The 288,358-nt window shown below is 40.8% G+C and overlaps 6 protein-coding genes across 11 annotated transcripts; 2 read left to right on the top strand and 4 right to left on the bottom strand.

Moving 5' to 3' along the window:
* Positions 1-107,091: 107,091 nt before the first annotated feature.
* On the top strand, positions 107,092-172,012 carry glra1 (glycine receptor, alpha 1; the record flags this gene model as incomplete). Its single annotated transcript, XM_026343172.1, has 12 exons — positions 107,092-107,122; positions 114,278-114,293; positions 114,736-114,860; positions 115,133-115,144; positions 122,737-122,775; positions 139,401-139,468; positions 148,342-148,565; positions 152,348-152,430; positions 152,747-152,884; positions 157,686-157,900; positions 160,815-160,961; positions 171,728-172,012. Coding segments are annotated over 12 exons (1,383 nt in total), but the record flags the coding sequence as incomplete, so codon positions are not given.
* Positions 172,013-182,413: 10,401 nt separating this feature from the next.
* On the bottom strand, positions 182,414-189,983 carry g3bp1 (GTPase activating protein (SH3 domain) binding protein 1). Its single transcript, XM_026344133.1, has 12 exons — positions 189,852-189,983; positions 187,497-187,613; positions 187,284-187,365; positions 186,757-186,930; positions 186,543-186,633; positions 185,889-185,982; positions 185,215-185,464; positions 185,003-185,107; positions 184,672-184,789; positions 184,074-184,199; positions 183,616-183,725; positions 182,414-183,448 (listed from the first exon to the last, which is right to left on the bottom strand). The coding sequence occupies exons 2-12, from the start codon at positions 187,589-187,591 to the stop codon at positions 183,200-183,202; spliced, it is 1,494 nt and encodes a 497-aa protein (XP_026199918.1). The 5' UTR covers positions 187,592-187,613; positions 189,852-189,983; the 3' UTR covers positions 182,414-183,199.
* A 3,138-nt stretch (positions 189,984-193,121) lies between these two features.
* Positions 193,122-208,895, bottom strand: sparc (secreted protein, acidic, cysteine-rich (osteonectin)). 2 transcript variants are annotated; one of them, XM_026344143.1, is made up of 10 exons: positions 208,751-208,895; positions 201,970-202,035; positions 201,663-201,716; positions 200,004-200,091; positions 198,607-198,728; positions 198,392-198,512; positions 197,060-197,193; positions 196,562-196,710; positions 196,306-196,454; positions 193,122-193,538 (listed from the first exon to the last, which is right to left on the bottom strand). In XM_026344143.1, the coding sequence occupies exons 2-10, from the start codon at positions 202,024-202,026 to the stop codon at positions 193,510-193,512; spliced, it is 903 nt and encodes a 300-aa protein (XP_026199928.1). In that variant the 5' UTR covers positions 202,027-202,035; positions 208,751-208,895; the 3' UTR covers positions 193,122-193,509. The 2 variants fall into 2 exon arrangements, with proteins under 2 accessions (XP_026199928.1, XP_026199927.1); XM_026344142.1 differs by having other exon boundaries at positions 201,648-201,716; positions 208,751-208,894.
* An 8,237-nt stretch (positions 208,896-217,132) lies between these two features.
* Positions 217,133-219,854, bottom strand: atox1 (antioxidant 1 copper chaperone). Of its 3 annotated transcripts, XM_026344150.1 has the most exons (5): positions 219,697-219,842; positions 219,478-219,534; positions 219,014-219,089; positions 218,250-218,408; positions 217,133-217,938 (listed from the first exon to the last, which is right to left on the bottom strand). In XM_026344150.1, exons 3-4 carry the CDS (start codon positions 219,066-219,068, stop codon positions 218,284-218,286), a joined length of 180 nt encoding a protein of 59 aa, XP_026199935.1. In that variant the 5' UTR covers positions 219,069-219,089; positions 219,478-219,534; positions 219,697-219,842; the 3' UTR covers positions 217,133-217,938; positions 218,250-218,283. The 3 variants fall into 3 exon arrangements, with proteins under 3 accessions (XP_026199935.1, XP_026199934.1, XP_026199933.1); XM_026344149.1 differs by lacking the exon at positions 219,478-219,534 and having other exon boundaries at positions 219,697-219,854; XM_026344148.1 differs by lacking the exons at positions 219,478-219,534; positions 219,697-219,842 and having other exon boundaries at positions 219,014-219,104.
* A 1,393-nt stretch (positions 219,855-221,247) lies between these two features.
* slc36a1 (solute carrier family 36 member 1) lies at positions 221,248-256,663 on the top strand. Of its 3 annotated transcripts, none has more exons than XM_026344135.1 (12): positions 221,248-221,409; positions 223,901-224,020; positions 225,758-225,872; positions 225,956-226,046; positions 226,843-226,931; positions 229,102-229,191; positions 229,865-229,949; positions 231,085-231,312; positions 233,049-233,147; positions 233,894-234,060; positions 236,046-236,215; positions 254,544-256,663. In XM_026344135.1, the coding sequence occupies exons 2-12, from the start codon at positions 223,990-223,992 to the stop codon at positions 254,816-254,818; spliced, it is 1,440 nt and encodes a 479-aa protein (XP_026199920.1). In that variant the 5' UTR covers positions 221,248-221,409; positions 223,901-223,989; the 3' UTR covers positions 254,819-256,663. The 3 variants fall into 3 exon arrangements, with proteins under 3 accessions (XP_026199920.1, XP_026199919.1, XP_026199921.1); XM_026344134.1 differs by having other exon boundaries at positions 221,249-221,409; positions 223,901-224,026; XM_026344136.1 differs by lacking the exons at positions 221,248-221,409; positions 223,901-224,020 and adding an exon at positions 224,317-224,397.
* A 12,154-nt stretch (positions 256,664-268,817) lies between these two features.
* On the bottom strand, positions 268,818-281,188 carry mtnr1al (melatonin receptor type 1A like). Its single transcript, XM_026344137.1, has 2 exons — positions 280,894-281,188; positions 268,818-269,587 (listed from the first exon to the last, which is right to left on the bottom strand). Exons 1-2 carry the CDS (start codon positions 281,186-281,188, stop codon positions 268,818-268,820), a joined length of 1,065 nt encoding a protein of 354 aa, XP_026199922.1.
* Positions 281,189-288,358: the final 7,170 nt, after the last annotated feature.

The following is a 288,358-nucleotide window of genomic DNA, read 5'->3' as shown; positions in this document are numbered from 1 at the left end:
TGAAACACGGACTTAATCTCCGTCCGTTTGGCAGGTTTCTCATCCTGTTTTGATCCTGAATCATGAAACATGATTAATGTCACTAACTATTTTCTGAAGAACGTTTGATTCTTAAAAAAAAAAAAAAGTTAAAGGTTAGAAATAAAACTGACGTCACGACGTCACGCAGGTGTCGTAAACGACAGGAAGTATACGATCATTTCCCAGCATGCCTCACTGCTGTGGAACCTTTAGAACCTAGGTGTTCTGGGTAGTTTTAAAGAACAACCAGTTCTAAAACATTTTTATAAGAACAAGGTAAAATGGAAAACATTTGATCTAAAACAATCACAAAACAGGCTTTGATACCATTATATACAAAGTCTGTTTTGTGTTGATCATCAAAACGTCCCTGTGAAGATTGGGTAGATCTATTAATTCCACTAAATGTTCATCTACAATACAAAAAGCACAGTTTTCTGCACAGTTACGCCGCCAGTCGTCCTCGAACAGCATGCAACCTGGGTCTAACAAATAAACATGAAACAACTCTTCCAGCCTGATGTTCTCCTCTCTGTCATTTTACGAGTCAGCTGTTGAAAAAATGTCCAGACTTTTATTCCAGGCCATGGTTGCCTCCAGATTTGACGTTTACTCGAAAGACATTACAGAGCTGCGCTCAGAGCTGTGCTTGCAGTTCAGCCTGAGCTCTGTCAGTGGCTAATGGAAGGAGGAAAAATGAAAAAGCAGTAAAAGTCAGTCGCCAATTACTAGATTCAGACTCAGAGCTGAGCCATTAATCAAAACTCTGAGCTCTGTCAAGGTTCTGCATCACAATCCTCTGCAACATGCTGCACCGTGGAAAGGCCGATTCTGTTTAGATGGATGGATAGATAGATATTTGTTGGACAGAGTAAGAAATCTGGACAAACTGGGAGTCATACAGCCGATGAGCGGCTGTGACAGACTCAGGGAAGCTGTCCTTTTCCTCCTAATTAATGTCAGATCTCCAGCTCAGCTTCACCTGTGGCTGCTGGCAGCTCAAGCATTTGCAAAAAACACTGTGAGCCACCAGCCAATGTAGGTCAAATTCTCCATTTGGCGCAGTTCCTTCCATTGACGTATTTTTAGCACCATCCCTGCAATTAGTCTCTTATTGCGTATGTTTGAAGCTTTGTACCACAGTTAACAGAGAAAAGAAAGGCCACCGTGAGTCCTGGTCAGCTGAATTGTTTCACTGACGAGGAGGCTGTGTTCTACTAGTTGCTGCTGGGCAGCCCAGTTGAAGGATCCACACCATCTGATAGTGACGCATGCACAAATGATGGGATTTCTCCTGATATACACAATCTACTCTGTTTAGTTTTGTTACATAAAATTGTTGATCACTTGCATTGACTCCTAAGTAAATGATAATCGTTGCCTTAGTTGATTGAACTGTTGTTCATGCACCGCAGGGTCAGGGGTTCAACTCCTGGTTCCACCTCATGGGGACAATGTCAAGTATGTCAAAACAATGTTATCACATTAATGCACTGGATCCTTCAGTAAACAATCATGGTTGAACTACTCAGTGAATGGACATGATTCTTCCCTTAGGAACAGCTTTGACACTTGGACTCGAAGACTGTGTGCTCACAGAAAAACTGAAAATTACTTCCTATCGCTTTACATTTCATGTTGCACCAACTTGAAAATATCTACAAAAATGTAATGTGACCTCATGTGAACCTAACTAACCTAACTAACCTAATTAACCTCCATTTTCCCTGAGAAACAGATACGACACAACAACACAGCCATCAAAACAGTGAGTCCTCCTGAAAGCTGGTAGCATTGTTGCAGTTCCTTTGCTCATTTACTAGATTTATCTATCAACTGTCCTTAGTACCCCCTCCCTGCTCTATAAATTACCCCTAATGCCAGATTACAGCCCTTCTTATTACCAGACAGGTAAAGGAGCTCCTGCAGCGACCTCTCCCAAAGTCAGAACCTGGACACAAAAGCCTGATCTATTAGGATTCTGCACCTGCTGCTGAAATATGTCAGAATGTTAATGTTATGAAGCAGTGAATAGTCAAGGGTAATTAAGCATGTTGTAAGGTGAGGCGTTCAGTCTAGTAAATTACGAGTAGGAGTTTAAGATACTGGACATCTTTAGGTGCTCTCTCTGATTCTTCTATCCTTATCTCATTTTCTGAAACAGTGGCTGCTTTTACATGCTCGGATAACTCTGTCCTGCTTACTATAGTAATTAAAGCCACCAAATCATACTTTCAGCTAATATTCTGATTATGAGAAACGCAGTTAAGATGCCCAGTGGCTTCTTCTATATTAAATTGGCTGCTGTGGTCTGGAAACATCTTTCTCAATTTAACAGAGACACTACAAGCACATTAAAGCCACACAGCATTCTGGGCTTTTGAGATTCTCTTGAAGAAGCACATTCTGTGAACGTTTTAATGCAAGCAAAGCAGCGCTGCTTAAAGTAGCAGAACTCTCCATCAAATCAATATTTAGATTCAATGGAATCCATTAACCCTCAGCACCAGAAACATGATTCTTACAAACTGCTAAATACTGTGAAACCATGAGCCATTTTATTCCTGTGTCTGCCTCATAATAGCTTCCATCACTATCACTGACACAACAACTAAAAATATTAACTTCACCAGAGAGGAGACCAATCAAGTCATGGTGTCTGTACAGGCAAAAGAAACAATACATAGAAAACATACTATTTTCAAATAGGAAATTGCAGTGTCCCAAACATGGTGCCCTGAATTGGGAGGTCTGTGTATATAAGAAAATCTAATTAAATAAGGCCTGTTTACTGTTTACAGTTGAACTTGTTCTATGCTAGACAGTTAGATGACAGGTGAGTAGCTGGATAGTGTAGTGGTAACATCACCGCCCTCCACGCGGGAGACCAGGCTTTGAATCCTGCCGTGGCCTTCTTCCAGTAGGTCCTTAGGCTCAACCTCTGTATGCCTACCCTTCCTTTCCCTTGTAATGTGCCCTGTACCTTGTAAGTGTCATTCCATAAAAGCGTCTGCCAAACGACTAAATGTAAATGTAAATGTAGAAGAGTTACCTGGGGATAAAACAGAGTCTGATCATTCAACATATTTCATTCTGCTCATATATACTGAATGGTCCAGGTTTCATCATACTAAATATCACAGACGCACAGATAAAACTGATGCTTTCTCTTTCACTGACTAACGCACTGTAAATCAGAACACAAATAAAAATAGCAATCAAAATGCAATAGCATAAATTTTACAGGCACAATTCAAACTTTCTAGTATTAAATAAGAACATGCTGAGTATCAACAGCAATCACAACAATTATCCATAACAGCCCCTAATTAACTGTATGTTATCTCTAATTTGAAGCAGAATAACAGTATAACAGTAATAACAATGCAGAAGCTATATTATGTTTGTAATATGTAAAAATGTAATGAAATAAATACTTACAGATAAATTCTGTCCAATGCAACAATATAATGAAGAAAATTAGCAGCAGATAATGTGTTCCCAAAACTCTATGCATAAAACCATTTAAAGGTCTCAAACAGAGGGAATAACAACCTGAGAGTGTGAAGTGCTCTGCATTGCTGAGACACGCCTGTGTTATTTAAGGTAAAGTTTTAAAATTAGGTGGACAAAACCATAGAAACATCTGTGATTAGAATCAACAGCTTTTTCAAAATGAGCTCATAGTAGTGTTACAAAGTGAATATTGTGACCTTGAGGAAGGCACAATGTATTGCAGGGCTGTTTGATTAGACTGACTGAGATTTAGCTTTAGTTGTATCTAATAAACTGCAAACTGGGTGAAGCTTCTATTATCAGGATTTACACTCTCTTCAGTGAAAATAAAAACGTTCTCCTGGGAAAACACACTCAGCCATGTTAGCCTCTGGTTTGTCATTCGTTTCCGAGTGCTTTTGACTTCAGAGGCTATTTTCTGAGTAGCAAATTTATGATTAGTGAATTTAGAAAGATACTGAATCATCTGGTGCTGGTCATCAACCCCGGGTTAAAAAACTGCAACAGCATCCTGATCGAGCTGCTCCTGTAGCACAAAGCACAGAAATGAACTCATAATGTGTAAAGACTTCTAAGCTGATCCATTCTTCTCTAATTAGTAAATGTGGAGCTCGTGAACATCTTATTTAACCATTTTATTGACAATCTGACAATGGTCCATCTCACTAATTACATCTAGGGAGGAAAACGTCTGGTCATAATTTGTATTTGGAGATTTTGAACAAATGCAAAAGACCTGAAGCACAAATAAATGCTTTATATGAACGAATACAAGTTTTGCATTGTTTTCCCTAGTTCTGAGAATTAAGGGTTAATGAACCTATGTAGCTGTGAAGCGGAGAGTCACGAACAGAACAGGGGAATCACAAACTCACATGTTTCTGTTTTCATCTCCTGAGTCTACCTTGAAGTCAGACAGTCAGTTTTGATTTTTATTCCAGACATCTGACCTGAGAAATCACTGTGCTGTGCTCTTGGTGGATTTTATTCCACAGCGTTCAGAACCTGCAGTGAAACCGGCCTCGTCCAGCTGCTGCTACGCCACCTGAAAGAAAAATTGAACCCCAGGATGATTTAAATGATTCAGTGACTTTCCAACTTGACAAGAATAGGATTATTTGATGGGAAATGCAAAGCAATGGAAATTAAATTTTTCAAGAATCCTTTCCCTGCTTTCAAATAATTTGAACTTTTCGTTTATACAGTATTTTAACAGTATCACAAACAAAGTTTAATCTCCATGATCGCTCTCTGGAGGGCATTCTGTGATTTCAGTGCTGTTCAGACCGACATCTGGTGTTGCACACAATTACTGAGTCATATAACCAACATCTGGATTGCAAAGGTCATATAATTGTGGCGGAGCAGAGATGCATCATTTGGATGAGACTTTATTGGTCCCTAAAGGCCGGGCAGGTGTTTACTACAGCAGAAATCACAAGACTTAGACTATGGGAAAAGATCAAACTACAGATAAATAGAGAAATAACCTGATTAAAATCTATTATTACAACAAGCCAACATCAAAGATGCACTAAACAGTTTTGTTGCAATAAAAGAAAGTTAGAGGTGGAAACTGCTGATGGAGGCGCTCAGAGTTTAGATTTTTTTGTCTGGTAGTCTTTTGGATTACCCAGAGTTCCCTTGAATATTATTTTTTTCCATCTGGATAACTGACTGAAATGGCCCAGTGTTTATGTGGAAAATCAAATTACTGACCTCCCCTGGCAGCACTAACACTGCTCAGAACGGCCTAAAGGCTGGTAATAAACCCGGGGCAACATAAATAGGAAATGTTTCTTGCAGCAGACAACAACCTGACCCACAATTCCCCCAAAACTGGATTAAAAACAGGAGGCTCCAGAAATCACATCTTTCAGTATACTATAAACACCGGTGCATGGGTAAAACCAACCATCCTTTCCTTTTAACACCCTGCCATCCAGACAGAGCTTTCCTCCACTTATATCTTCCCTCTGTGATGAGGCCGAGGAGAATGAAGTCCCACAAACAGGAGGGGGCCCAGGAAGATTAACTCCTTTAACATGCAAGTTGGAATAACAGGTTATACCAGCAGAACAAAGAACATGTGACCTGCAGGGAAACAGTGAACAACAGGGAGGCGACAAAATCTGCATTATCACGATGACTGATGGGGTTAATCAAAGCATCAGCAGCTTAGCCTGGGGGGTAATTCAAATTCATAAATAAATAGCTTCTCTGGCCCTAATGAGCCTGTTTGTTGCAGATTCATTTCTGCATTTTTTCTCAATATTACAAAGAAAAGTCTGGAACCATTCCGGCGGGAGAGGGACACCCACGTTTAATGTGTTGTTTGTGTCTCCAGCAGTCGGCTGCAGGGTATTTCTCATCTCCGTCTCCAGCACTTAAATGGATAAAATGGGTTGCTGCGAATGCTGCCCCTTCAGACGAGGAGAAGGAGTCGGCGCTAATCAAGCAGCTTTAATGCAGGTTTGCAGCAGGAGGACACCGGCAATCAGCTCCAAACAGACGGACGGTCCAGCCTGGAACAGAACATGATCAGGTTTGATGGGTCTGCGTTTCCTTTATTTCTGCACTTGTGAGGATCAAATGTCTGTAGAGTGGTTTAGATTTCTCCAGTTTTATTGCTGATTTCTGTAATGAGCTGTTCTGCAGAAATCAAGATGTAACACATAAGGATTAAGAGTCTAGACTGGTTTAAATGTCTCACTTCACACATCAATTTAAAGTCAGTTCAAACCAGTTTTTGTAGCCTGTGAAAACTCAACATGGACTGAGCTTCAACACATTTCTGCATTTGCTACATTGCGTATTTTTTTACAGTAATTCATTGCTTCCATACAAAAGTTCTTGGATACCTGTTCCACATTGGTTTACTCTGGTTTCTTTTGATGCTCTTTGTCTTGACTACAGCCCAATGACAACACCACCTTATGGCAAGAATTGCCGAGACACCGGCTTTTTCTTCTTTGCCACTTCTTCTTCTTGACTTCAGTCAGTCTTTATCTACTTTAAAGTTGAAGTTGTTTTTTTATTTTCTTCACTTTCTTTGGCCACTGGGCAACAGAAGCTGAAGCTTTACTTTAAAAGGAGGATACCTGCAGAGGAGAACAGAGAGGAGGAAACAACTAGAGGAGAGAGAAGACACAAGTTAATGATGTGCAGTGGTGGAATTTGAAGGATGGTTAATGTCCCAATTTTTTAAAATGTGCTGTAGCTCTTATATCTTCTTGTCCCAAACTGTTTCTATTCTACGGTCTGCAAAAGTGAAACTAAAGATCATCACTCTGAACTGACAGAGATCTTTATCAGGCACAGTTGTGATCTGCATCTACTCTCCAAATGGACCAATCGGGCACCTCTATCACCTGTGGTCCTTGCTCCTCCTGTTTATCCCTCACACAAAGACACTAAACCCCAGAGGATCCCACTGGACAATCTGAAAACAGTTATTCAAGACCTTCCTAATTTATTTTGCTTCTCTAGTTCCAGGAGTAGTTTGTCTTAAGTTGAGTTCAGTAGTTTCCGTATTTCTCGTTCAGAACGGTTCCGACTAAAATGAGAATGTGATTAATTTGTCAAAGGAAGACAAAACAAAATAAAGGTTATAGTGAGTGTCACAGCTGTCTGCAGGTTATGGGCTGAACGTGGGCTCACAGCAGGAAAGAGGACTTTCTTCAAAGTCCAGAATCAAAGCTTGACAACCATCAAAAAGAAGAATTTTAAATATCACATCAGCTCCACAGCATGTTGATAACCCGGTAATCTAATTCAATATAGTGATGGAATACTCCTGTAACCACACGTATGCACATACAATATATTTTATTTATGTTGGCCATTTTAATAATGTGACTGAATCTGTGCTCTGCAGTCGGTGCACTCCACAGCCTAAAGGGGACATGTCAACCATCACATGACACTCCAGTGAATGGCAGCGTGTGCATCATAAATAAAAATCACATATATCTATACAGTATATCTCCATACTGCACCGTTTCTCCCTCAGGGATCAATAATGTTCTCACACCAACTGCTCCTCACTCATCCCTGGTAATTGTGGGTAACAGGGAAATGTGTTATGTACAGTGTGGTGACTAGGTGCTGTGGGCTGACCTCTGCACTTTCAGTAAACCAGAAAAATACACGATAAATTCATAGATTAAGTCCAACTTTGCATGAATACAGTCCACCAGAGCTCACCCATCTAAAAATAATTCCCTATGGAGCCCAGTAAAAACCAATTTACCCCCTTGATGAATTCTCAGAGGTCTCTGCGGAGGGCTGGACAGACGGCATTTATCTGCCAGTGGGGACCACTATGAAAGCACGATAAATTACCTCTTTCTGCATGAATTAGTAAGCACTGTAATCTATACCGAGGACATTAGCATAGAGACCCCGGGTTCTTCTCCTCACGAGCTAAATCTCCAAGCAACATAAGTCAGCATCAATCGGTTCATTTATTCATGAAGGGGCCTGTGGTCTAATGTGAACGACTGGAGGAGGTTTACCAGCAGCAGTAAAACAGCCTCTGTCCCGTCATCTGTCAAGGGATCAGTGTGAGCAACACTAATGCTGGTGGGGATAACCAGCTTATCTGGACTTAAACAACAAGTACAAATTATTCTAATTTTCATGTTTTTACCAGCAAATACTTTCTAACTTTATTTAAATACCTTACACTTGACTTGAGAACAAAATAGTCAGGAAATCGCCAACATGATCTCATCCCACAGAGTGAATAAATGACGTGTTGTCAACTCTTTACCGTCTCACGCTGATGCTAAACTTACTCCTTGGTTTTGATAAACAACTAAATGTAAATGTAGAAGAGTTACCTGGGGATTAAACAAGTTTTCCACAGATCTGCAGAGTCTGATAATTCACGTTGCACATAAATACCGAAGGTTTCTTCATACTAAATATCACGGGCACATGGATGAAACTGATGCTTACTGACATTGGAAACACGAAGACTCATATACAAACATGAGAACCTGTGCATCATGACACCATCAGAACCTGTGCATCATGACACCATCAGAACCTGTGCATCTCATACCAACAAATAACTTGACAAAGCAACATTATCTGAGGACTTAGGAATGAAAACGAGCAACACACAAAAAGAAAGTTTTACCTCATCAGTATATCAGAACTTCATGGTTCCCCCTATGGGTAATATAGTAGAACAAATATTTAGGTGACAATTCGTGTGCATTCAACCAGCTGACTAATCTGATCTTAGACCAGATGTAAACCATGAGGAGCACACACTAGTTCTGCTGTACTTTGCATGTGAAAATGGAGGTACAATGTGTTTCAGCGAGGAAGCTGAAGTCATTCTCTATTTCAGGCCTGACACATAGAGACAAACATCTATGGAAACGTTTGTGTTCGACCACAGCTGACGCTCAACCCATCAGAGATTCCCAGTCCCACCAGTTTAGAAGCCAAGGCGTGAAGTGGGAGGAGGAGATATAAGGATGGGGGTGAAGTATTTCATGATGATGTGACGTTTATGTTTTTGATGGAAGATCAGGCCTGAATCGAGGCCAGGGAGGAAATGTGATGTCGGTGCCACAGGACAGAGTCTCAGGCTGAGTCTGACCGGAGCTTTCATACATATTCATACAGTCAGAACACATCCGCATGGAGATGAGCTGCGAGTCCTGTAATGACCACAGTCATTAACAGCACCATCAGTGTAACAGATTCTCCGTCAACATTAGCTCCTGTCCTCGGGCAGCGTCATCTTGTTCCCATCCAGATTTATTATGATTCTCGACACACTTCATGTTCTCGCAGCAAGGTACAGACGGCCACATTTGGCATTATGGACACGTAGCTGAAAAGGCAGCGCATAAACAGAAGCAGACGCATCGGCCACATATGATTGATGAGCAGCATCCAGCAGCTGTTGCTATGTCACCTTATGCAGCATCACACAAGTGGGAGTGGCCCGTTTACAAGGTGACCAATGAGATCCCTCGTCCCAATCTAAAGGGGAAAAAAACTGCAACACATATAAAACTGTGAAGGTACTCGTAAAAACAGTCCCAGGACATCACTTCTACAGAGGGCACGAGGACAATACCCTCATAAAAACAAAACAGTAAAAATATAAAAATGAAGTTCTGGAAGTGTAAAGCATGAGTGAGCAAAAGCAGCAGAAAGGAGAAGAGAGAAGGGAGAAGGGAGTGATGTGGAACTATTTACCCTTCACACAAATGAGACAGAGTCGGAGTGAATAACACCATTAGGGTGCTGGCAAAGACACAGGCTCATCAACTGTGCTGCTTTAAATATACAAACACCGACGTCCATTAGACCCAGGGATTCCCGGACAGGGTTTATAATCCAGTTCTGAAACTGGAGACAGGCTCTGTGGTTGTGAAACTAGAGGGGATCTAACTTCTCTGGGACACAGCAGGAAGACAGGAAGCTAATGTTTCCATTTCTACATTAATTACGTTGTTGATAACGTGAAAAAAAAAAAGGTGCGGTCTGTGGGATTAGTCTTTCAGAGTTATTTGTTTTTACCTGTCACTGCGTTTAAGCCTTTAAAAGGTCGTTTTAAAGCTGCAGTGTGGAAGACTTAGAGTAGTGGAATGTGTTTTTATGAATATGATGTCATTAGAGTGTAATCACCTGAAAATATCTAAATATTATTACAAATATTATTTTGACTAAATTTCTATCTCCTCAGGGAGCGTGTTGGGAGGGAGCCACAGTAGAGGAGAGGACACACTAAACATACAGTATCTACTGGACTGTAACCTCATTTAATGTCACTTCAGTCTAAGTTTATTTATATACTGTAGCACCAAGTCTCAGTCACAGAATTATATTTAAAACCCAACAAATGTCCTTAAGAAGCACTTTGTCTATGCAACTAAACAGCAAATGCATGTTTCATTAATCTAACTGTGATCAAATGATGTTTTCTATTAACACACTGAGGATAATTCAGTAGAGACTCTTCTATTACAGCGCTGTTAAACCTTTTTCATCTTTCACTCACAGCACTTGTTTAGTTACTGGCAGTCTTTTATTCTGTACCCTTTTCTTAATTACTAAAAATATTTGTTGAATAATCATTTACATTGAAGTAACCCACACTAAATGACCACCTCAGTACCTCTTCCTGCTTCTTGCTCGTCGCCTGCAGCCCGGTGCTCGTGTGTGGAAGAAGCAGATTGTCTACAAATATTTGCCTGAATGACTTTGTGCTCTGAGGGCGTTTTGAAAGTGCTCACATGTTTGGAAAGTAATGGCAGCAGAGCTAATGGGCGTATTGATTGCTCTTCAATTGAGGAGCCAGCAGCCTCACAAATTAGATGTTTTCAGCAGCTCTATTTATCATCTGAGAGGAATTCATTGTCAGGTTGGAGAAGTTTCAACCAGCTTGGTTCACTTTAATTCAGCTGCACATGCTGCGATGGGCTGACAGTAAACCGAAGAGAGATTTTAGACATTTGATCTGGAATTCTTTGGAATGAAATCATTCCTTTAAAGGTCGTGTTCACGTCTGCAGCTTCACATTTGGCTCAGATGTTGATAATCGTAGTTCTACTTCAGCTTTATGACGGAACATATACTGTGAAACGTGTTATAGAAGTTATATATATATAAAGTGTGGACAGCCTGCAGACAGAGTAATCACTTCATAGATGGAGCTGTGTCACCGAACGCCTCTCAAGATTAATGTCCTAATTATATACTGATTCATTTTTACATGGAATCTGGTAATTAGAGTGTGATGAATTTTGAATAAAGCACAAGAACCGACTCCCTCGATGTGCAGGTTTCTGATGATTAACCTGGAAGCAGCACTGTTTCACAGCCCTGTGCACTCGATCATTCTGCACATCAGGAATGAATAAAGATGTGTTTAGCCTCCATGTTTTGTCTTGAGACTTGATGTTTGAAAGCTGTACTAGGTCTCTGGAGTAGATTTTGGCTTTAAGGTGTTTGTGTTGGCCGCTCCATCTGAACAGGTGATAAACTGTGATCTCATTATCTGGCATCATTTCAGCCACAGAGTTTCTCACTTCAGGAGCCGCTTTATGTGGGCCAAGCTGTCTGACACCACAAACAGCACAAACTTCCTACTTCAAAGTTCCACATGTGCAGAACCTAAAAAGAACATCCTCCCAAACATGACAGCCGACCGAGATTCGTGTTGGAAGTCTGAGGAGTCTGGAGAAAAGAAAAGACTTTGTTGGTTGATTGGTGTGTCGTGAGAAACATTGGCATTTGATTTCTGAGCGCCGGGGAAGTACATGAAAGTGCGCTTTGGAGGATGAAGAGTGTCTGTTTTTGACAAGCCAGGAACTCCCTCGGGGAAACGCTGCCATCAGCTGCAGCGTCTCACTGTGAGTCAGACAGCGTGTGGACACAATACGACGCTTCTCCTCCCGGAAACACCAAATGCTGAAGAACCACCAAGAAAGGTGCAGACCACAACCTCTGCCATCTTTTCCCTTTTATTCTGGGGGCAGCAGAGTAGTTCAGTAGCTATCACCCAGGTCGGACTGTTCATACACATGTGCAGCACTCACACAGCTACAGGCTTCAGTTACTGGTTATATTACAGCTTCAGATTTGCTTTGTTACACACTCAACATCATCTATTTCTTATTTTGTTCCCCTTTGTCTTTTTTCTTTCGTTAGTGTTACCGATGTATTTTTTACTGCAAGTGCTACAAAATGAATAATTTAACCAGATTCTCACTGAGCAGTACTGACTCTGAGTTAACTGAGTTAACCCTGTGTTAAAGTGAGTGTCATTTCCAGGTTTTTAAGGAATTCCAGGAGTTTCCAGAAAAGATATCCAGCTAACATTCCTGTTAGAAAACTATGTCATGTTCCTCAACATCAAAACCATAGAATAAAGATGTTATATGACAGGATAGTTTATTGTTATTATCTCTATTTACTGTATATTCGAGCTTTGTGGTTGTTTTCTAGTCTCTTTAGAATTTTGAACAGTTTCTGAAGATCTTTGCTACCAAACCACCACTTCCAGAGAATAACAGACTCATATCAAGCCTTAAGTAAAGCTGCTCTCAGCTTCAGACAGAATCATTTAGGATTTCAGCACAGCAGCACTTCCAGCCTCAGCCAAGCTTTTCACGTGCATCTGTGCTGCTGCTGCAAGTACAGTGAAAGGTGAAGTATATTTTTAAGTAGCACGCAGGATATAGGTGTATAGGGGATGAAAGAAGTGATGAAGTCAAGCCGAACAGCTTTCAGTTTGGCACTTCAGGGGTCGCCACAGCAGAAACATGTGTTTTTACCCTTCCCGCCGCAAACCCCCCTTTTTTTCTCAGCATGGGACCAGCACCAGGGTCGCCCTTGGTGACTCAGTCGGACCGCACCCGGTGGGGTGGGATGCAAACCCCCTCTTCTGAAGTGATCATCCAGAATAAACTGTTCTCATGTGAGAGGAAATATGAACTATAGGCTGACTCAGCTGTTTATTGTAGATGGATGGTGAAGTGTTAAAAATGTGAGCAAATAGCAGCACTAGGAGGAACATGAGCTACCTCTACAATCACACGTGCACACTGTTTCTCATTCAGAAACACACCAAATTAATAAATTAACATTTGATTAGATGATTAAACATTTGTAAATGTACCACATTTAACTGGCATCCGAGTCCTAAATGCAGCATTCTGTCTTTTCCATGTGTTCATGCATGATGTACATTTACACAGTAAATCAAATCTCTTCTCTCTCAAAGTTCAGGCTCTTACTTTGAAAGTGTGAATTTCCTCATTTCCTCTGCAGCTGTCCAGGACAGCCCAGTGATGAAAGTGGACATGAGGCTGTGATTAATGGTGGGAGTAATGGTTTAGTCAGTGCAGCGTATGAGCCCAGCTAACAGCTTGGCTCTGGGCTGTGATTGAAGTCGACAGTAGAGTCACCTCCACAACCTCTGACACCGTGTTCCCACCTCTCTCTAGCTCACACACACACACACACACACACACACACACACACCTTTACAACAACAAGCGGCACACAGTTAACAGAGAAGACCAACTTGCAAATGCAGTTTAAAAATTATAATAAGAACTTGTAAGAACAAGCATCTGAACAAGTGGCTCTGGCAGATAGATGAGTAACAGCACGTCGGACCAAACAGCTTGACTGTGATACAACTGCACTCCAACAGCCAAAGCAAAGATTGAAAAGTGCTCAGAGAAATGTTCTGATGAGAAGGGGACTTGATATATTGTGAGTGTAAGGATCGAGTTGGTTCATGCTGTTCACGACACTTTGTCTCACTGAGAGTCAGTAAATGTACACGAGAAGAAAAAGAACCACTGTCTCTGACCAGGATGTTCTAAAACTGCCAGGAAGTACTGAGTTCGTGGGTCTGATCTGATCCTTATGAGGCTCTAACACACACACAAAGACAAGATACAAAGCCTTTAAGAAACCAGGAGCCTGTCTGGTCTCAGAGCTCAGGCTGTTAGTGGACTGCTTGGAAGCTCAGAGGATATGAAGTAGATTTGTCTGAACAACAGCAGATCCAAAGTGAAGAGAGCTGTTCTGTATAGTATATATGAGAAGACTAAACACCTATAAGAAGCCAAATAAAACAGACAGATACTCAAGAAGGGTTAAACACAGTATTTCTGTATAGAGTCAGGTTTGAAAAGTAAAACTAACTAAAACCTGTGGAATAAACACAGCAGATAGTTGATGATGCGTTCGAGGTCACACGGTATGATGGATAAGGAGCAGTGTCTTTTTGTTATTGTCATGGTGCTCCGTGGTTATTAGGGTTTCTGTATTTAGACAGCTGTTGCTGAGTGCTGTGTGGTTTCTGTCTCAGCTGCTCTGACAGAATGAGTCATGAAGTGAAACAGAGAAGGATGGTTTCTCCCTTCAGCTAGTTTTTTCCCCATGAATGATGAAATGCACTTTTCTTGTTGCAGTTGGTGGAGGAGTCAAGAAGACACCACCGACGTCTGCTGAAAAACTCTGAACTCATATTTGTAGAGTTTCTTTTTTTCCATTAAGCTGAAGGTTGAGGCTGTTTGTATGCTCTTGATGAAACTGCATGTCCTTAGGGCTTGAAGAAAAGACGTCCACACTTCTTACAGACTTTTAACATTTTTTAACAGTTTGACGTTTTGTGGGAAAGTTCAACTGTATTAAAAACACTATAAACATTCTCCACTCAAATGAGAATTTAACTTTACTAACAAAGCATGCTGTCCTAATACAATACTAATATCACCATATCATTTTTTTTAATATGACAATGTTAACCATGACATTTTCTACAGGTACAGTAATAAAGAAACGTTATCCTAACTGGAAACTGGTTGGATGGTTCAGTGGTAAGATCGTCCAGTAGGGTTCCTTAGGCAAGACCTCCTGATGCCTCAAAGTAAATGAAACTTAATGTATGCACCAAATATTATTCAGTCTATTCCACAATTGTGAAGGAAACAAACAAAAAACTAAAAAAACACTAATTTCAACCCAGTTCAACAGTTCCAATACTTCACCTTCATTGAATGACCAGGCAGTTGAATGACAGGTACGGCTTGGACGAGGGGCAAAGGCGACAGATTGGTAACAGAACACCAGTCAAAATGCAACGTCCAAAAACTTGCAGGGTGTCAAAACACCAGTGAGGTAAACAAGTGAATATGAAGATACAACTTATATATACTTATATTCTGTTAAACTGGGGAATGTGCATTGATGGGTTATTTAAGTTATCTGCTTACATCCACCTGACATGAACAATACAGCTTTTTAAGTGGGCCTTGTTTTCATGAGACAGTTCTCAGGTCTCAAGCTGCATGATGCTCAGGTTAAAGTCATGAAAAACAGCCACACAGTCAAAGCTTTCTGTACTAAACAAAAGAATAAAATCAGTTTGAGAGGTTAGATTAATAACATCCTTATTGGCTGTGGTCACAACCTTTATTTTCCTTGTTCATCTGTTTCAGGCAGTCAGAAGGTCTGATAGAAGAGGTGTGATGTCTACAGGGTGCCAGCTATGACTGACAGCTAAGTACAGTGAGTGGGCGGCCAGCAGGACACACTGGCAGTGAGGACTGGAGGTGGATGAATGTGCATGGATACTGGGTATAAACAAGTCTGTGCCTTTCTAAACTGTGTCCAATGAATTCAATGTTCAGTCACAGCAAAGGACGTGAAAACGTCAGAGATCTCATCTGTTGATTTTTCATTTTGTAAAATGTTTAAACAAAATGTTTTCACTTAATATCATGGTCAATTTAAAATAAATTATAAAGCAGTAATATGTGCAAAAAGTTAATAAACACTTCCTAAAGCAACTGTAGATGATAATAGATTGTAACAAAGCAGATTTGTAGTTTGTTAAAATTTATATTATGAAATCCATTTTTCTCAGGAAAGCAATGACAAGATGCACATGTGTTACTGCATACAGGAAGGTTTTATTACCTCAACACACACACACACACACACACACACACACACACACACACACACACACACACACACACACACACACACACACACTGTGAACTATGGCTGTTATTTAACAAGCTCGACAGGCAGTAAGTGTGAGAAACCTAGTTCAGGGAGGCTGGATGGCTTGTTTTGTACGCACTACTACCTCACTTAATGTCAAAGCTGCAGTTAGTGATTTGCATATCCAGATGTTTCATATTACAGTCTCCTCTCAGCCAGAATAAGATGCTCATGATGAACGATTATTCCCTCAAAGGAATAATTCATGTCACTGTGGTGCATCTTAGACAGCTGGGAAATTACAAACTTTAGAGTCTGAATAAAAAAGAACTTCATTAGACACAAAAAACAGCAAATTGTCAATGTCTGGATTCAAAAAAATAAAAACAAAAACATGTCAAGGCACAATAAAGAGATCACATCAAACACAAACATCATAACTCATGCTCTAGAAGACACTAAATAAAAATTAAATAAATATAATTTCCCAATTTCTGAAAAAATAACAAAAAAGAGCAAAGCAAAAAAACCTTAAGATACAGACAGAAGATATATTACAGTACAAATGTAAGAACTCGGGCTAAATAATAAAAAGGGAGATTCCTGCAGCAGCACAGCATTTATACGGTTTAGCAGTCGTTGGCTTCAAGAGAGAAAACAGAGAAAAGAGACAGCTGAAAAACTACCGCATTGGTCAAAATGATCTGCTGAGTCAAACAAGTTCAAGAACCTGCGTTGGAAAAAGTTTGGCAAGCCCATTAGAGCTATCTGCATGTCAGGTGAGTTGTCTTACAGCTGTCAACCTGCAACAAACAAAAACCTAGAGGCTGTCTTTACGAAGTAGTTACTGTAAACATCTTTGGTCCAGTGATTTCGTTTTGCTATATTTATTTTATTGATTGACCAGTAAAACACTGATATAATGCCTCAACTGGGTTTACAAAACAAGAAAGACAGAAATGTTTGGAGAATGAAGTGTGATAAAGAAAACTTGGTTCAACATTACGATACTGGCTAAATGTATGTGCTATAACTTAGCTAAATAAGCTAAACTGGGTTTATGGTACAGCACACCATCATCTACGTAACGCTGGCATAGAACATCAAAATCAGTTCCTAGTGTGTATTTAGTGTGGAACATTTAAAAGAAGAACATGAGGAGACCAAGAACTGAGCCCTGAGGACCACCATCAGAAATAGAAATAGAATAGATAGATAATCCCACAGAGACAAAAAAATCTGAAATCTGCTCCTCGTGACAACAGAACTGTGTCTGGGTCCAGTGATGGTCCAGCAAAGAGGAAAAAAGGAAAACCTTCTGTGCACTCATTTCATTTCATTGTTTTATGATTTGATGATTCTACGTGCATCAAATCCAAAGACATCCAAAGACAATCCATTTATACTTCTCCATCCTCTGGGCCACCACTGGCCAGAGTTGTCACAGCCTGCCTCATTTCAGTGTTAAACCAGCTCTATGTTTATGCAAGCTGTTAGGTTTGCTGGCTGTCTAAAAACTTGCCTGCATTTATTTCACATTCTGCATTCCATTAGGTGGCATAAATACTCATTAAATGCACCCAGCTGTAACCAGAGTCTCCTTGCTTTTTTTGATTAATTCTTTTTCCCTTCACTGCATGAGGATGTTTGCCCTTGACTCAGTCAGTTTGCACTGGCCATGAATGAGAATGGCCACCCATTGGTATGTATGTGAGCAAAAGGTGAGATACTGAGCCAGCAGCCAGTGACACAGGCCATTATATTCAAACACCAGAGGGCTGAACTGTCAAATGCTATTGTCATTCTGATACTCCGTCTCATACACTCACTCGCTCTTTGACTCAATCTCTAACATGCACACGCATGCACAATCCATTCACATCTGTTTATGTCTCTCTCAACCTGAGTGATTTCCTCAGCCAATTCCTATTTAAAATGCACAAACACAGTACGGGTGCACATGTGCACACACACAGTCACTCCACCATTATTATTTCAGTGAGGACAGACATATTATAAACACCTCTCAGTTTAACAAACGGGAGCTGGAAAGTTGCCACAACAATTTCACCAATACTAAACATTCCAGTTTTTAAAAAGGATTGATAGGATTAATAGAAGTATAGTAGATTTATCAAAACATCCCAATTCAAGTCTGACAATTAGACTTAATTAACATGTTTATGTTAACAAGTTACCTGTGAGTACCATGTTCCTGCTGCCAATGTCATTTTCAATAGTTGAAAGATTTAAAACATTATACATGTTCAAAAACGTAAAGCAGTGTCACTTTTTTTTTGCATGTCAAACCCATTTTGCTTTCCTATAGTTTGGCTAACTGGGTGGTTGGTGCCATCCCCAAATTCAATGCTGTCTGCAAAAGTCTGACTAAATTACCATTAGAATGATGCTTCTACTGTAACTCATTCATAAAATCAAGTGAGATCTTTGTCTGCATTAATTTATTTTATGATGAACTCACATATGCACGCAGACAAAGTGCTGACACACATGGACTCTTAAAAACACACGTAGAGTCATCATTACTGTCACTTTTTCATTAAACTGTATATAATGTAAATTCTTCTTGCACCTCTGGGTCCAGTGATGATTATAATGTGTCAGCATGTCCCAGCATTAAGAGGCTCTGAGGGTGCAGCCGGCTGATCACTGTATATATTTCACTTCTTATAAGCTGTACTGTCTGCACTGATAAAAGCCAGCGACACTCACAGGGCTTGTTCCATCAAGCTGATTGAGTTCTGGAAAAGCTTGAGGTTATGCCCAAGGCAACGTCGGCAGGAGATTCACATTTCTCATGACTTTGGGGTTATTTTGATTTGACATAGTAATGTATATACAGTACTATACCAGAGTGTGCTGAAGAGGGCTGTGGGGAAGTGGCAGCTATGTTGGAGGTGATAGGTGGACATGAAAACCATTTTCTGACATGAACTCTGGAGAATCTCTGGAGAATGTTGTCTGGACAGGAGACAGAAAATCTCAGTGTTTTGTGCTGAGATAAAACACGATCGACACCTTCTACCTCACTCACAATGACCAGCTCTGGTCACACAGCCTCAATCGGACACTATGCAGAGCTGGAAGGATGAAGCTGCTTAAAGTATTCTTTAAGTGTTCTCTGTATGAAGTATTCTTACATACAGCTCTTTTGGTAATGTTTACAGTTACAGGGTTAAAATGCATGTCTAAAAACAGCTAAACTCTAGTGTCATGGCTTTGGGCTTGCACGGCTGCTTCTGGAACAGGCTCACCTGTTTGTCTGCATGTAGTTAAAAGCACTTCAGACAAAAATGTTGTAAAGTATATTTTCCTCTATTAGACCAGATCACAGCCTTTGTCTCACACTTGAACTGTGAGATCTGATATTTTAGTACAAGAAAAGTTCTTGATATTTACAAAAATTGTCAATATGTTAATAAGAAACACAACACAAACGTCAATTTGAAATTACATTCCCTATAAAAATGTATTTGTATTACAGCCAGGGCTACTTTAGACCTAAGAGTCAACAAGACGGTGCCTCTGTGTGCTCCTGAATTTTAAAACACAATATAACCTGCAACCAAAATCATCCAATTTATTGAAACAAGACTGAAAGAATAGAAAGGGAGCATGTGTTGGCTTAAAGTACACACACACAGTGAGGGTGTTAACGAGGTTATGTTTTCATTTTGAGCCTGCTGGCACACACCAGCCCACACACACACACACACACACACACACACACACACACACACACACACACAGCAAATATGTTGTAGCCTGAAGTCACATATTTATTGGCAGACCAGACAAAATCCAAACATGAAGTCAAAATGAATGTGAAAAATATTAATACACGATATAATCACGATGTTCACAGATGGATGGATCAGTGGAAGCCGAGTGGCAGGCTGCCCCAGGAACACAGATGGTGGTGGAGGTCATCCCTCTGCACCGTCTGCTTTTCATGCTCAGGAACACAGGTAGCTGGGTCAGGATGTACACACACTTAGAGGGAAATGAACGCTGTACCACTGCTGTGTGCACAAATGTACATCATACAAATGCTTGAGTTTACGAAAACATGATGTATAAAAAGTGTCCAGTTATAATTTGTTTAATAAGGTTGTTAACATACTGAGCAAATGTATGAGCTGCAGCTTCAAATCAGCTAAACTGGGTTCATGGTACAGCTCATCATCATCTAGGGAGTTTTTAGTGTGGGAACATTGAGAGCATGTGCAGAAGAAACAAACACGACACGTTTTAGTCGGCTGTGATCATTTTAATGGTTATTACATCCACTGTTCACTGTGGTCATTACACATCATTCTCCTCCTTAAAAAACGCTGCTTCCTTAAATTCACATCACGTTGTCATGTGACTTGTTGAAAACATGGCTGAAGCTAAAAAAGATTGAACACGTTCCCTTTTAAGTGCTGAACATTTTCGCATTTCAAGCACAATTAAAGCTCCTCGCAGGCAGAATGACGGCTTCATGCCGTGTGAAGACCCTTTTTAAACTCAATGCTAGTGAATCAGCAGGTGTGTGTGTTGATCGTAACACTTCAGCAGCTGTGACAATAATTAAGCAATCACCTCAACGGACAAGAGGCTGTTTTCAGTCTCCAGGCGCCTGGACGTTAGAAACTGAAGTGATCCACTGAAGCTTGTGTGCCGGCTGAAGAGATGAACGAATAAGTGGATTTACAGAACAGAACAAATCACTTTGGGATAAACAGCTGATGAGAGACATTAATGCCTCATACCACCTTCTGAGCTCGGAGTTTATTTAGTTTATTCTCAGTGTCTGCTTCAGGTCTTTGTCCTCATTTTGGTGTATGTTATAAATTAAAACTGCAGTTAACTCAGTTTTAGTTTTTACCATATTCACAACATGATCATTTAAAACGTTGTCTTGGGAAATGAGCGGAGAAAACATGGTGAATAGTTTACAGTGATTCAATTTGAATTCAATTAAAAGAAGGTTCTTCCACATTAGTTTGCTGCCTGTATAAAAATACACTTGGGTACAAAGATGTAACACAGGGAGACACAATTTAAAAAGAAAAGTTTATATATTTCATAAACATCAAGTTCATTTGAGTTCAACTCTTTATCAAGTTGATAATATAATATATAAAGAACTGTGTGAACACATGGACTAAAAAGGTTTGTAGGTTTTTGTATAAATATATATATATATATATATATATATATATTTATATTTACCCCCAGTAGGGGTCCTTAGATAAGACCTCCTCACACTTTTCCTGCCTTTGTCTTGTACCTTGTACGTCGCTTTATGTGTTTGTCAGTTTATCCCCTTTATGTTTTACAGGTAAATGTTGGACTTTCTTTAACCCTCAGTGATTTTTCTTTGAGTCTGAGTGTAGTGACGGGTGGCTGATGGAGGGTCAGATGTTTGGATGAGAGGTAGACGGATGGACGTCTGTGTGGGGTTAAGGGTTGATAGATGAAAAACAGGATGAGGAGTTTCTTCCCCTCATGCTGACTGACTGGTGACCTGGGAAAAGCACACCTGAGCTGAGTGTGTGGAGACTGCATTTTCAAAATGGCACCTCAGCAATTTGTGTCGGGCTGGTGTTAGGTGTGTGTGTGTGTGTGTGTGTGTGTGTGTGTGTGTGTGTGTGTGTGTTATCCTTGTTTGACCTATTGGGTCAAAACTTCTCAAAGTCACAAATATCAACAATGAAAATATTTCTAAGTTGATAAGACACAAACAGTCCTGATCTTTCGTGGCTTTATTGGACACACCTATTAAACATACAGCTGATGGTGGAAAAAGTAAGTGAAACAGTGTTTTATAACTGGTTGGCATCAATAACACCAACAAGCTCTTCGTGTAGCTGTGGATTAGACTTGAACAACATCCAGGACGAACTTTGGATCGTTCTTCTTTGACCTGTTTCAGCTCAGACAGATTCTTCTGCTGTGAACTCTTCATATTATTCTACAGCATCTCTCTGTAGCTGAAGTCTGGACTATGTCACATCTAAAGCACTAGTGAGTCTTAACAAAGCTGTAATCAAGAGGATCTGATCCTAAAGTCGTTCTTGTTTACAACACGTAACTGAACTGAGAATTCATTTAATGAATAGAATTGAAACGTTTAGCTCGTGTGTGGCTCCACAGTTTCTATCTCTGGTTGTTTAACAGCAGATTTCACATTGTCAGTGTTGATATATACTGTGATAGGATAAAGATCATTTCCAAGGTGCTGGTGGATTCAGCAGCGTAGAGAACCGGACCGTGACGTGAACAACATACTGTAGAATATTCTCAGCTGTTTACCTGAACATTACTGTATAATTTCTAATGCTTATAATTGATTTCCAATACATCTCAGTGCACTTCAGTTAAAGAATTACCAGGACTTCTGCAGTGAGACTAATTAGTCTTCAAAGTGATTTTTCTCTGAATCGACTGGGTTGTTTATGGTCCTGGGCTGTTTTCTATCGAGCCAGAAATGATTTAGGTCTGTTTTAATTTATGTGATCTGTTTTTATGCTACTTGCTGTTTGTGAATGAGTCCCTGATTGTGTTGGCTGCTTTAGTCATTGCTGTTTGTTGTATTGATTGTTTCGCTGCAAACAGTATTGAAGACCAGAAATCCATGTGGTGCATTGTAGAACCATATGTTGTCCGCTGAGACGCTCGCGCTGGAAGTTCAGCACTGTAGCACAAACACTTCCTTATGTCGAAGCTTTGCCGATACAAACATGCACAAACACACGGACTTGAAACAAACACACTGTTTCACCAGAGACTTGTTTATAAAGGGAGAAAAATGAGGAGCAGTCGTATTTTATATAAGTCACAGATGCTGTTTAGGAGCTAAAGAACATGTGTAGTCACAAACCTGTCTGAATAAAACAGGTCATAAAACATCACGACGTTTACTCCTCCCAGTGTTTCTCTTACAAACACACGCCCTGCTGGATGTGGCTGTAAAGGTTGGAGGACTTGTTGACTGGTCAACAGTTTGGTCCAAAATCTTCCATTGGTGATCAGTTTGGTTTGTTAGTGGTAAGATCGCTGCCCTCCATGTGGGAGACTGGGGTTTGGATCCTAACTCCAGTAGGGGTCCTTAAACAAGACCTCCTAACGCTTGTATGATAAATGACTAATTGTAAATTGACTCGTTTGACATTTTCTCTGCAAAACAACTGGACTTGACAGGTGGACTTTTCCCTGAACTCAAAGTAAAACAGAGAACAAGCTCCTGCAGACTCGGTTTTACTTTCAATAGCATAAAAACACCGATTCTTCAGGACTTGATGATGTTCAGTTGAGTTATTTTTCTGGTCTCTTCATCATCTTTTATTTTGTTGTTTTTCCCAGGATGTATTTTTCTAAATCTACAGAGAAGGGCTAAGACCTGATGCTTGAATTGAGCTGTCCAGTTAACTTTAAGTCTGTCATATCATGAGACTTTCTGGAGTTGGGGAAAAATGTGATTTAATATTTAATGTTTCTTAAAAGTGAATCAGCTACGAGATAAAAACCAAAACCAGAAATAAACACAATCCATTCTAGGTATTAAATGTTTTAACCTTCCTCACTCTCTGCTTTAATATATGCAGCATTGATTAAAATCCCTATTAGTTAATCGACCTGCCAGCTGTAAAATACCATTTGGCATCATTTCGCATTTCTCACCTTCTGTTTATTCAGTGGAATTATGCAGTAGAAATAATGCTTATTATCACCTATTAGAGTAAAGAACAGTTTTGCCAAAGCATCAAGGCTAACCTATTTTTAAAATCACTTTCCTCCCTTGTAGCTTTGAATGTGTGTTTGTGTGTGAGGCTCGCTGCATGATGAGCTGCATGTGTGGAGGTTAATGGGGTTATTGAAGACACTGAATGAATAGGATGTTATGCCACCCAAACACTGCACACATTTGCACTTTGTGTGAGAAGCCACCCTGCTTTTACTGATCCTGATCTTCAAAACATTCTTAAATAAAAGAATCACTGATGAAAGAACGCAGTAGGTCGACAAGACACACAATTGGTCCTGCAGCGATCATCTATAATTAGTGAATCAGCTGCTTGAGGCAAATCATCATGAACTGCACAAATGTCAAATTTGCATGACTGCAAGGTGAAAAATGCGCTTCACCTTCTGCCTGACCGCACCTGTAGACACCTGTAGACACCTGTAGACACCAACACCTTTAGCGTCGTGATTGAGATGCCAAATGGGAGGAATCAAATTCTGATTTGGGATGAAAATGTGTTGGGAGGAAGCAGATATGTTGTTGAATAGTGACGGTAAATGGACAGCACTTAGCACTTCCAGTGCTTTTGTACTTTAATGCTCAAAGTCCATTACTGTCTCCAATTTCCAAGAAGACTTTTTTAAAAGCAGCCAACATTTTAGAGAAGTTTTCAAACATGTTCTAATTGGATCCAGAAACATTCTCTAGATTTTTCCTCCTATCTGAATCTGTCTTCTTTCTGAAGGTTCCCTATTGTTATTTAAATCTGAAACTCCCACTCACTGTAACACACGCATGGCCACTAGGACAAGCTCACCTTCATTTGTAATGCATGCAGTTTATTTTCTTTGAAGCCAGTTCCATCCAGACCTTTGTCCTTCTACCTCCGCTCTAACCTGCATCCCCTCCATCTTCTCCTCTACGCATTCAGGTGTATTTCATTTCAATTCAATTCTGAAACATATTTGGCAGATAAGTGAAGAAAGGGGTTGTGCTATCTCTTCTGTCTGGGCTGGAACAGAGGCAGACTGTTAACAAAACAAAGCAATTTCCCAGCACAAAGGCAGAGCGAGAGCAATCTATCATCAGCCCATGAGAGTCGGGCAGGCAGGCGGAGAGGCAGCAGCGCCCGGGCTTCAAAATGGGCAGAAAGCCCCTGTTTGTTGCTGAGGCTCCGTTGTCAATCTGCTGCAGCAGGAAGTGAAATAATGTGAGGGCAGATTTAAGCACTGCCAGCCTCTATGAAGACTTCTCGGCAGGCGGCGGCTTCCTGCTCGCCAACATCATGTGGTGACGTTAGAGAGATTAAGAACAAAGGAGGAAGTAACAAAGAACATGTCTCGTGTTAGTCTCTAGTTCATTCCTCCTGCTTGAAGATGCTGATCGGGATTATTCGAACACATCCCTAAATCAATATTTCAAGCACCTCTGAGAATATTTAAAGGGACGTTAGGTAATATTTTTCCTGCCCTGTTGCACAAAATGTCCTCAATATATTCTGGCTGCATGGGCTGATGGTGCTGTTGTTCGATATCAGTGACTCAGCAGTTATTTTCCAATCGCTGAGAGTTCAGCCTTTCAACATTTGTTCTATCTGTACTTTGAAGACCTGGAGGAGTCTTCAAAGACACAGTGATCTGTGTCACTACACATTCATTTACACCTTCGCAGATGTGATGAATAGTCAGTGTCCCTGTTCTTTAAAATCACGTTTTAAACTAAATGCAAGTGAGATCTTCACACACTGTAAAAGGTGCATCACAAAAATCAGCTGTCGTCTGTGACTGTGACTGTTTTAAAGAGATTCATCTTATTCCTACAAAGATCAAAAACACTCACACTAGCTGTTCTGACAAAGTGAGATTAATGTAGTGAGTTCAATGGAAGTGTTCAGATGGACACGTGGGATCGTTTTATATGACGTGAGGATGTATCTGACAGCTGTTAATATAAATTACTGTAAGATCATGATCATGAATTATTACCACATTAAGGTGGCAGTAATTACTAAGATACTAACTCAGTTACTACAGTACAATAGTTTGGCTTTTGAAATATAATATGTAGGATATCATGGACTAAATAAATACTACACAGTGGTGAACTAGACCAGTTGGTGTAGCAGCCGGATAAAGTTTTTATGGTGTGCAAGGATGTGACAGACAAACGTTCGGCAAAGGAGGTTTCATTAAAATTTTTTAACCCAACTATTGTATTTCATCTGATTTATCACATCTTGTACATGATACGTTCTTCCTGTTTCCTCTCATTTTGTTTCGGTCTTCATGATCCACAGAAGAACTGTAGTACTGTGTGTGTGAAGCTCTGTATGTTGTAAATGTGTTTCTACACCAGCAGTAAAGCAACATCTACACATTTATTTCCTTCACTTTTTTCCAGTTTAGTTTAGTTTTCCAATTACTTCACTTCCAGGACTGTTACAGGGAAACAATCGCTGAGTTGTACAAAATGCAAAACTGTCTTTTAAATTGAATGTGGAGAAACAGATTTCCATATTCAGTCTGCACCAAATTGGTACAGTTGCACACATGAAGTAAAAAATAATTGGAGATATGCATCAATATCTGTAGCTGTAAATCTAACCTACGTAAAACCTCTTTCTCTTGTTGACAGGAGCAGCCCCTGTCTGCACTCTGCACTTATCAGCAGAAGTCAGAAGCTCCAGGAAATACAGATAAAGTGAACCTTGTTGATCCCCGGGGGAGAATATGGATCATTATGGCAGTGGAGAAAAGCATATTATGACGGAGAGCAAAGAGTAAAGAAGATACTAAGTGATACAGGAAAATAAATTGAAGACGGCAAATCTGTGTGGAAGCGAAAACTGTTCTTCCACAATGGCTGAAATTGAATCTGCAGCGTGAGGCCGAGTCACCGCAGTTTACAGAGTGACAAATGTTGAGATTTCACTGGTGACTCAGTGACTTAGAAGTGCATTTAGAGGTCTGTTGTATTGAGGTGCAGTGTGTGAAGACTTTATTTCCTTCTTTACCTTCACAAGAAAACACAATGGATGTGGGTTGTTGAGTCAGTGCTGAGGGAAGCGACGGCTCATAGGAAAACTGGTTATACTCCGACGCAGGACCTAATTTCTCTCCATCTGTTATTCCCTCTCTCCTGCCATGCTTTCCTGTGTATTTATCTTCATTTTCCTCCATTTCACGCATCCTTTTCATCTCCTTCTCCCTCTCTTGTCATCTGTGCTGTGCTCACACACACACACACACACACTAAACATCTTTCCGTCTGCACCACACACACACAGAAACACTCCCCACTGACACATTCGTACAGGACGTGTGTTAGATATTGAGCCAGAGAAAACGAGAGAGGAGGGAGGGAAGAAATGAGGGAGGGAGTAGTGGAGCACAGGGATATCAGCCAAGTGTGACAGTGGAGTCGTATTTCTTTCCCCGGCCGTCCGCTGTGGACTCTGAGCAGAATACTGAGTGCGCCCACTGCAGAGCCCAAGGACAGACTCAACCTCCACACTAGGAAGAGCCACAGAAGCAGCCCGAGGACCTGATCAGCTGCAGAGCCGGCCTGAAGGCCAACATCACTCCTAGTTCAAGTCCAGATGCCGCCTGAAGGTCTGTTCAGATGAAATATTTATGAAGGGACCAGTTGAAACTGAAAAACACATTCACAGACCGAGCTGGTGTCCGTTTGTCCTCCTCCGTAGGAGTGTCCGCCTCTTATTCTCCTCAACTACAGCATTAGTCTTGGGCCACTTTGCTTCAGAAAGCTGCCTTTTAGCATCTACCTTCATCTACTACAGCATAAACCACTGCCTCCTAACTAGTGTCGGAGCTGCTCTGACGACACGTCACCAACAGTTTTAGCATTAACGTGTTTTGAGTCTGTTAAATATGTTCTGAGGGAGTTTGCTGATGTCTGACAAGCTGTGCAGTGTGAAAGTCTTTGTTTTGACTCTTGTTCAACATTGAACATTGCACAAACAAACAGGAACAGGGGACTTACATTGATTTATCCAATCATGAAATCACATCATGTGATTGCAGACGACCTAAATGATGGAATGTGTTCATTTGCTGTGACAGTTTCATATTTGTATTGACAGCCTCTCAGCCCTTCCAATCTGTCTAACGTTAACAAACTCCATTAAACAGCAGCATCGTTTCATCTTTATTAGTCCACAAAAAACATCTTAAGATGAACTATAATTAATCTTTATTAGGACACGAGTTGGATTTCACTGCAGTGGGAAAAGAGCTTTTGACCAAATGTGCAGATGCAGACGTATCCGTGATTCAGTGATGTGAACATTATTTCTTTCAGATTTAATGTCCCTTTACATCCTGGTGCACGCTGTGATTTATTTGGTTCATTGTAAAATTTAAAGGTTCATACTGTAAAATGAATAAATAACACGGTAACTGTTATTTGGTCAGAAAGGACTTTGGAAACAGGATTCCTCTTCTTCAGGCTGTTTTTCCCTCAACATGTACTACAGTTGGAAACAGCTGCCCACAAAACTGTGAGGCCCAAACTCACAGATGCTTCCTAATAAAACTGACAAAATCCTCCTACTGTACATCAGCTCTACAGCAAAGAACCCGGTCTAGAGAAAAGAAATAAAGAGTAAAGAGAGATTTCAGGAGTATGAACATTTGTGTTGATAAAGGGCTATAGACCATCCTTTCTGAGTATCCTTCGACACAAAGGTCAGTGCATAGAGTCATTTAAAGTAAATTTGACATTTTTTGCCAGCCCCTTGGTACTAATGTCAGTTCAGTCCAGACAGAAATATCTCACTAACTGTTGATCTCATGATTACATCATGATATTAGCTGAAGGCAAAATCAATGAAAACTGGAGCGAACACGTTCACGTCATCATAGTCACTATGATTTCTGTGGAAACCGGGTCCAAATGGCTCTTTGGGTGTTAAAGGTTGCTGACCCCTGTCATAGTGCTAATCTGGAAACAGGAATTAAAGGTAGAATATCGTTTGTCTTCGGTAACATTTAGCAAAGTGTTAGCACGCTAAACTCCTGATATCTGCTGAAAACCTGAATATCTCAGCTAATGATAACGTTTCCCTCAAAGTACCACGAGCTTCATACACTCATCACTAAATGACTGCATTTAAAGCAGCTTCAAATCCATCCAGGAGTCCAAACTGTCACAGCAGTAGAGCAATGACGGTGATTACCCGGATGTCCCTCATTAATGAAGCGCGTGCAGCACATTAGCACACTCAGCAGAAACGTCTCTTCCATTTGCTGAAGCGTTGACGGGGTAAACTCCATCAGCATCGCTAAAGTTCACTGGATTAGAGGTTTGTTCATTCACGAGCTCGCTGCTTCCAAACCTTATCGCTCGATCAAGACTCGCTGGCAGCATGATTGGAGAGGGGGGAGTGTTATCTGCGTAAAAACTATCTACCATGATTATAAACAAAGTTAATTAAAAACCATCCCCGACTTTGCTCAACCGTGGAACTCTTAATCTCTAAATATGAAAAAATAAATAAACGCTGCCAAATTTCTTTGCACAGAACAGCGGCTGAATCTGCACCATAAAGCCCCTCTGCCCTCCAATAATGATGTAGGATCCAATCTCTTCAGTCTCTAATTGCAGGGCTGGTGCCCCACCCACCCTTTGTGATGTGTAACAGTGTGCATAATTAACTGAAAGGCTTTAATAGTAATAGAATCGCCGGCGGGCTTCGACGGCAGCCCTCACACACACCATTAAAATGCAAATCAAGCTCAGTGATATAAAAAACAGAGATCTATGTCTGCATGGAGACTGAGAGATGAACACTGAATCACACCAAACTGGTTACCTACCCTGCAGCTCCAAGATCCCCCCCACCCTTCAGGATGTAGCTGCTGTCCTCTCTACTGTGATCACAGCAGAGCCATCTATCTCAGAGAGTTATATCAATGAAATCAGCAGAGGAGCAATAAGTCTCCGTGTTTCACCGCTGTCTGTTCAATAAGCTGAAGTTGCCATGCAACGAAGCCAATTCAGCCAATGAGGAGCGAGATACCCTGGAGGATGATGGGAAATGTTGCACCAGGGGCCAAAAGCAAGAGTTGCTGATGCAAAAAGCTAATTTGTTTGTATTATGTAGGTGTAGGTGTAGTATAGGGACTAGATCCCATTTAGTGTCTCACTAAATAATTTAACATCTTTAAAAAGAGCACAAGATGATTCTCTTCTGGCTCTGAGGTTCATGTGTTGGGTCCAAAAGTCTGAGATCTGAGCAGTTCTGAAATAGAATTAATACACCACTCAAAATATAAAATCCATCTTTAATGGAAGGAATCAAACTTAGAATCTGACCTCTTGTTAAACGCACCTTCAGAATGACACACAGAAAAACACCTCTGAACATTTACACCGTGTTTCTGTTCTTCTGACTTGAAGAACCTGGAGGTGAATCTGCACAGAATTGACGTTTGGCTTCTTCTTGCACAACAGAGTTTCAGGTTGCATTTCTTGTGCAGCATCAGGCTGTGCTAACAAATAACTCTCCAAATATTCATCATAGTAGCAGAGAATTTCACATGCATTCAACAGTGGTTCAGTTACAGGTTTAGATAGTAGACTGTACTACTATGTCTGTATATAGTTTATAATAGTTTACGATACTACGTACAATAGGTGGTAAAGTGCCTTTATTCTTTGCCGTCTTGCATTGACAAATATTCTTTTTGAAATGAATGAACCACAACACGTGTTAAAACATGTCTAACATGCAAAACATGCAATAGAATTCTTCATATAAACTATGTCAAAGTCGTTTTAATATATTAAATAACGAATAGTGAGTAATTTAAAAACAAGGACGTGAAGAAAAAAGAGAAAACTGAAAAGGAGACTTCAGGATACGTCAGATCACGAGTGAATCGGATTTGATCAAAGTCAGTGAGAAACAATAACGTCTAACTTTGTTTTATCTTGTTTGCTCCAGTACTGTGGAGCTGAATCATTACATTCTCCCCCTCTCCCTTTTCACTCACCTTCACTTATTCCAGGGGGTTCTTCAAGCTGTCTTTTAAGGAACACCTTGTTCTCCTCTGGAGTTACACACACTCACAGCTGGAAGCTGCCAAGTGAAACCAGACTCTCATCTACTCGCCACAGAAAAGCTAAACTGGAGCAGTTAGAGGTTAAGTGCCCCAGCGCTAATGAGGAGGAGCAGGCACTTCATTTGCACATCCCTCACCAAGATTCATCCTCTAGAGCCTCTGAGTTAAACCAGCACCACTGTGGTCCAACCTCTAACCTCTCAGGGAGGAAATAAGGATTTTAAATTCTGTTGCATTTTAATGTAGTTATTTCAATTTTCACAGTTCAAACCACCGTTCACTCCTACAAACCTACGACAACCATCACAAACCTGCATATTAATGAAGCCTTGTTGATGTTCAGTAGGAGAATCATGAAGTAGAATTTGTGGTATAACAAATAGTGAAGAGATGTACAAGTATGTACGGTGTAGTCATGTGGTTTGTTCAGAACCCGAATCCCTCACGTTGTCATGGTATTCATCACGTCTGAGTAATATATCTTCCCACATGTTTTTGTCGTCTCTATTTGTGCAGCTTTTGATCACTTAAATGATTCTTTTCAGCATGTATGAAAAAAAAGAGGTCTTCTCACCAGGCAGCACAAACACAAACACAAACACAAACACAACAAGCTTTCAGTACCGAGAAAAACGAAGCTCGTGCAGTCGTGACTGCAGATCCACAGAGATATTAGTGGGAAGGTTGTGCAGCACAGCAGGAGCTGATTCATCAGTCAGATTGTGTGTATGTCTTTAAAAAATAGTTTGCGGGGGAGTGCATTAGCCTGACTAAGAAAGAGAGTGCAGCGTGTCGCGTGTCATGAAGCTGTTTGTTGAGTCATGATGGATGAAAGTGGTGAAACAGCAAAACTAATGAAAGCAACTTTGATAAAGACGTTTTGGAGTCGGGGGAGACCCCTCCTTACCACATCAATGGGAGCTGTTCACAAACACCACAGAGCAGGAGAAGCAGAGGCAAATATGACACAGATTAATGACACGAGAATCAATTAACTGTACAACATCAACGTTTGTCCTGTTTATTTACTGGCGCTCAAATGATGAGAAGCAGGAGAAATGACTTTGAAATGCAAACAAGACATTAAAACAGCCTACAGAAACACTGAACGTGTGTCGAAGCACATTTCTGCCAGTCGCGTGAACCACGGCGTCATCTGCTGCTACACTCGGTGTAGCTACAGTTAGCTCGTTATTAATGGGCCTCGCTCCATGAGCGCGTAGGGAGCAGATGGCAAACTCTCAGCAGATCGGGAGCGTACATGCCGAGCATCTACGCCTGGTGTGCAACGAGAAGCAGGAGGACACGAAACAAAAGGGCCCCCTGGCTGCTTCGAGGGATTCCAAACGTGATGCCACTGCTAATCCCATCACAAAAACACAGCTAAATCTGCCAGGACCAGGCCACAGTCACGCAGATTGGCTGTGGCAGAAGCCGTTGATGGGATAGGCCTATAAATAGGACTGCAGAGCTGCAGCCTCTGGTGCTGTCAATGGGGACTGGGTGGCAGATGACTTTCCTCCAACGGGGGGTGGTCTCGAAGAGAGCGAGGAGAGGATTCCCCCTGTGACTCAATGCCAAAGAGCTCGTCCCCAGTGTCATGCGCTCGCTGTGACACGCAGAGGCAGAGCAGCCGCGAGGTGCAACAGCAGCAAACACACTCAAACACTGGTTGGCTGCGACTTTGCAGACTGCACGTCAGAAGATAAGATTATATTTGGTGCTTTACTTTGTATTTCACAGTTGTGGGGTTGCTAATGTTCAGTCAGTGTACCGGCTCACTGCAGGCTGTGGAGGTGAGAGCAGTCCGGGTTGATGTCAGCACAGCTAAAGTCACTGTAGAAAAGGTTCTCACCTTAGAGTGTGCAATTAGAAAAGAGCAGAGAAGTAAGAAAGAAAAAACATATATAGAGAGAAATGTGATCGTTTGCAGATAGAAAGTAAAGAGCAGCAAATACTATAACACAAATTATAAAAACATGTCATTCATAATTTGAACCAGCAAACAGACATGTTCCATACAATATGTAGTCGACACAAACACTGTTCTTTAATGGTAGAACTAGACAGTAACCTGCTAATTAGCACAGACATAAGTTTGTAATTACTGATAATAGAGACTATCACTGAAAAAACACAACAGCCGTTCAAACTATGAACGAGTCAACAAACTCAAGACTTCATCTCTACAAGTTAATGTCAGTGTTTCTTTCAATCAGCACCACGACTGTTCCATAACCACAGGTTTCACAGGTATTTGAAACATTCCTCCAAAAGAAATGTTCTTCTGTAAGTGATGGGGCCAAAAACAGTAAATCAACAGCTGTTCAGAATTTAAATTCTCTAAATATATTTATTTAAATTTCATAGTTTCAGTCATATTAGCAGTGTTTTTTTTTTTTTATTTATATTTTCATTGAGCTACAGCTCATTTACTTTGTCTGCCTGCAGTATGTGTCTATATTTTAGGCTATCGACACACTTTCTGATTATTTTACATAAATAAGTCAAACGAGGTCCATCCAGTTTAAAGACGTATAGATAAACAGCCGCTTGTGACTTGTAACTTGTTCTAGTTTCCATCTCTTCTTAAAGCTTCTTTCTTTTTTCAAGTGACAGTGACACAAAATTAAACAGTCGATTTAAAAGTCAGAACTCGGAGAGTAAAGCCTCGGCGGCAGTTGAGTGGCAGCGCTGGATCCTCGGTGTGTTTAAGAACTCGCATCAACTGGTGTGATCCAGCTGATGGATTATGCAGATCCAAAAACATGCATCACAAAGCTGAAAAATAATGTGTGTGTGTGTGTGTGTGTGTGCAGGCTTTAGCAGGACTCTCAGTCATGTTTTCTCATGTCTGCAGTCATACATGACTAAGTTACTGAATGGATTATGCACATGTGATTGAAGAAATGTACTCTCACTGAGGTGATCATGCCAGAAAGGGATTATGTTCTTTCAGGGAAATCTCCCCTGACGAAGTAGCGCACTGCTGTCAGACTCACAGAGTACAACAACTCTAAGGGCTGTCAAGACCCCTGATGCAGAAATGTATCAGTAACTCACGCTGCTATGATAGAAACCTCACGTCTTCATGCTCAATGGCTGCGGTTTTCGTCCTGCATCAAATGGAAACGGTTTTAAAAAAAAAAGGCAACTTCTGCTCTGGCAGCAGAGATCATGAAGCAGGGGAATTATAATAACCAGCTGCTGAAGCGTTTCGTATGTTGTTATAAATCCTTATTCAACATTAATAGAGAAAATGCAATGTTTGGAAACTAAATGTAAATGTATGACTAAGTTTAAACCAGCAGAGGTGGAAAATAGGAGCTCACATTAGGATCAAAATCACAGTTTTAATCCAATTTTATTTTATTTATATAGCATCAAATCACAACAGATTCATCTCAAAGCACTTTATAGTGTGAAAATAGGACTGTATACAGAATTATATAGAAAAAAGTGGAGCTGAAGTGTGGGCGGCCATCTGCCTCGACTGGTTCGGGTGAGTGGAAAGAGGAGAGAGAACAGAACAGCAGGCAACAAAAAACAAGAAGCAGCAGCCAAGTAACACGTGAGTGTAAATGATTCTGGCTGCAGTTATTTCAACGAGACCTCTTTGTTTACATCTCTTCACTTCAAGTCTGAACAAATTCATGAAATGAGGATAAACTAAACAAACTGAAGACACCAGGTTCAGATGAGGGAGCTGAGACTCCTACACAGCCACTGTTCACCTCCACGGGTGTTTTCATTTGCTTTCCTAATTAGACTATTTCTCAGCACACGTCTCTCCACCTACAACCTGAGCTGAGGTGTAAATATCCAAAACTGAAAACGTGTGGGTGTGAAGTCTCCTCACTGCCCATCAGCACATCTATTCCCTGCATCTATATCAGTATTAATTTATGTTCGAAGCAGAAACACCAACCTACTGTGAAGAAAACATCATCTTAGTCCCGTCCTACGTCGGTGGCACTGATTTCTTTCACTGAAAAGTTTGCAACACTTCAAGAACAAGTGGACTCATTTAAAACACGTTTGACTACTTGTTCATCCTTGTTATCAGAAATGGGAACACTACTTTAGTGATGATGGAGGTTTGGATTGTGTTTTCATCCTCTGTACGCCCATTAAAATGTTGTTATAATGTAAAAACACACACACAAGCTGAGTTCTTGTATCTCTGCCTACATTTGAAAGAAGTGATCTTGTTTCTGTCAAGGCTTCTGAAACATGTCCTTGTATCGGCACACACGATGCTGTTGCCTAAAATTTACAAAATAAACTGCAAACTAAAGCAAAAAGAATCATATTTCGATTCTGTTAGAATGCAACTAACTGTGTGAAGGAACGAAGGACATCATTAAAGGAAAGGGAGTTACCATGAGGTGTTTGAGGTGGATGGAGAGCAAATAGTGTAATGTGCGAGACTGATGAACCGCAGACCTGAGTTCAAGTCCAGAGTCCAGAGAACAGGAAAAGCATCACGGCTGACGATCAGATGTTATCCCCTTCCCCTTGATGACCTCGTCATGTCTGGAACAGCCTGAAGTTTCCCTCAGACTCTGGTGCAGAGTGAAGCTCTGTTTTCTCTTCTCATTATTCTGTGAGTTACATATTTGTTGCTTTCTTGGATTTTGCAGAACTGCTTAATGAGCTCTGGGCCGCTCACACAGTTTTCCTCCAGGACTTTGTAACTTTTAGAAAAACTAATAACAATTAAACGTTTACTCTCTAAATTCTACTTATGCTACTGTTCCTGCTGCTGTACTATAGTGCGTATTGTTGACTGTTTTATTACCTTCAGGATATTTTCAAAAACAGATTTTGTTTTGGTTCTAATCATAAATTTCCTGAAGGATTTCTTAATATTGTGACAAAGACATTTGAACCTTTTATCTACATATGAATTTTTTGCCCATTAGAATTTTTTTCATGTTAGCATCAAATCAACATCATTTGTATTTGAGACTTTGGTTCCCGACAAAATACTGTCACAAAGACACCTCCGTTATTTATTGGGGATGTATTTGTATTTTCTGTTTGGAGCCTCCAAGCATATTTTAGCATGCGATAAGCTAAACTAGTATGATGAACATGGTAAACATTATCAGCATGTTTACATTAACACTGAGCTTAAACAGCATCACCAAGTGGCTGTACAGTCCGCGTACAGTTTGAGGTAACACACACGCAGAGTCTATCTTAACTGTAGTTTTTCTCATCTTGTTGTGTTTTGGAGTAAGAAAACAATTCGTGACAAGGTGAATGTTAAGGCAGGTAAACACAGCATACACACATTTTGGTATCTTTTGGTTCTACATCGCACTGTGTGAATAGTTCGTTGTCATGGTATTGCAGCCTTGTGCTTTACAATTATTTTTATTATTGAAAATGAATGAGGTCAAACATTCAGCCATATATTTTTGTAAAATATCAATCCTTTCCTCTTTTTGTTCATGCAAGCAGATTATAAATTCAGACCTTTGTACGGTAAAGTTTCAGTTTTCTCCCGCTCTGTGAGACCTCTAACTGCTCCCACAGCTCTTTGCCAGAAAAACAGATGGCTCTCCTGCAGACCAGCATTCGTACAGTGTTTGCAGATGATCATAAAATGAGCCACAGTGGATACGACACAGTTTCATTAGGGCCAGAATATCTCGTCATGTGAAGAGAAACAGGAGCTGAATAACAATATGACACAATGTCAGGCAATGACAGATGCCTCTCCGGGGGCCGGTCGTATGGCCCAGGAGACAGAGAGAGAGAGAGAGAGAGTAGTGAAAACATGTGTATTTGAACTTAAGAGGAAACACTGTCAGAAGGAAAAGGACAGAAAAGAGAAATAAGAAAGAATTTCCTGTAAACATGTCGATCTGCTCTGTGCTCTGACAGCACTGTTCTGCATGTGAATGCAATGAAGCACAATTAATAAAATAAGTGGAAATAAAAGCTGTGTCCCAGCTGCACAGCACCTTCTGTCTCTAACCCGCTCTAGTTAATCAATAAAGAGTCCAGTTGTAAGCAGAATGCAGATGTTTGTTTTAATTTTTTAAAGGTATTTGCCATTGGTCTTGTCGATAAAATCAATGCTCCTGGGTAGGATGATATAAATTGCAGCCACTTCTGAGCTCTTCCCTGGGGAAATGTGGACGGCTTTAGCATTGGTAGTGATGGAGGAACGGGTGTGGGGGGGTGGGGGGGCTGCGTTCACTGCAGTGACAGCAGAATGTGGGGTGGTTTCATTCCCTTCAGCTAATGTGATCATTGGTTGACAGATGTGCCTGCAAACAAACACAATGAGTTCACTAGATGCACAGTTATTGGTACATAAATAATGGAATGACTGAATTTGTCCTCTTTAAACCATGAAACACTAAAGATGTGAGCAAAATTAAGACTTTCAGGTTTAATTCAAGGGGTCTGACAAAAGTGTGGCAGCAACAACCTCAACCAGGTTCTTCCTGTAGCTGTGGATCAGACCTGAACATCGTTCAGGAGGAACTTTAACTCATTCTTCCTTCAGAACTGCTTTAGCTCCGTCACATTCTTTGGACGTCTCATGTGTGACTCTGTCCAAGTTGTTCAATAGCATCTCTGATGGGTTGAGGTCTGGACTCTTCTGAGTCCTAATCCAAATCACATTGAACAGAGAAGGCATCATTCAAAACTGAGACAGCTGGAGCAGTTTCTCATAAGGAGTGAACCAAAATACCTGTGGACAGGTGCAGAGGTCTCATTGAGAGTTACAGAAACGTGATTTTACTTTAGTCAGTTTCACTTTATCTCAGTGACCTTTGTGGGTTTTTATCAGAAGGGTAGCTTCTGATCATTTTGACCACGTCTGTACATGTTTGGGCCACAATTCTGTGTGTTGACCCCTGTGGAACAAATAAAAATAATAAAGATTATGAATACAGTGTTTTCCTGAAGTCTGGAACCAAATAATAAATGGTTTGAGATCAGGTGACCGACTTTTTATCATTTCTTTACCTCTTGGATGTTAAGGGGGGGTCAGGATCATTTTTTCAGCAGCCAGGTGATCAGTAAAATGCTCATGTCACTGACATGTTTGACAGACGCTTTCATCCAAAGGTTACATTTCAAATAGAAAACAATACATCTTGATTTATATGCTTACTTGCTTTCTGTTGGACTATGGGAAGTGTGGGTTCCACAGTTTCATGGAGCTTGATCTATACTAAAGATTAACACAGTGATTTTCAGAGTTCTTTTCCAACAAGTCCCTCGTATTTAAGTACGTTGTTACAAAAAGAAAAGTTCGAAAACTGGGACTTTTTCTGTTTCTAAATTATCACCAAGCCTTAATGATAAAAGACTGAACTAACATTTTATTGAATAAACCAAGTTGACGGAACAGTTAAATTACAGCACAGAGCTTTTGTTCCCAACATCAATATGCAGTATGACAATATGATGTTAAACATTAGTGATGGCTTTCCTCTGTTCCTTTTTGGAGGATTTTAACTGTGCGCCTGAAGTCGGCAGAAGCCACACGGCACAGCATCTACCCATCAAACCGTGAGCTAACAGGCATTGACAAGAAATCAACAATCATATCTTACTGAACAAATATGGAGGATGACTCAGAGCGATTCTTTTCAGAGAAGACAAACGGAAGACAGAGTCGGCCTCGCAGAGGAGCCCTAATGCATTTGGAAAGCTGTGAGTAAGTTGATGAGATCGTTGCAAAGGCACAAAGCTGCTGGAAAGAAGCCCCTGAGCCAAACCACCGCCTCTGGCTCCCAAAGAATCAAAGCTGCAGTGCCGTGACAAACCCGGAGAAGGAGAAGTCACAATGAATTCCCCACACTGTGACTGACCCCCTCGCTTGCAAAACTTGTCAACTTGGCTACAACATGGATCAGACATGCCTGGGAAAAGACATCTAATCGCTCACCAAGAGAAGAAAGGAGGATGGAAAGATTGTTGCAGACAGAGCAAAGTTGGTTTGATTTATGATGTTTGATGGAGCTTATCAGAGGCGGGCAAACAGTGAGGAGACGTCGAGTTGACAAAGTAATATTCAAACTAGAAGTCATTCTAGGGCAGATTGACAGTTAATTCCCATGAGCCTTCTTGGAGTTCTGAAAGTTTGGGACTGTGCGTGGAATTTCAAAGTGAGCCTGAACATCACTTTTGCACGTTTGTTTTTCATTTTCTCGTTCGTTGCACTGTTGTAGTGACGAGTCCTGGAGACTGGATGATTGAAAGACGGAAAAGTCTATTACAGAGCGTAACGTTCCATATGAAGCTGTTTTACCTGTTTATCTTAAAGTATAATTAACAAGCTGCTCTTCTTTAGACTAAATACTAATGGAATGAAAATTGTCTAAACTGTATTAACTCTTTAATAGTAAGTAAAAAAGCAATTATCTCCAAAATACTTTTTAAGTGTGCTGTAAAGTACCTGGACTGTCAAACACTACATGACTTTCATATAGTCATATAGACTTTCTACAACATGTGTGCGATTAGTGATTAGTGTGGGACATGTGTGTTTATTTTATAATACTATTTATATTTTATATATTATACTGTTGTTTGTACCAAGAGCTCATCCAACCTGAACACAATACCTGATATTTTACCCTCCTTAAAACTCCACACACACTTTCTTAGTAGTGATGTGTCGAGTAATCTGGGAACATTTTTGTGAATCGCGTTTCGAGGCTTGTGTTGATGACACATTATTTGGTGACGGAAGTCTTGTGAGCCGGCTGGGCCATGTGGCTGATTCGTTAAATGGTTCATTGGTTCGGAACATAGAGGGCATATTGTGGACTTTTTTATTGCAAAATAAATAAAGCACTTTGGAAAAGTCATTTTTAAATAAACACTGTCACTTCACAACCACCTATTGTCCACTTGATGGAGCAGTAGAGCAAATGAAGCTTCTGCCCATGAGCGAACCGATTGGATGGAAAGCTTCAACGCTTCGTGAAGCTTCATCTCACCTTCTGACTTAAAGTCACTAAATTTAATTTACCTCTTCTTTTTTGTTCTCCGTGTGCTGGTAGCTCCTCATTCTGATAAAAACAGTGACCACATGTTGAGAAGACTTTTTATACTCAGCTAACAGGAAGTGGATTAAACCAAGTGTGTGTCTGGGAGGGGAGTGAGCCGGTTTTAATGGAACTTGATCTTTTTTTGAGGATTCATGTTTTCTTTAACAATAGGAGGCAGTGATACAACATGTAGTCTGTCATCCAGCTGCTGTAATATCTAAAGAAGAAGAAGAAGAAGAAGAAGAAGGTAGTGCTGTGAGGTCCGTTATATGTATTTCAGTGTTTTGTTTCTGTGACCTCAGCTTCTGTTACAACTGGTTTTTGGGTTTGGCTTTTTAGGTTTAAGTTAAATTATATTTCTACTGCTTCATCAATGTTAGCATTCTTCTGGAATCTACTACAATCTACTACAGGGCCCGTACTCACTTATTTTTAGCTCTGCTTTGTTCTCCACCAGAAAAAAATCTAGAGTTTTTGCTCTTAACTGTTCTACTTTCTTCCCAAGCTTGTATCTACTATGATATACTAAACTATACTAAGTATTGTTCCATGTATGTTAAATCTTTGGTTGTCTTTAGTTTTTCAATCCAGTTTTTAAAGTACATCCAGTACAGATAAGATAGTAACCTACAATACCAAATAAAGTTAATTAATTTTATTGAATTGATGCAGTGCGGATCAAAATCACAAGTACTGGACTACTTTAATTTAATTCCCCCCACTGGGAAATCAGAAATTTAACTTGCACAGATACAGTAGAAGTACCTGTACCAGATTTAATTAGAAATCACTTGAACGCACACTGTACATTCACTGTGATGCAAGTCTGAACAAGGTTGCACAGCATCCTCTGCACATCTCATTAGAAAATATTCACATATTTAAACTCGTTTAGTCATAACGTGTTGAAGTCCTTTTTGAAAAAACTCCTTGATTCCTTGAATTTGTGTTGGTGCGTCTTAGTAATTCTCCTTGGTTTTCTTTACATAACAGATCCATTAGTTCTACCAGTTCCATCTCTCTCCCCTCTGACCTTGTGTTCAGCACATGGATGACCATGCCCCCCCCCCCCCTCCCACAATTCTCCTGGGAGGCTCCTCACCTTCCCTCCTCCTGCTCCTGGTGTAATACAGTGGATTGATCTGTGCAGCTCCATACAATTAGCCAGGAATCAAAGCTTTTGACTTGGCGTCCTGCACATCCAGAACTGCTGACTCAGTGAACCGCCGCTGAGCACCGAGCCTCATCTCTGGTGCAGGTAACTGGCCTGTCAGTGTTTAACTGTTTTGTATTAAAGGATTTATTTAAAATGATATCTTGGAATTATTGTAAAGACGCTTGTGTGGTGTTTTTGGTTGGAGGCGGCAGCAGCAGCAGTGAAATCCAAGGTCTCACACACATGTAGAAGTGTCTTCCAGGACCCGAACACTGCACATTCACGTCCAGATTAGCAGGATTGAATTCTAACTTTGTCCTTTTTATTCATCTGAAATAATAACTGTGCTGTTTCATGGTGCTTTCAGTGGCTTGGATATAGATGAGGTTGTTCACTTACTTGAGGGAATGCTGTGGTACCTGCAGTGTGATGTGAAAAGAGGGATGGGATTGAAGCGTGACACTCTTTCAACAGAACAGCCAAAAGCTCAGCTGCATTTGACATAGTGTGAACAGTTCATGCCTTATGTTACACACAGTCATTTTTTATTTCAAATGCCTCCGTTGTTGTTGGTCACTGTGGGGCAGGAGTGTGGGAGGAACTAGTTCTTTGAGCACTATAGTTGTTAGAAGTAATCAATGAATCAGGACTTAATTTGGACTTTTTCAGATTTGGTTTGGTTGGGACAACGATAAAAAGAAAAACTACAATGAGAATGACAAGAGTACAGTATATAAAGACAAAAAATTACTTTTTCTTTTTTATTTGGACCACCATCAGCATTCCTCATTTTCTTTAAACGGTTTTCAGAGCTTTTAGTGTCCAACCGAGCTATTAAACTAGAAAATATCACTCACTTAAGCTGCATCTTGTGTTCAAGTTTGGGGTTAATATAGTGAGAGACTTGGACAAAAAGCACATTTGGCAGCACTGGAAAGACCTTTTAAATACATTAGTCTTTAAGTACGGATAATTTGTGCATCCCTTCATAATACAGAGAGTAAGAATTATAACAACAGCAAATAGTCTGAATTATAAATACTACATAAAACTGAATGGACACAGTGTGGTGGATAATGTATTACTGTAATATTCCTGACAGTCATTAATGTGGTCTGTGGAATGACCTGCCTGAGGAGTTTAAACTGTCGGTGAATCACTGTCATCTGTTAAATGACTTCTTTAACCTCACTTTAACAACTTACTTTCATATGAAGTCTCTTATCCCTCTGTGTTTCATCATTGGTTTAACTTGTGATTGTAACTGTTTTTTACTTTTCTTTAAAAGATGAAAATCTGTGTAATATATGAAATATAAAATGATTTTAAACCTTCTTGTAAAATAGTTTTTGTAATTGATTTTTTGATCTTTTAAGCTAATTTAGAATAAACGTTATTATACCTAATTTCTTTGAATGTAGTATTAAAAGTATTCTTTAAATTAATCCAGTTAATTGGTCAGTGGTGATGAATTTGGGGTGTTGTTTGCAGGGCTGTAACACCCCCACTGTGACTGTGAACACCCTGAACATGTCAGTTTCTGTCATTGTTCTACGTCACAGTACAAACCTGTGTATCCTGTTTAAAAGTTTATTCTCACCTCTACAGCTTTGGGGGGTCTTTCCTCTAATAGAAACGTGGGAGTTTGGGGGTTTAAGGAGCATCTTAGCTCTTCATGCTCTGTTCTGAGGTTGTTCCTGGGATCTGTTGCAGCCACTCTTCCATCCTAGGCGTCGCCAGTCACCACTGGGACCATCCTCTCCTCTTCCTTCAGCCCCATGGTGCTGCTCCAGCTTCTCATCCTCCAGCTTCTTATCCAGCTGTCACTTGGAACTGCTGCCTGACTGTAGAGGCCAGTTGAGTGCAGCGAACTCACTGTCATGTTCATCCTGCTGGAAGTAGTCATCAGATGACGGGTACAGCTGCACCTGTACCTGTTCATACTGTAGCTAATCTGCATCAAGGTTTGAAGTGTGGTGCATCCATTTGCAGATACATCTACAGACTTTATGTAACTGTATACGCACAACTCCATAGACACAACATAATTCCTTTTCAAAATCAGCTTTATTGGACAGAGTGCACCCCAACTCTCAGCCAATTATAGCTGGGAAAGGCTCCAGCACTCCTGTCACCCCTAAAAGGAAAAGTGCTTAGGATAATGGATGGTTGGATCAGCTTTATTGGTGAGGTATGTTATGTGCATACACAGAATTGTATATACTGCACATACAGCGGGAGGGTTTTATGTGTTGTGTCGTGGTGGATGTATGTACAGACTGTGCAGCTTGTCTTTTAATTGACAACTAATTTATGAAAATATATGTTACTGCATGTTTTTCTGTAGGTTTCAAGAGTCCAAGCCAGACACGCATAAGGACCTCAGAGTCCACGATGTGAAACTGCAGTGTGACAATCTGTACAACAGATCTATTTAGCATTCATATCATTACCGAAGTGTCTCAGTCATCAGTTGAGTACACTCGAGCGTGTGTGTATAAGGGTGTAAAGGATGATAAAAGCTCAATCTCTCTCTCTCTCCCATCGCACTTTAGTTATCTTTGCAAAGACATTGTAAGTGCAATGCAATCGTGTCACCATCAGGCAGAGTAAATTACTTCTGAAAGCGGTCATTTTTCAGTTATGCTGATATTTGGCGGCAGTGAGCGCTCTCTGGTCATTCTGCAATTTGGCCTCGTCTGCAGTGCACCTCTACACTCTAGCTGCAGAGCGCCCAGACACAGCGAGCACTAACGGCATTCACGGGAGGTGTAAAAACATGTCATGCCACATTAAAATGACTTCTTCTGGCTTTGTATTCAGCAGGCAGGTTATTTTACCAGGTCATGAGATTGCTGAAAGTTTCAGCTTGCTTCTTCAGACTAGACCCAGGAGTCACAGGCTTTGACCATGGATCAGTATTTGACACCCTGGATGGACTGATTTCTCACGCAACAGCTAGTTTGATTCCCAAAATATAGAAAATAAATGTATATACAGTAATAATTACAACAAAACATCAGCTCTTGTACAATATCCACTATCCACTATACTATACAATATCTTGTACTGAACATTAGCATAATCCAGGCTGGCAATTAGCTGCCACCAAACCATAACAGGGAAAGCAGTTTAATGGTGTAAGAATGAAATTTCCAGAAGCCTGGAAATATAGTATAATATAGTACACATTTTCTGCACTGGCACTAAAATCTGGACATAAATCGCGAGCTGCAGAATTGGCCTATAGAAATGTAATTTCAAGGACTGTGATTTGACTAAGTGCTGACACATTTTTACCTGAAACAAGAAATGTAGACTTTTTCCCATTTTCTCTGTTAAGCACCTTATGAATGGAATGATTACAACAACCAATAAATGTCTTCTATAGTATTCTTCTACAACAAATCTGAACCTGCCTTTTATGATCTCAAATAGTGGGGACACTGTAGTTTTATGATGAATTTTTACTGAATATGAGTTTTTTCTCCTGCACAAAGTGTTGCATTTACTAAAGTTTTGGTTAAGAAATTGAATTGGCTTCATTCTGCATGACCAAACTCTAATTCTGCACCACAGAGAGAAGAAACAAAATGGAAAAACATTGGCCTCTGAATCTTTGCAATAAGGGAATTAAATTCTCTGAAGCCTTACTTAAGCAAAAAAAACAATAAACCTGCCACCTTTACTCACAGTTTTTTCTTTTACCTACGATATCGCTCATGGTGTGTACTGTGGCAGAAGACAGTTCATCTAATTTATTGACAGAAGATTCAAAGAATGTTATTGATTCCAACTATGTACAGTAAATACAGTATGGTGCACCTTCCCACACTCTTATGTCTTCTTCCAAACCATTTCAGCTGAGCCTTGTGTTGAAGAAGCTCACCCTCCCACGCACACACACACACACACACACACACACACACACACACACACACACACACACACACACACACACCATTTTCCTTTTCTTTCTCCTGGATGAAAATATCAGGGGAACTCAATCAGCATGCTGATAGTGAAATGCCACTGAGCAGGGCTGGAGGGAATGCACCTGAGAGACTCTGTGATTTATTGCGAGGCGAAGCTGAAGCCAAGTCGCCAACTCTAATTAGAAAATCCTGTGCAGGCAGCTGAGTGCAGCAGCAAGCCTTAAATCTCGGAGCAGTCAGACTGAAGACTGCTGCAGCATCTTGGCTCAGAGTGGAGAAAAGATCAGTCCTAGCATCAGCACGTGGGCTTTAAGGTCACAGTGTGCAGCACGGTGTGTGCACATATGTGTAAACATGTTCATGAACAAGAGAATGCTCCACTCTGTGTGTAGTGTGCACAGTGTATGTGCATCAACAAATGTGTGTGCGAGCTGGCATTTCTATATGAGTTCACTGATCAGCCACAACATTAACGTCATTCCAGGAAAAAATGAACACTAGGAAATGACGTGATCTGCTGCCAAAACAGTCAGCGGCTCGGTCCATGCCAGGCGGTCACGATGCTACAAGTGCACGTCCAGCTGAGGCTGCAGATGAGTGAAGAAGAGATAAAGTGTCAGTGAGCTCAGTTGGTAAAGTAGTCGTCTATAAACCGCAGGTTTGAATCCTGGTTCCTCCTGACCACATGTCGAGGTCTCCATTAATGAGACACTGAAACCCACAGTAGCACCGTCATCTACTGCAGCATGTGCTAATACAGCAATTTCCCAAGAAAGTAAATAAATCAATAAAGTATGTTATTATTATTATTATTAACAAGGTAACTGCTTCACTAATGAGCGTAATGTTAAGGTGTGTTCACCTGAAAATGTGAAATGCCACACACAGAAACATCCAACCACCATGAACCTGTGCAGAGAAGTTAATTAACTGCAGTGATGTTGGTTCATAAAGTGTTATTGTTCCGTGGTTGTGCTAACCTGCTGATCACTAGCAGATATTAGTGTGTTAGTTCTTCCTTACATCTATACCAGAGACACGGTCTTAGTCAGTAGTAGTAGTCAGGCAGCTCTACAGCAAGAAACAGTACTTCAAAATAAAAGCATGTTTGTAATAATTATCAGAAGGTGTGGATAATTTTGATACAGTAAAGAAGAAATAATTAAGTACTGCAGAGTAGGGAGCTGGCCAGGAGGCAGCAGTGAGGGGCAAAGAGAAAGGATGATAATTCTTCCAGATGCACAGAGACCAGAGCTGTGAGACCGTTGTTGTCTCCAACAAGGCAGCGAGAGAGATGGAAACCAGCAGGTGAGTCGAGCAGAGTTTATGGAGGAGGAGGTGATGTAACAGGTGAGTGGCAGCTGAGCTGCAGGTGACTCAGAGCTCAGGTGGAGTCGGTTAACACTGACAACAATCAGGAAGGTAGATAGTGAGTAGTATGTTGAGTACAATAATTAATCAGAGGGAGGTGTATGGAAAGACAGGTCCCCACAGAAGAAACACAGAAAGTCACAGAATACAGTCACATGCAAATTAATTAATTAATTAATTAATTAAGCAAAATTAACTAATTCCTTCAGTGATTATATATCATATGAATTATGTTTATAACATCATTTTTGATGAGATAACCTGGAGTTCAGGACGATGCTGAACCTCTCCAGGACACATCCAGTCCTCCACTGTGGACCTGTTTTGTCAAAGTGTGCAGGACAACTCTAAAGTTAACACGACTGAACAACAACAACCTAAGAAGTGGATGCTGTTGTTTCTATCTGCTCACTGTTGTTTGTATGTTACTGTTTCCATCATCTAGGAAGGGCGTCGATGTGGTGAGGGTGAAGAATACACAGCAAAGAACCGTGATCTGGGGATTTAAAGGCCTTCTCTCATGGTCTTATCTGACTCTTTGAATAGTGGCCCCTCTGACACATGAATCAGACGTCTCTCTGGCTCATGGGGGGTCTGGACTGGTTTCTGTGTGTATTTGCTCTCATGTTGGACTGAGGCCCAGGGTCACAACGCTTGGATGAAGCAAAAGAAAAGGCCACGATAAAGGTGATACACATGGTGTATTTCATTGTCAATTCTCTCCCACTCACACACACACACACACACAGACACACACACACACACACACACACACACACAGCCTCACACACACACACACACACACACACACACACACACACACACACACACACACACACACACACACACAGCCTCACACACACAAGTCTAACCACACACACACACACACTCTCAGTGATGCAGAGCTGAGACTTCCCTCGTCTGTCTGAATGGCAGCAACACTGGCACGTTGGCAAGTCTGTGAAATTATATTTAAAGATGTGTTGACACACGCACAAACAGACACACACCAACACTCAGATACATGGCTGACAGCCCCCGCTCCCACTAAAAAAACACAGCAGTATCAGTGGAGGCACGGCTTGTCTGCTGAATTGTATTGTGATTTCTCCTGGCGTGCAGAGAATACATTTAAACATCTGTCCCACTGCAGATACAGAGCACACACACACACACACACACACACACCAGTATTGTCAAATAATGATCCAACAAATGCAAATTACAGGCATTTTTCTATTCACATATTTATACCTGAGGATCAGAATAATGTTTATTCAACACAACGTTGAAGTTCCACCGATATAGAAATATAATAAATAGTATTTGAAAAGACATCTGCAGTTATTGGTTATTAAACTAGGATCGGCTTCCAAAATATCGGCTACAAAGATAGTTCCCATCCGTGCACAGATTTTATTTTTCAATGTGAGCCCAAGGAAACGTCTGCACACATTATTCTGACTAGAAATATATAAAAGTCATATTTATGACTAAAAGGAAGCTTTTATGTTGTTTTATGCTGTATTTATTTCTAATTATGAGTTTAAAAGCTTCACTGACGACCATGTTTCTTTATTTAGCTGAATTTGTTGTGACACTGGACAGAAAGGAGGTTCTGGTTCAAAACATACAACTGAGAAACTCTTAAGACAGTGAAAGCACCACAGTGACCTCACACACAACATGAAATAAACTATTTCATGCTGTTGTTTAAAACTCAGAATTGTATAACACCTTGAAGTATTTGTATTTGTGAATCTCATTATCTCCTCACATCTCTCAGGAGGAAAAAGGAGAAGGAAAACATTAACATTCAGATGCTGTACGTCAGCATTTAACGGCCATATGGGACCATTCTGGAGTCACTAGTAGCATTAGGTGTCATGGCTTTGACCTCTGACCTCGATACACCTGACAGCTTGTAATATTACTCATCTAGAAAGTTCAACATGTTTTACTGTTACACTCATTGTAATTCAGAGTATTAGTTAAACACCTGAGACAGACAAGGCCATTTAAAAAATGGAAATGATCACCTTGGACCAGCCTGTTAACACATTCCTTCTCATCTGCATTCATCCACCAGCCGGCTCACCTGACACAGCACTGATAATATCTTCACCGTCGATCACAGCGTGACCTCCGCAGAGCTAACTCACAGCCGATTATGCTCTTTTCCCGACTGTCTTGGTTAATTAGTATGAGTTGTGTGGTTGAGAGTAGAAAAGCTCCCTTTCAATTATTCCTTCTGCTTCTCTATTCTTGAATATTACACTGCAGAGTCCACTCAGTATTTCTGCATTGAGAATGAATAATAACACCTGTAGACTCAAACCGTTGCAGCTGCCTCATTTGAGTAAAACCACTTGGCTTGATTTATTGCAAATTCATGAGTGCACTGGTGACAAAATTTTAGTCAATGTCACTTTGTATAATCAGTGAGTTTAAAATACAGATATGGCTAAAAGTGCAGCTTCACCTTCTCACTAGCAGGATTATCCACAGTATTCAGTTCAATACATGAAGATCACTTTAGTCACAGCCTTTATATTTATATTTTATTCATTTATATTTATATTTTATTCATTTATATTTATATTTTATTCATTTATATTTAGCTGTATTCTGCCCCTTTGTTTCATTCACAATAGGGTAGAATTTGAAGAGCACGTGGACTCCATAGTAGAATAGACTGGACTCTGTCCTCCACCAAAAACCCTGCAAATCGTTAAAGGCTTCAGGGAAGAAGCATTTGATGATCAAATTATAGACTAAAGATTAAATTGTATTCGTATGAAACTGACACATGTGTGAAATATCTCACAGCAGAGAAACTTAACCAAATGATCCTGCTTGTGATGAGTCCTCAGTGTGACCGCAGTTCAGGAAGAATCCAATTAAAAGTTGACTTCGACAGCTCAGTGTCTGTTGATGCAGCTCCTGCTGTGCTGGTCCCATCTGCTGTTTGTACATAACATAATTAAGAACTTTTAAACACAGAAATCATTAATTATGCATCAAACCAAATACTGTGCTCCTTGTTGCAATTATGCAAAAATCTATTTGAATAATTCAGGAGTAAAATGGAGACGTCTTAATTGTTACCTAACTATTAACCCACAAGTCAACCGTCAACAACCGCTGCTTTTTAAATAGGATAAAATAGTTTGGAATTAACAGCCGGGCAGGAACATGGTGTGTGACTGACCTTTAATGCATCCCCATCTGTTTCTACTTGATTTAGCTTCTGCACGATTTCACAAACTAAACGGACAACATGAAAGACGCATCTCTCTTCACCTCTGTAGGAAACATAGCTGAAGCTAATGAACAGTGAAACTTATCTTAATAATGAGTCTTCAAAAGGAACTGAACTCAGTTCCAGTTCTGTCTTCATTCCACACCGGGCTTTGGTCTGTTTGTTCCTGTGGTTTTCTGTGTTTCTCTTTAACGCACCTGTACCTGCATTAAAGGGTTTTAAGGCAGGTTGTAACGTTGTCTCACTGCTGCTGTGGTCTGGAAGGCAGCTTATCGCTGGTTCTGCCTGTTAAACCTCACCAGGAATGATCTGCTCCTTTTTAGCATTAATGATGTTTCAGACTTTTCTATATGGACAAACTGAAATATATGAATAACTTTGTCTTATTCAGTTGCAAACTAACAACCAGACGACGAAAATATATCAGAGACGACAGGTTTTTGATGATTTTGAAGCATGAAATAATTTCAACCGTACTTCATTATATCTTCCTGATTATAATGTAAATGTGAAAACCATTGTAAGTAGGACGGACCAGATTAAGGCATTTTAATTATCTGTGTCTCTTTGTCAAATACGCCCTTGATTAACTGCGACTGGCACACGATGATCCTCTGTGTCGAGATAGAACAGAAACAGCTATTTGACAAAGGTTTAAACTGCAAAATGCTAATTTACCCACAAATAGGGAGGAATAATGCAGCAGCTTTCAAATCAGAGGAGCCACTTTGTGATCAGGGCTGGGGAGATTTACTTAAACTTAGAATAACAACAGGAGAAGCAGCGGTCGAAGAGAGAAAGGACTCGTCACACTCATCAAGTGGTTTCCTGTGTAACGTGGTTACTGTCGAGACTGAAGGGTGTTTGTAGGTAACTAGTCTCTTACACATGTGATATATTCACACATGTAAGTGTTGATGGTAATTAGTTTCTAGTTTTGTGCATCTGGGAAATGATTTTTCCTCCCCCCTCAAACACCCAACAACATTCAACACGATGTGTTTTTGTGTGAGAACAGTTCATAGACTTTATATCCATCCATGTTTGTAATAAAGTCACAGTTCAGATATTTTGAGCTGCTGGTATTGATGCATGGCAAAGCTGTCAAAACATGTCACGGCACGATGTTCTGTTGAACATAAAAAGGGACGAGAATCACTGTGACACAAAAATAGATCACAGCAGTCAGTGTTTCTCTTGGTAACATTTCTCCGTGGTGGCTCACACGTCAAAATCTTGGCTGTCGTGGCAAAAAAAATATATAAAGTTTATTGATCCAATCAGTAAATGGAAGAATGGGATTAATAGACTGTTATTTAGTTTGTGCACAGGCCATCACCTGCCCTCATGACTCTTCCTGAAGATAAAAGGATTCCTTCTACCATTTAAAGAAGTCATTTACCAACGATACCTGTGGAAAAAGTCTCATTGTAAACGTTTGTTGTGAGCTGGGATCTGGATAACGCTGGTTCTGTTTTTACCAGTTGATTTGATGTATGGGACATTCAGGACTTGGCTCAAAGGTTCAGTATAAAAGTCTTTTCTTGGCCTCTCAAACACGTCATCATCTGGACTTTTAATGAAAACCATCTGTGGTTAGTGACCTGTCGCGTCATCCTCTGTTTTTGAGAGTTCATCTGATTAAAGTGTCTCCTCAACACAGTGTTGTGTTCTGTATGTGCACGTGAATCAGGCCTAAACCTACAGGGACTGAATCCACGTCGACGCAACCACCTTCTGTATTTATTTCTTATCCTGTATTTCTCCATGATTTGCCTGATTTGCATGCAAGCAGCTGATGGAAATGAGTGAGAGAATGTGTGTGTGTGTGTGTGTGTCTATATGCTGAAGACACACTGAAACGTCAGCTATTTCCAGGAGTCCAATATTTTCCACCACCGTCAACAGTCGCCTTGAGGCACAGATGAAGCTCCCATTTGGCTGTGAGTCTCTAAAACACACACACACACACACGCACACAAACACACACACACACACACACACACACACACACACACACACTGTATCCTCGCCTCCTTGGGTATAATTAAGTATTTGGAGAAACAGCAGTCAATAAAACGGAGAACGGTCGTCTCCTCGGTTTGATCAAAGCCTCGACTCACGAGTCTCTGGTGAACACTACTGTTTATATCACCAGGTAGGTTTAAAAAGATGAGATGTCGTCACTCAAACACACTCTGCACTGTAAACACAACAGGCCTGAGAATGGTTCTTTGTTATTGAGTATTGCTGTGCACGTTGTGAGCAGACACATTCTAACTGTACAGATTTGGGTTCTTGGACGTTTCCTGACATATGAAGTGAAACAGAATACAGAGTAAGGTTTAGTGAGAAGGATCCTAGACAGCACAGAGTGCTGCTGACTGTCTCTCCTCTTTCTTTTTGTTTGAGGAGTCTTGCTGAATAAATAGTTGGAACCACTGACCCGGCCCACGCACACTTAGTACAACATGGCTCCACAAGCAGACTCCTAATTCAATTTATCTTCTTTGAATTATTCATGAGAACAAATCACTTCACCATCTTCAGCATGTGCACTTGTGTGTGTGTGTGTGAGGGAGTGTGTGTGTGTGAGGGAGTGTGTGTGTTGCACTGTATTAGTGTGGACGTGTATTTTTAGAATGAATGTAAATGTCTGAGAATCTGAAATGAAAGTTTAGATTGATCCTCTTCATGTTGACATGAAACTGTCCACCTAATCCTAATCCTAATCCTAATCCTAATCCTAATTCTAATCCTAGTTAGATTTCAACCTAATGTTTAATAAGATGTATGTTTTTGTTTTATTTACCCATTTAGTGATTGCTGATCATGTTTGTTTGAACCTCGATGTACAAATGTAAAAAGCTTTGTATATTTCATATGATTATTGTCAGGTCCAGTAAACCAAAATCCTCTGTTTGCCCCCAGCTGAGATTGAGTCCAGATAATAAAGCATCATTTACAGATGGAAGTGCTAAATGTTCCTGTTCCTTCATCCTGGTCTGTTACGCCTGCTCCTTCAGTGTGGACAGCGGCTTGGCTTTAAGTGTGACCACTATCAGTACACACTCGATGGCGGAGCTCCGACTGGGGCGTCTCCTTTATGGAGATTGATAGCAGACGTTTTGCAGCAGCTGCAGAAAGCGTGACCTGTGCCATAAGGCTTATCTGGGGTGTGGAGCCACACAGGTCACATCTCTAATGAATCAAGGCAGATATGTACAACAGAGAGTTTGTGGTGAAGCTACTGTGAGAAACTCAGTGTCCTTCAGTGTCCTCTGCTGCTTTTTGTTTTTAATCATAAGAATGGAACTAATGCTCAAAAAGCCAAAGTGTCTCCTGGTGCAGTGATTGTTTGTTGCAGTAGCGCCAGTGTTACTGATAACACTAACATGAAGTATTCAAGTGTCATGAGCGATGTTCAATATCAGGACTCTAACATTCAGACAAAATAACCAACGGCTGATTTTCATTTCTTCTTCTTATTATTATTTTTTTTATGTATCTACAAATTTAGTTTTGAGTGAATTGTGGGAACTTGTGATGGTTGTGACCATGATGAGCACTGTGATGGTGTGTTTAGTTGTTGCAGGGATATTATCGTTTTACACTTCAGACTCTGAGTTTTGTAAATTCTCATGTTTTGTGGTAAACAGGTATCTCCAGCTCTAAGACTTATGACTGATGATTGTTTTACCTTTGATTAGCTGAATTCCTGTGAATAATGAGCTGTCACACACATGCTATGTAAACCAATTTAAGTCCATTGGGATAAATAAAATGCCATCTATATATAGTATTGATTGTATATGTTCGAAACCACAGATACTAAAAAAGTACAGCTAGTGAGAACAAATGCAAAAATCCTCCTACACCTTGTGAAACTTGACTTATTTGATGTGTTCATGTAATGTTTGGGATTCCTGGGCCAATTCTTACAGCAGACATCTACTGTAATCATTATCTCCTGCAGACGGCGGTTTAGCAGACTGTGCTGTGTGTCTGGCACAAGATGAAGAAGCAGATGACGCTCTTACAAAAGGCAGAAGGATTTCTGCCGGGGTTGGCAGCTTTACAATAAACTGACAGCAGTATTGTTGTTTCATCCATGGAGTTATCACTGGGACGAATGATTTGATTTTTCCAATGAGAGGCATCACTGGGAGCTGAAATGATTATGTTTGTTGGTAACTGCGTCTAATGGGATCAAATGATTGGAAACAGACAAAGCAACAGGAAAAGAGAGGCCGATTGAACCTCGACCTTACTACAAACCGTGTTTGATTTGTTTTTAACCGTTCACTAACTTTTTGTTTTGGTTCATTTCAGCTTGGAAACACCAGGTTATGTGGAGTTAACTGGTTCAATCTTACATCTCCATATCACATTACCAGCATGCCTTTCAAAATAAGGCGGTGTATTTAAGCTGAAGTGCTTTTCTTCTCTGTGCGCTTCACCTGAAAGCTCTTCTATAACTGCTGTAATAATATGCAGCTTCTGCGGCTACGCTTCACTTGGCATTTTAATTTTTAAGCTCTACCTTTATACCAGCCCCCACCAGGAGGCTCTGGCCTCAAATGAACTCAGATCACTTTTCTTCAATTAACGAATGCAGAATGTCAGTTTGTACTTTATATGGAAGCAGCCATTGACTCAGTGCACACTGACTCTGACCTCTATAGCTGTCATCTCAAAAGATGTTATTCATCATTCACATTGACAAATGGGACAAGCTTTTACTTTATCTCAATAAAAAAACAAACTCTCTAAACCGTGGTCAGGTGAATCCTGTTTGCTTTGTTTCTCTGACTGTTCCCAGGAGCACAGTAGCTTCACTAAATGTGAAATGGAAGATGTTTGGAAACACCAGGTCAGAATTGTTTGCTAGTGAATTAAAGGCACATGTCACAGCTGGTTTGGAGGCTGATTCTCTGTTCTGATGAGACCAAAGCTGAACTCTTTGGTCAGAACTTGAACCACTAAGGACCACTAAGAAGAATCTGTAAAAGCGTCTGGTCAGAATTGAAGCAAGGATGGATGCAACCAAATAGTAGAGTGGTCCTGGTCCAGAGTGCTGGGATGTGTGTGTTGTACAGTATACACAGTGCACATTGGTAGAAATATAATCAAACCTGCTCTGTGACGTGGAGACAGTGTAAAATGTGTATAAAGAGTTCCTAGTAATGAGTCACAGTCACCCACCGGTCATTACAAGTGACAAGGTTCAGTTTGATTAACTTGATAAACTCTGTAGTGGAATTTATTTTCAGTGAGTATATCAAGGTTACAGCAAGGTCACAAAGATTGTTGAACAGGTTGAACGGCATGCGTCAGGGGTCTGCGTGTGTCCTGGCCACAGTAGGTTCATGGCCTTCAGCACAGGCAGCCGACCTGAAGACCAGGAGATGATAAAGTGACATGACAGGTGCCACATCACACACACACACACACACACACACACACACACACACACACACACACACACAGTTCATCAACGCATTAATTAACAAAGTCTTCAGATCCCTGCAGCTTTCACCTGTCGGATGTTAAGCTACGTTTCCCCTCTGATGCTCTACATTACTTCCTTTTGTCTTTTCCTGTGTTTGTTTCTCCATTGATTCCATTTTCCTTTTTATTTCTGTTCCTACTGTTTCCATTTCTACATCTTCCTCTTCGTTTCTGTCACTGCTCTCTTTCTTTTGCTGCTGTTCTCCCTCCAGTTCTTTCTGTTTCTCTGTATTTATCAGATGTTTTCTCTCTCCTCTCCTCTGTCCATCTCTGTCACTGTGACTTTTCAATCTCTCCAGTTAAGATGCTTGTATTTCCATGATGTCAGTCATTGTTCTATTTTTCTTGATTTCCTTTTCATTCATTGTTTCCACTTCTTTACACTTACATCTTTCTGTCTCGACCTTTTCTAGTTAGTTGTCCTTCCTCATTGTGAATTTATTTCCTACTTCTTATTCTCTATATTTGTGTCTCTGCATTTTTTAACACAGTTCAGTCTTTGTTTGTCTCTGTTGTTTTACTTGTTATTCATTTTTCTTTGACACATTATTCTCTCAGATTTTGTCTCATTTATCTCCCCCTGTCATACTTCCTCCACGCCCATCACTAGTTTTCCGGTCTTTTCTTTGTCTGCTTGTACTTGTACACTTTCTCATTTATTTCCCCCATTGTGCATTCCTCCTCCTTGCTTGTAATCTCTTTCACTTTGTCCCCTTCTATCTTCTTTATCTCCATTCCCTCAAACTATCCTGCACCCTCTCCCTGTCATCCCTCTCTTTTCCATGATTTAGACAAGTGTAATTTCCCTCGTGGCGAGCGTTCACCTGAGCCCACCGGCAGCTGCTGTTCTCCAGCCTGCCTGAATTAAAATGGGAAAGTTGCTGCTGCTTCATTCTTTCTGACCTCTCAAAGAATGCATTTTAGCTCTTTAGAGATAAGGTTTTTCCATTATGGTTTTTTGTTTTTTCTTTTTTTGTTGTGTTGTTTTTCATATTTCTGCACTGAAACACGGTCATTTAAGGTGGAGGACTTGTTGGTTACAGCATGAATGAAATGAAAGACAATTATCCTTTAGCCTCTGTCCACTGCATGGTTCCTCTTCAGGTCAACTCAGCTCGCTTTGGCACAATATACTTCATTGTACCTCTGCAGATATTGTACCTCTTGAATGGAGCTGGTCATTGTGACACTGCACAAAACTTCTGTGATGTCGTCTTCAACACGGAAACTATTGGTACTGAAGAATGCTGTTGTTGATCCTCGATCAGTGGACATTTATCACAGCAATGACAACATTTGATACAGAAGAAGCTGAAGGCAGCAAGAAAGATAGAAGACAACTGAAAGACAGGAGAGTTTGGGTCAAACTCAAAGACGACAGTCGTAGAGACGCTTCCCTGTGAATCAACGTTTTCTTCTGTCTCCTTTTAGTATCAGTTCACAAACACTATTCTTCATGTCTATGACTCAGATGGTTCAGGCACATATTTCTAAGTGATATTTCATTATTATAAATATATTGTATTTTGTGCTCCACATTTTCTTCCAGCTCTCTCAGACTGGGCATTTAAAAAAAATTGTCTTCTTTAGCAAACAAAGTCAGTACAAGAGTCAAATATTCACAGAACTCATAATAAAATGTACTGATGTGTTTTATTTTGAATGGTGGTGAAATGCAGATGGTGCCAAAGCTTCAAATCTGCAGCCTGCAGTCTGTACTCAGCATCAATTAGGAGCACTAATTATCACCTCAAGTGAATTCAGGCTTTAAATCCTCCCTTTCTGTGACTGGATTAAAACCATAAACTTGGAATGAACTTAGCAAATAAGAGAAGAATACTTTTATGTATTTCCCCAGTCAATATCACAGAGGGTTTGATGTTTGGGCTGCAGCCATCTCTGCTTGGTGACATACGGTGTGTTTACCTGCAGTTCCATCACATTACCATTAAAAATCGACATGCCCTGAGCCTTCTATTATCCCCTTTATCCTGTTAGTGAGCGTGGTGTGTTTGATGCCATAGGAAAGCTTTAATCTTGACTTTGATATAAAACCAAGCAGGACGAAGGAGAGCAAAGCCTCACTGATCTAATCACGTTACAGTACCTGTACCAGCCTAATGACTGGGCTTTAAAGGGGCACAGCACTCTAGGATTCCACCTGAAGAAAACGTGGGGTACAGTCCAGTTGTCGATTCAGTGTACGATAGAGCGACATGCCTCAGGACCAATATCCTGATAAACCCATATTCAAAAAACAAGCTTTGGGGTGGATTAAGGTGATGGCAGGACTCCTGCTGTGCTGTCCAACTCGTGAACTCAACCTCTGCCGTAATCCTCAATACTAATGTACAGAACCTCACCTCAGTGAATCGTTAGTGTTGCTGTAGATATTTTGTAAAGTCAAGCAGTCGTTGAAGCATGTGAAATCTAACGTCATCATTAATTAACGTATGTAAAGGAAAACATCAAACAGTGCAGATGGTAAAATACCACTGGTGGAAAAGAGAAGAGGAGAGAATAAAAAGAGGCTGAGGAGAAAAATGTAAGAAAAGAAAATGGAGGATCCTTGAAAATGTGTGATGAACGACTGCAGCAATATTTTCAGCTTCCCTGAAAACTCTTCACGGCTCATAAAGTTTCAGGAAGAACAGAAAACGTCTCTCTGTTCTCTCACTCTCTCATCCTATCATCTCTCAGAATAGACCGCCTGTCCGGCCAAACGAGGATTGTTTTCTTTTTGGATAGAGAATAAATGGCCTTCTGTTTCATTCTTTTATTTTATCACTTTCATTTTCTTGTTTTTATACCTTCCTTTCTCAGAAGAGGGGAATTCAATTCAATTCGATGGAGAAGAGCAACAACAAAATCCAAACCCAGAAGATGGAGGATGATTTATCACTTCTCTCCCTCTCTGTCAAGTGTTTAGGACAAGAGGGGAAGGAGAGAAGGGAGGAGAAGATGATGGAGGGAAAACACGCCTCACTTTTCATATTTATGAAGACAAAGGTGCAAAATGCACAGAGAGCTCTATTTTGTTTATTTCAAAGACTTAGTCTTCAGTGCACATCTGCATGTGTTTTACACTGACCCCAGGTCAGTTTCCCTAAAAGAGACCCCATCTCCCCTGAGTTGCTGTAGTGAGTTCACAGAGCTCCACATGCATTTTGTTTCTAGGAAATGTGTTTAATCCAAAATATTCTTCAAATAAATGGGTCTGATGGGAATACAGGTAATGTACAGGGTGAGCGCTGCAGGTTCAGAGACCTGGTTAATTGGAGTACAGCTGATAATCAAACAGCGGCAGGTGGTGGAGATGCTGTAGTAACTTTAATTTCATTTTGTTGGCAGTAACATATGATGATATGTCGTGACGTGACGTGATATGTCATGACATGACATGACATGACATGACATGACATGACATGACATGACATGACATGACATGACATGACATGACATGACATGACATGACATTTAACAAATTGTATTTCACTTTACGTCCAGTCTTTGGTGTTTGTACTTTCAGTGTTCCCTTCACTTGCCTCATAGAGCCAGTGATTAGTTGGCAGAACCAACAGAGCTATACTGTGCGCCTGAACTGAAATGGAGTGGAAACTGGCTCTGTGAAGGTCAGGTTCTGGAGCATGCCCACTGCTATGTATAATAATTAGCAGAATATGTATCTCTGCATGAGAGTGTGTGGTTGTTCTGATCCAGGCACTGGGGGGGGCTCTGGAGGCTCAAGCCCAGGTTCAATTTGTGAATTAATCTGATAATAGTTTGTGATGGATGAAGCTCATCCTGCCTGTATGTCTGGGATCTACTGCATGTCACCACTCCAAACTTTACTCTCTGATCATTTTGCTATTTTACTTCATTTTCATAATTTGAGTCAAGCACGACAGACGATGTCATGTACACACTGAAATAAAGGAAATGTGAAGTTTTAGTTGGGCCAACAGCTTGTGTCACATGAATATTTGAATGCCAGCTTCAGCCCATTTGTATATTTGTAAGTATTTTTTCTAACTTTCACTGGCATGCTTCAGAATCTGTCCTCAGAGAGACAAGAACGAGAAAAGGCAAGTGAAGTGAAAGGAAACAGGGAGAATAAGAGAGGAGACAGAAAACGGAGATTTGTAGAATGAGGGAGAGAGAGGGGTGATGCACCAGGAAACAGCAGGATGGGAAAGAACAGTAGTGGAGGGGAGCGAGGCCACGAGATGAAGGTAAGGAGGTGGAGAGGAAGAGAGTCTTGCTCATGCCAAATTGATGACATAACACGTTAGTCCCTCGTGGATGTTTTAATGATGCACTGAGCTGAGTCACACAGATCGTGCACTTACTAAAAATGTGCAGCTGTCGTGACATACAGCAATACTGAGACCCACGGGGAAAACCTCCACTTACTACAAAATACATGCAGCGTATTCGCAAAGTACATCTCTGAGTATTCATGTTAAAACAGTTCATGCAGGTTTCAGTGCAGAGCCACAGATCAGTTCAGGTTCTGTTTCAGTCCAAGCTGCTCCAACATTTACAGCCCTTGGTGCCTTGGCTCTGCAGCCATCACTTCATCCAGAGTTTCCCTATTTCCTCAAAGAAATGTTTGTTTCTGACTAAACTCTCTGTGCTGGTCACAGTCAGAGCCCAGAAGTGTTTGACTTAAATCAACTCGGTTTTGTTCCAGTGTGTTTTGGAGATGTTCAGTGTTTCCTGATTTCTTAGTTATATTTGATTTTGCTTATTAATTTGATTAATTAAGGGGCATTCACAGACAGATGATGCAGAGTGTCAACACACAACATACTGGCCGGAAATTTGGAGTCAGACGAAGGGACAAAAGACACATGGTGATTAAATGCAGCTGTCAGAGGCGGCAGTGGGTCACCGAGGTTGATGAGGGGATGAAACACAGGTGTGCCCTGCGACATGATCCACTTTGTTCAAAACCAACTCAGATTTTCAGGTTTAATATGTATCCCACAAACACTGTGGGGAAAAATACAAACAGTGTGCCCTCCCCCATGGATGTAGCATAAACTACACACATCCAGGCACCCAGGTGGTTAGAAACAAGAAGTGAATATTTGTAATAAATATCACACTGGCACGAAATGAACTCTAACCAGCAACAGTGGTGTTAAGTGATAGGTCTTTAACTTGCTGACAAGTTGCCAAACCTCCTCTCATAAAACTTTTAAATTTAGTGTAGTACAGTAAAACCGACCGTGCAGTAAAATGTACTAATGTCGCTCAGCTTCTGCATCTTTATGACTGCAGAACACCAGCAGCACGTTTTTAAGTTTAACTAATATGTGCCTGCCATCTTGCACAAAACATTAACAGGAGGAATTGTTCTTCCTCATTTCAAGTTTCACAGATATCACATGAACTTTCAAGGAGATTTCTGCCTGGAGACCTTGTTAATTTCTGCCCCTGATTCAGTACAAAGTACAGTGGGAGATATCAGTGCCCATCTCCAGAGGGCCATTGTCCTTAATTAGAAGTGTGGTACATCTCCTTCGTCGCGCCCTTCATCATTACCAGCTCCTCTGCTCCACACTGAGGCTTCAGGTCACTTTCAGTTCATTTCTGTCAGCTGAGGAAAAACTGTGTTATTTCACCTGCAGATTTGTTGGTGGCAGGAAAACCCCAGGTAGCTAATAAGATGGTAGCAAAGTGTGTTGGCAAACAGCATGAAGTGAAGAACCTCTGACAGGCAGACAATCACAAACGAAACATGTTCAACAACATTTAAGTTGTTATGAGAATATTAACTTACAGTTAAACTGACAAACTCCACGAAAATCAAAGGTCGACTCTGTTTTAATGTGTTCATCATAAACACTATTGAGCTAGTAATTAACTACTATAATGGCCTGTGTGTGACCCTTAACACACACACACAGCTAAATAAACCTCTGCTCAGATTGAAGTTAGATGCAGCTACTATTACAGGTTCAGGTCATTGTCACATGAGATAAATTCATACAGGAAAGTTTCACTTCGGTCCAAACTAGAGGAAGCTGTCATAACGCCCCCGAACTACTCACAGCTCTTACTTTATCCCATTCATATATGGCACAATATATATTATGTGAACTAGAGACCTGTACATGGACATGTTTAGCTGAATGTGCACTGACTGTTGATCCTATGCTGTAGACGCTGTCTGTCAGCGTAGAACCACACACCTTCATGTGGTAGGGAGAGACCAGGTATGTCATCCAGAGAGGAACAGGGAGAGAAAAGGTTTGAGTAAGAGATGGAGAGATGGAGGAAGAGAAGAAAAAACAGAGAAACAACAGATTCAGAATAAAGGAGTCGATACCAGGAGGTGAAAAAAGACAAACGATAGTTTGATAAGGAAGAAAAAATAATAAGAGGAAAAAAAAGGAGCAAATTAGATAAAGGTAAAAAGAGAACGATAATATTCAAGTAAAAGATGGAAAAAGAAAGATAAAAGAGAAACAGGAGAGGAGGCGGCGTGGAAAATAGAGAGAGTCAAGAGGATGTGAAGGAGGAAAGAAAGGTGACTTTAATTTAATTAGAGTGTTTGAAAGTTCACATTTCGATGTTAATTTGGTTTGAAAATTCAGTGGATGCAGGTAAAGTAAAACCAAAGGTCCTTTGTCCTTCAAGCAGTTTTACATCTGCTCTCTACACAAGCTGCACCTGTTGTACTGATAAAAACTATTTAACACAAGCAGGGTCCCAGTCCTTCTGTACAACACTTCATTACGTCATATTTTCTATCTATTCAACAACATCATGCAACATTGAATCTGTCGTCTACAAAATCTGAACAATGTGAAAACTGAAGTTTTCACTTAACAGAACAAAATGATGAACAGAGCTGTTGTTTGAAGTATAAACGAGTCAAACTTTAATTTCTATCAATTTACTGACAATGTTCTGTGTGTGTGTGTGTGTGTGTGTGTGTGTGTGTGTGTGTGTGTGTGTGTGTTCACTAGAAAACAGACTGTTTGTCTTCTATGACCCCTGAGAATTAGGAGACAGTAACAGCACCTGTTACCTAATGACATGAAGGTTCAGTACTTATATTTGAACTCTGAACTACAACTTTTCAAACAGCACTAAATAAACACAGTTAGACAATAATGTAAAACAGCAACGGACAGTTGATTCACACTGGATTTGAACTCCATCCATCCATTAAACCTCCAGCAGCTCCAGTGACGCTAAGGCATTGGTTATTTGTGGCTACTGGTACCAATGACCTATGTAGTGGTGTTTTACAGGAAAACAGCCTTTTAAGGTTAAATGTAGTGTTTTAGCTGCTGCTTTCTGAAGCAGGTCTTGCTCTATTTTCCTGATTAGCTCATCATGGACAGAATATGAGGCTGTTGGTGCTACTCTGCTCCCAGCCTCTCTCTCTCTCTCTATGGCTAAACACACATTTGGTTTATTTAGTCCACATGGATACATAACAACTGATGGGGCTTTGCACTTCAGTCTGTCAGCTGTGTGAGTGTGTAAACAGCAGCAAATACAGAGCCTTACATCCACAGATCAACAGTGGCTTAGCAAGAACGAAGGGATTAACACGAGAACGTGAGGGCGAGTGAACGAATGAATGCTGAGCATTAATGGCCAGAAGATGACTGACGGTGCACAATAGAGGATGTTTGTGTGACTGAACTGAGGTAGGACTGAAATAGATGAATGAACAACTGCCAGGGAATGAGTCAGTAATGAATGGATTCATTGATTATGAGGTACAGTCCCCTCAATTACATAAACAAGCAGGACTCTGTACAGCATTAGCACATTAATGTCTGTTTGAAGGAAGCAAATAAATGAATGAGTCAACAAATTGAGCCACAGAGAGCGACAGCGTCTGATTGAATGAGAAGCACAGATGAATAAATAATGAATGAATTAGTGTGTAAATGATACGATGAGCTGCAGCAACAAGCTGCAACCAGGTTGGTGCCATCTAGTGACATTTGAATGATTCAGATGAAATATAACTAAAAGAAGAAGGAGAACAATGTGCAACGTACAACATGGATGAAATGCAAAGCTCTACACTGTTCGTTCTATTAGAAAGTTTCTGTTTGAGTCAGACCAAGTTGGCATGAACATACGGTGGAAGCTGAGTTCAGCTGGAGCTCCGTGAAACTGAAAGTGGAGCACAGGTCTGTGTGTCCAGTGCTGGAGAGGCCAGACGAGGCTTTGTGGCATCAAGCGGCTCTGTGGGGACAAAGGTGATGCAGGATGTCAAAATATCTCGTTAGCTTTCTGCAACCTGCCCATACAGGGGCCCAGGGCCTCATCTGCAGCCAATCTGGGGTCTGCTGTCTCTCCCCAACATGTAGAAATATAGGATGTGACCCGGATTCACACTTAATCTGTCACAGACCCCCGAGGTTAAAGTCTACGAATGGGGAAATAATGTTTGTGGTTGAAGGCAGAAATGAGGCTGTGATGTTCCAGGGCTGGAAGTTGGATTTAGTTGATAAGTAAATTCAGGACTTAACTTGTAAGTCTCAGAAAACTGAAGCCAGTATTACGATCATAGAGGAAATTAAAATAGATTCTTAAACACAGCTGGTTTCTCAAACAGCCCCGACTCCAGGATCATTTCCTACATTTCTACTCGATGACTTTTCCTTGGGAAGGCTTTTTTTAAACTCGTTCACTGCAGATTCAGTAAGAGTCGAATCCACTCAAGTGCAGAAATGTAAATAAAACATTCAAGGTTCAGCACAGATCAGTTAAAGGTTTACATGGGGTTGTAATGTCCAAGGCTGGAGGATGGAGTATTGGTGGTGGTAATCCTTGACACGTCAGTTTAGGGATGTAACATTTACAGAATGAAGATTAGTCCTGTGATGTTCAGGGAGGGGACGAGAAGGAAACCTCATCAAGCGCATTAGCGCTCAACCAACATTTTAAGGATGCTGAATCCTGTCTCCTGGCTCAGATGGAGTCGACTTACTTACGTAGGTAGAGTGTCACAGAGGTCAGTTAACACACAAGCAGTTTAATACATCTCTATGGACGTTTTGATGCTCTACATAAAACATGCTGCACACCCGTCACCTGCAAAAGAGCTGCTCTAGCTATGTCACAATCTGCTCAATTCAATTCAATTTTATTTGTACAGCACCAAATCACAGCAGAAATCATCTCAAGGCTCTTTATAGTGTTTTAGGTTTAAGACCTTACAAATATAACTGTATAAAACCCAGCACCCACGGATCTCTTCTGCTAATTCCGGTCAGAGATTTTTATTTTCCTGCTTGTTTTGGGGTTTTTCTTTGCCTGTGTCATGGACGACCCCCCCGCCTGATGATTCTGACTCGGTTCTGTGTTTTTCTTACTCATCTAGCTGCAGTTTTACAGGTGCGGTGCTCGCTGCTGCCTTTGTTCCAGTGTTCTGTCGTCTCACCGCCTGCTCTTTTCAGCACTGCTCCCTCTTCTCAGCCTGATCGCTGTTGGCGAGACACTTGCTGGTTCTTGTAAGCTGCCTTGTGCATTGAGACTTTGCCTTAATAGGTTAATTAGAAGCAGCAAGTTTTTTTTTCAGATGTTCAGTTTTTTCAGAGCCCCGTTATCGTTGGTTTTAGTGTCTGGGTTTGACGCCGCTGATATTTTACTGCACCTCTTGCTAAACGTGAAGGAAAGAAATCTGTCAGATTTCTGTGTTCTGTGTTTTTAATAAATACACTTACTCCATCAGAAGATTGAAAGTCTGTGTATTTGGCTTCGGTTTAACTTTACGTTTGTGACAAACTACTGTACACGTGCCAGAGCAGTCGTCTTTACAGAGGGAGAGTGTTTGACCCAGGTAACAGTCAGATAAAGACCAAAGGTTCAATTGGAGGTAAGCTGAAGTATAAAGTGTAAAGTTTGCTGGAACTTCTCAAACACAAACATGAGGAAGAATTATTTTAAGTCAAAGTCAAAGTTTTAGTCGCCAAAATAAATGCAGAAAATAATCGTTAATAAATAAACGTTTCTGCCCTTACGTCATTAGGTTTTAATACTGGGCTTCAACAGATCTAACTGTATCATAACCTGTGAACTAACCAGGTTATGAGTAAGAACCAATGAGCAAAACGAGAATCAAACAGACCAACCATGACTCTGTTAACTAAATACTGAACGTACAAGCAGCCAACCACAGTTTCTGATGCTCAGACACTCAGACGTGCACACACACACACTCCTATAAGACATTGTTTGAGCATTTGTCATTCAGAACATCTGCTGCAGCCACTGATTATTTATCAAGCCTGGAATGATGACAGAATCTCTAATGACCTGCAGACAATTAAGGAACAAAGACCCTTTGAAAAGTGGAGATTGGATTTTACTCACGGATCTGATTGAGATCGGCGTACTGCAGAGATGTTTGACTCTTGTGATGTTTATCCACCCCCCGTTCAGCTGCCACCCTCCCACCTACTCATGCTGGTTGTGCCACTGAACAGTCCATTTCTGTGAGACTGCACATTTGTACACAGACCAGGTAGCATATTAGAGCGGAAAGACTGAATTATGGCCTCATGCAAAAAATCTTTTTGCAGTCTAATAACTTACTGATGGCTGTTTGTGAATATTTTCATTTGCATGCAAACTGTGCAGACTGAATGAACCCTCTATTCATGCATCTATGTGAATATTTACAGTGTGCGTGTTTCATGCATTCATGTATGCAGTGCTGCATGAATATCTGTGTGTGTGTGTGTGTGTGTGTGTGTGCACATGCTTTGCAATTCAGAAGCCATTTGTGCAGCCAAAGTAAGATTTAGATAAAAAGTAAGACGTACTGTAACAGGATGCTAATGGAGCGAACTGTTTATGAGGGAAATATGTATTCAGTGAAAGCAGGAAGGGCTCTATGCATCTATAAATTACTTTGGGGGCTCTGCTGCCTCTCTCAGGGACGCTGATGTATCACAGAAAGAGAAAGAGAGAGAGGTCTGCGTGTTTGTTTTGTAGAATCTTTTGAAAGACAGAAAACTGAGAGAGACAACGGAGCCGTGCATTGGAAACAAGACGAAGGGGAAAGAGACTTTTAATCCAACTCCTCTAAATGTGTTGGTTTGATGCACTTGAACTTTCTTCTGCTTCTTCTGTCTGTTGTTTTTTAGAGGGTAGGTTGACGACATCTTGTCTTAATGAGAGGTCCCCTGTCAGCCATGAACCGCTGATATTGTGGTTCACTGTAAATGTATTAGTCACTCATCCTGTGGCTAATATATATATTGTTTTAGGACTCTGTCAACCTTCCCTCTGCCTTATAAGACCCACTGGGACAGGAAGGAAATATTCGTTGTGCTCCTTGATATTGAAACTTGTACAAATCTGGAAATAACACATAGCTGAAGAGTTGAAGTGGAGAAATAGTTACTGTGTGAAGCTGATTTGATTAATAATGTGTAATTTTTCATTTAGATGTGTCTGTACACAATCCACTATATATAATATAAGAAGAATCAGTGGGAAGTTTTCCTCAGTACAATTTCTGTACACAGCTGTTCAAAAGCTCGGTGTCACTTCGAGGGTTTTTAGAAGAAAAGAGCTGATTTTAATGGAATATGTACAAACTGTAGGTATAGAGAGGTTGGTACATCCACCCTGGAGGTACTCTATAGTTTAAAATATCAGCTAACGATGGTTTAAATGTTTTATCATATTGAAATGAAAATTGAAAATGTTTGTGTCACATAGAAATGATTAGAATTCAGTATTTTTGTTTGTTTGTTTGTTTGTTTGTTGCCTTAACACAAACTTGTTTCCCTCTCAAGCCTCCAGTCACCAGTGACCATAGGAGCTTCCTTCCTACTAACATCTGAACCTTCATCCAAAGGTTTCTACGGTGTCCTGACACCTGAAACCCATTGAAATACCACTGCAGCATGTTCTCAGCCAACTGTGTCACATGGCCTTTCCCATGGCTTCTCATAGCTTCCTGTGTACCTCTTACCACATGACACAACAAAGGATCTGACAGAGCAGCCACGTCTGACGCCCTGGGAATGAGAACAGGCTGAAATACCTCAACTTTCAGCATCATTCCCCATTTTTCTACCTTCTCTTTCTCACTGTCTTACTGTCTGCTGCTGTCTCCCAGGATCATCCCTTCCTGTGCTGCCTTCATCTCCCAAGAAGACAAAATAAAGAACTGCAGAAGGCTCCAGGCAGCAAATCTCAACGAGAATGACAGTGTTCTTTTCACTCGAGAGCAGACCAGCCGCACCAAGGCAGAATACCAACCAATACAAGCAGTCTTCCATCTAACAGACAAGAAGCAAAATAGGTTTTGATTTGTTTGAACGTGGCTTTTGGCCTTGTTAGTCTGCATCAGGAACTCTGTGACAGGCTGGTGAAAGCAAGGGGCATTTTGTCATTCTGTTGCCGAGTACCAGGGACACTATGACACAGGACGGCAGACAGAGAAGTTTTCTGAAGACACTGCTGAGATCTCCAGTGACTTTGGGAGTTATCTGAAACTCAGATGAGGAGGGGGAGTCAGACACAAACGAGACTTTGAAAAACCACAAATGAGAGCAGCAGTAATGACGGAGCGATCTGCCACGACCTAATCTCATTATCTGTCTTTGGTTTGTCCATCTTTTTATTTATTGATTGATTTATTTTGACAATTGTTGTTTGACAAACGATCTGACGTAATCCGATCAAGTTGACCTCAGAGAAGACTTGTCAGGGCGTGTTCTCAGATGGTTTTGATGGGTCCAGTATCGGTGCAGAATACAAAGACTGTAACATTCATGGCAGCAGCAGCCACCACTGGTCCTAGAGGACGTGACAGACACAGGAATAAATGGCTCAGAAACACCCCTTGGCTTTGCCAACATAGATCAGCAACTCCATGAGATGTCATTTTTCTCCTACTTCCTTTAGTCCCTTTTTTATAAACATGAACAAACACCCACAGTATATGTTATGGAATGTCCTCTAAATGCCATCAAATTACTGCAAGTCCTCAGACTCTAAGGACAGAGGCTGTGTGGACCAGTGTGTGATGAGTTTGAGATGTTAGATGTTAATTTTAGTTGATTTGTTGCTGCAATAGAGATCATTTTATTCTCATGTGGATGTGGAGCACCTTGAATTACAATGAAAGATGTTATACAGACCTGACGTGAATAGAGATGGAGACAATGTTTGGGGTCTAATCCCTAAAATAAAAGCACAAACGGATGAATTATCAAAATAAATAAATAAATAAATCACCTGTTGTTTCTGCAAACAGACAGTACTGACCCATGTTGTTCTTTTTTAGATTGAATTCTACAGTATGTAGTTGTATTGTTATAATCTGTCTGACATTGTGCCTCCAGACGACTCTGTGCTATAGAAATAAGATAAATTGAACTGAATTGAAGGACAACGTGACATAGTTCAGCTTTTGTATCATCACTGTGTGACTTTATAACAAAGCAAATCTGATAAAGTGGTAATTTCACCCGACACCATGATCTTTGCTAAACTCAGATCAAGTCATTTTTCTACCTGAACCTTAAAAACACAGATAATAAATTAAAGAATAACAATTTGGAGGCTTTAGATAAACCCATCATTTAAATGAAATAGTGTATACATTCTTCTCTCACACATAAAAGAACAGAAAGGCTTCAGTTTCTGCGTCAACGCTGATGGTCCTGAGCTAAACGACTAAACAACATGTTGTTGCATTTGATGTTGGACATTTTTAATGTGTGGTTTTCACGCTTCAACCCGACTATGAAGAAGAAAGAGTGATGCTGCATATGTGATGAAATGAAGTGCACTTTATTATCGATTATTTTCCATTCAATGATTCTTTGTGTTTCTTTTAACAGAAGCTGGTGAGTTTGCTGAACCGGGTACCTCTAGTAACCTATAAACACCTCTAGAGTTGAGCTTAGACAGTTTTGCAGCATGGCAGGTGGCACATGGAAACATGCAGCCCTTTAATAAATAAGCTGATTTAAATGTTAATACTGTGTATAAATAACTACTGACTACAGCTCCACCTCCACAGGGTAAACATTGCTCACATTGGAGCCTCCACCTGCTGTAGGTTTCACCCTGCTAACATGCAGGGGAGAAATTACATGTCAGCCACAGTGTCAGAATGATTAATTTGTCTCTGCATCATGGCATAGTAATCCTCCTCGTGACTGTGCGATCAATCACATGTGGCCCAGCAGGTCGTCGTGGCGTTCACCACATCGCCAAAGCAAATGCTGAGGTGAGACGGGTTCCTCCCACAATGCAGTCACAACAAACAGCTTGATGGAGTCTGGCAGGAAACGGAAAAATAGAAAATCTGGTTCCTGATTCTCAAGTAATGGAAAACGGTTGTAGCAGCAGTTCACTGCGTTGTCACAGTGAATGAGGAGTTCAGAGGTTTTCTATGTCAAAAGTTTATTAATCAACGTGGGGTGTGTGATTTCACAAAAGAATTCCAACTTTTCAAACTAGTTTCCCGACATAGAGAAATGAAAAGACAATTTAAACATGAGCTCTGGTTGAAGCTGTTGAAATGTATTCTTAATATTTAAACAAATCTGAGGCTCCAGCCGTTAGAGTTGTAAGAAAATACAGAAATCACTTGACTATTGCTTTATGGATTCTCAAAAATACAGTATTGATGGATTTTTTGTGCGTTGTGTTTAACAGGTCAACTTTTTAAAGATGTATACTGTATATGAGGGTGTGTTCTTCATACTGCTGCTGTTACTTAACTATACTAGTTAGTTTTAAAGAATAACTGAAACGCATGGCCCGGCTGTGGAGCTCAGTGAAAAGACAAAGATCACCGCAGTATTTAGGATTCATCTTCTGGGGACCATGATCTACTGAAACAAAAATTTACTTTGATCTTTTCCATTGTTGTTAAAACTTAATTACAGCCTGAAGTGACGCGGAGGACAGTGTCTAATAAAATCAATAGTCTGACAAGAGGACTGCAGGTTGTTAAAATAACTAACCACATCGTCAATAACAAGAAGAAGTTTTAGCTCAGTTTGTTGGTTTAAAATGAGCAAGTTGAGTCCAAACCGGGCATTAATTAGAATATTTACCCTAAAGCAAATCATTTCTGATGATCTCTCCTCTCGTAACGTTGTCCTGAACTATACAGGTTCATAGTGATTTACAGGTTTGATCAACAGGCCTCGTAGGTGAATTTATTGTAATACAGTATCATGGTTTCACTAAAGGTTTGTGAGCCTTTAAGCACTGCACAGAAACACTCCTGAATTCTTCGGAATTGTTATTTCTTGTGATCACAAACTCTCAGGAGTATTAATTTACCCACTCCGTGCAGGAGTCCTGTAGGCGCGCAGCACATCTCGCTGACCGGGCTTTCAGAGCATCACACTGCTAACAAGATCAAAGTGTGTATTTGTGTGTGTTTTGCGCTGTCAGATGACACACACCTAAAACGTACCAACATGCACTAACCAGCTCAAGGCAGCGCTCAGCTTTATTGTCAATAAATTACGTATTGATTTCACAGTGTGGGTGGGGACTGGGGAATCGGCTGAGCTGTTTAATTGACTATTGAGTTTTCTCTGTGAAGTGATTATTGAATTCCTGCTGTTCTTCTCCTTGTATGCAACCTGCCTGCAGCCATCTACCAGGAGGCAGCGCATTGGACGATATTTAACAGCATCATTGTTTGTATGTGTGATTTAATCCTTGTGGAAAGTCCAGGGACCTTTCAGGTGAACGATGCTTTGTATTGTGGCAAACGTTCTCTAACCATCCTGGAAATGAATTTCTATTCTTAGTGATAGACTTTAAAAGCTTCAACTCCTTACAAACTCAGAGTCCACAGATTTGTTTTAGGGTCTGTTTATTACAAACAACCTAAATTAAACTTTTAAAACTGAAAAGATGTCAAGGTGGGTTTCAGTGCATGTTTTGTTTTTATGCTTGGCTCAGGTGGAAAAGCTGGTGTGTTGTTAAGAGTAAAATTATAAAATTATAAAAGTACAAACGTAAGATACAAAAAAAATGAGTACATAAACCTCTGTGACGTGAAACCAAAGCAGCAGATGAAAACTGAGTTCTCACATTTCAGTTGTGTTTTATTAATTGTTTTCAACGGTAATCTAATAAATTACAGCTCTCTAGTTTATTTAAAAAAAAATGTTAATGAAACAACTGTATTTAGTGTAAAACTAGTTTGAAATCTTAATCTTAATATAATTATCAGGTAATTTGTCCAAAATTGAAGTTGAATTACAAATTACTAATATAGGTGTAGGTACATTACAAAGGAAAAATAAAGGCTGCAAAATGACCACATGTACCGACAGCTAGTACCAACTTCCTAATATTGTGGTAATTACATTACAGTAGGTAAAATATGTAATGTAATCATTTAAAACTAGTTTTACACAAGATGCAGTTGTTTCATTTAAATTGTGAAACAACTCTTTCAAGTAATTATTTAGTAACTAGAGAGCTGTAATTTACTAGATTACCCATACAACTGGAAAACCAGCTCCACCAGCGGTTTATCTCGATGATCCAACTCCTAATATTCACAGAAGAGTGGTGGGTGGAAACGTGTGTGAGTCGCAGAAGTGTACTTAAGACGTCACGCTGCTCACTCCATTCGCAGGGATAATAGGATTTAGAGCCACCTATAGTGCTTTGTATGTGCGATAGAGTGTGTGTGTGTGTGTGTGTGTGTGTGTGTGTGTGTGTGTGTGTGTGTGTGTGTGTGTGTGTGTGTGTGTGTGTGTGTGTGTGAAGGGAAGCTGGTCAGCAGCCATCTTAATATGGACTTCCTGCTTGTTCCCCTGCAGGGCTGAAGCAGTGTGACACACGTGTCGTGCAGAGCCTCACCTTCAACCTGAGCCAAATGACCAGCTGACCATCACCCCGTACAAGGTCTCAGAGACGTCCAATCACATGTTAGACGTCCTACACTTCAGGGGCTGCGATTAAAGCTCCCACATAGGAGAGCGCGTCCCAGTCAGTCTGCCAACACTGACGTTATCTGCTGTTTTCAGGTGTCCACACGTTTCTCTCTCTTTATGTGTGTGTGTGTGTTTGAATAAAATAATTAACACAAATTATGAAAAGTGAGCAGCAGTGACACTAATGTGGAGAATCCACTTTATGGATTTCATTTAATAGATGTGTAAGGGTATAAAAGATGAGCACCTTAATATAAAATATTGTGATGCTAAAGATGATATACAGCCATATGAAATATTAGAGACACTTAGTTCATTAGGTGTACTGATGAGGAAATTTCAAGTATGAGCCATTGGTTCTAATACATTTCTCTCATTAAATCTGTATTAATTAAAACGAAGGAGATGAGAAAAAGTTTGGGGGGATGTCCTTGGTTTCGTGTCTGAGATCAGTGTGAGTTTCATTTCTGTGCATCTGATACACTACTACTTTTATTTTTCCTTAGCACAAAGACAGAGTGCAATGGACTGACTGTCAGCTGAACATCTGTATCATCTAAACAAAGAACATCTGAGCAGCAGTGTGGATGGTGCATGGAAAGATTGAAAATACACAGAGGTGACGCTCTAGAGGAGCCGAGGTGAGCACCACAGAGCACCACCACAAAACTACCACTACATCAGAGATGTGCTTCATAAATGACCATCAGTGCTCAGTAGCTTGATTCTGCATTTGCAGTTTGAAGTCAGATCATCTTCATGAGGTTTCTAATCTAATCTAATCTAATGTGACACCTGATGGTTAAGGTTAAGGACAAGGCTGTGGTCACAATTAAAAACAGCTGGAAGAACACAGGATGCAGCCTGCAGCGTCGCAGACACACGTCCTCAGGACTCTGGTGCGTACTGAAGGTCAAAGACAAAGTCAGACATTTGCTTTGTTCTTCTGTTTCTAGAAAATCTACTGAATGAAGAAAAAAGACGTGAGAAGAGACAGAAGTCCTTGTCTTGTTTGCGTGAAGGACCACGTGTCTGAAAGACTCAGACACGCAGTGAAACGTGTTTTTCTTGTGGATCCATGTTCTGTGTTCACGCTGCTGCAGGCGCTCCTCCTCTAACTGATGGTTGCATTCGTTTACAGGGGTTAAACTAAAAACACCAATTAATGTGGTAACGAGATGATGTTTAATCGCTCCATGCAGCAGTAAGTGGAGCTTTATTTCTGTAACGACCTTTTGAAATCCAGACTTACCAAGGAGAACACACATCAACAAAAGGATGTGAAAACAGATCTAGATGATCAAATGATGAACCATTAAAGTCTGAATCAGCCTTTTTCATGTCAATTCTTCAGTCTGCTCCACCACTCATCAGACCTGTCAGTGAGAAGAAGACGGCTTCACGTCAGTGATGTTCTCCAACAGAACAGCTGTCATTACACATGTTCCACTGACTCATCACACGTCGCTGTAAATCATCATCACGGCCATAAATCAGTCATCATCATTAAACACCAGAGAGATAATCAATGTCTAATTAATGAAGTCTTTATTCAAAAAGAATTCACTAATTCCATCATTTCATCAGCATAAAAAGGAAAAAAGTCATTAACAAAGAAATAAATTTAAATAAAAATGATTATGTCTTAAAACACCTCTGTCTGAATCTTGATCTCTTCACCGTACTATTCCTTACTCTGTCTTTGATTTCTTATACTGTGTTCATATATTGGCAGAATGGTAAAGATGTTGTTCTCTGAGATGTTGGTCGTCTGTTGTGTTGCTGTTTCACTGTTTCTGCTACTCAACTAGCCTCATTCAGCAAACTAAGCTAAATAAACTACTACATTTCAGGTAAACTCTTCAATGTTAAGAGTTAGAAATCGATTTTATTTATCTTCAACAGCTGTTGTTTGGTACCCGTTGACACTTATACGATTCTTTCTGTAAGTTTTTTAAAACGTTTTATTAATATTTATTTTTATGATATGATATTAAACTCCCACTCAGATTTTGAGCACTGACGTGAACAGTCACGTTAACAACTGCGTTGTCTTCTATTCAGTAACACCATCAGTGACTGCCCATCACACCTGCAGTCCGTTTGTCTACATTTACGTTTATTGAGTGGATATCTTCAGTAATTCAATGAAATGTCTGAACAGAGACAGATCCCTGTTGGAGAGCGGCTGCAGGCAAAAATCATCAACCAGAGGAGACACTGGCATAAGAAACTGCAAAAACATGAGGCAGCAGAGGTTTTCTTATAAAGAATCTAAAGTCATTTATAACAACATGATGGGTCAAACCTCATCTTTAAACAGAAGCAGCATCTTGTTGTTGTATCATCCTGTAAAGAGATGGCTGATCGGGGGGGTTGGTTCAGATCATGTGCACAAACAGCATCACAGGGTAACAACAAGCACTGTGTCTCCAGTCTGACTCGATCGAATCCAGTGAGCCTTGAAGATATAACTATGTATGGGAGCCGGTATCAAACCAGTCGCCTGTGTGGCTTTGCAGGACTCAACAGTCTCAGCAGGCAGCGAAAACAGCCACAGCAAGACCTGAGCCTGAGCGGACTTGATTCAGCTAGTCCCCCCCTGCTCTGCTTAAAGCCAAACTTCATCACACAGGTTTGTACCAGTATGTGAGGTTGTAATGTTTTTAATTCCCATGTCCTGCTCAGCTGAGGAACATATAAAAGATGAAGGTTCTCCTCTCTGCTGGTGATAGAGTGACCGTGCAGCATCCTGCAGCCATTAACTACTGAATCAGTGTAAATTTATATTAAAGTCACAAGAAAACTTGTATAAAGAAGATTCTATTAATCAAAAGATGACGTGTCTGGTTCTGCTCATCGTTCTGCTCAGTGGTATTAGTAGTGCAATGCTGAATCACTCTCGTAGTCTCGCTGCTCAGCAGATTAATGAACAATGAAAAGAAATGTAAGTGAATCAGCCTGTACAGACAGCGGGAACGTGGATCTCTTCTACCTGAGCACTCGTTCACCCAGGAAGCTAAAAAATAACACAGAGCAAATCATTTTAATGCATGATAGTTGGAATTTCTATATGTGCTGTATATGGTATGGATGTTCTTTTTATCTCTTGTCGAATGGTGGAAATTGATGCCTCTCTGTGTAATAGAGCTGTATTTCACCCTCAGGGTAACTGATTACTCTGTCTACCCCTGCTTGGTGCAGACTGATGATGACAAAAATGAAACCTCTTTGTCTTCTGTGTTTGTGCTTTGTTCTTTTCACTTCTCTTGTTGTTTTATTTCATTCTGAGAATCATAAACCTCTCTGTATCAGCTTTATGTTTTATTCTCTCACGTGTCTGGTTGTGTGCGTTTCACGTGAAGTCTTGTTTTCGACGACGGCAGATGGAAGAAAAATGAGAGGAGGCAGCGAAACTAAACTGCCGGACGTTTCAGCGCCCGACTGCTGCTGCTGGAGAGTCAAATAGTGGTGTTGCCATGGTAACACGTTGCTTTCTTAATTTGCGTTTTATCTAAAACTAGCAGCATTTCTCTTTAAAGACAAAAAGAAGATGAAGTTACAGAACAGACAGTGAGGTCCCTTTTAGATTATTTTGAATTGATTTCACTATTGAGTCTGCTGAGTATTAGATGAAGGTGTTTTCAAGTTGCACAACTACTAATACTACTAAGTGTCTAACTATAGTTATCGCAGATGGAAGTAGAATAGGGGAAAATAAAAACGTTGAATGTAAAATTGCATGTGCAAGGTTTCTTTTAGCAGAGAAGGAAGGAAATCAAGTCCCTTCAGGGTGCTGTGGCAAAGTCGTTCCAAGGAATATTCAACAGCATGGCCTCGTGTGCCATCATCTCTCTCTCTCTCTCTTGTCTCCCTCCTTGATGTTGTCAGCGCCTCTATTTCTCGCTTTATGTCCTCCGAATAGCAAATCCAGTGCCATAAAACAGAGCAATAACAGCATTTTACAACGCAGCAGATGTCACTGTGTTTCTGGGACGCATCCTCATTTGGCAGCTCTGAGCACAGCAACTCTGCAGCGTCATTCTGTCCATCACTCGCTGTCTGGGAAACAAATGAGGAGGCACATTTCAGAGATCCAAGACTGAGGAATGTGATGGCTCCATTTACAAATCCCCTGCAGACGTATAAAGTAAAGAAACTGCTAGATCTGGTACAATCATCAAAGTTTTGTCTCTTTGTATTTTGTTTTAAGTTGAACTGCTCAGGTCATCAAAACTGTAACCAATCAAGTGCTGTCTGAGGCGAGGAGGAACACTGTAGGTGACACATATGCAACGTCGTCTATGTGTTGATGTCCTACGATGTACTCCATATCAATCTGTCGAGTGATAAAAACACTGCTGCTTGATCTGATTTTTGATCTGTCAAGTAAATCTTTTCTGCTTATAGGAATTAAGTTGATTGCTTTTTCACAGTATAAATTTTCTCTTTGTTAATCATATAAACATATAGTCTATAGTCGTCGTCTTCAGCACCATGGACAGTTCCAGATCTTGTCGGTGCTGCTTTGAAAAAAGATTCAAAGAAATGAACTTCAACTTAATGATTGAAAGATTAGGTTGGTCAATAATATACAGACAAGTTTTCTGAGAAACTTAACTCAAAGTGGATCTAACTCTAATGTGGATCTAACATTCAACAGATCTTGTCTCAATACTTAATTTAATGAACATGTACGTAACATTAACATAAAACATCTTTTAGTTTAAAACAAACTGTGTTTCTGTTTCTCCTCTGCTGGGTTTTAAGGTCCAGGAAAAAGCTCCCTCTTCTTGACGTCTCTCTTGGGCTTTTAGAAGTCAACGGTATGTCGTGGTACGCGGGAGCAGACAGCTGCTTGTACAATGTACAATTTTACAGCAGACAAGTCACAGCTAGAGTGGAGGCTAACTGGGTACACTCTTGGCAGAGCTGATTGCAGTGTAATTCACTGCAAAAGTGTATTGATGAGATGGAGAGAGAACCAATCTGCTCAGTAAATTCACATCCCTTTCTCCTCTAAATCAGTTTCTCAGGCGTTGCCCTTTACTTGCACCTCAGCTTGTTCCATTCCTGTTACAAAATGAGACTCTAGTCTATTGCCCATGTCTTCAAATCTGCACTAATTGATTTTTTGGGTGTTTTTTTTTGGTGCCTAGAAAAGCTAAAAATGTATATCCATTTGAAATTATAATCTACATATACACTACAAGAGACATGTAGGGACTCAAACTAATGAGCTAAAAGTGATTTCATTACCTTAAAACTTTAACATCGGAACCTTTATTTTTGTGGGTTTTTTGTTTGTGTCCTATGTTCTGAGGAACAAAGACTAAATTAGAATCACAGCACTGAGTTGTATGATTCTGTTTGTGCCAGATGAAATGAAACTCCCTTCAGGCGTTTCTGACATACAGCGTTGATGAGAGTGGGACCTACACGAGGACACGGTGACATGATCTTTAACCTTTGACCACCAGAATGTAATCAATCCATCTCTGAGTCCACCTGGACATTTGTGCCAGATCTGAAGAAATTCAATCAAAGCATCTCGTTCACAAGAATCTGAGATGTGCGAGTCTGGATGAATGGACGACCTGCCTGTCGCTGACTCAGAGGCGTAAAAACCAATTCTGCAACAATCAGCAAGAAGCCAGAAATGCAAATATATAAAGGTAAGTAGTCGTCCTCGGTTGCACATCACTCACATGAACAGGAGGACGTGTCTCTGCTGTGTCACTGTAATCTGTGTTGCTACCATTGAAGTGACTGGCATGGAGTTATTATAGTGATGTGATGGAAAAAAAAATTAGACATTGCATGAAACCCAGAGGGAGCAGGGTAACATTTAATGAGTCCACATCATCCGTCATCAGCCTCATGATGTGGGCAGCTGGCCAGTGGAAATCATCCAGCCTTAAATCTTTAGGTGCACAGAGAGGTTTCAGTGTTTTCATCTCCTGAAGAGAGCCTGGTTCTTCTTCTAGCTACAGTATAGAGTGTTTCTCTCTGTGAGACTGCCTCATCTCTCTGAGCAACATATGGCTATTAGTCAAAACCGTCCTCTGCTTAAGCAGAGTAGACAGCAGGAATTACATAACAGGTTTACTCATGGTTTCCCTGTGTGTGCGTGTCTTTTATTTCATTTTATACCCAGAAGAGTGCACATACATGAGGAGAGGGGGTTGTTCATATTTAAAAAAGGAGATTTGAGATGTTGGCAAGCTGTAATGTGTCTCAACTTTTGCCCTGACAGCTGTATTTAACAAGCAGCAAGAGTGGATTTAATAATTTGTGCTAACAAATGGCTCAGTCGTCCTCCTCTGGCAGCTCTGGAACAGCTCTACACACAGCGTACTCGTCTAACTGGACGTTAGCACAGTAAAACACAGGACGTCCTTCAGACCTCGTGAGTGTGACTTAGCGTCCATGCTAGTACGTCGTAAAACAGATTCCAGGACGTCCAGATTGAGACGGTTTCATTTAATTAGCTGCCACAAGAAAGCGACACACTGCAGGTCACTAATAAAACAACAAACAACAAGTCGCTACTGTGTTATAGCAGCGGCTCAATAAGGTACGTCCATGTCTAATACAGTGGATTTCCAACGGCCAAAAAAAGACATTGCATCCATTTTAACATAGTAATTGTTTAAAATGGAAAAAAGTATTGTGATTGTATGTGCACTGAGGATGTAGTATGTACAGCTGTGTATTTTGCCATGTAGAAATATTTAACACAATAAATCTGATTACTGTTGTCACTTAAACATACAGCAGAGATATGGTCATATAGAAATAATTTAAGAATAATAAGGAATGTGCAGAAACCTTCTCATTAGATTTACAATATCTTCAAATGACCAGATGCTTCACAGCTGATTGTCTTGTTCTTGCCATCCTGCACTCTCTGCCCTTTAGTATCTCTTCTCGTTCCTGTTTTAAGACAAATATCTTAAAAGAGATTCATCACCTCACTTATTTTCACTTCATTTTTTGATTTGTTTGTCTCGCAGCTAATATGCTTCTCTTTTAGCGATCCAGCTGTTCTCGACTTTAAATGCTGCATAAATAACTTTAAACCAAAGTATTTGTAGAGAAAATACAGAAATACATTAAGTAAAAGCATCTGAAACACACACTCTAGTTCCCAATGCTACTAAAGCCCCCACAGCATATTCATAGAAGCTGGGGTTACAATATATAACCAGTTCTTTCATTCTTGTCATACACACCAGTTACACTATTGTTCTTTTGTCTGTTTGCAGTTTTCTCTTGTACTCTGTGCTCTTGTATAGAAAATGCTCCCACTGTGCAGCATGACACACACCTGGTAAAGATATGAATGCAAGTCTTGCTCAAGGATCTTGCAAGACTCAATGTGCTGTTGAACTTTGTCCCTGTAAGGTTGATAAACGGCGCTGCTGTGGGAAGACGGCCTTGTCTTTGTGGATCCCATGTTAAATCATTCTAGACATGTTTTATGCTTTAAGCCATGACTTGGAGCTGCTGAAAGTATCTGGATGTAGTCTGTTTGTGTTTATCCAGGCAGCCACATAAAAACACATTAAATAATGAATTAGTAGTACAAATCATCTGTGGTTAAAAATAGTTATTGCACAAGTTCTGGCTCAGAGAAAATTTACCAGTTGTGTCAGCCCCAAAATTTAATTTGTGCTAATGAGGAATGTTTGTTTGTACGATCCCACGTTTTCCAGGTTTATTGAGTTTGATGTGAGTTTATGTGATGACTTGCCTGGTGCAGGCTAGTGACTAATGAAGCTAATGAAGCTAATTTTAAAACGAAGCCAAAACAATTACGGAGTTTAGCTGTTAAAGCAGCAGCAGAACTGAGACGAATAGATGGAATAAACCAAATGATTCAACTGTATAGGGGGTGAGTGCTGCCCGAGGTGAAAGCAAATCCAAAATGTTTCTGCTAGTAGCACAGCAAGGCAATTCAGCAGAACTATCTTTAGGCTCACACAGGCTTACTGTACAGTTTAGTGGGTGCTACTGTAAACGTAGAGACTGTGTGTGTGTGTGTGTGTGTGTGTGTGTGTGTGTGTGTGTGTGTGTGTGTGTGTGTGTGTGAGGCCTTTGCGTGACTGCCCTGTTTTTCCTCATCTCCAGCCATTCAGCAGTCACCAGCCGTCCTCTGTGCAACCACAGCAGCAAATTATAGTTAAGGTGACGTCTACCACAGTGTTTGTACTGTGAGTGTGTGAGTGAGAGGCAGGAAACAGAAACTGCTGGATTCTTGTTTGATGCATACACAGACTAAATGGGTCCGTTGGTGTGTTTCGAGTGAGTGGACTACTTACAGTAACACAGCTGATTCACATGTGCAGAGTGCATTTGCAAGAGTGTGTGTTTTTGTTGCAGCGGAGTGGAATCCATCATCGTCAGGCTACTATTGATGTGAACGTCAGAGTCAGGGAGGACCGATCACACTGTGATGCACCAAAAAGCACTCACCATAATTAGACAGGCACACACACACACACACACACACACACACACACAGCTCATATTTGCACAGGGACATCACTCACATCAGAGTAACTCAGGGCAGTTAGTCATTTAACCAAAATAAACCAACAGCCGTGTCAGAGTCGCTTCTTGTTTTCTATCTAATGCACAACATTTATCTTGTATCATTATTTTGAGTGTTCTAAGTTTTAAGATCTAAATACTCTATATGGTCCAATGTAATTCCCATAAATGTATTAAAATGTATGATGAAGTATGAAAAACAAATCTGCAGTTACCCCAGGAGAAACCATGGAGCGGCGTCACCAGTCACAGCACAGATACTGTTCCAGTTCAAAGTCTTGTGTGGACGTGGGGAGGCCGAGTATCCAAGAGGGCATTTTGTAGTAGAGCAGTAAGGTTTAAGACATTTGGCCGTCCCAGAAGACTCGACATTATAACTGATATTATGATCATTTGTTTAGTACTAACATTAAGCTCCTTTCATTCTGTCTGAAAGGTGCTGGTTTGTGCATCATGTGCATCTGATTAGAATTAAAACCACTTTAAGATTTAAGATTCAGTTCAAGGCTTCAGAGACTGAAAGGTTGATGATGGTCTTTTCAGTCATTTTACAGCAGGATGTGCGACGTGGAAGTGGTGGATAGCAGCTTACCTTAATGTGCCTGTACCTGCAGCCTTTTAAATGAGATATAAAAGGAATAAACTAGAACAAGCCTCTTTTTCCATGTTCCATTTCTATGTAGTATGTTTGTTTGCGTACAGCATGTCGTGTGCTTGCATTTGCATAGTGTTTAAACGCTGTGTGTGAATGTTGTGCACATGATTTAATAGTACTACATTTTTCTGTGCATTACAAAGTGAAGCCACTATAATAAGTGCTGCTTCAAAAACGCCTGCAGTCATATTAATATTAACATCATCCACTAAGTGAAACACTTGAAAATACAAAGAACAGCTTTTAGTGTTGAATTAGAGGAAGAACAATCTCTATCTCTCCAGGGGAAAAGTCCTACAAATCTTAACATATGAAACAAATATTAAAACATACAAAAGGTCCTGTGAAGCGTGCAGAGGAGCATTAGAGTCCTGATGAGTCATACTGTGCACAAGGAGAATTTAGTTTTATGTTTTCTTAATGCTTCCTCAATTAAATTTCTTCTGTAATATTTGAGAGTCGAATGTGCAGAAGGCATCCGGGCTTCAGTTGCTCATCTCTGTCACTTTCTCTTTGCCGGATACATCTGTTCACTCTGCCCTGCGGGAATACAGCTGGGCTTCGGCCTCCATAGGACAATACAGAGGAGACGAGAGAGCGAGACAGAGAATGAGTTAGAGAAAGAGAGAGAGAGAGACAGAGGGAGGACGAGGAGGAAAAATAATCACTTCTGCTTTCATAAACTCCACGTGTCTTGAGCGCACAGTCCCAGAAGACAGTGGCCTAATGTTGTTGTAATGTAGATGAATACACCATGGGGCTGGACAAATCCGCTGTGCAGATGTTTTCTAAGATAAAGATGCTTCACTTCTGTTGTTTAAACCAAGAGAACAACAGAGATAAGTGAGCAATTATTATTAACTGGAGAGACTTGACTGATGCACCTCCAGACTTCATTTTAATAATGCATCAGAAACTGGACACTTGTATCTTGGAGCACTCTTCACCTCAGATGACGGATTCCTGTTCTTGAATTTTCTATTTTAAACTTTTATCCTTGCATCTCTTACAAGTGCCAGTGCTCAGGCCACAGCTTCACTATTTTAATCAAAGAGCAAACTGAACAGAAAAATGCTTACTGACAAAAGCAGCTGCTCAGGTCACTTACAGTGAAGGAAATGTGCAAAGTCTGCACAAGATCGATGTGTTTCCAGGTGGAACTTTATACATTTTTTATTATTTAACTGTTTTATTCTGTCCTCCACCAGCCCGGTCCTGTGACCAGGCATGTTCATAGAAACTCTGCATGCATCAGGCTGTGGGCTCAAAACCAAGCAGGATAGATAATGAGAAAACTGGAGACAGTTTTTTCTCCGTAATGATTCCTCCTCTGTGGCGAAGGATTATTGTACGAGTAGGTGTCAATCAAACAGACAGATGACACCCTGTGTTTGTGCCACTGCCTGCTCCTCCGACCTGAAATTCACATAGTTACTTTTACTTTCGACTGCTCTTCTTCCCACATTCCTCCACAAATGATCCACTCTGGCTTCAACTGCAGCTAAACTATGAAGGTACAGTGAATTAGTAAATGTACTTCAGTTTACTTTACTGATTAAACCTGGACAGTTCACAAGGAAATTAAGTTAAGTTAAGTTTCTTTATTGTTGATGGCCTCTGCACACAGACCTGAGCCTCCTCCTGCCTGGGTGAGCATCAGTAAAGTGATCATTAAGAACTGGACCTGACCAAACACTGAGTGTTTCTGTGCGTTCAGCTGTATTTGAGTTAAACTTTGACGCCTGATTAACTGGTTAAATGATGTTAAATGATCAACAGTCTGTGGGATGGTTGGATTTCCAGCCACTCTGAGCAGTTCCACAGTCTGGTTCTCTTCACAGCTTCTGTCCAAAGATCTGCATGTCCTCCCCCCCGTGCTGGGTTTCCTCCAGGTACTCCTGTTTCCCAGTTGAAGAGATGCAGGTTAGATTGATTGGTGACTCCAAATTGCCTGTAGCTGTGAGAGTGACAGTGATGCTGTGCCTCCACATGTCAGCCCTCTGAAAGACTGGTGACCTGTCTTAGTGTACCCCTCCTCTTGCCCAGGGACAGCTGGGACCGGCTCGAACCCCACACAGTCTTCTACAGGATAAGTGGGTATATGTATGGAGCTGGTTTACTGCAACTTTGTGTCTATGTAGTTTTGATGGACACTAACTAGACAGACCCTTTATGTCAGCATTGACAGTGCAGCTCATTATATTTGCCATAAGCCAAAGGAGCTCACTTACATTCAGTGTGAACAGCCATGTTGTGTCTGGTATGAGTTGTGTTGCAGGTTCTGCAAAGAGGCTAAATGAAAAGCAGAGTGTGTGTTAACACAATGTGCAATAACAGGTGTTTGGAAAGCCCCCGTCTTCAGTAAACCATGTGAAGATCCACCCCCCCTCCAGAGAGGCATTAAGAACACGGTCGGGCACGACCAGCCCAGACCTCACTCACGCATCCTAGTTGAACTTGTATCTGTGCCTGAGTCGTAGGAATATACAGAGCAGCTCAGAGTCCGAGGGACATGATGTAACTCCTCGCTGAGCTATTTTCGATGAGCCTCTAGGAAGAAAATCTGTGCTGCCTGTTGAAAGAAAGAGACAAGTAGATGAGGCCGGTTATCGGGTCGTGTTGTTATGAGATGTTTGTTAATGCTGTTTTCGACACATCAGGCCTGATGTCGTGGATAAGAAATGATGTCACACAGCATCAACATGTCATCGTCTGTTTTTCCCTGATCATGTGACTCACACACGTGCTGCTTGCTTTACATTTTTATCCAAAGTTCCTCTGAGTTACACTGACTCGCTTCATGTTTACAATCACTGGCAGGTTTGCATGCAACCCTGGGGCGGGAAGTTAGCGTGCACAGTCAGTCGCTGTGACGCTGACAAGGTCAAAGTTCATTTCACATTGTTCTGTCATTTGTTATTATTATTTTTTTCATCCACAGAATGAAAATAAATTAAAATACATGTGTTTTGTTCCTGAGGCTCACTTTACATTGTTCTCAAAGTCACTTTGGAAGCTGTACAGCCCATAATTATCATTTCAACCAGTAGCATTCATTAAATACAACTATTTGCACCATTGTCGTGATTTCAACAGTTCGGCAAATAACAAATAAAGGTAAAAGAAGACTGAACAGAGTGGAATTGTGGTATTTTATTTCCCATTCCTCTTCATTTAGATATTGTTTGACTCTTTGTTATTAGGTAAAGTGCTTTTAGACGGGATATGATGAGGTTTTTTTCCACAGTCAATGAATTTTAAAAACTAACTTTAATGAGCAGATATAATTACCACCAAAGAAAAGTAATTGGCATTCGCATGATAGCAGCATGATAAAACAGGGTCCATCGTTTTTGTGTACCAGGAGCACTCAATCAAAGCGACAACATTAATAAATCAATATGTTTGTGAGCACCACAAAGCGTCTCGGCCAAGTGAAGTTCAGATCTCCACAGGAAGGGAAACGTTCTTAATCAGATTAATAACAGCAAGTGACAAAGCTAAAAGGCCAAAATAACTATTATCACTGTCTTCCAAATAAGCACCAAAACATTTAAAGCCACAAAGGTCACGATAAAAACATCCAATCTGTCCTAATTAAGTCCTTATCGAGCCGTCACCCTGCAGCCTTCAGGTGTGTAAGTGAGAAAACCTCACATCGTCCAGATCTGCTCCCCAGACGGCACCAAACCGCCTCAACGTGATCCCAGTGATTTTTTTTCTACTCTGCATATTTTTCCCTCTTTCCCTCTTTTCCTTTACTCTCCAGCACTTGAGCACCTGAGGGAAATGTAATTGCATCCCGCTCATAGCAATAATACAAGCAGACCAGCCTCATGCATTATTCATATTGTCTAACATGGCGTGCTGGATTTTTAAATTAGAGGTCATCTTGTGTTCGGCCTCAGGACGCCATGGGAATTACCTGCTCTACAAAATGCATGTGTGTGTGTGTGTGTGTAGTACAGTATATTCATGTCTATGTGTTCATTATTCTGATATATTTGTGTCTGAGTGTCTTACGTGAATGTGTATTTCTGTGATACATACCGTGTTTCCACATGTGTATTAGTGTGTAGGTGTGTTTGTCTGTTTACTATTTGTTATCTCCCTGCTGGGATTAAAGCTTCACTATCTGCTGCTGCGTAAGACATTCATGATATTTGCACCTTGAAGCATATGGCTCTGTGACCTGACTCGTGTCAGAGCAGCGTCAGGTCGTACTTCAACTAATCGGTCCGGTCTGGAGCAGGAAAGCAAACAAGGTTTGAATACAGGGGCACAAAGGATTCATCCTATTTTTAAATAGAATGTTTTATCTTTAGTTATTCATGTAGCACAAATAGTTGCCAATGAAAATGTAACAGATATTTTGAATCTCAGATACACAGCATCAAAAACGATTTGTAAGTAGTAAAAAATTATTCTCAAGGTTCACTTAACAACTATTCTGCTGCGCTCTTGTATGTAATTTATTCACCCCTGAGTTCAGGGGTGAATAAACTGCTCAATTCGTAGCAACTGAGTCAGAGAAGAAGGAAAAAGGTAGTAAAGTGACAAGTTAGTGGAAAGTGGTAAGTAGCAAATGATGGTGAGAAGGTGGCCCATTCCCCGGACTGACTTTACACAGGTGCCGGTGGCGCAGCATTAACAGCGTGAGGTTTTAGGTGAGGTCCAACATCGTAGATGTAGAAGCTGAGAGTGAAGGATCCTGGTCACAGATTCTGTTTCCTGCAGCAACGTGTGGGTGAGAAACGGAGACTCAAGGAACACTATGATGTGCAGCTCAGGAGAACAAGGACGTTACTGGATCAGGTCAGAGTGGGATTCAGACTGGGGCCTGGTTGAGCACAATAATAGGACTCACCCCTTCTGCTGCCCTCCTCCAACCGTTTGCACATCATAGCGGTGTTTTGTGAGTCTCCAGCATGGCGCCGGAAGTTGCTCAAGGACATTTGACAGGCCTTCTCCCCAACACTCGACACTGCCTCTAGTCTTTAACGCAGATTACAGCACATCTGATACGACCTCACGAGGCAGTTTGAGTCAACGCAGACCCTCCAGGTTTGGCACCTTTTATACAGGACAGTGAGGTGGCACAGCCTCTCTGAGTCTGAGTGTGCAGTGTAAAGTGACATGATACAAGAAATGTCTAAGAAACAGCACAATGACCACATGGCAGCGTGGTAACCTGCTGACATTTAGCTGAAAGCAGAGCAAAGCTGCTAGCACAGCTGTAGATGTGGTCTTCTTTCACCTGCATGTAAATGTTTTTCTATTTTTAGACGCGAACACACACTCTTCTACACACGTTCACACAGGTGCACTGTGAATACATACAACACATACACAAGCTGACAAGCTGCAACAAGAGCATCTCACTCTGACATGTTTGGGATTTTTCAGCATGAATTCACTCATAGAAATTCTCTTCGAGGAACATATAGCCACCTTTCATCGTCCTGTCAGTGCAGAAAAATGTAACCACAACACTGAACGTGCAGCGCTGCAGGACACGGAGCTACAACACCTGTACGTTCATCCAGCAGCCGCTGCGTTTTTCTGCTCACTTAGCAGAGCGGCAGGTTTTCATGCAGGGTCTGAGATTTAAATTGTGCTTCAAGATATTATTCAATCAAGTTTGACTGTTGAATCAGGCCAACACACACGCGGTGTGGTGTACAATATATACAGTGTGCTGTTTGACATGCTCAGTAGAAGTGTGAAGCACTATAGCTCCTTGTGGGCTGCTACTTATTTACCACACACCTCAGGGCTAAAGTTTCTGTTTGTAATATATATTTTCCAAATGGAAAAATTAAGTTCAGATTTTTAGGAGATGAGGAGCAGAACTTTTCACGTCAGTAGAAAAACACAAAGACGTAAACTGGTCAAACTGGTCAGGTGTAAAACAATGATGTGCAACATGTACATTACAACCAGTGAACGTGTGTGTCCTGATTTGTATTCACACAAATACGGATTCCACTACTCTGATGTTGCACCTCCATCCTTCTCTTCCCCTCCCTCCTTCCTGACAGTGAACACTGTGTGCAGTGTGATGTCAGGCCCTCCTGCTGCTCGTCGATCATGATTTTCCTGGTGCTGGAGCTCTCAATAACTCAGCGGGCCCTCATGCACCATGAGAGCGCAATTAGGTCGACTGACAACTGCATTTTTCTCCTCGGGAGGAGAAAAGTGGCACGACCCCTTTGGTATTACTCTCAATGGAGATTTTGACTGATGTAATGAACGGATGGTTTCCCGCTGAGCTCGGCTCTGCGCCGCGTTCGCCTGTCTTCCTAGATCTGAGGGGTTGTTTTTTTAAGGAGTGAAACATTTTGAAAGTGGGTCAGCAGCGCTTAAAGGTTGGCACACACAGACGCAAAGGTCACGTCTTATCTTTTTAAAATGAACACAGAAGGTGAAAATGTGCAGCTCTGGGGGCTCTTCTTCATCAACCTTTCAGACTTCAGACTGTTTATCACTAAACATCCTAGCTCGACATGCTGACATGTTTTCAATCTCAGCATAAGCCGTGCTGTTTGCCACAAGTCGTGTAAAGTTTGCAGATGTAGAGAGAAGAGTGTCAGAGCTCAGGACATTTATGTTGCACCACGTTTAAGTTACAAAAGTTAAAAACAGTATAAACGGGTTCATTTTTACAATTCTTGCCAGTCCGAACGTGTGTACTACTGTAGCTGTTATCTATGTGGGATGTTTCTATACAGTCACTGAGTTGACAGTGTCCTGCTGAATCAGCAGCACAGTAAAGAGTTAAACATCGGCTCTCCGTGGATCAGGTTACTATAAATCCCCTTCTGTCTGCAGGTGTCTTTGTCTTAAATGTTATACAACAGGGCCACATTGTCCTGTCCTCCTGGGAACCAGCCATTGTGCTCAGTCCACACTGGAGGACATTTTGTTTTTGACCAACCATGTTACTGAGTCTGTACCTTCAAGAAAACACTCTCAGCATTTTAATGCTTTCACACAACAGCTGCACAGTAAATGTTTCTCCTCATTTTTAGTGTTGCACCTTTTAACTACAGGTACACAGGTGTTGTTGATGTGTCCGTGTGTGTTTCTGTGGACAGTATGATCATAACATGCTTCAGTACTTATATTTAACATATTTCTATTTAAGTTTCACTGAGCTTTTACCTGAAGAGACACAGCAAAATAAAACTGCTGTAATGTGCAGCGTAGAGGCTTGAGCAGTGAGCCTTTCATAACCACAGATTGGAGTTGATTTGTGAGACAACTGCAAATAATGCGACAGTCTTCAAGTTTGCTGGGCTTCAGGTAAGTGAGGATGACAGAGATAAATAGAAAATGTTAAAATAAATGCAAGAAAACGGATGATTGTGGTCTAAAAAGAGCAGAAAGGAGGTGAGTCGGAGCAGCAGCAGCCAACAGGTGCATCTCATCAGTAATTAGCAGCTTCACAACCTGCTACTGAGCAGCTGAAACAAGAAATAATAGATCCCATCAACAGTTTATGTGCTAACACTAACGTTGTCAATAAGTTTTTTTTTTCGGGATTTCCTTTTAAAACACTAATATTAATTAGCACCAACCGATGCTGACGGACATCAGACACAACGCTGGAGAAGTCACTGATCAGATAAACACATTTTAAAAAGCGTCTGCTGAAGAACTAAATGTCAATCATATCTTGAATCACATCCTACATTTGGTACAAATACATTTCAGCATCCTGAAAACTTTATCAGCAGCTGAATCAGATCCATTTGGAGCTCCACACCTGAGGAGCAGGTAGCTGCAGGTAGCTCTCTGGTATTACAGCTAACCAAGGACAGTAGCAGCCGTCTGTCTCAAGGACAGTCCAGCAGACAGCAGCGATTTTCTCAAGGACAGTCCAGCAGACACAAGGTAGAAATAGAAAAACAAGCCAGGGCCAAGAGACCAAAAGGTGAAGACAGCGAGAGAGGGAGATTTGGTGATGGAGATAGAAAGAGGGGTGAGAGAGAAGGTTGAGGCAGACTGAGAGTACAGAGAGAGACAGTACAGCAGTACAATTCATCAGTCTGGCTAAATTAAGCAGATTGCTAAATGTGGTCCCCTGTGCAAATATGAAGAAATGTGCCTCTTAATGTGATTGCCAGTGGCGGCCACGCCATAACTCACGGTTGAGGTCGGATGATGAAAGTGTGTGTTTGTGTGTGTGTGTGCACTCACAGTGAGTGAGAGAGATGTGGTGGGGGTTTGATGGGGTTATACGGAGACATTTACGATGTGATGATGCCAGGAGAACATCAAGAGCAGAAGCTCAGGCCAGTCAGCAGCTTCACCTTGTCAGATGCAGAGTGGAACAGTGATGCAAGCCGCTAACAGCTGAACTAGAACCAAACTGGAACTAGAAATGTCTTATGTGGCAGAACACGGAGAGACGTCAACGTACACGTACACAATTTTTAATGTGTTCAACTCACGTCATACTGTTGGAATTGGAGGCATTCTGCAGCACATATAGGAAAATTAATTTGAATTCAGTTAATTTATATTGTGTCACTACATTGTAAAGTTAAGAAGCAGAGAGATGTTTCATTTCATTGTGTTTTGTTTTCTGGCCTTCTTGAACGATGTGAAAATCCCTGCATGCTCTGGAGAATCTGCTCATAAAACAACAGATAGCTGCTGAACAATAACATAACATCATCTATTTGGTCAATTATCCACATGAAGACAGGAAACATGCAGCAAATAACAACATGGGCACAGAAATGTAAGGTGTGTGACTAATGGTTGGTTATTAACGTCTTGGTTTTAGGGCAGTTTCTAATTTTGGAAGCAGTTACCTTAAAAATGGAAGACAACGGTCTCCGGGACATTTACAAAAACAAACGAGGAAGAGGCAACAAGCAGTTAGGGAATAAAACAACACTGAAACTGAAGAGGCAAAAGCAGCTGAGTCTTTCAGTGACCCTGAGAAAAAGCAGCAGAAGAAAAAACAGCATCGACATTTAATGAGAAACAGTGAGCGGGTCGTGACTGTCTCATGTCTGACACAGAAAACTGGGCTTCGTCAAGCTGCAGGTGATCTGAGATCTAGTCCTGAACAGAAGGAGCACAGCGACACACAGTCAACACATGAGTAGGAAACAACAACACTTCTTTCTTTTTCCTAAATCTATTTTTAGTCACAGTGCTTTTGTAAACTCCCCCCCTCCTTTTTAAACCACTGTGACCTTTCTGATGGTCTGAGGATCAAACTCTGTCCTCAAACTGATTTTAAATAAAGATTATTTATAAAACACTCATATACACTGACTGGAATTGTAACTCTGTATATTAATATATATAATATCCTTGAACATAAATGACGAAACATGTTTATTTTATTAAAATTAAAACGTCAGACAGGGGTCGTATCCATGGCTGATGTTGCTAGGAGACGATACACAAAACATCCCCAGCGTCCCGCATCTCTAAACGTTATGTTCAGTTAGATACAAAGCAGAGTTTCCAAGTGATGGATCCTCTTCATGGATCAAATACCAGAACGGTCTGTGTGGATACTGTGCTTCAGATACCCCTACCTACTGTAGACGTGGAGAGGGACCCGGCTCTGTTGTCGTCTACATGCTGTAGATCCATTTCAGATAGCTTCCACTCTTCCTGTGACACTGACTGTTACAGCGCTGCCTCCTATAGCAGCCATTGATTATCTGCTCTGATATGAAAAAGGTCCAAGTTTCCCGAAGTCTTTCCCTGAAGACTGTGAGAGTGGACATGGTGACCTTTAGTATTAGATGAATGTTACTTAGACGCTGCTTTCATCAGAAAACTGAGGCTGCAGGTCGGCTGCTGAACTGCATGAGTTAGGTTTAAGAAAGAAAAATAAAGAGTGGGTACGTTTGGTTTTAGGATCGTGCATCAAGAGAAAAGATTTTACACAAGCTTCCTGCACTAAAGTCCGACTCCTTAGATGTTCATTAAAAACAAACCTGCATCCTTCATTTTTACTTTGCTGCATAATTGAGCATTTTATAGCTTTTGAAATATTAACATAGTGAAATGCAGAAAAAATCCACATGTGCCAAATGACCCTGTATTTTTTTCAACATGTTTTGGTGAAACATCATCACCTGTTGTGCTCGTTTTTGCACTTTTTGGACACTTTGAGCTGCATTTATATATAAAATCGAACTTTCAATCACTTAATGTATAGACTGCAAACACAAAACCACATGAGTATTATACAGTATGTGCAACAGCTGGGGATGCAGCTCTGTGAGTGAAAACACTTTTACAAAGATTGAATAAACTTAAACACTGACAGACAGATGTTGTCGTATTCGGAGGAACATAATCGACATATGAATAAAATCCATTCACAGGAATCCAGTCAGTCGTTTGGGAAAAGTTGGGTTGAGTTAAGAAAAATGAATCACAGTGCAAAATACAACTTGTTATTTATTAAAAAAAACTGCTTATAGAGAATGGGTGCAACCACTGTTTTACATTTTATGAAGTAATGATGGTCAAATTTAAGATAAAGTGTAATAAACTGTGTTTGATTCAAGTCTCACTGTAAATCAGTCATTAGATAAATTAGGATTCCTGCAGCGTGAGGGCTTCGCTTTCTGTGCTGAGAGTTTTTCCATCAGGGATTTGAGCCTGTGACCTTCCAGTCACACAGCTGCTGGTCTGTCTCAGCTGCTCCACAAGCTTCCATCCATCCTTCCAGCCTCCACATCAGCACCTTGTGCAGTGATGGGTCAGCCGAGTGGGTCAGCCCACTCCAAACAGCGACTGAAGCCAATTACAGCCTGCTGGGACTAAATAATCACCACAGCACTTTACTTAGCATTTACATAAAGAGCTATAATGACAGTATAACGGTTTAAATATTCATCAAGCTCTCTTTGCATTTTTACTTCCCACTTTCCACTGAATCATAAACAGAATGGTTTATGTCCATATGCCTGTTCACGTTGGTCCTGCTCATGTTACGACGGCCAGCACGAGAAAATAAATACAAGTGATTCACTGCATGATCCTGAGTTACTCCTCAAAAAGACATGTTGAGTTTGTCTAAATGTAAATGTTCCATTCGTGGGACCAAGCAGCATCTTCTCATCTGTTTTTATTTCAGTGGACACACACACAGTGGACAAAACAACCGAGGAGGAGTGTGTGCGTGTGTGTGTGTGTGTGTGTGTGTGTGTGTGTGTGTGTGTGTCAAGACTTTAATAGAATATCATAGCAGTACTGCAGTGACTCTATATATTTTAGTATATCCACTCAGTAACATCATCACTAACAAACTACATTAGAAATTTCATCCTATCCTGTAAAGTTGCTGCAGAGACTCGTCACAGTGTGAAGAACCGTACGATAAAAACATCACTGGAGGACAGGAAATATTCAGTGTTGGTTCTAAGAGTGGTGCTAAAAGAAAACAAATAACCGGGACAAACAAGTCAAGAGAACAGAAATGCAGTCAGTAGTTTTCATTTCCATCATCTTTAGATTTAAATATTCAGTCTACGTTTTATAAATAAAATGATGCACGACATCAGCCACAACATTAAAACCTCCTGTTTGATATAGGTCCCCGTCATGCTGCCAGATCAGCAGCACTTCTGAAGTTGTCCTCTGGTACCTGAGATGGGGCCTCGGCAGGTCGCACATCTACTGGATCTGATCTGGGAACATTAGAGGACAAAGCATCATGTTGAACTGAAGTTAAACCACAATCACAGTAAAACTAATGAAACTAATCAACAGCTTATTGAAAAGTTCAGTGATGATTATTCCTCTTTTGACTTCTCCTGTCTTTCATTAACACATTTTCTCTCCTTCGTACAGTTGAATTTCTTCTATTAAAACTTGTACTGAACCAAAACATTAGAGTATTTTCTAATATTTCTTCAGTTTCAATCATTTCTTCTTAATTTCTTGCTTCAGTATTTTTATTTCACTGTCCTCTGCTTTAATCAGTTTTATTTCCATATTTAATGTGTTTTCAGATGGTTCTTTAAATTCCCTCCGTTTGACAGGAGCTAATAAAGAAAACTTTAGTACAGGATCTAATCTGTCTCACTGAGACACATTAAATCTCTCCGTAGGAATAACACAGCTCCGTGGGGTCAGCCTGAACTCAACCATAACTTCTTATTACGAGGATTTTTCTCCGGGGGATCAATGCGTAAGGGGCAGAGCTCGTGACCGGCTAGTGACACCCCTGCTGTCCAATCGGTGACGGGTGCCAGGGCCACACTGGCCAATGGCAGCGTCCTGTGGGCGTGTCTGTCCGCTGCGAGGTGCGTTTTTGGAGTTTGCTAAATGACTGCAGCAAGAAAATCCAGTGTCGGAGCGCACCGAGCCTGGCGCTGCTGCCTTCACTGCTCCTCCGCGTGTGTGTATGTGTGTGTACGTGTGCGCGCGCCGGGCAGGAGCCAGTGTCGTTGCTGCTCTCGTGCAATGGAAGAGGGTCCACATCGCTCTGGCACGCGGGGCCGCGCGTTATTGTAACAGCCAAACCGGTCCGAGGGGATTGATTTCTTTCTTTCTGGTTAAGGGAAGCGGTGCCCGGATGGGAGCGGATGCGGAGCGCAGCAGAGGCCGCCGGTGCGTCTCCAACTTGACCAGCACCAGACAATGGGAGTAGCTGATCCGCTCTGCTGCAGCGCCAAGTGCTACTACTACTACTCGCCCCTGGGAGACAAGTACGAGAGGAAGCAGGAGAAGCAGCAGCAGCAGGAGGAGGAGGAGGTAAAGAAGAAGGAGAGGGAGAGGAAGAAAGGGAGGCAGACTTGTTCTACCTGCAGACCTCCTTCTCGGAGCAGCAGAGCCGGGACTCCCGCACCTGCCGATACGCACGGATCCAAAGCGACGCTGCGCTCGTATCTGGGAGGCGTGTGAGGAAAAACCTGCAGATCTGAGAAGACGCACTCCTCTGCGGTCTGTTGGACTTAGGGAGTATAACACAGATCCAGTTTGGAGCCGGTGACACAGCCGTGATTCCCCCCCCCCCCTGAAGGATTATGTCTTCTTTTCCCTTTGACCGCTGCGGATCCCACAGACTGGACTTCACAGTAATTGGGTCTAATTGTGTGTCAACTATCAGCAGCCTGTGAGCGGCTCACCTCATCTCGAGGACCCCCCTTCCTGCTCCTCCTCCCCTTTCTAACCCCCCCACCCCCCCTTAGCCAAAACCTGGACGAGCTCCCTCCCTGCAGCCCCGCCGGCGTGTCTGCCTGCCTCTGTCCGTGGTCCTGAACAATTTCGCGGTGGATTTTGTGGCTTCTCTCCGGCTGCGCGGTGCCCGGAGCTGGAGGCGTGAGAGCGGACACAGCATGAATTCATGGCCCGTGAGGAGGTCATGAGCATCCCGCGGCTCGGCACCGGCGACTCCGGGATCTGAACATTCTCGTCTCACCTTGGAGGTCATAAACCACCAACATAAACCCCCCTCCCCTCTCCTCCTCTTTCTCCTCCTTCTCCACCACTAAAGGATTTTGTTTTTCTTGGGAGAATTCATCCTCTCAGGAGTGTGACCCCCCCTTCAGCAACACCTTCACACCCCCTCCAAACAAAATGAGACTGTACCGACTGAACGTGCTGGGGATCTATCTGTGGGAGACGGTGGTGTTCTTCAGGTAAGTGTCGGCATGAGCTGAACTCCACGACGTGCGCGTCATTTGTGTGTGATTTAAACGAGCATGTGCTGCTTTGCTGTCCTCTGGATAAAAGTGTTGAAGGTGGAACATGGGGGGGTCCGCTCTTGTCAAAGCTGCCTTCGGGCTGAGTGTGTTATTGCTCATGTGCACGCGTGCCTGCATGTAGAGGGAGTTGGATTGAGTCGCACTGAGTCCAGGCAGGACGGTGTGGGCAGCAAACAGCGGCCACTAGTGGAGGATCTGGGTTCTCCACTTTATCAACAGCGACTTCCAGGTGAGCACGTTTAGAAGATGTTCTCATCGGAGCCTCATGAAGCTGTTGGGTGTGAGAATATATACAAACAGGCTCTGATGTTTGAGCTGGTGTAGGTCGAGTCAGATGTGAAGGTGGATTTTAATCTGGATTTTCTCCAGTAAGACTGTTTCCATCTATGAGTGTCTTCTTCTGCTGCACTGGTTGAATATCGACCAAATCCAAAACACAGAAGAAGAACAAACAGGCCTATTACAGTATAACATAGAATATTTTGGGGACGTGTTCCTACAAACAGCCATACTTTGTTATTCACCTGCTGTTTCCATGTTGATATTCCCCCTTCCACCACACTAACTCGTTTGTGCTGCCGCTCCAAAAGCTGCCTGTACATCAAGGCCTCAGTTTGAGCTGCATGCAAACCCAACAGCAACTAAATCCTCGTGTTAACATGGGGAGCAGTTTGGTAATGCCGCTGTGCAATTGGATCTTACTGAAAACATAAAGCTCCACTTCATGGTTTGGTGCTGTCATCATCAGCTGGTGATGGATTAGGTCTGGTGTGTGTTGGTTTTGGTTGATGGAGGATTTCCTGTCAGCAGACAGGCCAGATGAGTCCTATGTTTACGATTGAGGTGCTTGTGAACATTGCCATTGGCCAGGATCAGTGCTCAGGTTCAACAATAATGGCTAATGGGGGCATTATTTTAGGTTTAGAGGACAGTTTTACAACATGCAACATTAAAATATCCACTCATATCCAAATGATCAATGACAGTGACGATAAAAGGCGAGAAAAACATGAAACCCAATAAATAAACCTCATGAATCAACATAACAATAGACAACAAAATCGTTTTTAGGATAATTTGAGGACATGACTGCGTCACTGGAGAGACTGTGATTGGAGAAGACAGAACGCTCTGGAGGTATTTGGCCCCAGGCCACTGTGGGACACGTAATGCATTATCAACAAGGTGAATGCATTTAATAAAGAGTGAAAACAGGACGAGTGTCACTGCCCTTCACAGGCGTTAAATTGCTCTCCTGGGATCATAAAGAGTTTTTTGAGCTCACAGGCAACAAGTGAAATATTCTAAAGAGTCAGGCTGAGATCTGATAACTCAACATGTCTTAGTACTAACGAGTATAAAGACGTTCACGCTTTATTTACCAGAAAACACAAAGAGCTTTTACACATCAGCATTTATTTACTACTGTTTATACAAACAGTGTTGTCATGGCTGCTGCTGCTCTGGACGACATCGGACTAATGCCAGAGGAGCTTTGGAGCTGTGGTTTGAGAGACGTAGACATTAACTTGGCTGATGAAAAATGTTTTCAACTTTCATCATGGGACCTGAGCTCGGCCCATAGAGAATAAAAGTCAGGAGCTCAGTCTGTGCTGCTTGAGGATTTTTCCCCCCCAACATAAAAATGCGCTGTGAAATTGCTGCAGTGTCTTTTTATTATTTTTATAAAATGTTAAGTAGTTCAATATTTAAGGAGCAGCTCAGATGGGAAAAGTGCCTTAAAGACAGTTTTAATCCTTTATTTTCTTTCTTTATTAACTTGAAAACTAACACTAATTAGTTATTAGTGGGATGAAAGACCTGATTTTGTAAGTTGTAACTTTCTTCATCACATTATTTTATATTAACACACGTTTCTTTACTCTGGTTCCCACATTAATCGCTGGCAGTAGGCTAAACAACAGAAACACCCCTCTTAATAATGCAGTTAAGTTCAACATCAGCATAAACTGCAGCCTACAAGTCTTTAATAACCTGGAGACTAATCTGCAGAGAAGACACTCAACATTGTTCTTATGTACAGTACAACAGATGTATATTCACTTAATGATTTTTACTAAATGTCAGGTTTAGCTTGGTTTCCTGTGGTATCCATCTGCCTAAATATACATTTAATAGCTTTTTCCTTAGAATTCACACTGGATGCATATTGTATGGAAATACAGTAGAATTTGGTAATGGCTTTGGGTCCTGCTTTGCATTTCCAACCTGCAGGCTCACGGCACGTTTTGCGTTATTACACCACACGTGGATATTATTTCCCTGCATGGCCTCGGAGGTATTTCATTATGTGGACTATCAAAGACGTTTTCCTACCCGCTGCAGCGACACCCTCGTTCCCTTTGAATGAGGCAGACGTTTACAATTGGGACGGGTGGTGGTGTTGGTGGGGGCGGTTGCAGGAGTTTTGCATTCAGCGCATACTGTTTAGTTAATGAACCAGAGTCAGGATATTGCCGTCTCAGCTCCTTAGGCTTGGACTCTGCAGTTCCCTGTTTAATTGATATCTCGTCCTGACCCAGACCCCCCCATTCCACATTCAGCCTTATTGCTAAACATTGATTAGCCCGTCGATGGCTGGGGCCAGACCTGATGAATACACATTTAATGTTCACACACATCTCGCTCTCTCTCTCTCTCCGTCCCTGATCGTCCCTGATGATTTATCACAGAGGAGAGCAGAGAATTTAGAGATTGGACCTGCAGGAAACGTTCGTCTCAACAAAACCTTTAATCTTGTAGAAGTTCAGGGTTAAATCTTTGAATTTGGTTAAGACAGGAAAAGAAAATGACAAGAAGGTGAGAGGATTTCCCTCGTTACTGACACTGGCTTTTTTTTGGTATGAGCACCAGGTACTTCAATATGACTGTAACCAGCTGTAACATTACCAAACCAGAACTCAGAGATACCTGTATGGGATTGACAGGTTGTCTCTGTAGCAGACAACAACAGGGTCCCATTCTGATTTCACCTTGTTCCACTGACTCATGCACTGGTCTGTCTAATAGAAAACTGATTTAAAGTTATAATTTACAGGAACAGGATTAACAACCTGTTCATTTATTTATTTACCTACTGAATTAACTTATCATTAGTTTTAGTCATTTGTTAAAACATTTAACTTGAACATTTGGCAAGGAAAAACTCCCTGAGAAGACAACGGGAAGAAACCTTGAGAGGAACCAGACTCAACAGGGAACCCATCCTCATATGGGTGATTACAACTACTGTAACTACCATTATTAGCCAGTGTGCTCTGTGGCTGTTCCTCGAGATTGTTATTTACTTTCCAATATTCAATCTATTTATGTACTATACATGCCTCAAAAGCTAATTGCATGGTTGCCAATCAGAATGCAATAATTAATATTCTGGCCTTCAACAGTTTCAGTAGTGAGATTGTTTTTTTCTTATATATTTATATTATATTTTGTTTCTCCCACATCAGTACGACTCTGTCTGGGGTCGAGCTACTGAGGATTTACAGTGATTACTTCCTGTTTCTGTTTCACATTTAAACCCTTGAGTTAAATCCAGTAAAGGAGTTTCACATGAAACAGGAAATGATGCATCAATAACGTTAGCCAACGTTCAATCTTGGCTTTTAGGGAAAACGTGTGAATGACCTTTTTACCAAGAATCCTACTCTTAATACTTTACCTTTTCCAGCTTTACTAATCAGCTGTACACTAAGAGCATCTTGAAGGATCACTGAATGACTCAACGTGTTGGATACAGCAGTAGACGCTGATCTGCTCAAATCTCAGACCAGAATGATCAAATCAAATTTGTCAGTGTTGGACCCTGAATTTCACGTGTGCACAGATTGGAGGCTGCAGCAGTGTTTGTGCTTTCTAAACTAGATGTTTGCTTCATTTCAGGAAAAAGGGGGTTTATGCTAAACTGGAGCATATTTACAGTGTGTCACAAATTCCTCTTCAGGGACTTTTGTATTTGTCAATTATGAGCTGAATTGGGAAACTAGGTAGATTTCATTTTAGTGAGAGGCTCTGTTTGTGGTTATGGCTTCGTTTGTCGCAGTGAAACTGCAACTAATAAAGTATCTGCAGGTTTCAAGAGCTCATCTTCTCCAGAGGAACAAATCACGTTCCCTTGCTCTTTTGTTCGGTTGCTTTGCTCATTTCACACCCACTTCTCCGTGATAACGCAGATTGATCGCCTCTTTTGTTTCCAGGTGATTGCACAGATCGTTACTACGCACACAGGCATGCAGCAGCCCTCAGTATGCAAACTACTCATCTTCACCACAAACAGAATGCGCAGAGTGACCTTTTCCTCTATGGATTTCTATATTCAATAAAACTTTACTCTCTCAGGGGGAAACAGAAAGCCTCCACATGAACACATAATCTAAACAATTTACCTCTGGGCTAAAATATGGGCATTACTTCCACACATTTTATGTGCAATACTATCAAGTAGCTGTTGAAGGGGAAAATATATACACAGCCTGTAGGGATAATCTATAATTGGTCTTAGCAGGATGAATATTCCCGTTGAGCCTGCAGTCGTTTACCTGTCTGCTGCTGGAAGGTAACCTTGAGCTGGCCTTGAAAAAGCAGCTGCATGTTGGGATCTCTACTCAGACACACACACACACACACACACACACACACCTCCATCATGTCAGTGTAAAACCTGTCATGAAATAAATTGATGCTGAAATTTTGCAATTCAGAGGCCGTGCGTTGACTTTCCTAAATTGATTTAAATAAAGCAGCCCTGGATGTCAGACGCTGTAAGATATTAAATAAAAGTCCTTATCCGGAGCTGGCAGGCTGGGACAGGTCTGACTTTTCACAGAGAACAGAGTGATTTAAAAAGACTGAGGTTCCTGGTGCTTTTGTTCATTAAATAAAAGGTTAGCCTCCACGTAGACAGTCAGAAAACACAGAGCTGTGACAGAATGACTTACTGGAATGTCATGCTACCTTGAGTGATATTTAATTCGGTGTAACATTTCTAGTTGTGACATTCATTAGCTGTATGTGTGTAGTGAGTCAGCGTCGGTCGTCATCAGTATTTACAGTCACGTTGCAGGCGTTCCTCCGTTTTCTCACAACCACATTGTAAGTTTGACCTATACAACGTGGAACATACCGAACAGGAGCAAGTCTCTGTTCTTGGTTGTTTGTGTGAAATGCAAGGTCAACTTGAAGTGAAAAAGAAGGAGGAGAAAATACTTTTTTCTCCAGTGCTGTTGCTCTCTGGGGAAAACCGAGCACTGCTGCTGCTTTTATATCGTATTATTGTAAATGCTAAAGCTGCACACTTGAGATTTACACTCGAGACAGAACTGAAGACTTGACCCAGACATGACTGCTGATACTTCACTTATTTGACACAGACTCCCTAAAGAGTAAAACTACTGTATGAGACAGTGACAGACTTTGTATGGTCACGCACTGGGAATTTCAGATTTGCCTTTCCTGTTGAAAGACTGTGTGAAAACACTGCGAGCAGTTTTCAAAGTAAAATAAAAAAGTCAAATTCAAGTGTGCGGTGTCATTGTAATAGGCCGCACTTTTACATTTGAAAGATTTGCTAACGAGGACTTCATGTAAGACTTTAGATTTAACTCAGACTTGAACGAGTTTAAAAGCAGCTCTGATAAATAAAAGCTGTCTGAACAACAAATTCTGTATCCACAGGTAATAGAGGGGAGAGTAGATGCTCTTAAAGAAGCAGCGTTGTTTTAGAACAGAAACCAACACTAACCTCTACTGTGACGTGGTAAATAGTACAATAAATAGTTTTATCTGTTGATATGGTTGGAATCAGATTGATATTTAATGGTTGATATTGGCCATTGATCCAATGAATCCAATTTACTGTGTTTCATCTGCAAAAAGGTTTTATATCTGCAACAACATTGTGTTTTCTGCTAAAATAATAATAAGAATCAAACTGTCTAGGTTTAGACGATAACTTGGTTAGGTGGAGGTCTATATTCTTCATTCATTTTAAACCATATGAGCAGAATCTCTTTGCTATTACACTTTGTTTGTATTTATTTGTACAGGACTGTAAGTTCTGGTAGACAGCGTCACACTGTGCCATGTGTGAAAACAAAAAACTTTATTGACTCTTTTTTGTGAACAGTAAGACACAAAGTTTGAATCATAATAAAATAAATAGCTGCTCAATCCGAGCACTAGCTTCTTCTGTTGAACTTTCACTCAGCAGCCTCAACAGATCAGATTGCAAAGCAGCCCGAGGCTCTCAGTGTGTGTGCTGCACCTTTTCTTTTGGGTTAAAGGTGTAAAACTACCCATGTAAACAGAAGCGCATTAAATCTGATGATAACAAGAGGATAAAATGATGTGAGGGGCAGTGAACACATACAATTATCTGTTGTAGCTGTTTATCCTCCAAAGGACAAATCTGTCTTTTTCTTGCTTCGATGAACATGAAAGTCAGAAGTCACAGTTCACAGATCAGTGTCAATAACACAACTGAACTTCTGGAGCCAGCTGGGGTTTGCTGTGTTGCTCAAGGACACTACAGAGCTCAGCACACACATCTGCCAGATTCCCTGTGTCTGAAATCATCCAGTGTCAGTTAACATACCGTCCTGCTTCAGCCAAATTAAAGCGAGTGTGTTATTTATGACCCTGCCCTCAGGCTGCTTCATTTGTTCTGCAGGTGCCCGGCCAATATTTATCACTCACATCTCCCCTCATAACAAATCATAACATATATATTTTTCCTGTGATCAATTTCCCAAGGCCTATAATGAAAAACAATCGACTGCTCTGGTGGAGTTCGCTACCATCTCTACAATAATTAACTTCTGGGCAGGTTCATTTCTAAAACTTGATGTATGATAATACATTATTGATTAGCAGACAGAGACAGATTCACACCATAAATAACATAGAGGATATTATCAATGGCCTCTCAGCGCTGTAACATAGTTACAGTGAAATTTACTGTTAGGAGCCACAGTGCATTTCTGTAAAGAGACCAGAGCTGATCGGCAACACAGGACAGATTACATAGAGATTTAGATTAATGTTCAACCCCGTTTGTTCACACGTCATCCAAATTCAGCACTGCTACTTTTCCAAACTGATTTGTCCCATAGGATTTCATTTGGTATCTAGAAATCACAGGTTTTACAGAATTTAAAATATTACTACTGTGAATAATATTATGTAACATGCCAACTAATCAAACTTTACAGCAACTCTAATACTGTTAAGTAGGCGATTAAGTGAAATCACAAAAGTACAAAACGGATTTAAAGTTGTAAGAAAAATGTTTTTCCAACAAATTATGGATTCATTTGATTATTCGGAGATGCCATTGAATGTTTTCATTAGTTTAAAATATGGATTAGTTAATGAGAATTATGCTAAGTTCTGCTGTTTGGGAAATTAAATGTATAATTCAAGTTTCATTTCCAACTTGCCTCAAAGCTTTTTTAATTTGAGAGGCTTTAATACGGCATAAAACCTGTTACAGTTGGTGAACTCTGAAGTTTCCAAAGTGCCTCACAGCAGCATGAGTACTTGCATTTTTAACACAGCACAACCCAGTGGGAATCACACTCCGGTTCCTCCAAGAGTTTGTGCCAAACTGAACCTACCTGGCAACAAATGTGATGCACAGTGATACAAGGGAATTACTGCAAGTTTTGACTGATTAACTTAGTTAAGTAGATATTATTATTATTATTCAGCCAGCAGTTTCCTGCTTATCTGCTTGTGTGAGGCGACTCCTTAAATCAAGATCCTAATAAAGTGAAACCGTTTAACATTTGGCTCAGAAATGCAGCAAAAATTTAAATAATAACCGGTAATTCAAACATGGGATCTATTATTAGGACTTAGCTCATTTGCTTTATTTCCAAGAATTAGATGCAAACATTCGAATCAGTCTCAGGTCTGGAGCTGGGACCAGGCGGTGATTTAGCCTGGATCACTCAAAAGAGTGGAAGCAGAGGGGGAAACAGCTAGCTAGACTTTATCCACTTGTATAACTGTGCAACACAAGTAGTACTTCTAAGAATAACCTTAGTTTATTGAATAATCCTGAATGTGTTGTGCTTTACAGCCCAGTAAACGATGCAGGTTAGTAGTGGTTAGTAGTACCCTAGGAGTTGGACATCCTGTACATGGAGGATTTGGTTTTTAGTTTGTTTTCTTCACTGACTTTAAAGAAAATGTTTTTCCCTTCAAGCCCTAAGACGTGTGTGATCCATGTGAGACTACGTTAAAATTGTTTCCAGTGCATTCTGGGTGAGAAAGCAGATTTTGAACAGAAAACAACTGAGATTGCAGGATGATGCAAATGTTGGCACCGCAGCGACAGCAGGAGCAGAAAAGCCAACGAGCCAACACAACCCACTGCAGCAGCAACAAACACAAAGTCAGAGCGAGTGTTTACCCGATAATCTGCAAATAGTTCAGCTCAATGGGCCAAAATGGCTTCAGAAAGTCCGAATGAGGAGTTTGACTCTTTGCTCTTTGAATGTGAAAGTGGGACTTTGTCGCAGTGGTTTGTGGGGCTGTTAGAGCAGTGGAGTGTGTGACACAGCTCAGCCATCTGAGTATGGGGCCTTCATTTTTACTGATGAGCAAGTGTTTGCTGAGCGAGCCACGCAGCCTATCTGTTAGTGCCAGGGAAGCGAGAAGCCCTTTGCTTTCCAGAGTGTTACTAAATGCCAGGATGAGATCAATTAGGGATTCAGGTCTTCAGAGGCTTTAGGAACATAATGAGGAACACTTAGAACTAATGATCGGAGCCTTGCATTAGCCCACACCTTGCTCTCGCTTTTCTCTTTCCTCACTGTGTGCACATTAGACGCTGGCACAGGACGACTCAGCTGTTTTTTCCTGTTCTTTGCTGCCTCAGCATTGGCCACGGGTCTCCACAGAAGCCACGGCCAGCATTGATCTGAAATAATTAAAGCAAATCCAAACTTTGATCATGGAAATCCAGAGAACAGGACGCTCAGGGGCGAGATTATCAACAAGAGCAGATGGAAAGGCCTTGGACGGCTCTCATTGCGTTGGTAGTTGTGTGCCAGTTACACTAGTCGATAGCGACAGTTGACACTCAGTCTATTAAAGTTTGTTTTCACATACGAAATAGCAACGTGAATTACTGTGAATGCCTCGTTTTTGTCCGTGTATTTATTATGTTTTGGGATTAGCAGACTCTACTGTGGTAGTTGCTCACTGGAACAGCACTGCAACAAAAAATGGTCTGTACACTGATTAAAAATGCTTTACCTTTGTTGGTGGTAGCTGCTGAGGTGTTGAAGCTGTCACACTGGATCTGGATCTCTACAAGCCACAGACGCAGCATTATGAAGGCAATACTGGAAAAGACATTTCATGGTGAGCCACAGCTGGGGAGGTTGTCTCTCGAGGTGAGAAATCAAGTGAAATAACCCACAAAAGACAAAGTGCAGTAATCCAGTATGTGTGTGCAGTCTGCAGCTACTAATATGCTTCATGCCGCTGCTGTGGTGCAGACTTGAAACAACAGTTGTAATGCAGGAGCTTTTTGCTTCTGTCTCCTTTAAAAGAAAAAACTCTACAGTAAGTCAGAGAAACAGGCGCTTAAATGGTTAATTCAGAAACAGAAACTCAGAGCAACTGTTGGCAATAATATGATAGCAGGTGGGTTTTTTAAAAGCACCAATCTGATCTATTGGCCCAATATTAATGCAAATGGAAGCGACAGATGGCAGACACTTGGCTCTGTGACCCAATGAATATGTATTTTGAAAACAGAGGCGGATATTACTGGAATGTGAAATTCCTTTTGGCCTCTGTGTAACATGACTCAGGTTTTGCTAGTTTTGCTGTTAACAGGTGAAAACGGAGGAAGAACACACACGGGGTATATAGCCAAGTTTCATATTAACAGAAATATGTTTAGCAATGAATGCGTTTGTTTATTGTGTTTGTTTAGATGTGTTGATGAAGATTCTCACTCATCCAGATGATGTGATTTTGAAATTGAGCCATAGAAACTGAAAGTTGGCTGGAGGCCTCAAATTTATCCTTCAGTGTGGTTCTGACTCTCACTTTGGAAAAGGGTGCGAGTAGGTCGATGCTTTCAAGATCCAATGGCCACACCTCCGTTCAAAAAAGTAGGGTGGGCCAGCGCAGGTGGAGCAACACCTCCGCACCACAATCAGCAGTGCACCTTCAAGGAACCCTCATCTGTATAATCTACATGACTGTGAGGTGATCGGGTCTTAATTCAAATTCACATGACTCATAAAGAATAAGTGCATCAGACTGAGAGAAGCACACAGTCTGTGAACAGGCTCTAGTTTAAGAGAGAGAAGGGCATTGACCCTTTTCTATTGATTGTTTGTAGCATTGCTCATTTAATTTCTGCACGACTGCAGTAAAAGCAAGGACAGGCACAGAGGCTGATGAGAGGAAAGGATAAGATGTTTGATTAAAAGGTGCGCGACGTTTCATTCATGAATTCTTATCAAAGCTCTGTCACATTATCTCCCGTCTTGTTTGCTTCCAACCACAGTTTGTGTGTGAGTACAGTACCTCGATCGTTCTGGTCTCACTGCAGTATCAACATCTTAGAGTGCGACTAAAAAGGACAGGATTATGCAAACTGAGATAGGGCACGGAAGTCCTCCTGTGTTCGGATTTGGGTTCAGCACAGTACTGTTCTGCACAGACTCAAGATCGTGTCAGGATAGGTGGGTTTTGAACAGCAGGGTTTCCACTGTGTGACGTGCAGAAGTAACACGATGTGTAGGGGATTCATTCTTTCTGTGTGAACAACTCAGGAACTGAATTCAACATTTCTTTACTTGGTTAACAGAAGTCCTACAGGGAAAGAACAGCTTTCTTAATGAGCTTTAGCAAAACCACAATGTCCAGTTTCACCAACGGTCTCGGTTTCATTACATCTAGATTTAGATTTTTAGATCCTGCACCATTATGAGGGACTACATGTTGTCTGGCAGGTGGATTTTCATGTTGTTTTCCCTTTTTGTCGATCAAAACCTAAATCTAAGTATGGCATTTAAAATGATGCATTCATTTAAATTAATTAATCACAGAAAAATCAAAACAACAGATGGAAAGCAACCAGTTATTAAACCGAACATCACAGTAAAATCCACAGAGTGATCCAGTGTGGATTAAAATAATATAATAATTATGATTTGATTTATTTATCATTTAACTTTGAAGTTATCACTCAAAACATCACTCGTCTCCAAAAAGTCAACAGAAACTAAATATTTTAAATACTTTCACTAAATGTTTATATACTATTAGTTTATATTAAGAAATCACAGAGCATGAAATCAATTCGATTATTTGTTTAATACAACTACAATAGAGCTGACGGCTGAGATCTGCTGAGTGAAACTGAGGATACATTTCCCAAGTGTGAGAGCTTAAAAAGGGCCAAGCATCAGGTTTTTCTCTAACAGTCAGACAGTGTCAGTGTAATTCAGGCTAAGTGTCGTCCCATGCTACATGTCCGAGGGAAATTATCTTTGTGTCGAGGGCACACTGCTGTAATCCCAATCTGTGACTAATCTGATTGTGCAGTGTGTTTGTTCGATGCTAATTTGAAAGCCATTTCACACGGGTCTTAAGCCGTATTGTGTCGTCTCTGCAGCGAGAGCTGGGCCCAAACAACAGAAATTAGTTTTTTGTTTTTTTTAGCTTGATCCTATCGTAGTCCTACTTGTTGTGGTTGTAAAGAGGATTAAGCCTGGATTCGTCACGTCGCGGAGGGAATAATGGGCGCAGAGATAATCTTTGATCCACCTAATTTGCCATCACACAGAAAGGAACTGAATAAAATGGGATGGGCCTCAAACACCCAGCGTCCTCCTATTGATCGGCCTTGACTGTAGGTGTGTGAGCTCTGGGAGATGCTGCGGCCCGTTATCTGATCTGTGATGGTTTAGAGATGTCGTGTTTCTCCAGGTCGTCCAAACTAACGCTCCAGTGATATCTGAGGTTCTACTGACAGTTCCAGATCATTATCATCAACTGACTTCACTTCACTCGCTCTCATCAGTCACCCGTGTGACCTCAGGAGAGACGCGAAGAGACAACAAACTAATTATCCCAACTGGGTAATCACTTATGGAAATGTGCTTGATTTCATCTCGGTGGTCACACTAATCTTAGATCATTTTCACAGTTAACATAATAAGACTACACGCTTCTAATAAATGTAATTGACTTGTGCAGAGCTGCTTTCTGCTTCATGTAGGGGCAGAGCAGAGGGGGCAGTAGTAGTATTTTGAGCTGCTTCTGGTAATAATTGAATATGCCGACTGTCATGGATCAGAGCCTCGGCAGCAGATAATAAACAACAGACATTTACTTTAAAAGTGTAACATCATGCATGTCCATACTCTGTTATGATGTAAATTAAATATGATTATTTAATATGACACGTTTAATATTCGCAGTGTGAAACTGCAGTAACTACTGTATGTAATCCTTAATGAACTAGTGTGTTTCACTGAGCCAACGTCTGGTGAAACCTCTCCACCTTAAAGCAGCTCTAACACTGAAGTCCAGGGATGTGAGTTCCAGACAAACTGCTTTATTTCTGTGTTGGTTTTAATTAAGCAGAAAGGATCCCATTTAGAAAATATGTAGGAGTAAGAGCCCCAGATCTGCAGCAGCAGTGTAAGTAATTTGTCAGATGTTTTTTATCCGAAGCAACTAAGAAATGAGGATCAAAGCAGGCAAACAGCTCGCTCTTCTCAGGGAGGAGACAAATAAACAAGGACACAATTCACAAAACAAGACGTGGAGGAGGTTTGTCTTCGGTTGTGCAGATTTGTGCAGATTTGTGCAGATTTGTGCAGCTTGTTGCACCAACGTGAGACCACTGAGCCAGAGGGCTTTGTTTGGGATCTTTAATTGTGTTCTTGGCAGAGCACACGGGCCCAGATGGATTGAAAACCTGGATGATTTTATATTATTAATAGTTCCGAAAAATAGACCTATACAATGAAATCTTTCAGTATTCAGTTACCCACTGGTTAGTATTTATGGTCTTTTCCTAATCACTGCTCATATGTTTAGATGTTGTTGAGTTGTGAGTTATTTATACTTACACTGTATATTATTATTTGTATATTATTATTTGTATAAGTGTGTAACACATGCGATCCACTCTGGGTGGACATGAAGTATAAGCATAGTCTCATTACGTATTATACATGAGACAATGTTGGAAACAAGAACAGGTTTTCTTATCAGAGCTGGATGGATACAAACCGTTTTTCCTGTTTTATATCTATGATCTGTGCCACAGAAAAATCAATATTAAGTTTTTATTTTAGCCGTGTGACGACATAAAGTGCAGCGTTCGCCTGCAGAAACACGACCTTCTGTCACCACAACAAGGACAGCCGGGGGGGGAAGTCTGTGATGACACAGAGGAGTCTCCACTAAATGTGCTGCACATTCAGCATTCAGAAAAAGATAGCAAACAGCTCGTCACCAATAAATGTTTAATAGTAACGTATTTTTATTTTGAGTGAAACCATAACAGAAGTGAGGTCATGTTAATAAAGCTGTGTATGTTGGTATGTTTTGATTTTACTCTGTATTTTATATTAATCATCCACGAGCCGCAGGACTAATAATAAGGACATTCATTACGGCCTTTGTGATCAAATCTAGTTGACTTCAAGAAGGAGGACATACTGTAAGTTTGAATAAGAGCCGTTTGCTGTTTGCTGCTCAGCTGCTCTGCTTGTTATCGGGCTGTCAGACGGGCTGCGATGACAAGCTGAGAGACGGGGATTACAAACCCAGACAGGAGCACAGTCATCGCTCTGCTCACCGTACCTGCCCCTAAAAACAACCCTCCATCCTCCTTAGTCACCACATTTTATTTGTGTGTCAATTTGGCCGGATCTTGACACATGTTGGCTCTGTGCTCTGTCATTTAAGAAATCACAGGCACACCAGAAGTGAAGGTCTGCAAATAAAGGGTCAGAATTTCAGACTTTAAAAGACCACAAATATCACAAAACCTTGATGTATCTTGGTCCGATTGGCCTGAGGCATGCTCTGCAGCGACACGTTCATTTGTCCTAAATTTAAAAGCGTACTTCAGCTCACAGACTGATTCACATGGCCTGAAAAAGCCAATTATCAAGCTGTAAATCACTCAGACTCATGTAACAACATGTTAGCATCAGTGTAGCATTCATCAAAAGCCATGACAGCAGTTCTAATGTGATGTTAACTTAACTGGAGCTTTTCATTCTGATCATAAACATCATCAGTCATGATGAATCTAATATAATTATCTGTGTTATGATTTATAATCATTAACATCATCAGCATCACTGTCGTCATTTAACAGCAGAGACGGAGAGAGCGGAGGCTCATTCGTCAGCTGTTCAGTACAATAAGAATCAAAAGTTATGTGAAGATCACCTGAAAATCACCTTTTAAAGGCCCCAGAAATACCTAAAATAAAGATTAACTCAAAACACATAGAGAAACCTGGAGTTAAGGCTGTAATGAGGATTATCTGCTGAAAACAGCTGTTCAACACTAAATGGTTTGTAAGGCCAAATATCAACAGATCAATGATCTCATTATACTGTAAAAATGTTCTGTGTTATTATATCAGGTTATCACAGCGTTTAGCCTGTTAGTTTTCCTCAGCTTTTATTTTATTTACTAAATAAATAAATTGTATGTAAAGATATTGGATTGTTATATATGTTCGTTTGAAGCCATTTATCTGATCATCATCAATATCCTCATTTATGATCATTAAAATTTCATTATCAGTATCATTTACTGTTGTTTACAACATCATCAGCCTCAGCACAGTTTGAAGCAGAGGATACACGGTCGAGTCTGAGAGCGCTGTATAATCAAAGTAGACACATAGATGGATGTGAACCTTTTGGAATTTTAGGGTTTTCTGCATTAATTTGTCATAAAATCTGATCTGATCTTCAACTGAGTCAAAAGTATTAACAAATATAATGTGACTAAAATAATAACTGATCTTTCACAAACACTCGCACTGTGAGGTTTTTATGGTTGTTCTCAATAAAGACATGAAAAGATACTTTTTCTTACCACTGCAGACAGAGAAATAGATACTTTATAAATCCCTAAAGGGAAATTCACCTGACAGGTGGAGTGACCCAGGTGTTAGGGATAAGGTTAGAGTTAGGTTGGGGTCAAGTTGGCTTTAGTTGTGGTTGACTTGCTCCTCTTCAGCTTTTCGTGTGTACCACCTTGCGATTACACAAATCCACCCTGAGACAAGAACTAACAAGGTATTTGTCCCTTTTTATTTAACTTTCCGAGCACGGCTTCTCCATAATTCCCATTTTCACCCGGCGGACTGTGATTGTGATCAGCAGTTTCCTGATAAAGCGACAGCACTGACTGCATTACGTGTTTATGAATTGCTAATGGTGCTATTTATCAAGCCGTGTGCCACGATTTACCATATTGAAAGTCACGGTTAGCGATTTTACATTTAGAAGGTGAAAATTTAAGCGCGATCAACTGTATCATCTGTCATTTTAATTTATGAGAGATTAATGCAGCGATGGCGCTCTGCTCCTCGGCACTCATCAGCTGCTACAACTAATGGATGAATAATCGCCATTCAGACTTTTAACACTTGTTTGGAAAATGAACTTTTAAAAACTTGAGCAGTCACAGAAAGAGAAGTCCTAACTGGTTCATGTCGTTCCACTCCGTAGCCCAGACTCAACTTTGTGAGTTAATTATTTTGTCTGTGTTCAATCATTGATACCCTGAGCTGAGAGGACATCCTGACGGCTCAGACTGACTGACTGCTGCTTCACTGGACGTCTGAGTGCTGCAAATTGAAAATGTTCCAGCGCCAAAATGAATTATTCCTGATAAACACATAACTCCCCCTAACTCTTTGAAAGTTGGGCTCGAGTAGAACAGAAATAAAACATGCATGTCAAGAAAAATTCCTATTAGGCTTTGAGTCAATATTTCATATATATTTATGCATTTTTATGAGTCATGTTTGGGCTCAGATGTTCAGAGAAGACTTTAATGAGCATGAAAGTGGACGGCTCTGATTTCTTTTCTTTTTTAATTTCCATTTAAGCTAAATAACATTTTTATTGAATTGGGTGGAGGTTTCGCTGCAGCTGTTGTTGGTGGTGGTGAATTTACTCCATCACAGGGGTTAAGATGTTTAAAGTTGCATGCATGCTTTATTGCTGCTGCACCATCACATAAAACTGTATAAATGATGCACAAATAAAAGAGCTGAAGAGTACATGTGTGTCCTGTAGTGCAGATGTTTAGAGGAGCGTTTGCTTATTTAATATTATAAACAGAAAACACACTGAAATCTGACACTGCAGCTTCTTTCACACACGACTGACAACCTGAACATCTCCAGACTCGACCGAGCTGCATGTGAGAACACAAACCTCCGAGATTAGCTTGACTTTATCCTGTGAGCCCTCTACTACAAAGTCTGTGTAATGTCCAAGTGAGCCCAGGTGGGAGCAGAGCAGGTGGTCCGGAGTGTTCACAGGGAGCGAACACTAGAAGGTTTAGGAGGTATTTACCTGACTTCCTGTTGTTGGGTCATTCAGGAAACCGGAGTTATAAACTTCAAACACTTCATTTCTAATCGTGTGACTTCCTCTATTGATGTTAACAAAACACAAAGGATTTTCACTGTGTACTCTTTGAGTCACGTCATGCCTCCTGCACGCTCCACACAGTGACCCCCCCAAACCAAACAGACTATTTCCTGAAGTGACCTTTCTCCTGCTGTGTGATGAATATGTGAACGCACACGTCTGCAAAGTGTCCGAACCTGATCCTCCAGACATGTGAAAGCAACTTAAAACCGATGCTGTAGATTTGTTTTTGTGTGTTGTTGGTTAACGAAGCTCATCGTGGATCCACAGTCAAACGAAATGGGTCAGTACAGCAGCTTATTTATAGCCCAGATCACACCACTGTCCGTGCTCTTTCTCCAGGCGCAGCGAGAAATTATGCAATCAAATACAAACTGCACTACAAGTGGCTGCTAATGCAGTTCCACTGTAAGAGGAACCCGGGGTCAGTCCGGTCCTCGCTCAGAAACAAGTCACTGTCAATTCACTTTTCAGTCTCACGTCTAACTGAAGCAGCAAAACATTTCATTTCAAACCCCAAGAGTGGGCACTTGAAAATGTTTGTACATGTGAGAAGCTGAAAGAAGCATCAATAACGGATAATCAGCAGTGAGTGAATCAACAGTGGAGACTGAGAAACAAATTTAATGACAATTAAACAGTAAATGTTTATTTTACACCATAAAATAAATTATAATAGGACGCACAGCAGGGAGGGAGCATGCTAAGACCGTCTGTCTTTGTTAGGAGCTTTAGACATTTCAGATGATGAGAATCAGGATTTTTAAAAGAAGTTTTTGCAAAATAAAATATTTTTCACAACATTTTCAAGAACAAGATGTTTCTGTTTCCATAGTTAGGACAGTGCTGCCAGGTAACAAGCTGCCGCTGGAGCCTCAGTCTTGTTATCTAACTAAATCAAAACGGTTTTCAGCCACATGTCTGTGAACAGTGTTTCAGGTGAAGTGATCTGGAGGCTGAGCATGGAGCGTGAAAGTGGACTTCTTTCTTCTTAGGTTGGAAGTTGGTAGAAGACCTCAAATATATCCTGCAGCTTGGTTTCACTTCACACCTGACCTGAATCAGCTCGTTTCGTTAGGCTTCCTTTGTCCCACCTGGTGTGACGTGAAACCAACCTGCGGGATACGTCTGAGGTCTGGTGAAATGTTTCCATGACTTAATTTACACATTTGTAAAGCAAATCCACAGATAACACATCAAACTACACATAACTAACACGAGTAGTCTGATATTTACAACACAGAGCTCGAGAAACTGTCTCACTCAGGAGTTTAAAACACTAAACTACAACTTAACTGTGTGTCAAAATAGTATTTAACTGCAGTTAATAAGCTGAAAATAACGATTCCAAAGCACTTGTAGTTTAAAAATAGACATACTATTACTGTGTATATTACAGAAAACACTAATGTACCATTTTCGTTATTTGAACTACAAACAGACTTATCTGTAGCACATTAAGCAAATATCTTGCTTTTATTCCCACTTTTATTTTCCTTGATGTTTATCTGTCCGTGTACTTCGACTCGAGCTGCAGCATTATTGACTGTTAGCACAGGAGTCACTGTGTGTCTGTAGCTAAAGACCATACCGGGGATTTGACATTATGCAGAGAGCATCTAATGAGCATGATGGGCCTAACAAGGTAAAGAAGTCGACTGTACAAATACCACGGCCTTATTGTAAAATCAATGCGGTGCTCAGCGGGACACAGCTGGTTAATTAAATTAAAGCATTAGTTTAAATAACCAATTTACAGAAAAGACAAGTGTGTAACAACCTCTACTGGATTAAACTCCAGTCAATGTGGACCTCACTTTTAATAATTAATTCAGTCAAAGTAAATGAAATGACTGGTAAATAAGAATAAATTAATTGTCCTGCGGTTGACAGGTCGTGTTTATTGCAGAGTGCACACTGGAACCAAAGTGATATAAACAATAAATGAAAGACATTCAAGGACTAATGTCTAGTGCATTAAGCATCTTAGTCAAATATTCCACAGATCAGTCATTTCTAATCTCCACACACACGAAGTAGAGTCTCATTTTAAAATGAGACACAAATTCTCTTTTTAGTTATTTATAGAAGAAACAATTATTCAAATAAAAAAATCCTTATGTTTGTTCTACAATGAGCTTTTATTCCCCAAAAATAAGAACTGATTTTGTGATTTTAATTAGTGGCGTTACACACGCACTTCAACCTGTGTTACACAGTTTGGTGTTCAATATAACACACATCAAATTAAGGCAGGAATGTGCTCTTAGAATACATCCATTAAATTCTGACTCTGGCACAAAGTGGATGCTCGGAGTTTAAATGAAAACAAAATTAGGCCCATTTTAACTTTTCTCCTCCGTTGGTCAGTTTCATGAGCTGTTGTTTTGTATTAGCTTCAAGGGAACAGGTCTCTAAAGCCGCTGCGGGTGTTGAAGACACAGGGAGCAAAAGCAGATGATCATCAGCAAAAATAGCCTCACGTTGTAGTCAGGGGTTCTGTTTTTGTCCCAGTTTTTGCCAGTTCAGTTTAGTTTCTAACAAGACTCCTTATGACAAAATGTGTTTTGATGTGGCGCCCCTATTGTTAGGACAAAGACACATCAGCAGTACTTTTTTTCACGTTTATGTAACTAAAACTGCTTGGCCAAGGTCAGAGAGAGATCATCACTGGGTAAATAAGTACTGACGGGATGCAAATGCTGCTGTCTGATGGAAAAGGCTCTCATGTGTACACCTGATCTTCACCTGCAACTCAAATGTTGGGGTCAGTGTCAGTTGAGTAGTTTAAAGCAATGATTGATGGGCACACAGGAAGACAGCATCGGGTCACCGGTGATATTTTTGTTCCCAGAGGTTCAGATGCTCATGACGAGTTTTCATGTAAATTTAGGAGTCTCAGGCTTCTCTGGTGCTTTGGACGAGAACCTGACCAACTCTCCCCGACAGTGCTGATGTATTATGACTAATGTCGCTTTCATCTTTCTGTTTGTCAGAAGCTGTTTCACTTCATATTCTTCCCTTTGGTATCTTTCTCTGACCAATTCCACGTTTGTCTCTTCCAGCTTGGCCGCGTCAAAAGAAGCTGCGGCGAGGAAAGCTGCGTCGCCGATGCCGCCCTCGGAGTTCCTGGACAAACTCATGGGCAAAGTTTCGGGTTACGATGCCAGAATCCGACCGAATTTTAAAGGTAGGAGTTGCCACCAAGACGCAGTCGGATAAGACAGGAATGTAGCCAATCAATGTCCTGAAAAGACCGGGTACTGTGCTGTCTCTGCTTTTTATCACCTACTCTAAATGCCTTTTAAGGGTTTAGCCAAGATTATCACCAAGAAAGGTTTGTAGTCATTTGTTTTATTAACAAAGAAAAACACATTTGTTAAAATTCTGTTGCTGTATGTTTAATCATGTCAGTTTCTTGGTTGTTCTCATTCTGTCATCTCTTTCATTTGCCCTTTGCAGTGTGGAACAAAGGTAATTCTGCCCATTGCTAAAGACAGAATTAGGCTACAGCAGGTGTTAAACCCCAATTGCTTTGTATTTGATTAACCCCATCCCTGCACTGTTAGTCAGCTAGACTGTAAAGTAAAATATTAGCTATCATGGTGCTCGTTGGCTACATTCCTTGGTATCCACACAGTATCCTGAGTGCTTGTTTTGGTGGTCAAGGTAATGTGCCTCTCTCCCACCAGAGTGCTGCTAAATATGATGATGATGATATAATATTTAGTGACCTCTCCCTGAATGGAAGCCCCCATAAAGACACATGTCAGAGGTTCCTATATTAAACTCTGTCACATTAGGAAACGTTAATATGTTTGTGTGACACTGAAGAACTGGGGCAACCCTCCATATTCATTAAAGCGTATGAATAATACAACAAGGGTTGATAAATCATACAGCACCTTACGAAAAAATGATTCCAAAGTGATTGGGACAGGCTGAAATACCAGTGCACGATCACAGAAACCATCCTACAAGTGGCCTGAGTTTCACACTGTGTTGTTAACATAAACTGATAAAAACTCATCACTAGAGTAAAGTGTTATATTTACGTGTTGGTGCATGATAAATTCTGCCATAACTACAGTTTCCAATATGGATGTGAGCTCTTGCAGTAAACTGGATCTAACTAATTGGGTCATTTGTGCACCCTTAGTGTGCAAGATATTAGTAACCTTAGAATATTTCACCTTCCTATGTGCACATCTCCCACTTAATGCAAAGTATTGCATATTTTTCTGTTGTGGTTATTTTATGTGATATTTACTAATCCAAATGTAATAACCTTCCATACCCAAACAGTTAGGGTTAGACATTCACCACTGGAAGTGATTAAACCTCGATGGGTGTTGCACTCCACCTAGTTAGTGAGCACTGCTTGCTTCATACTATATCAATGTGCTCTAAATCAGCAGGTGAAATTAAAAGGCGTCTTAATATTTTGTCCACTGAACACACAGGTAAATAGACTGCCAGACGGCGCAGCAGTGAAGCACAGCTTATGTTTGTGAATGCTGCCACAGAGCTTTTCTTTTTTGCTGAGACTGTAATGGTATAACCCATTATACAGTGATCTTTGTAAGTGGGATATCTCAGCTCATGCAAGATAGAAATGGGAGGGGTGGGGGGTTTTTACCGCGACTAAGTGTGTATTATTAAACCTGCTGCGACTGAAAACAGCTGAAACCGCTCATCCCTCCTGACCTGCCAAGAATTTGTTCAGGTGTTTTGTGAGTTGAGTCAATTTTAGAGACCGTTTCAATTTTAAAATTTGAGTTCTCCTCAGCTGTGGTGGGCAACAATCCATTGTGATTTACTGAGTCTAGTGCTGCATTGACCTTTACAAATCAGGATTTAAACAGGCCGACGTGGCAGTTATTTGAATTTATAGCTTTTATATATTTTTCTGTTCTTTTAATGTGATGTAATAAAAAAAGTGAAATGCAGATGAAAGTGCTCTCTGGCAGTGTGTTAGACATGCAGAGAATAATGAAAGTCCTTCAGCTGATGTCAGGGAGCTTTTCAAAATGTCCACACACAAAAAAACAAAAACAAAAAAAACATTAGCGCTTAAAAATATACAAAATAAAGGTCTGAAATGCACATTATTTACATAACTTTTGTTTTTTGGCTAAATGTGCTGGTCTGTGATGAATACATACATATTCAGAGATATGAGCACATCCTTTATGTAATCTACTAAACTAATTGTGTCAGGAGCCATTGTTAGCAGACAGGGCCTGAATTTTCCGACTCTGTCATGGCTGTCAGGACGACAGAGTGGCATAGCGTGAGCTCTCCAACTTGCTCATTCATGCAGTTTTTCTTTTTTTGTGTGCATGTCCCCTACCAGCCAACTACTCTACTGCATTAATCACATTCATGAAATAAACAGCTTGACAGCTCTGCTTCTTAATAAACTCTGGGGGAAAAAAAGGCACAAAAGTGAAGTAGCACAGCGAGAGAGGGAGTCTGTCGAGAGGAAGCAAAATGAAGGATCGCAAATGATTCTTAGTCCACCAAAATAATAGTAGTAGTAATAGTAATGATAATGTACATCTTATTTTGTGGTATTTAAATCCTAACCTGTGCAGAATGATACCTAAAATTGAATCTTTAAATGCTGTAGACTACAATTAGGACAACACATCAAATCATAGTGAAACGACCCTTCACTCTCCAGGTGCCTGAGGTAATAGGAATAACACAGGTTCATTAACAATGGTATCACATGTTTGTATAGGTGAAAGTCTTATGAGTGTTGTCCAACACGTAAATGGTCTGAAAATGTGTCTTTCTGGAATGTTGGAATGCTACCAGGAGTCGTTCATGAAGACAGTTTGATGTCATCGATTTTGCTCAGAATTTCCTTCACTCCATCACTTCAATGCCCCACAGCTCCACACATCACATAGAAAGGAATCTAATTGGCTTTTTCGAGCGCTAAGCTCACAACTTCCCGATTGAGCAACACACCAGCTAATTGTGGTGACGTTTCATCTGCTTTAGAGCAACAGAGCTGTGGTTTGGCTCGCATAAGAAGCGAATTCTGAAAAACGAGTCGATGTCAAACTGCCAGCGTTGATAATAACTTCTCATGGAAAGCTAGAATGGGAGAGAAATGTGGAATGCTATGTTAGCTAATGTTCTAGAACATGGAATGCTGGAAGACTGTTTTCTAGAACGCCGTTGGGAATGTGCGAATGTTCGGACTGGTAGATGGTAAAAGGTACCGGAATGTGGCCAGAATGCTGAATGTGACAGCATAACAGTTTCTTTTGATGCAACATGATTGCTCCTCCACCTATTTACACACACCTACCTCATCAAATTAGCACCAGCCCTGCTAATTTTGCCCTGCAGCCACAGTGGAAGGAGGGATGGGGAGGGAACCAAGAGAGGAAAGAAATGAGATTCGCCTGAAGCTACGAATGTGCCAGCATGAGAGGAAATTACACTGATCATGACCGGGGGTCCACTGTGTGGGCAAAAAGCTTCCGATTGATTTAGCAGGTTCCTCCATCGCAGAGGGAGAAGAGCAAACACTCCTGACACATTCGGGACAAGTCATTTATAATCCATGAGTTAATTTGTTCTCCCATTCTCTCTCTTCCTGGTATCTCGTTCAGTTATTGGTATTTTTCCTTTATTCTCTTACTGTCCCTGTTTCCATTCTTCCATCCATCATTCCCTGACTCATTTATGTTTTGCTAAGCTTTCCCGATTTCTTCCAGCTTCCGATTTAAATTAAAAATTTTCCTTCCTTTTGCCTTTTCGTTCAATTTTCACACATTTCTTCTTTTACTTCCTTACCCTTTCCTTTAGGGTTTTAACTATTCAGCTGTTTCTGTAAATCTAAAGGACAAGGTCATTAATTCAGTGATTGCCCCATGCATACTCTCAGCTTTTGTTTGAGCCCCATCCCTGCTTAATCCTTCAGAAGAAGCTCTACAGGTCTTCGGCAGTGAGGACAGGGAGATGTTATAGAACGGCACCAAGACTTTCTGATCTTCTAGCCTTGGCCTTTGATACAATGGCCACATGTAGAACAGATCGATTAATGTCCATAAACATGAGAGAGCTTGGGGGGCTTAGAGAGGGAGTGTTTGAGTGTGTTCTAAGAGTGTTTGCGTGGTTCCCTTTGTGTCCCAGTGTGTGTTAGCTCACTTGATGAATGGCAAAGACTACAGCCGCGACCCCCCCCTCTCCCTCTCTGCCAAAACCTTGTCCTTCCTCATCACTCACGTCAAGCAACAGCGAGGATGACAGGGACGAGTGAGCTTCTGACTTTAAGCTCTACCAGAACAGGCTGCTAGCGATCCAGCTATCTATTGCCACCACGCCATAACCCCATCCCCTTTCCACCTCCATTTCCCCTGCAAGACAGGAATCGGCGAACAGACCGTGAGCGCATCGGCAACCTTAAACTCGGTGTGCTCCAGGGTTGTGCACTCCTTCAGCAGGTTTCAGCAGCTCTCTTGATCAGCTTTGCTTGTTTGGATACAATCCTTTTATTTCACGCTGCTCCCATGGTTGGTTCGGCAAAGCTCCCTCCTTCTCTCTGCTCTTAAATCCCAGTGATGATCAGTGTAAAAACCCTTTTGTTGAAAATCCACGGCTGTGTCAGTTTGTTTTTGAGCTGAATGACCTCGTGTTTCTAAGGGTAAATATACAAAGCACTGGAGTATATTTACATGTTTGGCTTCCTCCTTTTCCCCTCCTCCTCCTCCTCCTCTTCTTCCTCTCTTTCCTCAGTCTCTTTCTCTACAGCTGTAGTAAGAAGTACTACAGAACGCTTCTCTACATACCATACTACACTTGTGTTGTACTGCGTCCTTCCTGCTCCTCTCCTCACCTTTTTTTCTCCTTGCCAAGGTTGTACGTGCCGGGGTCGGGCTGTAGTTATTAGCTGTCGGAGCTTGACGTTCATTTGGCATTATCAGCACTTGTTTAATGGCTACTTAATGGGATTAATGGGCATAAGGTAATGAGTGTGGGATGGCTGAATGGCCGCAGGAGAGAAAAAATGGATGAATGAAGGAGGGGGAGAGAGGAAGAAAGGTAGTATTACAAATAACCGACTTGCTTATGACATGGCAAAAGTGCAACCCAGGGTTTCACACACACACACACACAGACAGTTTTCCGTTAGCTTAGCACCAGAGTTTTGACGCTAACACAGTCCCCAGTGGGCCTCGGTGTTGTTCAGTTATGTATAACATTTGCAGCAGACATGAATAAACAGCTCAGAGATACAAACTGGAATATGTACTCCCTCCTCCTCGTTTTATTTTTCCAAGAGCTACTTTCTACAAAGATGCAAACACAGAAATGTGCTGGAGTGAGGGGACATCCTTGCCCAGAGGAAGGTCTCATGGCTCTTTTAGTATTCTAGGTAATAGCCATATCCTTTCCAAGCCAGGAAATTTGAATGGGGACTATAATGCACAGAGTGAGGGATTTTAATGGCGTTGCAGAGGTGACTCTCCCCTGAGTTATGACAAAAATATTGATCATGCTTCAACGTCTAGCGAGAGGAGGCGTAACGGCAAGGGCAGCGAAGAGACGAATATTGAATAGGGTAATGGTAAAAGGCAGCCAAACGTATGAGGGCACTCAAGGCAAACTGAAAGAGAGACTGATACAAGGAAGAGGGAGAGAAGCAGACAAATGAAAAGCACTGACTGTGCAGCCAAAAGCAGCAGTTAAAATCTATACATTATCAAGAGTATAATTATCAAGCTGCTAATTAGAGCATTGTCAACTGAGCCGTGGTATCAAAATGAGTTATATCTAGTCGTTTTGTCTTGATCTAAAGATGGCAAAACATGAAATATCTTTCGCTTGAGGCAATGCAAAGCTAGAGTGAGATTTGTAAGAACCGTTGATGTCTCCATCACTGCAGTCTGCTGGTCCTTTACTAATAAGTTTTAAGGAGCGGTATACTGCTTTATAAAAGGTCATTCAGTCCCCCTGTGGAATCCCATCACACCTCTAATTACCAGCTTGAGAAAAAAGGTTTAAGCCCACTGTAACAGTCTGAAAGGCCTGATGGAGAGGTTGACATATAATTGTTCACGGCTGTGACACAGTCACAAAGGCGGTGAGCTGCTGTTTTCAGTCTCTACATGGCAGACGTGTCTAATCATGGCTGATGCACACAGCCTGGGAGGAGCTGAAGATATAATAAGCTGAGGACATAAACATTTAGGAAAAATCCCTGAACTCATTTAACCAAAAATACATTTGTTTTCCAACACAAAGGCAGTTTTTTGTTTTTACTGTGCACCTCCCCTGCAAAGCTAAGTGAATTGATTCTGCATAGCGTTAGTAATTAGTTAGTGTTATGAGATCCCCAATGTCAGCAAAGCAAAGCCCAAAAACCAAAGCTGCTGTGGTTTTAATGCCAGAATCAGGTGCTCAGATGTTCGACAGGCTGCCTGGCTGCGGGGCTAAGCCCGGGCTTAGCCCTGACACAGAGAGATTGCTGTGCACAGAGGAGAAAGGAAAAATTGCCTTTCATGGATTCAGGCAGATTATAGAGTTTAAGTCACCTGTCTACAACAGTTCATGGTCACGACGAATAATTTCCATCTATCTTAGGAGCCATTTTCCTTTTTCTCAGGTTGACAATGATACATTACAATATCGCTCCCAGACCTCTACTTGGTGTAGTGACTATCTCTCACAGTGGCTGTTGTCAAGTTCAGCAAACCAGGCAAGGCCCCTTTTTATCTAGTTCAATGTGATTTGGTGCTAAAGTTGGATCAAACAATCAATCAATTAATCAATACATGTGATAATCAATTTTCTCAGAACCAGTTTAATTAGAATCAGCAGTATACTGGTTTTCCTTCATTCAAAATACGAGACACTTGGATGTAAAGTATTAAGACGAAGTGTTGTGAGCTCAGCACTTTATCTGCTGATCCAAGGACTGTAAAAGTTTTGTCTTTACTTCTTGCTAGACAAATCCAATAAGCCACTGATCTTCAGTGACACATCAGACACAGTATTTTTTGTAGAGCAGACATTAACTTCCCAGACGTGAGCAGGAGAGAAGGCTTTGCCACTGTGAAACAATGAATCGTTCGACCTCAACTTCCAATTCCTTGACATTAGCAGGTCGGCCTTTTTCCATTATAAATCAACCTCTCTGCAGACAAAAGGTTGCCTTTCTGTGGTACAACTGACATTACGTGGCCCATTTTGAACGGGCTGTAGATTTACATTTTTAGGAAAGGAAGCAGAACCTTTTTGTCATTCCAATGGGCTTCATTCCAGCAAATGACTTCAAATTAATGGTGCCCATTTCAAGGGAGAAGTAGGATTTCAATTCAGACTTGAAGATCATTTATCCATTCCTGTGGGCTTACAACTCCATTACAGTAGTCGAAGTCAAACTAATACGAGGGACAAAGAATCCATTTTGAGATCTTTGTTACTAGATTGGTTAATACAATCTGGGAGTCAGTTAAGTCGTTTGGGAATATGCAACTCACCACCAACCACCTAACACTCAAAACAGAAGAAATTAAAGTGTAATTTCCTCCAAGGCCAAATAAGGCCAACATCTAAAGGAAGCCAGTATGACATGTAGTCTTTGCATCCCTCCTCCTCTTCCTCCTCTTTCTCTCTGGCCTCTTGCATCTCCTGTAGTGCATTTTGCTAGTCTTACTTCAGCTGATCTTTACAGAACTGCATTGCAACCCTCTTCCTCCTCCTCTTCATCTCAGTGCATCGCCTCTCCTCTCCTGCCCGCTGCAGTATGGCAGTAGATTGTTCCACTACAGATTCGTGCATCCCTCCTTCCTGCTATTGCCTTCACAGTATGTTGCCCCACCCCCTCCTTCTCCCTGCCCTACCTAAGTCTCCCCCACTGCCATACACTCACCCCCGCTGAGTGTTGGCAGCAGTGCGACACCTTAGATAATCGGGCCTTGCTGTCTTGTTCGCTCCTTGATAGACAAAGCGGTTGTTTTCCTTAATGAGGACAAACAACGTGTAGTTGGTAACATGTTGTTAGAATATGCTGTGTTTAATTCTGATCTTTTTTTTATTAGACCCCAAAGGCTCCAAAAATGAAGCTACTCACAAGAAAGGTACTTTCCTTTTCTTTCCCCTTTTTTTTAAGGTTTTCTTCTTCCCTGACCATAGTTTTCTGTTTATCAGTCACTCCTGCATTGATGAGGCATTTTCTAATGAGGGCATTTAGAGAAATGTCTGTTTGGGTTAAAAAATAAATAAGTAATGAAAGAATTAAATCATTTATATATGTATATATGCAACTCTATATCTATATATAGTCATGTGATGTGGGCTATGTTCATTTAAATGACAGAAGAACATCTGGTGAAAACATATTTGTCAAACATCAGCAATGTTTCAAGCTTTGCTTCATTTATTGTGTTGACAAAGGATTTTTCTCTCTTAATGCCATAATTATTGTATAATTGTTTCATTAGTGGCACAACAGCAATCACTGCTCAGTATGATGTTTAAGGCCTCAGGTGTGCCTGTTGTAAACTGTAAAGTGTCAGCTCGCCTTTCCTGTGACAGTAAGGAGTTTTGTTCTCCTCATGATGTGCTGTGTTGATGCACAGCTCTTTTTATCTCCTCTTGTGTAGAACTTCACACTACATACAAATTATTATGCTGCTCAGAAAGTGGATTTAATCTTTAATTTTAGGTTTTTTTGCACTCCATTATGGCTGCTTTCTAAGTCTATTACAGTGCATATAAATATACATGTATGACACCGGGAAGCTGCTGTACGAGCAGTAGAAATAGTCCAGGATGACTCCATTGTTGGCGAGTAATGGGTGATTAAAACTACTGAATGACACAAGTACAGTAGCAAGAAAAAGTATGTGAACCTTTGGAAATGTTGTGGTTTTCTGCATTATATTGTCATAAAACATGCAAATGATTTTCTCGTTTCAGAAGGTTCACATACTTTTTCTTGTCCCTGTATAACACACAGCCACCCTCACAGTGCTGCTGACTGTTTTACAGCATTTCAATCACAATTACAAAATGTTTTCATCTAATTTGAGCAGATATGGTGCTACAGTAGATATATTTACATTTTACTGGAGCTCGAGTGTGTTGTAAAGCGAGGATTATTCTTTTCTTGTGTCACCTGTCGACTCGCGTACCTGACAGTTGGGAACTAGCTTTACCACCCACCCTGACTCAGCCTCGACTTTACTAAGTCAATAAATGGCTTTTTGGTACTCATGGTTTCACACTGTCCTGCAGAAAGAAACAAAATCTCCAACAGTCCCACCGATCTACTGGATGTCCTCCTTGAGGCTTGATGGTATAGTATATAATAAGATGAATTAGTACTGTGTACATAGTACTGTACAATAAAATACAGTTAGATTGAAGTAGTAGTTGTGCAGTTTTTGTATGTAAAGTATAGTACAGTAAAATATAGTGCACATTGTAGCAGTAGTTGTGTAGTAAAGTAGAGTATGTACAGTATAGTACATGCATAGTATAGTAGTATGTAGTGTAGCAGTGTAGTACAAAACAGTATGAATAATAGATAGATAGATACTGACGTGCTGTACAGAATAACGTACTGTATATTTGTACTGTATATATGTATGTGATATATTTATGTAATATACTGTAGTATAGGGGCCATTTTGGCTCATTAGCTTAACATGCTAACACTGCTTTACAGTGGCTCCTGTCAGGCATAACTAATGAGTATGTGGTTTTAATTTTTATGCACAAAGTGGAGGTCAAGGCATAAACCCTCACTACCACCACCACCACACACTCACACAAACACACACACACACACACACACACACACACACACACATACAGTACACAAATAAACACAGAGGTGCATCCTGCAGTTGCTGCTGCAGGATTTTCCCAACAATGACTGTTGTTGCAGCCGAGGTGACGCACCGGGCAGCGTCATACACAGTCAACACAGGTTAAGAAGAACTGTTTTGTAGGAATATATTCTTAGTGATTATAGCAGCTACACAGGAAGTATCCAGAGTCCCATTGCCCCAAAAGTTGACTCCGAATACATCTTAAGATTATTAAAAGAAAAATTCAGCTGCAGCATCGTGCTGCTGATATGATCCTTTTGTGTCTGATTACTCTGGGTGACTAATGCTATTCAGAGAGACTCTGTTGGTTTGCAGACTAAAGACCCCAATTACCTCCTGAGCTTACTCTGCTGGCCAATACTGTCAGCTTCACAGGAGACGGTGTTTTATATTAGCAGCACGGCTGCCTCCAGTCTGCTGCGATGCATAAGTTACCCACAGGCTGAGCCGAGACAAAAAGAAAAGCTGCAAAGCTAATAAGAGATAATTTCTCATTTTAATGTTCAAATAGGAAAAGGGGAATTAAGGACATCTGTAGTTGTGACTGGAGGCGTTGTCAAGAAAAGGAAGCAAAAACATATGTTTGTAATTTGAATAGTGATGTGTGCTGGTTTGCTGGTTATTATTAATAATAGTCTGACTCATGTTTTTAAATTCACTGCACAGGCAGGTACCGCTAACTATCCAAGAGACTCATTTAGCACAGACAGAAAAGACTGATGCTAATGTCAGGGGGTTTCATGTTTATGACGACTCTAATACTAAAGAGTAAAGAGCAGTCAGGTCAACCAGTGCTCATGAAATGGTGAGTTCAAGTTTCTGCTCCACTGTGGCTGTGAAATGTGGTGTTAAATGACCTGAAAACTCTCCACTGACATCTAACGACTTATCAGAAAGGAGTTGGCCTGCTGCAGATTAAACCTCATTGATTTGTTGTGATCATGGTTCTTACTTTGCACAGGAAACAATAATTACTTCCTTTTACTACTTTGACTTTGACTTGATCTCCATTCTGCCTCCTCGATGGGGCCTCAAACCTTTAGGTTCAGTGACTGTTATAGACGAACCTCCGCCCTTTTTCATCAGACATCATGGTTGACATTCATGGTTTTACTAGAAAGTAGAAAGCGAGGACAATTATATCTGGTTGACTTTTGGACGGAATTGTCATTTTCAGAAACGTTTTTAGACCAAACGAGATGACAGCAGCAGGGACATGAAGAGAAAAAGATAAGGTTAATGTAGAAGGAAAAGGGGAACGATGCAAAATGATAAAAGCACGGATGGAGACTAGATGAAATGGCAAATGTGAGGAAAGGACAACTTACCAACGAGAAGGTTAATAAGGAGAAAGAAAAGAGAAATGAAAGATAATTAACTTACTGAGGAAAAGAAAGAAAATAAAGCAATGAGAGCAAACTAAATTAAAGGACAGTAAGTGGGGTGGAGGACATGAAAGAAAAGAACGGACAGAATCACTGCTGTCCTTCCTTCAACATACGTACCTTCATTCACTTTGACAGCAAGTGAGAGAAAAAAGGGGGAATGAGAACGGTACATCCAGAAAGGAGACGAAAGTCAAACAAAAAACCAAAACACGACAGCAGAGAGCCGTCACTGAGGAGGAAAGGCAGGAGGAAGGGGACACGAGAAGAGAGGAGGTGGGGGATGGCGTTAAAGGAGCCCTCTCTTCCAGCATGTTTTCAGTCGGCAGGTTGGAGCCTGAAGCCTCCGCTCGGGCCACCTTCGGCTGCAGCCGTTCTTCCAGATCAGGACCTCTCAGCTCCTTCTGTTGTGGGACGACCAGCACATACACCCCTCACCTCCTCACACCGGAGCTCTGAACGTTGATGTTCGGCTAAAGGATGTTTGTCTTCTAACAGAGTCTGGGCTCTTCTCCCCCTCGGTGTTGTGCCCGAGGCCTGAGGATTGAGTCTGTTCCTGATCTAGATTTATGCTTTTCCAAGTGCCCGTTTGTAATGTGACTGCATAAAGCTTCGGGGAGGTGACACTTTAATGTGACGGCTGCAGGCTGGAGCATATTGCACTTAGTTTACTTTTTTATTGAGAGCAAGAAAAAATCTGCTTTGTAGATTTATGCTTATCAAGTGGCCTGTCTCACACAGAACACCTTTTTAATGTGATTGCACAATGTTGCAGAATACTAACACTGCAAAATGACTACTACTAATACTGCAGGCCGGAGCACAGAGTGGGGTTTGACTCACCGTAAAGCTCCATAGTACCCTACATAGATGAAATACAAGTGGCCTATTTTAGAGAGTATAGTGTGACCGTATGGTGCTTGTGACTGCAGGGATTTCCTCACCTATAGGAATTCTAACAAATCCATACATACACAACAAAAGTAATTCAGAAGTGTCCAGTTGAATTGTTTAAGATGAGGTAAGATCAGAAGACTCATTGATCCCAGAAGGAGAAATTCATGTGTCACAGCAGCAGAGTCAGATATATAATGTAGATTTCTTCTTAGCTAGTAGCTAATAGAAGCTGCTGAAGCCATATACAAACACAGATCAGAAGGATCCCAGTAAGTGAGGAGAAACAGAGGAGCTGCTGTAACAACAGGCGCCATTCTAGAGGTAGTTTAACAGGTTCCTGCAAAACATGTTCAAATAAAATCACAAAAGCTGTGAATAATTTATAAAAAGAAGAATTAATAAAGTCTAATTACTGAGCAGACCTTCAGTCCAAAATGAGAATTTAATGTTAATGTAAAGATGCAGAACCTATTTCACTTCTATTAATGCAGTAATTGACTTTGAAGTTCAAAGTAAAATAAAGTAAAAGTAAAGTTTCTTTATTGTTTTTTGTTGTAACAGCAGCAGAACAACATTTCAAATTAAACCTGATGATAAAACTGAATCGACCTATTTTATCAGAGACTTTCAGGGCACTGTGTTTTAGTGTTTCAGAGATAAGGTGAGGGGGTGGACTGTGTGTGTGTGTGTGTGTGTGTGTGTGTGGTGTGTGCGTGTGTGTGTGTGTCTCTCCACTAATCACACATGAGCATCTACCTTCCTCTCGAGATGATTAAAAGCGTTGCACTAACAGCTGAGTATGACGACACACCGTTAAATCACATTTACTGAGCAGACGACCGTCTCTCTCTCTCTCACACACACACACACACACACACACACACACACACACACACACACACACACACACCAAACAGTCCATCTGTACAAACACAGCCTGGCACACAAACACAGAAACAGTAAACAGGAAGGACCAAGAAAACACATGCACCCATGTTCACATGAGCAAAACCAGAGTCACTAATAGTCAAACACGCTCTCAAAAATACAAGTGTACACTGCAAATACAAACACTTCTCTTTTTAAATCTGTCACTTGTGCTCATTCTCTCTCTCTCTCACACACACACACACACACACACACACTTTGCAGCATCACTACCTTTCAGTAATCCAGTGCAATAAAGCCGCGGTCACCTCGTCTCTGTTGCAGTGTCTCCTCTGTAGGCCGGCAATTGATTTCTGTCTCTCTGCAGTCAGGAAGCTGTCAGCCTGTCACGTCACTCAAAACCTTTGTGTCTCTGGACTCTGGAGACTCAGCGATGATGTTTACTAATTCACTGCAGAATATTTATTAGAGAAAAAAGATCAACTTTACCTTTAAACATGTCAGTGTGTGGGTAGGACTGTTTTCAGTGTAGTGTTTGCTTCTTTCAGACCGACGTGCAGCTCCCAGTCTGTTTTCACCATCTGAAAATGGCCACAGCCTTACGTCATATTTTTACTTGACTGTCTAAGTACAATTCTAAATAATTTCTACTTTACTTTAAGGTATTTTCATTTTCTCCTACTTCACATTTCACAGGCAAATAGTGTACTTTTACTCCTATTACTGTTTAATAACGTATAGTTACTTTTCAGAATCAGACTGATGATGCAAAACACAGTATATTGCTGAAATTTGATTCTGATATTCAGCAGGGCATAAAGTAATTTACCAGTGACTACTTCTCACATACAGGACCAGTCATGCTTCACATTTAAATGTATCCACTTGGTAAAACAATGCAAATTCAACCTACTTACTCAAGCACAATGTGATGACACTGATGAAAACAGCTGAATTTAAACCATCCACCAATTCATCACAGTGTTATTCATGAAACTCACAGAACTCTTCCATATGCCAGATGCTTTATTCAGCTCATCATTCATATACAATGCTTTTATTCACTTAAATTATTCATATCTCAAATGTTTGCATCAAATAGGACAAATAAACAGAAAGAGAGAAATGCTTTGGACCATGATTAATACCTAGATTAAAGTGTGTGTGTTAAGATACAATGTGCAAACAGAGAATATGGGAGAGAGGACATGCACGCAAGCACATGCTGTCAGCCAGAGACAGACATACGCAGATAAAGACTGAAAACACTCGCAGGCACGAATGCCAATTTTGAGTAAATATGCACAGACAAACACACGCACACACACACACACACACACACACACACACACACACACACACACACACACACTAAGCCTCAGGTGATTTCTGACCAGGCTGCAATGCATCCATCCATCTCTGCATCCCTGCCTCTATGTCTGCCTCCCACTTTGAATACATTTCATCTCATAATGAAACTTGAACTCCCTGTGGCTGCGAGAGAGAATACGAATGAGAGAAAGACGCAGAGAAAAGGAAGAAATAGAGTCACAGGAAGAGTAAAGGGAGATGGAGGAAGAGGAGGAGTAAAACATATCATAAGGACATTTCTCCTCTCTCGTTGGGGACAAAGTTTTTCCCTAAAGTTCAGTCTGTGGAAGATGCGATGATGGATGGTTGAGTGTGGAGGCAGGAGAAACCACCATTCCTCATCTCACCACTTCAATTAAAATGTGACAGGAAGTGTTTTTTTCCACCCGCCACTGATCAACCACGCTGTTTACCCCCTCGTTTAAATCTAAAAGGGTTTGCTGTTCTATAGGGGAAGCCAGGTAGGCGCTTTTATACCGTATGTGGGAGTATAATGAGCACTGACTGTGTAAATGAAGAGGAATCGAGCACGGGAGAACCGCTACATGGGATGCAGACAGGTTCTTCCTGGGTTTTCTTTTAGAGAGCGAAGAACAAGGATGAAAAACAGAAGTGGTTTCAAGAGTGTTTCATTGTTGAGTCAGGAGATGGACGACACTTTAATGTTTTGCAGCCCTCAAGCGTTTTCTTTTCTTTCCCTCTGGCGTTTCACAGCATTGATGTTTGTCTCCTCCTCCGCTGTCGTGTCTGGATGTAATGGAGGTAAAAAATAAAAGAATAAAACAGCAGCAGGAGCAGGAAGACTGAAAGTTAGTCTCAGTGTGTTTCTTCTGCCTGAAGTCCTGCTTGTGGGCAAGTAGAGTGATCCAGGGAACCACGCAAAGTTTGTTCTTCTGATGAAAATCAAATCAAACGATTTTCTACGTCTTAAGTTGTTGTAGTTTTTATCAATATGCAGCACATGCAACATGCAGTAATCAGTATGCAGCAGTAGGGAGACAGGGTTTAAAGGGGCACTCGTTTAAGTACAGCCACTGAAAGTCTCCTTGTCCCCACCCTTCAGCCTTTTAATGTAGCTGTACGTTGTCACTGGGTGGATTATGTAGATTATAGAATCTATGTTATGTAGCTGATATAGATTTTGTGGCAGTGGCAGCAAATAAATCAACACTCTGACGTCCACATGTTTAAAGCCAGGTATAAAGAATTGGTTTTCTCATTTTGGTGTAGAAGAACATAGCCCGACCTCAACCACTGGTCAGTGTGAAACCAGAAGAGCGGAGGCTGTAACCGCGGGACATTAATGTCCAGGCTGCGTAATGTCATGACCATCACATGTGGGTGTAGTTTTAGTGTCAGCGCTCCATTACTGAGCAAATGCCCAAAATATACCTGCAGCACACACACTCTGCAGGTATCCTCTGTCTTTTTCTTGAGTACAGAATCAGCTTTGTGACATTTACCAAACTTTTGACGCCAAGCTGAGTAATTCTCAAAGCTCACAGCGTCTGATGAAATGTTCATTATTTCACTGTTTCACCATCGAGTCAGGAGATTTATGATGCTTTAAAGTTTGCAGGGCCTTTTTTTCCCTCTCATGTTTATGCATGGAGGATAAGAACAGAAGGATAACCTCCTCAGCTGTCGTGTGGACATAATGGAGCAAAAACAGCAATAGCAAAAGAAAAACACCCCTCTGCTTCTTTACTCGCTTTCTAAGTCTCTTTCTTTAAGTCTTGCTTGTAAAATGAGCTGCGTTTCTCAACTTCCATGAGCATGTGTGGGGAATATATATTAGTTCAATAAAAAGTAAAACTGCTTTCCCCGGACCATATAGCCTAAAGACGATGCCCTATAAATATTTAATGTCTCACAGCCATTGTACTATTTTCTGCTGAAGGCAGCTCAATTGCAAAAGAGGTGTTTCTGCGTAATTCAGAGTATTATTCATATCATTTGTGGACCGTGTCTTCTCCCCCTGCCTCCCGTTACTTTGTTTAGCTCTATGCCATTGGTGGCTGTTAATAAATTTGACCTCGCTGCTGCGGCTCTGAGGTGTCACTTAGAGGAGCGCAAATTGGGCATCAGGACGAGAGAGCAAAAGGGGAGCAGGGCCCAGACAATCCTCCAGATACCTGTGTTTACAACCATCCTAAGGTCTTATAATGGAGCGTAGCCCACTGTACAGTACCACCTATGCTCCTTGTACGAGCACGAGGTGTGCTTGATTTATGCTGCTTTATTAGTTCCACTTGGGGAGGTGCTGGTGATGAGGATGTCAGCAGGGAAGGCTGATGGCTTGACCAGCTAATTGGTCCCTGTAAATGGCAGAGTGGTTTAGGAGAGGGTTTAGTTGAAACAAAGCTCAGGGCTGCAGATGCACAATGGCAAGTGGAAATAAATAAATGATAAAACTAAAAAGTGCCCTCCATCTTTCATGTTTTCAACACAATTATGTCTCCATCTGCTCTGATCAACTTGTTGCCAGAGGCACACACTTGGACCGCTCCAAATCTACAGAGGCTATTATCCACAGTTGGCTGAGTGTGCATCTCTTTTATTAATTATTTTTAATTGGTGGACATGAGCTGTCTGTTGTCTGACATGCCAGGCATTTTCATTGTTATCATTTTCATTAAGATTCATCTGTAGAGCAATTTTGTTGCATTTAAATAAAACATTGCATATTGAGTGGTTGGAATTGGCAACAAACAAAATAAATAAATAAAGAAGAACAGTCTGGAGTACCTGCAACATAATGAACAAATATATGAACACGGGTTGTTTTAATGGATTCCATCCATTAAAACAAATCGGTGAAAACTTTCTTTATGTGGTGTTTGTAGGCTTCAGCTCGTTTTCATTTGTGTCACCACAGACCGATCTATCAGCCACAGTTGTAGATAAATACATCTGGCTTTAGGATTTTCCAGAGGATGCTGCAGTAGCAGAAGAATTTCAGAATGCCATTACCACAAAACAGTACAATGTCATCAGCAAAGAGACAAACACAAGTGTCATGAAAGCATGAAGCATTTTGCTTTGGAGTAAAAACTTGTCGTAAAGTTAGAAACTTTATGTGATCCAGGTCTGCAGCAGATGTTTGGACTGATGCTGAGATGTCTGATGTTTTTATTTTTTTAATATATGGAGTCATGTGTTCAGCAGTGTCCGGCTCTGCTGCACTCGCCGTGTATAAATCCAGAATACACTTGGTTTGGATTTAACTCCACCAACAAGATGTAAATCTGCTCCTCAGACATTCAGACCTCATTATGACGTGAACCGTGTCTGCTTTAAGCGTTGCAGTGTGTCAGACGAGTTTAGTTTGAGACGAGGACCAGCTATTGTTGTCTGAGTCATTGTTGGCAGATGGGCATGGAGCCTCCACCAGAGGCTTGAGGATGGCTGCAGCGAACGCTGGATTGATGCTGATAAGACCTCCAAGCCTCACTGGTGGTTGATTAAGGGGGAGGAGGAGCAGTGGTGCCATGTTTGTAAGCCAACGTCTTTTTCTGGCATCTTCAAGCTCATGTCAAGCTGCTTCAACTCAATCTGTGCCCAAACACAAATGATGCATCTTTTTCAGTGTTGTTGTTGTGCATTCAAGTGAGACGTTAAATAAACTCTAGAGACAAGGGGAAGCCAATTATACTGCAAATTAGCAGTTTGCCTTGAACTATGAGAATGAATGGAGAACAGAAAGTCAGTGCGAGATCACTGCACCATGTTTCTGTTATAGGGCTGTTGGTCCACTAGTCACTGTTGTAGTTGCTGTTATGTGTTGCTCCATGCTAAATTAAACTGCTGGTTTTCATTCTGTTGTTTCCAACTGTAAAAATATTTCACACTTCACCAGATTTCTTCTATTTTTCTGCAGAGAAAATAAAAATTGGAGATTCACCACTGAATTGGCAGCAGTAAATGCTCCCTGCAGTCTTCATGCACCTGCTAAATCATCCTAACATATGGCATTTGGTGGACATGGTATGACATAGGTTCAATCCAAATACTTTCCAACATAATGAGGGATACAGTGTGAATGTAAAGCCCTGTCCTGCAGGAGTGATGAACACACAACCAGCTGTCTGAGACCCACAGTTCCCATCATCATTTGACAGCTCAGTGTTGGTTTCAGGATCAGTTAAACCACCACAACACATGACATCATGTGAGGTTGACACTGGAAAACAATTCTGCAGAGGGTGGAAGTGTTGAACTAGCCAACTATTAATCATTAAAAAAGCTATTACAGGCTGCTTATCAGGCTGTCATCTTCATACCATCTCTATTTAGAGCCTTCTACTTTCTGGATAAACTCCAAACCCTTTTCTCTCTGTCAGTGAAAAATAAATGGATGATGACACTCTACACATGTGCAGGAGACGGTTTACGAATGCACCCCCACACTCTGCTGTACATACATATATAATATAACAACGTCAGGCATTAGAAATCTATGGTGGTCAGCACAGTGTCTGCTGTAATGTCTGTAAAAGAAATGTCAGTGACCCATGATCACGGGATATTTTTTGTTACTGTGGCAGCTGCAAAACACCTAAATGTTAAAGTCTGATAGTTCCCAGGAAGAAGCCTCACTGATGCATTTCAACGGCACCGACTTCTAAAGTTTCTCAAGCTTTTGTTTTGGGTGAAATCTTTCACATACTAGATCCTCTGAGCTCGGGGACTGTTTAAAGCGTTTCTACAGTAACAGGCTCCAGTGGCTGCAGTTAGCAGAAGTGCAGAGTGACCGAGCCGTTTGTTTTATCCTGCTTTATTGCTGTTGTCACTTGTTTTTAATGAACGTAGAGTTCAGCTGAAGAAGTGGGTGGGTAGTAAAGGGGACTTCACAACACACACAGCACAGGCTCTGGCCTTGATTAGCCTCCCCAGTGTGTATACGTCAGCTTGTGTGTGGGTGTGTGTTGGAGAGACGTGAGAGCATGTGTGTGTATGTTTTGTAAAATTAACTTTTTAGCTTATTTGCCAAGAGAGAAATATACAAATATATATATATATATATATATATATATATATATATATATATATATATATATATATATATATAATTGTTCTATTAATAATTTAGTGACTTTATTGGGCTTAAAGTACATTACCTAATTTAGATTTTAATTACTTTATAATACAGCAGTTCAATCTCGTTACTGGCAGCGAAACCTCAGTGTGTTGATTTCACGTATGGTGGCCAGCAGGGACAAACTTTGTGAACATGCAGCAGACAGGGAGTTTGCATCTCCCATGATTAATGGTGGTCAGCTGCAAAATTTTAAAAACCAATGAGGTGTGTAGACAATGTGTAGTATATACAGTACATGCATGCTCCTGTGTATTTAGCGTGTGTGATGCAGCCTGTAACTCCGAGCTGTAAGTAGGGTTTAACATGCGTGTCCTTGTTTGATGCCTGAATGCACCTGCACATCTGTCTCCACAGTTCAACAGAAATGTGTGTGTGTGTGTGTGTGTGTGTGTGTGTGTGTGTGTGTGTGTGTGTTACATGTGTTCATATTTACATTTCAGTTTGTATGTGTGTTTGTATTTTCATTCAGTGTCCATCTGTGTGTCTGTGTACACTGAGCAACCCTGTCTCCTTTGCAAATAGTTGTAAACAACCTAACTGCAGCCAAATTACATGTCGTATTAGTGTAATGGTGATTAGTTAAAGGTCTGATAGAACTATTGAACAAATCAATAAAATATTTATACATAACTTATTGATTTTCTTCTAAAATACTGTATCAAATCCAGTTTTGTGTGACTACAGCAGTGTCAAACATTTTCTGGCACTCACAGAACCTGGTTAAGGTTAGGAAAAGAAAGGAACAAGTTGAAGTCTGCTCTGTGTTGTGACCTCCTTTCAATTCAATTTCACAAAATGCCAGAAATACCACAAAACATAATTTCACATGCAGTTGAGTTGCACAGGAAAATCATTTTTTGGAGGCAGGGTTGCACTGCACAGACAGATTTTACCTTTTACATGTCAAACTGCTGTTTGAGGGTTTTAGGATGAGGTTTAGATTATAGTTGAGGTTAGGATTGAGGGTTAGTCACTCATACGACCATAGAAAGACCAACGTGTGTCTGCGTTTGTGGATAGCTCAGGCCATTTGGCACATACATGGCACATATAGGAGTGCAGCTACAGTAGTCGGTGAGTCACTGCCAGCCATTCCTCCATGACGGTTAATGAGCTGTCACTTCTTTCTCCTTTCTGCCTTCTTCAGTTGCACCCCCGTTTTCTGTCTTTATTGGAAAGCTATAAAGGAAACTGTCTCCCTCTCCTTCACTGGATGGCTATTAAATGAACTGCTGTGGTAGAGGAGATAGAGGAAAGCAGAGGGAGGAGGTTTTTGGGTGGTATTACCTTCGCCTCCTCCGCGTCTTCCTCCACCTCCGGTGTTTTGCGTCATGTGCTGTGAGGGACGTCAAGAAAAGACAAATGATGATATCCGTCCTCTCGCCTCCCTCCTGCCACAGAGTGAGAGGACTCTCAAGTAGGAATTTTGAACAAAGCCAGGATGCAGAGGAAATGTGTCGGAGGACTTGAGTTAGGCCAGAAAAGCCATTCAGTGAGAAAACAGTGATAATGTAAGACCAGTTGGTTTATGGATAAACCCTCTGATGCACTCAGACATATCAGAGTTTGTGCTTACTGGGTTTCAAGAGCATTTATTCATCAGAGAGATGCAGTCAGGTGCAGAAGAGGTGATTATTTGCCAAGAAGCTGCTGTAGTTCATTTGTCTTGGACTGTGATTACACTTTATTCTCCCACTTGTTTGTTTAGTACTAGTTTGTGTCCTGTAGGTTTTTTTTAACTGTGGATTTTACAATAGTTAAACTAATGCATATTAAATATATATATATATATATTTCTGTGAACCCAAACATCAATATTTAAACACTGCATCAAGATAAGTGTAAGTACACATGATGTAGTTCTTGTGCTGCAGGTGAAAACAGTTCTGTGATACAAAAGGTGAATAAAGCGTCCACAGTGCAGCATTAGTCTTTGTCAGTTTCTGATATTTTGAGCCGAATGACCGAAACACCCCTCAAAGTAAACACAGTCTCTGACCCAGAGGTTTGGAGGCTCCATTTCCTGGTTTAAAGTCCTGCGTTTTATCAACACATTCATCCATCCTCAACCTATACACACTCCATCATCGAACATTCCTCACACAGACCCGTGAGTAATCTTCTGTTTGTTGTAATTAGATGCTGTACATGTAAGTCACGTAGGGAACGATGCCCTCTGGCTAACTTTAATGATTTGATTTCTTCTTCAACCCTATGATTGTACTGTAAGGTTTAACCACCGTTGCGTGCCTGTGTGTGTGTGTGTGAATGACTCTCCGATGATATTCCTCCCCAGTGGCCTCCAGCAGTCCTCAGACTGTGACAAGGAGAGTAATTGGCCATCAAAATAATCCAGACCCCTTCCTTCATTCCCAGATAGCCGCCGGCAAGTGGAATTAGACACTGAGTTTAGCCAGGGACATTAAACTCAAACGGTGTGTGTGTGTGTGTGTGTGTGTGTGTGTGTGTGTGTGTGTGTGTGTGTGTGTGTGTGTGTGTGTTTCATTAGCTATGGTTGGAACTAAAGTGGCGTCAACACGTATGAGAATGTGACTGATCCAGCTTTAACAGATTATTAAAAATTACATTTTGTAATCCAGCGTTGAATTAAAAACTCTTTCATACACAGAGACTGATGAGGAACGGATTCAATATAATGGGATTATAATGTATCTGAAATCTGTCGGCAGTGATCTTATTACGTTCCAAAGATCTAATAAGGATGTTTGGTTTATACATGAAGTACAGTGTTGCATTCTGGGACCAGCCTGCTCGCAAAGGACCTGTTATGTTGAGGAATTAGTCTGGAGGAGCATCGTGCTGCTGTAATGAAGTCCTGAATACGTCCATTATGACTCGTTTGTGGTCACTGGGATTTCTGTATTTTTATCTTCTTTTTTGCTAACAGTGTGTAAAAGTGGACGCTCATTTACATGAAGGGATGAGAAAACCATATCTGGTTTGTGTTTAGTGTCTGGAGCCCTTAAGCTCCACTTGAACAGTGAGAACCTCTGTTACCTGAGGACAAAAGCAGAGCTGAAAGTGTTTGAACAAGGGTCGGTGCTTTCCTAACTTTCCGTCCTTCTTTAATTTGACATTTTCTTTTGACATCTTAACACTTAGTAACAGAGTTTGAAAGTATGACATCGTAATGTTGGTTGGATGGCAAAATGTTTCCCAGCTCTGAAAAGGTTTTGGTAAATCAGCGCTTTGTTAGATACTAATTAGTTTTCTCAAAGAGACCAAATCATCTGTGTGAAAACTGCAGCAGCATCAACACAAAACAAATGATTTGGAAAAGAATTCCAAACTGTATGTGCGGAAGGAGAAACTGCATCAACCGCAGCATCGTTTTACACAATCTGCGGCTTTTAATGACTTCAGCAGCATCGTTTTACACAATGACTCGTTATTTCTGCTGCGTTTAATGGAACTTTATTCAAACTTAATGGATTTTCATACAGAAACTTATTGTAACAAAACCAGCTCCTTCACACAAGTTCTGCTTCTGCACTAAACATGTTATCAAACTATTACACAAACTTGTCAGTTTTATAGAAATTAACATTTGCTCCCACACATGTATTTAACCTCAGTTATCTCTGGTTTGTAACACGAGCTTTTAAAGTAATAGTTGAAATATGAGGACGTATGCTTATTGATTTTCTTTCAAACGTCCAGCTGATTCCTCTCAGTGGTCGACTGGAGCTTAGCTGCTGAATAAATTCTAGTTCAGTGACCATAAAACATTCAAGGGCTAAAAACGAGCTCCTACGTGACCAAGTTAGGTGAAAACAAGGGTGTGTGTGTCCTAACCTTTAGACTCTGAACCAAGTTTTAGGTCGTCCTGATTTTGATCTCATCTCAAGTCATGATCTGCTGCCTGGAACTCAGACATTCAAACCACGTTCAGTGTAAATGAGGAACATACTGTTTTCTCTGTCTAACATAGTTTCATACGTGTGTGTGTTCAGTCACTGTTTTAATTCACATGTTGTCATTTGTTGAAGACCAAACTCTCCTCTCTTCTCTCTTCTCTCTTCTCTCTTCTCTCGGCTCCGAAGTTCTCGCACTTCATTAATAAAAGCTGCTCTCAGCAGCTTTGTGAAAAGGTCTTAAGAGAAAACCCCTTAGCTAAGAACTTTAAACATTATTTAGCAGAACTCCTAGTGGTAAGATAACATCCTTTGTGAATACAGCCCCTGGAGTTTACTGGCTGCATTGACTTTCTGTCATCATCAGAGCAGCGACCATCTGGCTCCGTGGATAAGAAGAGTTTAGAGGTTACTCACTGTGATTTAGTTCTTAAAGCCAATATCATGTCCACCGCCTGAAAGAGATGAGAGTCCGGCCGTTTGGCCGTCTTACACACTCCTCACTGCAACTCCATCCTGCCACCAAGTAATCGCATTTGTGTTTGTACAACCTGGTAATACAGTGAATCGATGGGCGGCCAGCAAAGGGCCGAATCCTATTTACTTTCACCTTGACTCGCTCATCTGAAAGCAACCTTGAACGCAGCGTCTCATCTCTGAGAGGAGCGTGAGAGGAGACTGTGTGTGTGTCTTTATAAATTCCTTTGGATGACACTGTGTTCACTGATACCTCCTGATACCTCCTGAGTATGATCGACAGGGCTTTTTAAGTATCCCAGGGGACGTCCAATCGATTTTATTGATTTCTAGTTTTCTGGAGTTGTAATCAGATGTTTATACATTTTCCTTCTCAGCGACTTTGGAATATCTTCCTGCTGTGGTCAAACTGCTGCACACTGTGTATTTACATGTTAGAATCCACCTTATCATTCACTGTGTTTACTTCCTGTGGTTTTAAATCTGCAGATTCAGTTCATTATATTTCAACTGTGCCTGTAATAAATACAGATTTGAATCCATTTTAACCTAAATGCTAGAAACCTACCTCCTTCATGCTGTCACCAACTGTTTCTCAGGCGATAATACTGCTGAGTGTAGCTGGATGTCTTTAATGTGACTAGACAACAGTTTGCTAACTAGTTTGGAGTTGATAAAGGATCTCACAGCTTTTTGTTTTAAGTTCAAGTAGTTGGATCCAAATGTCCAGCCTCTGCAGAAATGCTCTTTTTTTTTTTTTGTCTTTTACTGTTTCCCGTTCCTACTCCAGCTCTATTTAATGTCGTTTCTTAAATTGTGTGCCCACTGATTAAATCTAACTTCTCTGTCTCCCTCTCATTTCTCCCTCTGCAGGTCCACCTGTAAACGTAACCTGCAACATTTTTATCAACAGTTTTGGATCCATCGCTGAGACAACCATGGTAAGCTCAGTTATTCTTAATATAATACAGATCGACATGATTTTGATATTATTTATTCATCACTTGTGAGTTTGAGTGTCGATGTGGATGATTGAGCAGCTAATGGAAACTGTCACGTCTTGTCGCAGCTCCATTTCAGTTTGGGTAATTTTGCCTTGAAATATGCGATTAATTGAAACGACGGCGTCGCATCGAAGTTTCATTTTTATTTCCTTTTAAAAATTAAAAGCCTTCTGCACTCTGAGTGTTTAGAAATTTCTCCACCTCATTGATTCTGTCTTCCATTTCCATTTGCATAACAACGCAGGGACGGCTGTTGTGCCCGTTTTCCTGCGATGGGGGGGAAATTTCTGCTCATTCATTACACAGAAAATCCATTAGTGTTAATACAACTGAACCATCAACCTTCACAGAGCAACAAGGCCCAAAGCAGATATGCTAACACTAAACTGCAGTGTGTGTGTGTGTGTGTGTGTGTGTGTGTGTGTGTGTGTGTGTGTGTGTGTGTGTGTGTGTGTGTGTGTGTGTGTGTGTGTGTGTGTGTGTGTCTCAGCCTTCACGACATCCATGAATGTTGCTATGGACGAGTCACACTAACCTCTATATGATACATAAATCATTTCTTCATCCACTAACAGCAGTGAACTTGTCAGCAGTGCAGGGCCACCGAGGTTCTACTTATAAGAATGATTCCATTTCAAGGATGTGTGAGATTCCTCAACATCACTTTTTTCTGGCAGAGCACATACAGTACATACATAAATATAGAATCTGTCATTTGAAATAACAAGCACACGTCTTAATGGGGCACGAGTGTGATTGTAGAAGAGCCCATTAAATACAGAGGAAGTCAGACTGATAACAGAGTTGTTAAGAGCATTTAAATAATATTTCAGGTTTTCTACTAAAAGACCCAAACAATTAGGATTTTGTGACATATTGTTATTATTTTTTAAATAACAAAAATCTCACATACATTATACCTTGGGTAGGAAAAAGGTGTCAAGTGGAATATGTGAAGGGATGGAAGCTGAAATAAAAACAGAAAAGTATGTAGTAAAGGAGCAAATGAATAAGAAGACAAAAATGTAAAATACACATGGAACAGAAGCAAAGAGAGGAAGGAAGGAGAACCTGAGATGCACCTTACTATCAAACACCAGCATTCACATGAATACAGAAGCTGCACCGACACTGCTGGCTGCTGCAGATCCTCATCACACAGAACAAAATTCCAGATTTTCCCTCCTGCAGAATCAGAGTAGAGGAGTGAGAAACAGGACAAATAAACAAAGAAAGGAGAAAAGAGGTGGAGGAGGTGATGAGGAAGAGACAGAGAGAGGTGAAACAGAGGCGCAGAACAGATTCTGAGTGGCAGCATTGAATCTGAAAAACTCAAACACATCTAGAGTCTAATTAGTACAACAACTACTACTACTACTACTGAGCAGAAGCAGCTGGATGGAAGTAGATCATTGCACAAAGCGATGCTCCCTCATTTTTAAATCAGTTCAGCACGAATCCAACTAAAAACCCCAACGTGTCCCACAAATCTGTTCTCTCCTGCTCAAAATATGAACTCATCGAATGGAAACAGCAGAATCTAACGTATGGAGCTGCAGCTGAATGTGGTTCTGCCGCTGTCACTGTAAAACGACTGATGTCTACTTTACACATATTCCAACTCGTGCATGTTCCCTAATTCAATAATTGTAAAACTATGTTTGGTGCGTGTTCATAATGCAAGTGGATCCCTCTGACCCTGAACACAGTCTGCCAGGCATACCAACACGTCAGTCAAAGGCTGAATGGAAGGTAACTTCTGGCTGAGGGTGAGATTGCTCACTCAAGACCACAGCTAATGTTGCTGCTCTAATCTCTAGAAGGGTGGATTAGAAGCAGAAACAAAGTACCAAGATAATTGGATTTATCAGGTTTTATCAAAGCAGAAAATCCATTTCAGGGCCCGAGAGACGCGGAAAACACTGAGCAAGCAGGAAGCTGTGGATGGTTTTCTCGATGCGGTTCTGGAGTTCATTGCAGTGTGCAGCTCTCACTTTAAGCCTGGATTACAGTATCCCTCCATCCTCAACACACACATACAAAGAGAGCGCTGCTGGGACTGTAGCACGGTGATAGATGGAGACGGTAGAATGGCGCAGTGCTTGTTGAAATCCCAGTGGTACACAGCTTTATTCCTGTTTCAGTGCTCCCACCTCCCGCTCACTTGCTCACTCTCGTTCTCTCTCTGCTCTTTCACCAACTTTCTCCTTCTCCCACTTACATTCCCTCTTCCCTAAAACACTCATGTATTCACACCGAGCAGGCTACTGACAGTCTGTCCCTCTGTAACTCAGAAGAATCTGAAGATGTCACACAGTAAACAATTAAATATCAAACTAAACTTGTGTAGCTATATAAATAAATAATACATTTGTGGATTTTATTTCGAAGGATATTGAGAGGCAGACAGCAAAGTGGCTATTTAGAGACAAGGTGACCAAATGAATATGTAGAGGCTTAGATTCTCTCTAAATCAACAAACTACATAAACTACCAGAAATCTTTATTGTGTACAAATACTACATGCAAACAAAAGATGGACTCCAGAATATGAACCTAAAACTATTTCCACATGAGGTCATTAAAAAATATCCAGCTTACAGATACTGAATTATCATATATTATCATATATTCAGTTCTAGTGTTTGACCATTTATCTTTATTGTCTGAGTTTGTAGTTTCTGTCAATAAAATGATAAAAAGTCTTCTACTAATTATTTGTATGATGGATGATGCTGTAGTCATAAGTCAGGGCATCTGACATGTTCACCCGTGCTCCTGAAAGAACTCGGCATGTGGTTCCTCTGGAAACTTTTCTTGGCACGGTGTTCACCCAGATTCTCAGAAATCCAATCATGTTGGAACAAATTATATCACAGGCCACGATTTTTGGGTCCTTGACCAGTGGACTGGTGTAAAGGTCCACAAACAGTTTGTTCCACCAGCTTCACTAAGGACCCATAACAGAGCCAAGCTGGTAGGAGACCACAAATGTGGTCACATCTCAACAACCCCTTCACCCCTCTAATGTGTGGTCAGCCTGGTGGATGGTTGAACTGAGCCTGATCTTTCTGGGGATGGATGACAGGGCAGCATGATAAATAGAAGACAGGTTGTGTCTAAGGCCTCCACCTCTGTTGAGTCGGGGGGTATTTTTATTTGCTCATTCAAAGCTTCCCTCACCTCTCTTGTCTTCTCTGTACGTATCTTTCACAGATGTCCAAAAAAATCATCATTTGCAGTGGTTTGACGTCAGGATTTAGTTTGTCACACACGTCAAACGTTGAATAAAAATAGACATGTCTTATTTATTAAAATCACCACGATTCAGGAAAGAGTTTTTAAATTGATTTGACAATCAACGGTGCTGCTGCTGGAGGTGATGTGGCTCATTTTGAGGCCACACACCTCTCTCTCGGTGTGGTTGTCTCTGAGCTGAGCAGATGTGCTGCCACAATATGTGAGCCTCCATAACCTCCTCTTCCTACCTGAGCAGCATCCAGGGAGCCAGCAGGATGTTATGACAGGCGTGGAATTAGAATATGGCTGCTGCTGTTTCTGTAGTTATTGCAGTTGTTTGTTGTAGGAGAAGAAGAAGAGGAGGAGGAAGATTGCAGTCTTTCATGCGTGGTTTACTGCCTGAGTTTAATACATGCTGAAATGAGTGCGGTATTGTGTAAGTACAGCATTTCCTCTGCTAATGGTTTCATAGCAGCGTGGTGGTAGATGGTAATTTCAGGGTAGCACTTAACAGTCCAATGACCATATGTCAGGATATTAAACCATGAGTATGAACCTACTGACGTCGCAGGAGTCCCACTTTTTACTGCACATATGCTGACATCCTGCAGCACTTTTCTTGTCCCGAAGAGGAGGAAGCATTCAGCATGGAGCTGCCTCAATGTCTGCGACATTTTTTATGACGTTATTCCTCCCATTCGTCATCCCTTTTGTGCCAATTTGAAACGATTCTCTGAAATCATTATTTTTGTTCCTTCAAATTACTTTCCCCTCATTTTAATCCTAGAATCTAGCATCATGCATTTCCCCCTCTGTGGTTAATTCACTACATTTTCATGCATCTGCAGCCATCAGGAGCCTCTGACCCATGAAGCTGAAGTTTTATGGACCGAATGACATCCGCAAGCTGACTAGTTTTTCCAGTGGAACAAATAAATCCTAATGCTTTCATGAGATGTCAACATTACACTGTTGGGATATTCTCCTCAAAATGAAAGGGTGTAAGCAATGAAGGCAATTGCTAATGCTAATAATTAGCTTTTAATGCTAATAATGCTAATAAAAAGGCAAGACAGTAGATTCGATTTTTTAATTAAAAGTATGTGTGTGATAAAGTGTCCAGTTAATTAAAGGAAACAGAAAGTATAAGATATGGATTTAGATGTGGACGGTTAACAGCTGTGCAAACAATAAGACTGTACAACACTGTAACGTGCAGCGTCCATGGACCAAGATAATAGTCGATGTCAGCGGGATCCCAGGCCTTGGTAATGAGCCCAGCTGCAGTTGGGAATCAGCTTGTGCCTCGGGTAGAAGGGTAATAGAGTGATAGTGAGCTTCTCAATGAGAGCTGTATTTATAAAGGATACCACAAATACAGTACTAGTTGATTTGGAAATGGTCGGTCTTGAGGCGTCTAGACTTTGTGTAGTCTATTCCCTTTGTGCAAACGGGTGTGTGATGACTGAATACTTAATTATCTTTGTCCTTTGTGACTCCATCAAGGCCATTTCTGCTTCGAAGCTGGTGTCAAACTGCAGGCGTGTTGCTGAGCTCATACGTCTCCTCTCTGTTCCCTCGTTCCCTCTCTCCATCAGCACACACTTCACGCCATCACTTCGCTATTTCAAGTTATTTATCACGTTCCCGAGCAGAAGTAAAAGTGACTCATTCATGAAAGGTCAGGCTCATTTGTTTCATGTGAGATATTCAGTTTAATAAACAGTGATAAACGGCGAAGGGGTCTCACTGAGGCTGATTGCCATGTGACTTTATTTCACATACACATGCAGCACTGTGACTGATTGCTCCTTTAAATGCCACCCGCCGGGGCTGCTGGCATGGCCGTACCAGAACCTCACAATGCCTTTCTGCTACGCCACACAGCTTAATGATGGCTCCAGCCTGGCCGAAGTGGCCGAGCTCCATATTCTGAGAATAATTGACAATTAGGAGGATGGAGGGGCAAGCTAAATGCCACCCCATGCTGAATAAAGAGACTCCATCTCAGACTGCGAAACAGGGAACTGTGGAGGGTTTATACAATAAATCTCTGAGGGAACAGTGGTTAATATCTTCAACCTGGATCGATTGTGCTGTGCCTTTAGAGCCTGTACAGAACCATATGAGAGAGAGAAAGAAATTTGAATTTTAAAAACATTTATCTTAATTTTGAAAAGTCCACTGAAACAAAAATACCACAGAGAGACACTGTATGAAGGAAAGGTTTAGGACAGATGGGTAGTAAGGGTTACTAACCCAAGCACAGTGTAGTATATAAGAGGTGACGACTAGAATAAATATCCTCACCATCCAAAATGTCACGACTGGTCTCACAACAAAACTAAACTCTAGTCGCACATAGATTTTCTGCTTCTGTTACTGTAACTGAGGATATTTTGTTGATTTATATAAATGACAAGTCGTAAATGTGTCAATACTGAACATAAGTAAGTGTTACTCATGTAGTGTTTTCATGATTATAGTCTCACTAATATTTGTTAGGGTTACTTTTTGCACACATACTTGGTTACGTTTAGGGAAACTCTGTCTTAAAAAAAGAGACAAACTTATCTACAGTGTCTTCCTCTACATTAAACTTAAGTACAAACAAATCTCTAGAGTTAATAATAATAATAATAAATCTAATATTTCATTTAATTACAAAAGGTTTGATTACATTTCCTGCTAAATCTAAATGGTTGGTCCAGTATATAGTCACTTTGTCATTTTATTAGGGTCCTGTAGCATTTACATAGGACCATTTGTCAAAGATAGGTTTGAACCTGAGGTTGTTATTATTCACTATAGGCTTCATATTTTCTCCCAACAAGAGAACTTTCCTCATAACCACTAATATTCCAGCCTCCCAGGTTTTAGCCGAAACCTTCCAAAATGCTCAAACAGCTTTAGTAAAGTAAAGTAACCATGGACTTGTTTTCATTCATGCAGCAGGTTTCTTACGTATATCAGTGTGAATTCTTTTGTTGTGTGTGCAGATGCACTGTAAGCTAACTGATCTGCATATGTTGGAGCCAACAAATAGAAGTGTTTCCTAATAGAAAAAACACAAAATGCCACAGAAGCATTTATTATCATCTCCTCTTCTAAGGCTCTGTGAATTTGAAATGCATCCATCCAGCCCACAGACGTCGTCTTTGAAAGCTGCTCCATAAACCAGTCTCTGTCCTTCATCTATCTCTCTGTCTGCACAGTTGTATCTCTCCATCGCTCTGTGTAAGAATAAAGAGAGAACAGTAGCTCAGTGACCTTCAGCTGGCTTCAAGCTTCGAACCAGGACAACTGTCCACATCCATCTGACTGTCTATCCTGTATATCCCACTATATCTGCCAACGGCAATTGTGTCCTTTATCAGTCAAGTAACAGTGAGCACAAGTCTGCAAGAACGAGCACAAAATAAGTAACAGTGAAGTAACAAAGTGAAGAGACTGTAGTCTTCAGGGCTGAGGAGGATCTGAGGGAGCACACTGACCGACAGGCGGGAAAAAAGATATAAGTTGAGGACGTATAACTCAACATGACCAGGAAAATCTCTTACATTCACTCAGAGGATAAAATGACATGCGAATAAAGAGACATAACCACCTGCTCATCCAACCACAGCCGGTCCTGTCCATCACTCCATCCCTGCACCTGCCTGTATCTGTCGATCCATTCCTCTGTATGGAGCTGCAGCCTCTGCCTTTTTATTCCTCCCTTTCTCTCATCTTTCCTCTTTTTCTTTAAGCAAACTTCTCCCTGCTGATACATTTTACATCCTTCTGTTTGAAGTGATTCGGGGATTTTTGCTTTATGATGTTTTTTTGTGGTAATTGAATCACTTTGTTGAATCAATTTCCCTCCAACCTGCCTCAGAGAGACCTAGGACCTCCAGAGGCATCAGCTGTCGTATGAGCTGAAAGTTGATTTTTGTCAGTGGAGAAAAAAGCTAATTTGGCAAATTGTGCGGCTCATTCTCTGCATTTTGGTTTGTTTCCTGCACCTACATAAAGAAATACAATAAGAACAATTTACATTCTCAGACTCCTAAAATGACACCGTTAATGCTGCAGGATGTTTTAGCAACGTGTAGAGTGACCTTTAAATAAAGATATTCAGCTGCTTTTAGTGCAGAAACACTGGATCTCACTGTCTCAGTAGGAGTCTGTCCTCGCTTGAGAAATGACAGAGCGCTTTAAAACACTCGAGTTTGCTGAAGTGCCGTCCTGCACACCTGCAAAAAGAGGTGGTAAAGGGGCAGCATGCACACTGCCAAGCTGGGATGTGTGTATAAAGCATGATTTCATTTACATCCCATCATGAAGATCACCTTTCTCCATCACACGGATCTGACACCTTGGAAAATACTGTGTCGTTTCTGTGTCATTATCAGTTGACACCTATAGCACAGACTGGATGTGTCAGACAGGCAGCAGAAGCAGTTGTGGTGCTGGGATCCTTCAAAATGTGATAAAACGCTGGTAAAAATTCATGTGCAATGTGGACACGGGTCAAACTAGTCTGGAGACTGGTCACAAACCAGCAGCTGAAGAGATCTCAGATCCCACGAGTGTGTGTGTGTGTGTGTGTGTGTGTGTGTGTGTGTGTGTGTGTGTGTGTGTGTGTGTGTGTGTGTGTGTTTGAACTTTTAGTCTAAATCTAATCAGACATAAATGAAAGAACAAAAACATCACACTCATACAGATCTTTTTGTTTTCAGTGTGCAGAGTTAAGTGAAAAATAATCTTGATTCATGTTTATCTTTCAAAATATTTGTTTTAACAAACACGTCCTCCTTCAAACGCACTTTAAGCTTTTGTCTTTATTAAATCCACTATGTGCAAATACGTTTAATTGAAACTAGTCTGAACTTTCAGATCTTTTTTTTGCAGTTAGTTTCTTTTTTATTGTAGTTTTATAATGACTAATAGTTGAAGGGCTGTGCAGAGCGTAGGGGAGCACAGAGAATTTGATGGGATTTTAAGTCTCTTGCTAGCGGGTTAAGGTTGTTAGGGTTGTTAGCTAGCATGAGTCACACTGGAGGTAATGCTGAAAGCATAATTCAAGATCTTTTATATCATTATTTTAAAATAACAGGGTAATCTTCAAATATATTCTCAGTAAATATGATATTAGTAAATATGATATTAGTAAATATGATATTAGTAAATATGATATTTGTAAATATGATATTAGTAAATATGATATTAGTAAATATTATATTTGTAAATATGATATTAGTAAATATGATATTTGTAAATATGATATTTGTAAATATGATATTTGTAAAATATGATATTAGTAAATATGATATTTGTAAATATGATATTAGTAAATATGATATTAGTAAATATGATATTTGTAAATATGATATTTGTAAATATGATATTTGTAAATATGATATTAGTAAATAATATATTTGTAAATATGATATTAGTAAATATGATATTTGTAAATATGATATTAGTAAATATGATATTAGTAAATATGATATTTGTAAATATGATATTATCCAATAGCTGCAGCCCCCCCGTAACACTTCAGTATCATGTCGATCTGTCTTTTTCAGGACTACAGAGTGAACATCTTCCTGAGACAGCAGTGGAATGATCCTCGGCTGGCCTACAGCGAGTACCCCGACGACTCGCTGGACCTCGACCCCTCCATGTTGGACTCCATCTGGAAACCTGACTTGTTCTTTGCCAACGAGAAGGGGGCCAACTTCCACGAGGTCACCACCGACAACAAGCTGCTTCGCATCTCAAAGAATGGAAATGTGCTCTACAGTATACGGTCAGTGGAAGTGGAATTATTCTATTATTATATAGTCTGGTACATCCTGGTAATTAAACCGGGGTAATTAATTAATGAATAGGTCTTATTACAGTGTCTTCGTACCAGCAGGTCTGTAGAGAAAGAAACACGCAGTAAGAGAGACGGAAAAAGTTTTGACTTGACGCAGAAGATGAAGCAGAAAGGTTATAAGTTTGGAGGTTTTATTGAAACAATCAGTTATAAAACTATGATGGAAGACAGACTGACTTCCTGGTTATTGCCTTCCAGAGACCTTCATCCTCGGCTGTAGAAACTCTTATTGCGTCAAAGTTAGAGTTTTTTATTTCCTCCCTGGCTCTGCTTCCTCCCCTTTTTCTTTGTAACTCCAAGACATCCCATCCAAAGCTCTCAGAGTTATAGCCACCTTCAGTCGACAAACCTTTTAGCCTGCCGGTGCCTCCTCCTCCTCCTCCTCGTTTTTATTGCCTCTGCTCAGGGGCAAATGAGAAACCACCACAACAGCCATGGTAATCTCCTCAGCCTGTTAGTATTCCAGCAGCGAGTCAGATCCGTTATCAGCCTCAGTTTTCACCTTCATGTCCAGCAGGAGGAGAAGTGAGATTGGCCTTTTATAAATAACATCAGAAAAGGGATGAGCCCCACACTCCCCCTCTGCTGCTTTCATTTTTTAACTTGACAACGTGAGAATGAACCCGCGCTTGATCAGCTTGATCTCATAGGCGACGAGGCAGCTCAGGATATTAAACTGTCCCTGGGTGAGGGGGGAGAAAGTGGGTCTTGTAAATGTTGTTTACTCTGATTTTTGATGTTTATCGCTGGTGGAGCAGTATGAGGAGAAGTCATGAGCGATGGTCGTGTCTCCACGATGAAACAGAGCGATCTCAGATTGGACAAGTAGATTCACATGTGCTCCAATCTCCTGCTGCACTTCAAACAGAGAGACAGGGCCTGCTCTGAACCCATGTGGATATCCCAACAACTATCTATGATCAATTCATTTCAAGAATTATGTTACAAAATTCATGTACTTTGGAAGAAAATACCCAAAGTTCAATCATCTGATTTTAGGATGTGTATCTCCTACCAACACGTGAATTAGTTCAGTTTTACCATGAACACAAACAGAATAATGCAGGCTAACACTGTGGGACTTAAAGTGTGTTATTATTAAATTGGAATATTGTTCTCTCCATTTTATTTGATGTATTTTTATGTAACTCCTTCTGTAGTGGAACAAAAGCACCAAAGCAGCACCAGGTTTGACGTTCATCTCATCTTGAAGTGACATAAATCAAGGTGCTAATTTTCAGCATTTGGCATTTAGTAGGTGTCACCCTGCAGCAGACAGAAAGCACAGCACTGAATCTTCTTTCTGAGAAACTGGGCCATCTGTGGAGACTACATCATGTGTGTAATACGTATTCAGCATCCTGTCAGGGACTTGTAACAAAGTGCAGACGCTGCAAAGTTTATTTGGTACATCAGGCCGACTGGACGTGTGTGTTGTAACAGCGGGTGTCCTGTTGGAGCAGAACAGGACTGAGTCTGTGCAGTGAAATTACCTCCTGCACATCATCACAACATGCTGACAACTCCAACTCTGCAGGGGAAAAAACACAGACGCTGGATTTTAGGATTAGCTTTTGGTTTCTTAGTGAAATTACAAGCCTGGAAAAGAGATTCGCTGAACACTGGTCCTCTGAGAATGAACTTGAATTAACAAGCTCCCTGATTCGATTTTTACAAATTCATCTGTTTACAGATTTAAAACTGATCTGGTCATAAAGCTGATATCAAGGTTCATTGTTGACCACAGAAACATCAGCAACACAAGGAAGCAGGCTCAGTACCTGGGTTCATATATAGTAACTGTTCTGGAGCATTTGTTTGTGGTCAGAGGAGTTTGTAGATGTTTATGATATTATAATAGTCTAATAATAATAATAATGATAATAATAATAATAATAATAATAATAATAATAATGATAATAATAATAATAATAATAATAATAATAATAGTCTAATTCATTACAATTGGGTCATTTATCTAAATTAATTACATGCATTCATTTTTTTTATTATTCAATTCAAAGTGAAATTTTATTTTATTTTACAATCAGAACATTTTCTTTACTATCCATGTTGGACATAATACACTGAGAAAATAAATAAAAAAAATACTTCAGCAAGAAAAATGATGGTTGCTCACAGGTAGACTTAAAATATAAAAATATGAAATGACCCAGAACAAACACTGTCTGTCTCTATCATGTTACCAAGTCACTGTGGCCAGAGAGAGTTTTAATGATGCCCGGTTTATTCTGAGTCAATGCATTATTTTAACAGCTCAGATATTCAGTGTTTGTCTCTTTAAATGGGTTAAAGTTCTTCTAAAACACGAATTAGACCCTAATTTTAAATAAACTGTTAAAAAGCAGCTCGTTCTTTAACAGAAACTACCGAGTAAAACTGGCTGTGATGTGGTTTGTATCTCATTTTACAATAACTTCAGTAATGCATCATATCGGCTATAAAATGAGTTTTCTATTAATTTCTGGAGGGAGACTTAACTTCTGTGGCTCGTACATTCCCTCCATGTGACAGCAGTAATTAATTTTTGTGCCTGAGACTCAGGGTTGTAATGTGTCACAGTGACACGGGAGAAGCTGCTCTGAATGTTTTCATTTTCACAGCTTCATGGATCAGACTCGCATGAAACAAGCTTCATTCCCATGTTACTGCATGTCTGCTCCGCTACAGGTTTTCATCCTGTTAGTCCTCCAGCAGGGAAGAGAGGGTGTACCAAGCTTTGAAGGGAAATTGGTTGTGTTGCTTTTGTCTGTAGCTTTTTGAATCTCATGTCACAAACTGCAGGATTCACAAATACACCGATCTGCCCTTATTAGTCTGCTAAATGACTAAATGTAAATGTAAATGTATTACGGCCGCGTTCCATTATTATGAAATCCATCACAAGAGTACCTTGATCCATTCGGTCCCTGTGGCCTTACATTCATTTGATTCTCATCAACTCAAAGGAAATTTTATTATGTGGCACAAACACCGACTTGGTTTCACATCTGAACTGTTTAGAATAAGTTTAGAATAAGTTTAGAATAAGTTTACAATAAGTTTACAATAAGTTTACAATGAGTCTAAACAGACGACAGTGGAATAAACCGACTGATTGAAGAAGTGAAAAAGCAGCATCACCACTTATATCGTTTATATAAATTCAAATCATTATCAGTAAAAGTGATTCAGTCAGCATTTAGTTTTATTTTTTATAACAGAAAGGCTGAAAAATCCTTCCGAAGCTTTAACCAGTGAATCGTTGGATGTTTTTTCCCAAAGAATAAATAAATGATTCTTGTTTGATTAAATTCAGTATTTTATTGATGCTTTGAATTACGTCAGTACTAATCCAATTAAATGTGTCTAAATGATTTATATTGTTGAGTTATGACCTATAATTTGATGAAATCTGTTCTTATCATTATATAATTTCTTTCAAATCTGGGACATTAGTGAGATATCAGTGTTTCAGGCTCTTTCGTGTAAAGTAATTAAACTCTTACTTTCTGTGCTGAGTCACAGATGATAACAGTAATGAATTCTTATTATTGTTGCATGTTTCAGTGAGTTAATTTAAAAAAATACCCCAATAATCAGGAAATGTATTCATCTTTATCTAATTCAGAGACGTGCTGATCTGTCGGTGCGGCACTATTAAAGCTAATCCTCTTAGTCTAAGTGATGCTGCATGTGTGTGTTTACAGAATAACACTGGTCCTGGCCTGTCCCATGGATCTGAAGAACTTCCCCATGGACGTCCAGACGTGCATCATGCAGCTGGAGAGTTGTGAGTAATAACACACACACACACACACACACACAGTCGCTCAGGGTGTGTGAGAGCCTCCGTCACTGAGCAGCCTGCAGGGTGAGATAGGATATAGATTCAGATCTGTACCTTCGACAAAGGGTCAGGGGTCACGAAACAGATTACAACCTCACCATCACACCAATATTTAGCATCGGGTGTGATATTAAAGCTTCACACAGGAATCAACAGATATGAACCTGTAGAATTTCTCCTGTTTGATTTATTCGACTTTAATTCTCCCTCACACTAATGAACACTGTCGACCCCCCCCGCCCCCTGCTCCCTCCTGCAGTCGGCTACACCATGAACGACCTCATATTCGAGTGGGATGAGAAGGGAGCCGTGCAGGTGGCCGACGGTCTGACGCTACCTCAGTTCATACTCAAAGAGGAGAAGGACCTGCGCTACTGCACCAAGCACTACAACACAGGTGAGGCTGGACGTTCTCTCTCCAGCTTCCTGTTCGATCTGCTGTGTGTGGTTGTTTGTTTGTTTGGTTGTTTGTTTGTTGGGATAAAACAGACAAAGATCTGAAGTCTCAGGTGTAATAAAACCAACACAAGACATAGGGGTGATTTGATCTTTTAATTTAATAACAGCAATATTAAAATCTAAATAGAAAAGATGAGGGGACACTGTGTAAAGTTAAATTTTTAACACCAAGATTTGTGCTGAGAAATGTTTTTAACTAATAATGAAAAAACAAATTTACAATTAGTCAGAGTTTAAAGAAACGTAAGTTTAAAAGTTGAATGAAAGCAGCAGTGATGATAAACACAACACTGAGCAGCTGTGTATGTTGAATAATGAGATTAAGAAGAATATTAATAGAGAAGCGTGATTTTATATTTACTTCTAATCAAAATCCCATCGTCTCCTTCATCTCGTCTCCTTCTTGTCTTTTCCTAGTTCTTAGTTTCACTTTTCTCTCTTTTCATCAACTATTCTGTTTCTTGCCTCCTTTTTATTTTCTGGATGTTTCTCTCCAGGTTTTTTATTGTGAGAGAAAAAAAGAGCAGGACCAAAGTCAAAAGACAGAAATGTAGAAGATGATCTAAATAATAAGAGCTGGTCATTACATCCTTTATTCTTATCATGTTGGAAAACATACAAACATATAAACATATAAACATATTCATGAAGTTTACCTGCAGACAGTGGTGAAATCCTGCATGAGTCAGAAACCTGTTTTCATTTGAATGTGTGAACAGCAACAACAGAGGAAAACTACACTGAAATATATATATTTATTTATATATATTTCTTCTATGTGTCATGAAACTTTCAGTGGCTCAGAGAGGAGGAAACACACAGTGGGCTGCAAAGTTAGTTTCAGCCACAAACTCAGAAATAACTCTGAACTGGACTTGAACTCTGGTCTCCATCCTCCCAAACGTCGCCCTGACAAACTCCGATGTTAATAGTTGGTCACTATGTGAGAAGTCTGGTCACTGCAGCGTCTTCACACGTGGAAAAACATACGTGTTGATCATGTTTTGCTGTCGTTTCAAACAACGAACAATGTTCACTGTCAGATTTCTCATGTTGATGTTACAGTCAAGACCTAAACCATGTGTGTTCAGGGTGTAGCAGTTTTAGCTGGAAGACAAAGTCCGGGATCTTGGGTTTGAGTCTTGTTAAGTGTTAAATTCCAGGAAAAGAACAGTAATGATAAGAAACACTGACTGTCTAAATACTGAGCTGCTTAAAAAGCTGTAGATGTTTGGACAGAACGACAAACGACAAACTGAGAAACAGAATCACTCACTTAGACCAAACGTTCACAGCAGACATGTAAATCAGTTCCTGAACCCAGCTTTACTGAATCCATCTACATTTACATTATTGCATATACACTGCGTGTACTGCATTACACTGATGTATTATACTGCAGCTGTAATATACCTCTGTCTACATACTACAGTATGTATACTTATACTGTTTACACTACGAAATTACAAAAAGGACAGGAGCATCAAACCACTGGTCAGTGTGTGTGTGTGTGTGTGAGGATCTGTGTGTGTGTGTGTGTGTGTGTGTGTGCGCAGCAGGCTGATTAGTTCAGATTCAGAACCATCACTCACACAGAGGTTGACGTCTGCTGTCACCACTGAGGAGATGAACGATCCACCTCCAGACTAAAAGCCTCGACACAACTCAGCACTCCCACACACACAGATCCTCACACACACACACACACACACACACACACACACAGACAGACACCACTACATGTACTTTTTAAGACTTTGTCAGATTCATCACACAAACACATGGAAGTAAACGTACTGTCCAATCAATTATGCATCATATACTTTATGTCTCACTGTAAAATCCAATTAATTTTACTTTTAAAAGACAAAGCACTGAATACTTTTACATTCGAGCAATGATTGATGTTGTTTTTTCAAACAGCTTCTGTCCAGGGGGACTAGTTGTCCCTCATCTTCCACAGTGCTTCAGTGTGTGTAGTCATTCAGGTTGTGGAGCAGACGTGAGTCCTCACTGGCATTTTCCAAGTGATGAACATGTTTTAAAACCAACACTGTTCCCGTCTACAATCTGTGAAAAAGGTATTTTCAGTCAGTAAGGACCTGAAAAAAATAATAAAGCAAACCATTTAAAGCCCAACATACGCGGCTTCTCCTTAAATTGATCCTTTTTCCAGTGGGGTTCTGTATTGAATTAGACCCTTAGCAGGTTAGTGGCGCGCAGTGCTGTAGTTTAACATGATGATATGTGAATGGGCGATAGTTTAGTTGATCAACTCGATAGTTTCAGTAATTCAGTTCACGGTTTGTTTATTTGGCAGCAGTGGAGTGAGGAGGAGGACGTGACCCAGTTTGACCCAAACACGTTTCAAATAAAAATACTTGTAATAAATTTGTAATTTTACTTCAATGTGTGTTACAAATATGTTGTTTCAGGATCATAAACACGTAAAATAAGTCTTTTTATTATCAGACTCAGTCCATAATATAATAATACAATAACTATTATATATATATATATATATATATATATATATATATATATATATATATATATATATATATATATATAATAACTATAATAATACAATAATAAACAGGTCAAATCACCAATCTAAAACTCAGATCCGCTCTCACTCAGATGGTAGAAAAACACCAATACATCAACACAACACACATGAAGAACTGGTAACTCATTCGTGTGTGTGCAGTGTTACAGACTCTGGGGCGGCTGAATAATTTCAATCTTCTTATCAGATGAATATACGAACAGCACTTAAAGGCTCTGAGGTGTATCACAGCTGTATATCACGGACTCTCCTCCTCCTGCTGTTGTCGTTTTCCTTCCTCGTGTCCTCTCACAGCTTCCTCTCCTCCTCATCCCTCTCTCCTCGTCTCTTTCTCCCCCATCTTCTTAAACCACTCATCTTATTTGTCCATCTCCTCACTTCGATCGTCTTCGGTCTTTCAGGTTAACTCTAATCTTCACTACAGTCGTCTTTGATTAAATGGATTGTCAGACATTTTGCTCTTTGGCTCTCTTGTGGTTTTCGTATTTTATGAGACTCAGCATGCTCACTACATTACTGCAGGAGAAAGAGGGACATTACTGTTGCTACTGTTCTGCAATGTAAATAAGCGACTGCAGTACTGTACGTCTTCATTAAACTCTGGTTACAGCTTTTACACACACATACAACACTTCAGGTTTGTTTACATGGATTCTTACCTACGAGATACTTTATAACATGTACACATTATATCACATATAACAGCAGAGGGATCCCTCGTACTCTTTCCACTGCCCTTTTACAACAACAGGCTTTGAGCGTAAACATCCACAGCTAGTTTCCCTTCACAGTCTCACAAGGACTAACAGCGCTCCTGGCAGACTACAACAAGCAGATGCAGATCACCAGACTATCGACTGCAGCAGCACAGTGTGTGCAGTTTTCTGGCAGAAGGATTCAATAAAGTCAAGTAAAGGTGCCAAGAAAGAGAGAGAGGCTGGCACTGGGACGACACAATGATCAAGCTGATGTTTGTGCATTAGGTTGAGAGAGAGTTGGAGTGAACTGGACGACTAATGCATCCACAAACACGACAAACCCGAGTGCACAAACATCTTATTTCATCCTTTATGTATGAAAACCCAGTAAATTCTTAGACCTCCCCCTGGATTGAGGAGATATGTCGACCTCATCTTCACTCCTCTGTTCCGCCCAACACTTCCTTTCCTCCCTCCATCTCTGTCTCAGTGGATCCGTCGTTTAATTTGCTCTCTCATCATTTCCACCTGTTTTTCCAGAGGACACGAGCGTGCGGGGGTTCGGATAATGTGCCCTTTCAGATGTAGATAACAGCGAATTCAGAAACATTCTTTACTGTTAATGAAACTGCCCTGCCTCAGGGAAACTGATGAAAGAACAGAATTCTGCTTTAAACGTCGACCGGCTTTATTATTCCTTCTCCCTGAAATTGACCTTGTGAGCTCGATGCACATTTACTGCAAATTCAGTCATTTCCAAATGAGATAGAGTTTGCCTGTTGAAAAACACGACACCTGCTGAGACCAAATGATTGTCTCCATGAATAAAGAGCTGAGTGGTGAAAATCTTTAAAGCGGAAAGTATCATGAGCCATCCCATCACAAAATAATGACCCGTCTGAAGAGTGAATCTCTGTCTGTTCAAATGCTGAACATCAGATCAGATTCAAACAAACTAATGAGGAAAATCCGACTTGACCTCGACGCAACTTTTAGATTCTGTAGATGTAAATGAATAAATAAATGAATAATAATAAATAAATTATAATATTTAAGACCTGGAATTTATGGCTGGAACAACATCAACTGGTCTGGTTTCATTTCTGCTTTTGTTAACTTCATGTACTGAACAGGAATCGAGCTACTGACCCTGTGGTTCTGACACACACACGTCTAATAATTAAAGGACACACCAGCATCTCTAGACATATTTAAAACTGAACAGCTCCTCCATCGTACTTGTTTAACGTGGGTTTCAAGTACAATACTTTCATTTGCCTTGAAGTGGAGTTAGAGCAGAAACCTTGGAATAAATTTCAGTTCGGACAAAGACAGAAGAAACTCACTCTGACAATCTCACTGCCAGAGGCTGAGGTCCATTTCCAAGTAGATTTAAATTGAATTTAAATACAAATCACCCTCAGCTCCTTTTATTTCCATTGAACTTGTTCTTCTTTGTAATCACCCTCCAGGTAAATTCACCTGTATCGAGGCTCGTTTCCACCTGGAGCGTCAGATGGGGTACTACCTGATCCAGATGTACATCCCCTCGCTGCTCATCGTCATCCTGTCCTGGGTTTCCTTCTGGATCAACATGGATGCTGCGCCTGCACGGGTGGGTCTGGGTATCACCACGGTGCTGACCATGACCACGCAGAGCTCCGGATCCAGAGCCTCGCTGCCCAAGGTGAGCACAAATCAAACAGAGCTGTTTGATGTGGTTAAATCAATGATTAATATAAATGAAGGAGAGAAAAGAGGCAGAAACAAAGATAAATGTATGTTTGTGGAGGGAACGGGTTGTAAAGGGGCAGAAAGTAGTTCCCCGCTCTGAGCGATTTTCAGATTAGAGTCAGTAGGATTGTATAATTATGTCCAGGGAAGCTGTAATCCCCAACACACACACACACACACTCTCTCTCTCATGCTGTGTTTGTTGACAGTAGGCTCTCTGTGCGCTCTAAAAATTGAACAAGTGAACCGTGATTCCTCAGCAGTTCAGCTGCCACAGTGATGATCACAGAGCGCAGCTGAGCTTAGGTGGACAAACTGCTCACACACATCCGTGCGTCTGAGGGAGTGTCAGCCACAGCGGACACACACATATGGCTCGTTGACATGCACACAGACGACTGCTGCACCGTGTCAGGCAAGACGGGAGGTGAGGAAAGGAGACGAGGAAGGGATGCAGGAAAGGTCAGAGAGGAGAAAAGGAGAGGAGAGGAGATGGTAGTTTGAGAGTTTACTGCAGCAGTTCACAGTAACAACATGATTCTGATCCCATCATTCAAACCTCCTGGATCACAGACAGTATCTGTCCCCATGAATCCCAGTTACTGGTGAGACTCCCTCTCTAATAAACACATCGTTTCTGTTTTAAACCAGATCTCAATCTTTCTCTGACTCTGAAGAAAAGCTTTAATATCTGTAATTCTTCACACGTTTCACTGCACGAGGAGATATTTTACATTCTCGACATATTTTCAAGCTGCCAAATGTGTAAATTAGTAAATTAATACAGATTCCTCATTACGCCAAGGAAAAAACCTAATCCTTCAGAATCCATTTCCTGTTGCACATTAGTTGGAAGTTAATGTTATTTCTAGGAGACACGGTTTCCTGATGTGATGATGTGTGGAGTCAGAGCTTTGCTTAAAGCAACATTCATTTATATCACATGAAGATATTTTCAAGGCTTTTATAATTTGACTAGAAGATTTCAAACATATCCTTTTCATAGTCACTATTTATATCTGATGTGTAATATTTTTAACTCATAGTTGTGTATTTTTGCATGTAAAAAGCTGCACTCAACGGTTTCGACCAGGTATTTTACCACATGCATTAAACACCCAGTCACCACATCAGTGAGCCGCTCGGTCAGCTCATCTTTAAGAAGTGGTCCAGTCGGAGCAGCAGTCCTGAATCCACTGTGTGGATCTGCTGCCGCTCAGTTTGTCTGTCAGAAGCTCTGAACCTCACACAGGACAGTGGCCGACCTAGTCTGACCCACTGCAGCTAGTTTTTATTATTTTAGTCTTAACCCCCTTAAGTCACACACAGTCTACGTTTACCTCTGTTGTAGCTTTGTGTTAATGTGGAAGTCAGACTCCATCTTTGTTTTATGCATCTCCGTGTGTTTTTCTTCTTGGTTCACAGACTTTTCTGTTCATTCTTTACTTGTGCTCTGACTTGATAAACGTCTCTAAAATCATCTTTTCTAAAACACGGTACATTAAGAACCCTCTCTCTGTCCCTGCCTGTGTGAACATCTCACCATCTGCGCCTGTGGGTATTTAGTTATTCCACAGTTTTGAGACAAATTCAAGAGAAATATTTTCAGAAGCTTCAGATTCTGCACAAACAAGCTCAAATTGAACAACAAGCTCCGTGTGTTTGGGCAAAGTGATGGAAAGTCGTAGTTTAATTGGATTTTAAATGGCTGATTGTGGGTTTTCTCTCTGTCGGTGACAGAACGGGGATCTCCCTCTCCGGCTGCACGCTGTAATTGCCTGTGATGGAGAGTTGTAATGACAGACTGGGGTGAATGCACTTGAATAATGGTACTTGGTGTGTAGATAGCAATCAGACAATGATCTAAGCAGACTTCATTTCGCCCTTATTATGTGAACAGTCCTCACTCTGTCCAACTTGTATGTTAAAGCTGCCGACCATTAGTGGTTCTGTGCGCTGAATGCATATTTGTTCTGTGTCTTTTTGTCCACTCATCTTTTCAGTCTGTTAACTCTACTAACATTAGAGAGGTCTTGATCCAGTTCTCTGACCCTGATATGAATCTGATCCCTTTAATGTTAAAAAAATAACGATTTACCTTCAGTATTATTATCACTGATCGTTTTTCCTTGTCTGACCTTGACGAGTTTAAAGGAGAAGACAGTGTTTCCATTGACGTTTCTCCTTTGTGATTTGTGATATTGAGCTGTGTAAATACATTTCCCAAGATACAGTCGTCGGAAATGTGCCTCACCATCCAGGTCGGCTTTCATTCTACTATCTGTGTCGTGTCGAGGAGTAATTTACACCTCAACAAATCGTTTTCTTCAGCTTTGTTTTCATGTTTCAAAGAGAGCAGAAAGAAATGAGAGAACCTGAAACAGAAGCCAGATTATGCTCTTATTAAATGTCTAATCTCCAACATGATGTGTGTTGTCTTACAAAGATTCTCTGTATCCTGAGCAGAGTCTTTACCAGTTCTGTTATAAATCAGTTCAATATTTCATGCACTTAATGGATTGAGTCCTTTTTTCCCTCAAATTATTAGTTTATGTCCCTGAATTCCTAAAGAGTCCTATTGAATTGAATCAATAGCTTTGGATTTGCTTTCAGGATTTATGGTTTTAGATGTATGTATCTGGACACATTCAAGGTTTTGTACATGTAACATGATTTGAATGAATCCAAAAAGAAGTGGTTTTCTGTGGACATATTTACAGTAGCAAATGCACAAACTAATCATTTGATGGAAGATGCTGTGCAGAGTCTTCCTACCTGAAAGGTTCTTCATTATTTTGTGTCCTGTCAACCATGAACCCAGTAACTCCAGCATCTAAAGCTTCTTGAACTTCTCCTCCCACTTGCAGGTGTCCTATGTTAAAGCCATCGATATCTGGATGGCCGTATGCCTGCTGTTTGTGTTCTCAGCCCTGCTGGAGTACGCCGCCGTCAACTTCATCGCTCGCCAACACAAGGAGCTGCTGCGCTTCAGACGGAGGCGACGACACATGAAGGTGAACACACTCTCACACATTTACACTCAGTTTATTTATTTATTAATTAAAGATTTAGTTCAAATGATTTCATTCTCCATATTCACCCATTCACCTTTGACATCATGACAAATGATCGCGCCTGTTTTGACAGGAAATACTTCTCTACAGAGAAATGATCATAAAGATCGTCAAGTGACTCATTTCATTTTCTAATGGGTCAAAAACAGCAGTTCAAGACGTCTTTCATCCACGTGTGAGCCTCGGGTTGCTAGTAGATTTGTGATGCTGTCTCTAACCACACAAGCAGAAGAGAAACAAATAGTTTAAACATCTATGTTGTCTCTTTTTAGGGATTAAAAGTGTTACTGCTGTTGAGGAGGATCCTGTGCCGCTGGGCTGCCTCGTGCTTTTAACAGAATAAAACATTTCATGTTGTTACGTGGTCGCAGAGGCAGTGTTGGCATTGTAAACACTAGAATGCAGTTTGGATAAGAATCTCTGGTCTCCTTCTTCCCCGGGCCTCTTGAAAAATTCACTCCATGTTTGGTATTAGCTTTGTGTTGCTCATCAATAAGCAGAAACACAGGACATCAATGTTGCATGGGAAGAGCAGTGAGCATGATTAAAGGCTGAGCCACAGGGCAAACAGAGACCAGACTCATAATGGATTCACGATGCAGAAACAGCAAACAAGAGAGAGGAAGCCTTCCCTTCAGTCCTGAAACTTGCCTTTGTGTAAATGCATCATTTACAAGAAGCAGCAAAGTGTTTTAGGGACGAGTCAGTTCTGAGTTAGAATGTGTCTGTGACTGAATTCTGCTTTTTGGAATAAGAGTTCAGAAATAAATAACATACTGGTGACCCCAGGATGTGTAGGTCTTCCTATAGACGTGTAAACCCTTATCCTTCCATCAGTAACTGTTCTCACCGTTATTAGCAAACAAACAGTGTGTGTTGTATTAAAAATCACCTTGATTCTGTCCCTGCTGTAAAACGGCAGCATTTCCACATTGAAATTCTTAACTGTGATGTCAAAAACAAATATATCCACCTCAAAGGTACCTTTACATTTGTATTAAATGTCTTTAAGCTGGAGAAGATAATTTTTGATTACATGAAAATGAAGTGGAGCCCTGAAGATCAAATGTCTGAAAATAGTATATATGTACTTTATTTAACGTCTCCAAGCTGCTGCAGATATATTTAGTAAATGTGACAAAGAGCGGTGTCTGTGTTGCCCTGGAGGACTGTTGAGATGCATCAGGAGTTTATTTTTTCCCTTCGTCTGCTTTCTTTGCTTGGTTTTGTCTTTGAAGCATTAATCAGTCAATTCTATGTGTCCACTTTGATTTAACAGTCCCAAGCTGCGGTATTGAATAAGGAGTAAAGCTGTCAAGCCTGCAGGGAATATTGAAGTGCTGCATGATTGTGAAGCTGGTGCTTTGAGTGTTTGTGTGGGTGGAGGGCAAAAAAAAAAAAAACGCAAACACCCACTAGAAATACACCAACAGGCCTGAAGTAAACAATATGTACAGTGGTGGATTTGTGTCTTTAAGTGTGTGTGTGTGTGTGTGTGTGTGTGTGTGTGTGTGTGCATCCAAGAGAGAGAAGGCGAGATTGTATTCACGCACCTGGTGAACATGCATGACTGCACTCACGAGCGGTATCGTGCTTTGCTGTGTTGTAGGGCCTGTTTGTGGCTGCACTGACTAAAGCTGCTTGATTGAGTTTGACATGTTTTAGTGCGTGAGCATGTGTCTGTGTTACTGGTTTTATGAGGACCTGTCCTCACGAGACTGGGCAGCTAACAAAGTAAAGTGAGGACACTCACTGGAGAATCCAGCTCAGGATCAGACGGTTTTAGTTTAGGTTGGAATTTGATATAATAATTCAATAATTCACAAATCTTTTACCATATACAGCAACTTTAAGAACAAATGCTGTGTGTCGGCCTGTCGGGCAGATTTACAAATATTTAAAGGAGAACTGGTTTTGTTTGTGGCTTGTTTAGAAATAGAACAGTCACAACTACAAGACACCAACATGTTGCATCATAGTCACGTGATTCAGATCATTTTTTAAATGAACGTCCACCTGTGTCCAACATGTGAATAAAACTGGTTAGGATTTAATTTTTTAGCTGATGCTAACTCCACAGCTGACTCCTGATAGGCTGATAGTGTGAGCTAATAGTTCCTCATTTCTGCATATTTTAAAGCCTGAGTGATTTTCAAGGGCATCACCAGAACAACATCAGAAGGGACAATAGCAGCTGAGTCTTTATAGCTATAATTGGCTTTTTATTGACAGAACTCATTTAGATTTTCAATGGATGAGAATTAGCAGTAATGCATTTAAATGCAGTTCTGTAGTGTGCAGTTGTATTACGACTAGAAGTGTGTGTGTGTCCGTGTGACTGTGCGTCCGTTTGGGGGGAAAATTGTGACACTAAATGTGTCTTTAGTCTAGATTTCTAAGAATCGAACCTGGAATCAGACATAACCTCTATGTGTATATGAGTAATCTGATGTAGGACTGGTGTCACAGCAGGATCACACGAGCTCAGCAGGAGCTTTGAATCACCACAACAACAGTAGAAATCCTAAATAAAAAAATTTTGTGCCTTTCCTTAACATCTAAATCTACACACCCACTAAATAAAGTTGCTTTTTCTATTTTCTCTGCCGTGATCTCAACATTTACCTCGTCCAATCTCGACATGGCTTCTGTTTATGTGTGGAAAGGTGGAGGTTTCTGATGATTAGAGCCTTGTCTGCCTCTAGGGATTAGACTTTTACATCCTCCAGACATACGCAAAGTACTCAATAAAGTATGTGAACACACTACCAACAGGTAAACAGAATATCCCAGACCGTACAGGCTGAGTTTAACAGCGTCTCTTTCATTTAAAGGTGGAAAACTGCATTAATAAAATAATCACTACCTTTCGTTTATGTAGTTTAGGAGAACAACCTCCTCCCAGATCAGTCTCAGTCAATAAAAGCACAGTAAGAAAGAGAGGTGATGGAGCTGAGGTGGGGGGGGGGCAGCGGGGAAAAATATATAAAAATAAAAAACTATAAATCCTAAATCCCATTGTTGTAATCCCCGATCCTCTGAGCTGTGACGGCAGGTGAAAAGCTAGATTAGTGGTCCGGCTGCTGCTGCACTTTCAGGTGAATCAGACACAACCCCCCCCCCCCCACTCACTCACTCACTGTGCTCTTAGCTTCCTTCATATCTCTCTACCCTCTCTCACCCAATGAATAAGAGGGGGGAGGCAGAGCTGGAGGACCGCAGGCTCAGGATTGACCCACATCTGGCCGACAAAATGCTCCTTTTTCTTTTTTCTTTTTGTTTCTTTCTGCTCAAATGACGAAAGCAGGAGGTGAATTTAGGTCATCGCTCCATTGTGTAATTTGAGTTTTGCTAATGAAGAAGCTCGTCTGTTCAGCTGAAATACAAAATACTGACTTTAAAGCTCACAGCATTTTATTTATGAAGCGATCTGTACCTGTGTTCTCACCCCACAACATAAAATAGGTAAACACAGGTTCTTACATAAGATGATTTAGTGATGTTTTTAACTGCGAGGCTGTTGCGTCATGTTTAGTAGCAGCAGTGAGTTTAGGAGAAAAGTCAAGCTGTGTTTTTACCTGAGATATTTTATCCATATTGTGAAAGTCAATGTAAGAGTGACCACTTAATGCAGCTTCACACCTGTTTTAATAAAAGCATCAACAGCGATGTTCTGTAGACTGGAAACATCACTTTAGATCCGATAAAAACTTAATAAAAACAGATTAAAAGCTTTGCAGCAGAGAAAAGATTCATAACAGTCAGATCGATAGGTGCAGGGAAAGCAATCAAACAGGTGACTGTTGCACTGCAGTTAAAACAATTCACATAGAGAGAATCATTTAAAAGGCCGTTAGTTATTCCAGTGCATTCGATAGCAAAACATGTTCATGCACAATAAAAAGCTGCAGAATAAAGTAAGAACAGTCATTAGTATGAGCACCCTCAATATGATCCTCACCATTAATCCCAGCTCCTCGAATCCAGTAATGCTGAAACCACACTGACTCACAGTGAGGAAGAGCGAGGCAGTCACCGGTTCTTCATTAACCTCTCTGGCCAGTCCTCTTAATGTGAGCTTAATGTGATCTGGAGCCTTCCATTACAGCTCTGAGAGGGCTATCAGTCAGGTTTCAGCTCGATGCAGAGCAAACTGTCGCTGCTGGCCTCCAGCATGTATAAACAGCCCTCCTGAGGCCGCTGAGGTGCTGCCTACCCACCTCTCTTTTCTCGAAAACAAAGGAAATGGAGGAGACACCGACTGTGGAGGCAGCACAGCTGTCTCGGGACACGAGACACAGTGACAGGGTGTTTTATTGGCCATTGACACAAACATTTCCAACTGAATTATTACAGACATTGTTATTGAACTATCCTATTATCTCTAGAAATTACAGTCGTATTTGAAGAATCTGCGACACACTAATTCAGTCCGGTGTCGTGTAGTTTTAAGACAAAACAGAAAGTGAGAGTGACTATCATCAATTCTCAACCTTAGAGTTAAAACCAAGTGTTTTAATTGCTTCCTTCATCATATCTTTTACATTCTTAGAGCATTTATTCATTTGGCAGACATAAGCAAAAAAAGGCACCACTGGAGTCACAGCAGCTCAGGAGAAGCTTTTCAGAATAAAAACCTCAACATTCAGTTCTACGCTGCAGCAGACTGCAGGTGCATAAGTAACATCTACAGTAAGTGTATAGCAAATTACTTTTTTAAAGAGAGAGATGGAGGATGGCAGGTGAGCACCTATTGAACACAGATGGAATCTGCTTTATACAAGCTTGACGCTACAGTTGTTATATGTGAAAGTTTCTTAATGTGAGTACAACGTACAGTGTGCAGCACATGTGCAGCAATATTAGTGGTAATTACCAACACATTTTGATTGCAGTTTGGCAGAATTGTCCAATTCCAATGTTTCTTTTTGGAAAAAAATAAAGTGAAGCCTATATATATGCCTATACATATGAATTGATGAGGTCAAAGACCTGGAACAATAAACAGGTGTGAATAAAAAATACACAGAAATAAAAATAGCAGTGAATAAATTAACAGCATCATGTAACTTTAACTACATACAACAAGACAGTGTGACAGAGTCAACACGGCAGGTTCTGTTAAACTAACATTAGCTAGAACATCTTTACATCACTATGTGACTTGTATCATTGTAAACCAGTAGGACTACTCTGTGTACACTTGTACATGTACTACGTTTGTCTGTGTTGCCTCATAGTTAAAGTAATTTAAGTCATTCAAGACACATAGTTTGGTCTAGATTGACTTCTGGATCTAGATTTGATCAAGATTTTCACTGGGTGCTGAATATATCGTATGATTAGGGAAGTAAAACCCTGAATTCAGCTGTTTGTCATCACACATGACAGCGCTCGAAGGGGTTTTGTCTAATGAGAGCACCTGAATCTACAGTAAGTAAATACTGTAAGACTGAAGGGAAACAAGAAGAGGCAAACTAGTTCTGTGTTTCTGGAAGCTTTGTCAGGGATCTGTCAGCTGAAACAGTCTGACACGTTACTCTGTTCTGCTGTGCAGCGTGTACTCTGTGTCCCATCCTTGCTTTGACATGAACACGGTTCTGTTCTCCAGCTCGGTTCTGCGTTGGACGTAAAGCTGTCGTTGCAGTGCAGATAGCTGCAGCAGCAGCACTTGGAAAAGTCCCAGTTGTGCTGATTTCTGAGGTTTCTACCCTGATGCTTTATTGATTCATTAGTGACACTGATAGTCCGGAGAGAGCGAGACAAAAGGAGAAAAAGCAAGAGCCATCGGAGTGAGGCTACCTGCTCGAGAAGCCTGTCTAATTAGAAAGAAAGAGCGAGAGAGCATCAAATGTACAGATACCGCAGCCCTGAGAGAGGGGAGAGAGGCAGAGCCGGATCTTCTAGGCATAGAGGCGGAATCCCAGCCCCCCCTGCTGGGGGTGGGAAGCAACTGCAGAGGGATCAGATCAATAGCGCCACTCATCCTTGAAGGATAGGCCCGCCTGGCAGCAGCTCACTTGTTTAACACAGACAAGCTCTCCAGACTGGAAAAGAGAGAGCCCCTTTAGAAATCAAAGGGAAGTCGAACATTACTGCCTCTCGCCTCCGTTTCAATCACAACTGTCATCAGTGCGTTTCTGAAGTGCAGGGCGCTAGTTAGTATTTTTAGATCCAGACAAATTCTCATTACAGTGAAATCACTTAAATCAGATGCATCAAAAATAACTGGCCCACATTACAAATCTCAAATCATCCACTATCACAGGGAACAAGTACATCAGACCACGTTTGATTTAGCCTCGAGGCAAAAAGCTACTAAAGCCATGTGGCTTTGACTCCTCTTTCACCTCCACAACACCGGCAGGGAAATAAGAGCAGCCACGGAGGCTTGAGATGCTTCCTCCTCTGTAGCTGAGTCTGATTCTGGCTCCTTCAGCCTTCTGGGGAAAAAGATGCACATTTAGAGAAGTGGTCTGAGGAACATGCTCACCCCCCGCAGACACCATCCCGCTGTTTAACAATGACAGAGCCTTATTAGGGAAACTGACTTTCTGATTGATCAGATATAATCAGCTCGTTAGCAGTGATTAGACATTGTTCAGCAGGGGGAACGCTCTACCTGCAGGTTTGCTCTAAATGCCTTGATCTCACAGGCTGTTTGGCAGCTTTTAGAACAAAGGCAGATAAGAGAGCGCAGGGATTAAGAGGCCTAAAGAAGCACAGGCAGAGCGATCAACGATCTCCACGGTCTGAACTCAACCTCCAGATTGACAGGTCGGCTGTTAAGAGGCAAAAAACACTTTCACCGTTTCCCGATTAGACAAAGAACCACTTAAGTGACTGAGTGAGGGCCTTTCGTTGCATCCAGTGCATGTTCAGCAGTTTAACCTATAAATCTTGTTCCTTAAATATAGTGAGCACATCCAAATGATCATATTGTCTCTTGCAGATTATCTTATGCTAACTTTCTGAGTTATTGCTCCCTGTTCACTAAGGAAAAACTCTGCTTATTATGCTCATACAGACAATGGATCAGTAAAAACATGGATTTGCACCAGACTCCCCATGTTCCTACTAAACAGTAAAACTAAAAGGTTGACAATGTGGACACAAAGTCATCCACAACACTAAAGCCTTAATAACATCAGCTGTTAAGTGGGTTTACAGGTAAAATATTCGGTCATAGATGTTGTTTTTCTACACTTTCTGTTTATAGTCACTGTGCTGTACAGGCTGTACTCACACAGCAGTAAGTGGTATCTCACAGATAACATCAGATGCAGAATCTAATTACAGATGGTAACTCAAGATGTAGATATATCAATGTAAACCAACTTCAAATCACAGAGGACAATGAATGTTGAGATGGTACCGAGTGTCTGTCTTAAATATCTTCATTTTTTAAGCTCACGTATACTCAAAGATTCCTCTCAGCTCCGTAGGATCCACTCACCGCTGACAGATTGATACTGAAACATCCTAAAAAGCCTCAAATGGCCTTAATCGAGGAGAGAGGCAGAGGGGAGACAGGGGGAGGAGGGTGGAGGACGGTTTGCGATGAATCCACCAGAAAATGGATCAGCAAAGGCAAATTTAAAATATATTTCCTTCCCCGGCGCTCGGCTGGAATTGCTTCTGGGGGGAAATCATAGAGCGGAACACAAGCCGAGGAATTCCTCCTCCAGCCTGGTTCAGGAGAGACTGATGCCGTCATTAGTTTGGGCTGACACCTTTCCAAATCATGTTTTATGTAAATGCGGGTCTCTAAAACAAGTATACAAGGGTAATATTTGCAGAGGAGATGCCGGAGGATAGCGGCCCTGTCGCAGTTTGTTTTCTGGTTCCTGCTAATCCGCTCGATTAATCACATCAGCACAGGCAGAGATATAAAAGTTTCAATCAGGAGAGAAAAGCATGATGGATGAGTGAGCTAAGGAGTCCTCTTGCTGCCTTCTTCACTTCCTTCCATCACCTTCACTCGTCTCCCTGGTTCCTCTTTACTAATTATTTTTCTCCACCTCTACATTTTTATCGATGCTTCTTTTTTATTCCAGCAGTGTCTTGTCCTTCCATCTTTTTGTTTTTCCATTCTCTCTCTCACATCGTTCCTCCATTTATTGTCCTTTAGTTTATGTGTTTTTTTTCCTTCCTCTCTTTCTCATTTTTCATTTCTCCATTCTTCAACCTCTTTCACATAGACGACATCATGAGCATCACAATCAGGAAAAATAATATAATAAAATAAAACAGCTCAATAGCTGAATGCTGATGAATTTACATCTACCACGCTGCAGTTCCTCCACCATAAAAGGAAAAGATGATCACAAACCACTTTGAATACGTCTTGAAAATGTAGACGAGCACATTATTGAATTGTGCCAATGGACAGAAGAGAAACCAACAGTTACAGCTATACCCAATGTTCACCCACTAGGTTTATTTTCTCCTGCAGCTGAAAAGTGATGGTGCCGTATCAATCTTACACTTGTTATCATTTAAACTACCCGATATCACAGACTTTAAGCTGCGTGTGCGCTGGTGCAGAACTCCAACCATCATCCATTCATCCATGGACTGTACGAACCCAGTGCACACCTGGGTCATCCGACGGTGCAGCTCTGGTTTCAGTCAGGTTGGAGTGCTTTACTTTGCCCTGAACAGTGTCTACAGGCTGCAGGGCTTTTTCCTTTTTCACCTATTGTTCTCTGGCTCTCGTTCTTTTTTTTTTTTTCATCACGCTTCCTCCTCCCTCCATTGTCCTCCTCATCGTACCTCCTTCTCACGTCCCTCCGCCCTCCACATTAATCACATGGCAGGGAGAATAAAGCAGAGCATCTGTAATAGTTTAGCAGCGTCACTGAAGGACGAGCAGAGGTCGGCTAGCATCGCGGCTAATGTGTAGACACCCCGAGTGTGTGTGTGTGTGTGTGTGTGTACATGTATTAACAGTAATAGATGAGTTGGTGTGGATGCAAGGACAGAACGGGGACATAAGGCACTAAAAATGGAAGACTACCTGGTGGTCTAACATACACACACACGCATGCACGTGCACACACATCAGTGGATGCACATTCCAACATGCATGCTTATATACACACACATACACAGTCACACACTCTGAGGTTAGTTGTGTGTGGAGGCTTTTGCTCTATTTGATCTGATAGTAAGGTGGTTTGTTTTTTACTGTTAAGTAGTTATTTCATTGATGCATATTTTAGTTATTATTTTATTTTTCAGTTATTGCCCAGCTGACTTCTTACTCTGTCTCTTTGCTTCTGCTGAATAAAGAAGAGTCTAACAGAGGGTTGAGTTGCTTTTTTATTCTGTCCAGTTGATTTGTTGTTGCTGCAGAGGTTTTGCGTCAGTCACTAAGTTCAGCTGCTGCCAACAGTTCCTCCTGCTTCAGGCTGTGCTCGGGTTTTGTTTTCTGATCACAAAATGCTCCTTATTTCTTACCCAGAATGCACTGGAAAGATCTCCTGCTGATAGGCTGTAACACAGTCTCCCACAGGGAACGCACTCGTCGTCTGTAAAGTCGTCTGTTATCAAAAATGTGAGGGGTGGATTCTGATCATCAGAGGGCTTTTTGTCTGCTAATGTTTAATTTCATGGGCATTGTTTTAACTTTAAAAGGCACTTTGGAGTGCCTGTTGTTCTTGTATTTAGTTTCCACACACATACAAATGCACTAAGTGTCTCTCAGCTCATCGCAGTGTTCGTGTTGAAGCCTGTGAACCAGATAAGGAAGTCACTGTGTCTCCTGTAATGAAAAGGCAGGGTGACGGTGCAGATAGGACTTTCAATATCTCACCGTGCTCAAGTGAAAACACAGCACACATGCCATAACCTTGACGTACAGTGCATGTCAATCAATCCAATCCATTGGACCAGACCAGCTCACTGCCTCACTCCCCTTGACGGGTGAGATAAACACACTCTGTGTTGGGCTTCAGCTCCTATTGATGACTTTAGAAAGAGGAGATAGCAGCTTGGTCTCTGTGCTGAATGTCATGTGATCAATCGATTACACTGTGCTTCAGTTCCAGTGAAAGGACGACAAGCTATGAAGAAAGTAAACCAGTTTCATTACATGAAGACCAGTCCATAAATTACTATTCACATACATCAATCAGTCACAGCCCATCATAGGAAAACCATGCTCTCTGCCTCAACAGCAATATTGTAAATGTCATGACGTCAGTGTTTATGTACTGATGTGACTCTGTAAATTTCACAGAATATAACACAATTAGAGTTTTTCCCTGTATAAATGCATCTATGCATAAAGTAATTGATATGATTCTCTATACATGTTGCAACATTTCTTTTTATCTGTATTTAGTAACTTTCAGTATTGGAGCCATTGAATTGATAGAAATCCAAACTAACTGGGATCAGTAAAGTTTGGTCGTAGTCGTAGTTGTTTTGGTTGGTGAGGATATAGTGACAGATAAATACAATTTCAACATGAACTCTGGTTTAATGAGAGCAGTGATTTACCTGCTGACTTTCCATTTTCAATTGGTGTCATTTATTGTATTTTACTTTCATGTCTAAAACTCTGACTATAACTTACCTCTTATAAAAGTACCCAGCTTCCACACCTGCATGAACTTACCTCACACACATGTACACACACACCTCCAACAGTAACGTCTTTCTCTGGTTCCTAACAGCCTGAGTCTTGGCCTGTGTTGCAGGAGGATGAGACGGGCGAGGGGCGCTTCAGCTTCCCCGGCTACGGCATGGGCCCTGCCTGCCTGCAGGCCAAGGACGGCATGGCCATCAAGGGCAACAACAACAACGCCCCGGCCTCGGCCGCGCCCGAGAAGAGCATCGAGGAGATGAAGAAGCTGTTCATCAGCAGGGCCAAGCGCATTGACACGGTGTCCCGTGTGGCCTTCCCACTTGTCTTCCTCATTTTTAACATTTTCTACTGGATCATTTACAAGATCATCCGCAGCGAGGACATCCACAAGCAGTAGAGGTGGAGGAGGAGAATGCAAAGAAACGAGAACAGAGAAGGAAACAGAGTGAGACGACTCCAATAGGAATTATTGTTGCCCCTTTTTTTCATGCCAACCTCGCCTCCTTTCCTTGTCCTATTCCTTCATCCTCTTCCTCTTTTGGTTGAGGATAAGTTGCTTTTTGTGGCTATCGGACCCTGCCCCCTCTCAACCCTACCCGACCCTCACTAGACTTTATTTGGGGTATTTATTGTTTTTGTGTCCCTTTATTCCCCCATCCTGTCTCTAACTCCACCCCTGTTTCCCTATCGTTACACCTCCTGTTTCATCCGGACCAGTGCAATAGCAATGCAGTAAAATGCATGATATATGAATGTGGCAATATATTAATGAAAAGATGAAAATGAAAAAGTAAACACTGACTTTTGCAGACACATCCAATAAACTGTTTGGGTGTGGATGGATTGGAACAAAAGGAGATCATGAGAATTGTGTAAAAGGTCTTGTATTTGATTTTAGGTTTTTTTGTGTGTGAAGACAGATATATAATTCTATATAAAGAAGTGATGTGGGGACCGGGTGGGGGATGTGAAAGACACATACAGCAGTGTAATATTATCATATATCTATCATAAGTGGAAAAATATGCCTTTGGAACTTTATTTCCAAAGGCAAGTATCTGGAAATAAGGGATTTTTTCCACAAAAAGGGAAGAAGGCGGATCAGTGCTTCCATTAAATAAAGCGATACAAGGAACACGCGTTCTATATATCTAGATTTGCTTCAAACGTGTATTGCAAGCAGTCATCAGCGCTTTTCCTCCCCAACACCCCACCACCCACCCACCGACAACACCACAAGACCTTGAACTGCAGAAACTCTTGAGGTTTTCGGCTGCTGCAGTCGATCACGCGTCTGGGGAGAAAAGAATTGAACAAACACTGGACAAGCAGTGCTGAAGATTATGTCACATAATATATCATTTATCTGTGGTCAATGTGTTCCTCTACTTGTCATTAATTTATTTCATAATTGCATTTGTTCTTTTTTTATTTTATTTTGTTTGTTTCATTCTTTATGTATGTGCCAATTAAACAAGTCTCTTGTGGCTGTGCAGCTCTCTCCAGCTCCGACCTTTTCATTAACAGAAAGGGGAGAGGTTTGACGTCAGTCGTTGCATTGATTAGTGTCCTAGTGTCTCCTCACATGCTTACACTGGGTTTTTAAATCCTTGAGATATTAGTTTGTTTTCATCAACTGAAGAAAGATCAAATCGATCCTGGACAGAACAAAATGCAGATCCTCGTTTGCTTTTCTTGTTGTGTTCACTGGAACTGGAACTTAGATATGTTTGCATCTTATTAGTGTCTTTCCCTTGCTTTGACCCCACCTAAATGTGATCTCCCACCCCTCCCATCCACAGCTGGGAAGACATATGTAGTATATTATACAGATTCTAACACCTGTTATACCTTAATTAACTGTATTTCCAGCTCATCCATACGGACCAACTGTAGCTGCAAACTTCATGATTTGGGAAAAAAAACTACACCATCATCCACATAGAGCGTAACATCAGGTTATTTTGTCATAGCCATGTTGGATGGTATTTGATTATTGTGAGTCAGTTGGTTTATTGATTTGTCAGATGATGTTTTTTCTCTTTTTTCTTTCGCACCAGGCTTCTCTATGCAATGATCAGTATATGCAATTATGTTTTTTTATCTTCCTTTTAGCTCCTCTATCTCAATAACACCATCTTTCTGTGAGTCATTTTCTGGTTCATTCATCCCGCTGCTAACTGATACATGTCTTTTATGCTTACTGATAAATATGGAAGGAATGGAGAAGTTAAAGTAAAAAGAAATTTGGAAAATAGTGGCAACCTGTCCAATGCATGCAGTCTGTATGGAAGCTGACCATCACTTGGAAGGAAAGTGCAGAAAAAGGTAAAGGTCTTTTTTGTTCTCAGTTTCTGTATGAATGCCTGTTTTTTCCTCTGCCATCTTGCCAAATTTGCATAATTTAAATCCCATTCCCAAGTATTTTTTGTACTTCACCAATACATTTACACCAGTGAAATTCTAAGTAAAAAGTAAACTGACACAAGCAAAAACAAAATTTCCAACTTTGCAGCAAAGCAAAAATTATTTATTGTATTCCTAATAGAGTATATATGTCTTCTGAATTTCAGCTCTCAATTTGTTTATTCAAGTTTTGTTGGAATTGTTCAGCATGAATATTTTAGGGATACAGTGTTTTCTGCAATAAGGTCACTGCCATCTCTTTAGAAAATTTGGAAAAATTTTGGGAAATAAACATTTGTGTTTTCTGTACAAGACCCATTTAGATGTAAGACAAGAGGTGATTAGCCTAGATTACCATGATTGGGTTTCCATTTTAGTTTGTGTCCTATTTATAGAACCACAACTACCTGATCAAAATATTGTTAAATAGTGAGCTGCTTCTGGGGTTATTTGTGAGCATATTTTTGGAATGAGTTAAGGAGATTTAGGCTCATAGCTTATGCTAAGCTAGGCTAATAGCCTCTCAATTCCAACTCTGTACTTACAGCACTCATAAAACCTGTATCATGTCATCTAACATCTTTCAAATGCTCAAGTATTCCCTCACCATGCAGTATTTAGTGAACCATCCTCCTGCAACTGTTTGATCTTCCTGTGTATGAAGAATCGCTTCAGTCATACAGAGTCCAGAGTTTACAACAAAACAATTAACTGATCTTTTATTGTGAAGTTAAAATGTGTCACACTTCAGGCTAACAGAACCATTTGATGGAGGGGGTGCCTCCTGGGTGAGAACATTCAAAATGTATTTCACTTCACAACAGTGGAGCGTTTTATTTCGACTCCCTTGAGTTTCACATGTGGGGAAACGGTTTGTTACAATGAAAATGTTTCAGCCTCAGTTCAATTTGGGTTTAAAGCAAAAGGAACAATGTTTTTGTTGATGTTGCTGTTTGGGTTTGACTAATGTCAGACATACAAATGTTCTTACATGAGGTATTTACAGTTTCCTCTTCTGTTCTATTGTTTAAATATTTCAGTTAACTTTTTTTTTATCATTTTAGTTGTCACGTACAAACCCTTGTTTTCTTCTTTCCTCATATCACTTCATCAGTACTAATGAATGCTTCTCGAAGGATTTTAAGAACTTAAGTCCAGCTATTTTGTGATCTTTAAGAGATGGTTATGCTGTTGATATAAATTACTCCTGCTTATTGACAATACAAGAAAACAACATGCACACATACAGTAGATGGTTCTCGATTTGTTTCAATCCATTGTGAATTCATAAAGATGTTTTTAATTAATTTAGTTTTGTCAGATTGTGAAAGACTGATCTGAAGGGCTACGACACACACACATTTATTCTTATGTTCACATTTTAACTTGTTTAAACTTTAAAGTGGAAGTGCCATAGAATATGCGAAACCCCCAAACTATGCATTAGTCAGATTCAGTGATGTAAAACCTTTCAAGGCCATGATCACTAAGGACACAATTCATTTTCAACAGCAGGCGTACGTGTACTGTCTCATACGCAGTATGTCTAGTAATGATGACTCAAACACGTACCAGTGTACAAGCAACGTAGCAGAAAGGGCGCTGTACGCTAGTCAAAAAGCTAGCACACATGCTAGTTTGCTTGATTCATAGGAGTTGTGCATGATTTAATTTTTAGATGATATCGGCCCCTAGTTTTCCCAAAGTGCAGCTCAGAACTACGAGTGACGAGCGATGTAGCAAAACAAATGAGAAGTAGCATTACTTAGTTAAAGGCATGTTGTTTAGCTTCCAGTATAAATAGTGTAGACTGAACTATAGCACATCATTACAATGACTATAGGGAGTTAATTATTCTGAATACACAAGTCCAGAAAGTTCCAGTAAACACTGTGACTTTGGGACAAGAAGTCAACAAAGAACTTATCTTGAATTCTACCAAAAGGCAGCTTTCATGAGCTAATGATGGACGTAATAATCAACTGGATACCACGTTAACACACGGCACTCGTTTATTCCCATGAAAGCTGCTCAATGGCCCCAGTGCTGAAAACCTTCTAATATTTTTCATTAAAGTTTTCAGGTACAGTGGAAGTTCCTCATGCTTTTGAATTTTTGATCCAATGTGCAGTGGTGTCCTAAAGACATGCGTCTCGGTTCCCCGTACAAATGAATGTGGGTGAAATAAAATAATCCTAACGCTCTTCTACAACTTTAAACTGGTATTGAACCAAATGAATCACATTCAATTAAGTCAATTTATTGGGTTTGTGATAGCCAGAAAATGTTGACATAATTTTGTAGTAGCTCCTTTGACATTGATTGTCTAATGCAAAATTTGTTTTTGCCAAAGCTTTAGCACCACGGTTTGGTCACGACTCTAGATTTGGTCCAGGTAGGGATAGAGGCAGCTACTTAAAATTTAATGCCAAAATAAACAGTTGGTAAATAAGGAATTTATATGCATTTAGTTGACTTGTGCATCCAAAACTGTGCCATCTTCTTTCATGGCTGTAGAATTAAACTGATGTTATTTTGTCTGTTTGTAGCAGTGCCTCCTCTCTGATCATGGCCTAAATCCAACTGGGAAACATCTCAGTTTGCTCTGTGTGACTCATTTTCTGTGCCATATACACTGCATATGGAAAAAGTCAGAAGCACTTCTGTCTTTTAGCCTATTTGCCAAAAGCAGTCATGCATTTTCTAGTGTTCATACATATCTTCTTGTGCCATGATGGGGTTGAATATGCAGCTAAAAAAGAAAGACGTACAAGCATATCATGCATTCAACCACCATGTTTCATTCTGTATTTTCCACATATCCTTATCCTTTCCTCACGCGTGGTTGTTCTACGTATTATGGTCATTCTAGAGTTTTGTCATCATTGTATTGATCACTGTTATACTGTATGAGGCTGAGGGAGGGAGGGGTTCGCTACATGGGACATGGGATACTGGATTTATCCTGCATTACGGTACGATGTGATGCATATGGACTGAACAATGATGGATGTGCTTTTGGACGTTTATAAATTCTTATGTCCCGAACTGAATTTTAAAGTAGCATGGTTTTGGATTTATCGATGATTAATGATTCTTATTGGGTTTGGGGCTTCTGTTTGGTTCTCTTGTATTTTATCGTATGTATTGTGCAATCCGATGCCCTGAGGGAGAAGGAAAAATACAGTGACTCCTGAACTGCTGTGAACTAAAGGAAACATTATTGTTATTATTCTATTTATTTATTTTATTTATTTGCACAAGTTGGAATGGCCTTAATTTTGCTTTACTTGCTTCTATTGTGTATTGGCACCAAGTGCACCCGTTTAGTTTGCAGAAATGACAGTGCTCATTACGATGCTTATAATCCGAGAGTGCACATCAAAGCAGGATTAAAAAAAGAAAAGCAAATCCTTTTTATTTTTCATTAATCTGAGAAACAATATTTTGCATGAATATAAATACAATGGCAGATATTTTGGCTTGTACAATAAAATGTGAAGCAATTTGAAGAGAAAAAAAGAATGTACCATTTCTGCTGTATCTGTATATATCTAAATATTTATTGAAATATGTCATACTACTAATTCTATTAACGATTAAAGGTTTTCTGAACAAAAATCTCCTTACCTGTTTTTGAACATTGTCAAGATTGTTGGAGTTGGATCTTCTGCTTTCTGTTACTCGACTCAAGGATCTGTGTAATCATAAAAGAAAAAGTATTAAAAAATTGCAAATAAATCCTGGATGTAGGGTGTTTTTATTTTCCGAACAGCCGCTGTGGGTTGTTCATCTTAGGATGACAGTAACAACAACATGCCTTCCTTATGGCTTCATTATTTTGTTGTGCTCTTGCATTTGTAGAAAGTGTAGTCTCTAAACTAAACTTAATAAACTAAAGCTGGTTTTGGATGTGAGCAAATGAGTTGACACCTGCTTGTGTGATCTCTATTTCTGGTTTTTAAGCACAAGACCAAATTTATATTTAATGTTTTACTTTATGTGCTGCAGAGCTAGTGAAGTCCTTTTCTATTTAAAAATAAAATACATGTATTTAAAAAAGGCAGACAATCATACAGTTGTCTCATAGAAGCTCAGTTTGTCCATATCTATGTGCTGCAGCCTCAGATCAACCAGCTCAGACTCTTGAGGTGGATAATAACCTAATAGGAATCACCTATGTACACGTTTTTAAATCCCCTGAGGTGAGTGAGGGCTCTCTCTTTCTCTGTTGGTGACTCCTTCTTGCACACAGCTCTTTCTGCTTCTGCAAACACTTGATCCTTTTTTATTATCTGAACTTAGAATTTTAAACACCTTTTTTTTTGTAATAGTTCAACACTGGTAACATCTAAGTTTGTTGTGGTCAAGTAGCAGCAAAAAAAAAACAAAAAACAATATAAATCATCAAAAGCAAATGAGGGTCTGGAGATTCAGACAGTGAATGTGATTTACAGTATTTGTGTCATAAAGCACTGAGACGATGGAGAAAAAGAAGTAACAGGAAAGAATTCAGACACAAACTGAAACAACGGTGCACAGTGTGTGTTTTCTGCTTATTCAGCATGTTTGGAGGAACAAACGTCTCTACAGTGTGATGTGTGGGAATTAGACAAAGTTGTGTCCTAATCAGTGTTCTATTAAATCTTTTTTAAAATGATGACATGAAGTTTCTGTTGTGAGGGAGATTTTTGTGTTTAGACATTGTCTGAGGTCACTGGGGAGTTGGACGCACATTTAGTTTGGCCCTCACTTACTTGAGGCTCATTTGGGAGTTGACACTTGTGCTGAATCATGTGGTTAATGTTCTTAAAGACTGGGATTAGTCTGTGCACATGCCGGCCGTATGCTTGGGGTGTTGCTGCCAGCTGGACCAGAACCTGCTGGAAGCCATGTTGGTCCACAAATATTAATGTGTCTGTTCACAGCAGGTGGCTGCAGGGCTGCACTCTGAATACTGACAAGACTACTGCTGTATATGCACGTAGAGTCTGTTAGCACGGGCTGTACTGTTACTAGAAGGTCACTGGTTCAAATCCTGTAACACTAATGAGTCCATTAGGAGCCATGTGTCCTTGAGCCAGACAACGACCTCCCTGCCTGTGTGCTGATTGGCTTTAGGAGCATTGGTTGGATGTGAAATGTCACTTTTTAAAATGACACATATTCATTTGATATTACCAAATAAAATGATTGTTGGTATTGGATACAGAGAATAAATAGTAATTACCGTAAGTATCAGACTGGGTGTAAACCTGCAACAGGCTCTGTTCTGTTAATGAGTCTGAGCTCAAAAGAATCAGTTCTGACTCACACACACACACACACACTCACACACACACACACACTACTGTGCCTGAACTCTGGGGTTCAGTCAATAAATTAATTAATTAATTAAAAGATACTGATGCAAATTCTAGTCGTCAATATTTAATTTGAACAAAGCAGCAAATAAGTCAGTAAATAAAGTTTTAATAATAACAATACTACTACTACTACTACTACTACTACTACTACTACTAATAATAATAATAATAATAATAATAATAATAATAATAATAATAATTAGGTGATAAGTCTGTCAGCTTCCTGTGGAGTTCTTCTGCCCCTTAGTGGCCTGAAAATTCACTGTGGCGTTAAAACATCCTTAGTCTCAAGGTGCTCCGGTTGGATTCCCGTCCAACACGACTTCACATACTCCAAACCTGGTTTTCTTTTATTTGTCATAACAATTGATTCACCAATATTACATCACATTTTATTGATAATGGATTTTGTGGTGGAGGGGTGGCTGTGGCTCAATAGGTGGACCAGTTGTCTGTCAATCAGGAGATTGGTGGCCAAAGTGTCCTTGGGCAAGACACTGAACCCCTAGTTGCCCCTGGTGAGTCAGGTCAGCTGCATAGCAGCTCTGCCATCAGCGTGCGTGTGTGTGTGTGTGTGTGTGTGTGTGTGTGTGTGTGTGTGTGTGTGTGTGTGTGTGTGTGTGTGTGTGTGAATGGGTGAATGAGAAGCAGTGTAAAGCGCTTTGAGTACCAGTTGGGTAGAAAAGTTCTATATAAGTGTAGAACATTTACCATTTACAAGCGGTTAAGAAGATGGATGGACACATTTACTTCAAGTTTACTGCTGAATTTTGATGTTTTATCTAAATGTGCAAATTGGAAAATGCAAGTGTACGAGCGTCTGTCTGGACTAGTTTTTATTATCCTATAACTAAACATTTATCACCCTGACAAGTAAACTACACATATGGGAAACATGATTAAAGATTAGCGCCTCTAAGACTAAACAGCATCTCTAATTTGATCCTGCATGAAAAATCAATGCTAATCACACAGATGGAGGAACCTGACGTATGTCCCCAGGCCAGCTTCAAGCTGCAGACATGGATCAAGATGAAATGGTGAAGGATGATCTTCTGTGTTGTCCCGACAGTATTAAAACGGCCTTCGGCCTGGTTGATTGTATATTAATAATCTGTGGTGATTATTGGACGTACAGCTCTGGTTTAATGTGAAATGTCCTGAGGTGGCATTAAATCAGGAAATCAGGATTCTGAGTCTTATGATCTACAACGTGGCTGCTTTACTAACAGGACTGAGCTCAAATCATTATTCAGCTCACAGAAGGAAATAATGCAAGTTACACTCCACATGATCCACCTACTGGGAGTATTATGGGCTGCTTTGCATGTATTACACAACTCAGACTACAGCTAGTAATCACTTCATCGGTGTGTTAAAACAGACAGAGAGCAGCTGTCAGGTGAGAGCTGCAGGGGTCGCAGAAAGCTCGAGCAAGATCAGTTCGATACCAGTGACCTGGCTGAAACCTCGAGCTTCATACACGGATGAACATGTGTGTTTATCTGCGTGCTCGTCATGTGTGGACATGTGGTGCGTGTGTGTGTGTGTGTGTGGTGTCTGCTTTGAAATCACAGCTCCTCACCTTGTCTCCACCATGTGGATGTTTGTGCCACATGTGACGTAACTACGAGCTGTTTCTGAGACTCAGCACTGACGAGAAGCCACAGCTGTCGCCACAGTCGCGTTAAAACATGACGTAGCTGGAGTTCATGACATGTTTGAGTTCCTGTCTCTGCTGCTGCCTCAGCAGAAGCTCCATCACATTAGAGCTGACCTCAGTGATTTACTGAAGCTGTTCAACTCCTGTATCGATCCATGGGGGGTGGGGGGGGGGCGTCTTCATGTCAGTTACAGGACAGTGACCCTGCAGCTCGTCTCATTGTGAGGAGTGTGATGAGTTCAAGGATCACTGTGAGGGAAATTGAGTGTACAGAGGGAGGTTTGCTGCAGAGAAGGAGTTTAAATGTGCATGTGATGACAGAATGAGGCTGAGTGTTTGGATTAGAGAGTTCTGCAACATGTTTTTAACAAGCTTTCACCAAATCCATTAAATTAATCATTGTTAATAAAGTGTGGGTTCCACCTGTAAAATCACTGTTTTCATTCAATTCAACATGTTTGTGTCCTAACATTAAGGAATTCTGTTAATATTTTATTTCTCTGGACAAAACAGTTTCAAGCAGGACATGTGATCAACTGCTGAATAGGATGTGAACTACCTGTGCATCGTAAAGACTTCTTTTGTTCTTGTTTGTAGTAGATGTTATCGTCACTTTGCATCTGTTGCTGCCGTCAGTCATGACCTCTGACCCAGCTCAGCTGCACCACCTTCCCCAATCAGCCTCACTGTGATCTGTTGCAGCCACTCATCTTCATCTCCTGCCAGTTTGCGTTGTGTGTTCAGTTTTCCGCCTCTCTTCATGTTCTACCTGCTCCTGTTTTTCTGACCTTGTCTTGCTCGTGTGAATTTTAGCTTCTCGGACCACGAGTCCAGTTTGTTCTTACTCGTAAAAACTGAGAGACCTGCTTCTGGAGTTCTGCCGTTTGATCTTGTCCCGGTTTCCTTTCCCACTGGGTGTGTACCACTGAACAGAGACTGAGGCTGAATGAAGACAATACTGAGATTTAAAGATCCCTCATTATGCTAAATCCACTTTTTAGATATTTCAGTACATTTATGACACAGGTGCATGAACCTCAGAGTCCTGAACCTGAATAAACACACCGAGTATGTACATGAACAAAAAAACGTTTCGTTCCAGTTTGTGTCTAAACTATTTTAGGTGAATTCTAAGTCTACAGTGACGAACACGTCACAAAGCAGATGGATCTGTGATCAGTTTAATGATCAACTGTGTTGAAACTAGTTTAACACAAACTATTATTAGTTCAGAGTCAAAGAGTTGTGATTTAGTTTAAACTCCCAACCACCAGATGTCAGTGATGACCTTCTCCTTGTTTAGCTTTACATTGTATTGAACGACGACATGATGCGAGTATGGAGTCAGAAACGAAACCAAAACCAGGTTTAAAACAGTAAATCACTTTTAATTTAGTTCTCTCATCGGCAGGTGAGCGCATTTTCAGCATGATGACAAATGAAGTGCATCGGTAGAACAGGATTTGATACATGCTCCATTCAGACACGTCCGTGAATCCACAAATTACAAGCCAACATTACTCAAATAAAACCACTACAGTTCAGCTCTTGACCTGATAGAATAAAAAGATAAGACAGATCCATCGCTAGATACAACGGTGGCAGCAATACACAGGATTGCCCAAGCAGTAAAGTACACGTTCCTTTAAGAAACAGGGAGAGAGAACGCGAAAAAAAAAAAAAAAAAAAACCTAAACTCTGGGTTTTTAATACCCAATTCAAGTAGTATTTACCCTTTTTCATATGTCTGCGTGTTTCAATTCATATTTTAATAAATTCAAGTTCAGCATGAGAAACAACAAAAAAAGTCCAAATGTGTGTTGGTGGAAAAGACAAAGAGGAAGAAAACGAGAGAATGACATTCTGGATTCCTCAAAGAGAAACAAAAAGCAGCAGGTGAGAAAGAAGAAGAAGAAGAATGAGGTGGAGGGAGTTGGAGGAGGCAGCCATCTTTGTGAGAGAGATGCTGAGACTGGTTGTTGAATGCAGCAGGAGCTGGTCTGACTTTGATGGTGAAAGTTCAATTACAAACGTACTGAATGTCGTTCAGGAGACAGAATCAGGGCGTGGGGGAGGGGGGGGTTTATAATTTGTGTTTATCCAATTGGTTCCTGCTGCAGTGAATCAATAACCACTCAGGTTCGGAGCCTCACTGACGCTGAGCAGAGTAGCGCCCCTCGCTGGACCCGGCACTGCGTCCAGAGCCGAAGCTGGGCTTCTGTGCCATGCCTCCTCGGCTGGGGGGGCCTCGGGGTCCTCCGCCACCTCCTATTCGCTCTCTAGGACCACCGGGACCTCCAGGACCGCGGGGTCTCACGTCCCTCCTGTCGCCCTCTCTGGCCGACCGGGTTTTCTTCTCCTCCACGTTCAGACGGACATCACCTCTGAACTTTATGGGCTGAGGAGACGAGAAAGGAGGATTTCCTTTATTCTAATCGACTGGGTGCCGCTGAGATTCAGGTTTTAGCTGATCGCGGTCCGTACATACACTTATACAATGCCAACTACCAAAGAACGTGGCTAATAACATTTTAGAAACTATCTGTGCTAGAAGATTACCCTTACCCTGTTGCTGAGGATCTTCTGCACAGGTTCAGAGTCGTCAAACACCACAAAACCGAAGTTTGGCAGTTTTCCTCCACTGTTGATTCTCAGCTCCAGGACTGTACCATACTCTGCAGGAGCAAAGCAACACAGTCACTACAGGTTACAGCCACTGTTACCAAAACAAGGTGTGTAACACACCAGGTATTTCAAAACTAGTTCTCTACAGATTGTTAAACTCAAGACACTTTCAGTGTGTGTGTGTGTGTGTGTGTCACTGGTTTCCTATTAGTTAAAGATTTGGAGCCATGTTGTCTCTAAGGTTTCTGCCATTTAACATTAAATACATGACACTAACCCATAAAACCTCTTGTAGAAACATGTTAAATACAACCTGTTCACATTATAAACCACGTGTTCTTTGTGTCCCTGTTACAATGCATCTTATTCTTCCAGCTGCATTAACAGATTCAACTTACGTTCAAAAAATTCCTTGAGTTCAGTTTTGTCCACGTCATGAGGGACGTTTCCTACAAAGAGCTGGTGGGCGTCAGGATACCTGGCCACCCTGCGTCCCTCCGACTCTCCCTGCTCACCTTCCCGAGCTGAAACGAGCAATTCAACAGTTCAACACGTATACATGTATAAGCTGTGCTGTAAATTATAAACAGCTACGAACGATGTCACGTTGTACTTCGATTTAAAAAACAAACAAAAAAAAAAAAAAACAACAAATCTAGTTTTGTGGGGATTTCTGGTCTAACTACAGTTTTCAGGGGGAAACTGGGACTGTTAAAAAGCTGCACTTGCATCTTGAATCTCCAATTTCATTTTGATGATTTCAGGCAACTCACTAAGTTTCGATGTGTTGTGCAGATGTTAACGCATCTGCCGTGACAGCGAGTGCACTCATTCGCCCTCGGTGCCATATTCAAGAGGACAAATCAGATTTGATTAGGTTTGGTTTGTACAAACAGCCTAATGCTTGTTGACCTGTCACAATAAGTCCCAGTTGCATTTATGTACAGGCTGTTTTCCAGCTCTATGCACCGTGTATTCATTTGTTTGAGAGAGTACCTGGTCTGGGTCCTCTGTGTGCCGGTGGAGGACCTCCAGGCCTCTGTTCCCTCGGCCTCTGGTCCCTCTGTGGTCTCTGTGTGGCTGTCTGGGACTCTGACTTCACCTCCACTCTGGGCTGAAAGAGTCAACACACTTTTATAAACAGACAAATAAATAAAACTGTTCCCTAAACCTCAGGCCAACAAACCAGTTTCATCCCCATCAGGTGCAGGCAGCAGGTTTATCTCTACTCAGTACATCAAGTTTTCAAAAGTAACTTAGATCAAATGCATGAAGTAAATATGTGATTCTTTATTTCAATGGTTGTAGGTAAACCAGACAAACCCACCGGTGCTGTTGGAGTGACTTTGACAACGTGGGGGGGGATTCCTGAGACTGGGACAGCCCCGCTGGGAGGGAGGTTCTTACTGGTGACTGACGCCCAGGAGAACGGCTGCAGGAAGGCAGAACACAGGATAAATGTCACGGTGTGGCTTCAGGTTTCATTCTACACCAGCAGTCATTTAACACCTTTAGTCACCAGCTTCAGCTCAGACCTACCCTGTTTTCTTCTGGAGCAGCAGGAGCAGGTTCTGCGGGCACAGAGGCGGGTTCTGTTGGTGTGGTGGCAGCAGGACTTTTCTCTGTCTGGCCTTCACCTGTGTGACCGTCTGTTTGTGACTCCAGCATCGTCTCTGACTTCAGCTCCACTACAGCAGCCTCTGGCTCCTTTTCGACCTCTGGCTCTGGTTCTGGTTCTGGACTCGCTGCTGCTTCTTCCTCCTCGTCACCAGGAACCACAGGCTCGGAACTACAAGAACAAACCGTTTAGAAATCAGATGAGTTCTCCTGTGGCGCTCAACAGTGCTGACAGGAGCAGCAACAGAACATACAGGAGTAGTTGGACCAGATGTGACTTAAATTTAATAATAAAGATGAATTTGTTTTGACAGATTCAATGTTTGTGACGTGCAGCTTTAAAATTTAGTGAAATATAAAAAGTTAAAGAACTAACCCACTTCTCGTTTTATAGTGGAAATTATAAATGAATGAATTACAGTGATTAGCAGCATGTTCGAGGGCAGTTTAACCATCCCGTGAAACCGAAACCTTAAATTAACCTAGCAGAAGCGTCTGTCTTTAATACGAAACAAAACATCGAATGAGAAGGAGACTAGAAGAGGCTGCCTGTGAATTTATAAGGCAGTTAAAGCTCAGAACAAATCAATCTGTACCAGACTGTCGAGTCGTAGAAGGGAGCAGACTCCTCTGGGGCGACGTCAGGGGAGGGAACCCTCTCCTCGATCTCCTCCACCTCATCCTCAGACTCTAAAAACACACAAACATGTTTTTAATGCACAATGATGCAACTGTTTTCCAGAGTTGAGCAAGAACCACAAGTCAGTTTGACACAATCCAAGGACAGAAATTCACAATCTCACGGTCAAGGAATTACACAACAAACCTTAACTTAGCCATTAAGAATTAAACTGATTATTTTTACTTTGTGAAGTAAAACTAAAATTGTGTTTCTACAATCTTATTTTAAATGCTAGAGAAAATTTTTATAGAAAAAAAAAACTTAAGTAAAGGGATATTTATCAGGCAGTTTCTGGTTTAATTCTGAACTGAAGCAGATTTAACTGCCATAAATAAAATACACAGCAGTTCAAAGAAAAACTATGCATCTTAATTATGATACTACAGAGCTGATTCAAGTTTTGTGATCTAAAGAATTAATGAGGATCTTGTATCTGCACCTTCATTCTTCTTTAGACAAAGACTAAAATGTAGCTAAGACAAAAAAAACTAAAACCAGTGGAAACAAGTGAAAGACGAACACATTTCATGACAGTTGTATAAAAACAGAACAGGAGTCAGTATCTCACCTTCTGGAGGCTCAGAGTCAGAGTCGCCAAACACCTCGTCTTGGTAACGAAACACGTCGTTGTGGACGTAGAATTTGTTTGCAACAGTACCCTGAAGGAACAAGAACAATAATTTAACTTTACAATCTGTATATTTCATTATGCTATAAAAAAAACTGATCTAGTTTGTTATAAATTGATCGTGAGAGCTGCCGCCTGACAGATGACAACAAACCTCTGGTGCCAGCACAAAGGTCTGCATGAACTTCCTCATGGGCTGCATGTTGTTGGACAGCTCACCCATCACCTGCACCACGACGCCCTCATTCAGGGTGGCGTGGGCGTCCACGTGCCTGATCTTAGTGTGGCAGTCTCGGAAACTCAAAGCCATCACCCTCTTGTGGATCTCCTGCAAATGGAGGCGTGAAGGTTTGATAAATATAATCAGCCTCTGAACATTTGACAGAAACAGTTCCTCTCACTTCTTTGAAGAAGCAGAGAAAGAACAAAACCACAAATTAATGGAAATGGAACATGAACCGTGTCAACTATTCAAATAATTTATTAGCCTTTTAAAAACCTGATAACAGAACGAGAGAATCATAAACGTCCTTTGTGAACAAAGCAGCCCCAGTAAACCACTTTTATTTCAGCTCTTGACTTTCTTTTTCCTGCGGTGTTGGTACGTGGGAGTGTGTGCAGTGCCTCTCTATGGAAATAACATTTTTAAAAGCTGTTATCTGCAGGCTGAAGTCTACTTACAGATTGTCCATAAACTGCCTCTACTGGTTTGCCGTTGCTGTCCAGGCCACCGTGCACGTAGGAGGAGTTCTTTCCATAAAACCTGAGCAGAGACAAAAGGTTCATTTGTTCCACAGAACAATCTCAACCAAAAGGAGCTCATATTATAATTAATATGCAAAATCAAAGACTTAAGACCAAAATACTGCACAATAATCACACAACGAGCCCTACCTGTGCAGGTAGTCAGGGGCCTGGTTCAGGAGTGTGTAATACTGTCGGACAAACTCTCGCCCGACCAGCTGGGCACTTGGCTTCTCCATCACCATTTCTTTGGTCAACTGGAAATCTCTGGAGGACGAGGAGGGTTTGATAAGCGGATGTTGTTTTCTGATCAGCTGTTATTTCTAAACTCTAAAGATCTGTTGCCTTGTCTGGTTTATTTCACTTCACATCTTGGTGCTGCCACCTGATGTGTGACCTTCACAGATGTCACCTTGAACTACATACATGATGTCCACTAATTATACAGATGTAACAAATCTAATTCAGATGATGCAAACTGCTGCTTTTCATAGAACATTTACACATGTTGCGTAATCCTAGTGCCATTTTTTCCCCTCTTTGCGCTTGAACTTGACAGGAAGCTTCCTCACTTCTATGAATTTACAATCTTGTGATGAGTCACTCAGCCAAGCTGATTGGAGCAGTTAGGAGCGTTAATTATGTTACGACCTTCAATTTAACAACAGCACTTTATTATATTCACTCATGCTACATTTTTATCTGTTCTGAACTGCTGAAATACCAGCAACATAAAATGTACAAAACCAACTCCGACAAGTGTTTACTGGCCCATGGACGCAAACACAGGCCGCCCAGGGCATGGAAACAAACAACTTCTCCAAATGGGAGAAAAACTTTTAATTACACAATAACAGTAATCTCAACAAAGCAGTTGGAGAGTTGGAGTTGCAGAATAATGCAACTAAACTGAGTGGCAAAGGATGTGCAAGTTGATGAATCAACTTCTCTGCACGAATTGAAGTGAAGAGATGGTGGTTTGATATCGTATTCAACTAATTTCCAAGAATCTAAAGTAAAAGTTCATAATAAACAGTTATTAGTATCTAGAATAAGGTTCATCAAACGTGATTCACATTCACATACCACAATTGTGGGAAAGGAAACAAATGTGTATGACTTGCGTCTTGACAAACCTGACAACCTGCACCACCACACGAATATATTTCAAATATGTTTGCAAGCTTCAACAGAACCACATTCTTCATTTCCAATGTTTTATTTAGTAAACGTGACTCAGAGTTTATACTGCAGGCGGTCGCCTATAGAAACATCGACTGATCTGACTTCATAGATCACAATTTTCCAGCAGGTTTAGTTTCTGTTAGCTGATTTACAGTCTACCTTTGAAAAAAAGAGATGTATATAAAGATGATGCACCATGTAGTTTAACCATTTAACAACAGGAAGGCAACAGAAACTAAGCAGATGAATATTGTAAACAGTATAACACAAAGATTTAAACAGTCAACACTGGTCACTCAGCTACCAACGGGAACAAGTGGTGCGTTTGATGGACTGTCTGCCACACCTGTCTGCTCCGTCCAGAGCCATCTGTTGTTCTGGTTCACTCAGCAGCAGCATAAGCCACTCACCCGAGGTGAGTGTGCCGGGACAGATGTAATGTTTCAGGAGGGATTGAGCTCGAATGAACCTAAAAGCTTTTAAAGGGATGTGCTTCACTGCAGCAGCCATATTACAAAGCTGCTTGTGTTAAAAAAAGAAAGCATGGCATGCAGACAAAGGCCCGGCCGAGCCCGCAGTGACGGAGCCATTCACGGTGTGGACCGCGCTACACGCTCCCACCACCCGTCATGGCGGCTCCGCACGTCGGCCACACTTCGGGCCAGTCCACCGGGGGTTTCCAGATATAACCGGGGCTCAAATGGCACCTGGCAGAACCGCGACAGCTGGACGAGCACACGGCCCCGGACCGGGGCTGACACGGGCTACAGCGTTAGCTCGAACAGCCGCTACACGTGTCCCGGCCGGTGCCCGACCACACGGTCTGTTCCTGCCGACCTAAGTTGTCCGAGCAGATAGTTTCAAATGAGGAGAAGACAAGAAGGAGACATGGAGACATGGAGACATGGAGACAGGTTGACGGACAGAAAGCATCGAGAAGGACAAGAGAGGCGGCAAAGGACGACAGGAAGGGAGGGAGTCACGACTGAATGAGGAGGGCTACACATGGGCGCTGGGTATGTCCTGGGAGAGGCGACCTAACACCAGGTCGTGATGACGGTCACTGGATCCCGATTATTTAAATACACGTTTAATCGCCTGTTCGAACCTAAAATAACTAAAATCGGTTTTTATTTTGATTTTACCCGCGCGGCCACAGCGACCACGCTACCGCCGAAGGTTGCTAACAGCTACCGCCTCACCAGGATGTAGACGGCGCCCTAAAGAGCGACCCAGTTATTGAAATGAACACGATAAAATAAACAATTTAAAACTTTCTATCGAAAAATCACAATCACTCTACCTAAGACGACAACTTACCAGTGGGTTAATTATCAAAACAGGAGTCGTTGATTTAGAAACGAGTGACTGAATCTCCTCGGCAGCAGCCAGCGGCTTCACAACGTGCTGGAGGGTTCGCTTACCGGTTTCAGCTCCGCAACCGAACGTGAAATCCCGCCCCTTAGTACACTTGCAGCCAATCACATTTGCGTTCAAAGACTATCCACCTATCAGATTGCTCTGTGGCTGAGGACCGCTCTGCTGTCTTTTCAGAGCCACTTCCCATTGGCTGCTTCGCTGCCTGATTTTCCTAATGGAACCAATCACACGACGGTAACTGTCAATGGTGCGTTTGATTCTGTAGCACGTACCTCCCGGTTCCTGGGCGGCACAACCGGTGCACCGGAGCCGCCTGTCCGCACGGGGGCGACACAACGTTGTTCGGTGCAGTGATTTTAAGAGCAGATGAAAACTAAACTAAATCTTTATTCATTAGTTCTGTTTGCAGCTTTTTAACTTAAAAGTGGATTTTAAGTTTGTAAAGTTACAGTAAAAAATCAGACGTCCCATTTATGTGAAGGTTTAAAAAAAGGAAAGAAGAAAACTATGTTTAATAGATTTTAATTTGATTAAAATCCAGGGAAATACTACATATATCTAAACATATGTCAGGAATTAATTATGCATTCAACTTGCAATTTTAATTTCTGAGGTCAAGCATTAAATAAGCAAATCTTACATGAACAGGTTGTGTTAACACGTTAAATAAAATAAGGTATTTATGACTTTACTGTAATAAGAGAACACTTAAAGCACAGGACGTTAAAATGGTTTCATCTTGATAGATCGTCCCTCTTGTTCTCAACATATTTGCTGTCCCAGCTTTTGAATATGCAAATAAGAGAAGATGCAAATGAATAAATCCTAAAAAGAGATTGAAGATGGGATTGAAGTGAAACCTGCTCAACGCTGAGATCACTACAGAACAAACGGGGCCATTTTAATGTCCCCATCACACATGAGTAGACAGAAAGAAAGACAGTGTTGTGTGTTTGAGCTTCACTGAGATTATAAACCAGTTAGCAGACGGACTCCAGCATTAAATTACACCGTGCTCCCTGTTTCTTCCCCCTCGTTGAGCCACTCGGTGACAAAGAGAGAGAGGCAGGAAGCTGGGAGCATGTGTTTTCCTTCTGTGGGTGAGAGGAGGGACGTTCAGGCTGTTGTTTCTCATTCTTGACACCAGAGTCTGGATGAACGGGTGGCGATGGTAACAGGGTGCTCCGTCTCTCCCTGTCCCGTCTCCCAGGGGACCAGCAGCAGCGAACCCATAAACTGCTCAAGCTGTTTCCTCTCAGTACACGATGTTCTGCTTTGTTCTGCTTTATTTTACAACGTCTCATAGTCTCACGAGTTTAAACATCTTCACTTTCTTTCTGATCCCTGTCGTGTTTGGATTTGACTGAGTGCAGCCCGGTCACGTGCTTCTCCTGCACTGAATTCTTATATATTATATCAACACATGTATGATATATTATATCACTACTTTTAATAACTTTTAAATATCACTGGCAGGATGCAGTCGGACGTCTACATCCGTCTGCACCTGTTACTGTTTATGGAGTAAATTCACAGCACAGCTTTGTTCAACCTGAGCAGAACAACTGGAAACACCTGAGTGACTGAAGAGTTTGTCTGAGGAGGAGTTCACAGAGAGGCGCTGAACAGTCTGTAACTGTGGAGGGTTAATTTGTCTGAGGCTGCTGAAGTGTTAGTGGACGTTTGGTCACAGGACTGTGGATTAACTCTCATTGAACAGTTCCCCCCATCCTGTCTGCACCTTGTGGCTCCTGTGTCTCTTTCTCTGTAACATTCTTTATAGACTCATGTCTTTGTGACGCAGGCTTGAAGCTGGCTCGGCCTCGGACAGGTTTCATTTGTCTACAACTCATTAAAACCCTTTTATTTGATTTGTTAAAGTGATATGAAGATAGTTGAGTCTCTTTATTGCATTGAGACAGTTTTTATTTATTTGTTTATTTTGTTCTGACTCTTATAAGCAACACATGTTTTATTTTACCTGCTTCATCTGGTGATGAAAATCCTGCAGGTGAAGGTCTGTTACACCTATAATCAAATAATCTTTTACATCACTGTAGCTCGTGAGGAGTGAAACAGCCGGACGACAGTAGAAACAGGATGTTGGGAGGTTGAATGTGATAAAGAATCTGCCGCCGTCTGCAGGTTCTTCATCATAAAACTGTATTTGACATTAAAAAACTAGAAGCTGGAACTGCAGATATACAATCTGTAGACAGTTTTCACATCACTCTCACTCACAGACGGTTAAAAGCTTCTTCTGATCAAGAATATGTGCGATAGGAGGTTGCGAGCAGCACTGGGATTGTGATTCACTGAGCAGCCAATCAGATTGCTCTCTGGGCTGATGGCCGACGGTCTGCTCGCTGCCTTTATTTTCATTTTTTGCTGAACCATTAAACAGTTTTAGTTGGAAACACCTGGACGGGAGCAGAGCTGGGTTTCTTCTTCAGATCCCACTGTGACATTTAAAATAGCTCTTTGTGCTTAAGTAACACAGCAACAACTAACAAAGGAGACGCTGAGCAGAAGGTCTGAACCATCTGCACCTCAGCTGACCCAGTGAGCGGTGCAGCAGAATAAACTCCATCTCAAACTAAAATCTCAGTGACAACACAGAGACTGGTTGAAAGTGAAGAGCTGGAAACGACAACTTGTGCTGCAGGACAAAAGGCAGGAGAACCTGTTTCAGAAGCTCGTACGATGAGAACGACTCATGAAGGAACAGCGTTACATTCAGAGACACATAACTAACACATGACAAGTAATTCCTCCAAGTGAGACGTGAGGAGGTTTCTTATGTTTCAAGGTCTAAGAATGAAAAAAGAATTCATAGTAGATCATTTCTTTATGAAGCAATGACTCATAGAGTTGTGATCATCTGAATAAAAACTCCTCAGCAGAGCAGAAAGAAACGCAGATATGAATGCATGCAGAGATTTCCAGATCTTTTTATAATCTTTTATTCATGGAAGAGTTCGGTCATGCTCTCAGTGTCAGTAGAAACATGTTAACGGTGAGAAAAACTCTCAGCCTGCGAGATTTTCCCTCTCACTTAAACGTCCATATCAGTACAGTACGGACACGGAATCTGTCTGCAAAATAAAAACCAACAACTCTTATAGCAGTAGTCAAAAGATCAACAACCAAAAAACACAAAACGACAAAAAACAGAGTCCACCGCCAAAAGAGTGCAACAACTAAACGGTGTCGTAGAAAGCAAGCAGAGGGAGCATTTATTTAGAAACTTTATTTTTGACTTTACAGTTTTGTCTCCTGAAGATCATGTTTCAAATGGATCAAATTAAAGCCCTGAACATATAAACTATAGTTAACGACGTACATTTACATCCGTGGTCTTTAGTTTCCTTTACTGGTCCATGGACACATGATGTTAGTAGGCTACAGGCTGTGCACATGTCTTTTTGTAATCTTTTCTTTTTAGTGGTATAGGTTAAAGAAAGGTCATTATAAAAAACAAAATAAAAAACAATTTGTAATTAGCACCGTTACTGTGATTTCGTTTTAACTTAGGGATCAGCACCTTGTCCCGTTAGTAGCGACTACGAGTTGTGATACTGCTGCTGGTTGGAGGCGCTTAGATGATGAGGTCTTTGTCCACATCCTCTGCAAAGACAAAGACACAAAACATCCATCAGTGCATGAAAACCGGTACTGACACTGGTACTGGTACTGATACTGCTACTTCTACTGGTACTGATACTGCTACTTCTACTGGTACTGGTACTGCTACTGCTACTGCTACTGACTACTGACACTGCTATTGATCCTGACACTGGTACTGACACTGATACTGGTACTGGTACTGGTACTGATACTGGTACTGACACTGGTACTGATACTGCTACTGGTACTGATACTGGTACTTACACTGGTACTGATACTGATACTGGTACTGGTACTGACACTGACACTGACACTGATACTGGTACTGGTACTGGTACTGGTACTGGTACTGACACTGGTACTGGTACTGATACTGATACTGATACTGATACTGATACTGACACTGGTACTGGTACTGCTACTGCTACTGCTACTGCTACTGATACTGGTACTGGTACTGGTACTGACACTGACACTGGTACTGATACTGATACTGGTACTGGTACTGATACTGGTACTTACACTGGTACTGATACTGGTACTGGTACTGACACTGACACTGACACTGCTACTGATACTGGTACTGGTACTGATACTGACACTGACACTGACACTGGTACTGGTACTGGTACTGATACTGGTACTGATACTGGTACTGATACTGATACTGATACTGATACTGACACTGGTACTGGTACTGCTACTGCTATTGCTACTGCTACTGGTACTGGTACTGATACTGACACTGGTACTGGTACTGGTACTGCTACTGCTATTGCTACTGCTACTGGTACTGATACTGGTACTGGTACTGGGATTTTCTTAGCTGATCCAATTGAACCAAGAGCAGAGATGATAACTATATAAACCAAAAGGACAAATGATAAATAAATGACATGAGTCCTAAAATGGACTAAACTTCTCTAAACTTAACTAAACTTAACTAAACTTCTCTAAACTTTACTAAACTTCACTAAACTTTACTAAACTTTACTAAACTTTACTAAACTTCACTAAACTTTACTAAACTTCTCTAAACTTCTCTAAACTTCTCTAAACTTTACTAAACTTCTCTAAACTTTACTAAACTTTACTAAACTTCTCTAAACTTTACTAAACTTTACTAAACTTTACTAAACTTCACTAAACTTTACTAAACTTCTCTAAACTTCACTAAACTTTATTAAACTTCACTAAACTTTACTAAACTTCACTAAACTTTATTAAACTTCACTAAACTTTATTAAACTTCTCTAAACTTTACTAACTTTACTAAACTTCTCTAAACTTTACTAAACTTCTCTAAACTTTACTAAACTTTATTAAACTTTACTAAACTTTATTAACTTCACTAAACTTTAATTAAACTTCACTAACTTTAAATAAACTTCTCTAAACTTTACTAAACTTTACTAAACTTCACTAAACTTTACTAAACTTCTCTAAACTTCACTAAACTTTATTAAACTTCACTAAACTTTACTAAACTTCTCTAAACTTTACTAAACTTCTCTAAACTTTACTAAACTTTATTAAACTTTACTAAACTTTATTAAACTTCACTAAACTTTATTAAACTTCACTAAACTTTATTAAACTTCACTAAACTTTACTAAACTTCTCTAAACTTTACTAAACTTTATTAAACTTCACTAAACTTTATTAAACTTCACTAAACTTTATTAAACTTCACTAAACTTCACTAAACTTTACTAAACTTCTCTAAACTTCACTAAACTTCTCTAAACTTCTCTAAACTTCACTAAACTTTACTAAACTTCACTAAACTTTATTAAACTTCACTAAACTTTATTAAACTTCACTAAACTTCACACTAAACTTTACTAAACTTTACTAAACTTCACTAAACTTCTCTAAACTTTATTAAACTTCACTAAACTTTACTAAACTTTACTAAACTTCACTAAACTTTATTAAACTTCACTAAACTTTATTAAACTTCACTAAACTTTACTAAACTTCTCTAAACTTCAAACTCACTAAACTTTACTAAACTTTATTAAACTTCACTAAACTTTACTAAACTTCACTAAACTTTATTAAACTTCACTAAACTTTACTAAACTTTACTAAACTTCACTAAACTTTACTAAACTTCACTAAACTTCACTAAACTTTATTAAACTTCACTAAACTTTACTAAACTTCACTAAACTTCACTAAACTTTACTAAACTTTACTAAACTTCACTAAACTTCACTAAACTTTACTAAACTTTACTAAACTTTATTAAACTTCACTAAACTTTACTAAACTTTATTAAACTTCACTAAACTTTACTAAACTTTATTAAACTTCACTAAACTTTACTAAACTTCTCTAAACTTCACTAAACTTTACTAAACTTCACTAAACTTTATTAAACTTCACTAAACTTCACTAAACTTTACTAAACTTTACTAAACTTCTCTAAACTTTATTAAACTTTACTAAACTTCTCTAAACTTCTCTAAACTTTACTAAACTTTACTAAACTTTATTAAACTTCACTAAACTTTACTAAACTTTACTAAACTTCACTAAACTTTACTAAACTTTATTAAACTTCACTAAACTTTACTAAACTTCACTAAACTTCACTAAACTTTACTAAACTTCACTAAACTTCACTAAACTTCACTAAACTTCTCTAAACTTTACTAAACTTTACTAAACTTTACTAAACTTTACTAAACTTTATTAAATTTTACTAAACTTCTCTAAACTTCGAACCAGTTACTTTCATGAAATCCGTTTCTATACTCACGATCCTTGATGCCGAAGCAGGTGGCCCACTCCTCCAGGGCGATGTATTTGTCGTTGTCAGAGTCGCACTCCTCGAAGAAGCGGGTGGTGCAGTGCTCCATGGGAATGAGGGGGGCCCTCAGGGGGGCGAGCTCTGTGTGGGTCAGGTATCTGGTGGTGCACACACATGAAAAGCAAACACAAGCCTGATGAGCAGAATGTGTGGAAGAGGTTTGCACCGTGTATTTGAACCTGGACTGATTCCTGCTCCTACGTACCCGTCGACCGGGTGCTGGTCGAGCTGACCGAACTGCCAGTGGACGGGGAAGATGTACATGTTGTAGTTCTTCTCGAAGTCGTGGGCCAGCAGGTCCAGAGAGTGATCGCCAGCCTGCAGCCTCTTCTCGTTCTCGTAGATCTTCTTCACCTGAGGGATCCGACAGTTCACATCTTAAAAACATGAGCGTTCCCCAAAACCTGTTGATGGACTCTTTATTCTTTAACAGGAGAATAAACGCGTGCACGGTGCTGAGCACAAAGCTCATTTCTGCCACTATAAGTAAAAATAAAGAAGAAGTTGGTCGTGATGAAGAAAAACAAGATGTCATCTAAAGAGTCTAAATTGTTAATCTCGTATGTTTGACTCTGGACTGCATTTGTTCTCTCCTCATTTCAGATTGATCTGCATCATTAGCATCTTCAGCGTTCTTCCTCTAACAGTTTACATCCTGCACTGTGAAAACACTTCATCTGTCTTCACTGAATCAGCGACTCACCCTGAGCTTCTGCTTCTCGGTCAGCAGGTTGTTGTCCTCGTCGCGCTCGTACAGAGTCACCAGAACGTTCTTCAGCCAGTCCCTCATACGCAGGGGGAACTCGCTCAACTCGCTGTCCATGCAGGGCTCAATGTCTGCAGAGAGAAAACTCTGTTAGTATGAGCCTGAAGTTTGACCTGTGATAAACAACTGAGACTTGTCATTTATGGAAATGCAGAAACACTGACAGACAATAAGAAACACAAACTGCATTTAGCTTCACTTCAGATGGGAATGAAGACACGTGTTGAGTCTGTTTAACAGTTAACAGCTGTTTTATTCCAGTGTGCAGAGCACCACCTTGATCTCCATCCAAACCCTGCAGCCCCGACTCTCCCCCTCACTAAGAATGCGTCATGTTTAGTTTAAACAGTGGAAGAAATGCAGCCTGCAAGTTTGGACGGATTCTCCCACTGCTGAGCTGCTGAGCTGCTGAGCTGCAGGCCAGACATGACAGCCTGACGCAGCCATCAATCACGAGAGAGGAGATAGTGAACAGAAGCAGAGAGGAGAGAGGAGAGAGCCTCTTATCATACCGAGGGAACGAAACACTCAGGACATTAAGACACATCTGATCCCACCGAGACAGATAAACAGAAACCACATGATCTCAAAACACAATGCAGAAGATCAACAAAATGCAAACACTACAACACAACAAGAGATAAAGTAGAAGATAAAACTCCAGCTAAAGACGTTAGATTAGCTTCCACACACAGATCGACACGCGTCCTTTATGAAAAACATCTCTTCCTTATCAAACTATTCATTTTGTTTGCATGTTGGATCAAATAACGACAGCAGCTGTCCTGTGTTATGTTCTGCAACCCTTCATTTAGAGGTGATTGCACCAAGTTGCAGTAATTGGTTGGAAATACTTCCTCCGCCCTGTAACACCACATATTTTCAGACTCCTCTGAGTCTCCTTCACACCAGAATGTGAATGTTTGTTTCTCATGTGCAAAACACACAAAGTGGAATTTCAAACTCCCAGAGGGAAAATTTTGTGCCTCATTTAATTAAAAAGACATTTTCTAGACAGTCAAAACCCACACTGGGTGTGACAGGTGTGTCCAGGGTGGAGACAGCGTGAATAACGCTCCAGATGAAGGTGTTCATCATCTGTCATCAGCTACTAAATATGGTGAATTTAAAAAACAGCTCTGATCTGATCATTGGAGTCACGAGGGAACATCAGACGATGTACTGTCTCCACCAAACCACAAAAACAAGTCTGGACCACTTTCCTGAGAGTCTCAACTTGAAAAGATGTGTGAAGCGGAGAGAGCTCACATTTGCAGGGTCCGATGTAGTCAAGGTGCAGTTTGTGGCCCTTCTTGGTTCCGTCCAGGGTGCACTTGGTGGCGAAGAAGTGGCAGGAGGTGTCGTAGGTCTTGTTGTCAGTGCCACAAACCTGCAGAGGAATAAACCCACAGATGAGCTCTCGGCTTTCTGAGAACGAGTTTACAATAAAAAACACACGTTAGGAAAAACTGTGCTGAACTCACATGCTCAAACTCTCCCTCAGCAGCAGGGCAGGAGGAGGGGTCCTGGCACACACACATGGGGCTGTTGCTCTCGTCGACCTCACACACTTTACCCTTCTTGCAGTGGTAGTTCAGGCAAGGATCTGTTAAAAAAACAGTACGAACAGTTAGTGTGTGTCCAAACAGACGCTGTGATCTAATCCAGTCCAACTGAAACAACAGTGTCTGCATACGGAAGATTTAATGAGCAAAATGACATCATATAGAACGAATAAGAAATCTGTCACAGACTGAACGAGAAGCTGCAGAGCTCACGGAAAAATAAAAGTTACAGACACAAACCAGCGAGCAGCAGCAGACACGGGTCTATTTGTTCTTACAGTTCTGTGTCTGTGGAGCAGATGATGTGTTCAAACTGAATTTACAGTTAAATACAAAGACGTATCTTACAAACTGCATCTCAGCAGTTCTTACTTTGTTTTCTACATTTTATCTTTAATTGCGCGACACAGTATCACTAAGATCTTCAGATGGTACTTCGTAGTACTGATACTTACAGTGAGTACAATTTACTGCTAAAACCGGCACGTTTTCCTGCTACATGTTGTATTTTTTATATTTGGCTGCTGGTCTAAAGTCTACAAGCCGGGACACTTTGTACAGTTTGCTTTCCTGTTGCTGGATGTGTCTGAGTTTCTGGGCTGAGCTGCTTCTTTAAACAGGGTGGAACGTGTAATTACAGACGTCTCCTCTCAGAACGGCTCAGTCTGTTATTACGGCTGTTTGATTTCCAAGTCTGAAGCTTCACTGAACACAAACACTGTAGCTGGAGGACAGGCGAGTGTGACGCAGCTAAATCACATGTTGACACACGGTGTATGAACGGAGGTTAAAGCGTGAACGGTGAAACACACCACACGCTGGATGTCTGGAGACACGACGTCCAGAAGGTAAAAGATTAATGGACGTTTAACATGAGGAGGCTCAGACCACACTTCACACTCGTACCTGTTCAGGTGCTGCAGGCAGGAAGCAGCCTGCAACTAAATCTGCTGCCCAGCATCTCTGCTCTTTATATGACCTGTAGGTTTTTTAGTTGGGAGGTGAAGTAGCACTAGCTTAGGTCGGATGTTGTAGATTTAATATGTGGCACTGACGATAAGCTTTAGCTTTGTCTCTGAATATGATACAATTATAATTTGAGCATGTTTAATGTCAAATGTTGGTAAATGAATGCATGACTTTCACACTGACTTCAATCATATATTTAACAGGAAAAAAAGACAATAAGGCATCGTCAAGTATAACGTTAATAAAAAATCATAAATCATATTAGAAACTATTCATAAACCGTTTGGTTTATTAAACTGCTCGATCTTTGGTCTGGTCTGGTTACGTCTGTCCTCCAGTGAACTTACTCTCAGCAGCAACGTCTTCAATGACCTCAATGGCCTCGTCAAACTCTCCAATCTCAATCTGCACTGGGTTGGCCCCCACCTCAGTCTCCTGTGGAACATGAGAGGTCAGAGGTCAGACTGTGAGCAGATAAACAGTCTGCAACACGTGCAATAGGACGGAAACACGAGTGATGAAAGAAAGAAATCGCCACAGTTCTCGCATCTCGTTCTGAAACTGGACTAGCAGATGATTCCATGCGTCTATTTCTGCCCGACGTCCATTTAAACCAAAACCACTTAAATATCCCTGGAAGAAGTAAATGTCACCACTAAAGAAGGCCCCTCCCTGGAGGCTAAACAGAGTGTGGGAGCACTGAGGCCATAATATCCAACAATAACAAGCAGCAGAGTTCACATGTGGCGAAGTCTTGAAGAACGTAATGGCTTCCTGAGCAGCTGGCAGAACGAACGAGGGGCTAAAATTACCAGCTGTGGGATCTCTGGTCCCGCTGGACCTCAGGATCAGGAAATGATAAAACGTTCACATGGCGGCTCAGAGTTGTGGTTCAGTGATAAATCTGTGCTTCAGGTTTGTTTGAAGCCGTTTGTTGAGGACGTTTAGAAGAATAACTGAGGTCAGTACAGTGATTTTTATCACTGTTAATAAGATAAAACCGTGGACGCGTTGGAAGGATCCTTTGTTTTTATTCCATCTGTTTGTTGGAAAGATTTAGCCAAAAGGGTAAAAATCCACATCTGACATTTCCACCATTAACAGATGAGACTGTATATTTCTACAACTTGAAGGTCCTGTAGTTTCCTTGGTGCATCATTTCTCCTACAGGCTGCATAAACAAGCTGTGGGCGTCACCACCACAAGGTCACGTGCACAGAGGCAACATGTCAACATCTTGGGCTCCGCTGTCGAAACCCTAAAGCTCCATCACAGATCAGATCATCTCTGTGAGCAGCTGCGTGGCTCAGGAAAAGAATCTGGGTCGGGTTTCGTAAGGAAATGAGAGAAGTCCTGATATGAACCGTGCAGAGTTTAGAGGATATTTGCAGTTTATTAGAACATGGGTCTTATTGTAACTGTAAAAAGGCGTCCAGCAGGTAAAGAAACACGATCACACAGATCAAACATCTGTATTTGGGCGTCTTAAACGTGAGCCTTTGAAACATTGGTAATAAGAATGATCAAAGTATCCTGGATTTAGTTTGATCGTGTTTCTCGACCTGCTGCACATGTTCCCAGATCTCAGCAGGTAAATTGATGAGTTGAATGTTGTTATTACTGATATAAATTGGGAATAATTAGTATTATAAAGTGGAATGAGCCTGTCTCCTCCAAATGTTGTGGAGAGACATAAACAAAAGCCACCATGGCACCAGACAGGGGACTGTGTTGGAACAAACACCTGCTGAGGCTCCTGTGATAAGTTTAAAAAGCTTGTTTAGTAGTTTTGTGCTTTCAGTATTTGTTTAGTTTGAGGAGATTTTAACCACGATTTAACTACTTCTTTCATTATGAATCAATTTCATCTTCTTTTTTTTATTTGAATACCTCCTGTATCTTTAAAGCCTGGACTTAAGTTTTCAGGCTTTTAAGGAAGTAAACACTGGTGATGCAGGCTACTCTCAGACAGGATGAACATCTGGACTGACCTCAACAACTGGCTCCTCAACAACTGGCTCCTCAACAACTGGCTCTTCCACGATGGGCTCCTCCTCAGTCTGGAACAAACACACACACGTCAAGCCATTATAACGTGAGCACATATTTCATAAAACACTCGACTGAAGGAAGTCAGAGGCAGAAAATGATTGTAGACACAACTAGTTCAGGATCTTCAAGCATGTAGAGACGAAGCCAAACCTCCACACAGGGAAACAACTGGGTTTGGGAAGACAAACGTCATCGTGACACAGGAGAGGGAAGCACACAAAGAGAGGAACAAGAAGACACCACACACACAGCGTGACTTACAGGAGCAGCCATGGCGTGGCCAGCCAGGCACAGGAGGAAGACGATCCAAACCCTCATCTTCAAAGTCTGTGGACACAAACAGAGCAAACATTAGTATTAACAATTATAAATTAAAATAGAAATCTTTATTAAGCAGAACTGTTAATAATTATTGTAGTTATTTCACTCAAATTAGAAGAATAACTGCAGCTTTGCTAAATGAAACAGATCCTCTGCACGTTCTCTGAGGAACACCGAGACGCTGAATGATGCTGATGAAGTTTGTTTGGGGAAAAAAAACCTCTGGAATAAACAGGATCAGGTTTTATTATTTGCTTTTCAGAGCTTGCCACAGTGTATAGTACAGTAATAATAATATATTAATAATATAGTAATATTTGTAAATTCTGTTTATATCGTATAGTTAAAGAAAAAACGTAAAAATTTTGATGTCAAATTTCGAATAAAAGCTTAATGCAGTGGATTTGATTCATTTAATTTATTCATTTATTAATTGGTTACGTCTCTTCTAAGGTTTAAAGTCTAAACATTAACCAACTCTCATCCTCTCATGGGGCCCAGAGCACAACAAAAGCCTCAGGACTCAACATGTAACACAACTCTCACTACAGACGAGTGGATGCTCTCCAGCTCCCCAAACAAAAAGCATCAGTGTCTGCTTTGTTTTCTGGCATGTTGTGTTGAAACTGTCTGCTGCTGTTTGTGGTTTTGTTGTAAAGACTCGCTGAGCTTCGCTTCATTCGCCTCAAAGGGATTTTCTCTCATTCTGGAGCGTAAATCAGGGCAAACACAGGAGCTGCTTGTACAACATTAGGCTGCAGAAACACACGTGAACTCCTGGGTCGGCGGATCCTTCGTTAGTATTCAGACCCCTTCACTTTTTAAACATGTTCCTGTGCTTTAGATTGAACTGTACACCGGTCAACTCATGTCCTTGTTTGCAACAATTATAATAACTCTGGTTATTGTTTACGAATGTAACTTTGTCCCAGTTCTTTAGTTTGTCACCTGCTAAATGGAAGGTTCATAAATCTCTAATTAGAACATTTACATTTAATTTTAAAGCATTAATCAGAAGGTGAACTTCACTGAGTCTAGATTCTCAGTCTTATTATTGTAATATGTACAGAACTGGTCCATAATCCACTTTTAGGTTTCTTGCTGTTGTTTGGGGGCCTGTATTAAGTCTGGATTTCATAGTAAATAACATTTAAATCTCTCTTTTCCTTTGTACTAACACACATCCTCGTCATGTTCCTGTTACCACCGGCTGCTTTTGGCAAATCAGATGGAAAATGTGAGTGTCACACATAAAACATTTAAATGTCCTGTGGGACACGGCTGCTGTGACACAAACCTCCCCATCATTTCCCTATCTGTCTCCACGTCCACACCCGTCTGATGATATTCTCCTCCTCTCTGCTTACATTCATTATGTCTCGTCTGAAGGACTGAATAGAGGCGTCTTTGTCTGGTAATGGAGCACAGCATTGCTTGGTCTGCACCCAGATATCTAGAAACAATCTCTATCCTCATTGGCATCAAAGGAAGCCTGGTATAGAGGAGTAAGTTGAGAGAGAGCCTGTATCTCGTGCTGTGGAGGAAACTCCTCGTTCAGCTCAGTAACACAGTGACACACAGTTTGAACAATCTGCTGCATGATGCAGGAGCTCAGCAGGGAATAATAAGCTTTACAAAACAGAGCCGTGCATAGCTGGAATTCCTGCATCGACTCAGACGGAGCAGGTTTAAACCAGCAGTAAAATAATAAAACGAAACCACTTGATAAATAATATGCAGCACATCTCATCTCAGACTCTTGACATTTTGCTCAGCTCGTTGCTCGGTGTCCACAAAAATGCGGGTGGGCGTCTTGGCATGAAGAGTCTGAATAGGACGACATGTTTGGGCACATGCAGATTAAAGAGTAGATGTTACATATGTTGACACATGTTGTTCGACACGCAGGACAGAAACATTTTGTGCTCTGGATCAGCCGTCAGACACGATGAGATGTGTCGTTCTGTCCTTCAGACAGGTTTGAACACGTTTCCTCATCAGATAGAAACATCTGAACGTGACTGAGGAGCAGTGACACTCGTCTCCGACATTTACTACTTCAGTTTTTTGTTATTTTTAGGTTCATCACTAGTTTAGAGAAAACTTCATGATAATAAAGCAACAAGAACACAAAACATTCATTGTTTGCAAAACAATCACATCATGATCTTGATAGTTAAGTCGTTAAGTGTAGTTTAGTGTCAAATATGAACTGGGCTTTGAATTTAGATGTGAATAAAACTTTTATTTTGAAGTTTTCCTTCTCCTGTGCACAGATGACCTAAACTATTTTAGAGACTTTTGTTTCTTTACGCTTCAGTGTGACGACCGAATGGATTAAATATTAATAATACGTGATTTATTATGTGACATGTGGAGGTGTTGGTTCAACTTTACATTAATAAAGGTGTTTTGTAGCTTGGATGAGGTCCTGAACTGTCTGAGCGACAGCAGCTGTCTGATCAAGCACAGATTAAAAAATCTGTGTGTACAGATAATCTGTTCTCGACTTTTTAAGATGTACATCAGGTTATATCTTTATCTATCATGTGAAGTAACTAAATAGATCCTATAATATTTTTATATTTTGTAACTAACTGATCTAAACAGACGATACGTACGTTCCTTGAATGCGTTACTTGCTATGATGTATTTATTGTATTAGTTCATGACATTTATGCTGCAGAGGCCTCCTGAATGCTTTGTTAATGAAACATAATGAAAACTATTCACAGGTTTACCTACATGCAACAGGCAGGTGCTGCAGCATACACATGCCACACGGTACCCTCAGTAATATCTGGAGATCAGTTTTCTCATGGATCTCTATCAGACTCCATCTGATCTCCAGTTTTGATGTCTCCAGTCGGTGTGGGTGTCGTGTGTTAGAATAAAGAACTGAAAGGTTAAAGAGGCCCAAAGTGAGGGAGTAGGACATGAAATGGTCTCCTATCCTTTAACTGCACATCTGAGTCATTGTAGGACTGAAACTGATCTGTGGGAAACATCCACACAAAAAACCTTGGAAGCAACTTCATTTATTGCTGCATTGTTCTTTTCAGTGTGAATTACAAATCATCTTTAGCTTTGTGCAAAGTTAAGGAAGAACTTCTACAAGGTCCCGAGATGACGATGGTGTGGATGTGGAAAAATACAGACACAGACAATGATCTGTGGACATTCACAGACGGAGAGTCTGACAGGAAATGAAATAAAAAGAAGAGTGGACAGAAGAGGCGTCTGACTGAGAGGGATCTCTGAATGAGATCACAAGTGGAGGAACATGTTTCCAACAAACACGGGCTCCGTGTTTGATTTGGAGGGACACGATGTTCCCATCTAACGTCCACTTTCACTGAGTCCTGTTTGGTCGGAGAGTCGCTCGGTTCGGCTCTGCAGGAAAGAGGAGGCCGGACGGACTGACGTAGCAGCAAAACAAATTATTTTATTTGGAAAGCTGCTCTCGTAATCAAACATGGCTGAGGCTAAAAGGGAAACTTCAGGCTCATAAAGGGACTCTTTCTCCCCTCAAACGTATTTAATTTGGGAGGTTAGTTAGGGACGGAAGTGTAAACTCACTGTGGAGGAAAACAAGCTGGATTCAAACTGCTGCAAAAACAGATTCCACCGTAATGTCGCTCTTTTTTTAAACCCTTGTCTGTCTCTTTTTCCAACGGGCTTTAAATGGAACAAACTTGGGGTTATTCTTGTTTCTTCTCCTCGGTGACATAACGAGCAGCTTTAGAGGCCTGAATAAACAACCTGCAGCAGTTTGTTTGCCAGCAAACACAGTGGACAAATAACAGTGGCAGCAAAGGACTGTGCAGAGGTGAAGACTCAGGACTGACGGCCGAGCTGCAACAAGTCGCTGACTGGTTTAATTAGCAGATAATTGTTTTTTATCTCAACTGGCTGCAGTTAATAGTTTTATTAGTGGTTTCTACAATGCAGCATCCTCATGTCCTCGTTTCTATCGAGGAAGGCGTCAGCAGCTTCCACCATCTGCTCTTTATGTTGAGGACTGAGCAGGAGTGCAAAAGGTCAAACAGGTGTCAGAGAGCCTGTCAGTGAAACTCTTCTGGGGTCAAATACTTTAAATACTGACCGTACAGGCTGAAGTGCGTCCAGTTTTACATGATTGTTGAGTCAAATTGAGCAAATATGTTGTTGTCAGTCACTGAACTGGCGCTATGACATGTCCCCCATGTCTTTTTTATTGACTTTCCTGATTGAACCCTCTCAGCCCAAAGCTGCCTGCTCTACATCCAGTGATGCACCAGATACACCTGAAATTCATTTTCTCTCCTGAGACCATGTGACCAGAGGAGCAAGTTTCTGGACAAAGAGTATTTTTCAGGGAGACCACCAATCCTCTGAGACATGAAGAGGAGAGTGGAGCCGTGGTCGAGGATTTGTGTAATCTGAGTTCTCCGTCACCTGACCTCTCTGACTCTCGGTGTTTCCCTTCCCCCGATTCGACTTCACCAGACAGATCTGAGCGCTGATCGTCTTCTCTACAACTATCATTATCTTTACAAAGTAAAAGCCCTGAACATCTGTTTGACTTTTATTTGTATCCAGACATAAAGCTCTATTGACCCACAGAGGAAGACGATAGCGCTCTCTCTTTGATCACACTTTGCTTTTATGCTTTCGCTCCCTTGTTGTTTGTGGATTATTATTATTTCTACTGATAATAGTACAGAATAGTTCCTCTTCAAGCTGCTTTCATCGGGCCTCTCCTTCCTCTTTGAAAAGCTTTTAGATCTCATCATTCAAATCTATGGTTAAAACTGCTTTTGTCGTCTCCTCTGACCTGGACCTGAGGAATCAATCTTACGAGGTCGGTGTTATGTTAGTGCTTTAAATCTTCCAACTGTTAAACTCTTTCTAGGCTTTAATTAAAGTTTTAGAGAAAAATGCGAGAAACCACAGCTCTATAGGTAAAATTTAACCTCTTCTGCACTCAATAACAGTAATTTAGTCACCACCTACATGGTCTCTGTTAACAGTTCTAGTAAATATGGACAGTGGAGCTTCCTGACCTGTTCCTAGAGAACCAACACCGCTCGTTTAGGAGCTGAGAATTAAACACTGAGACAAATTCAAATAGTAATAGTTGTATTTAGTTTCTGTCATCTCAGCTGTCTGCCCCTCACCACCTCTCTCTTTTCTTAACTCCAGATTTTTCCTCTCCACGTCGAGTCCAGACAGCTGCACCATCCTCCCCTCCTGTCGGGGGATTAGAGTTTTTCTAGTCATTTCCAAGCTTCAAGCATCAAGCTCCAACACCACCATCTCTTCCACTCCCCTTCCTTCCTCCTCCTCCTCCTCCTCCTCCCACTTTTGGTCCAGACCTGCCACCTCAACAATTAATCCAGCCAGAGATTTTCTGTACCACTCTAAAACTGAAGCAGGCTCATTGTCTCCACAGGAGAATTCCTGACAGGTGTGACGAACACGGACCAAAGACAGTGACAGCAGGGTTCCTTCTTCTCCTTCTTTTTCTTTCAAGGGAAGAGGAAAAGATTCCAGAGGATTCTGCTCTTCTGCTTTTTCTCTACTTCACAGAAACGTTCTCACCAAACTGGGAAGAACCAGTTTCTAATTGGACCTGGTTTCGTGCACAGATTGCGAAGCATCACTGTAAACTGACCAAACCCGAGGGTGGACCAGTGACACCCCGACACTCGAACTAACTCGCAGAGCGTTTTGAACAGCTGGTGACCAATTGCTATGGCAACTCGCATTCCTTTACATGAGAGTAATCAGAGAGGGGGGAGTCTCAAAGAGAGAGAGAGAGAAGTGTGTCGGGGCAATCTGCCCGTTGCTCCACCAGGCTTTGTTGGAGCTCCATCTACTCCCACTCCTCCTCTTCCTCTTTTCATTCTTGTGTTTTTTTCTTTTCAGTTATTTTATTTTTATTTCACAGAAAACTCTGCAAATCAACAACGAGATAAAAGTTTGTGCTCATGTTTTTTAAACGTCACCTACTAAACAGTAGAAGATCAGCTGTTAGGAGACTAAACAACCTAAATATTAAACACATTGTCAGCATATGTGTCTGCATCTCCCTCCTCCCCCACGCCTGAAGCCACAGTCCTCATCCCTCCTCCCTCCTCCCTCCGTCCTCCTCCTCCTCTTGTTGCCGATGTGGCACACAATACCTCCACAGAGAATGAATCGCCACAATCACAGCTTGTTTACCTGCGGACAGTGATTTTCCTCACAGGTGTTTTATCAGTAATGACAGAGGAGATTGTTCCACGAGCTCTGGAGTCAGATGAGCTGCCTGTTCTACCAGTCACTGCTATTTTAAAGTACCAGTGGAAAACTGTGCTGGGTTTGAGTTTGAGACTGGAGCTGTGATTGTGTGACAAACTCTGAGAACAAACGTTTTACTTTGGTCAATCTGACAGAAATAGAAACAATAGATTTAGTTTAACTTACTGCAGATGATAAACCTATTTAAAAAAAATATATGTGTTTCAAAGTTTTAAAACTCTTTGTTCAACCTAAAAGTGCAAAAAAAGACTTTACCACATCATCATTATCTCCAGTATCCTGTGTTTAACTACATCCAGCAGCCAAAACAGTAAAATCTTAACAGTTCTTAATTTTCTACAGAGTATTTACACGTTCCTGAAGTCAAACCAACCCAGAGTCACATGGTGACTGAGAAACAGAGCGAGGAGATAACGTGCAGAGTGAGAGCTCTTACCTTCAGCTTTGCAGAGCAGGGACACCAGGAGAGAAGTCAGCCGTGTTCGGGCCCGGGGACGATCTAAGTGCCTCACCAGTTCACTCAGAAGACATTTCCAGTGGGACGTCCCAGTTAGGACACAGAGCCCCCCCCCCACCTCCCTTCACTCAGACCTCCCATTACAGCCCTGCTCTCTCTCTTCCTGCCCTGGGTGGGGCTTAATATTAACTCCCTGCTCCCACTGACATGAGTCAGGACTCTGCAATTAGAAAAGAAACTTCTTCGTTTGCAGTTTAATGTGTAGAAAATGTTCAGTTATTATTCTAATTATTAGACTTAAATCTGGACGTGTATATAAGTATTTTATTTAAATACTCATCTATTTACACTTGCTGTCCAAAAAAACACACTCTAATATTTCGTTACCTTTAGCTTTGATTACTGCACATATTCACCGGGGCATCGTTTCCAAAAGCTTCTACAATCTCCCATTTATTTCAAAGTTGCATTCATTTTTTGCTAAGATCTTGTATTGATGCTGGGAACATAACATAATCATCCATGCAGTAATTATCCAGTGGGAGGCTCCTACCTATTTGCTCAGTTAAATCCAGGTGCTGACTCTAGTTTGGACGTGCAGTCTGTGTGTTTACAGGCAAATTATTTCTGGAATTCACTCACTCTGCCAGCACGACAGGCTCAAAACAGTAATACTCCTACTACAGGGGAGAAACGTAAACATTAACAAGTCATTATCATTAGGATTAAATATATACTGTAATATTGGTACTGAACATAAGTGGAGGCTTCGTGGTTAATGGCATGTTCAGCACACTTTATGTCCCTCAGGGATGAAGCTTTGCATTTTCATCACATTACTCATGAACACGTTCCAACTCTGACGCGTCAGTCTGAGTTCCTGTAGGTCTTGAACTCAGTGAAAACACTCGGTCCTGAGGAGAGTTTCAGCTTGTGGAACATTTGTCTCATCCCAGCCCAGATTCCCCATTTAAACACCTGCCATCTACTGACAGACAGAAGCAATCAAACTCCAAATCTACTTTCCACAAAGAACTCAGTTGCTCTCTGGGTTTGTCTGTCTTTGGGTGGGTGGATTGCTCCTGTCTCGTTCCCACAGCACAGGCCAGAGCTGATGTGAAGAACAGCTGGATGAGAAGGAGGGAGGAGGAGGGAAAAAGCTACGATGCAACGTGGCGTTTTCCATTCTGCCTGGAAGCCACACAAAAGAAAAGAGCAGGAGGAGTCGTGATTATACCACGAGACTCTCTCTTTCCTCCTCCCACATCACTTATCCCTCTCTTTTCTCCCTGTCTCTCTCTTTACCTCAGTTTGTTCCCTCTCTTCCTTTAATTCTCTTACACCCTTTCTCTCTTTTCCCCTCACCCACCCTCTCCCTCTCTCTCTCTGTAAACGTGGCAGTTGTCTCTCTGTATTTGACTGTATTTGTAGTGAAGAGCTGCAATTACAGTGTGTTTGAAAATTTCAGCTAAATTATCCATCTGCAGGTTTAAACATGCTGAGAGCTGAAACTAAACTATAATATCCACTGTAACATCACTTACAGACAATTTAGGCTGAAGGTGCAACACTGTGAAACTTAAAAAGAAAACAAACAAACATCACTGATGTGTTCAGTACTGAGAATAAACCAAAGATTTTCGACACTGCACAGTCATGAAAATGTGTGTTAATATTCACAGAGGGGAATTCTGGGAAGATGAGGATCATGATTTAAGACAACAGCTGGTGATGAGGAGGATGTTTCCAACCATGACTGGATGCACTCGATGTGTACAGTACTTTGATGTATTTTATTATGGTTTATGTCCCTAAGGGAACGTTTGAGGGCTACAACTATCATTTCTATGATGCAAACAATTCAGCCTTAGTTCCATCAGTCCACAAATCTCTTTCCCAGTAGCACTGTGAGGTTTTTGGAAAACTTCAGGTACACTACAATGTTTTAATGTGAGAGAACACACAACACAACGGATGATAAAACAGAAGTGATCCCAAGAGTGAAGTACGGTGGAGGGAGCATCATGATCTGTGGCTGCTTTGCTGCTGTTGTGTGTGAATTATCACAATATGTCAGAGGTGATGTGATATGGAACAGGCCTACTTAGATTCTGCTCATGGTTTTGGGTCTCACTTATCTGTCGAGGCTGCATCATTAGCACCACCTTGGAATGATGTATGAACACTCAGTCACATGATCAGTACCTGCGGCACACCTGCTACTTATTCCCCCAAATCAACTACACTGGTTTTAATTACCTGTAAATACCTGTATATTTATAATATATTTTTTATATATATCTTCTCTCTGAGACATGATGAGTTAAATTAATCTTGTTCAAGTATCATTTAATTTTTAATAATTTGTTCACGTTTTCATATCTTTGCCTGTGGCTACGTCGACTTTAATTAACTTCTATTTGTCTCACCTGTGTAGGATTCAGTCCTCACAGTCTAAAGGCAGCAGAGACTGTGAATATTTAAAAAAACATCAAAGCTAGTTTTTAACCACTATTTCCTCTATAAAGTCACACTGGCCCTTAAAATGATTACTGCTGTACACAGAGGGACAGGGAGCCTTTTCACTGTGATGGATGTTTTGCCTTCAGTCAAACTCACCCCCCCCCCTCCTGCTGCTGCTGCCGCCAGTCGACTAACAGCAGCAGAAAAATAAATTATGGTTTTTCTGCTCATGTGATTTCATTTCAAGGTGTAAATGACATGTTGACTTTCACAGGCTAATTTAAAATAGAAACTTCACAGAAACCTCAAGAATCTGACTAAAATAGGACAAACGTTGTTTTAATTTAAAGTTATTGTTAGTTTCCAAACCTCTTCATGGTTTACAACTAGTTTGTTTTGTTGTTGTTTTGCACAAAAAACAAAAGGAAAGAATGAAGTAAAGAAGAACGTATGCACATAACCACTGACGTGCATGTGAAACAAGATGCTTTCATTTGGACAGAGGAGTCTGCTACTGTCACGGAGATGTTCATGAGGAGAGCAGGAAAATAAGAGAAACAGATTGATGCGCTGTGCTAGTTTGACGTCACAGTGGAACACAGAAGAAATTAAATATGAACACATGCATGTGTACGGGTGTAAACACCCAAGATGCATCTTATATCATACCAAGTGTAAACAGAGCCTTGTTGTGTTTCCACCAGGGAAAGTGAAGGGAAATGTTTGGATTTCATTTGGTACAGTGGCGGATTGCACTGAATTGATCCCAGGTGTGTGGTTCAAGTTCCAGTCTGCAGACTATTTAACAGCAGCAGTTGGTACCAGCTGATCAGTTCGACTTTCCTGTCCCGTGTCCTCCGTAGGAAACGTGTACCAGCATGTAACTCATGGAGTCCGTGGTCCACATCTGTTGCCACCCATCCCAGCAGAAGTGGTTCAGTAAACGCTGAAACGTAAATGGAGGTATTCATTATACTGACATGTATTGGTTGGTTGTGGCTGAGTCTACGGTTCATGATGGTCTTGGTTCTTCAGGATCAGTGGAACAGCTCAGTTCTTAAAACGTGACACAGGACTGTTGGTGTGTTCCAGGGAAGTCTGTGATTTAGTTCCTCAAAGCAGTTTGACTGAGCCACCGCATGGATACAAAACCCGATGCAGGGTTATGAGCTGTAATTACACCAGCACAAAGGACAGCGATGAGCTCACTGCCTGACCACAAGGATTCCAGTCCAGGTTTGTAAGGATTTGTAACGGACACGCTGTCGGTATGTGAAGCTCAGCCGCAGTGGGCGGAAACGTTTCTGAAGGAAGGATGTGAAGACACACGAAACGTTTTCACTAACTGGACTGAAAGATGAATTTAGTAGGATGTGAGTTTGGAAACTGAATCCTAGAGAGTCAGTTGATTTTGAAAAGGGCACCTTTAATTAATTAGGTGAAAGGGAAGAGGTTTGAGCCCCCAGAGCACCCCACCTCTACACGTGCCTTTATTATAGTTTAGTTTCAACATCATGTATTTTAAATGAGGACCTGAAAAAGCTGATGTTATCAGATTTTTTAAAAATCTGGTTTTAAACTGAAGATAAAACATCTACAGCTACAGACAGTCTGGTGACGTGTAAACCCGGGAGTTAAGCTGCAGTTTGGACACAGTGTACTGACATCAGACATATACACACTCACACAGCAGGGTTTTTATTCTGTATCTGGTTTCCAGCTTGTTACTACACAGACACACAGACACACAGACACACACACACACACACACACACACACACACACACAGACACACAGACACACACACACACAGAGTCTGGACAGATCAGAGGTTGAGCAGTAAAACGTTTTCTTTTTTTCTAATGTGACGTGTGGACGGATGGAGGGCAGGTCTTTATTCCTGCTTCGTGTCATTACACTGAGAACAGCAGACAGAAAACACTTTTAGAAGACAAAGAAACCTCTTAATGTTCTATCTTAAAGTCCTGTTTTCCTTTTATGACTTTATTAACATATAAATTGAATAATTCAGGGATAAAACAGCCAAAACTAAATAAATCCTCCATGCTCTTCAGTCTGGTTTCACAGTAATGATAAAGGCTTTAACAACTTAATCTGAGGTGTCAGTGGAGTAAAAGCTTGTATTGAACAATTAGGAGAAAGCTCAGACATTAAGGAACTTGACTTTATAGTAATCTGAACAATTTATGTTACGCTGTTGGATATTTAAGTTGAGTTTTTATAAGCATTTGTCACCAGTTCATTTTCCCACTATTAGAAGTAGTAAAACTACAGAGTAGAAATACTCTAACAACCAAAAGTCCTCTGTTCAAATGCTTTTTATTATAATATATAATAACTGTAAATATTGATGCACTAATGTGATCATAGCTTTAATGTTAATGGAGCATGCACTAATGTGGAGATTATAAGTTTTGAATCTAATAATTAAAATTTGGATTACATTACGTACGGCTGGATAACTTGGAAATTAGTGTTTTGTATTAAAAATATGAACAGTAACTAGTACAAATACAATATTTACCTCTGTAGTAAAGTTGCAGAAAATGACAATACTCAAAATTAGACTTAAGTACAATAGTTAAGTAAATGTACTTAGTTACTTCTTATTATTTCACCTTTAGCGCAGATGTTTCTCTCTATTTTCAGGCTGAATACACTTGTTTCAGTAAAAGATGATTTTTACAAAAGACTCTGTTTAATGTTGAGTTTTTGTAAACGCTTCCTCAGAACCTCAGCAGACGTGAGGTCTTCTGCCTCCACAGGTTTGTACAAGCTGCTCTGCATGTTCAGCAAAAATTGAAATCATCACAGTATCTCAGCTTATCTTTCAGCAGAAACGCAGTTTTAACAGGAGGACAGCTAGTAAATGTCACCACAGTCCAGTGTAGAGAGAGCTGCATGAACTGAACTTCCAGGAAAAGAAGAATCACGTCTAACACTCATTAGCGGGGTCAGTGTTGTTCATGAGGTGTTCATCAATTACAACTCAGCCCAGAGTGAAGTCTGACATTAAAGGCTTCAAACATTGCAGTGTAATTCATCTCTTCTCTGGGTTTTTACAGCCTTGTTACAATCTCATCTTTGTTGCTGCAAAGAATTTAAAGATCTGCAGGCTCGGCCTCCACAGTATCAGATAAAGCCAGATACAGTACACGTGTGTTTATGGTATGTTTTCATCTGCTTTCATCCGTCTCCTTCCTGTGCTGTGTCTGAGTGTCTTTACATCGCCGTGTACATTATGTTTATGTCCAGTGAAGACGACACTGTGCTATAACTACAGCTCTAGATGATCCCTATCACATTCCAGTCTGAGCTGTGATCTCAGCTGTGATCCCTCTTCATCTCAACTTTGTGTTTTGGAATGCAAATCAAAACTGGCAACGCCAAAACAAGGACCGAGGCGGAGGAGGAGGGCAATGACAAAAAACACGTTTTGTTGTTGTTGTTGTTTTCTTGTCTCAACGTCCATGTTTTGTACTGCAGAGATGGAGAAGTAGTGTAGTGCAGTAGTAGCAGTAACGTTAGTACATTAAGCCCCCTCCTAAACCAGGGTCCAGCCTAATAAAACCAGCTGAGCTGAAGTTTGGCTCCACTTTCAATGCAAGCCTTTGACCTTTTTGGTCCAGTGGTGCAGCTATGTACAAATTGTTGGAGTCAGATCTGATCATCTGGAGAAAGAACAGCACATACAGTGCTGTGAGCAAATGAGGGAACAAGAAAGGTGTAGGTAGGCAGTGCAGATCTGGCGATATGAAAGGAGGACAGGTGTGCACTGGATTCGTGAGAGGAGTCCGGACTAGGACGGAGACAAAAGTCTGAGGACATCTGGTGGACACAGCGAGACACTGAAATGGAGGAAGTCACAGCTTCAGGATTCGTTTATATATTTCATGCATCACAAAGTGCCACCAACGATGGAGGGTCGGGTGGTTGTTGGCTGTCGTCAGTCTTAACCTCCTGATGATAGGTGTGTTTGTTTTGGATCCTTCAACGGGATCTAACAGCCCCGACAACACCTCGATGCCACCTCACCACAACCCATGAAACACACACACTGACATACTGTAAGTCACCTGTTGGTGGTCAGCTGAGGATTAACATGCAGCTCAAAGCTTTAATAAGCTGAAGTTGAACGAGGAGGATGGACGAGCTGAGGATGTGTAGTTTCTTTGAATTTCTTTGTGAGGAATCAAATGAATCATTTAAGTAGTTTCTGTGATTGTGTGGCTTGTTTACAGGTTTTTTGTCTGTAGATACTGATGAATCCCTTTATTACCAATATTTTGATGGATTTAAAGCATTTAAACTAAAATCTCCTACAGTACTGAACTCCGCTGACTCTCAGCTTCTTCTGAAAATGAGAATAATCAGATTCAGAAAGAGAGACAGTGTTTGTGCTTGTGGCAAAGTAATATGAGGAACCCGGTGACTGTGCCGACCACCCTGTTATCTGTGGAGTGCGTTGTGTACACAAAGAGTCTCTGTTCAGTGGCTGAGTCAGAGGTGGGGGTTGAACTGTCCTATAAGCACTCAGTAGAAAATGTGGATAATGAGGCAGCTTCAGCAGGCTACATGCTAAAATAACATGATATGTGCAAACTTATCACACAACTGATGTAATACAGCACATATAATATATATATTATATATATATATAATGTATATATATATATATATATACAACATATTAATATCACAAATGTCATGAATCAAATCTGTATTTAGAGATTGTGATCGAGCACACAGGACCTTCAAGTTCACCTATAATCAAAGGTCGTGTGTGGCATTGAACTGTTTTATTTTTTAAACCTTTTGTGTCTGTTCTTTGTTGCACTGGCGCCGTTAGAATCAACATTTGGTCGTGTACGTGTATGAAAACTTATGAAACAAACTTGACCTTTGGCTCTGGAGGTGGGAGGGGGCACAGACATGAAGTCCAAGGAGTCACAGTGTGTTGTGGTGGTAGACTTTGTAGGGAAACCTTTCTATTCACATGCTCGTCTTCCTGTTGGGTCACTGCATGCAGCTGGATATCGTAAAAATAAATAAATATATGGTCACAACTCTTGTTACATCTCAACTATTATGTCAGATCACTGATCACTGATCACAGATCACACATCACACAACTACATTCATACATGTTTAACCTTATAAAGAAGATCATTGTGTATCCTTGTCCTCATTCACCCTGACACAGGTATTAACTCCTTCCTGTGTGCACAGTTCATCTGTGGTTCTGAAAGGTGAAGCTGTATTTTCACTTTTATTGTGACAGTGGAAAAAGAAATAAACCAGAAAATAAAAAATCTGTTCCCTGCAACCTGCCCCAGAGCTCTTCAGGTGTTACAGGAAGTGGACACGCGTTGATCACACAGCACCTCCTGCTGGTTAAGAATCAACTTCACCATGTTCCATTTATTAAGGCTTTATATAGAAAAGATGATACTACACTAGACTACATCAGAGAGCACAAAGCAACTGTTTGTGTGCAGTAAAAGGAACTGACACATTTTTAATTCCAATATCACAACGGTGATTGTTCTCTCATCAGGAACGTCTCAGTTCAGTGAAGGAAACTGGTTTCATCAGTAGGACATACATTCTTGTAGTGTTCGTACTGTGTTTGAGTTTTGTGCTGCTCCTTGTGCGTAACCAGACAAGCAATTTGTTTGATACATTAAGTCCCTTATTTAACCTGAGTTCTAGTGAAGTTACCATCTTTCAAATCACGTTATGAATGTTTATAGAAATTGTTCTTTAAAAACAGTATATGCACATTGTGACCAATGTATATCTACTTACACACAGGACATGTACAGTACATGTCTCATATTGTATTAGGATAAACCAGATTAACTAAGACATCGTGATGCACTGAAGCATGATTGATTTTATTTTGAGGACACACAACAAACCAAGACAATTAAAAACAGTCCAGGCAGAGTTGGTCGTCTTTTCCTAAAGGAACAGAGTAACAGCGTGAAGTATTAGAAGGATTTTAAGAACACAGTGTTTGTTAATAATAAGTTAATACGTTTAATTCATCATGGCGTTAGTTGACCCTTTTGTAGTGTAAAGCACAATGAAGGAAAGAGGAAGCACAAAATAAAGTCCAGCAGATGGTCCCTGCAAGGAAGAGAGACAGACTGAGATTTCCCCCAAGTGCAGATGCACAGACATCTTCATATAAGGAGCCTCAAAGGTTTCAAATCCAAGAATACTGAGTCGTATAAAATCATCTTCAGAGTATAATACAGATCAGGGAATGTACTTCAAAGGCGTATGTATGTCTACAGTCCTAGCTTCTTGTTTTGCAGCATTAAGGTGACGGTTTATACTTTTAAGTCGTACATAAAAACATAAAAATGGCAGCCACTGGAGAGTCCTTCTCCCAGAGTTTTAGATTTCAAATGAAGATGTATGAAAAAACCTTATTGATTGAACCTTATCCTAAATTTGGGGGCTTGCTGTCATTCTCTGAACATGTTCACCTACGCTGGCCTTGCAAATCACAAACAATACTGACACAAAATGTGCATCTGCAGGGGACTTTGGTGTACATGAGCTGTGGGACTGGCATCTCAGGGTGGAGGGTGGGGTGCATCAGACTCTTCCTGACAGGTGAAAATCTTAAATTCCAATATTAAAGTTCCTTTTGCCTCAACAGCAATGTTTTCCTAGAGAAAGAATTAATAAATAAATAAGTCAAATATCATGTCAACTGATAATCGCTGTCTTCATTAGACACAGGACTAATGAGGACTAGTATGTGAATTTAAATTAAACTTAGAGCTGCACACAAGGATAAATACAGTATAAATCTTCTTATCTTTACTGTTTAGATTAGATTTAAATGTTTCTTCTTTCCCAGGTTTATAAATAATCATAATAATCCTCCTCAATCACACAGATTTGTTTATGGGGATAATAAACGGTGTGAAAATAAATCTACAAGTTTAACTGGCAGTAAAAGAACAGCCGGTATTACCATCATGTCACCTGTTCTACGTGAACAGATTCCTTCATTTTGTGCCGTTGTACTTGACTTCCTTTCCACATTTCTTCAGTGTCTCCATGAGTACGTCTACATCTTTGTCTGACTCAATCCAAACCAGTTTCTTAGGCAGGTCAATTTCAAACTTCACATCTGTGATGAGAGAAAACAGGTTGGCAGGAAGGCAGGTTGTTGAAATCCAGAAAGCAACAGTATTAAAAATACTATTAACCTCACTGATACTGGACTGATATGAGAAAGAAAAACTGACTTAAAATAAAAGTGCTGCTGCATCAAGTGACGAGTTGAAAAACCCAACAGAGCCAAGAAGAGTCAAGAAGTAAGAATAGAGGTGTCTCTCTTTTACTCTTACTATTTATTGACGTCATCTATAAACTAATCCTTGCACTGGTATTAGGAGGGACAGCAAATAATACACACTAGTGTTCAATGTTCTGCTATTGGTTGTTCCAACCACAAGTTTGGGTGGGAGGGCTCGTCACAGTAATATGAAGTATTATTTTGCTGCAGGTGTTATAAAGGCTGACGTTATGAAGTTGAGACTTGAGGGGACACACGTCATTTATTGCATGGTTTTAAGAAACAATCATAAAATGCAGAATGCAGATTTAGCTAAGTTACCATAGGCTACACTACACATAGATACACATCTATGCTAGCATGTAGAGAGAGATCAAATACTTGATATTTCTGATGATCTAGTTTGACTAGGACATGCAGACAGGTCTCAGCCTCACCTCCCAGTTTGTTGAGGACTCTGGTGACAGCTCCCGAGCACCCCTCACATGTCATTGCCACTTCAAACTCGTGCTTCTGTTGGAGACACATTACATAATTAGCTGTTATCTTACTTTCTATGTGACATAGGATATAATGAGGCTAATTATTCTATATAATACATATATGTAATTATATTCATTTAATTAACGCTTTCTGTCACTTTCTGTGACATCAGATCATGAGAAACCATGGAGGCTGCAGACAATTGTCTGATCTAAACTTACAAAACAACTAAAATATCCTGTTTACAACATCATGTGACAACAAAACCCAGCAAACTGTCCCTTTGGAGAGGCTGAAAGCTGCAAAGATTACATTTTTCAATATTTATGCTTGGAAAATAACTGAAACAAAAAATGTATTGACAATCAGGTATCCAGTAGCGTTAGCAAATTTAGTGTGTTTTGTGAGTAACACTAACTTTATGGGCTGTTACTCAATGAAGCCAGTCAGCTGGACTGATCCTGGTGTCTAACTCCTGTGGTAGAAATGAAATAAGTCCTTATTAACTCTTCCACATGATCCATGATCCAACTGAAGCCAAGTCTGAAACCTAACGCTAGCTTACACGCTAACTTACTTAGCTTCACTCAAAAGCTAAAACTTAACCACAAATAAAACATCGGTCTTAAGAACTCACTGTCATGGTTGAAGAGAGTGTCGCAACCCGTCCCAAACCAGCGGTGGACTTTTGCCTCGGACTTTCTTACAAGTGCTGTGAACAACCGAAAAGAAATGTAGACTGTCCGGTTAGCTACCGAGTATTAAGCTAACGGGTGTTAGCACAGCAACCGGATTTCCGGTGAACATATTTCACGCTAGTGCAAAGATTCTGTACATGTACAAACTATATTACAACTATATTTTGTATAATTAAATATACATATTTATTAATGTGTAACAAATACAAACTAATAGACAACGTCAAATATTTGCCTGGTTGTAAACCAGGTAAACATTACTTCCGGTTATATTCTGGGGGCATGTTGAGTAACTTGACGCTCCACAAGTCAAACTAGCCGGGCCCGACTTTCACTGTTGAATTTATAAATATATATGTAGTTGTGCTGTTTTCTTAGTTATCGTGTCTTTTTTCAGTCAATTAACGACGTTGTCCCGGAGATAGCGACAATAAACGACCTCGAAACGAGTAATCAGGTTAAACCAAGCGCTTCCAATGGGCAACGTTTTTCAAAATAAAAGCGCCGTCAGTCGTGACTCGTAGATTTGTTACACACAGACCTGAGAAACTGAAACTAAATTAAATATATGTGATTAAATCCGATTTCAATACTATTATAATTTGCTTTATTATCATCATTTAAAGGTTCCCAGCTCAACACAAACCTATGGGTATGGCTATTGGTTCTGCACAGATTGGAAGGAAAATGTTTTGAGCACTGGTTTGCCTGAATATTTTATAAAATAAGTAACTAGATAGATAGATAGATAGATAGATAGATAGATAGATAGATAGATAGATAGATAGATAGATAGATAGATGATAGATGGATAGATGATAGATAGATGATAGGATGGATAGATGATAGATAATAGATAGAATTGATAGATAGATAGATAGATAGCGCGATGCGTGGTAGATGCGATAGATAGATAGATAGTAGCTAGATAGATAGAATAGATAGATCGATGCTAGATAGATATCATAGATATAGATAGATAGATCTAGATAGATAGATATAGATAGATCATAGATAGATAGATAGATAGATAGATAGATCATAGATAGATAGATAGATAGATAGATAGATCATAGATAGATAGATAGATAGATAGATAGATAGATAGATAGATCATAGATAGATAGATAGATAGATGATAGATGGATAGATAGATAGATGGATAGATAGATGAAAGGTTTTTAAAGGTTTTTAAAGGTTTTTCAAATCCTAATCTACAAAGAGGCAGCTAAATGTTAGCATGCTACATATAGGAGGTAGCTAGCTGATATGACACTGAATACTAATTAACTGTAAAAACATTATTTAAAGATAAATTACAGTGGTTTGAGTCATGTAATTAATCGCGTCTTTCCAGAAAAAGGGATTAAATATGTCCGTTTTAGCCTAAAACGCTTTTTAGCAACATGCTAACGGCGCTTCTGTCCGTTACAGGCCGTCTCTATGACAACAGTGCGTCAGGTACGACGTCCTCTGACGGCCGAGTCATGTGACCTCACCGCTGGTTCCCTGAAGCCGAGTCCCGCTGCGGCTTCAATCGGTGCAACCAGCAGATATGACTGGAATATGAAAAGAAGAGGTCTGCGGCGAGCTTAGCTGTTGATAAATCCAGCCAGGGGACGGAGACAGAGGGCGAGGTTTCTCCGAGGAAGGTTGGTAATAAGCTGTCTACGTACACAAAGATAGCGTGGAGACATATAGCTATAGAGCGTTAACTAGCTAGCTAACCAGCGGTGGCTAACTGGACATTTAATCCCACTTAACGTGAGCTAAGTTCATGTCTTTGTTAACTCGCGTTAACGTCACTAACACGCAGAAATTCCAATGTTAGCCAACGTCTTCCCTCTTGCTATTTCAGTCGCTCCTCTGTGTCCGAGTCCTTCTCGGAGGTTAATCCCAACTAAACCGTTCGTACTCAGCCTCATGTAAACGGACGGAGGAGTTTCTGGACAGATCCCATCAGCTGGGTTTGTCTGCTTTATCACAGCCTTCATTGAGGCTGCAGGGAAACCCTCGTCTCTGGCCAAAGAGTAGTTCAAATGATGGGATTAGTGGTTTTAACCGGTCGCCCTGCGCGGCGTGTGTTTGTTCCGTGATTAAGAGACGACAGTGGTCATTAGAAAACCCAAAAACAGCTGGTAAACAGTGGATTAAAGTGGCCGCACCCTGCTCAAACCCAGAATATGGTGTGTGCTCGCTTAGGCATTGAAAGTTAATGTCACTTAATGTTTTAATGTTGACATCCAGACCTGTAAATGTACAGATTACAATGTTTTGTGCTCGAGGCCAAATGACCTGGTCTCTTTACCATTACAGAATTGAAACTCTTATTGTGGTTGTTGAGGTTTCAATACGAACTAGACACATCCTGTTAAACTTAGTCTCTTTGGGTTTTGTTAAGACTTTAGCCTCGATGTGTCATTAGAACAGCTTCAGTACAAATCTACTAACCTCTGGACTCTACTGGAGCCATAGAGAACTATTCAGCCCCAATGTCATCCTGTTCGTTCATTCATTCATTCAGATTTTGCTTTTAATTTGTCACCCTTATGTTAACTGTTGTTGAAGAGGCTGATGTAAATTTGTCTGTTTTTGTCATCTCTTATTTTAATTATAATGTGTAATTCTGGAAACTTTAGTGTCAGTGCTGTTGTGTTAAAGTCCTGGTGTGAAATTGCACACCATTGTGTTTTCATTTCCATGGTGCTTGCTTTAGTCCTGTCACGTTACAGCATATTGTGAAATTGCTGAGTAGCTCATAATTTGGACACTTTGGCCTGACACAGTTACTTAGCAGTTGTTGTAGAAGTCATGCTTCTTTTTTGTGAGGTTACTGAACGCCTGCTAAACAATGGCTCATTCTCAAGTGGCTTCCTAGGAAAAATTAAATGTCACCCTGTTTGAACACATTAGGGGCCTTGTACTTTTTCTTCCTGTAGTATCCCCATTTAGTTTTACTGTGGAACATTAAAGAAATCAAAGTTTACAGTTTAAATGCAGAATAAATACAGGACATTATCAACATTTGGAAATGCAAATAATTTAGGTTCCTCAAAATTGCAGCACAGTCTGTTGTCTTCATTGAATCAACAGGTGAACAGCACACAGTAGGTAGGAAAGATGTTTTCACATAATAATCATCATCCCCCTGCATTACAGATATGCTCTAACAGTTCCTCATTTGCTAGTAAAACAGTAATGAGAGTCACAAGAGAAGTAAAACCCATCAATGTCCTCCAGTCTCTGCAGACACAGATCATTAAACACAGCAAGCCGGTAGAGCTGGCTGAGTAGGACTGCAGGTCTTGTGTTAAGGGATTCTCTTATTATAATTATAAACAAACTGAAAAGTTGTTGTTGTGTTTATTACAGTCAGGTGGTGTTTGACAGTTCCTCTCAGATGTGAAGGGTTGATGCTTTTCTTTATCATACATGATGCAAATTGTATATAAATTAAATATCTGGGCCCCAAAAAAGATAAAACAATGAAATTATAACAGGGACATTTCATTACTCTGACATTTTATAGACAAAATAAGTTTTGCAGTTAAGTGAGAAAATAGTCTGTACACATTAAGATAAATTGTTAGTTGGAGCTCTGACCCTTATTCTGCTCTTATATAACATCATTGACAGGTGTGCTGGTCTTTAAAAGCCTTGAACAAAGACCATCCAACACCGCAGCCTGTCAGCCCAAAGGTTAGAGGAAGAAAGCTGCAATAAATGCAATTTCCCTGGGTGCAGTGTGATTGTATTCAAAAGCTTATTTAGCCAAAATAAGCAGGAGAAATTGACTAATTGTTTCAGCCTTTAGCACCAATAATGACTGTAATGTATTACATGGAGTTTGAAAGGATGCTCTTTGCCAGTGAAGTACAAGATGTTTTGGTCAGTTCTTCATACACTTGTGACATTTTGCACCTAAATGAAACCTTCTAAATTACCAGGTTAAGCTGTGATCAATAATACATATAATACATTTATATAAAAAGTGTCAGATTGTTTTACTTTCACAGAATCAAAGGTACAAAGTCGAGAACATCATCTGTCTCTGTAGATTTATTTCCTTATAAAGTTTATAATTATTTCTCTGCTGCTGATGATTCTTACTTTAAATTGTCGTCTCTCTTTTGCAATGTGAAGCTGTCCATGCTGGACTCCCTGATCTCCCAGCATTAGGATCTGCAGGGCTGGGAGAGACAACACCCAGCCACAAAACCTCCTGACTCAACATGATGGCATCCAGCGATGTAGACATCCAAGGTGAAGGTATTAAAATCAAATACTTTTTTTGCTGATTAGTCAGTGGATGACAATCTTAGAAACATAACCTAGGAATGATACAGGTTCCTAGTTGCTTTGGGACTATCTTAAATTCTAATTGACAGGTTGATGTTGATCACCAGAGCAGCTTTTATGTCTTTTAAATCTCTCTTATGGCACGACGTTGCTGGGCAGGACGTCACAGCAGCAAATTAAATATTTGGTGATAAGGTGGAGGTGGCAGGCCTGCAAAGAGCCAGTAGGGAAGGAGTGACAGAGTAAACAAACATGTGCAGACAGACAGACAGGGTGTTGTTAGCGACATTGAACAGTGAGAGCTACACGAACACCCAGCTGGACCAAAGCAACTATTGCAGGTATGTTAGCATGCTGTTTAATGTTCTTCAGCTGAGAAGGTCATTAGCTTTTTATCATAAACACTGATTTTTGTTTTCCCCTATGTGCTTGTAAAAGAGTCACGAGAAACTGAAGTAAACTCTGCTGAGCCTGCAGTCTGTGTGTGCTAAAGCAGTGACGGGATTCAGATCTTTAAACACGTATCAGTAAGCGGGTAGCTAGTAGCTGGTGTTGCTGTGGGGCTTTTGGTCGTCTGTGCAGGGCAAGGCAAACAAAATAACTGTTGTCACATGTGTATTACAATCAGCTGGTTCATGGGAAAACGTTTCTATCTGACAAAGTCACAGTGGAGAAAGTCAGTTTATGTGCTGTGAGTCTGGTGGCGCAGATGTCAGACTGAGTCAATAAAGCTCTGTTCTAGCTAAACTGACTTTACCTGAGAAGTGATATTTTACTTACACTACATAAAAATATTTCACGGTGTGTGTGAAAAGCTTCCATTTTACAAAGTAAATGCAAATATGTCTTAAAGCTTATCTACAATCCATGTTTATAGAACAATGTCAAAGACCCTCAGCTCACTGTTTTTGGTTTTCCAGCTCACTGTTCTCCAGTTTGTGTTCAGTGTCACTTCACACTTTGTTCAGCAGGCAGTTATTTTCTCAGCAAAAATAAACTCTAAAGCCCGTTATACACTACCTGCCCAGGACTGGGTGACAAACGGACACAGTTAGTCTAGCTGGGGAACACAGTGGCACATTTAGCTGCTAAAGCCACACTGACATTCATCATGTGGCCACAAACGAGACGCACAAGGAACTGTTGAATATGCTAATAAGCAGCTTAAGAACAGGTTTACCATATCATCATGCAAAGTGATAAAATGCCAATGCTTGTTTCTGCTTCACACAATCTCCCCTTCAGTTTGGCTTTAATTTATTTTTGCTGCAGGATTTTTTTAATTACTTGTCGACAAATATTTGTTGTCTTTTCTGTGTTAAGAAATAAATACAGTAGTGGGATTTGATGGGGAAGGGTGGAACACATCTTCACTGTGATGTTCTGCTTTTTTCAGTGACAAAGCAAATAGTTTTCAACATTACCCATTTACTCAAATCGCCACAGTGACAGGATGTCTTTCTGCTGCGGGACAACCACAGCGAGATGTAATCAGTGATTTGTTCGTTGTTGTGCTGTACTGGTACACGTTGTGTCGTCAGCATCATAAAACTGTTCAGAGCCTGGAAGTCAGGAAATGTGTGTGTACTGTTTATCAAATGTACATTTCAGGATCATTTATTGACCATTATTAACGATGTAGGATGTGATTCAGAATATTTCGATCTTTACTTTACTTTTTTTACTTTTTCTTATTTTCAGGTTCTTTGATTTCTGACCAAAATCCATCAGAAATGGATGCTCTGTGTCCCTCTCCTCCTGGACCCTCCAGACCCCAGCGTAACTATGAAAGAATTGGAGGACGAACAGGAACCTCGTAGGTTCATATGAAGTCTAATATGCTGTTAGCAGCAAGTGAAGGCTTTGTTCTAATGGAGCTGTAACTTCTTCCTTCTCCAGTTTCTTCCAGACCCTTATCCACCTGCTGAAGGGGAACATTGGTACAGGGCTGCTGGGTCTGCCGCTAGCTGTCAAGAATGCAGGGCTGGTGGTAAGTGCACAGATATTTTATCATCTTATCACATGACACGTCTAGGAACAGAGAATTATTGTTGTCAGACATTCATGACATGATACAGAGGTGGTAAGGCTTCTACTGCAGTCTGATTTTCAAGCAGACCACAGTTTGGATTTTGGCAGCACTGTTTTAGTGGGAAGTGAATTATGGTCATGTGGTGATGATGCAGGTACTAACATCAAGAGAATTTTAGTTTTTGTTCATTCACCAGTGAATATGTGGTGAGTCAGAAATGTCAAGATGAATTCAAATAAGAACACTCTTATTTTACTGGATGGTTTTTGTCTTAATTTTATTTTATTGTGGAGCATTATTTTCCAGGCTGTGACCATTTTCACAGAATGATGAAGTGACCTGTGTTTGTGACGTTTACATACTGCACCAAAGTGAAAAGCAATACTCAGTGATCTAAAACCATATAAAATACTTTAATTTGCTGTTTTTTAGGCCACTAACTTTTGAACAAGGCTGAAGCGCTACGAGGGAATTTCTATCAGGTTACTTTAGATAACAGAAATTGCTTAATTCATCATGTTGATTGTTGAAAATGATGTTAAACAGGAAGTTAATTGAATGCTACACCTTGATAAGCCAGGACTACTTAGATAGACTGTGTAAGCACAATGCCCAGTCCCATTGTCGTCCCTCATTTCTTTAACAGTAACCAGACTTAATTTCTTTTTACTGTGCACTGTACACTTCCACTTACAAAAACACATTTCTGCTGGACTTTTTAAGACTCGGCTTCTCTGTGTTTGTTTCTCTTCAGGTCGGACCAATCAGTCTGCTTGTTATGGGCATTATTGCAGTTCACTGTATGAAGCTTCTGGTGAAATGTTCCCACCACCTGAGTGCAAAGTAAGTAAAACAAAGTTAAAATCTTTGATACATGAAAACCGTTTGTTGCATTGGATTTGGTAAATGTTAACTTAACTACAGCAGGCTGAGTGGAGTTAAATAATAAGTAGGGTATGAATGGCTGAAGTGGTAGAGCAAGTTGATGAGATGAGATGACACAAGCACCTCACAAGGCCGTTCTGCTGTCGTTGGTGTGTGGTGGGTGTTTGACTGGGTTCATGAGAGGAAGAAAGCAATATCATGCAGTTTCTTACTGAGTCACATCCAGGAACGGTGGTAAAGAGTATTTATATGTTTTACATAAGTAAAAGTATAATATAATAGTATAATAGTCTAAAAAACTCTCCATTAAAAGTAAAGGTCCTACAGTCATGTTTTTTATGACTTTCATGTTACTTCAGCAGGAGCAGGGTACACCCTGGACCGGCCACTGTTCTATCACAGGGCTGACAAAGACACAGACAACCATAAACTAACTGCATGTCATGGGACTGTGGGAGGAAAGTAGAGTACCCAGAGGAAACTGTAAGGCCACGCTTACATGCCAACTCCACACAGAAAGGGCTCAGCTAATTAAAATTATATTAAAACTTGTTATTGTGTACCCTGTTATAGCAACAGAAAGCACAGCAAATGAGTAATTATACGTAAAATAACAAGTACAATCTTCTTCTTCTCTTTCGGCTTTTCCCATCAGGGGTCGCCACAGCGAATCATCCTTTTCCACCTAAGTCTATCATGAACATCTTTACCCTAACATTAGCCAACCTCATGTCCTCTGTTAAGACATCCATATATCTCCTCTTTGGCCGTCCTCTTGCCCTTCTGCCTGGCAGCTCCATCTCCAACATCCTTCTACCAAATAACAAGTACAATATTCAATTCTAAATATAATATGAATAGTATAGTAATGGGAAAAGAACACGTAGACTGACTTTGTCTTTTCATGAGCTGCAGTTGTTTGTTGCTGAAACGCAGCATGAAGACAGTTTCTTGTCTCTACTTCTAATCCCCTGAGAGCAGGTCCTCAGTGCCTAGATGGGCTGTAAAACCACAGCTTTTGCACAGCTTCTCTACAGTTGTTTACATAGCTGTCAAACTGTGCCATCACTAACTTGTTTGTTGTAGCTGATAGATTACACATCTCCACATCTTTCTACTGTGTAACTAGTGAAACCTGCGACAAACCAGACATAATGTTACTGTGACCTGCAGTTATCAGAAGTAGGGTACTGCTGCAGTAAATGTCCAATTTTAAACCACCACATTATGCAACTGGACCAAAAATAAACCTCATTTATGATCCGTTATCTGTTTTACTGCTGTTAGTTTGTGACTACTGAGGCGATTAACCCACCCATATCCACTTTAAATCATTATTCTGCCTCTGACAGTAAACCCGTGTGTTCACAGAGCCTCCCGCCCTTTGCCCAGTTCGTGCTGGAATATACTCCAGCCTCACCCTGCCACGTTAAAAAGCATTAGACCAGGAGTATGAATGAAGGGTGTTTATTATGAGCCAGAGTCAGAAATTACACTACCTATGTACCTACACTAAAAAGTTGCACGTCAGTATGAGAAGAAATGGTCATGAGATAAAAATGCTGCTCTTCTTGTTTCTGAGGTTTCATTATTGCAGAGTCAGAATCATCACTTCCTCTTGTTCCCTGCATTTACTGAGCTCCACGTCTGCAAGCATGTAGGAATTCATCCACATATAGATGTACAGTAGATGGAAAAAATATTTATTAGCTTTTACCTCATGAATAATGACTGAAACTTTAATACTTAATTAGTTTCATTCTGTGTTTTGTAATCTCACACCTATCTCATTTTACTTTACTGTAAAAGGTTTTCCTCTAACTTCTGCTTTCGTTTCACCATCTTTTGTAGTTGCACTAGGGAGCCCTAAATGTTTGGGAACCTCTGAGACTGGTGTGGACAAACGTTTAGTTGGTTAACTAAATTTAAGCACAGCAGCACAAGTCACACATTCAGCATATGTGGAGAACCAAGTTTCCAGTAATAAATAGATAATAAAATGCTGAATAAGATCTGTGTTCCCAGGTTGTCTCAGGTACAGGACTCTTCAAAGAGATAATTTGATCGAGACAGAAGAACCGTGGCGGTGAAAATATGTGCTTATGTTTTATTTTTTATTTGTGTCCAGGGTGAACAGGCAATCTCTGACCTATGGCGAGGCAGTGCAGTATGGGATGGAAAATGTTCCGTGGCTGAGGAGGCATTCACAGTGGGGAAAGTAAGACAAATGTTTGACTGTCTTTAAAATTATTAAAATATTTCAGTTAGTGTTTAGTCGACAGTTTTAATGCACGTGGCATTATCCTAGCCACCTACAGGTTCCCCCGCAATAAATTAGGACTTTGGAAAAATACCGTCTCTTTAAGTCATGTGTGTTTTAAAATAATATTCTCATAAGTTCTAAGAAGTATTCTGAAGGTCAAGGTTGGTGGAAATTGTCAAACTGAGTTTTCAGCTGATGCACTGGAACAATTCATTTATTCCTATTAACTTCTAGTCACTTGTGTAACTTAGTCATTGTACAGCAGGTTGACTGAACGTGCAAAAATTGGATGAACCACATATTCAGCAAATGTGAGAGAATAACAAATTTTCCAAGAATAAATGAATAATTAACTAAGAGGGATTGAAGCAGTTCCTTCCAGAAAACTTTTTCCTCTACAGTCACCACTAAATTACATGGTTAGATTCAGCTAATGAAAGCAACTATAGAACCAACTAGGAAAAGGAATCATTCATAAATATATAATCCTGTAAAATTTAGCATAACTAAAAGAACTGAAGGTGCAAAAATAATTTGTGTACTCAGTCTCAGTATTTACTATAGAAACATTCTAACACTTCTGTCCGACTTCTTCCCTCTTCTCTCTCTCTCTTTCTGTCCATCTCAGACGGACCGTGAACTTGTTTCTCATCATCACCCAGCTGGGCTTCTGCTGCGTCTACTTTGTTTTCCTTAGCGACAATGTCAAGCAGGTCAGAATCGCACACACACACACACACACACACACACACACACACACACACACACACACACACACACACACACACACACGCTCGCTCTACAAGTACCAAGTACTTGGAATGAAAAGCAAACCGTACAATAACCCGGTTTCTCTCGCTTACATGTCGTCTACTTCTTGTTAAACTACTGTGTGAGATTGTTTGTTGTATCAACAGAACATGCAAGTTACTGTGTACTCTGACAAATGACCCTCACAGCTCCAACTATCAGAATAAATAGACTGTGTTTACATGACTCGTTAAAATGGAGACATTGAGGACAAATCGGAGTGTAGAAACCAGTGTCTGTTTTCACTCTGATCTGGTTGTTATGGTGGCCTGTACACGTATGTCCATATTCTCACAAGTGAGTACCACACTAGATACGTATAAAGAGGATTTAAAGCGTTAAAGTAATCCCAAACTGCATCTCACAATCATCGTACATGTAGCAGCCTTCAGTGCTGCAGCTACAAATTAATTTCTGAGATACAGCTTATGTTTATGTGACTAAAAAGCAAAATACTCACACAACAAAGCACCATGCAACACCAGTACTAAGATGAATTTGAAGGAAACAGTTTAATCCACTAAATAGAATTGGATTCATCCCTCCTGTGTGTTTATTTCCACCCATCATCCGCGGTCGTTGTCAGGTCTCAGAGATCTTTGTTTTGGTTATGATTCCTGCAGCATTAGACCCCTGATCACTTGTCGAACCTTCTCTTTTAATCAATTACTGCATATGTTTAGTTACTGTGTTTGTTTAGGCAGGGGTCATTAGAAGAAATTAAAACACTTCATGCAGTTCATTATGTTCAGTCCTTAGCGTTACCCCAGTGCTTATATATAGAGTTAGAAGGATTTCTAGTGTAGTACAGTTTCTTACCACTAGATGACGATGGTGTCTGTCTGCTGTGGGGGTCTCCTCTGCCTCTTAAACTATAGGGTTGTATACCAGCAGATCACCGAATTAAGATTTCATTAAAATATAAAATCTTTTGCCAAACCAGGTTATAATATTGAGAACTAGACTAATTAGTGGTGATAAAACAAATAGCTAAATAAACAATAAGTAAATTCTCACCTTCTCGTCTACTTTTACCAGGTGGTAGAAGCAGCCAACGCCACCACCTTCAGCTGCCAAATGAACTACACCAACCAGACTGAGATCCTAGTGCCCAGCTTCGACTCCCGTCTCTACATGCTCTGCTTCCTCCCTTTCCTCATTCTGCTGGTTTTCGTCCGCAACCTGAGGTACCTGGCTCCCCTCTCTCTGGTGGCTAACGTGGTCATGACCGCCAGCTTGGTCCTCATCTACTTCTACTCACTTACGGTAAACACCAGATTTGTTTAGTCCCTCTCTCTGCTCTGAGGTGATTTACTGACTTCTACTCCTCCACTTCTCACTCTGGTGACAGCATGTTTCCAAACCAACCAGATTTTTTAATTGTAGGTTAGAAACCTTACTGGGCAGGAAATCAAGTGATGCATCAACAGTACATGTACTGTGCTTGCCCTGTAGCAGTCCAAGTTTACCCTTGTCATATTTTTGGCATATTTTTTCCCTCAGTTTGGCCACAGAATCTCTTTCTGTGAGAGAGAAATTCTTCCCAGATCCTCAGAGACTCTTCTGTCCTCTAGGCTATTAAAAGGAACAGCTATTTTTATTTCTGTGTTTTTTAACATTGAAGGAAACACTACTGTAAGGACATGTGATCAGTCTTTAAATATGAACTTCATGCTGCTCTGCATGGCTGAACTCATCACGGTTTGACAGAGGTGCAGAATATTTGACTGGATCTGTTTCCCTGAACAATAACTGCACCTTTTGGATCTGACATCTAAACAATTACTATACAATACAATAAAATACTTGCTGACTTATGTTCATTAGAGAGTAATCTGTTACTGAGGAGATCTTTCTTTTTCCTGTTGCATATGAAGCAGTAATCTAATGTGATCTCTTTTTCATTAGTTTCCAGCTGGCCACCTTAAAGTCTCACTTTTCTCATTGGGTGTAACAGTCCGTCTCTATGTTTCTGTTCAGCTGATTGGTTTCTGGGGTTGTTATGGATTAAAGGACAACTGGTAGTGACAGAGTCTCCAGATTACCCGTTTTCTGGAGTATTTTATCATGCAGCTACTGCTCTTTACAGATAAATAGCTGTCGTGTTTCCTGAGTAGCAGCCTTGTTTTGAAAAAAGCCATTTCTTGCATCAGAAACTTCATGAAAATGCAGCACTAGGAGATATATATATGGCCTGTAATGTGTTTCTATGGCTGATGCATCACCTAAGCAAAAATAGTTTTGGGAAACTAGAGCATAAAGGCTACAAATGCAATGACAAGGAAAAAGTGTTTTTCTGCTTTAACTAGTGATAAAAGTATAGGCACAGTGTGTGTAACCTGATAACATTCAAACAATTTGTATCTGTGAGCTCACTCGTAGAAGTAGAACAAGTCAAACCTCCTTTGGCAGCAGTAACATCAGCAAATATGCACTATAAATGCATGTTAGACCTGCACAACATTGACCCTTAAACAGATGTTTAATGTCCCAACGTCTACTGAGCTTCAGCAGGCAAACAGCCCTGCTGATATTTTACTCTGGGACAGATCCTAAGAGATCACCTTTGTTGATGTCATCATACCAGATGATGTCTTTTTCTTAACATTGTTGTTTTGTTTTTTTTTGTTTTGTTTTTTTTACCATTTACAGGGTTTAAGGTTTAAGACCTTATAGAATATAACTTTATATAGAAAACAAAAACCCCAATGCTTTTTAACCCCAACCGGCTGAGGCGAGTGGAAAGAGGAGAGAGAAAAGAACAGCAGGCAACAAAAACAACAACAAGCAGCAACAAAATTATGTTTATTAAATGAAATCATACAGTTACAAACAAATGTTAATTTTATATCAGAAAGTCCAACAGGTTCAGTTGAGTGATGTCGTTCTGTTGAGAGATCATCTACCATCCGCAGACTGTTCTGCCTTCAACAAAGCCCTGAACTGTAAAAATCAATTAACTGATTCAGGTTGTTCATGTTTTCTCTCTTGTTCTCCACCAGCACATCACGTACCCCATCGACCTACCTAAAGCAGGCAGAGCTAAAGATTACCCTCTCTTCTTTGGGACGGCCATCTTTGCGTTTGAAGGGATCGGAGTGGTACGTGACCGAACACATTAACGTCTAGACAGCTAGACCTGATTTATACCTGGTATTAACGTGAAATGTGCAACAGTCTCATCAGAGGTTTTTCCCATTTCCACCTGATATTAACTTTTTTATACCCTTCACTGTTATGTGAAGCAGCCTAGCCATCTGTCATACAGTTTGACATTTCAAGCTATGATGACATTTTATTGGAAGATTTTCTTTTTGTTCACAGTTGTGCAGTTGGAAGTGGGCAGTAACACTGTATCACAGTGAACGTCACATAAATTGAGGTTTAAAACATAAATTTTCTGGGGTTTGACAGAAGCTGGTTTATAATATTATAAGCTTGATTTGTCCGGGTTTGATGCTCAGGTTATGTTCACAGTTCTTCATACTAATTAACAATTCTACAGGACGACGCCTAATAAGGTTTTTACATGCCATTATGTTATCTGTTACTTTTTAATCACCCACTGTTTTGTTATGCCATTGGAGCAATTAGTCATTGTGCTGGAGAGAATATTACACTTGGTAACATGCTGAATGCAGTGCAGGAGAGCCTCACTCATTTGATGAAATGTCAACACAAATTTAGTCTTCATATTAATGTCCGTAAGCTAAAATCAAGACGGCATGAGAGCATGTGACATTTTCTTTAGGCCGTTACCTCTAACGTTGTTCAAATGTCATTGAATAATTTCAGTTCGCTGTGCGTTTAACAGTCTGATTGTCTCTTTGTCACTGTGGGTGAGCAGGTCCTTCCCCTGGAGAACAAGATGCAGAGGCCGCAGACTTTCACCCTGGTTCTGTATTTGGGGATGGGAATTGTCACCTTCCTGTACATCAGTCTTGGTACCATAGGATATATGTGCTTTGGAGAGAGAATAGGAGGGAGCATCACTCTCAACCTGCCAAACTGTTGGTAAGATGGCATCAACATTTCAGTGTCATCTACAAACACAATACTGTCTGATTTTTATAATAATTTGAAAGATTCTTTTCATGTACACAGGAGTGAAAACGTGCACTTTTGTATTTGTATTGTCTACTCTACTCTACTAAACCGGCAACATTACAGTAGAGACAATTTGGAAGCAAATAAGAGTACATGTAAGACGTGTACAAGTACAGGAAGCCCGGTGTTACTGTAATGCCATCTAGTGGCCAGTTTAAGAACAGAACATCAAGTCTTTATCTTTAAAAAATATATTTAATTAATAATTAATATAATTAATATATTTATAGTGAAGTTCTGACTCAGTAATAATGTTATAGCTGTAACATGTACAATGTACTACTTCAGTAATTCTGCAGTTTAAACATATCCTGACAGAAGACATGCAGGAAAATAGACTGTAAAACACTGCAGCTCACAGAATTTGTGGACATGGCAGAAATCCAAACGATGTTCTGAGAGCAGCATCGAGGGTTGTTCAGGTGACTGGGACTCTGCTCAAAGTCTAGCTCAGATGTTGGGCTGTAACGGTTCTGAAACCCAGATCACAATGTGTCTTCAAGGTTTACTGTGATATGTCTGTCAGTGGCTTTGGTGTGCTGCTTTCAGGGACGGCACATAGTATAGGCCATTTGTGTTGTGAGACCTTCAGGGAAAGTACAGAGTGTAACTCATTTGGGTTTTGAAAGCCCCTAACCCCAAAAATCTAAACAAAATAAAAATAAGTTCCCTAGAACCTCAGGGTCTTTGAAAGCTCCAACTCAGTATTGACTGACACTCTAAGTCCAGGATTTTCCCATCGCTTAATCATGACTGTGAAGTGGCCGACTGAATGAAATCAGGTTATAAATTCTTCACTCTTTCAGTTTTGTCCTCACCTGAATTAGTTGGGCTTCAATCAAATTATGACACAGCAAACATGGGGCCAAGTCTTGTAGTCCCTGTAGTACTCAGAGACTATAAGAAATGACAGGTTGTATGGAGCCACCTCTGCAGATAAACCTACTCATGGATAGAGTATAAGACTCTGTAGGCGTTCTCACAGCTTGTGTTCATTTCTCAGTTGTGTTCCACAATCAAACTGATTGCAAAAACAACACTGCTCTGTTTCCCCTTGATGATTTTTATCAGGAATGTTCAGACAAGCAAATATAACATTATTTAGGAACTCGGGGAAGAAAATAGATGTATATAATAGAGACATCTCAGATTATTACTTTTGGTTAATAGGCTTCACTGCTGAACCCAACACACACACACACACACACACACACACACACACACACACACACACACACACACACAGTGAGCTGAATCTAAATCACCAAGAATTTCATACAACACAGAGAGCAGTATAAACTTCATAGACAAACGCCATCTAGTCTGCTTCATAAAGGTTTTTGTCCGTCTGATGAAAAAGCTGAAGCATGACTCATTTTATTCTGTCAGCTCATTTTTCTTCCTCTAATAAAGTTGGTTAAACTAAATATGGCAGTTGCATTTGTTTGCTCATTACATGTTACTATCATCACACGTGCAGGAGACAGGCACCTTTTGAAATGCCTGCCGTGACTAGACTGATACTGCTAATTAGTGGAATAGATTGCCTGTTCAATGAGGTTGAAAACTCAAAGACTATAATTACCAACATCTCTGTTAAAGCAAAAGTGAGAAGAAGACAGTGAGTGTTTGTTGTTTGTTTTACGAGGATGCCAATTGATTCCGCTTCATCTTGTAATATGTTTTTGATGGATCTTGAATGTGTAAATTGAGGCCTTGCACTGCTTGTTTTGTGTTTTATGAAAGGTTTTGATTAGCTGCATGTCAGTGAACTAAACAATTTTAAAAGATGATTAACATATTTATTTTGCTGTAACTTTCCTACACAACACTTTTTATTTACTTGGCTTTTTCTCTCTGTCAATTTACTCTTTCTCTATCGCTGTTTCCAGGATGTACCAGTCTGTGAAGCTGCTGTACTCCTTTGGTATTTTCATCACCTTCGCTCTGCAGTTCTACGTTCCAGCAGAGATCCTTATACCACCTGCAGTGGCTCGTGTGTCCGAGAGGTGGGAGACAGCCGTCGACCTGTTGCTCCGTACCATCTTGGTCATCTTTACATGTGAGTATTAATCTAAGTAGAGGGGATGAAATATGCCAGCGGTAAAACATGAAAGAATACCTTGTACATGGGAGCGTCAGATACTGCTGGTTGCAGGATGAAGCTGTTGACGGGTTCTTTACATTTACATTTAGTCATTTGGCAGAAGCTTTTATCCAAAGCAGGTAGGCAGGGTAAGCGTAAGGTCTTGCCTAAGGACCCCTACTGGAGGTAGGCCACAGCTGGGATTCGAACCCCAGTCTTCAACATGGAAGGTGGTGATGTTACCACTACACTAACCAGCCGCTTGATTTTTGCTTGATTGGCCAAACAACACTCACGTGTGAGCAACTGCTCTGAATGCAGATGTGGCAATGGACAAAAAAAACAAGCAACATAGGAAGCAAAGACTTCTCTCATCCCTCTTCCTCTAAGTTTTCAGTGCAACTTCTTCTCTACTAAGCTCACATACATTACTGTAAGTCTAGTCACATATAAATATACAATAGATTTATACGGCTTTGCATGACAAGCAGCATCTTGACTTGAAACCATCGTCACCTTTATTTCATTCCCGAACAGGATCAGGAGATCTGCGTCTGGGTTGCGTTTCCTTCTTGACTGCTGTAAAGCTTTTGAACTTTTTTGGTGGCCCAGTTTTCTTTATTGTATATTTATTAGGTTCATTTATTTCTTTTTTTAATAATTCAAGCAGCTAAAAATGTGAAAGCAGACGATCAGTCTGCTTCTTTGCTTCTTAGCCCTTTGCAACCAATTACCTCCAGATACGATGCATTGGGTTTGATAATTTATTATTGTTAATGTCAGTATTAGGTTTTTCTTGTAATTGAGCTTTAAATCACTAATAAAAACTGTAATTTTATTTATTTACAGGACGTTTTAGTATGAGCACTGTAAAAATACAAGCTTCAGGTTTGATATTAATTCCTTTTATTTAGTATAAAACCAGCCAACAAATAAAGTTTAAATTCTTTTTTTTGTTTTTTGCAGTTTCTAACGTTGCTCCCTCTATAGTAAAGTATTTCATGCTAGCTCTCTATTTTCTATTTATATTTTTTAACTAATATTATTATTATTATTATGAACTAGTGACTGATTCAAAGGCTGCATATAACGTAACTTAACTTGTTTTAACAGTTAACTTACTCCATACGTTTCCACATTGAAATTGTTATTCAATTTTTTTATTTGACAGTATTAGTAAGGAGGCACACACAAAAAGTCTTGAGCTTCCAACCTCAGCATTAATCTACCCAGATTTCAGAGTTAAGTTTGTGAAACCTGCTTTCCGAAATACCCCCCAGTCCTACCGATTCCACTACTTTCTTATTTTGTCACCGTGATGTGGTCTCGGGGTCTGTTTGACAAATTCTCCACGTTCAGCCCTGCAGTCGCCACCTGATGATTCAGAATGTGTTATGAAGGTGAGAGCAATAGATGGGACTGCTGCTCTCATGAAAACAGTAATTGGATGGGAGTAGACGCTGCTCTTTAAAATTATATTTCTAGCCAGCAGTCACTTGAAATGTGAGTTCTTTAAAGTGAGAATGTAACAGGCTCTCTTCTTTGTGACACTTATTCCTGGACTCCCTTTGATAGAGGAGGTTTCATGTGAATGGAAATAAAACCCAGTAGCTTAACAGCCACGTGTCTTCTTAACTCACGTCTCCCCATCTGTTCTCCTCCCTTCCTTATTTTCGGGTAGCGGTAAACCTTTTCCTGTAATAGCTCTGGTGGTCTATGTATAGCGGCAATACTCCTCCAATTGCTATTGATTCTCATCCAGCCGGCACTGTTGATCATTTAACTTTGTTGTTGTCTTGTGTCTTACTGCTGTGATTCAGTACGACGATCTTAAGACGGGCTACTGGAGTTGAGATTTTTTAATGGTGCGCAGTACTAAACGAAACTCACTAGAAAAGGCGGACTGTAGATGAACAGTTGTATTTATCAGTTTATGTCACTTCAGGTGAGATAATTTAAAGAACTGTGTTAATTAAAACGGTGTCTTAAACTGTGCTAATGTTCCTCAGTACACTTGCACGTAGTTTACATTGCGTCTGTGCGTTACATACATTACTTCTCCGGTGGATTTAGGCTCTTAGGTCTTCTACTCTTCATGTTACCCCAGGACTCTAACTGTATGTTTGGGCTCATTGTTGTGCTTCAGAATTAATTTGGGACCAGTCAAAGGCCTCAGCTCTCACTTAAGTAATTAATGAGCTTTTCCTAGATCTGAAAGAACCAAATGGTGATTATAAGTAAACATGAGAAGCATCAGTGGAGAGGTCAAAGCAGACTTTCTGTCACCTTACAACTAGAAGGACTTGGGTTTGAATCCACCAGTTGGTTTAGTCCAGTCAACGTACTCAAAGATCAGTTCAGCCTGATGAGCCTTTGAAAACACGTGATTGGTGGCAGTAATTCAGTTCTGTATGGATGGACTGTAAATGACTAAAATGATACTGAGTGAGTGGTTTACTGTTGTTTGTGCTGCAGTTTGAAGAAGGAGAAGCTAAACGAGTCCTTCAAAACAACTTCCCTAGTCAAAAACAAGAAACTGAAGAAGTAATTGAGTTTGCAGCAGGCACAGTGGAATCGATGGTCAATATGCAGGTAATGAGAAGGATGGGCTCTCACGTCCACATTTCATTGGCTTTACGAAGAATAGGTATGTGAAGATGTGGTATGTTGTCATTAGCATACTGATTCTGTTAAAAGCTCCAAAATGCAGTTTGCTGAACGTTTCCATAAATGGGCAATTTGGTTTTATTTTGAAACAGGTCTACAAACAATACAACCTGCACAAATTAACAGCAGCAACAAATTTTCCCTAAAATAATAATGATCTGTCCAAATATTTTTAAAGAAATTGGACTGTATCTGTAGCTGCTGTGTTTCCTGTGTCTTTAGGGGAGGGTTCATTGCATTATGTCTTTAGCATTACTATAAATTTCTCTCCTCCGACAAGTATAAAGACTTAATGTGCTATTTTTGAGATTTCATTTTAGATTTCTGACGTTTTTGCTCAGGTTTATAAATAATATCAACTCATCGTACTATATGTATTTAATTGCTAGATGCATTTGAGAACAACCAGAAAACCTACTGATGTTTATAAAACTGTTGTTGTCATAACACTGACATAGGTTTGTATTCTCTCCGAGCACGAAGTAATACAAAATAATGTTTCATGAAGTTACGTTTAGTACATAGACAGATTCATCCTGCACCCATTCTCTCACATGTGATGAAATATTTCAGCAACATAAATGACTGCAGCCACCTGAGATGCTTATTTGCAAGCAAATTTATTTTCTAGGGTTAAAAAACATTAACCTGCTGCTGTACGGGAACTGTTCTAACACTTATTTTCTAACTATGATAACTTTCTGTGTAGTGCGATATGTACGTGAGACATTTTGAGTAATTAGCTGCACAAACGCACCTTTGTGTAAAGTTTTTTCCTTCTCAAATTATGCTTCCAACTATAGCGTCATGCTTAGCCTCATGGGTATAGTGCAAAATGTAATCTGTGCGATATACAATAGGTTTCATCTCTGGGTAGGTGTTATGTCTCCTACGCACTTGGTGATGTTAAGTGCTTTGCATAAAAGCCTCCATTAAATGATGGATACCAAGACCGCAATTTAACTCATGTCAGTCAGTGGGGAGATGTGAACGGTTCAAAATAATGTAGATACTAAATGTGGCAATCCCAAGTTGAGTTTGACACAGATGCTGATTTCTCTACACCAGTGAGTACTTCAAGTGTAAGTGTGTGTGTGTGTGTGTGTGTGTGTGTGTGTGTGTGTGTGTGTGAGATTATACTGCATTATAAGAGTGTATAGGAAACTGGAACCAGGAAGAAACATGGGGAAATATTAAAGTCCTATTCCCACCAAGCTCCGGTTCATTGCCATTCTGCCTCACTGCACTTTGCATGGAATCAAACTTCAAATCACAGCACAGTTATTGAGTTACAGAACCACAATGCGTGTTAGCCCCTAGGATCTTCATTTCCTCTATTGGCTGTGATTGGAGCCTATAGAGAATTATGTAAATTACATTTACCGCACTGTACAGGTTTCTCCACATGCATGTAGATGAGCTAATAAAAGTGAATAGCTAAATGCATACATGTGCCACTTCGTGTCTGCAGGGTCATTTGCAAGTCGACTTGTGGTTTATGCATTGTGAATGTAAAGATGGTGCAGCAACAAGAAAAGACTTTCTTTCAGTGGGATCCCACTGATGCATGCTAGAATAAAGGAAGCAGCAACTGGAGAAGGAATCATGTTGCTCCCACATGCACATCCACGAGCTGGAGATTGCCTTTGGTTTAGAATCAGGATACAAGATGTGATTGAAGCAGTGCATCGTTGTATGCACCGAGTACATCTTGAAGAGTGCCTCTGAGAGTCGCAGTCTTTGAGTAGAGAGCAGATGTTGGTTCTTGGTTGTCCGCTGGGAGAAGCTTTTGTCTTTGTTAAAGTACCACTGCTTTATTTCAGTGATGTGAGTTTGCTTCTGTTGGTCTGTGCTGCAAGGTCATCTGAGTGGGCAGTGAAATCCAGGCTGAGAGCATCCAAAGAAACAAAACCCTTCAAAGCTCTGGTGCGGTTGCATCATTTTTGGGTAGTTTTTAGTCTTGTAGCCCATTTAGTTGTAAATCTTGCAGAAAATGAGCAGTACATATTAAAATTTACATCAGAGACACTAAAACTCTTACAGCAGTATCTACAGACACTTCTACAGGTGTCCTGCATTCCTGCTTTTACATGAAACATCTTTCATCTTAAACATTAACCATCACAGAAGAGGAGAATTAAAAACACCTGTGAAGGTCTTGAACATGCATTTGTTTATTCAGTGTTTGTTTTTAACATTTTCAAATGTTTTTACTTGATGATCGTGTAACAGATCATCTTGGTAAACTGCAATGTGGAAATGGATTTCATATGGTGGTGGAAAATGTCACAGGAAGTGACTGAAGTCCTGAATGTATTCAGTTTTTATGATTAGTTTTTTCCAGCAGCTGCAGTAACAAATTCTTGTCTTTCCCTTTTATTTACTTCAGTTTGAGCTTAAACAGCCAGATAGGAGTTAAAAGAGAGGATAGCCCTGTGCTAACTCTCCTCTCTCACTGATGAGTTGTTCTGTGACTTGTGCTCCTACTCGAAAGGTCAGTTCATTTCAGTGCTGGGAGATTTCTTTTGAAGTGAGCACTCTATTCTAATTAGGTAAGCTGAGGGTTGGAGAGGCTTAGTGTTGCCGTTACTGTTATTTTGGATCAGAGAGCCTCTGAGTGGCAGCTGTAGGAATGCTACATGACTTCGCCTTGTTTCTTGCAGTTGTACGTGCCATGATATCGTTATGTTACAGGGTTTGACAAGGATTGCCCGAAGGATGACTCCTCCGAATGCCGTTTGATCAGCTAATAAAGCTCAAACGGGCACTTGGAGAAACTTCTTAGTGCTAGGAAAACAGGATCCAATGACCCTTGACTATATGCATTTTACTGTATCACAGCAAACACCTCTAGGCATGTATGATACCTTACACTTGCCCAAACTGTATTATGTACTTCTTTAAAGCTGCATTAACCAGATGTTTGGCCTCTGATAAAAGCTGCCAACAGGGCCCATCTAGTACCAACAGTGTGGGTCGACAATCACTGACGGGCTGCAGTTGTCTTGGTGTGTCACAGTCCGTAGACATTAGGAGACGTCAGTATTCAGTTTCCCGTGATGTTCTCGCACCCTGAAGGGTGGGTCCAGTATTCGCTCTCCTCCTTCTCACTTTTTTCTCCAGCTTCTCACTGACTCGGACAGTCTGCCCTTTGGTGCTGGACACGTAGTTTACACTGCTTCCTCTGTCAGAACAGAGGCTGTCTGCTGCTGGAAACACAGCGCTGAACTTGAACCAAACCAAATCAATAATCTGTAAGATGCTAACACTCTCTGGAACTGATTGTCTTTTCTCACTACAAGTGACTTTTTCAAATTAAATGCAATAATCTTTATATTAATATATTGATTTGATTCAGCTTTAAGTCATTTCTGCATTTACCTACAAGTCAATGAGGATTTCACTTATTCCTGTCAGTTCAGAAAAAGTCTTCTGTAACTTCCAGTATACTTAATAATTATAATTTAAAATAACAAGTCTTGTTTCATCAACATCCGGATAGGGAAAAGTCCTTTAAAAAACTTTTAAACCAAGAAGTCATTTGGAATTGAATGATTCTAGCAACACTTTGACATCAACTAAAGTCATTACATTTTTTTGTTAAAGCCTCTGTGTGCTATTAAAACCTTCAGAATCAGAAGGACACTATCAGACAACAATTCCCACCAACAAACCCCCACTGTACTTGTTTGCCCCTCAGGTCTGAACTGGGAACAGAGATAAATGGGTTGTTAGCAACACATCCTGGACACCGCACCAATTTTCTCCACCATTATATTATTTTCCTATAAACAAAACCAGTGCTATCCGAGTCATTTTTATAAGATGCTGTAATCGCTCAGAAATGACACCACAAATGGGGAAATTCTACCCAAGTCTAGATAATTCTTGCTCTTCATAATACCCCCTCTTTAATGGAGCTTTAAAGTTGTATTCACCCACACATGCTGAGAAATAAGCCACGGAGCAAAATCAGGGTTTTGTTCCTGTTTGCTTAAAAGCTATTTTTGCTGCACTGGTCATTTCATTTTTGCTTTGAAAGTGCTTCCTTTGTCTGAGTCACTTTGCCACAGGCCCGAGCTGAGCAGCTAGCGTGTGTTGTTAAGCTGTTGATGGGAACGAGAGAGGACGTGAGGATGTCGCGTGAGCCCCCTCTTCTTCTTTCTGCTTTTTTTTTTTTTTTATAAATGTGCTTTATCTGGGGGCACAGTGGCACAAAGGTGGTGTGCCGCTGGGAATGCATGCTGCATGTTGTTGGACTGTAGTGCTGTCACATTTATACCCCTTCAGAAACATGATGTGAGCACACATTCACCTTTACGTCTTGTGCAGCTGATGTACCTCTGTTGTTTGGCCTTTGTGTTCGTGTTTCATTTCATCTGAATGGCCGTGAGTCTGTGAGAGGCGGTGAATCAAAGATCACATGTGGGGTGATGTGATGGACCTGCTGCTGTTTTAAAGGTCTGTTTCAGAAAGGCACTACAGTAAAACCTGCAAGGCAACAGTATATTTTGATAATAAAGAGAATACCAGAACCTGAATTGAATTAAAAATGTTTAGAGCTGCAATGTGATTAATCCTTGGTAAATTAAAGTAAGGTAGGCTGAGGGGGCTAAGTCATCGCTGTTTTGTTTTGGTGCAGTCTTCTGGTTTCAGGTTTCCTATCAGATTTTAAAACCTGGCTGCATGGATTTGCTTCCATTTAGCTTCAAGAGCATTAGTGAGGTCGAACACTGACTTTAGATGATAAAGGTCGAGCTTGTTCCAGTTTGTCCCAAAGGTGTCTCTGTTCTTCCACTACAAAGTGGAGAAGCCATTACTTTATTGGCCTGACTTTGTGCACAGAGGTGGCGTCATGCACAACAAAATTCAGTAACACACAGATATATTGGTGTTTAATACTGTAATACTCCTGCACGTCTTTAAAAACACAGTGATGGCAAAACATATGAGCCGATGCTTTGCCATAGAGTTTCCCTTTACTAGAACTTCAGGGTGTAACCCAAACCATAACAAGCAGGTGTTCCCACAAACATTTGGCGATGGTGTACGTAGACGCGTACATATAAGGGAATCCCTATTTAATGGTAAGAAGAAGGCCCTAATCTCTTTGGATTAAACCTGTCTGTGATTTTTAACTCACCACTTCAGCACGTGTGACTATATACTGCTCTGGTAGTAACAGTTATCTGTTAATGACCATGTATTTCCACCGTCTCTAACTGTGCACACACATGCACATCTCAGCAGTCTCATCTGATCACTTGTAGATGACTGTCACCCCCAAAGGTCACATCCGAGAAACAAAACTGAACAGTGTATTAATGTGCAAGTCACGTTTTCAAACTAGCCTTATCTTTGAATGACAACCTCTATCCCCCAGATATCCATACCACCAGCTCACTTAGTGTGCGAGCTGAGCTAAAAGAAGCACAGCCAGAGTCTCTGGACTGTGAGCAGACAGGTCAGCCTGAGGATTTCTTTCTTTAGCATGGACCTCTTACTGGGTGGGGAAGGTCAGCCTCACCCTCCAACTCCATCTTCACTCGCTACTCTCAGCCTTCTCTCTTTCCCCTTTATACTTTTTGTCACTCTGTTTTGTTTCCACTGTCTGATCTTTAACCAAATTTTAAATCATAAAAGGAATATTGACACTGTAAAGGAAGCTGTGAGCTTTTTCTCTTGGAGCATCACATATTCTGTTTTCAGTTTATTGATGCAGCTCAACATACATTGAAAGTCTTATATATAAAAACATATTGAATGTTCTTTAACATAAATGTATTGTTAATTTTATATATTAGTCCTACACATCCTTCCTTCCATTCTTCTGTCGGTCTCCTCTTTGTGCAGTGTAAGGCCGCCCACAAGTTAAAATCTGACACCTCACCACTGGGGTGTTGCTGCTGCTTTAATCATTTCAGGAATAATTCCTTCCTCAATTACACAAGACTTGGACATTTTACCACCAGCGTGCATTTCCATGTATTTTGTTAACAGATGATGATCTTTCTTTGCTGTTGACACCTTTGCTGACCAATCACTACCAAAGCTGTTGAAAGATATAAGGGGGCTGTATTTCATTTCACCAATAAGCTCCACAAGGCAAGATTCAGCACAATGCATACAGGTTTTATTAGTCTAAAGCGATGTAGCGTCTAAATCGTCTCATTCATCACCTTTAAACACAGGTGCGTACAACTTCTCTACATCAGAAAGGAGGAGTTCTGTCCAGAGAAAAAAGCTTAAGTTGCCAACATTTGATCTTTGACTATCTTCTAATCTTGCTATCATCTGGTATCAAACATCACAGGCTGGCTGATCCTGGTAATAGGAGCTTGCTGAGATGAGAATACAGGACTTTGAAGTTTTTAAAGCAAAAGCACTTTCAGCAAGAGAACCGTTGAGAAAGTGCAGCGCAGCCTTATACTCAGGGGAGTCAGCAGAATGTCAAACAGTTCGACTGTCCCACCGTGACTCTAATCGATTTTCTTCATCCTTGTTTAACAATAACAAGCGGAGCTTGTATGAAGGACTTCATCTGTATCACCCTCCTTTCTGCTCCCTCTTTGTTTTAAGTGTGTTTTTGACTCATGACAGGATAAAACGAGCGGCTCACGTTGGTGGACACTTAGCAAAAGTGCTGTTGTCAGTAAAACCTTCCTTGCACTTTCAGACCCTCTCAAAAATTGGAGGAACATCTGAGGGCTCCTAACTACAGACAGGCGAATAAGTGATGTCAAACCAGGAAAGGACATCAGTCTCTCTCTGATCCTGTTCCTTGATTGTCCTCAGCCTTGTTTGGTGAGGAGATAACATGTCCACTGGGAGCCTCTTTGCCCACACTGTGTTTTTGTCATTATTTTCTCTGTAGTATTCCCAGAACTGCTTACAGTTCAATATGTTTGTTGTTCTCAAGAAGCAGCTTTGGACTTTTATTAATGTACTTTTTCTTTTTAAAGTCAAAAAACATCAAAGGCCTTTTGATGGTGTCCACTTGGACACAAGTTTCAGTTGTGGATATCGATTGTAAGACCTCTGTACATATTTAAACCACAGGACTACTTAAACTAGTGTACTACTACTGTACAAAACATTCAGTGGTATAAGAGGGAGGGGCCTCACTGCTATACTTCTGTTCAGTTCCAACAAATAAACCCAGCCGTGCCTTACATTCCTATGCAACTAAACTACAATCACAATATTGTTTTTGTAGTGAACACGATTCTTATGTTGTGATAATTTTTAAGGGACTGTGTGATGTTAGGCAGGAAAAGCACGTTATGTTTTTTTTCATTTTGATCGAGAACCATTGTGGGCTTGTGTGTGTGTGTGTGTGTGTGTGTGTGTGTGTGTGTGTGTGAGAACTACATCATAAAAACTTTAATAATGTCAGAGTCACAGATATGGATGTTGTACTGCAGTATCTGATATTTAAATGGATATGTACTTGTACTTGTGACCTATTTTATTAATAGTCAGTGTATGATCATTAATTAACAGAAGAACATGACCAGGATGTCAATTACGTTCCCTAAAAATTGATGACACTACTGATGGTAGTAGATGTATAGAAATGTAATTACAATTACAAATTCATGTTAGTGTCAGAAGTCTCCAGCTTTTATTCACATCATATCAGTCTAGGCCCATTAATGTAATAGTTATGGGCTTCCAGTATTAGGATCAAGTAGTGTAGTGTAGTAAATAACAAGTTTGTCTGCTGAAAATAATTCTAAACATTTCTCCAGGGGCTGCTAGCAGAGCTTTACACCTTTTTGTTTTATCATTTGAATGAATCCAGTGTTTCATTTTGTTTTTGACATCATGCAGACGGTGACATGTTGGACTACAAAGGTCTCTTGATGGCATTTTGTTGTTGCACAATGCACCACAAAGAACGTCTGGCAGCTCATCAGGCTGTGGTTTCTAATGTAGTTTAGTGGTGTGTTTCACCATTATTTTTTAAATGAATTACATTATTTTTTAACCTTTTATTGTATCACTGGGAGTGGGTTTGACCTTCTCACATTTGACTGTTTATGCTTTTCAATCCTTAATTCCATTCAGTGTATCTCTCAATACATTTGTTTGTAACCCTTCCTTTGAAATGATTGAAAGCTTTCACCACAGTAGAAGACATTGCCAGATCAGAAGACCCCTATTGGTTAGTTGTTAAGCTTCAGTTGTCATAATTTCTCTGCCTTAAAATCTCAGATTTTCTGTTTCTGGATATTTCAATTTACTCCCATGTCTGTACCTTCAGGCAGGAAACGTGATTGCTCCCTCTGTGCCCTGCTTTCCATTTTGCTCAAGGTGTACATCAATTATTTCGAAATCATAGTTTCAGAAGAGATTGATATGGATTTATTCATGAAACCAAGCTCTAAACATTCAACCAACATACTTATTTTAAGATACATTCCCTCACAGCCGTGCAATTTAGAGTAGTCATTTTACCCAATTGTTGGCTTTGCTCAGAAGGTAAACAGTCATCTGCATTCGTTGTAATTCTGCCCTGAAGACCACGCTGTGCCTGAAGAACACACTCCACTCGCTGTTGGTGCTTATTATTGTGCTCACATATAAAATCCAGGCGGCTGTTCAAGGCTAAATCTCTATTATTTAAGATCAACACTGAGAGGTGTGTTTTTGTGCTCCTGGGTACTTCACTCCTCATAGAGTTAAAATGCTGTAATAACGTAGTCCTTGTTATTACTTGACATTTAACGTGAGACTTTTGTTTCATTTGTTTTTTGTTGGTTCTCTTTATGTTCTCATGAGCGTTTTTACTGCAACTTTCAATTTCAAGTGCAAGAGTAAAATAACGTGTTTACACAGACACAGCAGACCTTGAATTGTTTGGTTACACTTCATCATGAAGTGCTTTAATGTGCGGCATTAGACTACGAGCTTGTTGTGCAGCTGTTACCATGCACTTAAAGGTAAAACTAGAAACGTGCTGTGCTGCTCCTCAGTATGATTTTTTACCATCTCCATGTCTCTTGCCCGTTTAAATCCACTTACATCTCATAGACAGCCGAACAAAGTTAAGTTCCTCACTTTCCCAAGATGTTGCTCAGTGTCCGGTGAAGAGCTGGAGCGTCTCAGCAGCAGCGCCTCTAGAAAAGACGTCATTTCTTTGTAGGCATGGGGACACTTACACTGAACTGAGTCATGGGCGATGATGCCCATTCACACCATGGCTTTTCCTGGCATGAAACAGCATGAAGAAAGGTGTTGTTTACCTTGATGATATGCCTGCAGGTCTCGAACCTTCATGCCTGTTCTTGTATTTTTCCTCCCCGACATATTTTAAACTAATCCACTGATCAACTTGCACCAAATATGTTGTTGTGTTGAAGAATAACGTGACTGGTTAAGCTGTTCAGCTAGAAAACCTCCTGCTGATTGCCTGTGGGAAACTTTTAATGTGCAGCAGCAGCAGTAGAGAATTTTCAGCCCGTTTTAGCAGTTATCAGTAAACTAACAGAAATTTCATTTGAAACTATAAAAACAAACATGACACCAATCAACAAACCACAGAAATTCAGTTAGTATCGGTATTAATGACTAATTACTTATCTGTCCTGCTTTTAACTCAGATGTTGCTGCTTAAAACTGTTTTTGATCTCATTTAATTTGGTTAAATTACTTAGATAATCACCACAGTTCAAACTGATTACAGCTCCTCCAGCACACTGTCACCTCCTGATTTAATGAATCCTCACACATTCGTATGGAAGAGTTGTAATGACGCCTGCTGTTAACTGGTATTTTTGTAACTTCAAATATCCACAAGCCACAACAAATTGGATTGGTAACTTTGATGAGTGTACGTCCTGCTTCTACCTGGCCAAAGATTTTTATTGCACCTGCGGTGTATCCCAAGGATTAAATTAATCTTAATTTAATTTTAATTTTCTAAGAATGTGTGGCCATTTGTAGAGGATCTAGAAGGAACAGTTTAGGGAAGACAGTCCCCACCTCCAACAAAAGTTTGTAATTTCATAGCAAGGAAACATTTGTACTTCTTACAGCTCCTCACTGGATAACTCCTCAGGCTCAAGTATAATGTGTAGTCAAGTGAAAATACGTTTTTTATTTTGTGCTGGAGCCACAGTGACTCATTCTGGCTTCAGGTATAGACAGAAAAATTAAGGTATGTTCCACATCAACAACACTTCAATTTTCTCTGTAACAGAAAAGTACAAAAAAAAAAGTTTGGCGAAAAAGTTTGTCATCCGCTTCATAACGTACATTACTCAGTGAATACTGAGGAGGGAGCTGCACCATATCTGTAGGAAACATGCTAATTATATGTACAGTTGATTGCAACAGTTTGAGCACCAACATACTTTTTTTTTTTTTACAGGTTAACAGGATAGTGGTCAGTACCCACTGAAAGTCGAACTAGAATAAATAAAGTCATAGGCATCCAGGGCTAGAGCCGCTGAGGGAGAAAAGTATCAGCAAACACAGTGGGTCACAGCTGGGTCTATGTAGCCACAGACCGATCATAGTGCTTTAGTTTTTTAATGTAGCCGTCAGTGGAGAACTGGGCATACAATAATCGTTTAACAGCTAATTACCAACTATTAGTAGGATTACACTAAACAGCTGAGTTAAGCAGCAGGTAATGATTATTTACGTATTATTCATTAATCTGTCAGTTATAGAATTAATTAAAGAGAGTGTTTGTTAATTGTCCTTGGCCGTAACCCCGAAACAATTTATCATTTTGTCTAAATTGGCAATTATTTTTCTGTCAGTCAACAAATGGATTAATCAGCTAATGGAATCAGCAGTTCCCCCGTACGTCCCCCTGGTACGAGCGGTGATTCAACATTATTAGTTGGATGGATATCACTTGTAGTTCTCCGGCCATGTCATTGACCTTATACTGACAGTGGAACTGTTTCTTCATTCCAGTCATTTCTGGAGCGGAGAAAGGTTGAGTTCATCTCAAATATCACACTTTAAGGCGACAGTGTAAAGTTAATTTAAAGCACGTCTGTTGTTTTGGAGCAGTTTTTCCAGGCGTCCTGTCGGCTCATCTGGGCGAGGAGAAACGCTGACTCAGCACAGTGATGAAGCAGTGGAGAGGGGAGAGGTGAGCCAGCGGTGATGTTGATAGAGAAATGGAGTGAGAGGAATTGTCGAGACAAAGTGGCAGACGAGATGCGTTTGATGCCAATGATGCAATGATGATTCCAGATTATGGCTGTTTCATTAAATCACACACTCAGCTGGCAGAGAAACTGCAAATCAAGAGTTTCTACAGCTTTCTAGCATCACAAGATTTGTCATTGACAGATTAGACTAAAATAAACTGTTCTGTTGTTTTAACAACACAGGTTCATATCTTCAGGTCTTCAGGAAGTAGCGTCCATGAGGAGTGTTGGTAATTGACAAGTCCGACCTGGTTACTGTTACGGTTTGTCAGGCAACATGTCATTATCCATTCTGTAGAGCAGCTTCCACAGTATAATGATGTAGGTCATTTGTAAGAGTTGTTGTATAGCAGCCGACAGCAAGGACTTCACCATTATAGGATTTATACAAGATGGAATAATCATATCTGCAGAAGTGCGTAAACTTGTCTCAAGGCAAAGTCTTTCTGCTCCTAACAAAAAGGAAAGAAGAGGCCCTGTAAACACAGAGGATGATGATGTAGATTAAAATTCCTTCTCTTCTTAGCTGGTTGGAGAGATTACATTTTATCTGCAGTTTAAAATAAAGAATAAAAATGATCTAAAATAGAATAAGATCGGACAGAATTCACATATTATACAGTCATGAAGTAAAAAGCTGCGGCAGTGTTTTCTACATAAATTAGTGATGAAATGTCCCAAATATCAACAAATCCTGAAAACACCCATTAAACCTGTATAAAAAGGAAACTGAGTTTTAATAACGGGTTGAACCACTTTCAGTAGATCGTCTTTGCAGAACTGCTTCATCCTGAGATTCACTGATCCCCTGAGAATCTGGTGAGCTGAAACCGTTCTGTGAGGAACAGTGGTCCAAAGTTCCTCCAAACAGGACTCCAGTGTAGAGATCTGAGAACCAGAGTGAACGTCCAAAGTTCAACAGCAACAGATTGAAATGAAAAGAAAAAACACAGCTGTATATTATTATTATTATTATTATTACTTATAAACTATTCTGTTACATGGGATCTCTCTTCTTCGGTGCCTTCTGGCTTTTAAAGTAGAGGTACCTGCTTCAAATAAAGACCAGATCAGTGAAGGTCCACTGATATACAAAATTAATATGCTTTTGTAAAATTCTGCGGTGACATTCAGAGAATTCGATGAGCGGTGCTATTTCATCTGGAGAATGCCATTTATTTGATGATTGTGACTTTTATTTTGGTCATTACTTCCTGGACCGTGAGACATGAATCACTGGGATCTAACGGTAATTGTGGGTAAAGGCTGATCTTGCTAATTTCTTGAGGTTATTTAGGTTGGATGTGCTGTCTGGGGTTGTCTGAGTTCATGCTGTTCTGTGATTGGAGGAGTTGGAGCCTCAGTTGCTTTAATTAATTTTACTTTTTACTTTTACAATTAGAGCTTTTGCTCTGAAGGTTCAGTCCCTGAAGTTCAGTCTATCCGCTGCTGCTTGTGGCTTCAAGCTGAGCCGATCCACTCCTGGCTAATGAATATTGGCACACACAGACCTTGACTGCTCACTTGCTGTTGATCTCAGTTTTAATGGTCTGGGAGTCTGTTGAGGACACACTGAGCCCTCTTCCATCTTTAATGAGTTACAGTTTGCAGTACAGCAGCAGAGGGTCCGCTTGCTCTGGATGCACCACATGAATCTTAGCCCCTGCCTCGAGCCGGAGGCGTCTGTGGCTCCTTCTTCGGTCTTTGCTGGTAGCGAGTTGAAGAAATGAGCAGGACAGCATCTAATCCGTATTGATTGACTGTGAAGGAACCTCGGGTCCTCTCTGTCAATCTGTGATCCAGCCTCAGAACAACCCCTCCCAGCAGATTTAAAAGTAGTAGGTTCAGAGCCACCTGCAGCCGGACCCCCCAGTTCTCTCCGTACCCCTGAGCGTGTCTTTAATTTTTCTTTAAATGCTCAATGGAACTGTCTTGGCTCATCCAGTCTGTGTTGACGCTGCTGGGCCTCAAGATAAACGTGTGGAGCTTCTTGTTGAAGATTAAATTAAATCCAGTTACACGTTGTAACAACAACTGTTTGTTTTCCTGCACTAACAGACTTTTAGTTATTGTTCCTGTTTAAAAGTATTTTATGACTTAGTGGTTTTTCTGCAAGTCTCGTGTAGAAAGTCTCTTGTGTCAGGTGGACTCACGCCAAATGTTTTATTTGTGGACACACAAGTTGAAGTAAAGTTAAAACAGTTTAAAAACATATTTCACATATTTTAATAGGTAGGTGATAGGTGTTCATATAAATCTATTGATTGATCTCTACAAGATAATTAAAGCAAAAAGCAGCTGTTATTATTATTAATATTATCATTATTATTATTATTATTGTGGTTTATTTGAATGAGGTTCCTTTTAATGGTGGTCCTACCTCACTTTAAATTCTGCAGATGTGAAGTCCGACCTTTAAGGTGCTCTGTTCGTTCTCTGTGCCTCTTCCAAACACTCTTGACTTTACCCGACATTATAAAACTATTATCATCATCACATTTTCTCCTTCTCTGACATTTTTGTGCCTCTCTGAAGGAGTGCTGTGTAAGGAAGTCCCGGCAGGCCGACGAGAAGAAAGTGAAATATTTTATCTCGGTTTCTGTAAGATCGGAGGTTTTACGGCCAAATTAGTGTGCTTGGAGCGTTCCCTCCTCAGCTCTGTGAAGCTGCCTGATGAACCACGTTCTGCCTCGGTCTCAGGGGACAGCAGCCGGCCTTTCAGCTACAGCCTTACAGTTTATCTGCTCTGAAAGCTCAGCGTTCTCTTTAGGTGTGCCCTGCCTCCTCACCATCCTCCTTCACCGCCTCGCCTGCCTTGTTTGATGGCTCACAAAGCTTTAGAACGAGTTTGAAGAGCACCCTTCAATGGAGAGGGCTTTTCCCTGGAAGTGTCAGGTTTACTCCCCCGGAGCGTGCGGTGGCGAGGTGCGTTCACCGAACTTGTCACATGAAAGTTCGACCTTGCCGTTGCCACATAGGTTAATTTGACAGAATTAGTGATAGTAACGAATGTTCAACGTATAGAGAACAAGAACGCCTGACTTGTCCTCTCCACTCACTGTGGGAGAAGATGCTAAAGAGCCGAGTCTGAAATGAAGAGTGGTGTGTTCGTGTGCACGCACAGCTCTTCTTTCAGGTGTGCCCATGCGAGTAGCTCACGTGCACTCGTTTAAAAATGTGAGCTCTGCTGTGAAGTGGTTCAGCAGGACCGGAAACCAACAGCACAGCTGCAACAATGCAGCGCAGCTCTGGAGGGAGCGCTCGTTTTGTCCGAGCTTGGCTGCCAGGAGCTGTTTATGACGTCTCCACGGCAACAGGTGAAGGTGACTCAGGTCCCCGGGGACGTAGCAACATGGTCGCCGCTCCTGTCGACACGTGAAAAGCAATCCTTTCATTCGCTGCTTTATTTTCTCACAGAGCACTCTGCCCTCCCTATCAATTTGTCGCTGCTCCCCCCTTCTCACATTGCTACTTATCTTTCTTACGTCATTTATTGATTTTAGTCACTTCCCTTTATTCTCCTTATTTCTCATCCATTCTTTTTTAATCATTTCTCTCTTTTACACCTTCTTTACCTGGTCATCTGCTGCAGCTCTGAGATTCCAACCACTCCGGTGAAAAATACAGAACTCAAGCAGTGATGATTTCAACCGTCCTCTGAACACAAAGTGTGAGAAGCTGAGAGTCTTACAGGTTCCTTAAGACCAACTCAGTGCTTCAACAAAATTCTGCAAATCTGTATTTATGTGTTAAAACCTGTGGAAAATAAGAACGTCTGCAGTTTTTTGACCTGGAATTTACACAAAACCTTTGTATGAGTCTTTAATGGGCCCAGTAATGATTATAGGTTGAGTTTTTGTCACAACCTCAAGATTCGTGGAAAAAAGAAACTCCAGCAACACTTACAACAGCTACAATAGACTCCAGCTTGTGACCTTCATCAAGGTCAATATACAACAGTTTATTAGATGAATATGTAAAAAAGTAATTCAGCAACTAAACTTACTCATGGAGCGTCCACCAGTGGAGAACTCACACATGCAGTAAGGGTGACTTTGGTCTGAAAGTAGAACAATCCAATGTGTGTTTTTATGGTGGATGGAGGAGACTCCATACAGGACAGTATGACCCATAACATGAGACGTGCATCTATCAGAGGAAGTTTATCCTCTAAAGGTGAAGCAGGAGTGAAGATGATTTTACTTCTTGCTGTGCAGTGCAGCACTGAGACAGAGGGAGGTTTTGTGGAGGTACCACAACAACACCTCTGCGTTTTTGATGTGATAAACCACCCACGATAATGTCCTCTGGGTGGGACACACAAACCAAGTGGCCTCCTGCACTGACGGGGAGCTGTGGTGGGATGTTAACGTGTCGTCACTCACATGAATCCTAAAACTCTACCTGAGCCCAACAACAGCTCAATACACCTGTCACATCCTGTCCCTCTGTTTGTCCTCCAGGTGCCCTCGCCGTCATGATACCGGAGCTGGACCTCGTCATCTCATTGGTCGGTTCTGTCAGCAGCAGTTTCCTGGCGCTGATCTTCCCCCCCGTGCTCGAGATCCTAGCTTTTCACACGGAGGGCGTGTCGCCGATGGTGACCATCAAGAACATCGTCATCAGTCTGGTGGGGCTGATCGGCTTCCTCACAGGAACCTACATCGCCATCGTGGAAATCGTGGCCCGGAACGCGCTCAAACACAAAGAGGCGCTCTCCTCCTTCGTGGTCCAGTGACGACGTCCAGTGGCTCTTGGCAGGTGGAAGAAACCCACCCAGCACATTCAGAAACCATTTTAGGGCACGTGTACATTTATTTCCTCTCTGGTTTGCTGCACTTGGATGTGGCAGCCATCTTAGGATTCATGTTTAAAGCAGTGTGACTGTTGCTGTAAGGACTCGTGGTGCTCGTGTTTCACTGTCACCGCTGTACCACAGGACTCACACTTTGTTAATTCCAGGTGTTTAGTGCAATCTAACATTAACATGATTATGGTAAATATTATTGTCAAATAGGAGATATCAAAAGATTTTAGAGGTAATTTATCATTTAAACAGTTTAATATTTTAGTCAAAAACCAAACTACCTCACAAACTGATATCAATTTGGTCTTTTAAAGTTTTTAAACCTGCCGATTAGACACGGTCGCTGAAACTGCTGGGACTTCTAACCCTCTGTCCAGCTTCTCATTCATCAAGTAAAAAGGAAAAAATATTTTTTGCACTTTGATTTCTGCCTTATTCAGTGACATCGAGCACTACTTGTACAAAAAATCACATAACTGTAACTTAAAAAGTCAGTTTTGCTGTTATAGAAACACAGTGTTGATGTGAACCGTGGATTTTTCGTAGTGTCGCTCATTGAACAGCGAGGTAGGTACCTGTGGTGTCTGAGCATCTGAACAGTGTTTACAACAGCACTCCAACATACAGAAGCGGTTTACATTCACCAAACCAGAGATTTTACTGTAGCTAATAATGACTTGTGTCTATTCTAATTATGATTTAGTATCTCGGAACACCAGGAGCTTCAACCTGACAAAACCAAACATGTTATGATATTTTGTGTGTTTCCCTGAGTTTTGTCGTCTTCAGTAATCAAAAGTAGGAGATCAGGAACAGGAGGTTTCTCCTGGAAAACAGATTTATCTGTAACTGGGGTTCTAATCTGATGTTTCCAGATGTGCATGAGTCAAAACTAAAGGCTGCAGAAGGGCCGGTAATGGAAAGAGGAGAGAAGATTACATGGAGCGACGTCTCCTCGTACGTACGTTGAACTTGACAAGTACCAGCATTGACGGAGTTCACATCAAGTCTTAAAGTCTTAAATGTACAAAAGCACGTCACAGTTCATGAACTGTTACCGTTTTGAGAAGTCGTGCTGCTAACACTGCACCACACTGTTAACAACTTCAGCAGCCTGATGATCAGACTGAACTGACGTTTAATTAAAATAGATTATTTAGATATTGACATCCAATAGTGTACAGTACCTCATCACTGAAGTACTAGGTCCTCATCATGCACCGTGGAGCTGCTGATTCTAAGATACTAGAGAATTAATTTTACTTTGGTGAATGTAAGACGGTCCTGTACCGGAGTGCAACCAAGTAATAAAGCAAAAGGGAGGAAGTACAGCGGCAGCATTTTAGTTGTTGCTCGTCGTGTTAATGCTGAAAAAAATCAAAGGGCAAAACTTTAACGACACCTTCAGACATTCAGCTGTAAAACAAAAAATATACAACAACATACAAGGTTTAGAGACTTACTGGTTTTATGCAGGATCTTTGACATCTTTATATTTGTCTTTAAAACCTTTTATTTTTGTTCCTGTTCATGTGTTTTTTATGTTTAATGTTGCTCCTAAATTAATGGTTGGTTATTTTTGAATTTTTTTATTCAACCTGCATGTTTTTTTTAAGACTTACAACTAACCTAAAGTTGTTTTCCAAGTTTATTGACCGACATTCTGCATGTAATATAATGTATAATATATGTAATATAAACCATTTTATCCCAAATTGTAGGTATTCTACAATTGCTAAAATAAAATAAACCCCATTCGTCTGCTTCAGTGTCAAAGGTCAAACATGTTGTGTAGGTTCGTCTGTCTTCAGTTTTAATTTGATCTTTAAAAAGTCTAAATTAACAGGTTTCTGGCTTTCGTGGTAAAAACATTTAACTGCAGTTCTTCCGTCAACTCCACCATGAAGTCACTGTTGATTCATCGCAGTGTGAGCTCCACTCACCTCTGGGGTTGTTTCCACTTCCTGTGAATGTTTCCTGGCACTTTATTTCTTCCGTCTGTCTGCTGCTCTCTCCTTCCTCCACTATTATTATTATTATTATTATTATTATTATTGTTATTATTGTTATTATTATTCCATCCAGTTATCCAGTCGGTCTGTCTCATGCTGCTGACATTGTCTTTTAACTGATGCTCATTTTAAATCTCTTCTTGCTGCTTTTTAAACGATGTGCTCTTGGCAAATTTCCTGTCTCCCTTTCTTCCACCTAAACGATGGTACAAGAGATTTCTCCTCTTTTTGTGTGGATCTCGTACTAAACTAGTTCAAATACATCCAGTTGCCAAGCTGCACTGCTCAGGAAGAGTCAAAAAGATGTTTCGGAGACTCCACAGATCCACAGTGAGAGTCCACAAATGGAGAAGACCTGAAGCAGCCGAACGTCTGAAATTAGTCCAAGAGCACAGAGGCGACTCCGAACTCCATCCAAAGACACAGAGGGAGCTGCATCCTTCTCTCACCTAAAGTAAAGGTCAGTTATCATGACTCCACTGTCTGATAGACACTGGGTAGAGAGTGATGAGGTGAAAATAATCTGGAACTCCTCATAAACAACATCATACGATACCTATGATCAAACATGGAGGTGGCAGTGTGATGTTGTGGGGGTGCTTCGCTGCTTCATGGTCAGGGCGACTTGCTTCTAACTGAGGAAAACATGACCTTTGCTCTCTACCAGAGGACCCTGAAGGCGAATGTTGGGTCAAACGTCTGGAGTATTTACATCCAGTAGAACTTCCTGTGTCTGTGTATCTGCTTCTACAGCACTGGATCAGGTTCCTGTAGAATCCGGTCCGTCTGTGGCTACAATAGTGAACGTTCTTCTTCAGGAGAGCAGGTTGTCAGGTCTGAAGCTGTTTGAATCACAGCTGGATTTGTTTTGTGTAAAGACCCATCTGCTGCACATGTTCATGTTATTATAATGTTATTAATCTCCCAGGGATGGATTCATCTACTGCAGTGTTAAATAGAAATGAACTAGTGCCACTTTGTCCGTGTGTTGGTTTTACCCGTCAATTAACCAGTTCATTATTCTTCAATCAGTCCAATGTTTAGTTCATCCAGCTCCAGATCCTCACACTGGAACCTACCAAACCCATTTTCATAATAACTCATGATGGCAACCTGGAGAACACGGATCAAGATAAATTGCTGGTCTAACATTGACCCATCAGAACTCTGTCAATAAGAAATACATTAAAATCAGATTATAGGGGCTTAATTGTCGTCTGAAGCAGGAAGGTTTATTGTGCCAAACAAGCACCAACAGAAATAAATCGTCACTAGGTTCATAACCATTAACTGTTATTACTAATACTAACTAATAATTCTCTGATAGTTTTGGGATGAAGCACTCGCGTGTGCTTTGATGGGTTTTTTTATTATCACCTCTGTTAAACGACAAATACTCCACAATAGCAGAGATGATGAAGATGCCTGAGTGGGAGCGAAGCTCTGATCTGGCAACGTTGTCCATAAATTAAATTTAAAGGTACTTAAAGGCAACTGAACGTTTCTTCCAATAATCAAATCATAAAACCAGCAGCAGTTTAATCCCCTCGAGCTCTAATTCAATATTATTATTATTATTATTATTATTATTAGTGTTTATTACTTAAAAAAATGCTAATTATTGAAAAATGATGATTCAGGTTTCTCACAGCCCAAATTGATCCAGTTCTAAACTTTATTTTATGTTTTATCATTTTTAACAAATAAAAGCTTCAAATGCTGATGTTTGATTTTTAAATCTCAGTAATTTGACCTGAAAAAACTGGTTAAAAGAAACTGAAGTTTATTAATCATCACAGCTCTAATATATATAAGACTTCTTATTTCCCCCTCAGTTTACGGTGTAGTTGCTGTTCTTACACCTTAAACTGGAGGGAAATAAGGTTTCCATTGTTGTTTGAAGGGATTGTTTGGGGAAAAGCTGCTTTAAAGCCACATGTGAGATGATGTTTAAACAGTTTTCATGGAGCAGTTCTCAGTGTTAATGCAGCAGGATAAATGCATGACGACGGTCCTGTGGCTGCAGCTGTTCACTTACATCAGAGATTAATGCACTGGTTTTACGACTGGAAGAAGGTCACTGTGAATTAAACTTGTTGCTGACTCCAGTTTTTCCAATTATTTAAACACTCACGAGCTTCTAATTGATTTTCAATTAGAAAACGTCTCTGAGCATTTCAGGCCCGATGGTCTTTGTGTACAGAACATGCTCCGAAAAGTGTGTTTGAATGTTTAACGTGTAGCGGAGGACTGTTGTGGTTTGATTTATGGAGTGCAACATGTCTTAATTAATCACATTGTGTTTGCTTTAACTCCCATTAAGCCCAAAGGTTTGATCCAACACTGAAAAGCATCAAATTCTCATATTAAACATATTAAACCAGAGGATGTTTTTTAATGTTTATCCATTGAGTCTTTTTTTACCTTTATTTTCAGTGTGTGTGTAAATATTATACTTTTATTGTACAGTATGTTTAATGCTGTCATTATAATGGTAGCTAACCATGAAAGAGCACATCGTTCCTCTCCTGTTGTCAGTGTTAAATCTGTGTCGGCGCTTTGGAGAATGTAAATCGAAGCCAAATAAACCTTGGAGCAGGAACCATCTCCACTTGGTTTTTCTTCTTCTCTGTCCCTGAAGCGAAGCCACTTTCAACATTTCCCTCCCCAGCAGGCCAAGTAATCCCGTTCACTGCCTAGTTGATCAGTAAGCAGATTGGGTTGGGATTGGGAGTAAAAGGGCCCGGTGGGGTTAATTTTCCTCTGTAAAGCTCCACGCTACGCTTGGAGTCGGCCAGACGTGGAATTTCATTAGCTGGAGTGGGAGCATGTGGACCAGTTTGTTCAAACAGCTATGTGCATTTTAGATGAGCTGAAGTGTGTGTGTGCATGTTTAGTTTCAACCTGCATAAGATGGTCTACAGGCTGCAGAGTTCGGGATCCGCAGGGTTCAGTTCTTCTGCTGAGGTGTTACAGTTTGTCACCGTTTCAGCCGTCGGTGTCCAACCTTCTCCCACTCTGCTGCTCTCTTCTCTGAGGACACCTCACCTCCTCTGTTTCCTGCTGAAAAGACGTCTCATCTTTGCTCATTACCGACGCCCGAACAGGCCAAATAACACACTTGATGACATCTATTCAGCACTTTCTAATTTGTTGGAAACTCTGCCTCTATTCTCTCACACAATGCTGCGCCTGCGACGGAGGCAGCTACAAACACAGACATAATGTGTGACATTAAGAGACTCTGCATGTAATTGTGTTCCTGTGTTGAAGCTAAATTACATACATGACAGCTCTGTCACATGTTTGTTGTGTTTAGCAGCACGGTTCGAACACAGCGGCCATTTGTACTCGTGTTAATATCAGTAATTCTAATAAAATGTCAGCAACACGTTTTTAAAAGTTGGGACACGGCAACAAAAGACTAGAAAAGTTGTGGAACATCTCACGACTAATGAGGTCATCACTCTGAGAAACATCACTGTTCAAGAAACGGAGGGTTTCATCATGATGTGAACAGGACGAGGCAGGAAACTAATATCAGAACACAAACACACACTGGAGGAAAAATCACTGCATGAGGTCAGAAACAGTTTGTGAGTTTAAAAATCCACCAAACATTCGAATAAAGAAACTTTGCCACCGTGTCTTAAAGATGGACGGAGACAAACTGGTCTGGTCTAAAGAGGGTCCTTCATCATCTGCAGGGTTCAAAACCAACATCTGAGATGTGTATATACAGGGGTCGGATGAAACACATGCTGCCGTCTCCACGTGCTTCAGCAGCTCGTCTCAGTAGTAAAGGGCTCGTTTTCAAATGTCTCATCAGTCTGATGAACTAAATCTGAGGCCTCAGCACCGTCTTGACTGATTTAAACCGTTCCTTCTTTAAAAGTGTGGCTGCTGTTACCATGAGACTTGTTGAATCTGTTGTTTACGATGAAGCTGAAATATTCTGAAGCTCAGGAACCGGCAGCTTCCTCGGATCCGTCAGGAATATGCGGCTCACTAACAACAGGCAGATAAGGAGAGCTTCCCTGTGGACAGTGGGCTTAAAGGATTTCCCGCCCTTATTTCTCATCTTTAGAAAGCAGTAAAGCTGTTTTCCATTTCAAAACTCACAGAGCTGAGCTGAATGTGTTTTCAGTTTAAGAGGATGATTGTTTCTTTAGAAATGCTGGTGGCTCGGCGCGAGCGATGCAGCCATTCGTTCTGTTGATTGAAAAGCAGCAGCCGCTCAGATGATTTCAGGGATTCTGCAAGATGATAAACGGAAAGAAAAATACATTTCTAATAAGTCGAATGGTGTTTTTAACTCGACCTGCGACTCTTCACCCACCGTGAGCCTGAAACTCACACAGCCATCAGCTGGAGAGCTGAGCCATCGAGACCTGTAGGTGCCAGGTCCAGGTCCCGTTCCAGGTCCTGTTCCTGTTCCTGGTCCTGGTCCTGGTCCAGGTCCCGTTCCAGGTCCTGTTCCTTTTCCTGTTCCTGGTCCTGGTCCTGGTCCTGGTCTTGGTCCTGGTCCTGGTCCTGGTCCTGGTCCTGGTCCCGTTCCTGGTCCAGGTCCCGTTCCTGGTCCAGGTCCTGTTCCTTCATTTGCAGTTAATGGAAAAACAAACACTGCAAAATAATGTCATTTTATTTTCTGCCTTGTTTTCAGTGTCTGAATTTTACTACAGACTTTTGTAAGTATGACTGTTTTTTCTGACTCTGAATTTAAAATATATAATAATAATAATAATAATAATAATAATAATAATAATAATATAACTAAAATAACTGTTTTGATTTTAGTTTTTTTTTCTAGTAGAAATATATTTGAAGCAGTTTAACTTTAAACAATCACAGAATTGTAACTATTTTAGATGTTACTATCTTAGATGTTTTCAGGTTTTTGTTCTTTGTACTTTGATCAACACCAGAATGAGTTTATTTCTTATTCTACTGCTGACAGGTTTTTATTGTGGCTTGAAGTAGTTTTAATGTCAGAAGTGACAGATCAAGTAAAAACACTCAAGTTTCTAATGGAAGTTCTTTATTTGTTGTTCTAGATCATTATTGACACTGAACCTTCCGCACTGATCTGATCTGTAAACAGAGTTTTACAGACTCTAACACCGACTGGATCCACTCTCTACACTGTCACTGATCTTGGATTTAAATCCGACCCGACCGTTCGTCTTCATCGCCCTGACTTTTTGCAGTTATTGTGAAATTTCTCCAGTCGACATCGTGACCTGGACAGTTAAACACCTCTGACTGGGAACGTGTCTCTAATAGTTTGGACCATGACAAACACTCGGCCGAACGTCATTATTTCATCGTTAGAGGGTCTTAGCTGTAAAACATCACTACTGGTGATAATCTGTTAACGTGGGTTTCGGACCGACTGCAGCCGATGTCTCAGTTTGTCTTCAACGACCTCTGGTCCAGGAGGAGATTGTGGGTTCCACCACCTAAATCCACAGCAGCATCAGCCTGTGGAGCTAATCCAACATCTGCATTAAGACCAAGATGGTTCACTTCAGCGCGCTGGTGCTGACAAATCTTCAAGGCCGACATCCAAAAGATGGAGGTTCTCCAAAAGCTTGTGCCAGATCTTTTCCCTCATCAGCCGAATCCAGAACAAGATCCTCTCATCGCAGTCAACCGATGATAGAAGAAGTCGTCCAGACGTCCAGAGTCAACTGTGACGGTTCAGACACGTCTCCCACATGAATTTCATGTAAACGTCTTCGGCACCAATGACTGCGAGAGTGGAGGGTGCTGTGGTCCAGACGGATCAAGAGGACCTGTGCAACCGTCCATTTGGCCTCCAACATGAAAACAGCTAGAGTCTAATTTAGTTAGAACAGGTTCAGTGAGGGCAGCAGCACGTCTCCTGGTACACCACTGTCTACTGCAGCTGCTGCTTCAGGTTCAAACCCCGACTCTTACAAAGGGATCAACTCATCAGCACCGGTACCTGGACTTCCTGATTCAGGTCTACAGTCCTTCTTTCCTCAGGTTGATCTTTTGAGCTCTGTGGTTCTATGATGGTGAACGATCGACCAGCTCTTTCTCTCTCTCTTCCTCCCATGAAGCTGAAGCAGCTCTTTCGAGATCACTTTCCTTTAAAGTTCGTCTTGTTAGTCGCTTTGGATAAAAGCGTCTGATAAATATCTAAATGTGAATGTAAATGGCAGAAGAGGCGCACGTTTTAATTTGACTTTCAATTAGACGTCGACTGAGCCGAATTCATTCACACTTCTCGACCGGCCTCTTTATTCTGCTGCAGGATCTTCTTCAGCCTCAGTCACGTCGTCATCTGATCATAATAATAATCACGAGGCCTCTGTCTCACAGTATGTGGTCCTAATTATATTAATTAATAATATTTAAAGGTCTCGTTCGACAGTGATCATAAGGATTCATTCATGCGTTCGCTTCTTTTTGTCTGCTGTGATTCTTTGAGTCGCCGTGTTACCAGCCTGCTCCTCCTGTGTTAAAGGAGTCTTAGAATCCCACGAGGGACAGACCATGAAATGGTGTGACACTTTAATAAAATTCATTTCATTCAAATTCAATTCATTAATGAGGTAACAGCTGCTGGGCCACATGCGTACATGTGCTCGGCTCCTCTCTCACATTGGAGATCACGTGGATCCTGCTGCAGGGATTTATTAAATTCACAAACTCATCTCACATCCACACAGATGTGCGTCTCTGTAGGTTCGTTGACCGGTACTCAAACTGAGTTAGTGTGTGTGATGCTGTCAGATCCAATTACCTGCAGAATGAATGAATGAATTAATAGAAACAACGAGTGAATTTGTTAAATCACATGAAAAGTGCAGCTCTGATGATTCATAGTTTCTTTAAGGAGAGGTGAAAGGTGAAGGAAGATGTGAGTTCATACGTAGAAAGAGAAAGATGTGATCACCTCGTGTCTCCTGTTCGTCCTATTTTCATTATTTCCTCCCAGGACTCATGAAGAAATGGATGAATTTCTTCTTTTGTTCAGTGCCGGTTGGTTTTCTCATCCATCCTGTGACTCCATGACACCTCATCTGCTCTCATCTCTTCCCTCTACTCTCCGATCACTTACTGTGTTTTCTCTTCTCCATCTCCTCTCTACGTGGTTTCCCTGTCTTAGTTCTTGCAAAACTGCATTTAAAGATATTCAAATATATAATTAAAGTCAATTTTAAGTCAGTTTTTAATATGTAAAAACATTGAAACTGATATAACATAAAAAAAACATGCAGCACATTGATCTTTCAAACATCACAGTTTGTGGCCAAACTACAGTTTTTCCTCAGTTTCTTCAACAAACTTAATGAAACTAGGATCAAGTTGATCCTCAGATTTTTTCTGTTGCACGTGTTAACACTTCTTCTGGTTTCACACACTTTCTCAATCTTTTGTAAATTAGCTTCTGGTGCATCATCATTCACAGAGATGGAAGCTCTCATAGATGGACGAAGACTTTTGAGTTAACCGTGATGTAAAAATGTGTGAAACAAATTTTTAAACCAGAGTTAAGATATTTAACATATTACTCGTCCCCTCCTGACCAAGTTGAGACTCCTCTCGCCTCCTCTCCACTCTCGTCTCATTGCCTCTCATCCCTTTGCTCCCGTCATGTCTCCTTTTTATCTCTCTTTCTTTCCCTCCTCTCCTTCCTCCCTTTCTCCCCCCGCCCTGCTCCTTCCCTCTCCTCTTCTGCTGGTGTAAACAGTTTGGAGAGCCGGTGTCTCCCGGCGGCGCTGCTCCCAGCGACAGCTCCTCCAGACTGACGGCTCTCACCTGTAGCAGCAGACTCAGCTTGTGGATGGATGGTGGGTATTTATCTGGGTTTTAATGGAGACGAGGCCGACAGCTGTCAGCGTGGTGAGCTGATGCAGAGGAGGAAAACGCCGGCGACACAGAGGGGGAGACTGTGATTCTGTATTTGAGATGAAGAGAGTGGGGAGTCTGGTTATGTAAATTAGAAAAGACATGTTTCCAATTTACAAGCCAGCGAGGATGCGTGCACATCAGGGGGCAGAAAACACATTTCCACAATGTCCTGATAGCTCTGTGGTTTGTTGTGTAGACGTGAGTTTGTATGCAACACATCATCACACTGTACATCATGCATTTTTAACCACACACCGCATTTGATTGACTGGCTGCTATTTCAGAGAAAAGCAGCAGCGATTACACTAAATGTGGCTCCAGGTAGAAACAAACGACCTGTGACAGCACGCGTTAAACTTAAAAGCACAGTTAACACAATTCAAATTAGCATAAAGACTCATGTTGTGCTGTTTGCTGCTGCACGAGTTAAGAGCTGGTGCCTCGTTCTGGTTTTTATTTCCAGGCTGGAGGATTGAACCTGCACCACCAGGACTCTTCATGCCAGTTTCATTTAGCTTAGTCTGGAAAATTCTAAATATAATTTAATACCATGATCCTAAATAAATGTTAAATCCCTGTCAAACGGCATTAAACACAGGAACAGGATGAGCTGGAGTTCCAGTGTAAAACCAACCACAGGTTTTAGAAAGAGCTCCGACACTCATCACCTTCTGATTTGTGCAGTTTTAGCCTCAAAAATAAACTTTTGTTCAATTCTGATGAGTTGTTTTCAGCAAGCTGCACAAACGTCTTCGTGAAGACGCCTGTTTACAGTTCAGTAAGAGGAAGTGAGGAGAAAATGACAGTAGTGTGGGTTTAAAACAGATCAGCCACACAGACATGATCCGGATCTTGGGTGTGGACTGAACGTCGTCATCATTATGAAGAAGAGACGTTCCCACGGCCAGAACGAGTCAAACTCACTGCTCGTCCTCCCTACATCTTTGAAATCACTGTTCGTTGGGGTTTTCCTTTGGTTACTACACCTCAGATGCTGTAACCTGAAATGATGGTGGTCCGACGTTTCCCACAGCTCCAGTTTCCTCCTGGACATTCTGATGAAACCTAAATTAGCTTTAATTTTACATATCAGACCTGGTGCCTACACATCAATGTGGCTACGTGCTGTTCAGCCATGTTGACAGTGACACTTAGTAAGACTGGAAAGCATGTGTGAAACAGTTGAAGAGGAAACGTCAACGGTCTGTGAACAGAGATGTCCAGTTGGAAACGTGTTGATGGAATAAAGAGGCCGAGGCGTCTCACAGTGAACGTTCCTTTATTAAGACGTGTTCAGGGCTCAGTGTGTTTCTTTTGTCCCGTCAACATTACAAACATTCAGTGGACACATTCTCCACGGCGATGTGCAAAAACAGCGTATGAAAGGAAAACAGGTACATTCTCATATCCAGTGCCCCCCCAGACAGACTCTGTCTCTGTTTTCATGCTGATCGCTCTTTTTTTCCAACTGCTCCAAACACACAACAAACAAACTCATTGCACTGATTTATAGGATGAAATCACAAGACATTAACCAGAGATCCTCTCAGTTCTGTCACAAACTGCTCTGTAGAGGTGACTTTTACTTTTTCCTCCTCATTTCACATTTGAATATCTATTGTAGGAGGACAAACTGAGAAATGACCTTTTACCTAGCTCCACATAATCCACCCCAAAAACGATTTCACTGTGGGGCTCCTGGGGATTCACATTTCATCACCCAGCAGACGGGCTTTTTGTCATTCGCAGCTGTTCCAACAGAATTGGATTTTTTACGTTTTATTATCTGACTCTACACAAAATTATATAAAATTTAGTCGTCTACAAAATGTACTTCTCTGTCTTTTTTTTTTCAATTTAGCAAATTATCGAAAAGCTTAAAGGTTCATTATTTCAACTGTTATTAATTGTGCTTTAGGTCTAACGTGCTTGAAAATGTCGTGTGTTCACTGAACCATCTCAATAATAACTGAGCGAACACAGACGAAGGTCATTAAATGAGGCCTGAACCCGGAAAGCTTCCGATTGATTAATTGCACCTTCGGGATGTTGGATACACACAAAACACAGTGAACCAAACGAAAACCACAACAGAAAAGGCAAAACCAGTTAATAGACCTTAAAACAATGAATGAAAACATTTTAGGTATTTTCTTTCCTTTGGTGGGTTGGCCCATTAGCCTAGCTTAGCATTAAGAGATTTTAGGGTAAGCTAGCCTAGCGTTTCCAATGTGTGATAATGCTGATCTAAATTTTACTAATTAATATGTTTTATATATATATTCATTAAACTCCATCATTTCTGTATGAGGCTCAAACAAACCAGATGTTTGTAGGAATGATGTCAAATCATTCTTTTAAGTTAAAGAACCAACAGAACACTTCAGTTTAACTGTTAGAGGACAAACGTTAGAGGCTTATCTTAACACTTTAGCTTAGCTTAGCATAAAGACTGTGCAAACATATTGTTTGACCTGCACATTAACCAGTTAATGCTCACTGAGCGCTGACGGACAAAAAGAACATTTCACTTTTAATTTCCCTTGAAGACGCTGTGTGGGTTTTAGGAGCAGCAACATTAAGACATTAACACACACGCTCTGCCTCCAACAACTGACCCTGTTAACGATTCAGACGTCCTTGGTAGATGTTTAAAATGGGAAGAACTGCTCCCAGAGCACACCGCTAATTAAAATGGGACTGAAGCTCGGGCAGAGCAGCTACACCGTTCGTCCTCTTCCACTTTCTAGGAGTGTGCAACACAGTGATGTGGTCAGGATTCCACCATATTATAATGTACCGTATCTCATTCTTTATATTTAACTTTCAAATGTGTACAAAAATATGGAAATTTAACCCAGTGGGTGACGTCTGATGTGCTGTCGTGTAACTTGGGAACTGAAATTAATTCTATTTATTAATTGAAAAAAGGAAATACACGCGGTATTGCTTCTGTAGTTCAGAGACACCACCTTTTTTCCCCCTTGCTTCTATTTTAGTTCATTTAAACATTTTGCATGTGAAGGAACAGCTTCATGTGGTCAGAGCAGCTACTGCTGGGACGTTCCTGTAAAAGGAACTGACGATGTGAAGCTGAGACAGTCCAAGAGGATGAAACACTCAAACACCAGCAGTACAGAGGTGGAAAATCAAATGTTGGCACAAAAACTAAGTCCTGGATTTTCAAATGAGTCCTGGTCAAGTCATCACATGTAGAGTGATTTAAACCTTCTAATTAAACAGCTGAGACGATGCAACCTGGAACAGTGACTAACGTCCTATTAATGCACGCTTCTATCTGCTACTGTAGGATTTGATTTGTTAAGATAAACGGCTGAAGGAAGTGGTCGGGTGCCATTAAACTGCTGACGGAGGAAACAACATGAACCTGTTAATGCACTTGTTGGACACAGAGTCACAGTGTAAACATCCTGGAAATGTGTTATATTTTAGTTTGATTCATTTGTTTTCATCTGCTGCTGAAGGTTTTAGTCACATGACTTATGTTCGTTTGAATTTAGTCACTAAGTTGATTTCAATTACATTTTCAGATTTGTGAGTTTTTCAAGTCATCGTCAGTGTAAAGTCCGTCGATATCTGTCTGTCCCCTCTGTCCATCAGTCTCTCTTCTTCTGTCTTTGTGCCGTTAAGAGGCTGGTTTGTCTGAAACGTCCTAAACTTCAGATTTATGTTATTTCTGTAAACAATCAGGACTAGAGAAGATTAAGAAGAGCTCTCGGTCTCTGTGGGAGTTTGAGTTAAAGCTGTAAATGTTCAAACAGTAGGTTCATTACAAAGATGTTGGACATTACTAAGTTAAGAGTTACAAACTCTGGTCTCTGCCTCAGTTTTTAAGTTTCTCGATGTCCCTGAAGCTTTTACTTCACCCCCTAATTCTGCTCCTCCAACTTTTTCACTTCTTATTTCTCATACAAAGTATTTTTCTTTCTGTCACCATTATTTTCACTTCAACAGTGTTTTCTCTCTTTGTAAAGGTCAAGTTCTCGTTCTCTCCTCATCCCTCGTTAATCGTCTCAGCAGTGGAACTTGAAGATGATCAGAATGATCCTCTTGTACTCCTTCCTGAAGTTGTGGTTCAGGACGCCGTAGACGACGGCGTTGAGGCAGCTGTTGAAGTAAGCCATGAAGTAGCTGGCCGTGAACAGCCACTCCGGTATCGCTCGGCTCAGCCTGGAGTCCAGCGCCACCGCCAGGCCGATCAGGTTCAGCGGCGCCCAGCAGACGGCAAAAAGCACAAACACCACGAACATGGTGAGGAAGTTGCGAAGGTCGTGTGGCTTAATCTTTGGCCGTGAGTCCGGCTTGACCCTCCTCCTCACCTGGATAACGAGGATCCAGATCCGCAGGTAGCAGTAGGTGACGATGCCGATCGGCAGAATGAAGTGCACCACCACCACCGTGATGGTGTACAGCGAGCTGACCGACTGGGCGAACGTGCAGGAGTAAACCCGAGGGTCGTACTGCAGCGACTCCACAAACCAGTTGGGCACGATGGCGAGGATGGTGAGCGCCCAAACCAGCACGACGTAGCACATGGTGTTGCTGCTGGAAAAGAGTTTGTCGTACTTGAGGCTGTGGCAGATGTAGCAGTAACGGTTGATTGCGATGCCGGTGATGTTGAAGATGGAGCCGATGACGCTGAGCCCCATGAGGAAGCCGCTGATCTGACAGTGGATGTAGCCGGCGATCCAGCCGTCGTGGAAGATGGCGGTCAGGACCAGCGGGTAGGGATAGATGGCGACTACCAAGTCAGCGAGAGCCAGACTCACCACGAAGGCATTTCCTGCAGAACGAGAGGAGGAAGAAAGAAATGGGAACAGATCAGACTGTGAAACCAGCATTAGCATGATTAGTTTATTAATGCTGCATTTGGGACAACTTGTCCTCAAGTGACGACTACAAGTGATTTGACCAATCTGAAACAAAACATACCATAGATTGTTAGTTCCTAGGTTGGAGTAGACTCCAGTCTGTGTGGGCCACCTTTGTCTGGTGCTCTAGATTAGTGTTTTTGTATCATGTTTATCTCAGTTGATGGTCTTCCTGTCGGGGATCGGGCTCTTACTGTCTTCTATCTCTCCATTTCTAGTCATAAGAGATACTTCCTCTTGTGCCAGGTTGAGAAACCTGCAGTATTGGTGGAGTTCCGATGTTTGGAATAGGTGGGGGTGTACTTGGTGGCAGTGTATTTAACATTTGTTCGGACTGGTGTTTTATTAATGTTCTTCCAGTGTCAGGCTCTGGGTGGAACATTTTCTAAGAACTCAGAACAAGACTGAAAGGATGTAAAGCAGCAAACAAATAAAGTTTCTGACAGACAGAAACCATGAAGCCAAACTCCCGTCAGGTCACATCCTCCTCTAACTTCACTTTAATTACATGCGGGCCATTAAGCTCTCTAAACCTCATCACTGCCGCTTTAATACTTCCACCATCATTACAGGCTAATGAACACAACTGTCCGAGTCTGCTCCTGAGCACATTCAGTCTGCACTCTGACCGACACACGAAGAATCACACAGATCGTCCAAACAGGTTCCTAATCATAGATCACCGCTGTTCCCCGGGGAGCCGTAAACACTGGTCTGTCTTCCAGACACAGTTTCAGGTGGACTCGAGTGGATTCCAGCTAAATGCTTTATTCTTTGGCAGTGAAACAACAAGTTCTCACCCTGCTGCTGTGCTGTAAAGGTCTCCCACATGGGGAAATGAGCCTGGATTAGTTTAACATTTACCCATCGCCCTACTTGAACCAGGCTGCATTTCAATTCTATTTTCCCACATTTTACCTCCTTGTGCTGAATTTTCTACCTGGACTTTATTCACACTTCAATCTACTGAAATCAATCCAGTTTTAATTCAACCTTTATGTTTTCAGTCCGACTGTACGGCTCCCAAAGAAGGAACACTTTGAGAGAATTACCTGTCAGCTGTCAAACTGGCCAAAGGTCAAAGGTCAAGGTCACAGTGAGCCTATGTTCATTTAGTCTGAACTCGTGTGTAAACTACAACAACACTGAGTCGTACAACAGGCAGCATGGTAACTTTTACCTTTTAGGACCAACTCTGGTTTTTTCTACTTTTAATTCTGTTTGTTAGAATCTTCTCATCACAGTTTTTGTAATTTACGATTGGAAAAAACAAACAGTTGTTGTGTTGTGCACACAGACACTGGTAGTAGCTGTTTGGTTGGAAAAATACAAACATGAAGAGAACAAACGTAAAAGATTAGGACACACAGAGAAATCTCAGATGCAGATACCCCAAACATGGACAAATAAAAGATCAGTGAGGTACCTGATGATTGATCTGTCAAACGGTTATTGATTCCCTGCACAGGAGAAATATTCTCACTTCATCATTTGACTTCCGCTCTAACAACCAGCTCCTCGCTTCACCTTCATGGGCGTTTGAATGACTTTATAACTTTGACGTGGAGGCTGACGCATTATCTGACCTTCATCTTAAACTGTGATCCATTTACATCCAAACTGTACACTTCGTGCGTGCCTCTGAAACTTGACTGATGTCAGCTTGAAATGCTTGAGTGCTTGAGAGGTGTGTTTCATCACTCTGCAGCTGCTGTAATTGATATGTTTTGGTGGAAGCATACGTCTTCAAAGTGCATACATCTCCACACCCAGAGGGCATCGTGGTCATTAAGTGCGGCCGTGTTAATATAACCTTGATGTGTCTGCTAAGCTTTGCGCCACCGTTCAGAATTTATAACCTCTTGACTCCGTCTTCATTATGAAGATACTTCATTGTTAATATTCTTCATGATGTCACAAAAGGCTAGTTATGGATAAGCTGTGGCTCACGTATTAGTCGGGAGCTCTGTCTTTATTACTGTTTGCCCTTTGCAAGTATTCCCAACAGCTGTAGCCATAAGTTAATAAGCGAGGAAAAGGCACGCTGTCAATTTTAACGGTTCAATTCCCCGTGTAGCTGAGCGATGGAGGACTTCATTAAGACTTCCACAGTCAGACTAATTAGAGCTGTATACATACAGCATGGATTGATGCTATTTGACGGGGTTTTATGTAGCAGTGTTAGTGGTTGTCATGATTTCAGTACACGTTTAAATACTGTAAATGATGTATCTTGATATGACACAGTGCATTTTATCTGATGACAGCATGGCTGGAAAATGCAGATCCTTAATTTAAAGTAAATAACAGTAACATTGTGTAAACACGTTATAATGATGAAAATATACATATAGATTTATTAAGATCACATTAATTCCACCAGAACATACATAACTATTAAAAGTAAATGTACACATAAAGACAAACGGTGCCTTACAAGAAAGTTTATTATTTAGGGTCCAAACTGAAAATATTAGAATAAATATATCATATTACAGGGAAATGTACTGATGCTGTGATTTATTGGTAATGTTTCCACTAGCTGGGTTGGAGTTACATCTTCATACTTCAGAAGCTAATCATGAGTTTGAATTATTTTTGATCCTAAAACTGATGAATTCGATCTGAGACTCTGTGTTGACCACTAACACTATCACAGCAGCTGCAATGCTAATGTTCCTGAGCATGTTAATAGAAACTTCTATTACTGTTACTATTAATACTAGTATTAATAGTACTAGTAATACTATTACACTATTATGTGTTAGCATAGAGCTACTTTATGAGCGTCCAACTGCCAAATAACCATCACCTTGGAGCGAGGCCTGAATAATATTAATAATAAAGTGGAAGTTTGATGTTAATTGTTGAGCTCAGGCTGAATTTTTTGTTTTTTAACGGTTCACTGTGGAGTTTTTGGTTTAAGTGGACGTTGAGTTGGTGACACTGAACGTAAACATGACGTGTTTGTCCAGAAGAAACTCGACAGGACATTTGCTGTGACTCATGTTTCACAGCAGCTACTTTCAGACTGTTTGACTTTCAGCTCCTACGACACAGTCGGACAGCGAGACGTCGCCGAGCTCCCTGATGATAAATTAAACCCAACCACCTATGCTAATTAGCCTCTTCATTAAGACCAATGATGAATTAATTAGCAAAGATTCTTATCAGTGTGACGTGATCTTTGCCTCCTGAAGGAACCGAGAAGTTACCGTAGTTTCAAGGATATGGGTTTTTCTACATTCAAATGCAAATGAATGCAGCGAGTCGCTCCAAAATCTAATCAGATAATCTCTTCTGTTGAGGGAGCAGCTGTGAACTTTAGACTTTAGAGGTGAGTTACCAGCAGCCGCACAGACGAGTGACTCTGAGCCTGTGTTTCATCTGTTTCACTGAGTGTCTGATCCTTGCAGACGTCTACCTTTCTGTCACCAACAGACAGATGTGATGTTTTCAGCTGACAGTGTTAGAACATATTAGAAGAGTCCGGTCCCGTAGTGTCCCTGGACAAGACACTGAAAGTTGAAATACGTTTGTTAAATCTTTGATGAACATGAGAAACAGAGACACTGAATGTGATTTTGTGCTTCTTCTTGTTTCAGTGGAACGTGACGGGATATTTTGGGACGTGTTCTGAATTCACTAACAAACAGGAGATCGCGTGGACACGTGTCACAGCAGACCCTCCAGCTCATCAGGGCTGATGCTAACCGGCTACATGCTTTGCATCAGCTGAGCAGATGAGCTGCTCCTGGGAGAGAGTGAAGCGTCTCAGCCTTTGATCGATAGCTGGCTTCACTAATTGGTGACGCGATCGGTAACCATCGAAAGGAGAGTTGCAGGTAAACCAGGAAGGCTAACGAGCTTTAAAAAGACATTAAACACACAATTAACAAAGACTGAAAGTGAAAACTAGGAGCAGTCACATGTTCAGTGTGTTCATATGTTTCTTAAAATCACTTCATGCACAAGTTCTCTTCTGAGACATATGTGTGTTGTTCAGTGAGACCGTCCCCGTCCAGAATGCATTTCCTTTACTCTGCAGAGTGAAATAAGTCAGCCACTAGAAAATGTAACCTTGATGCAAGTTAGGAAATTGAGGCGACATTATTTCAGACACGAACAAGACGTTTACAAGACGAAAAGATGCAGCGTTGTTCTGTAGCTCGTTTCTGAACAACCACCCCCCTTTTGAGTCTGGTTTGAGACCTTTTGTTGCACCTACTGTACGTTTCCATCTCACTACCTCCCACAATAAGACCAGATAGACTACAAACTCTCATATACTCTCTCAGAAGTTATTTTTCCTGCTTACATCCTTTTTTGCTTATTAAAAGACTTTGTTATGTCAGATTAGATTCATTTTAACACTGAAGTCATTCTTTTAACTGGATTAAGTGCTACTCTGACATTTGCGACCTCTGAAAAATCAGAAGCTCTGTTTGTGGACTTGCGTGGTTCATGCGTCTCGTGCTGAGCTCTCACTGAGTTCTCATCCAGAGCAAAGTGTTACAGCTCTTCTCCTGCTCAGAGACCTGAGGTTCTCATTTCAGCCTTATCTTAGTGTCTGTGACATAAGGACAAACTTCTACAGGCTGCTCTCTTGTGTCATGTTGATCGACGCGTTATTTCGTGCAGCATTCCAGTCGGTTGACGCAGGTCATAGCACTCAAATAGTGAGGCACTCACTAAATTTCTGATTTGATTGACTAAAACATGCACTCAGTGTGTGGTGGTGTGAATCTACATTTGACTCCTGTAATAAAAACAACAACAGAGCAGAGACATTTACAGATGACGTGTAGTTTCAGAGTTCATCTGTGGGCGTGAGGTTAGAGATGAGCCTGGTTGTTGTGTCTCTGCTGCCTCCAGCAGCTGGTCGAACACCGTAAACACAAACGGAGCCGACGGAATTACAGCAAATGATAAAGCAGCCGAACAGTTAAAGGAAATTAGAAAAAATAAATCATGGTGTTGTGGCAGCTCACTGGAGCGTCTGAATCCTGGGGCAGGTGTGTTGCAGCAGGACGGGGTGGGCAGGTGGTGGGGATCAGGTCAGGCTCATCAGACATGATGTCAGGGGGACGAGAGAAGCTGTGGCTGCATGTCGTGGGCTGCAGCAGAGCACATTCACAGCACAGCAGACGTTTGCTGGGTTGTTAACCTTCCTGCCACCTGTTGTTGTTGTCGCTGCGACATCTTCCCTCTGGGAGTTTTACTGTTGTTGTCTTAAGATTGCCAGTGAGATTCACTGCCACGACTACAGTGGACGTGTCAAAGGTCAAAGGTCGAGGTCACTGTGACCTCATGTAAATATCTCAGAAACTCCTGGAAGGAATTTCATTACAGAATATGAGTCTAGTACAGACTGGTTAGCCGAGACATTCATTCTAGTGCTCACAGTGTGTGGAATTCACCCGCTGCTATGTTAAAAGACGTAATCTGAACAGTTTTAACATACAACAACAAATAGGAGCTATAATCAGCACCTGTATCGAGTCCAGTGGCAGAATTAGACCCCATCTCTGCCAGCACTCCCATAAACCTGGTTCAATCGATCCAAAATACCACTAAGAGCATCCAACATTTACTAATAAGACAGACGAATCCATCTTTAACGTAAGAGAGGAAAAACCATCAGCTCCAATGGCCTATATCACTTAATAAATATTTTATTTGCAGGCTCAAATGGATATTAAACTGAAGCTGCAGCACTTTGCCACAGGTGTGTCTGTCAAAAGTGCTTCTGCTAATAGAGGAGGAAATCCCCCCTCCACTCAGATCTGCTCTGATTCATTCAGGCCTTAGTCCTCATTAGGTCTGAAGCCCAAAGCCAGTGTTTAGACTCTTGTAAACACGTTCATACACATCAACAAAGTGATCATTTACTGTTATTTAGTTAGTCTGATCACAGGGCGACAACTGGGAAAAACAGCTGGACGTCAAACTTTAAGGACTTCAAAGTTTAAGAGTATGTTATTGTTTTAATGTGATGACTGAGATAAAAATAAAGATAACAAATGTAAATGATAAAATCCTTCTTTGAATGATGATCTGTCATCTTCAAGAAACGGACTATTTTAACTTCTATTTTTTATTAATTAAAGTTTTTTATGCAAACCATCCAGAAGAGTCTATGAGGATTCAGAAAAACCTGCAGAATTGAGGTGAGTGTTGTAAAAATTATTTTCCAAGTTACAGTAGAAACGGTTGCTACTGTAAAATATAGTTTATACAAACTAAACTGCAAACTCAGACAGGTTCTTGTGGGGAACGTTGCACTATTTTGATCTTTGTCTAACCCTAACCAAAAGTGCTTAAACCCAACCTCACAGGACTCTGGACTTTGGTTCTGGGTTTTTTTTATCTGCCCTCCACCTTTACCATAATGAGCTTCACGTCATTTTTAGGCCACCAGTAAAATAAAGGTTGAAATATTCTAATTCAAATTATCAGAGGATCATCAGAGGTTTTAGTTTTTATTGTAGAAAAAGTCGTTTTCTGAAAACAGGGTGTGATGATCTGGTTTGTCAGGCAGTTCCAAATCGTGCTTGCTGAGCTCCGAGTTCCTCGGATGTATCTTAAAATGCGGACATGAAATTGAAGGTCAGTGATTCCCCTCGGTGGGTGGTATTTCAGAGCAGACCCTCCTTCCTGCTGGTTTACAGCTGTCAGACCGGTTGGTTCATGATTCTACGTAATGCCAAGAGAACAGCCATCTGCTCAGCTTGACTTGTCGTGATGCAGAGTGACACCACCCACCATCCAAACGTTTAAAACAGACCAGACTCCATCTGTGAGGGACTGCTGACATTTATCATTGGACATGTAAATGCTTTAAGATGATGTATAATCCAGTTCATGTAAATCAGACTAACTGTCTGGTGTTGATGATGAACAAGGCTTTAGCTCAAACACGACGTGATTCACAGCTTCCTGCTGCAGCTTCTACTCGTTGTCATTTGGAGGCGATAAAGAGCCTGTTGCTCAAACAAGAGAAGAAAACTAGAAGTGCTATTTCATGAAGAAGGAAATGAATTCAGCTGACTTTTTAAACTCAAGGATACAAATAATGCATTTTGGTGAGAAAGTCTGAATGCAAAGGAACCCTGTCTGTCTTTGCAGGAACACAACAAAGGTGCCTTTAAGTGTTGAAGCTGCATCGAGGCATAAATGACAGAGTGACTGAGTGACAGCTCTGAGTTTATCTCTTATTCAGAGTTTAGAGAAAGACGAAGAGACAAGATGGTCCAGAGGAAGGGAAATGAAACAACTGGATTTCCTGGTGAGTTCTGAAATCAGTTTCACACATGAGCTCTCTGCACATACAAAGACGAACACAGAGTAAGATACACGCAGTGCAGATACTTCAATCCATTCTGTAAAATGTTCTCAACAACACAATGCATTGTAAATTTGATGAATAATATTAACTTTACCTTCTCCTGACATCTGTCACGATGCCAGTTTTCAACTTTAAAGGTCCTAAAAGCTTTTAAATGTGTGTAAAAGCTTTGGGAACCTTTGAGAAATGTTGGCTGTCTCCTTCCTCGCACAACAAGACACTGGAGAGTTCAATTTAACATTAACAGTAACATTTAAGATGTAATTGCTTGAGGTACTAATGAAGTGTAGATGTATTAAAAATGCATGCTCATGAATGGACTTTGGTGACATTTGGAGTTCATCACCAGCCCATTCTTCTGTGGATTACTCTGTCTGAGAGAGGGACTGTCCTCTGTCTATGAAAAGGTTGAGAACCGCTGATCTTCCAACACCGAGATCAGTAAAAAAACGTCACGTTTACGTCTCCACAAATTGATTTCCAGCTGGATGCAGTTTTTAGGGTCTAAACACAAAGCAGTCCTTCCCACAGTTGTGCACTTTTACCGAGAGCTAAGCAGAGCAGTCAAACTGCAGAACGAAGCCTCTGCATTGACACAGTAATTTCCCCTTTAGATGTTAACAATTACAGTTATTTGCAACTACTATAGAATATATTAAGATATTTGAATGTACATGAGTTTTTCACACCAAGCAGAGTCTGTGCAGATAATAAATGAAGATAATCTGTCGGCTTTGTGCAGAACGGAAAGTGCAAATATCATGAACTGTGACAGGACTCAACTAATGATCAGGTATGTGTCTGACAGTGCAGATGGAGAGAGGAGATGGATGGAGGGGGAGGGCAGAAAGATGAGGAGGAAAAAATAGTACAGCGACGGCAGAAATCAAGAAAAGAAGAAGGAGTGGGAATCGAAAGGAGAAGATCTGAGAGACCTGACAGAGCCAGAGGGAAGAAAGAGGAGAGCAATTAGGAGGAGAGGAGAATGATTGAGAGGGGAGAGAAGAGGGAAGGTAAGGGGGGACTCCAAAGGAATGAATTAAAGGAAAGGACAAAAAACAAAAGGAGGAGATGAATCGAGGGGGGAGGGAAGGAGATCAGAGAGGACAGGAAGGGAGATCAGATGAATGAGGAGATGGAGCGAAGAATAAATGAGAAAGGTGAACAATTCATCCTGTTTCCACCTTCAGTCAGAGGTAGAGCAGCTCCAGACTGATGGAAAAGCAGGAAACAAATGACTCGACGTTGCTGACAGATACCTACAGTGGAGCTCAGATGAAACCAAGGAAATGTCAGATTACCACTGTGTGTGTATGGATTTATGCTGAAGCTCATTTGTCACCGTCAGAAGTGTAGAGCTGCAAGCACATGATCCGACGCTGTGGATGAAGACACTCAGGTGACAGAGGAATATCCTGCAGTGAGATAAAGATAATTAACTTGCATCTCCTGCCAACTCCGTCCTCCCTTAGTTCCCCTTGTTTCTGAGCCCACTCCGTCCGTCAAGGTTTCATTTAGATTGACGTGTGAGCTGTTTAAAACTCAGACTGAACACAGTGTTCAGTTTTAATCTACTGTCTCTGACAGCAGAATTATGAGCCATGCATCCAATAAACAAGTGAACTGGTACAAAATGACAGAAATACCCAAACACGCTGTCTCCTTTCAGTTTCAGCAGGGACAAGATGTAAAGTCTGGACGTCAAGACACAACTTTACAAATCCTGGTTAACCTGCAGAAACATGGTCCCTGGCTGAGAGTGTGACTCAGTCTGCATGGACAAAAGAAGCAGCTGAAGTTTTTCAGCTAATAAAAACTGGTATTTTTCTTTAGTCTTGTGCTCTAGTGTTCTCTTTGAGCTGTGCTTGTACTTTCCAACATCAGATTAGAGGATTAGAGCCCAGAAACTTTTGTAATGTGGCATTCGATCCTGTTCTCATCCCACAGAGTCAAATACTGACGCTTCCCACTCAGTGCGTTTACCTGCACTCAAGTAATGGAGTTAACCTTAAGTGTCATGTAAACAGGAAACGTGGTTACGGTAATCAGGGTAGGGAGTTAGAGAGACCTGATTACCTGAGGTGGATTTCTCCTGGAGAACTCTGATTAAGAATGGATGAAAGGAGAGATCATTACACGGAGAGACACAATCACGTTTTTAAATCAAGTCCAACTAAAACTGAAACCAACACAGAGTCTCTGCAGACGTCTAAATAAGTTTCTGTAATTCAGATAGTTTTTGTTGTAAAAGAAGCGCCGTGACTGTCTGTTGCCGTCTCTCTCTCAAAGCTCCCTGACATGTATTAAAATAAAAAATAAAAACAGAGAGAGAGAAAAAGAACAGCGGTCAGGGAGCGTCATTTCTGTCTCCATACTGCTGGAATCTGGGAACCATGCTTCTAAAATCAGCCCAGGGCAGAGGAGAAGTCAGAAAACTCTTTTGCTGCATCTATACTCAGATTTCCAGTAACCAGGTTCCTCGAGTGCATGTAAACGCCCTGAACGCCTGAGTTCCACTCAGGTGTTAAGATGAAAAATGACACAACTAGTTGTATAAATACTGAAGACAGAAGAGAAAACTTCACAGTGTCACCTGTTAGTTTTAATGTTGTTTCTCCGTCCCAACATGAACATAATGTTGATCTTATTCTGTTGAAATTACTGATCTGACTTCAGCTTTTGCTCCTGGTGATTTTCAAATCAACATTTAACACAAGCACAAGTGTTTATTCAAATCTTCTGTTGATTATTTTGATGGTGATGATGTAGAATGTGGATTTTGTGTGGACCTGCAGAGCACAGCGTCCACGTTTGACTATCGTCTGTCACTTTTTCCACCTTCATGGTGGAAACAAGCTCTGTTTAGTTCAACTCTCTTGTTCAGCAGTGAACGCACCACAGCAGCACACCTTGATGAGACAGTCTGACCCTAAAGACCAACCTGTTACGATGGACGTGTAAATGAATACCAGCAGATTTCATACAGCTTTTCATCAGCACTTAATTACCAACATTAATTTTCCTGTGCAGGATCTTCTCAGTACAACCTCCTATTGATCTCTCAGTCAATTGTGTTTCAGTAAATGGCAGCTCGCTCAGACTTTCAAGATTTGACCTTTAACCTTGTGGCCTTTACAATTAACAGTGGTGTGATGGTCGGAGGGAAACAGGAATTAATGAACCTACCTGGAATATTAAGATGGGAGCTCCACAGAAAGTTGAAACTACTCTTTAATATAAATCAGTCCTTCATCTTGACTAAGCGCCTCTAACATGAGTCTGGGTCGAACTTTTAGTTTGCACAACAAATGTCCCAACACTGAGACACTTTCTCTGTCAGCCCGGTCTTAAATCAAACTATAACAACATGTCGCACAGTATCTGGTGTCTGAACATCTGCAGCTGCAGAACTCACAGAGTGTCGCAGAGAGAAGCATCACAGGGGAAACATCGGTTCAAGTCCATCAAATGCAGAGATGGAGAAAGTTAAAGAGTGTGAGAGGAAAACTGTTAATGGTCATAATGAGCAGGGAGCGACAGAATCTGCAGTTCACTCCCACCGAAGCTTCAGAACCAGTGAGAACCAGGTGTAACCCTCACCTGTAGTGAAGGATATTGGTTTATAATTATGTTCCTTTAAACATTTCTCCTGTAGTACAATAAAATTCAATATATGTGCTACATGAAGTTTGATGTTCTTAACTTTGACATTTAAAGAAAAACAAACGTGTGAAAGTTTAAAATTGTAAAGTTGATGTGACAGAACCAGCAGAAAAGGAACCGATCACTGATAATCATCCAGTTCATTGGACGATTAGAAAACAGCTGATTGGAAATAATTATAACTATTTAACTACAGTTCAGCTTCACCTGCTTTCCTGAGTTTCCTGTTCCTGAACACGGACACGATGACCAACAGGTTCCCGATAACATCCACAACGATGGTCGTGATTAGAACCCCGGCCAGCACGGTCACCACCCAGGGGAAGGACTGGTAGTGATGACCCGGGGCGCCTTCCTCCCCTGCCGGCGTGGAGTTGCGCGGCCCCAGGGTCCTTTCCACCATGATGGGCTCATTGTCCTCCAGGGACATCAGTTGAGGAAGGTGCCACGGGTCGACGAGTCGCATCGGGTCGTGGTCGCGGAAGGTCGGTCCATTCAGCATGACGCACGGCTGTTCCACCAGGTTTACCGGGAGACTGTGCGCATGGCTGCGCGCTACGGCTCTGGAGCAGCGCGTCCTCTAATTTGGACATTTACACCCACGGAAAACACTCAGGAATGAAAAACTCGGCAAAATAACATCAGCAGGAAGCCTCACAGTCCCCAGTCTGTCATTTAGTTCCAGTTTAAAGCAGTAACCCGCTTCCTGTGTCAACTCTGAGGTTCCATTCACAAATCCGCTGCGGTGTTCACGATCCTTCATTCAGTCTGAGGAACCAGCAGCAGACTCTCAGCCTGAGTCTCTTCCCACTGTGAGTGGTTGTAGAGGAGGTTCACTGGGTTTATAGCGCCGTCTCTCTCTCTCTCTCTCTCTCTCTCTCTCTCTGTCTGTCTCTCTGTCTCTCTCTCTCTCTCTGTCTCTCTCTCTGTCTCTCTCTCTCTCTCTCTCTCTCTCTCTCTCTCTCTCTCTCTCTCTCTCTCTCTCTCTCTCTCTCTCTCTGTCTGTCTCTCTCTCTGTCTCTCTCTCTCTCTCTCTGTCTGTCTCTCTCTCTGTCTCTCTCTCTGTCTGTCTCTCTCTCTGTCTCTCTCTCTCTCTCTCTCTGTCTGTCTCTCTCTCTCTCAGGTCCTTGTTCCAGATGATGATGATGCGCGTGCCCTGACCTGTTCGGGTGCGCGCATCCCTTCACATCACATCTGGAGACTCTGGTCCACTCTTGACTTTCAGCAGGGAACTGAGGGATCCACTGATCTGTGTTCATTCCTAAAACACGCTGATCAGGCTTCAGCATAAACATTAGTATTACCATAAATATAGTATAATATAATATAATATAATATAATATAATATAATATAATATAATATAATATAATATAATATAATATAATATAATATAATATAATATAATATAATATAATGGCATTACTACCAGTCTGTGATATCACATTTTAAAAGAAATGCATAGAATTATTGTTTTTTGTGATTTGCCTTTATTATTAGTTAAAAGGTGAAAAAGTAATTCTCTCTCAAAATTCTCTAGGTTACATGAATGAGCGTTAAAGGATTATTGCAGATAAAATATAGATGAAAACTGCGTTGTGAAGCACAGCGCGTTCATTAAAAAAAAGAATATCGTTAAAAACAGTACCGTCTTCCTGAACTGCACCAGAAGATCACAGGAAGTAACCTCACAGCTGCTCAGATTAAATCATTTCAACAGAGGAGCGTGCACGATGGAGCGAACAATGAAGTGGGTCTACACCATCAGCACTGGTCCAAAACAAGAGAAGGAGAAGGGGAAGAAGAAGGTGGGAGCTGGGGTATAAAAAGACAAGATGGTACCCAGAGAATTTGAATAATTCATTTCCACATCAAACGCAACGTTCGCCAAGTCTTTGGATTTTCATCCAAACAGGGCAAATACTCTCTCCTCTCCCTCATCTGACATGCACTTTGTTGGTGCTTGAAACAGCCGAGTTTCCACTGTGAATAATGTGATTCGGAGTGTGTTTGTTGTGTGTGAGCACACACACACACGTGGTAGATTTAAAAAACACCTGCGCTTCTCTGGGACGTTTGACCAAACACTGTGAAGCATACTTTAAGTATGATGGTGGATGTGTTGTGACTACACAGAGCAAAACACAGCATCGTGCACAAAGACACAGAAAACCTCAGAAAAACACGGACACGGGTTTATTTAGACTCTGAGACATTTCCACAGTGAGTTGTGTTTAAAAAAAAGTAAAACAGCACCTTAGAATTAAAAACCGGCATCACCGATCAGCAGCTGGAGGAAGCAGAATAACAAAATACAACTATTAAGTCTTTTTATATTTTATTATGTAAATAATTTAAAAGAAAATTTATCTGATCATGGCTGAAAGAACCGAGAATTGAGGCTTGGATGGAGGCTACGTGCAGCCCAGAGTCCCTATAAATTACAGCCACATTAAATGATTCTAGTAGTTTTCTCTGGACATAATGAAGCCAAAGATGGGCGGGTGTAATATAATGGTCCCCTGTAAGACTCCTCATGCAGGAGGAAGCCCCCATGGAGCTGAGTTGTTTGTGGTCATTTTGTAGAATCCTGTGTCTTTCTGCTCGATCTGCATGTCTCTGACTTACACTTCCCTCGTGGTTGTTTTGCATTAATTTTGTGTCTCTGTGTCTAATTTGTTTGTTATTGTTGAGCATAACTTTCATAAAATAAATAATTTCATCTCTCAGGTGAGCACTGATAAGCTGAACACAAAATAACGCCACAGGTTTCTGACCCGATTGCTGTGGCTCTGTTGAGGAACTCTGAAGTTGCACAAACTCAGATCAACAGTGGAAAAGGACACAGCAAACATTCAGTACGATCATCATCTATGGGGCAAAATGTGAATCTTAAAATTAGAAACACGTTTAGCTTCAATTTGACCTGATCATCAACCAGTGATGGGCTTTAATGGGAATTTACACTTTGAAAATGCATGCTGATAGGATGAAACACTAACAGGCTCAGAGATCCTAAAAGTAGCATGATGTAGGCCAAGTGGTGAAATTGATCATGTGGAGAAAAAAACACGGTTTGAATTTCTCATTGTGTACCTCTATCCCCACATTAACAATTAAGAACAATTGATATTTTATGAATCCCCTTGGGGACATTATTGTGGACAGGCAGCTACATTTAAGGCAATCCTGTGATTCATGAACAGCCGCAGTCACCCTGTCTCACACCTCATCTATCGACAGTACCACAACAATTGTAAAATCTTTGTCTGTTGTCTGAGCATACCAGCAAAACAAAGTCTTAACTTTCAGTTTCTTGGTTCAAATTAGATGCATTTTTAAAACATTATTAAACACTTGTTCTTTGTTTTACGTGTGATAACGTCTTTTGTCTTTAAATATTAACATGTTAACACAGATTAGATTTCCAGGAAAATATCACAGATTTTCAATGTGATTCAGATTTTTGAAACCAGTGTTTGCGTGTATCTGTACTGGACATAGATCACAGTGATTTATGGAAATCAAAAAACATCCTCAGTGGGATTCCCAAGCGCTCATCTGCTCCACTGGCTCTTTCTGTTTTATAATATTACAGTTCTATTGTGAGTTCAGGCAGTGACAATGAGAGCACAGAAAGTCAAAGGTCAGGAAAAACCTATTTCCCAGCCCCACACCACACACGCTAAGCTTCAGGGATTTCTGGGAAATGCATCCACATTGTTCTGCACCTAAAAACAAAAGGAGAGTTAATGCTGTAAATTGGTCCCAAATAACATCAAATGCGTGTGCAGGTTACTAAAAGTGTCATTCGGAGCACATTAAATATTCATTCATGGATGCATTTGTTGCTTGTGCTTAGAACCCATTATGGTGTACCACTGCATAATGGGTTAGAACCAATGTATAAAGTGACACTAAATTACCTTGAATAGAAAAAACATGCCCAAATTGATCAGACAGAGTTGAAAAATTATGAAGAAGATACAGAAAATGACCAAAAAGTGACAATAAATACCACCACAGAGTTGAAAAAAGACAAAAAACACATTCAAAATAACCACAAACAGGATAATACCTTTATTTGTAGCTGTTATGTGTCTCTTTCAACAGGGAGTGTGTAGAGGAAGAGGAGACGGAGGTCTTTTCATCTTCACATGCCCAGGGACCCATTTTCTCGCAGTCTGCACATATTGCAACTTGTGACCTGTAGAGTATCTCTCAAGTAGGAACCAATGAGGGTTTAGAGACACACACACACACACACAGAGTAACACATTGTACGTTTAGGCATTTTCAATGTCAGGGCAAAAACACACAGAAAAATGGGCGATAATATCCTTTAATGCTCAATAATCACTAGAAATAACAGATACAGTACATAGGTTATTAATAATAAGTGAATCTTCAGATTATATCCCTACAGTCAGCTATTGGATTGAAAACAAGCAAAAAAAATCTTAATATCAGGTTTACACATAAAGTAAATCTTCATTATACAGGTTTGAGTCATTAAGTGAACTCTCCGGGCTGTAACAGCACCAGGATTCTCTCATAACACACACACTAGTTGGTTTAAGTGGATAATTAGGAGCTCACCCGGGGTGCTGAAATAACTGCAGCTGTTTGACGTCTTGTCAAATATTATTCATACACTTGCACACACTCAACCTTTCCTCATACGTGTGCTGAACACTTAAATACTAACATACCAGCAGGACCACACACACCAGCTTGAAAGATCCTTGATGCTGTTCAGGGAAATTCAATGGGAGGGGGTGTTATACAAACTGGAATGTCTGTCAAAATCTAGTTTTAAGAGCCTTTTGTGCTTTTAACTTTTTGTTAAATAACACATTCCACAAAGAATGTGACACAAAACAAAGTGAACTGGATGATTTTGTAATGTGACTGCTATGTGTAGTCCACTGTGTACTTGAAGCCAACAATATATGTACATACGCAATATGCAGGGAGATAATCCAACCATGGCGACAATAGTGACGAACAATGACAGTACAAAGGAAATGAATCACGTCATTAATTGTGTCAGCACTCAGTATGTACAGATAAGGGTGAGGATCAAATGCTTTGTGTCCCCACAGATCGTCTCCTCCTCCACCGCCTCATCTCTGTAACCTTTCACTGCACCATTCAATTATCACACTACTTCATGCTTTAGCATTTAAAACTGTTGTTTGAAGTAACAACCATGCTGTGTTTGTCTGAGGAGGACAGGCTCTAAAATCGGAATGAATGTTGAGTTAGAGAATAATTCTTAAAGTATTTGGAGAAACTTCATAGTTTTTAGGAGCTGTTGTCAAATGACTAGAACAAAAGTATGATCTCATAAAGCTGTGCTAAATGTAAAGGCCATAGCATATGATTCACATCCTGTACCTTATAACTCTTGATTTACAGTGACCCCTCACTCTGAGACCTATACCAGCACAATTCCCCCTGAAGCATAACAGAGCCATTGGATTCCCCTCACTGTGACCTGTACTGTTCACTTGGTCTACACCACACATGGGCTCATCTACATGCCAAAGATATAGTGAAAAATGACTCATCTGGCAATATAACATCTCTGTAGACCAGTGTCTTTGTGTTTTGCACCTCTGAACTTTCAAATCTGTGTTCATCTTTGTAATGTGGGGTTTATGCTCTGCAACCCTACTATAATATTCATATTTGTATAATGTTGTTGTCTGATCACATCCTGCACTGACATTCTCAGTCCCCTGAGGAGAGCTGCTCTTCTGTTTTTGCTTAGTGCTCACATCACTCTAATGCACAAGCATCACAGCTCTCAAATGTGCACAATTTATGGCTCTATTTACTGTCCTTCCTGTAGATCAAAATGCAAATGCCACTTTAGGCACTGTTCGTCATGAAACACGAGCCTATTGAATAATGTTTGTGACTGAGGCTCCTGTCATCTGTGCCCTTACAATAAACGCTCTTACAAAGTAATTTAAATGTTTTCTTCTTGCCATCTCGATCTAAAACCGTGCTCTGCATTTTTATCCATGCCACAGAGCATGGATGGACGTTAATTGCTCAAATGTACCATGCAATACACCTATTATATGTAATATACCTATTGTTCTTTGTCTCCACTTATTTATTACTAAATAAAGCAGTTGGAAAATATATTACTGGCATTAAATTGCAGATTGGATTTTTAAATGTAATTTCTTTTATTTGTATATTTTCTTTTCTCAGAAAGTTCAAGGGTCAGCTAATTACAGTCTGTTCTTTGAGCATGCGCACACTGTGCCCGACGTATTCGGAAAAACAAGGTTTGGAATACTTTAACAGAAAAATAAATATCAAGAAAAGTTGTAAAAGACGGTTTTAAATTTACACTAGGCATAGTCTCAGAAAATAAAAGTTTGTTGTTATATTTTACGGACAACAGTTTTAGAAAACACGAATGTAAAAGTAGGTAAGGGGAAGAACGAGTTCGTTATCTCGAAGCGATGTTGGTCGCCGAGTTAGCATGCTAAGCTAAAGCTAACGTTAGCCGGACGTGGAGACATGTCTGCCCTGAAGTTCATCAGCTGTTTGGGTAAAAAACGACCGCGGTGTGATGACGAGACGGAGCCACATGATGTCAACAGCTTCTCTCCAGTGTGCGAGTGTGTTTGTTTCTAAAGGGGACAAGCTGACAGGTGAACCACGGAACATCTAAAGGTTAGCTAACGGTAAAAGCCGCCATGTCCTTATTGAGATCCGGGGCTGCAAACATTGAGGGATCATTTCCCCAAAGTCAGAGCTGCAGGCGGATCACACGACCAGTATCTGTGTTTTTAATTGATTAAATAATGGTGGTTATGTACATTAATAATGGCAGTGACAGTTATGTTGGCCTACGTTTTTGCTCTTTAAGGTCTTAGTAGTATTTTTTTCCTGTAAGTTGACTTAAGTATCTTAAATTCATTGAATGTGTTATTGGTTTTCCATATCTCTAATATATGGTTGAAATTCAGTGGGGTACCTTTTAGAAGTGCTGTCTTTGCTGTGCAAAAATGGAACATCCTTATGTACATTAAGGCCAATCAGCAACCTGTAGTTTAAGGGGCAGCGTGGGAAATTTGTCTCCTGGGCACAAGCAAGACACAAAAATGAACTGCAAGATTCAAATCTAGGTAGTATTTTCATGTAGTGTGTTGATATTGAATTTCCCCATTCTGGGACTAATAAAGGTTTTCTTTTCTTATCTTGTCTTATGAAGAAGGTATTAATTCTAAATTAATTATTATCAAGTATTTTTAATAATAATTGATATTTAGTTTAGAGACACACACAGCGATTAGTGTTTCTTGCAGTTTTTCCCTAAAACGCAGTGACTGAAGACATAATATCAGCATCGGCATGAGTGTATGACCCAGCTGTTGTCCTCTGCCTGTAGGGCATCAGCCACCAGCTGTCCTCATTCACCTTCTCACACAATGGAGGCAGTGGCTATAGTCAAGTCTTCCTAAAACACTAGTATATTTCGAAAGTGAGGGGATCACTGCCATTTTCATCCCTCAAATGCTGTCCTGAGTTTAACATTAAAGATCATAGAGGATAAAGGTGTAGGCGGTGTGGCTATGTAGTGTATAACATGGGGGAATTCAGCAGCCACCAACGAGACTATCTGACCACTTGCTAATGGAGCATGGA

Source organism: Anabas testudineus, chromosome 9, assembly GCF_900324465.2.
Source record: "Anabas testudineus chromosome 9, fAnaTes1.2, whole genome shotgun sequence".
Lineage (NCBI taxonomy): Eukaryota > Metazoa > Chordata > Actinopteri > Anabantiformes > Anabantidae > Anabas > Anabas testudineus.
Note: the sequence above shows the minus strand (reverse complement) of the source record. Positions and strands in the feature narration are given on the sequence as shown.

Bases quoted from the DNA above. Each gene is read 5' to 3' on its own strand.
- atox1 (XM_026344148.1), bottom strand. From the start codon at position 219,104: ATGTGTCTCCAACAGAAGCACGAGTTTGAAGTGGCAATGACATGTGAG. The intron at 218,409-219,013 runs GTGAGGCTGAGA...CTCTCATCACAG, and splicing joins AGTCCTCAACAAACTGGGAG to ATGTGAAGTTTGAAATTGAC.
- slc36a1 (XM_026344134.1), top strand. From the start codon at position 223,990: ATGATGGCATCCAGCGATGTAGACATCCAAGGTGAAG. The intron at 229,192-229,864 runs GTAAGACAAATG...TGTCCATCTCAG, and splicing joins AGGCATTCACAGTGGGGAAA to ACGGACCGTGAACTTGTTTC. The intron at 233,148-233,893 runs GTACGTGACCGA...GTGGGTGAGCAG, and splicing joins CGTTTGAAGGGATCGGAGTG to GTCCTTCCCCTGGAGAACAA.
- mtnr1al (XM_026344137.1), bottom strand. From the start codon at position 281,188: ATGCTGAATGGACCGACCTTCCGCGACCACGACCCGATGCGACTCGTC. The intron at 269,588-280,893 runs GTGAAGCTGAAC...CTCGTTCTGCAG, and splicing joins CAGGAAACTCAGGAAAGCAG to GAAATGCCTTCGTGGTGAGT.
- sparc (XM_026344142.1), bottom strand. From the start codon at position 202,026: ATGAGGGTTTGGATCGTCTTCCTCCTGTGCCTGGCTGGCCACGCCATG. The intron at 198,729-200,003 runs GTAAGTTCACTG...TTTTTTTAACAG, and splicing joins TGAAGACGTTGCTGCTGAGA to ATCCTTGCCTGAACTACCAC. The intron at 196,455-196,561 runs GTACGTAGGAGC...GTGCACCACCAG, and splicing joins GACCAGCACCCGGTCGACGG to ATACCTGACCCACACAGAGC.
- g3bp1 (XM_026344133.1), bottom strand. From the start codon at position 187,591: ATGGTGATGGAGAAGCCAAGTGCCCAGCTGGTCGGGCGAGAGTTTGTC. The intron at 185,983-186,542 runs GTGAGATACTGA...GTGTGTTTTTAG, and splicing joins TGACTCTGAGCCTCCAGAAG to AGTCTGAGGATGAGGTGGAG. The intron at 183,726-184,073 runs GTAAGTTGAATC...TTGCTCCTGCAG, and splicing joins ACTCAAGGAATTTTTTGAAC to AGTATGGTACAGTCCTGGAG.